The following is a 206,499-nucleotide window of genomic DNA, read 5'->3' on the forward strand; positions in this document are numbered from 1 at the left end:
ATTTCCAAGTGCTTCGGATGAGATCACAGCCCGAGGACATACCTGTCCATTTTTCTTTAGCAATTAAAATTTATTTCCTCCGGATAGAAATTAAAGGAAAAAAATTTGATGTTTTTTTTCGACGAATTTACGCGTCGACCAAAATTTGCATACTTAATTGAGGACTTTTTAATTACATTTGGTTATTTCGGCGAAGGAAATAGTGGTTTCGTCCGAGAAACATCAGCTCTTTAACTGCGCGTGAAATCATTTTAAATTGACGATGTCAAAAACCTTTTACCAGTTTTTAAATTGGATGGTCAGTGGGAGCTTAAACTGCGCTGAAATATCTATGAGAAGGCACTCTCTTTTTCAAAAGATCTGGTCTCGAATACCAAATTTAGATTTGGGAAGATAGTGGAAAGCTGCCATCTTGGCAAAATTTCGAGATAAACATTTCTTTTTGCTACAAAAACGAATAATATTAGGTTTTGAATGCGAAAAAATTCGTAAAATATTACGTTTACAGGGCCCCCACTCGAATCTTAAATTTTTTTATAGGAAAAATTGGATTATATTTCTAAAAATATAGGACTTTATAGGACTATTTTTACAAAATTATAGGATTTTATAGGACTATATACGCTATTTAATTTACTAACTTTATGCATTTAAAAACAAAATCTATATTTAGATAAATCTTAGATTTTCACTTAAAAAATAGAATCTATTTAACCATTTTATCCCAAAAATATACTAGTAGCTAACCATGTTAACAATAACAAAAGTATAACTAGAATGACTTGGTATAGGAATTTATCCTATAGCTAAATCTAGCAGTTTCACTGCGTGGTTGGATTTGAAATGAGCAAAATATCAAAATTATAGGATTTTATAGGACTTTTGGGGGATTTCGCTAAAAATATAGGTTGTTATAGGACATTTTTGAAAATATAGGATATTATAGGAATTATAGGACCTCTGGGGGCCCCGCGATTATAATATCTACGTTAAAACAAAGATAATTTAAACTCGTACCCTAGATTCGAAATCACTCTCTCGCGCGTTGCCGATAGCGTTTAACCACTTCCCGCCGGAACTCACACTAAAAATTCGCTCGATGGTTTGCGCCTTACCGCAACCACGGCCAACTTCGATCACGCGCTGCCGCGCTATAGCGCGTGATCGAAGTTGGCCGTGCCACAACCGATGGAGCCCGATTTTTCTGAGGTCACGTGCCTGAAAAGGGTAAACGCTTCGTAACAAAACCGTCAATGGGAAAGCTCTCAGTATTCGAATCTAGGGTACGAGTTTAAATTATCTTTGGTTAAAATAACTACCAATAAAATAATCATTGCGTGATAAAAAATACCAATGGTATATTTATTTCATAGATACTTCGACACAGTATTTTCTTTCTATAATACTAGAATAAAAAATTTGCAGCGTTCAATTTTCCAAAGAAGGTTTGACCTCCCAATTTCTGTCTCCGAGACTGCGTTGACTCCTGGGTAGTTGGTTGTTCTTACTCATCTTGGCTTCGGTTTGAAAGTAGTCGGAAGAGCGCGGAATATGAAACCAAAGGGGAGATAGCACCAGAGATGGTTGTTCCATCATAGACCTGGAAGGTGAGCGCTTGTCGCCGAAACCCCTCTTGTCGCCGAAACCTCTCTTGTCACCAAAGCCTCTCTTGCCGTTAGCGACGCATTCCAACAGGGAAGCTCGGCATCGAGTCCTCAAGAGCAGCTTAGGGGAGGCCCCGGAGTCGGGAAAGGGACCAACCAACAAGTCGGTGTTGAAGCGAGACTGCTGGGACACGTCCTCGCGACCGGATGGCGCCTGGAAGTTGCGGACTGACGGGATGGAGGGAGCGGAGAACAGGCCGTCGGACATGACGTCGATCTCGTTGCTGGCGGACGTGGTGCAGGACGAAAAGAAGGCGACCAGGAGCGTGAATGCAAAATAAAGGAACCTGAAAGACAAGAAAACGGCTCACACGCGAAACGCTCAAAGACGGCCTCTATCGAACACAATGGACGGAAGCTTCGTGCTCTACTCCGACTTTACTACAACATATGATAAAATTAAAATTAAGTAGATTAGTCCATTATGAAAAGGGATAATAAAGCTAAACCTTAAACAAAATTGAAGAAATTTAAAAACTTACAAATAGCTCGTACCTATAGGTTTTCGAGCGAACAAAAAGACGCGAAACTCGGACCAAATAGATCTTCGAGTGAAAAACTAAATGAAATTAAATAAAATTCCAACGGTAGACCGGTTTCGTCCTATTTGGGACTCGTCAGTACCGTGCGGGAAATCTGGCTCGCGACTATAACACCGCATAGAGAAACTAAGCCTAAATATTAAAAATTTCAAAACGAGTTGCGTAGCAACGGAAAGCCGAATAGGGGGAGAGTGGTGGAGATTAGTATATACGCAATGCACTTCATAAATATAATAGATTGTAGACCATTGGACCGAAATCCCATTCGTCCGAATGTACCATTCAACCGAATTCCAATCGACCGAAAACCGCGTTTGGCGCGGTTTTCATTCAATATACCGTTAGTGATACATATTTAGATATCGTAGGTTACGTGACGATAGTATATCTAATTTGGACTAAACTATGTCTTAAATATTTATTATTTCGTACCGACGTGTATTTTTAGACCTTTTTCCCTTGAAATTTGATATTTTCCGGGTTTAATTTTGGAAAATAACCTTGATAAGACCCGACGTGAAATAGTTGCCTACCATATCTAACCTAACCCAACCTAACCTAACCCAACCCAACCGAACCTGAACTAACCCAACCCAACCGAACCTGAACTAACCTAACCTAACCTAACCCAACCCAACCTAACCTAACCTAACCCAACCTGAACTAACCTACCCGAAGTGAAAACGAACCAGATTTAAATTTCCCATTCAACTGAATCCCGCCATGTTGGGCTATAAACGAAAATACTTTTCGGTTCAATGGGATTCGGTCAAACGGGATTCGGTCCAATAGTATACAACCCATATAATAATATAAAATGGTTTTTTCGCATGTTCTGGGTTTTTTGAGCAGGTTAAAAAGTGTAGCCCTATCACATCATTTTACTTTAATTCTATCTTGATAAAAAAACGAGTTGGAGTAAGAAGGGAGTAGTTAAAGGTTAAAGGTTATTTATTTGCCTTAGCAGCCGTAGTTTTGTTTTAAGATGGCGACCAGTGGTGAGGTCGTCACTATATGACTCATTTTTCTCATTTATTTAATAATAATAATAATCAGCTAGGCTATTACCCAAGGCACCACTTAAGGCCTAATTCATCAAGCGACATTTAAAAAGCTTGGCACATGTGAGAGGATGTTCAAAACCCGTCATGTTTTCGTGAAACGAAATTTAAACAGACGAATTTTCTATATAAGCTAGATTACTCACTCTACTCCTCCTTTCGAGGAGGAGTAAAAAGTGTAACATTTGAGCTCTGGAACAAGCCAACACAACTCGGGACAGGGTAAATCTTACCCCGAGAACAGACGAATTAAACCACATAATAATTTAATTAGCTAGGCAAATACCCAAGCCATCTAGCGACCCTTAATGCCTTTAAATAGGCCTTTCCATAAAATATTTCTACTTGCTTTCACTGGTTTTTTTTTCTACGTTACCCACCACCAACTTCGCTAAAACTAAACAAAAAGTTGGCTGTACTTTTTGCATTTCCGGTAAGATTTCCCCCAGAGTTAACTTTGACAAGTTTTTATGGAAGGGCGGAAACCCCTTTAACCAGTGTGGGGGAGAACTTATTAACGCGGAAAAATCTATCAAATCATTCGATAAACATAAGTTACAACATGGATCAAATTTCTATGGTTACGATGTCTTCATGTTAAAATAGAAAATGAAATCTCAAAAGCTAGATATTTATCTATGTTGTGAAAGATATTGGAATCCCCAAAAAATCAAGGCACTAAATTTGACTATTTTAGCGTTTCATTATCGGACATCAAATAATGATTTGGCTATTTCAGCTTTTAATTATCAGACATCAAATAATGATTTGGCTATTTTAGCTTTTAATTATCGGACATCAAATAATGATTTGGCTATTTTAGTTTTGAATTATCAGACATCAAATAATGATTTGGCTGTTTTAGTTTTTAATTATCGGGCATCAAATAATGATTTGGCTATTTTAGTTTTTAATTATCGGGCATCAAATAATGATTTGGCTATTTTAGTTTTTAATTATCGGGCATCAAATAATGATTTGGCTATTTTAGTTTTTAATTATCAGACATCAAATAATGATTTGGCTATTTTAGTTTTTAATTATCAGACATCAAATAATGATTTGGCTATTTTAGTTTTTAATTATCGGGCATCAAATAATGATTTGGTTATTTTAGTTTTTAATTATCGGACATCAAATAATGATTTGGCTATTTTAGTTTCGAATTATCGGACATCAAATAATGATTGGGCTATTTTAGTTTTTAATTATCGAACATCAAACAAGGATTTGGCTGTTTTAGTTTTTAATTATCGGGCATCAAATAATGATTTGGCTATTTTAGTTTTTAATTATCAGACATCAAATAATGATTGGGCTATTTTAGTTTTTAATTATCAGACATCAAATAATGATTTGGCTATTTTAGTTTCGAATTATCGGACATCAAACAAGGATTTGGCTGTTTTAGTTTTTAATTATTGGACATCAAATAATGATTGGGCTATTTTAGTTTTTAATTATCAGACACCAAATAATGATTGGGCTATTTTAGTTTTTAATTATCAGACATCAAATAATGATTGGGCTATTTTAGTTTTTAATTATCAGACATCAAATAATGATTGGGCTATTTTAGTTTTTAATTAGCCGACATCAAATAATGATTTGGCTATTTTAGTTTTTAATTATCGGACATAAATCGGGGGTTTCCAGATAGAAATTCTTCAAAAGATGGTTAAGAGATCGCTGAACTCCCCTAAATTTATAATATAAACAGCGTTTATTAATTGAATTAAAACCGAGTTAAATTTAGAAAATTAGGAAATACAAAGTTTTGGTGATAGTTAAAATTTTAAAAATTATGTTAGGTAATTAAAGATTTAATGCGGCTAAATTAAAAGGTTAAGCCCATACAAACAAAACTGAACATTTTGTGTATTTTGATGATGATTTGAATAAATATTCTATTTTTTGGTCAATAGGTAAATGTAAATGTATAAATTTGAAAGTCAAAATAATAATCCAGCTCGATCTTTTTTTTGGCTTTAATTTAATTTTGGCACTATTTTTATTACGAAACATATTTCGAGTCGGTTATCGAGTATAAATTTTTTTTATCGAGTATTCGAGTCAAGTAATATTGAAGTCGAGTCGAGTAATCGAGTACTTGATTAAGTTGAAACTATCTTATTCGAGTCTAGTAACTAAAAATAAAACCTCGAGTAATATTTTTAAAGAGTCGGGTTATCGAGTACTTGATTAGGAGCTGGTTTTATTCAAGTAATTATGAAATTAAATTTAAAAGGAGTATAAAGTAACTTTCAATGCTGAAAAATATTCCTTTAATTTAAATGAACCACAGTTTCCACAACTTTGTAGGTACCGTTTATTGCCCTCCAAAAGTTGTAAAAACCGCTCTTTGAACTTTGAAGCAACGAGGATAGAAATAACTAATACTCGACGAGTTTAGAGAGCAGATTATTTGAGTAATCGGGTACCCGAATATGCAATTTTTTGGTACTCGGTAATCGACGAGTATTCTCCAATTACTTATTCAAAATCGAGTTCGAGTACTCGACCTCAAAAAAGGCCGAGTACTCGATGATGTTCGGGTACTCGCACATCCCTATATATAATAATAATAATAATAATAATGATAATCAGCTAGGCTAATACCCAAGGCACCACCTTAGGCCTAAGTCATCATGCGACTTTTGAAGCCATTAATTCAGGTGGCCGGGTTACAATGCGTAGGTGGGTGGTGGCAAGCATTATTCAAGTGTTATTAGCACTACAGAGATAATTATATTGGCATTTATCTTACATACTTCCACTAATACTATTTGCAAGATTTTCAGACCAAGATTTTAGATAATTATTTCTTAAATGTTTTTCGATTATAAAATGGAGAAACCAAGTGTCGCTTGATGACTTAGGCCTAAGGTGGTGCCTTGGGTATTAGCCTAGCTGATTATTATTATTATTATTATTATAAAGGGGAATTACATTTTTTAAACCTAGAGGATATGATGTTTAAGATTGAAATTGGTTTAAGTTACGTGGAAGTAGAGTTTAAGCCACCCCTCGCAAACGTGTAGGGATAATTTGTAGGAGTGTAGACGTAACTTTATCGCGTACAATCTACACTACTACAATATCTATACGTTTAACCTGTCTAATAGAGGGGTTAAGCAGAGCACTCTAGACGTTTAAAAAAACGACTTTTTCCGTTTGTACTTCAGAGTCGAACATTTAACAACTTCAAGACGACGCCATGTACAAATACGAGTATACAAAGAGAGCAGTGTTGCCAATGTTAGAAAGTTGAAATTTCCATAGCTGGATAGTAAATTTCACACGAATTTCCACACCCCTATTTATCCCCGCCCCCAAAGAAAACCAACGGAAAACATGTCATAAGTTTTAAAATTAAATTTCATTGAAATTCCCTTTTTTAAATATTTTGGTTTTTTGTTTGTAAGGCCTATACATTGTTCGATTGAAGTATTAGGAGACACCTACTTTACATTATTTCTAAAATTCTAAGATTCACGAAAATACACAGCTCTAGATAATTTTGAGCTTTCTATTAATAGTCAAATTAAAAATAACTCGCCGACATGAAAATCCCCACAAAATCAACGATTTAAAAAAAACCCTTTTTCCCACAGATCCAAAATGGACCCTAAAAATTCCCACAACCTGGCAACACTGAAAGAGAGACATTTGCGGTACAGTCGGGCTCACGAAGAAACGAATAATTGTATTTCGACAAAACTCATACCCATACATAACGCCTGTTTTAGTATTGTTCAAACGACGTTTTCAATACTTCGTGTACCCTGGGTTAGCTAAAGGTGTGCAATTTGTAAAAATTCGATTGCAAACGATACTTGATTGCGTCAGCCGGCGAACTGAAAACGCGCTTAAGGGCTAATTTTCACTCGTCCAAAAACGCCACGACGGTTGGCTTCGACGCAAAAAATTCCCGTTAGGCCTAATACAATATTTTTGCGTCCGCCGTCACCGTCGTCCTGTTTCTGTCCTAGTGAAAACTAGCCTTAACCGATTTTAAAGGTACTCCCGACGTTGCTGTTAAAACGTCTTGAGCGCTTTGCTAAACCTCTCTACTATCTCTGAAACTTTCTAACAGTAAATATTTGGTTTTACTTTCCAACAAGTGAGGCGAACTACAGGAAGGGTACACATACGTTAAAAACATGCCAACAAAGAAACGCATTTGCAACAGTAAATTGAATTTACCACAACTTACATGACGATAGTTTGATTTCGAAGGTTAAAAGAAGAGAAACCGAATGGTGACCGGGTCAAAGAAGTATCACAATGAATTCTGAACTCAAACATCGGGGTTCTCTTTTAAATATACTTTTCAGAGCCATCGCTCATTGGTTGTTTAAAAGACGAGTGGGACGAGGACGTCACCAGGTATGGGCTCACGGGGACCGCCACCCCCTCTTTCCCGCCCTTCCCCTTAATCAAACAATGCGTTTGATACACCGCTTCCCTCCCTTCTTCGAAAGTGGGCAGCCGGAGATATATCATCGAGGAGAAACTGATGAGGCGGAGAGATAGAGATGCTTTGTCTTGGCAATCACGCGAGATATTCCCTTTAAAAGACAAAGCGAATAAAATAATTATTGCGAAGGGATCAGAATTGCCTTAATTTGGTTACTTACAAAGTCAACGCGACGGGATTTGCTCTAATTGGGAAACCCAAAGTAGGCTCGGATTTCTCGCAAGAAAATCCGCCCCAGATTGATAGTCTCCCGTCCACGACGGCAACCGTACCGCCTTACGTACCTTAATTAGAGCCGTATCCTAAGATTGTCTGTCGAGCCAAAAAAAACTGCGGATTTCTATTAAGCCCATTACCTTGGAAAAAAAGGAATTCTGAGTTTTCTGGCCAATAGAAATAAATGCAAAGAAGGCGTACCATCTTCTTTTAATTATAAATGGAGTCCGTTTTCATTTGACCACCAAGAAACGTAGAGGATTAAGACGGATAGATGTTCTACCATAAGTAACATAATAACGATAAGGATGACACTTCCTATGGCTTTAATGCTAATATTCTAACCGAACCTTTTTTTGGCACTGATACTCTCTTCAAGCTGTGACTTGGACACGCGACTTACCGTTTTGGATGACTACGTTTTGATAAAAATTTACGCCTAATATCGGAGAGCACGTTCTGGATTCGTGAGGGGCTTTGCCTTGGTTTTGAAACCCGCGTGGGATAAAAAAACATAAGCTCGTGGGTCCGAGAAAAACTTTTTTAATTTTTATCATTTTAGCCTAATATTCCGCCTATCTATCGGAAACCAGATATTTCGGCTTAGCGGAAGTTTCGAATATTTTTGACACTAGAGGGCTCTGTGCTGAGAAAACATCTTAATTACGCAATAACTATGAAAATCAATTTGGTTGTAAATCTCGTTAATTGTCATACTTATTGTTATTATGCTACTTATGGTTCTACCCATATTACCTAATAATCCTTACGGTATATGTATTTATTTATACCATAACTCTATAATATTGTTCCATAAGTTTGTCACTTTGGGGAATATTTTACTGAGAGCTAGTAACGAAGTGACGTCAACACCAGAAGAAAATCTCCCCCTAGCGAGGCGCTGTCAAAGGCTACATGTGACACGGGAGCGAGCGGACGCAAAACGGTGACGATGCTCGTAATGCAGTCTGTCTTGTGAATAGCTCTCACATGTCAGTAAAATTTTTGCATGTGAAGAATAGGAAGTGGCACACTTATGTAACAATCTTATACACTTATGTTCATACTTATAGATAATTACTATGTCGCATTTCCCCCGGCACAAAAAGAGGGGAAGTCAAACATTAATTGGTGTCTGCTTCAATCGCGTTGGAACCTGACAAAGTTTAATTTCTACGAAGATTGTGAAAGCCTAAATAAAATTTTATTCGGACTTAAAACCGTGCAGGTTATGATCGTGATGATAAGTGTTAGAATCCAGTCAAGGAAATAAATTATTAATATTTTATTATCCTGTTCAACAGCCATCATGAATAAACTAAAAAAAAATTGAATTTTACAATAAAAACCAAATTTTTATAATTTAGACAAAAGCCGCTACTTGGTCTAAGGTTCCAACTAGGAGCAGCAAACGCAAGGAGAACGCAGCTAGCCTTTAAACACGCTAACGCAGTGTTGTGCACAAATTTCATTAGACGAACCTTTACGCTGAACGTTTTATGGAAAGGGGGGGAAGACAATTTCCGAATTTTCCCTTTCCGACGGCAGCAGGCGCTAAAGCGTCTAACCAATGAAAAATGTACGCAAGAAAATGAACGACTTTTGACGTGTTGCGTTCTCCTTGCGTGGGATGCTGTGTTTGTTGCTCCTAGGTTCCAAGTTCTCCGTACACGTTTCTACCACTACCCACGTGACACGACGTCACTTACGCTTTTCCCTAGAGATAACAAGTTCGGCCTCAAAATGGCGGACATGGTCAAAACTACCTTATATTACGTCGGGTATAAATTCATTTTCGTATTCAACGCCCCCGAAAGCTACCCCTAAGCAATATTAAATAACCAGGAATGTGTGTGGTCACTTTCGTTTAGAATCAATAGAACACGATTTACTAATTTTAACTCAAAGTATGCACACCATAATTCATATTAAAAATACCATATATATATAAGTTTTATATTTTAATTTTAAATTACCAGAAATATCTTATAACGTTGTCGTGGACGCGGTTGGGTAACAATATTGTTGAATATTCGAAACGTAATATTACAACGATTGGCTGAAATTAATAATGACGTTCCTCGGAACAAAATTGGAATGTATTTATAGCTCTTCCGGAGCTCGTAAACTTAACTAGAAAGCTATCTTTAGTTCGAAGAGAACATTGCTTGCATCGTCGGCTTTATCTGGGAACGACACGTGTCAATATAGATTCAAAGTTAATAGTTTTCGAAGGCAAACCGAGAGGCAAACTTGGCTCACATTCATAACATCGAAAGAGAGAGATAAAGTCAGTGCTAGGCGACAAGTTAGCGACCCCCCGGAGTTTGATTTACCTCATAACTCGCGGCAAGGCAAGGCAGAAGCTCCCTGGGCAAGGAAAGAATTACCCCTACTTCCCTCGAATCCTGTCATCAGACCCGATAGCTTTTCTCAATATATCATTGGACTGCCCCCTTTAAAGACGACTCTCTCGAGGTACTCTTAATATTAGACGGGATTTTCTTGTCAATTAAGAATAATAATAATAATAAGCTAGGCTAATACCCTTGGCACCACCCTAGGCCCCAGTCATATAGCGACTTTTATTGCCGTTAATTCAGGTGGCCGGGTTACAATGCGTAGTAGGGTGGTGGCAAGCCCTGCATGCCACGCGAGCCAACAGCTCCCTACACATTAAGTTTAATCGTGAATTTATAATAAATCTCTAAGCGTTAAATAGTTAGATACTTTTTCCTTGAAAAAGTTTTAGGTATGAGAACACGGTGTTAAACTTTGTACATTTAAGATCTTAGTGCTCGACATTCGATTAATTTTTATCTATGAATAAAATAAGCTCGGCGATATTTAAATAATATTTCTTTGAATAAAAATTGTAAAATGTTTAAATAATCGAAAGTGAATAAGCCTATTATTTAAATAAAACAAACAATTATTTAAATAAATACCACTTTTATTCAAATAAATGCTTGGTTGCGTAAAAAAACATAATTAAATAATTAAGTTAAAAATTAAAATGATATTCTTTTTACCAACGTTTTTTAAATAAATCGGAAAATTTGTGGATAATGAATAAACAATTCCGAGCACTATAAGATCTTCTGCATAGGTTCGTTTGGAAATTTAAGGGCCTGTTGCAAAAGCCCTAGCCAAAGCGCTAGCCCATAGAATTTAACATGTACGATTCTAGCAAAGCAGACTTTTGCAACGGGCCCTTAATCTCGATCTCGACAAAATATTTATTCCAATAAGAACTTCAACGATATTCCCCATTAAAGTCAAATATAAAATTGATGCAACCACGACTTTATCCTGTGGCTTCGTGGTTGATTTTTTAGGTATGAAATAAATGAATAAGCAACATTTACATGTTTGATTTCACCAACTTTGGTAGGTTTATTGATTGATCTGTTGGTATTTTCACGGGAAAAATTAATTTTGTGCAAATGTTAACGGTTAATTTTTTTTAGACTGTGCACGACTCAGGGATTTTAATGACAAGAAAGAAACTTTTTTTATATTTTATTTAAATATTTTAATTTTTTATGCTAAAGCGAGATAAGATGGGCGAAAATGAATATTTTTAAGAGCGAAACTGTGAAAATGTGAAAATGAACGATGTTTTTGCAGAATTTTTCTGTAAATTGGAAAAGTCAACGAGTAACAAATGACTAAGGCCTAGCTAGGAAAACAAAGGAGCAACTTCAAATCAATAAAAAGAAAATGCATTTCCCTCGAAACATGTTCAGGCCATTCGAAACCAATTGTAACGTAAAGATCATTAAAAAATAAACAAATAAACAAATTACAGGTAGCTATTAGCTTTGACTGAATTTGCGAGGGGTAAGACACTCTGCGAACTCGGTGTACACTGCCGTACCTTTGGCAGTGCTAAATGGAACTCGAGAACTCCTGAAAATATGTACCTTTAACAGTGCTAAATGCACGAACTCGGTGTACAGATTATCTGAGACTGTCTTACCACTCGTGAATTTGGACATCTGCCGATTACACTTTGGCTTCACTGCCAAAATGATTTGCTAAACTTGGACTTTGAATTACAGTATTTCGTAAAATAAAGGCACGGTCTTTGTGCCCAAGGGCAGGGCAGGATTAGCGGGCAGAAGGGTTCCCAAGAATAACAGGTGATATATATCTTAAAAGTAATTTTATAAAAATACTATGGAAATTAGTCATTTATTAAAGTACTAACTTTTAAATCTAATTTTACTATAGAAAATATTACTAAATTAGTGATATAATAATTTCTACATTTCTCGCTTAATAGATTACTAAATTATACTTTAGTAATTTGCAAAGCGAGTTAATTTCACAATGCTAAATTTGTAAATACCAAGAACAAATAACCAATAGAATAATTAAGAAAATTTATATAGTCGTTTTCTAAACTGAGTAAGTTATTTTTTATATCTTTAAGCTTAAAAATTAAATAAATTACGAATAACTAATTAGTTAATTTAGTAATATGCTGATTTTTAAAATTAGTGTAGTAATTTTGAAAACCCAAAATACTAAAAATACATAAACCTAAATAGTATATTAATATATTAAATTGCTAAATTAAAGAATTAACAACTTTCTAAATTAATGAATACACTTTTTAAATTAATAAATAAACTTTTTAAATTAATGAATCAACTTTTAAAATTAATGAATCAACTTTTAAAATTAAAGAATCAATTTTTTAAATTAATGAATCAACTCTTTAAATTAATGAATCAACTTTCTAAATTAATGAATCAACTTTCTAAATTAATGAATCAACTTTCTAAATTAATGAATCAACAACTTTCTAAATTAATGAATCAACAACTTTCTAAATTAATGAATCAACAACTTTCTAAATTAGTTTATTACTAATTACTTTTTAATAACTGGTTTAATTAGTTATAATTAATTGGCTTAAATAGTCAAATGGAAATTCGACAAAAAATTTAAATTATTCATTTAGTAGAATTAATTTACTAAATTATAATATTCTAGATAAATAATTGACTAAATTTCGAATTAATAATCGAATATTTATGGTGAAACTACAAAAACCCCTGTAATTTAATATGATATTTTAGAACCCCCCACCTATCCCCCAAAACGTTTTGACACTTAGCAGCCTACGTATTCCAAGGTTTTGTCATAGACAGATTTTAAGAAAATAGGACATCATAGAATACTATTTTGTCAAATATACCTGTTTGCTCGCAAACTAAAAAAATCGCAAGCGTGGGCGTTCAGCTAGATCTAAAAATTAAATCGCGTCATCATCATTCGAGTCGAGATTATGGCAGATATGGCACAGGTCATAATTTTAGCCTGATCTCTTACCCTCTTTGCCTTGGATGACCCAACGTGACGCTCACCCCACCGATAAATTCGATAAGCCACGTTTTCCTTGTCAATTCTTACTTCATAAACACGTTTTTATATTCGATATAGATTCAGTGCTTTATCTTCAGCCCTGGCTCTTGTGGAACGTGATGTAGTATCAGAAAAAATGTTACTTAATACATATATAATTCAATGTAATAAAACGAAGTGTATCTAGCCACAGAAGCAGTATGGAATTTGGAAATCCGCTATCGTACGGGTTGACATTTCCAATCGACTAATGGATCATTTCCTCAAACCATAAGTAACATAATAACAATAAGTATGTCAATTAGGAAACATTATCACCGAACTTATTTTCAGAGCTGTGGCGCCATCTAGGTGTAGTTCTCAGCACAGAGCCCCCTTGTGTCTAAATATGTCTAAGGCGAAATATAGTACCAAGGATGATAACACGCTACTCAGTTCGAGTGATAATCCAAATCGAGAATGGGTTCGGTCAGGAAATTAGCATTTAAACAATATGAGGTGTCATACTTATCGTTATTATGTTACTTATGTTCAAACCAAGAAGGTATATATTTATACTTAAAGAAAATAGACAGGTTAAGTCACCCTCTTCAAAACGTGAACGGGAAACTTGTAGCTGAGATTAGATTGCACACAATAAAGCTACTACACGTTTTCGAGCGGTGGCTTAATCTAGATATTGACCATTTTTTCTAATGCCAGCGGTTCATCTTAGCTGCTTAGCAAGTCATTCTCCCGGAGGAGAAATAAATACATTATCGCACAAACGGATTCGGAGAAATCAAATATCCAATTTCATGTAAGAGAATAGGCCGATAAAAAATATTTCGCCTAAGTTGTTCTCTTTCCCTCACTACAAGAGGATTTCAGAAAGGGGGTAGAAAGGGGAAGTAAGTCTGTGACGTATGTTTAACAGCAGCGCCATCTATGTACAGATATCAAAACTATAAAAAACGTTAAAAACAAATTTCGTCTGCTGCAGTATTTTTGTGGGAAACATAAGCCTTAGCAAGAATCGGGACCTTACGCGAACGTTTCGTATGATTAACACGTCAATTATAAGTTAAAAATATAAAATGAATCGTCTAATTGGAATTGGAGAATCTGTTTGCTGTTTTATTTACATTTATCAAAAACATTAACAAACCTTTTCTTTGGAGAATCCATCGCTTCTAACTTGCCGATTCGTGAATTGCGTTAGACTGCAACAAAAAATCGCCGAAGTTGGCCGTAAATTCCAACCATTCAGAAAAATCATCTTTTTCGCAGGTTTACGCGGGGGAAGTACTGATGGAAAGTCTCCTCGTAGGATAATATTTTTATCGGCGCCACAAGTTTCCGATATTTCATATCGATTGATGTAGCATTTACATCTTTGCCCAAATGGTTTCAGACATAGGCCCGATTTATGGGGCGATCGATTGCCCGAATTGATATTGCTATTGATTTATAGCACTGCATAGTGAAACTAATACCAATCGAACGACAACTCAATTATGCCCTTAGCAAGTGTCAATGAAGTGTAATCTACGTTGCAATTTAATTTAGTGGATCAAAAGCCCTATTTGGTTAATAATTAATATCATGGCTCGATAGTTTGAACTAATGCCGTGCTAACGTTGCATCAGTTGAAATCTTCTTGAAGAGTAATTGAAGTTTCGCTGGGACCCATTCGCAGTTTGTGGCGAAAGGTACTCACCACAAACTTCACCTAAGTCACGACCGTCTACGAGAGCAGTATAAATAACAGCCTTTTGTTTTAATAATAATTAGCTAGGCTAATACCCTAGGCACCACCACTGGTCAGCTTGCGACTTTTAATGCCTTATTCAGGGTTCATACAACATTTGGAAAATTAATTTCCTTGATAATTCCAGGTTTTCTCCTGGAAATTTCCCTGATATTTCCAGGTGCTAAAGCACCGTATGTTTTCGTTTAATCGAAAAAAATTATATATAATTATTAATGCGCTTCCAAACTCAAACGAATTTCCCTGATATATCCAGGTTTTGGTTAAATATTTAAAATTTCCCTGATATCTCCCTGATTTTTTTGGAAAGAATCTGTTTCACTGAAATTTCCAGGTTTGTATGAACCCTGTTATTTACCGGTGGCCGGGTTACAATGCGTAGGAGGGTGGTGGCAAGCCTTTTCCACCTCAATACCTAGAGAAGAGAAGATAAAACTAATATTACTATAAATATTAAAACTTTTAGCCATGGTTTATTATAAATTGTTAAATTTTAAAAAAGCTGCTACTTCATGACTTAGAAAAAAACTTTATTTTATTCGGAGCTTTCGGACCGTGGTCCTTCTTCAGCGAGTGACTAAAAAATTCGGCGAAAACGTGGTAAATATTTCAAATTAAACCTTAACAATAGGGGAACTAGCGCTTTTACATGAGCAAAAAAATTAGGCGAAAACGTGGTAAATATTTCAAATTAAACCTTAAAGCCTGGTTCACACTATGCGATTTTGCGGTACGCGACCGGTCCCGCGCGACAAAATTTCAAAGATCGCGTCGTATGAAGGGGTTTTATGAAGTCGCATGCTAGCATAAACGTAAAATGTCCAAATTAAATGATCAAAATGGGAATTTATATTTCATTTGGGAGCGTGTTTCTGGTATAATATTGCTAATAGCACTAAGTCCAATTCGAAGCTTTTCTTTACATCGTACCCGTTCGAAATGTTCCGCTAAAATGAGAGCCCTATTCAAGAAGCAAATGGTTGAATGATGAGATGGATTCTCTATTTGGAGGCTACGACATGTTTCATTTACGGTCATTGCTTTCTTCTTTGCTATCGACGCGTTGTGTGAACGAAATTCTGGTGCGACCGCGTTCAGAATCGCGTACGACAAGGAGTCGCGTACGATAAAATCGCATCGTGTGAGCCAAGCTTAACAATAGGGGAACTAGCGCTTTTACATGAGGAAAAAAAATTAGGCGAAAACGTGGTAAATATTTCAAATTATACCTTAACAATAGGGGAACTAGCGCTTTTACATGAGCAAATAAAATTAGGCGAAAACGTGGTAAATATTTCAAATTATACCTTAACAATAGGGGAACTAGCGCTTTTAAGTAAAGGATTGAGTTTTAGCATTACACCTTCAAATTTAGATATATTAGACGTATGTGCGGAAGCCGAGTTCCAAATTAGAAGATTAAATATAGAAGATCCATTAAAACAAGATATTAGAAATATAGTAAAAAAACAATTTTAAATTTAAAACCACGGAATTAAACTTATCAACTCTAGAAAAAACAGCTTTAAAATTAATAAAAAGAAATAATAACATTAAAATTGTTCAAGCTGATAAGGGAGGGAAAATAGTTGTAATGAACGCAATGGACTATGACGAAAAAATGAGGGAATTATTCAAAGCACAAGGCTATAAGAAAATTAAAAATGACCCTACTGATAAATGAATCGGACAAGTTCGAAGTATCATTAACGAAGCGGTGGACACTAGAGAAATCGAAGACGGAAAGGAAAAATATAAATTTATCCCCCTAGTTTTAAAAGCGCCTCATATTTACGGTTTAGTAAAAATTCACAAACCAGACCTATTGTGTACTCCATGAATAGCCCCACCTATTGTTGCGCTGAGGAACTAGTTAAAATTGTGGCTCCTTTAATAGGAAATAATGACCATTCTCTAAAAAACTCATACCATTTTGTAGACGTTTTAAGAGCAACTTCTATTGAAAATGATGAAGAAATAGGGAGTTTAGATGTAGTTAATTTATATGGTAATGTTCCATTAGAACTAGCTCTCACAGTATTAAGGAGTTATCTTAAAAAAGATAAAACACTAAAGACACGTACAGGCCTGAGAATTAACACAATTATTAAGTTAAGTGAAATTTGTTTGAAAAATACTTACTTTACCTACAGTATGACGGTAATTTTTATATGCAGGAAACGGGTTTAGCAATGGGTAATCCTTTATCTGCCCCAATTGCTAACATGGTCATGGAACATGTAGAACAATCAATATTTAGGAAGAAACAAATGAAGGATAATATAAAACTATGGTATCGGTTTATGGACGATATATTTTTCATTAAGAAAAAAGCCCTATTAACAGAGCGGTTACTAAATATTGTCAATAAGATTCATAAAAACATTTCCTTCACGATGGAGGGGGAGATAGAAAGAGCCCTTCCATTTCTTGACGTAATGGTCAAACATCAAAATGGACGGTTCGAATGTTCCATGTACCAAAAACCTACGCACCATATCAACATTAAAATAGGTTTAATTAAATCCCTGAAAAAAGAATAGAATACATTTCAGATCACCCTGTTAAGGATAAAGAGATGTATTGTCAACAATTACTTGATAGTGGTTATCCAAAACACTTAATTAACACTATATTTAATGATAATAATTTGAAAATTATAATAAAAAAGAGACCCCTAAAATGTACTTAGTTTACCCTATATAAAAAATATTAGTGAAAAAACGAGGCGTCAATTAAAAAAGCTTGATGTAACGTTAATTAACAGAACCGTAAACACGCTGAAATCAAATATTGTAAAAAATAAACCGCTAATTGAAGACAATAAAAACAGGGAATTGAATGGGATTCGGCGAGAATGATTTGTAACGAAACTAATTGGTTTAAAAGAAATTTCAAAGAGTCAGTGTTCATTGAACAAGGCGGGAATTTAAATCTAGAAAGTGGCTCAGTTGGAGTAAAAGGTTGGGGTTTATTTAATTTGGATAAATTTAAAATTAAAATATAGGGTAATTGTATAGAAGAATAGTTAAGACAGAATTGATACAGTTTTACCGAAATAATTTGTAGCCCATAAGGTAAGTATTATAAATATAATTAATTAGTAATGTTGTTGTTTTATACATATATGTAATTTTGTAAGTTTAAGCATTGTATAATTTTTGAACGATTCTTGTAAATACGTTTTTTTTTTCTGGGCTACCTAACGGTAGCGTCTTATAGTATTTTTAGTATAAAATGATCTTAACGCGGAGAACCCAGAGAGGCGACCGATAGTCTGGCACGGTTTTGCAACATGCGATGAAAGTCCGAGAGTAGGGTTAAAGCTCATTGCCCAATGGTAGAAATATTTTTGGTTTTTTATTCGTGTTAAGGAATCACTTGTAACAGTCACTCGCTGAAGAAGGACCACGGTCGCCGGGAGTAGTGGCTCACTCCTGTAATCCCAGGCGTCCGGGAGGCAGAGTTTGTGGGTGGTCGTGTGAGGACGACTACCAATTCCCCAACGGGTGGTCGGAATACTTCCGCCACGGGTGTCCCCACCCCTGTCCCCACGTATCCCCCCGTTGGCGTGGCCGTTACACATATCTCGCCCTGATTAATCAGATGGTGTTTCGCCGGGCTCGCGGTCTTCTCAGACTCAATTTAGCCCTTTCTTCCTTGAATAAAAAAAAAAAGGACCACGGTCCGAAAGCTCCGAATAAAATAAAGTTTTTTTCTAAGTCATGAAGTAGCAGCTTTTTTAAAATTTAACAAAACTAATATTGTTCTGTGATTCGTAGGGTCCCTAGGTACGTGCCTACTAATGGGCAAAAGGCCCTTAAACGAAAAAATTAAAAAAAATTAAAAAGCACGAGTTATTTTTGCGATGATGAAGCTTGGAGGAGGGAAGTATTCTGGAGTGGAAAATCCCATAGCGGTAATAAGAACGTCCTTTCCCGCCTATTGCTGTTAGAATTACCCAGACTACCCCGGTTAAACCGGTTTTTGGTCGGACGTCAGCTTTATCTGCCATCATTCTGGCTTGATGACGTCCGACCAAAAAGAGCATGATGGGAATTTTACAAAGCCGCAGGTGGCGCCCGACTTTTCCACTCCAGAATACTTCTATCCTCCAAGGATGAAGCTCACTTTGTCATTCGTGACCAGTTGTGTCCGGAAAATCACATATTCGACCACCAACACTTACTGTGGTTAATAAAAATCAGATTTTTGGGTAGATGGTAGATTATCATGTACGCAACAGTGTGATATTGAAGTAGCAATCATGAGTTCGGTTTCACCTGGAATCCCGCCCATTAAAACGGGGCTCAATCGACCTTGGTGCCATCTCTACGTGGTGGAGGCAACTGAATTGTTAACCCCTAAGCCATGGCGCAAAGGTTAGTTATCTTGAATGAAAGCTCTTGCTGGGCTATTTAAAGCAACTGTATTACGATAAGGCCCTTGTTATTAGAGATGGCAATGAATCTATCGGATTCTTCGCAAAAACTACTTTACCGGAGAGAGTGGTGCCCTCTATTAATGGCCAAGGAAGCTAAAATTCAAAATAGCGAAACGATAACGTCGTCAGAGAACCATTTTAGAGTATTATAACTAGACAACTTATATTCAATTTAGTGGCCTTTAACCTAAATTATATATATCCCATATAGAATATGGTTAAAAATTACTATAATTTAAGTTATTGTCAAATTTAAAAACGACCCAATCAACGCGAAGTATACTTTTATGTCCCGCCTTTTTGGGTCAAAATGTAGCTTAAGTATCTTGTTTTGATTTCGACGCTAGCGACATCTGTTGAAAAAAAGAGCTACTTCACGTCGAGCCGACATTTGCTCTAATTATTGCTCTGTGTGTTCTGACCATAAATGGGAGCGTTTGAAAAATCTGGGTTAAAATTAGTACCTGGGATCGATTTAGAATTTTGCCAATTTTATTTTCGAAAATACAGAGATATTCTTTTAAATTTAGACACTTTAATGGGAGCGTGAACTAAATCGATAAATCGACTGCTCAACCGCTATGAGGATGGTTTTTAACGTAACTAGCGCTAATATCGCATAGCTTCTGTTAAACCTGTCGGCCAAAAAATGTGAAATTCGTTGATACGCACGCTCGTTGATACGCACGCTCGTTGATACGCACGCTCGTTGATACGCACGCTCGTTGATACGCACGCTCGTTGATACATCATAAATATCCAAGTTCATACTCCCTTTAAAAGCCAAGTTAATTTTAGAAAGCTAAATATCAAACTTGTTTCTGTATAGCGAAAAATGTTTTCCGTATCATTTGAAGTGTTTGGAAGAATTTCACGTAAGCATAGTGGTGTATTCAGGACTTTTCAGGAGGGGGCAGAACTTGAGTCAAGGTTGGTAGAATAGCGGTAAAATGCACTATTGAACTTGAGTGTTCGGATGTCTGGGAAAACAGGTTTTTTTAAAGGGCAAAAACGCGTCAGATTTAATATGTTTTTTAATTTTTATCGAAATAATTATTGCATAACAGCTAGTTTTTTTAGGATAATAGAAAATGAATACATGAAATTTAAAAGGACGTTTCTAATGTAGTAAAATGCTAATTTATTCGTGAACATTTTAGCTCATAAAAATTAAATGGGGGAGCCAATGCTCCCCTGCTCCACCCAAATTACGTGCCTGGGTGTACTGATAAACTCTAAGCCTTGTAGCAGCGTTGCCAAACGTACGATAATTTTATTTAACGTCGAAAACTTCCGAGCTTATGTTTTGGTGGTACGATAATTCCAACGGCGTACTACTTAACTTACAAGAAGACGACCCGAGGTGATAATCACCGATTTTGTTCAAATTCGGGTGTAATGTACACCTCTATGTAACTTGAAAAACCTGCAGGGGAAAAGTTGCGATGGGTTTTCGTTTTTCCATGGCAACCGAAAACGTTTTTGACAACATGATTTGGAATTATTTCCAAAGAAAATAACATGGGAATCTGAAGGATTTTAAGGGTCCCCCAATTGACCAAATTGCATTTAAACTTGATTAAATTTAATTTTTAAAATCAATTTAAATGTATTTTTAAAATCAATTTAAATGTATTTTTAAAATCAATTTAAATGTATTTTTAAAATCAATTTAAATGTATTTTTAAAATCAATTTAAATGTATTTTTAACGTTTTTGAAATTTTTCATTTTTTAAAAGGTTTCACAGGGGGGAAAGTTACATGGAGGTGTGCATTATACCTGAGTTTGAACAAAATCGGCGATTATCACCTCGGGTCGTCTCCTTGTTAGTACGCTATATTCGATAATTAGGTATGCAACAATTTTCGAATTGGGAGGTATTGGCTACGCAGCGCTTTACATTTGACGGCTCTCGAGCGCTTTAGATGGCGCCGATCAACATTTCATGTTGCAATTGCAAATGCACAGCGCCGGATTAAGACTTTATGGGGCCTTAGGCCCAAGTTAATTTTGGAGCCCCCTTTCAACAGCGAGCGAAGCGATCTAGGCGCTTCCTCAATTTATAATTGAGAAACGGAAGGAAAATTCATTTTAGTATGTCGTCAGGGGCTAGACGGCAGTCCGTCAGAGAATGTGACAATCAAACGTCTTTGGTTCATAGGGGTGGACGCCATTACAAAAATTACCCCGGAAAATATTTTGTGTAAAGCAAATGATTAAAGTTTTGTACTTTTATTTTTGTTCGAACCCTCTTGGTGCCCCTTGTAGGCTTGGTGCCCTAGGCCCAGGCCTATTCGGCCTATTGGTTAATCCGGCCCTGCAAATGAATGTTCCTTTTATTGCTCTCCGGCGCTCTACTCGAAACCGATTTGCCTACCTAAGTATGAAGATCGCGTAGGGTAATTTTAAGCATATTCCTTTTCAACTCGGGAATAAAGCGTTCGAATTTTCGAAACATGTTCCATTTCGCTGTCAATCGGAGTGAGATCAGCGACGGATTCGGAGCGAATCTCGAAGAGTCAAATGACAAACGCTATAGAAAGCTTAGTGCATATTTTAAATTTTGCTCAGAAGAATCGCCGCTTACCGACTGGGATTTAAATTGAATGTGAAGGTTCTCTGCACATTCAACAATTTCCCGATACAACAGCTGAAAGTTTATATAAGCCGTGGTTTTAGCCTGCAAGTATTTGAATTACCGTTCGTCTGCTATTTCATCATACGTAAGTTGAAGGGTATTCAAAATAGATGGCGCAGTTTTTACTAAGCTAGAAACATATACTAGGTGGTTTTTTTTTCGCCAGTTCTGGGTTTTTTGAGCAGGATAAAAAGGGTAGCCCTATGACGTACGTCATTTTACTCCAATTCTATTTTGACGAAAAAAATGAGTTGGAGTAAGAAGGGAGTAGTTAAAGGTTATTTATTTGTTTAGTTTTTAAGATGGCGATCAGTGGTGAGGTCATCAATATGACTCAATTTTCTTATTTAATAATAATAATAATAATAATCAGCTGGGCTAATACCCAAGTCATTAACTAGCATTTAACGAAATTTAAAAAGACGAATTTTCTATATAAGCTAGATTACTCCCTCTACACCTCCTTTCGAGGAGGAGTCAAAAGTGTAACATTTGAGCTCTGGAACAAGCGAACAAAATCCGGGACAGGGTAAATCTTACCCCGAGAACAGGCGAATAAAATGTTTTTGGGTAAAAAGTTTACACTTTTTGTCTTCGGACAGGCGAATAAAAACCACCTATTGAAGGATTTTAAAATTCATTTTGGGCGTGAAAATACGCCGCCATGTTAGGGTATTAAAGCAGGTAAATAAGCCTGCTATACCCCACAATGTAAAAATACTGTCACTCGCAAAAACGTAATTTTTAAATCGGTCAATTAGGTAGTTTCTTCTTGCTTGTTGCGGGATTTCGTAGTTGGGTAAGAAGAGTAAGGTTATGACGTCATTTTACTCCGATTCTGTGGGCGCGATTAGTTCGGAGTAAAAACGTTTTACCAAAATAGCTGCTTTACTCCTTTACACCCCCTTTTCAGAAGGAATAAAAAGAGTAGCCCTAATACTCCGGAACAAGCGAAGAGTTTCAGGGGTGGAGAAATTCTCATCCCCGGAACAGGATAAAAAGAGTACACTTTTAGTGCGAGAAGAAACCACCTATTGGTTGGCAGCCCAAACGTCTTCATCGAAAGTAGTAACAATTGTAGCATGGTAATACGGGATGTCCACTAAAATATGGACCAGGGCTAATATCTCCAAAACAGTTTTAGGTACGAATTTGAATTTTTAAGGTCGCGTAGTGTGTGTAGGGGGAAACCTACTTTGAAAATTTAGTAAGTTGTTCTTTGTCCCATTTTATTTTCCGTCGTCATAGCAACAGTATTTTAAAATTGGAATTTTTGCTCTAAACCTAATGGTTTTCGAGATAATTTTAGTATGACCTTGAAACACAATTTTCCGAATATTAAAATCTCCCTCCATGATGAGATTGTCTAGCAAATTTCGATAATGTAGCACGATTGTTTTGGAGTTATTAGCGCTTTCTAGCAATTTCCCCAGTTACGACCTTTGTGATTTTGGTAAAATTTTCCTCGACTTCCTATTGGTCGAATCCGATCGTGTCCACGCTATTTAAACCTAAAACGTGACGGGTAACACTTTTCTAATTTTAACCAACTTTCTAACACTTACGATTCTCGAGATAGTTTTTGGATGACCTTGAACCTTCAAGGTCATCGAAATTTTCAAAGTAGGTTTCCCCCTACACACTATGAGAATAATGAGACAAAAAATTTCCAATTCGTACCTAAGTGTTTTGGAGATATTCGCCCTGGTACATATTTTAGTGGACACCCTGTATTTACAGATTCCAGAAGTAAATTAATAACATTACCATAACTACTTTTGAAATGTAAAGAAACGTGTCTTAAAAACTCCGAATATGCCTCTTGGAAAACGCTCCCTCCTTAACTAAATTTCAAGTTTGTGCTCACTTTGTGACAACTCTTTAATTAATATTAAATTAAAAAAAAATTCAGTCAAACCTGGATGGTTTCCATGTCCTATTAAGAGACAGCTTCTCAAAGACAATGTTTGGTAAATACCTGCCTTTCTAGCGGTGTAACGTATTATAAACAGGTGACAGACATTTTTTGGAACACTGCGTTCCTACTCTTAACAACTAAAACCCTATTTTTTTTCATGCCACCTCGAAAAAATCAACTTCTTAGGTGGTAAAACCATGGTAAAACACTAGCTTCATTGCCTCAACAGGGCTGCCACAAAATTTTCAGATTCAAATTCCAAACATTTCAAAATTGTTATTTTATACTTTACTTTTATCAAAAAAAACTAAAATTTCAGTAAAAAAGTTATTGCAATGTTGAAAAAATTATGCAAACTTTCGAGGAAATTAATGCTAATCATAGAAATCTAGAGTTAAATTACCTTCAAAAAGTATCAAGATAAAATTGAATTGTCTGACTTTTTACAAATACTTAAAATTCCCAAACCTTTCCCTGACTTTTAAGGCCCATTTTTAAATTCCCTGATGCGTGGCAACCTTCCTCAAAATGGTAATGGTTAAATTTTACCAACCAAAAAAGTTTAAATTACAGCCATACTATCTCCGTTAGAATATAAACATCGCCAAATTTTATGAAAGAGATGGTGTTTTTATTTTTTTTCTTATGATATACAACTATCCAAATAATTAGTTGCTATTTTGAAATAAGTTACTTATTTTGTGTGTCATGTGGTAATTATTACCATGGTGAAAGAGTTCAAAGTAAATAACGGATTAAAAGGAACTTAAGAAAAATCATGTTAACCGTCATGAAACACATACTTCTAAAAATTTCTCAAAATGAATATATATCTTAAAATATTATATTATAATACTAGATATTTTTAAGTTTAAATAAAATGTATGACCAAATTTTCCAAAAAAAAAAACAACCTAAGTAACTTCTTTTTGAAAACTTAGAATTGGAAAAAGAAATTCAAGTTTTCAAGCCATCGGATATACATATTATTAAATACAATTCTCGTAATATATAGGCAATCTTGCCAAATGTTTTACGAAAGCTTGAAAAAGCAAGCGGGAAGAAACATTATTTATAAACACTAAAAACCACTGGGCATGTGTATTTGAAAAAGGTGACAGAGGCTTTGATAACGATTCAGTTAAATTAATATTACGAATAGAATTTTAATCTTTAAATAACTGAATCGTTAGCCAAGAGGCCCAAGACATTAGCTAAATCCAGATAATTGGAGGATTTTAACAATAGCACCATTAGTACTTCAGGAAATTGTTTCCACGACAAACCGGGGGAAATGGTTTAAGCACACAAATTTCTTTTACACTTAAAATTGCAGCTATAAAATGGCCAAGAAATAACGTAGCTCTGAATGAAAATTAGTCCAAAAAATGTTTTTTTCAGGAGGAAAAAATTGTTCATCAAAAAAAACAATTATGGAAAAAAAACACCTTTATCACTTTTTTTCAAACACCTATCCAAAGAAAATAGGTGTTTTCGCTAATATGAAGTGTTAAATTTTGTTTTGGAACCAAAAAAAATTAACTCTAATTATGACGATTCCTTCCCAAAACGTGAAACTAATAAAACTGAGCATTGAAATTTCCCTAAAAAGTTTCATTGCTAAACAGTTTTTTTTAAATTAATCATAGATTTGTTAGAAAAAGAAGAGGTTTAGGAATCAGCGCCAATCCTTTTAAGTCGCACTGAAACAAATGAAAAAAATCAATTTTAAAACAGCAATTAGATCAAATCTTGGGGAAGGTCTAGGAAAAAACGTGCTCTACATTCTACAAAGCATCACAAAGTTTTGGAGTGAAACTAAAATAAATGGAAACCAAACTAAGCAATCAGTTCGCAAACAAACTAGATTGGGATGTGATACAGCAAAAATTGTTTAAAATTTATTAAATCAAAGTTTTTAGGGCAAATGATAAGCCATATTTTATTGATGTGTTTAAAGGGAATATAACCTGCATAGCAATCTTTGCGGAAGATCCCTTCAAATTTTGAAATTAAACTATACAGTGGCGTCAAACATTTATAAAGCCAAATACCAGAGGTTATATTCCCTTTAAAGGTCTATTCATATAAGCAAATATTTTTGCCTAACTTTGTTGGTGACCATAGTTTTTGACTTTAGTTCCTAAAACACTATGCGTTTCAGTTCCTGCACTCAAAGTCAAAAAGAAAGAGATTTCATACATTAACTAGTCAAGGAAATTATTCCTAATTCTTAAAACAATTACTTCTACCACAAAATGTGTCTATATTAATAAAAGTATATAGTTTTAATATTATAATTTAGTTTTATGTAAAACAAATGGATGTGTACTAAAATTATGAAATTTAAATATTTTGAGCAGCCTTAGTCAAAAAATAAATACAGTTATTCAAAACTTGGCCAACTTAAGCGTTTGTAAGGCCAACCCATTGTGTAGATATTTTCTCCATTCACACAAAACAACTCGTGTTGACCAACAATGTTATTCAAAAATGTTAGCTCAAGTTTAAAAGTTTCATTTTAAAACCTGGGTTGTTGATCTTAAAATCAAATTTAATACTGTGAAAAGCAGAATGAACCACAGAAAAGAAAAACACAGAAAGCATGCATTTTAGGACATAAATTTTGAACAATTATATGCATTGAAACCACTATTTGGTTTAAAGTAGGGGTGTGCAAGTCCTCTTTTAATAGTTTCGAGTCGAGTCTCGAGTCCAATTCCCGAGTACATGTTAGAGTCCTTAAGAATTAGTCAGTCTGAATTTTCTGGTCAGGCCCAGTTTGAGTCTTAATTTTCTGTTACAAGTCTTAACCATACGAAACAACTTTTAACTTATCATTGCAGTTTAAGTAAAATAAAAGTCTTAACTCCTTAAGACTATTGTAAAAACTAAAGCCACGTCACAAGCACAAAGGAAAGTCCTCTCTTAACTGCAGAGTGCAGAAATCAAAACCAAAACTAAAATTGGAAAATATGCCAGCTTAGTGAGTCGCGCCACCTCCGTTAAACTAAAGGGCAAACCAACCATAAAAATAAATACAACTACTACAGCGCAATTACGGGATTTCACCTGGTTGTGAGCCGTTGAATGCAACTATGCGTTAGGAAAATTAGAGAAAAAAAAGGAAACTCCTTGAAACTGTCAAAAAATTAAGGACTCTGGAATACTAATAAACTTGAGTTCATTTCAAATAATTTTTAAGCCTTGGCAAAGGACTCGGGTACTCGTATGAGTAATATACTAAGACATTGCGACTCTGACTCAGACTCCAGACTAGTACTCGCACATTCTTAGTTTAAAGCCAAATATTTGTGGACATCAATTAACAATTCATAAATTGAAAGTGTTTCCTAAAATACAAAAGGGCTCCCAAAGTCCTTAAATTATAAGGAATTTTTAAATTAAGTCAAGTTAAATACCAAGTTTGAAGAAATAAATTGGAATAGAGGATAAGAGTAGCGTAATTTTCAAAGCAAGTTGTAGTCTATTGCTTAACTAAGTTATCAAAAGTAATTCTAAATGGGTTTTTTGGATCAAGGAAAAAGTGTCGGACCAAGTCACAAAAATTCCAAATTTGTTTTAAGCGCATAAAGAAATCCGAGCATTGCACCTAACACTGGCTAAAACAAAAAAAAGCTTGTGAGAGTACTCTATTTCATTCGAGCTTCGAGCCAAGTACTCTTTAAAATTTTAAAGCTCGGCTTGATACTCGAAAAGTAAAATTTTTCATACTCTAAGCTCGACTCTAAACCCAAAAATCAAGGCTCACACATGTCTAAAAAACCCTTCGCTTACCATTATCATAGTTTTTCTGTAAATGATGCGTTACTCTAACGCGGGCATCAGGGACATCGAATGATAAACCAAGCCTTAAAAGTTTGTCATTTTTCTCTATGGCTTTAGCGATTTGCATCTCAACTTTGTTACCCAGAATTAAAGGACTCTACAGAAAAATAATTACTTTATAGATAAAAGAACCACGTGTCTAATAAATAATTTAAAAAAACACACCTGGTTGGACGCTCTGAATTCCGTGATTGTTTGGTTTTGTAAGAGAGCTTCGATCATTTTTTGAAGCGTTGGCCCACTTAAGTAGTTAGATTCTACATTCAACGTACTCAAAGTTTTGTTTTCCTTAATGGCTTCTACTAAAACCTAAAACCAAAAATAAAATGAGGTTAAATTTCTATATCATTTTTTCAAACTTGAGAAATTAAGTCGCGTACCTCAGCAGAGCTATCTGTCAAATCAGTATTGGCCAGACTAAGTCTTCGTAAGGATTTGTTTGTTTTTAAGCCCTCAAATAAGCGTACCATCTTTTCTTTAGAAATGTTCTGTATAAAAATATAAAAAATGTAAATTCAACATGAAAAAAATAATGTAAAAAATGTTTAACTTTACCCTGATATTATTCCAGTTTAAATCGTCTAAAGACTTTTCACTTTCTACAACTTGTTTTAATGTTTTATCAACGTCCGTACTGTTATCTGGTACAAATGGTAATGCTTTGGGCTGCGTAGCTCGGACGATACTCTCAAATTTGTCACCCAATTTTTGCCCTTTGTTTAACAAAGAGGCGTGGTACTGGTCTTGATTAAGCATACTGTGCAAGCCAAGAATAGCTGTTGGAAAATATTAAATATTTGAAACCAATATTTGAAAGGCACCAATATAAAACATTATTACCAGCTAAATCAACCAACTCAGCGTCACTCGCTTTGGTAAGGGCAGTCTCGTAGTCATCTTCTAAATCTAATTCCACTTCAAAGTCATCATCCTCTTTAGTCCTATTTATTGGTTTTGGTGTCCAAATTTTACCTAAGAAGCAACCAAGATATCAACTTTAGGTTATAGGCCAAGGTCAGATGCCTTTAAAATACCTCTTTTCAGGCCAGCTTTGAATGGTTGCAATTCAGGCCAATCCGCATCTTCCAGACCCATTTTGGTAAGATACTCTAGTAATTGCCTTCGGTTTAATGGACCCGTAGGGTCTTTCGATGTCTGCTCCTTACATCTTTGGTCTGGTGGCAGTAAGGAATCCTGAAAGGCAAAAGTCAAACATTATCAATAAGTCTACGAGATAAACGAAGAGACTTACATCCGGATCTACATCATTGCTAAGTTGTTCAAGCTCCTCTGCTGATAGCTTTGTGAGGAGTTCATCAACATCCATGTTCTCATACTCTGCCAGCTCTTTGCCATAGAGCATTTGATTTTTCTCATCTGTTGTGGAGCTCACGACTTTGTTAGTCGTGATTTTATATTTACGCGTCATGGTTACCTGTTAAAAGAAAACGCGAAAAAGGTATATTAAATAAGTTAAATCAAATTTAAAATTATTAGCTACTACAAGATTTACATGTAATTCCATACTATCACGATTTGTACCCGGATTTAGGAACAGTATATAAGGACCAATCACGAGCCAATAAATGTAAAAGGAATTGTGTGCGATATTTATTGGACTGTTTATGACTCATGATTGGTTAACATCTACTTTTCCAAAACCCAAGACATAAACAACAGAACTCTTGAATTATTATTAAATCTGCATTATTTACATGTTACATGTATGAAACTCACCGGCTTAGAAGATCCAGCCAGCATTAAAAATTACAATTTGAAAATTTACAATACATTTTGTTTTGGAACAAATCAAACCATATATTCATGCTATACAATATTGCATGCCCATATTAAATTATTACGGTACAGGTAATATTGGTACGAGTACAATATAAATAAAAAATAATGGGTAACACCATGCAATTTTTTGAAAAAATAAAAAATGTGTAAAGCCCATTTGTTTGGTGGGGTGGATTCCATTCACATTGACAGTACAGTTTTTTATTTGCTTTTTGTTCACACAAAAATGACTGCCTCATACTTACTGTGTAATTCATTTTGACCAATGATGTGTTGCACTGTCAAAGTTTTACTTAATGGGGAAGAGTATTTTTTTACTGAAAATTGAACGAAAGTAATTAGGCCTACAACATGTTATTCAGGGAGACATTTCTTGTTATAAATTTTCTCCGCTTTAGGTTTAACAAAGCTTAATAATATGGCTTTGAAATATAAAGATATACTTTATGATAAATTTGTTAAGTGTATGATTGTGTTAGGATAATTTGTCGGGTATAATTAGAGGAGGAAAATAAGGATATGTCAATGTATGACCATACTATCTTGGAAAATGACCATGTGAGGAGTGTTTTAAATTGGAAAGAAAGGATGTGACAAATTTGGAAAAAGATAATTCTATTATATATTAAGAGCAACAAATTGGAAGGATTAAATAAATATTTAGGGTTCAACTTTTGGCCAGAAAAATGATTTTTATATGAATATGTGAAACTAAAATACCATGAAAATATCTATAGCTAAGAAACTGGAATGAAATTGTTAGTTGAGAAACCAAACAATTTTGATAATCAAACAGTTCATTGATAGCTGAATGAACTGTCCCCATCAGCCTAAATTAAATTTTTCACACAATCTAGCCTATATATAAGTATTAAACAAAAATCAAAGCTGCCACTCAAGCTGTTAAAAGTTAAAAAAGCCTTAATTTTGAAGCTGCCATGAAAAATAAAGCAATTTGAGAGTTGCATTTAAACGCAAATGGTAAGCCTACTATATATAGTACCCAAGATGAAGTCAAAACTAGCGAGCAATTTGATTATACCAAGAATATTCAATACTGTTTTGGCTCATCACACCGTATATATTTAAAACTACTCGACGATTGGAGAGAAACAGTATGGTACTAAGTGGGGTAGTGTATAAAAACACTATGTCAAATTAATCTACAATTATCCATAGATATAGACCTGTCCTATAAGCCTGGGGTTGTGTTTACAGGGTATTTGGTGGTGAGAAAGCGTGGCTGTCAAGGTCAATGCTTGACTGACAGCAAAAAATGCAAAAAGTGATATTCAGTTTCTCAGTTTAAAAAACCAACAAAACTGCTTAGCTGGCAAAATGCCCGCATTAACCCAAAATTAGTGCGTATAATACATTTTGTTTTAAATGAGACTTATAAATATACCAGAACTTTGTCTCCATTTGAAGGTCTGGGTTTTGTCAATTTTAAAGCCAAAGACTACACACATTATTGAAGCTACGCACACTTGAGGTTAGTTGATCTAAATAACGCCTACGCAATAAGTACGCTAAAATATTCGATCGTAGTTTTAGTATATATAGGCTATAGCTCACTTTTTGCAGGTATTTATTCCTAATAGAGCAAAGGCTGAAATTCTCACTAGACAGAAATCAATGAATTTTTCTTTCCCAGCTGGACTACACCTATAATTCGGGCTGTTGTAAGTGATCAACTTTTACCAATTCTGAATTCCGACTAATATTAACGGTTATACAGACATAGCGAAAACTTAATTTAGACGCGAGTTATTTTTCAACGATCTTCCCTTCACCTTGGCAAAAATTGGCTTTCCAAAAAGCGTCCAAGGCTCGACGTCAGGGTTAAATTTTCAATGAAACCTACCCAAAATACGAAGCCTATGATAATTTTAAGCGTAGACCTACTCAATCTTTAAGCAGACGCGGGTTTCATCCCCTTCAAATCTTAAAATAAAAACTTCTATTTTTCCCCACAAAGCCATCTTGAGCGAAGTCAGCAAATTTGTGACTGAATTAGGCACTCTCTTCGCTCGCCGTCTCTCTCGAGATAGCTATGCGGCTTCGCCTGTGACCAAACAGGGCAAGGCGAGACCGCAAAAGACCGAGGCTTGCTTGGCTCCTTCCGCGTTTCCGAGTCGCCGAGGTGGGGGATGCGGATGTTTTCTCGGAATAGGCTCCAAGCCAATCTTGATGACACCGACCAATACATTTAAAACGTTAAATAAACAAATCCTACCTATATATCTTCGAAGACGGAAAAACCAGTGTTGGTCACTGGTTTCCTGCACTTTTTAGCGAGTTTTCGATCCCAAAGTTAAGTTCTTTCGGGAAAATACAAACACCCCGACACGGCGGCTTCCACCCTTCGCGACTGATACGGAAGGGGGAAAGAAATCGAAAAAACTCGAGAAAAAGCGCCGAGCTCGAGACTGGGCGAGATTTCAAGACCCGCCGCGCCTTTAAATTTTTGCGGCGCTTTCAAAAATTTTCAAAATGGCTTCGAGGTTCGATTTAGTTTTCTTTTCGTCAAAGGGTTATTTTATCCGGATAATTTGTTCGAAATGATTACGTAAATTTTTAAAGAGGCACAATTAAAATAGCCGCTAGCTTACCCCCATAATCTAAATTATGGAAACGTATGAAACAGCCCGCGTTTGGGCACACTTACCCCTAGGGTAGACAACGCGAAACTGATTTCAAGAAATACGCGAAAAAATCCCCCACACGATTATAGATTAACCCTCTTAGGAGTAGTAGTCTAGTAGAGATTACTTAATGGGCCAGAAGCCTTTAAATTTTATTTTTCCCACCGTTAATTTCTTTCACTTTAAACATTCCGTTCGAAAAAACAAATCTAAAAGTGAACATTTGTCATTTTGGAAGACAGTTCTTGTTCACCGACCGCATCACGTGGCCACAGAGTCGAGATATTTTTATTTATCTCCGGGCACAAAAAAAACACTCAAGAACGAAAAGCTTACTACAGCTAGAAAAAGGCCTATTTTGCGTCGAAATAAAAGAAGAAAAAACACTGCGAAAATCTTACCTCATCTGTGTCGGTCATTGTTTTTGTTCGCGATGGCGAAAACTATTTCGGAATTTTCGAAAAACTAGAAAATTCGTATTGTGGCGAGTTGAAAAGCGCAACCTCGGCGGGAGATAGGGCGAGACGTTTTTGCCAATCGCAACACACAACAAGACGTTTAGTCTCTCCGCAAACGTCTAAAGACTAATGACGCAACGTATAAGAAAAATAAACCCTATATGAAAAAGGAATTTCTGACAGATCCGAACGCTATACAGGGCCTAGGCCCAAATACTAAACCCGCGCGCGCGCTCGAGGTAGAAGCGACTCGCCCTTGTTCCACTTGCCAGCGAGAATCCGCCTGTATTTCCTAAATACCCAACAGCAACAAGCGACGACCCGACGAAAAATGGCATATTACGTTATATCGCCACCCGCAACTTTTTATCATTGTAGAAAAAAGAGGGGAGGGTGGTCGCGGGGGAGAGAGAGATACGAGGCTTAGAAGAAACCGTTACCCAGTATGGGCTTTTCTCGATAAGCGCCTCACGATAGCGCATCTTACAAATGAAATGTTTTGTAATTAAATTTGTTACGCCGATTGGTAAAAGCTAGCCACGCATTTATTTTGGTCAAGGTCTTTTTCCGCTGAATGTATTTTCTTAGACTTTAACGGCGGCCATCGCGTGGGTGGGCGCCGTGCAGCGCTCAATACCAACGAAACAACGTCACTAAAACGGATGTACTACAACGGGACGCGATTCGGCTCACACTGTACGTGTAAAGGCTTTACGTCCGCCAGTCTTCCTTTGCCATCCAAATGTCAGGTGAATGTTTCGTCGTTAACAAGTCGTTTAAATTCAGACCACTCGGGCCATTTTAGATAAGCATCGAATTTTTCATATTTTAAAGAGAGGAAGGATTGGAGGAAGAGGTTCAACAACTTTGGGTTTATTATTAGGTTCCTAAACCTTTCTTTTACCCTCACTCAGCTTGTCTAAACAAACTGCCAATGTTATAAAAATCCACCCACAGTGAACGAACGATACGAAGTACTTGTAGATTAAAAAAAAAACACCCCTTCCACGCGGAAGTGTTGAACCAGCCAAATTTTAAATTTCATAATCCCTTCGTATTAAACGTACTTAACAAACTATTAAAATCGTATTGAAATAACTCTGGTATTCGGATATTGGGGTGGTTTAAAATTGAACTACATGCAAGGGTGTGTATTTTATCGGATTACCAGATTTGAAATACTTTGACCCTTCATAATAAATAAAAAGCTATTTTCCAAATAGGAATGACTTAGAAATATTGAAACACCCGGTTACTGACTTCGGCTCGTTTCCTCTTTGCAGATTTTTTAGCGTAGGCTGTGTAATACATGTAGGATAACGAATTCAAAGGTTGGTTATCCTTCCAACGATAAAATTACTCTGTTATTACGGTCCTTTATATAATATTTTGGCAAAAAATAAATTGCATTTATCCCTGCCAACTATCGGAGAAGCTAACCACAAAACCGTGAACTTATCAATGGAACGCCAGAATACTTCCTATAAGAATAAACGTTCACGTTCATATTGAAGGATGGTTAACGTCTGGCGTTTTGACGTGTAGCCATCGTTAAAGATGATTTGTAACAGCAGTTTCTATTTTGACATATGTAAACTTTGTAATGATAATAATGGAAATAAAGGGTCGTCGTAGTTTATTTATAGTCGCTAAATTATCATTAAAATTATTTAAATAAGTCCCCGTCGTTACGCTAATTAAATAATAATTACAACTACTTAACATAATACGGAGATCCGTTTGGCGAGAACCACACATACTTGTATTTGGATTGACCTTATTTTGAAGAGTTACAGATCAAGTTCGTAAAAGCTAGTTTGAAAACGCAAAGTATAAAATTTTCTAAAAAAAAGGACCTATATATTTGGTGTAAATTTGTTTAAGTAGGAATTATTAATTAGGCCCTCATACTAAGATATAAACTCAGTCCCTTTTCCAAGAAAAAAATGTTTAAAGATATGAAATTAGTCTAGATAGGTTGTCTCTACTTTTGTGGCATTATCGTAATGTACTCGATGTAAATGTACGTCGTTTTACAATCAGGGTACTAAATTGAGTCGTTAATAAATTAGGTTAATGTAATTAGACACCCAAAACGAAAAGAAGTAGGCGTTATTTACGCTGGTCGTAGTATTTCATTTCATTTCCCGCGCGCCCTACTTTTGACCAAATGCATGAAGAGCTGAATTTTTACAACCTTCTACATGTATAAAAGAACTTTCGGTTTTTTTTTAAACAAAACCTAGATTAAAAGATTAAAATAAGAGGAAAAATTTAAAGATTTTTTTAAACAATAGCTTTTCGGTTAACTTTCATAAACCACGATTTTGACCTTTTGATTACGAAGATAAAATATTTCCTGATATCCGCCCTAATATGGTTCATAAGAAAACCAAGTTACTATAAATAGGAAATAAATCTAGTTTCAGTAATAGCAGGGTACGACCCTAAAATATACCTTGGTATTTTATATTTTATATTTTATTTCGTTATGTTAATTTTAAAGCATATCTTTAATATTTCGGAATTAGGGATAAGCAACAAATGCTATACATTTCACTAACTTTACACAACATTAACTTAGCAATTAACATCAGGCCGGTTGAATTTAGCCTTAAAAATGTATATTTTTTCCACGACAGCAATTTCACATTTAATAGCTTATATCAGAAGTATATCAATTACTCTTAAGTGGGTAGTATTCATCTAGACGTAAAAATGAAACTTGAACCTTCGCAGGTTCGAAACAGTTTTTAATGAGAGTGACGTTTCCTTCAAACCACGGATGCGTACACCGCACAGGGTTGACTGATTTAAATCATGATTTAAATCCAGTTATTTATTTTGACAAAAGCAGTTTCAAAAAAAAATTAAAATACATAGAAAATCTGAGCAAACTAAAATATTAAATAGTAATTAAATTCAATCAAGATTAGCTATCTCTTAAAAGTCAAATATCGGTTAATTTTACAGGAAAACAGCTATTAGTTGTATAAAAATCAATAAATTCAATTAAATAAAATAAAATAAAAATATTCGATTTAAATAAAAAAATCTAATGATTTGATTTAAATAAAAAAATCAATTGATTTGATTTAAATTAAAATAATCTATTGATTTGATTTAAATTAAAAAATCTATTGATTTGATTTAAATTAAAAAATCTAATTTCTGTTCCATGGTAAACTTATTGAAAATTGTTAAAAATATTTTAAAAAGAACTGCTACTTCATGGAGTTATTTAAAAACATAATTTATTGTTTTAAATAAATTATGTTTTTAAATAACTCCATGCAGTAGCAGTTATTTTTAAAATATTTTTAACAATTTTAAAATATCTATTGATTTGATTTAAATTAAAAAAATCTATTGATTTGATTTAAATTAAAAAAATCTATTGATTTGATTTAAATTAAAAAAATCTATTGATTTGATTTAAATTAAAAAAATCTATTGATTTGATTTAAATTAAAAAAATCTATTGATTTGATTTAAATTAGAAAAATCTATTGATTTGATTTAAATTAAAAAAATCTATTGATTTGATTTTTATTAAAAAAATCAAAATAGTGCCAACCCTGACACCGCATCACAGTTTAAAAATATATATCACTCCACCTAATAAATGAAAATTAAATTAAACTTAATAGCAATATTTACTTATTTATAAACATTCATTTATGATTAAATGTTATTAGAGTATCACTACAGCAACGAATACTTGTCTCTAATTTATATATATTACATACTTCATCTTAGATCTAATAATACGACCAATATGGCCTATATTTGAATATGGCAAATTACAAATTTACCATTAATAAACATGTTACACCATTATCAGGTAGCGTCTACACCCCTCAAAGCCAAAATACAATTTGTTTTAAAATTGAAATCTATTTTGGCACTTTTAAACAAACTATAGTAAACGTTATACGTGAGAGGTGAACTCAAGAGCAGGTGGTCGTCGTGAGACCTAGGAGCAACAAACCCAGCACTCCACACATTTGTTGCTCCTAGGTGAGACTATGGGTATTTTCTGACTAGTGTTGTTCCGAGCGATTTCAGGAACGTAATTCCTCCAATCACAGAACGTATTTTCGAAGCATTTTTTGGGGAAAAACGTACTTTTCGATTTTCCGCTTTGTACGCCATCTATGAAACAAATTTTTTCCTTTTTTTAAGTCAATAGATTGTAACTGCTATCTACAATTAAAATGCCTTAAAAACAGCGTGAGTGTCGCTTTCAATTGGGGGCCATACAAGAGGAATTTGGAGAAAACCAGCTGCTTTGGTGGTGAAATTAGACTACATACTATACAACTTTCAATGAACTCCAAAAAGTTCAAACGTACTAAATATATGCCAAAAAATATCAAAACTCATATCATACATTTTCCAAACGTACTAAATACGATTAAATTAATCCAAAACGTATTTTCTTACTAAAAATTTGGAAACGTATTAAAAAAGTACAAATGTACCTCTCGGAACAACACTTCTGACTCATAAGGTTGGTTCGTACGGACGCAACGATCTCTGCAGGTGTTTAAGAGAAAGTGCTTTTGACGTCATAAGCTGCCAAGAGGAGTAAGTCGGCCTGGCTTCAACAGGCGTTACGACAAAAGATGGGGCAGCGGCAAGTCGACATCTTCTGATGTAAAACGCCCCAGCGCTGTTCGTGTTTTTTTCCGGGCTACTGGCTCTCGTAATACTCTGACCATACAAGCCACCCTCTCAACCTGAAGTCAAATATAGGTTCCATTCTTTTGGTGGGCACTGAATAAGGCACGGCGAGTGATAATTGGATAAATCTTAGAATCGTCGATTTCATCCGTCGTTTTTAGCGCTTCTAAAACTGGCTTCGTAGATGTAATACGGCCAATAGATGGCGTTAAATATTAGGAACAAAACGGGATAGGCCACCCTGCAACATTTGTCCAAAAGATGAGCATCTTGGATTCCAGTCGAGTTGGAGCTCGGGAGTGATTCCTGGGAGGTTAAGGAACTGACGCTGTTGTCCTTACCAACGCCACGACGCTAAGGGAAATAGCTTTTGTTAACCATTTAATAGTGGTTCCCATTTGAACGCTCTAGATTCGATGTAGGACGTCATTGATCTCATCGCGATCGAGACAGAAATGGAACACGTTTCGAAGATTCGAGAGCTTTATTACCGAATTGAAAAGGAACACGCGAAAATATTGGCTCCGTTTGGAGCTATCTTGGAACGCTCGTGAGCAGTAAGTGGTTCACGTTAAAATAGATCGATTCCTGCAGCTAATGGGTAAAATATTACGTTCCTAAGGTCCTACCAATCTTGTGAAGACCCACATCCCCTATGTCATAGAGTGTCGTTCTACAAAGCTTAAAGGCAGACGACGGAACAGATGATGTTATGACGTAGGGGAAGTGAGTTTTCGCAAGGAAGGGCGAAACAAAATCCCCCCCCCCTGACTTTCAAATCGATCTGTTGATAGAAACAGATCTGAGGGGGCAAATAGAATGTAATGCTGATCAGGAGCGATCTCGAGCTCTCCAGAGCAGTCAAATGGAAAATGCAGCGAGATACGATTTCCCGGGTAAATTTATGTACCCACCAGGTAAAGCCATTTTGGCGGTGTCCAGGGTCGCGGCATGGGCCTCCTCGCAATGTAATTGGACATGGGGAACTCCAGGAGGGCCGTAAAAACGAAAAAAGAACAAAACCCCAACCAGACATCGACGGCAGTGACGTACGCTACCGGTGGGAGGTGAGACCGTATACTTGACGCCGTCGTCGTCAAAGTCAGGAGGGTAGTAACGCCGAGGCTTGTTCTGGCCGGAGAGGAATTGACGTCCAACCAGAAGGACATCCACGATACAATCACGATAAAAGTGGTCAGCATGTAAGAGTAGACCAAGTGGTAGCTGTTTTGACGTTTGAAAACAAAGGTGGCATTGACGCAACTGAAATTGCCCGAGATATCTGAAAACCCAAAGGCAATTGATCAATTAGGTCGTTCAATTGGAGGGTGGAGTTGCCATAAACACAATAGAAAATAATGATAAAAACTCGCTAAATAATAGGGTGTAACGCTATTGTCATACGCGTAACGTCTAGTATATTTAACTCCAAGCTTAAGAAAGAAACGAAAAAGACATTTAACAAATCGATTTTACTTGTTTGCCTAAATCGATGGCATTTTTCTCCAAATTGTATTCAGGGGGCTCTATTTCTTTTTTATTATCGGTTTTTCTTGACATGACTATTGTCAGATTGGCCGCGAGAATAAGAATACGCGTTATGTCGTACCTGTCCCGTCGTATTTAAGCGTTCGAGTTCCAGTTTTGACCGGCGAAATCAGGTCAAATTCCGTCAATTCCACGTCGGGGTCCAACTGGACGCTCTCCGCGTTGTAATCATCCCACGCCAGCACCAAATCGTTTTCGTTCAGCGTATCTGCGCGCCAAAGTTTTTTTCAATAAATAACCATTACGCTCAAAAAACATAATATAACATTCGCGTTGAAATTTAAGTAAGCGCACTCAAACGTTCATGACAATTACTGTTATAGGCGTAACCTCCTTTTTCGGCAATGACTAAAAAAGTCTCGAGATTTGACTGGCCAGTAGGGACTTAATATTCTTTGTTGTAATAGACCATTCTATAAAATACTACTTTTTTGGTTATTTACTCTCGTATATAGAGAGGCAGAAGGTTTGTCCCGATTTTTCACGAACCAGGGAGGCTCAAAAAAGGATTCACTGGCAAACCTGCCAACCTAGTTGTCTGGATAAATAGTGGATTTTTGATCAAAATCCTACTCATTGAACGGTTATAGTTTTATACAAACCATTATAAATAGTTAATTAACTATATCTCATTGATTTTGTAAATAGTTCAGTTATGGACTTACTACATTTTGAAATGCAATATCTTAACGTAGGCTACCTCATCGGTGACGCTTCAGAAAATACCAACCAAAAGGAATGAGCATAAGCATAAATTTTAAAACCAAAGAACAAATAAGTTTGCAAGTCCTACTGAAGTAGCGCTACGTTGTCTTTGTGAAAGTGTTTGGCCTGTTTAGCTAGGAATTTATAGAAAGGTCTATTGAAAAAGTATGACATACCGTCGTCTGTAGTTCTATCTGATTTAGTAATTTTTTAAAATATTCCACTTAAATAGTTTAGCGCTAAAGACCAGAGAAAACTGAAAATTCCAATTTAACAATGGCCTATTTTTTTGACCATTTTTAGATCGGTCTTAGAATTGCATCTCTCCAAAATAACGTTACATAGAAAACGCGAAGCGTGTGTTTTATAAGCTTTTACTAAAACTCATAAAAAATAAATAATATTTAGCACTTTCTAATCTAGTCTATGAAAACCAGTCAACGAATACAAAAAAAACGAAATAAAAGATTGAACAATCCAATGCAAACCATAACAATAAATAATACTACAGAGAATAGGAGCGTAAAATATTACTGGAACAAATGATGAGAGGGCAATATTGCGTGTCAAGAGGAAAGTTTCTCACATCCATACGGCACTCCAAATCCAAAGTTAACCTACAGAAATTACGCGTTCAACTCAAGGATATAGAGAACATTAAACAACACCCAAGACAATAGAAAGAACGCTATAGTAGTCCGTCAAATTAACTTTATAAGGAAAAGGATTTGACGCGATCAAGTAATTTTAACTCGACTGTTAACCTTTTGGTGTAGACCAAGTTTCCTTCCGGACGTAACAGGAAGCGAATGTTGGGCAGTGGTTCGTTGTGAAAATAGATATTCTTGGAGTTGACGAAGAACAGGTCCGGTTTCCAAATGCGGCTCTTCACGACTCGGATGTCGTACTTTTCTTTGCAGTTTTCGGTACAGTTTTCCGACGATTCGTTGTTCGCGCAGTGATCCGGAACGCTTTCGTTGTCAGCCAAGTGTTCCGGGTCGCAATTGGGGTCCAGGGACTTGTTCCTACGCTGGCTGCTGCAGCACGATGGGAAATGCAGCCTCGAATCGTTCCAAGACAGAATAAACTGCACGTCGATGGTGTATTCCTTTGGCAGGAAGACTTGTCATTTTGGACGTGGTTCTAACCAATTATACTCGCAAGGAGAGTACCCGAGGTTTTACTCACCGATTTTGTTCAAAGTCGGGCGTCATGTAGACATATATGAGATATGAAATTTCCCGAAAGGAGACGTTGCAATACGCATTCGATTTAACATGGAAAACGAAAATGTTTTTGACCACTTAACACAAAAAAATCTTCATTGAAAAAAGCATGGGATTTTCTCGGTTTTACACGGTCCTATAGCTACGAAATGTTTTGAAAATATTTGAAAATCATGAAATGGGTAATTTGGACTGCATTTGGGTAAATTTCATCTAGTTTGTGTAAATTGGAACATTTTTTAGGTAAAATTGTAACAATTTTTGGGTAAAATAAGGAAAAAATCTTATTTTTGTTTTAAGTCGTCAAAAACATTTTCGGTTGCCAAGGCAAATCGAATGGGTAGTGCAAGGTCTCCTTTAGTGAAATTTCATATCTCATATAGGTCTACATGACGCCCGACTTTGAACAAAATCGCCAATAAATACGTCGGGTACTCTCCTTGTCAGTTGCAAACTTAAAAAAGAGTAATTCTAGTACCGTATCCATTTTAATATCCCGCTTATCTTAATTATTTGGTTGAAAAATGTACCTTTGTGGGCTTCCGCTGACTTTCAAACTACATTAAATAAAATAACCAGCTAGGCTAATACACTAGGCGCTACCCTACGCCCAAGTCATCTTGCGACTTTTAATGATTTTATCCCATATGTGGTCGGGTTGAATTGCGTAGGAGGGTGGTAGCAAGCCCTACAAATGAAGTGCTGGATCAAATACTTCATACAAAAACATTTTAAAGCTATTATATAGCTAAAAATGGCCATTAATTCAAGTTGCCGGGTTAAACTGCGAAGGACGGTGGTGGAAAGCCCTACATGCCACGCAACACTCACTATTACCAAAAGTGACATAAGACCTTAAAGTGTGTCAGCCCTAGCCCTACCTTTCCGCCTTTCGAAATACCTCCTAAAAGCTAGTATCACCGTCGACTACAAAGATGGCTATGTACTGCAAACGATCCCTTTGGTCTATGGGCTAATATGTCTTGGCGCAAATTTATCTCTTCCTTTCACATAGAGATACGTTTTAAAACGCCATCTTGGTGGCGCTGGAGTCAGGAGCGGATCCAGGCCATCAAGTAAGGAGGGGCGATCATGGGCATTCAAAAGTCGTCTGCTATTTCTTCACAAATTTAGTTGGCAGGTATTAAAGTAGATGGCGCTATCGTTTCTAAACTCGAAGCCTATATGGGGGTGAAAATGTAACGTAGAGCTCTCATTTTCGTTTGCTTAAACAAAGTACTTTCTACAACTAGAAAGTCTAGTATACTCTAGTTTCTATAAATATATTTCAATAACTTCAAAAATTGTTATGTTTTTTCAAGTATTCTAAGGGGGGGCGATCGCCCCCATCACCCCCCCTATGGATCCGCCCCTGGCTGGAGTAGCTTAAGTTTTAAATTTGTATGACGTATTCTTTAATTCGCGATAAGCTCTCAGTGGAAATTACGAGGGGCAAATCACTTTGTTACAGGGTGTCCTAATAATCATGGTTAAAAGTGTATTCATGATTTAATCCTTTTTAATCTTTGAACATTCAAAGCTACAGAATTAATTTTAATCTAATCTAATCATGATTTAATCATACGAGGGCGTCCTAATAATCATTGGAGTGAGCTGCCCCTCGGAAAAATATAATGTTCTGGCACACTTTTGGGTTTCATGCCGTTACCGTTTTTAGGGATTTATTTAAAAGCTACATCTCTATTAGAATGTATCTTTCTAAGCTCGCAACTGAGTATAGTTGATTTTTAAATTACGAAATGATTTACCATGTCAACATCGCTGACCGAAACCAAGCTGTTGACGTAGATGCTGACCCTGACTGTGGTAGGTTTCCCTTAAAATATCAATATTTGTTTTAAAGCACCGATAATTAGTTAGACAGAGATGTATTACAGAGTATACCCTACCGGCTTCGTGATCGGGTCTGGTTGACGAGTCATAAGTGGAGAGTATCTTTTCCAAGTCTGTATGGATATGACGGGCACGCAGCAGGCTAAATATAAAATGACAAAGTACAATTACAATATTTCAAAATTTACGGCAGTGAGAAAGCAATCTGTCCAACTCTTCAAATTGGTCAGAAAAAAAGTGTATATAATTATCATGTATAAAAATATCCCTCGCGTTATTGATTCAAGCGTGATAAAAATAAAGTTGGGAAAAACAGAATGGTTAATTTCACTCTTGTCAAACAAGGTGGGATCGATTTTACAACAACGTAATGAATATTTTGAAAGGGAAAATGATTATACTATTTTATATATAACTTAAAATCTTCATCGTCGCTTAAACGGTATATGATTATGATATGTCCCGCAGAGAATCGTATCAATCATCAATGGTAATTCGTGTATAATGCAATCATTTGAAAAACAGTTTATTTTCGGTTATTTTTACCAAACTATTAATTTAACAACAACAATATAAATAATGAAGTTCTTCCGACTATAATAAGGAGGTCAGATTTTTGTTTGACTATTTCGTTGAGGCAATATTTTCAAAAGTAAAAGCTCAAGGTTATATCAAAGTTTGGTGTCACGCAAAGTGTGTCAGATTTGTTTAAATATCAAAGGTCACCACCAAATTAGACCATCAAGACGAACAAACAACTGATCACGCCAAATTACTGAATCTAACGCTTTTTAATTTTCAACTTAGCTAAGAAAAATAAGGTAGAAAATAACGTTAATAATCTCAATTTTTGTATAATTTAAAATTTAAAAGTGATCAGAATGTCGCAGGTTCGCGATATACTATGATATATCACTATACTATATTTTTATAATATTTTTTAAAATTTTGAGAACTTTAATTTGATTTTTTGAACACTTTATAACGCAAAGAAACATAATTTTTATAAGGTTGAAAGAGTGTATTTAATTTCAGTTTTTTCAAGCTTATACTTTCAAGTAATTACTAGGACAATTTTTATGATGCTCGCGTGACTTCATTCATTCTTGGAAGAATGAAGCCGGAAGACAGGCGTAACTTCCGGTTCTTTCAGAGATGTTCGACCTCAAAACGCTGGCTAGATAGGAAATTAATTCGTCAAAAGACGTCACAATCTGTACTACTGGAATATTTTAGCCTAACCTAAGACTAACTCTGTAAATACACAATACAACGAGGGCAGAGGGACAAATTCAAGAAACACGCCATTTTTCAATGTTAGAAAAAATAACTTTTTGTCAATCAAATACTTTCCAATTAGTTTTTATTACTGTCAAACTGTTTGTTCTCAAATAATTATTTCGATGGTATTATGATCAATAAAGAAATTATGGATGTATATTATACCGTGGTTCGTTATCAACGTTGGATTCGTCGTCCGATTCGGAGCCTTCTGATCCTCCGCCTCTATTACGACACTGAGCGAAATCCCTTTGGGAAATTATCACGTCATATCATAATAATGTCCTTATCCGCGTAACGAGATAAGATTAAATTGGGAATCAGCCACATTCAGTGCATTCATTTGATGATCAGGCAACCGATATATATATTAGTAATAAAGAAGGGCCTTGGAAATATTATCTATGTGTAGTCTAAGGGTAGGGGCCTTCTTGCTCGGCACACCTTAGATTCGTGAGGGCCTAACCCTTGCATAGGCAGGTGACATGGAAGAACTACCTTTATGCTACCCAGGAGCAACAAACACAGCACCCCTCACAAGGAGAACGCAACCCGTCAAAAGTCATGCATTTTCTTGTGTACATTTTTCATTGGTTAGACGCTTTTGCGCCTGCTGCCGTCGGAAGGGGAAAATTCGGAAATTGTCTTCCTCCCCCGCCCATAAAACGCACAGCGAAAAGGTTCGTCCAATGAAATTTGTACGCAACACTGCGTTAGCGTGTTTAAAGGCTAGCTGCGTTCTCCTTGGGTTTGTTGCTCCTAGATGCTACGATAGAAATCAAACTTACAGCCTTCGATACTAGTAGCTAGGGGGAAGACCATTTCCGAATTTTCCCCTTCCGACGGCAGCAGGCGCTAAAGCGTATAACCAATGAAAAATGTACAAAAGAAAATGTACGACTTTTGACGGGTTGAATTCTCCTTGTGTGGGGTGCTGTGTTTGTTGTTCCTAGGTAGTAGCGACTAGGACCAAAACGGCATGACGGCGAGCTTCGACGCGTAAAAATTGTATTAGGCCTAACGGAGATTTTTGCGTCAACGTTCAGCACTGTGCAATTTTTTTTTTATTGTGACGGGTGGGACAATACAGTCCGCTCGTCCATTTAATTAAACAGGTGCGAGATATATGTTACGGCCACGCCAACGGGGGGATACATGGGGATAGGGTTAGGACACCCGTGGCGGAAGTATGACAACCACCCGTTGGGGGATTAGTGGTCGTCCTCACACGGCCTTCCACAAACTCTGCCTCCCGGACGCCTGGGATTACAGGAGTGAGCCACTACTCCCGGCCTGTGCAATTTTTGTCGAAGTGAAAACCAGCCTTTAAGAAAGTATGAGCTCAATCGAAAAATCGCCAGCTAGATTTTAAAGTAACTAGTGGAGATTATAGCTGAGACCCGTCACCCAGGATTTTTGGAAAAATTGAAATTCGGATTTTTGGCTCTACCTAGTTTTTTTTATATTTGTAAAAATATAAAAGTAATTCATTTTATGATTTTCAGTTTAAATTATTTGTTTAGATGGCATCTAATTTTACTTTTACACGAAACTGAAACATAAGTTTAGCCTTGACAAATATGTAGTTAAAAAGTGTGTACCACTTTGGCCGCACCTTCATTTTAAGGCTAGTGTCGGCGCTGCTCTAGCTACTGTTAAACCTGTTGGTTCATAACTATTTTAAGGTGTTTTTATAATATAGGGTCTAAGAGTTTTTTGATGGGACAGCAGATATGTGGGAGCCAGTACAAATTACTCGGCGTCTATTCATTCTAGGAACTATCTCCCAGAATTCTCTCCATAAACGTAAAAACATCTTTCTCAAAGGAAAGGTGAGTTCGAAAACCTAAGACCTTCCGTGATAAGCAACAATATATACCGTTTGTTTAGTTGTTGCGGCGTGGAACAGCGTGTCTATACACTCTGATTTGATGGACACGGTCTAAAAGCGGAGCCTATATCAATTTTCCGTCGACTAACAATGTTCAAAATGGTAAACATTCTACCGTGGTTTGTGTAAATAGACGTTGATTGCTTTTTAAGGTACCAGTAGTACTTCGTGTACATTGCATTTATATACTATAAGCTAAAGTTCGGATAAAAATTAACAGAAGCCCATTGATATCAACATTTTGGCTCGCATCTTTATATTTAAAATTGTGTAATATTTCAATGTGTAATCCTAAGGGGGAATACTCTCCGGTACAATTAATAATTACAATAGTAATCAGCTAAGCTAATACCCAAGGAACCACACAGGCCTAAGTCAACAAGTGACTTGTGTAGCCAATTACCGGTGGCAACAGCTCCCTACACTTACTATTACCGTTAACCTCAGCAAAGTTTTAAAAAAAGGGGAAATCAGAGTCACGTGGAAGAAGTGACTCTATCTCAGGGTAGGCGATGACTACTTTCCGGGAATCATGAATACAGGAACTATACTGCCGTGATTTGCACAAAGGCATTAACGACCATTTTTGACATTTTAATGTTTTAGTTTTATCTGGGTAAGTTGGTGGTGCTGATTCTGAATCTGAAATTAGTTTGTTTCTAGCCCTCTTAGGTTTTAAGATATACGCTTGTCACAAAAGCATTATTTCGGTACTTTCACGGAACTACTTCGCAAATAGGCATTAAGCGCCATCCTTTACTTAGCACAAAAGCATTTTATGGGTTTATACAATCAGCATTAAATGCTTTTGCGCGAATAATTTAAGTAATATGAGATTGCCTTTAAATAATTTGCGCAAAAGCATTATTGCCTTTGTGAACATTTAAAACTCAAAAAATACCATGCACATCGGAATTTAACTTAAAAAGCGGGATAAAGGAACCGCTAGTTTCAATTAGGAACTATAAATTTAAAAAGAGCAGAAAAAATACTTCTAGATAGGATATTTTCCAGAAAATTCTGAGGGAAAGTTTTTCATAGATAAAAAAAAGCAACAAAACTGAGTTTTTCTTAAAATGACGTTTTGGTCGTTAATGCCTTTGTGCAAATCACGGCAGAATAGTTGGGCTTTCACGTGCTCTGTTTACTTAAATACATGATTGGTGTCGTACATTAAAATAAATCACATTACAGTGTTTATGCAAAGCGTGTGGTTAGGAAGTAAATTTGATAATGTGCTGAGTGAAATTGTATGTGATAAGATAATTTGTCACTTAACACTTACGAAATGGTCGTTCCAATTATGAAAACACCGACCCAAAATTGAAAGTCCATAGAATTTTGCGAAATAGCGCTTTTAGTCTTAAAGGGAGCGGCTGAAAGATACGGCATACACGCCAAAGTTTAATACGTAACGACGTTTTCTAATAAAGCGCTAATTATCTCGTAGACTGAGAGTATCAATAACTTTCAAATGCGAACATTCCGTGCTATCGAGAAGAGTCAGTGAGCTTTTGCGGGGGCCTTGGCCCCTCTCAAGTTCCCAGAGCTAAGAGTCAATTATCTCTTAGAGTTCGCGTGCCTGGATCTTCACGCAGTTCCGTCAACAAGCTATACTCGGTAAATTCATTAAAATTCATAACAGCTTTTCTGATGTATAAAGATAGCCCGTTGAATTATTTAATAAAGAACATACAAAAATATCATAAAGTGGGAAGATCGAGAATCTCGATTACGTAAGCAAAAATACACTGACGTAAGTAAAAATATTAATCTTGGGTTTCCTAGACTCGACCACAATGGACGAAGGTCCGAGCGTGTCCAAGCCAGTGGAAGAATGTTACTTATTACCGCTTCGTATATTTTCTTATTAATGATTTTTTTTCCTGCCAGCCTTTAATTTTGTGGTCTAAGGAAGCTTTCCACTTGACCACCATCACGGTGAAATTTCTGGGGTAACCTTCGTATCTCTGGAACCCCTAAAATCCAATTATTTCGCCTCGTAGGTTCCGTTAAATATATTGTTCGTACGGCCTCACCCGTCATTTTAGTTTGCATTTTAACGTTGTTATAGAGGAATTTTTACGAGCTGCGCTTCCAGCTGAAAAATCTAATAGCATAGACGGTCATGACTGCCATAAATAACAATTTAGGAACCGAAAACTTTGAAAGGGGTAGCTGCCACGGACCAGTCATATTTCATATCGACGTTATATACTAAATTTATATATCAGGACAATATTACAATGTTTAAAAAAATTAAAAAATTCAGTTCAAAGTCCTTCCAAAATATGAAAACAATGTCAATTGTTATTTTGAAACTATCTCTAGCGCGTTGTAGCAGAAGTAAAAAATTTATGTACTACTAATGTTATTAGCTTGAAACATGTGTTTGGGTAGAAAGCATTCGTTATTACAGTGATTTTTTTAAACTATTTCATGTATGATTTATAACTAAGTTATTATCCGCACACATATTGCACGCCGAAATTTTGAGCTTGAAATACGCGTCCACTCAAGTTTGCAAAGGTGCACGTTTCAATTTTACGTTCTAAAAGGATGCTTCTATCGTACTAAAATTGTAATAAACTTGGTTGTTTCATTGTAGTTTTAGTAATCTTGTGAATAAGTATAGTTATAAGAAATAGTTTTTCCAAAACAACAAAATCTTAACCAGAGTAGTTTCTACTTCTAGTTGAATATTGTTAATCTAACGGAGAATATTCTAGACGTTTATAACGGAATTATGAAAACCCAATATTTAACTTTCATTGAAATCCAAATATTTGAACTCTATATTAAAACATTATATAATTCAACCAGCAAAAGTAACAATAGTGAAAATTGAAATAGAGGTCTATAATTTCAGTTCGAGAGCGTGGTTAATTTTCAAAATGTATTACCTGATTCTGGTGTCTTCACCGGCTAAACTGTCATCGGTTTGGGCCCTGACTGTCGCGGAAAACAGGGACAATACAAAGACAAATCGCGACAGGGTAATCATGGGTTGATTTTTTTCTTGAAAACGTTTTCAATAATCTAAATCGTTAAGGAGCGTTTTGCGTTTCTCTCTTTCGTAAGATAACGGACGAAGGCTACTAAACGGTCACTTGGTTGGTCAGCTAGAAGCCCAGTTGAAGATTGGCGGGGCGAAAATTTCTCCTCACTTCCAAACTCGCCCCCCCCTTTCGCTTTTCCTACCCCCTCATTCTATCATCAGATGTTACAGAAAAAAATCAATAAATGTGACGTCAACAAAAGCAACTTTGATGGTATTCAAGATCGTACTTACAGCGCTACTGTCAGGTCATGAGATGCAATATTTAACGCTAGATATAATAATGACAACTATCAGCGCGTTGTTGTTTAATATAAAATAAGTTAATTAATGGAAATGTTTTTTTTGGTTATATATTCGCAACGTTTTGGTTTCCAAACGCCTACATGAAAAACAAAATAAGTGATTATCATACGCTTCCTTAAGTTGTTCATTATCAATTAATAACAATGGCACAGATTTCATCTCTTATATCTTATCCGAGTTATTTCAAACACAGAGGCGTTACGCCAAGGAGTACCCCTATACGAGTCTTCCTCATAATTTATGGAATTTAGTTACCCAGACATTACCGTCATGAAAGTATTCGTATGCATTTTAATTTTAACATTCACTTACGTACATGGACAAGGTAGGGATTAACGTAATCTTTTAAGCGATTAATATACAGGAAAATTATAATAAATTTCAACAGATCAACCACCCGACGCTGAGACGTACCGGGCTGTTGGGGAACTCATCAGCCACGCTCCGGGAACGCAGACCGATATGTTAACGCAATTACTATTTGAAGAGAACTACGATGCCGAGGGTAAAAGGTCGTCATTGACCATAACCACCATGGATATGGTTGTGACTATAGTAGAGTATTTCGATCTAAACAAATGTTCATCTTCAACAAAGGTATGTTATACTATAACTATTTTTAGTAACAATGTTTAACTATTCCAACCCTTAACAGCATCTAAACAATGCCAGCCATTTTCAATGGACGATTTCGAGTTAAGTGATCTAGACCCTGTTCCATTCAAGGACTTAATTCTTAAGGATGGTAACGCGATATTCCCCGTACGTCAATTACTGTCCTTGCGAAACGCGAAAGGCATGAAGAAAGGTAACTTTGTCTACAGAAATATCCCGGCTACAACCTGGAATTACAAAGTGCAAGATGGTCCCAACGTCAGAGTGGACATAGACGCCTATTGGTCCCAAGGTAAATACGTTAACCATAACAATAGTCAAGAACAGATAGAAGCAACTGAGAACAAACTTACAGGTTTTGTTTATTCGAATTTTGTTGGGGAAGCTTAAAGGGCTACACCGGCATTTGAAAAATTTCGGCCCGGATTTACCACGTGGTAGCAGATACGACCAATCATATCAAAAGTGGATATGACTTCATAGTTTCGGTCTCGCCGTCGGCCAAGAAACGTGTTATTTCTATGGCTCCCCCTTCATAGGCGCATGAATACTATTTTCCCGCCAGAGTTGAAGCCGACTATCGCAGGTACATACGATGAATTTCAGTCGTAAAATTTGCGATATCTTTAAAATATGCTGTCTAAAATTAATTGTTATTTCAATCATTCAGTTTTATTTATTATGTAAATAATTATTAGTTCAATTTGTATTTAAGAATAACAATTTGATCTGGTAATGTAATATTGGGCCAAGCCTTGACTGAACTGACATTTCAGTTGCGATTTTTACACTGTGTCGATTGTAGTTTTAATACAACTGCTAACTGGGCTGCAGTTTTCTTTCGCGGCATTTTAAATTTTCCAATTCATATCTAAATTAACTAAAACCTAATTAAACTCACGCCAAACTGTTACAACCTCCCAATTATCGCTATAATAATTATTAACACCGGGTTGACCTTCTGACTGTACTACTTTCGAGTTCTTATTGGATAGTAAAAATTACGGGTTGTCTGCTATTATTTATCATGACAAGCATAGTGAAAGGTACAAAATCAAGTGAGAGCGAGACTTTTTGTATGAAGTCAAATCCACTTTTGATCACATGAATCTAGAAACAAGCGCGTGAAACTGGTTAAATTCAAGCGCCGGCCTGTGTCAATTTAATATCAGTAATACAACTAAATTTACAAACAGACATAAATTATATTATTATATTAATAATTAAAAATTATAATAGTGATATCATTAATATTAATTATTTTTAATATTTAGTATGTATTTAATGTATAAATATCAATATTTAATATACAGTTACTAATAATTAATATTACTCATATTCAATATTTTAACATTGAAGTTGTTATTACAATATATTAATATTTAAACTTGTAAAAAGGCATTTATAGTTGGTCATTAGATGGCGCCACGAAAAGTTTAGTAGGCGGAGCCTGATAAATAATTAGTAGAACAGTTCTCCACACTCCAATGCTAAGTTTGTTCGTTCTCAATTGCTTTAATCCGTTCTGGCCATTGTGAGTGGCGCTTACTAACGGCTTTTTGCAATTCAAGACAACTACACATCGCCATCCAAAACGAAGCAAGTACCACTGGGTTACCAAGTGAAGAGAGAAGCGAGTGATAACTCCATGCCGACTATTATCAGTGTTAACTTCTTTCTATTTACTCACGACGAAATTAACTATGACGAATTTGGGGTGCGCAACGAACTAAAATTGAACCAAAATTTAAAATTAAACTATCTTTTTCATTTTAGCCACTAAAGGGTGTGTATTGTCCTGGTCGGGCGGACAATATTCCATTTCTGGATGTGTCCAAAGTCGGAGCAATTTCATATCAGTCCGAATACGTTTGGGAAAGTTTTCTCACCTTTTCCGCAATTGACGTAAATATTATTTACAATTCAACATACGTATCTCCTTATATAGGGTGTTTCGAATAAGTACATGTAGGTTATTTATTACGTGCTGTATTATTTGGGTCAAATAAGTTAGAAACGGAAAACTAACATGTGTCTTAAAGCGCTTCGTTTCATAGTTATGAACCGAGGGGGTAACGACTAGCATTTTCAATGTACACCGTACTCAATATCTTTTAATACTACGAATCAGGAATCCATGCGTCTACTTGGAATGCTTATCCTGCCGTATCGCGTATGGTAAGATCACTCTGACGACTTTGGCCCCGCCTACGAGATCCCCTTTGCGCGTGCTCCCCTCTCACGTTGTTGTTTGATAAGTTAACATAGTGACGTCAAAAAAACCGTCAGCCACATCGATATGAAAATCTGCCGCGATTAGCATTCCAAGTAGAGGTATGGATTCCTGTACGAATGTATTACGAGGTTATGGGTAATTCAAATATTACGATTACTTCCAAATATTACACGATACTTCGAATATACTTCCAGATATTACACGATACTTCGAATATACTTCCAGATATTACACGATACTTCGAATATACTTCCAGATATTACACGATACTTCGAATATACTTCCAGATATTACACGATACTTCGAATATACTTCTAGATATTACACGATACTTCGAATATACTTCCAGATATTACACGATACTTCCAGATATTACACGATACTTCGAATATACTTCCAGATATTTCACGATACTTCCAGATATTACACGATACTTCCAGATATTACACGATACTTCCAGATATTACACGATACTTCCCGATATTACACGATACTTCCAGATATTACACGATATTTCACGATACTTCCAGATATTACACGATACTTCCAGTTATTACACGATACTTCCAGATATTACACGATACTTCCAGATAATACACGATACTTCCAGATATTACACGATACTTCCAGATATTACACGATACTTAAAATATCCTTCGAATATTTTCCCAAATTTAAATATTTCACAACAATCATCGGAATATTCTTAATTTTCCCATACACTATAAGCGATTTTACTCCATCGTCATGAAAGTTTTGAACCGGCGTCAATTCGATGAAATAATATCCCAAGAAGACGTTTGTTATATAGTAGGACTCGCGACGAAAACCAAAAGGACTACACCGAAAGGCCTCCGAATATCAAGAATTCATAACCTCAATTCTCAATTTTACATGGAATTGAAATGTTTTGAAAATATTACAGAAATTTATCAATATTACCAATCTAACGAAATACTTCAAGAGATTCTTTAATATTCGTGATAATTACGATATACTGCAAGAGTATTTTAATATTCATTATACTTCGAGAATTACTGCACGAGTATTTTTAATCATCATTTTACTTCGCCAAATACTGCACGAGTATTTTTAATATTCATTATACTTCGCCAAATACTGCACGAGTATTTGTAAAATTCATTATACTTCGCCAAATACTGCACGAGTATTTTTAATATTCATTATACTTCGCCAATTACTGCACGAGTATTTTTAATATTCATTATACTTCGCCAAATACTGCACGAGTATTTTTAATATTCATTACACTTCGCCAAATACTGCACGAGTATTTTTAATATTCATTATACTTCGCCAAATACTGCACAAGTATTTTTAATATTCGTTATACTTCACGAAATACTGCACAAGTATTTTTAATATTTGTTATACTTCGCCAAATACTGCACGAGTATTTTTAATATTCATTACACTTCGCCAAATACTGCACGAGTATTTATAATATTCATTATACTTCGCCAAATACTGCACAAGTATATTTAATATTTGTTATACTTCACGTAATATTACAAATATTCTTAGTACTTCATATCGTATTACACGGTAATACAATATTTCGAATATTTTACAATTTATTTTCGATATTTCCTAATACTTAAAGTATTACGTTTTCCCATACTACACGAAAAACAACTCTCAAAAAAACTGTTGAAATTGAAATGTGAAGTTCGGTATTCTGCCTTGATCCAAATTGTTGTTTTTTTTTATGCCAAAGGTGATAAAAACATTAATGTATTGGCAAAAGGATATTAATGATAAATATAAGTATAAAGAATTCCAAAATCAATCAAACTTGACATTAATTATTATCCTTTACTTAATATTAAAATTTCAACACCTACTCTTATTTGATAAATTTAAACCTTGTTGTTCTTCTGAAATTCGGGGTTTTTGGGACGAGAATCATTTCAAATTTGAAATTTCGGAAGTTTCCGCTAATTTTAGTTGCGACGTACTTACCGCTGAGTATCACTGTTCGTATGCTTGCAATTTCGTGGACGATATTTTGAAGATAAACAAAATTATTTTGAAATCTATAATATAATTTTAATTGACTAATAAACTTTAACACTCGTTAAACGTTTTTATCGATTCTCAGATAACAACAACTGTTTATTAAATGGAAACAATTGGTCAAGGAAGTTACCGTGCTTCACCTTCATAGTTATTTCTATCCATTATGAATTGATTTTCTGGAGTCCATAACTGTGAAATGTAGCCTATGTTCATTGCACATTTTGACCTAACGAATACACTACATAATTTATGATATCCGAAACACCCAGTACTCTTAATGTTATTTGCTTGAAACGTATACCTTGGTAGGTTCCCGCAGCTTTTCGAAGAAAAATAGTTCCAACTGAAATAAGTTATTATACTTATTTTCTAAAACTATTATTTCGCAAAAATATGGATTATAAATAAGGAAATATCCCTACGCCTTGTAATTTTTACGTATTAATGTGGTAGGTGAAGTAATACAGCAAATGGTTTAATTTTCATCCGTAGTAACCTTCCGCGGTTTCGAGGGAAATTTATTTTATAGCCTAAATTGAGACATTTTATAAGGGATATATTATATCAAGAATGTATTTATTTATACTCAGGGAGAATAAATATGTCGAGATTATTTTTAGCGTTTCTCCAATTTCACCCGTTGGGGCCGCAGGTATGCTCCTCCGCTTTAATAAAATCAAATAATCGTGCAATCTCATTGGTTCTTAACAATTACGTTTTTCGACGCGATTAACGCTGCTGCGAGGACGCAAAAAATAAGACCGCCTCTTTCCTCCCCCCCCCCCCACCTTAGCGTGACGGGGTTAGGGCCTCAACGTGTCCGTCGATAGTCTCGACATATTCATTCTTCCTGAGTATAAATAAATACATTCTTGATTATATCTTTAATAATAATAAGAATTACACTTAATATTGTTTTAATGCCAATTTTATTACCGAACCGTTTTTCAACACTGATATTTTCGCCCAGGGCTGTGTCAAGTTTGTCAAACTGCGTTCTGACAAAAATATTTTTTCCGAGTCAGAAAAATTCTTAGATTTGAAACGGACGCGTTTCTTTTATTAAGAATTTTTTTGCCGAGTACAATTCATCTAAAAATCAAAACAAAAAACCCGTTCTTCTGTTAGGCCTTGGCTCTAAAGCACAATTTTAAATGAGTAGGTAAAATAACTGTTAGACATTACAAATCAATGACCAATAATGACGAAAAATTACTTACCATTCGCCATTATTTCGTATTCCCACTGTTTTACACGTTAAATATAATTTCTATCTGTTTCGGGATCGCATCAATATCAGCAGCACTACACCCCACGATTTTGATTTCTGTTGGCAAGGTACCTCGAAACTATTCTGACTATTTGGATCAGAATGCTAAAAAAAACCAATGTCTTTATTTCCGGTCAGAAGAAGTGTCTAGTTTCGCAGAATGAAAAATTTCTGAGCTTCTGAGTTAGAATTCTGACAATCTTGACGTACCCCAGCTCAAAGCTAATTATCATTTTTGTTAGTAATGTATTTCGCTTTGGGCATATTTAGACACTAGGAGGCTCTGTACTCAGAAATAACTCTGAAAATCAATTCGGTGATAATTTATACAAATTGTTATTATGTTACTTATGATTATATGCTTCTGATACCATTAACTGTTTACTGATGGGGCTATAGGTATGGCTAGACCCAAAAACGAAGCTATACCGTGTAGATATGATCCCCACTCAAACGTTCAATCTGAACCCGAGAGAATTGACAAGAATCGTGTCGAATCCGCAAGGTACGAGGCTTAACTCGAAGGAAGGTTTTTTTTGGCGTCTTAATGGCGACTAACAAAAAATGTGCTCTTCAGGTGTTGTCTACGAAATTACTCAAAGTACCGCGACTCAGTGTGTCGTGAGAAATGTGAGTGAAGAGGAATTTGATCCGCAAACCATTATTGACTACCGCACAGATGACGACTGGAGTATCGAGTCCTTGTTCGGAATTAAATCCACGAAGTACGCCTCCGTCGGAGAGGCAAGTACCTTTATATTGACTCTTCAAGTAATTCAATACGCTTTCAATTTGACTTCGCGACTGGACATTAATGGTAGATAGGGCGATTGTAGTAAACGGGCAGACTTCACCCTACAACCTAACACGGTCAGAACTATCGGCTAACAATCGTAACATTCGTTTTTAGACATCGGACAGAGGTATTCCTTGCATCCTGTACCACGGCGTGCGGGAAGATTGGCCCAAAGGAAGCGAAAACATCACCACCCTCTGGGAATGGTGTATCACTAATGATCAGGTATTGGGCGCGTGGGTTCCTTCTTTAAGAAGACGGAAATTATTGGATACGCTCTATTTTTAGACGACGAAACTCGACTTTCCCGGAGGACGTTACCCAATCATTAGTTTGAACATTTACGTCATTAAAGTAAAAACTAAACAACCATCCTTCAAATAACAATAACAAACTTTCAATTGTTTTCAACAGAGTCCATTTACGGAAAGTACCGGTATGTATTACGAAGGGCTACGGTTCACTCATCAGTTTCACAACGCCCAGGAAATGGACCAGAAGTACATGAACGCGGCCTTTTTCGACATCCGGGACTGTTTCGAGGATGAAAACGCTAAGGAATTATCCTTTACGGTGAAAGGTAAGAGGCAATACCTAACTCTCTCGGACCAAAGAATATAAAGCCCCAGGAATGGAAGGTGTAGCTCCGTCTAGTGGAACTTTTGCGCCTCTCGTTTTTAAAGAGAGACCGGGTTGCGTTAACCGTTTCCGGTTACTCTGATTTGCTTTGTCGGAAGTTTCTATCGCAACCAAAACACGCGGCCAATAATATCAATCCTTCCATTCCTGGGGCTTTATATTCTTTGCTCGGACAAGTACCAACGGTACGCTAACGGAATAATGACTACAGTGGAACCAGCGGATCTAAAAGACCACATGGCGAATTTAACGTCCAATCCAACGTTCATCGGTGCTTGGAAGAATAATATAAATCGCGCGTCCAGCTTGGCCCTTTCGTCCATGAGAGTGTCCGGACTCAAAATGGTAAGTTCTTCATTAAGAAGGCCTTATTTTATCACGGAATATAATTGAAACGAAAAATCTCAGTTCAATGTCAGTGGGGAGTTCAAAATTTACTTCACGCTGTTGGGACGACATCCTAGTCTTCCAACAACGTACCAAGAGGCAACTCTCGACGACGCTTTGAACAAACTACGATCTACCATCGATAACGATCAGCTTAGTTTCGACCAGGATCAAGTAGTGGAAGGACAACATGTGGTAATAATTACTGCAGCAATCGCTTAACTTCGACCTAAGTATATGTTTCCGTAGAAAATAAAAGTGAGCGCGGTACCAGGATCGCTGTCCGATAAACAAAGAGCCGCTCAACAGGAAGAAGAGCCGTTGACGTATTCAGCCGGTGTCATGGCGGCAGTGTCAATTATCATGATGTTTCTAGGAATAGGGGTCGGGGCTGGAGCCATTTTCACTAAACACACTTACTTCGACCACAACTAGCAGCCATAGTTTATGAAATTGACTTATTTTAATGCCAGTAATTGAATATATATTTATGTAAATAAAGGTTTATATATATACATTTTATTGTTAAAATTCATTTCCTACGAAGTACAAAGTAAGAGACGACCATTCCGAGTGCCAGACCCGCGAATAACGACACGCTCAAGATTCCAGATAGCCTTAATGACCCCGATGACCCTTCGGACTCGGTCTTTTCCGAATCCGGTTGAGGATTTCCGTAAAATACGCCGCTTTTCTTTAAGAAATCAATTTTGGGAACTATATGCAGAACAGAGTTTGGCGAAAGTTGCTTCTTCGGTGTTTGAGATATCGGTTGCGACGTCAAAGTGCCGTGCGTGGCGATCAGCGTAATTTCCTGGCGTTATTAAACCCAACTTAAATTAGATTAAATACTGGGAATTTGAACCAAATTCAGGTAATTACCTCTTCTCCAATTTTCCATTTTATCTGAACAGTGTTCTTGTCAACGGCCGTCTTCAGGGTCGACTTAACTACTTCCAATTCCTTTTCCTGTTGACGAATTTCTTTTGGAAGGTTAGGATGGATATTCAACAGCGTAAAAGTGACCAAAAGCGGACTTCCGGGCTTAGGAACGTCCTATTTCGAACCAAATGTTTTCGGATTTTGACTTTCTAAGTATACAGATCAAGTACGTACCGTGCGGACACGAGCCACCCTGAGTGACGTGGGCTTCAAACCGGAAGCGGAAGTAATGGCGTCCCGCCAGGCGCTGTCGAAATAAACGTTGTTCGTGTCGTTCCTGATGGCGTCCTCCGTCTTGGACGACACTGAAGACCAAATATTACCAATCAAATTAGGATATGATCGAAAGTTACTAATGACATACGTGCCACTCTGAATTGCATCGGCGCCATATGATTTGGGGAGTAACAGGGCGAAGTATCGAAGACAAACGTGTTTAGATACGCCCGGTCACGTTGTTTGACGTTATAGAAATGGAACGACAGTAAATCCCTCACTTCGTTCTTAAGAAGAAATATTTAGCGTCTATACAGGGTGTTAACTAAAAAATGGACCAGGGCGAATATCTCAAAATGTGTTTTAGCTACGAATTTGAAATTTTAGGTTGTTATAGAGCGCTCAGGGGGTCACCCAACTATGAAAATTTCAATGACCTTGAACCATGTCTTCAAGGTCATTCGAAAATTAACTTGAGAACCATAAGAGCTACGAAGTTGGTTCCAATTAGAAAGTTGTTCGCGGTCACATTTTATGGTTAAATAGCTTTGACTCGATCTGATTTGCGAAATAGGAAGTCGAGAAATGTTAGGCCAAAAACAAGACGGTCGTTAAGTTGATAACGTGTAGAAGACGAGTTTTGGGAGCTGAAATTTTCAAACTAAAGACCCTCAATCACGATGAGGTTGTCTAACAAATTTCAATACTCTAAAAAGAGTACTTTTAAAGTTATCAAATGAACATCGTCTTTAACACGTTATCAACTTAACGGCCTTCTTGATTTTGGTCCATTTTTTAGTTAACACCCTGTATGGTAACGTTATTTTCGGGATAATGACATTAATTTACCGTAGTTACGTAGATCTTCAAACTGACTAAAGGAAAACCTTTGCCAGGGTACGAAACGACAGGTCCGTTGGCGAAGCACCATTCCCAAGTAGTTTTATTCAACGGATGCCGCTGTTGCCAATCGTAACGGACAGCTTGATATACGGTGCATGGAATGCCTCGTTCTGAAGTCTTTTAACGGGAAAGTTAACTAGGATTAACTATTTATAAACAACGAAGAAGCACTTTACCGTTCCAGTTCGGACATATTTATTCTTATTTGTGCCAAAGAAAGTGTCGATACTGAAGGAATCGGAAGCGACAACTTGCCCTGGATCGAGAATGTACTCGGGAGAAAACTTGTAATCCGTCAAACTTCCCACCTTAATTTCTGTGGACGTCAAAGACGCGTCTTCAATCGGATAAGAGTAATAAGCGCCTAAGGAATTTAGCGATGAATAGGGTTATTATTGCGATACATTGAATTATATGGTCATCTTAACCTTGATTGACCGTGAAAATGCGTCTAACGGCGGTTGTGGTCGGATCCATTTCATTTATGTGCTCCTCTACTTCAAGGATCTTATTTTCGCTATCTAGCCAAAACTGCAATAAGGGATTAGCGAGGCAATTGTACTAGAAATTGAGGAAGATTATAATTACGTCCAAGAAGGTTCTGATGTGTCTATTTTGGTACACAAGTTCGGCGTTGAAGGAGAAAGATTTCAACGACGAAACGTCTGGAAACGGAGTGTCGTCTTTAATATTTGAACACGATATACCAGAAATTGGCTGAAAGGTGGTTAAGATACGATTGAAACCAGTTCAAAGGACTTTGAAAGAGAACCAGAGGAGCGTACAAGGAACATTTCTTCATTCACATCATCGTGTGTGAATCCAAACAAGTTGATGTAATGCGAGGACACTTGCGGGAAGGAACCTTTAACTTGCCTCAATTTTTCAACTTTGAAACCCAAAGGAACGGTGTTGAATTTTGAAGGCGACATTCGAGAACCATCTACGTATACCATATCAAAATCTTCAAGCTATCCGTTACACCGTGTGACCGTGGTCTATCGTTATAACTGACTAACCTGACCAGAAGGATTTGATTTCAAATTTGGATTGATTTCCATCAAGCTCCGTAGTCTCTATTACGTATTCGAAATTCAACGACGGAACGTTTCGATAAGTCGTATCTTTATCCCCCCATTTCGTCAAGTACTGGTCCTTCAAGTTGAGTAATTGTCTTATAGGGAACACTTCGCGTCCGCCTAACAACTCGTATATTCTTAACGGGTTGGCGGCGTCTTCAAAATCCTGTACTCCAAGTTCCAGGCACTCTGAAAAGGACCACGATTTCAGGATTCCAAGGTTTTCCGAAATTACTTGACAAAACGTCTATACCTCGACCGTTACCATCCTCATTTTCTTGAAGAATCCACGCTTGTTTGGTGTTTAAATCCTCGAAGACGGTGGAATTAGCACCGTTGATGGACGCGAATAGGGAAGTCCTAGCATTGACTTTGTCGTAGTTCTCTTCAATATACATCTGGTACTTTGCCGAGGAGTCATCGGAAGTGAAGATGACTTCACCCATGGCCCTGTAGCTGCCATCCACCTTCGGTACTGGTACTCTTGGTTGGGCTACATTAATTAACGACAATCCAAATTAAGTAGACGCAAAAATGGACTCCCTCATACGTACCTTGACCGTTAATCAACCCAAATAGGCCTATGAAACTTGGTACGATTAAATTTAATAACATATTAAAAGAATTTAAACGCGTGTTATACGCCCCTGGTCTAATATATTATTTCATTTAACGTCGATTTTGTCAATTCACAATGTGAGAATATAGATAGAGATATTCTAAACAGGTTTCGCGAAAACAATGAAATTTAGAAGATTAGATTATCTAATCTGCAATTGCATCTTCATTATTTCTACCAGCTATTAACGATTTGAGCTTCCTTATGCTCGAACGTGTACAAGTACGTATGTAAAAATACATTTTGATGTGTGGTGGTGGCCTAAGTAACATTCTAACTATAAGTGTGACACTTACTATTTTTCCTGTTAATTTTTTTAAATGATACTCTGTTTCGCCAATGACTACAGACTTTAATATTAAAAAATTACTTTTGGAGCTACATAAATACATGCTTAAATTGTTCAACCTGAAATAGAGAGCAATCCTTTAATTTGATTTAAAAATCTTTATTAAACTTTTCTTTACTAGCTTTATTAATTTATTTTATTCAATCGAGTCAATCACTTAGTGATTAACTATTACTCAGTTTCTGGAATCGTCACTCTTTTGGCCTAGGCTTACTACCTCTTAACATCTTTAAACCAAATAAAAATTATAAACAAACTTTAATATAGAACTAAAAAAAAAGTGTATAATTACAAAATTCTAGTGAAACAATATCAAAATACAGTGCGAATAAATATTATTTAAAATCAACATGTAACCAATTATGGTAGAGAAAACAAACATTCCTCGAGCATGGGTCAAATAATGATAAATCCAGGACATGACTCTGGTACCTTCACACGTACTAAATCGGTAGTCCAGCAAAAGTAACAGGCGGCCATTTTAGTAGGTGAGGAAAAGGAGCAAATAAAAAAAATTGGGAGCAAAATCAAGCAGAAATTTAAGGTTTCCGGAACGCCATCTTGTGTTGACTAATTCGGAATTCGGAAAAAAGTGGCGGTTGTTATCCAAAAATCCTGCCATATTGGCCCCTCATTTTTAGATTAATTTTAACTATTCTTGGAAAGTATATGTTTAATATTATATAATGATATATATTATACTAATTATGAACTTACAAGGAGACTACCCGAGGTGGTTATCACCGATTTTGTTGAAACTAGGTGGGTATGTAGACCTTATGGTAACATAAAATTTCACCAAGGGAAAAGTTGCAATGGGTATTAGTTTTGCCATGGCAACCGAAAATGTTTTTGACAACACAGTATGTATATTTTCTCATTGAAAATAACATGGGAATCTGAGCACTGTGAAAAATTTTAAAAAAATTTAAAATTTCAAAACCAAAAAAAAATAGATCAAAATTGACAAATAAAATGAATTTTATGATATTTTGATGAATTTTGCTCAATTTGATCAAAATATGTAAAATTTGATCAATTGTTATTTTCAATGGGACAATATACAGACTGTGTTGTCAAAAACATTTTCGGTTACCATGGCAAAACTAATGCCCATTGCAACTTTTCCCTTGGTGAAATTTCATGTTACCATAAGGTCTACATACCCACCTAGTTTCAACCAAATCGGTGATTATCACCTCGGGTAGTCTCCTTGTTAGTACGTATAAAAATAAGTACTTACATTTATAACCACACTATATATGATAACTGTGAATAAACATTCCGGGATATTTACTACGACGACCACGTGTATTATTTTTGAAAACTGCCCCTAAAAATATGCCCCCAAAATGACGTAGGTCCGCGATCGCGCGTTTTTCCAATAGGGGGCAATAGTGGTCGGGTGTTAGCGCTATTGGACGGGTTTTTCGCATAGAGTCATGTCCTGGATTTATCATTATTTGGCCCATGCCTCGAGTGAGGAGCCTGGCGGAAAAGTGTTCATATATATAATAACGTAGCTAAGTACAGACAATTATCCGCTTGTAGTTACTATAGTCTTTGGAAATGTCAGCCAAGGACCGCCTTTATACAGATCAATCAAGGCTTAGTTAAAATTAAAACTCTTTTACAAGTAAAAATAATGCTTAGTTTAGCCAAATGATAATGAAATATTGAATCAGAATATGAAATTGGCTATTATCGTATGTAACATAATTATTTAATTGATCGATTGTTTCCATGGTAACGTTTTCAATAGCGCAAGGAATGTAAGATTTTTTTTATTTACAGTCCATTAATTGTATAATATCCCGTGTTAAACAATGTATCATTGAAATCTTTCTAAGGAAATGTTATACTTATGAGTCATTATGCAACATATTATATTCGTAAAAGCAGCTTTGTTACTGAAGGTAGTTATTTCTGAATTTGATACCTAAAGTTTCCTCACTAACGGAAATCTCTCAGTGTCATACTTACGGATTTAGGTTACTTATGGTGGTAAGTAGGGAAGTATTTTTTTATATCGAGAAACCGAGCTTCCTAGAACTCAATATATTTAAGATCATGGGATAAGGTGAGAAATTCTTTGGGATTGACAAGATTCGTCACTTTGAATCGTCGTTGGTACGAGAAGCACGAAGCTATTTATAATCCATCTATCAGGGTTTCTTCTCGTTATTTTAAAACCAAAATTCGCCAAAAATATACACACATACCCTATTTAATTGAAGTTAAAATTATTTATGATTATCATAAGAATACAATATATATTAGAGAAAGATCCATCTATAAAATTGCAGGTTAGTTGCAAATTACGCGTGGATTTTCCATTTGCGGATCAAAATTTACCTCGTGTATTCGCGACCGAAAAATATATCGATCGCTACGCCCCCTTTGGTTCGCCATAGGTAGTGGCTAAAGCAGACGCTATAGTTGTTCTTCATCGTTATTCGTAAATTTGACTTTATAAATTATGATACTTGCATTTTAATATCATTTTCGCATCGTTTGGTAATATTTTGATCAGTGTTGGGCACCGCTCATCTCATTGTGAGCGGATTTTTTATTATGAGCGAATATGAGCGGTAAAATATCATTTTAAAAGAGCGCAAAACAAAAATGAGAGGAGCGCCAATTTTACCGCTCAAAAAAGAGCGGAAAGAGAGGAAAGAGAGGAGCGAAAATTTTGACGCTAAAAAAAGAGCAGAAAGAGAGGAGCGCAGATTTTACCGCTCAAAAAAGAGCGGAAAGAGAGGAGCGAAAATTTTGCCACTCAAAAAAAAGAGCAGAAAGAGAGGAGCACCAATTTTACCACTCAAAAAAAGAGCGCAAAGAGGGGAGCGAAAATTATACCGCTCAAAAAAAGAGCACAAAGAGGGGAGCGCCAATTTTACCGCTCAAAAAAGAGCGGAAAGAGAGGAAAGAGAGGAGCGAAAATTTTGACGCTAAAAAAAGAGCAGAAAGAGAGGAGCGAAAATTTTGCCACTCAAAAAAAAGAGCAGAAAGAGAGGAGCACCGATTTTACCACTCAAAAAAAAGAGCGCAAAGAGGGGAGCGAAAATTATACCGCTCAAAAAAAGAGCGCAAAGAGGGGAGCGAAAATTATACCGCTCAAAAAAAGAGCGGAAAGAGAGGAGCGAAAATTATACCGCTCAAAAAAAGAGCGGAAAGAGAGGAGCGAAAATTATACCGCTCAATAAAAGAGCGCAAAGAGGGGAGCGAAAATTTTACCGCTTAAACTTCTGTCTTCTGGGTGTCCGATTTCAAAATAATTAACAATGGCGACGAGGGTTTTCGATACGTGAAACTAGTACACGACAATCCCTATACATTTATTAGATGTTAGTTATTTTAATCGACTTATATTTCAGTACCAAAGTTATTTCAACGTTGAACAATCTTTCAAGGATCTAAATTATTATTATTATTATTATAGTTATGTTATACTATGTTATAGTAGAATTTGTCATAGATTAAGGTGTCAAGATTAAACTGAATTGGCTGACTTTCCCCTGACTTTTTACAAATACTTAAAACTGTCTTTTTAGGCCTATTGTTAAATTCCCTAACTTTTTCCTTAGACTCTTAAACGCACCTTCCCAATCGACCGCCATTAACTTACAGTTTACGCGGATGGTAATGAAAAAACCGGATTTGGGGGGATGAAATTTGGCTCGTTGGTTGTCTGTACGTTAATGGCGGCGCCCAGTAAACGTTTCTGAAGAGAGTCTATAGAAGAGAAACGGAAGTTGGGGAAACGGATGCGTAATAGCAAAAATAAATTATCATAGTAAGGTTTCATTGAATTGACCGATTTCAAAATTAGGTTTTTGAGCGCGACACTACCTTCATATTTAACTCGTTTACATGTAATAATGTAATTTAACTCCTTTATTTTGTTTTATTTCCCTTGTATCTCCCTCACATTGTACTGTTTTCCTGTACATACAAACTGTATATATTTTTTCTCTGTATATGTATAATTTGTATTGTCCACTGTCTTAACGTGATGGGTCTTAGACCTCTTGTTGAGCAATAAAAGAACTAAAGAACTAAAGAACTAAGAGGTATAGCATGCTAATTTACCTGCTTTTATACCCTAACATGGCGACGTATTTTCACGTGCTAAACTAATTTTTAGATTTTTTTCTATGGTTATACAGAAGCATACCTATGAGTGATTATGTTACATTATATGGTCCTACTCATTAGAAATACGTTACTTATGGTATTATAACCGTACCAAACCACTAAGCAGCGCCGATATTGTCAAAAACAGTCAACAATGGACTCATTTGTAGGGTGACATCTTGGATTAATTAATTAATCGGAGGTGACATTTTTACTCTTAGTGGCCCTGAAATTTTGAAAATAACCCAAAATGTGGCGAAGGGTCCGGAAGGGTCCTTCGATTAGCTATGTGATTTAGAAAATGAAAACGCTGCTGCCATCTATGCAAAAATATTTCATACGCCTAGCAGTGAAAATGCGTCTGCTAAATTGTCTGCATCGTGCTTTTCAATTATACAAGAATAAATCACTTGTAAAGGAGGGATCTCCATCATTTTCTTCCATTATGTATAATTAATTTGAACTTAAATACGTTGCTTTTATAAAAATGATGGTTTACAAAAGATTAAGTATCTTTTTTAACCTTCGTTTATTAAATTTCAAGTGTTTTACGGGCGTAAAAGCGCGAAATTACTCGAAATTCAAAGACTTAGATCCTGAATATGATGCCGAATATTATTTAAATCCCAAATACTACGAAGAAATTAAACATAATATAACAAAACGAAAAGGGGTTGGAAACATTGATAAACTTTTGGAGATTTCCAAAACTTTAAATGCTTTAAAACAAAATGAAATGGTAAACGTGTCCCAAATAGATGAACTTCAATGTTGTTTAAACAAAGAATTTCGCAAGATACCTAACAAAACCCATCCTGCAGTAGTAATCAATAACTCTGATGAACCAATAACAGTCAAAGTGGTGGGACAACCCAGAAAGTTTAATTTCAAACCAAAAAGTTTCCTTAATCTAACTGAAAAAGGGAAACACTTCAATAATGACTTAGTCCGAACTGAAAACTTGGCTTTTACAAATGGGCCGCGCAGTTATGTTTTCAAAAATGAGCTAGCTGAATTAGAGCAAGCTATTATCAATTATACAATAGGAAAATTAGAAACGAAGGACTTCATTGCTATGTCAGTTCCAGATGCATTAGACGCTCAGATAATTGAAAGTTGTGGAATGGAAACTCAAGGGAAACGAACACAGGTGCAGTTGCGCAGTCAATTTTTATTGACTAATATTAATTTGAGCAAATTGTTTTCAGGTATTTTCATTAGATTGTCCAACGTATGATGGTTCATTATGTTTATCAGGCACAGCTGAAATGGCCATAGCCGCTTTTTTTTCTAACAAGTGCTTCAAACTATCAGATTTACCAAAGACTGTTTACGCTATTAGCCGTTGTTATAGGGCCGAAGTTTCAAATATCCAAGATGAAAAAGGTTTATTTAGGGTTCACGAATTTACAAAAATAGAAATGTTTGGCTTAACTACTAATGAACGAGGAGATGAGAGTGAAAATTTGCTAAACAGTTTTTGTGATATACAGCAAAGCTTATTTGCAGATTTTGGTTTACATTTTAAGGTTCTCGATATGCCAGCGTTTGAACTAGGGGCCCCTGCTTACAGAAAATATGATATTGAAACATGGTTTCCACCAAAGAGAATATACGGTGAAATATCAAGTGCTTCAAATTGTACTGATTACCAAAGCAGGCGGCTTGGAATTAGATACATTAACGATCAGGGAGCGATTAAACACTGTCACACCATAAATGCTACGGCTTGCGCCATTCCTCGTATTATAATGGCTATTATCGAAAACTTTCAAAACAAAGATGGTACAATTTCATTACCCGAATGTTTAGTTCCTCATATGGATGGAAAATCCCAAATAGGAGGTAGTGGAAAGAGCTTTCAAATGATTTTCCAAAAATTAAAATAAAAAAGCACGCTTTGTACATTTGTATTTATTGAAATAAAATTTCTAAATGACGAATTTAATTTGGCGTCTGTAATTTTACTTTTAAAACGATTAGTATTAGTTCTCACAGATGGCGACACTTTCGAAAACGCTGCCAAACTGTTAGCGGTAAATTTAAATCGATAAAATACGTCGTTATTCTTATATTCTCATAAACGGTATGTTTTAAGTATTTTAGAGACTGGTTTGGTTAAAAATTAAACCAGCTATTTTTATTCTAAATAGAAAAATCCCCAACTACCAAAGCTATAGTGCCCATTCTTTTCACCCATTTCTAAAAAGCAGGAAATTTCCGGAGAAAGTGAAAATGGTTTAGGATAACGAGGGGCCAGAGAGCTGGCTCTGAATGGGGACGTTTCTTGAAATTTAATAGGTTATTCCCTTCCCCCTTCATTGTTCTTCAAATCCTTTGTCCGGCCTTCTAATCTATTACAAAGCATTTCCGTTTTCTCGCCTAGATTTTTATATTACCCTCGTTCTCCGCACCGCGGCGCTGCGAATCACTCCTTTCGCGGTTCCTCTCCCTCCATTCGAAACCAAATAAAAGTTTCCGCATTTCAAATGACAGCGCCCTCTCGTTGCTTTCTTTAAAATAAAAGTTGAGAATAAAAAAAAGTAAAAGTGGAAGAAGACAAGCCCCATAACGCCATCTCTCAGTGGATAGAGGAGGGAGGAGGTCTAATCCGCTTTTCCGCGAAAACCCTAAATGATTAATGTTATTCTTCAACCTAGCTTCAACACCGAAAAACGACCGTCCTAGCGAAGCCTTGGTTACGGAATTTAGTTCACTTGATTTTCAAGTCTGCACAAGGGGTTTTTATTGGCTCGAGCCAGCGTTTTTCAAGCCATCTTAGCATCGAGTAGAAAGGCTTTAGAGACATTTTTAAGCCCATATTCGGAATACATACATTTTTGCCGCAACCACAAGGCTTAGGAAGTCGGGACAAAATGTAGATTTTTCTTGGGAAGGAAGCGAGTGAAATAATATCAGGCGTTATTTTTTATGGCTTTGCGAAATTTTATCTCGGGTACATTACCGCCCACTATGTGACCCCACATAAATAATTTATTTATAAATAAACCTCGTAGGGGATAAATGAGGCTCTTAACCATTAACTATACAATTAAGGCTCTGAAGATAAGATTAGCTACAACAATTGGTAGATCTTAAAATTCATTTTGCCTCCATGTTATGGTTTAAAAGCAGGTAAATAAGCCTGCTATACCTCATGATGTAAAGGTAGTGAAAACTAGAGAAACCTGAAATTTAAACCTTTAAAACATGTTATAATGTATATAATTAGACCATAAGTAACATATTAACAATAAGTATGACACTTCCTATTGCTTTAATGCTAATTTTCTAACGGAACCTTTTTTCGGCACTGAAACTCTCTTCAAGCTGTGACTTGGACTCGCGACTTACCGTTTTGGATTACTACTTTTTGATAAAATTTAAGCCTAATATCGGAGAGCACGTTCTGGAGTCGCGAGGGGCTTTGGCTTTGTTTTGAAGCCGGCGTGTGAATCACGCGTGATTAAAAAAAAACATGAGCTCGTGGCGCCGATAAAAACTTTTTTATTTTAATCATTTAGCCTAATATTCCGCCTATCTATCGGAAACCAGATATTTCGGCTTAGCGGAAGTCTCGCGTATTTTAGTCACTAGAGGGCTCTGTGCTGAGAGAAAATCTTGATTACCCAATAACTATGAAAATCTATTTGGTTGTAAATCTCGTTAATTGTCATACTTATTGTTATTATGTTACTTATGATTAAAGTTATAATAATGTTTTCACGAAGGGTTGGACATTTACCAAAATCCCGTACACTGTGTCTAAAATCGCAAAATCTTTTAACTCTCTCTATGGTAAATTAACATTGAAATCCCAAAATCATTTCAAAAAGATTTGATAAAATCGCGAAAATCTCTACGAAATCCCGAAATCCCGTACAAAATAATGGCAAGTGTCCGACCCCTCGTGTTTTCATCGGTTTTCATCACAGAAAATTTTAAAGAATTTAAAAAAATAGTTTAGTTTATTTTATTTATTTGTACGGTGTTGTTTTATATCGATAAATAATTAAAAACATTAAAAACCCCTAAAAAGTAATTTATGTTTAAATGTTTTATTTTTCTGATTTGCGGAAAATAGATCTTAAAAGAAATTGATTTGAAAATCTTCATCGGTTCATTGTGTAAATTGGCGCGTGCTTGCTCGGAAGGGATAATCTTATTGGCTAAGACAAATGCGGATAAATATTGCTAAGCCCACGTGATTCTATTTTATTATCAGAATAAATAATTACACGTGCGACGAAAAAATGGGCGATATCATCGAGATTCACGCGTTTTTAATTTAAAAACCCTTCCTTTTGACGGTTTTTATTTTGGAGCGAATAATTTCTTTTAGCGTCTATTTTCCGCATTTTATTTTTCCGGAAAATTAACAACACTAGTTTTAAGTCAATCGCTGAAAATTGAATGTTGGCAAACCTTATTACACTTTGAGGGTAGGATATCATACGCTCTCTACTGGTTACGCCAATCTAACGTGCACTCTACGGTCCACCACTGAATTCGATTAGGCTTACATGTCCTGTCAAGAGCAACAACTGAGGAAAACAGGGATTGCCAGGGTTGGATCATTTATAACTTTTGCCCAAATGGTTTCAGATAAATCAAATTCCCAATGTTATAGGCCCCCCGATGAACCAAATTGATTTTGCGCCTTCAAATTTGCCATCGATTTCTGTATCATTTACAAATTCTTCCCAAACGGTTTTAAAGAAATCAAATTACCAATGTTATAGGCGCCCCGATGAACCAACTAAGTTTGCACTTGCAAGCGAGTTTCCTATATTTCCTACTGATTCAAGTGCCGTTGAGTAGATCCATTCGAAGCCTAATATGTCACATTTTCATTCGGGATAAGTAAAATCCCCCATTTATTATTATCATGGCTATATATCATGACTAGATAGAGGGAACTATTACCTTTCGAACGACACCCCAATGAAAATTCTATCAAATTCCGGGGACGCGTTCGGAGCTAGCGCCGCGGTGTATTAACCACCAGCACCGCCAACAATAACTTCACCGAAAATAGCAGCTCTTTCCCCTCTATATCTGGGGACGATAAGGATAAAAAGTGCTGATTAACTCCCAAATGGAAATAGATATTTTGGGCATATTTGATTTAAGCGTAAGTGTTGTTTATTTTGTGTTTCTTGCTCAATTGATAAATTTCAAGTTCGCTTCCGAAACAAGTCTAGATGGCGCTGCTTATTTTCTTTCCCGCTAGTTGCCCACCCTATTTAGCTCACGCTTCGCCAGCTGCTGCATTCTGCTTATTCCCTAAATCTTTCAACAGCCACCGAAAGAGGGCAAGACGACAGATTTTGGTGCCTATCTTTGGAAAAATCAACATTTCTGTCTGGAGTTGCGCCATCTGTTGGAATTGCTTTTTTCAATATTGGAAAAAATTTTAAGCTTTTAAATAGAACATAATTTAAGTAAAAAATTGTCTGCTACGACTTGCGCCAGCTACCCTAGCTTCTAATAAATCTGATAAAATAGTTAATTTTATAAAATGTCTTTACGTTTGCCCAACTTGTTGAAATGTTGCCCTGGAATAGTTCAGCCAATGCCTAAGAATGAGTTCATAAGCTCTTTAGTGGGAGAGAAAACGGATCCACAGCTGAAGCGGGGAGGCAACATTTCAACCAGATGGCCAAGGTTATTTTATAAAAAGAACTATTAATGATAAATAAACTCATAAGTGTGTCAGAATGTATAGCCCGGTGCACCTAGCAACAGGAGTCATACCACTACATAACCCAGCATGGCTAGTATGATCGAACCTTTGACGCAAGCCACTCAACCCAGCAGAAGGTGCAGCAAGGGGTGGATCATTTCCCACTTCGCACACAGCAGTGGGATTAAGAGTGGATTCTATAGCAACTCTAACCGACACCCTACCTACGTAGGTAAAGAGTCAAACCCTTTGGAGAGAAAGCTCCTAAAGGGGAACGACGGGCACACAGCGGTCCACATAACCCTGCACAGCTGGCACCTGAGATCCCGGTGGGCTCCAAAAGGACCATTGTAAATTATTCGAAAAATGATTGGTATTAGTTTTATCAATAATGTATTCATGTTAACTATGCCATCTTTTATCGTATAATCTTTCATCTTTTTCGTAGGTCAGCTAGGGAAAATTCCACATAAAAGGGAAATATAAAATATATTATTCAATTTTTTTAAGAGTAATTTAAAACTTCTACGTTTCAAACTACAGGCGCCATCCGGTGAGATTTCGGGTTTTAAATACAAGACTCTAATATCGTTACCCCTGTGAAACGACCTTCTCCCATGGAAATAACACCCACGGATTCTTCATTTGTTGGTAAAAGAAGTCAACTGTTTCGACATCAAAATACAGGGTGATTCAAAAGTTATGCAAAAATTTGAAGGAGTTGTAGGGGGTGAGTTGAGAAGTATGCTTGCTTGTTTTTCCCCATTTTCCTACAATGAGTTAAAAGAGCGCCAGAGAGCTTCGAAGTGTGCCCTACTAGCCCCTGGAAGTAGGCTGCAACAAGCACGAAACGAAGCAACAGAGAAACGCGAACATTAAGGTTTGGGTTCGTGTGAAAGGTGAAAAAGGACTTTGTAAACAAATAGAGGTAACCAGCGTAAAAAGTAAAATTAAACAGTATTTAAAGTCCCTGATGCTTTCTTTTTGCAGCCTAGTTACAGGGGCTAGTAGGCCACACTTTGAAGCTCTCTGGTGCTCTTTTAACTCATCGTAGGGAAATGGGGAAAAACAGGCATACTTCTCAACTCACCACCTACAACTCCTTCAAATTTACACCCTGTATTTGTCTCAAACGTGCGGCCTTATTTTTGAGCTTTCAGTTTTATATTTATTTTTATTAACTATTTTTAAAAGTTATTTATACTAGAAATTTATGTAACTTTTTGTTTGGGGAAATTTAAACAATTTTGGAAAATAATTTTGAAACATTTTTCGAAAAATTATTTATTGGTGAGCACTAGATTAGTTAAACGTCAATTTGAAAGTTATAGAGCATCATCGAAAACCAATTAAATTGGTTGGTTTAGTGACATTAAGACGATTTAAAACAGTTTTACTTGTTCTATCTGAACGCTAACAGATTATAAGATTAGTAAAAAGAGATACGAATTATTGCGTGAGTTAATAATCTTATGACATTAAGACGGTAATTTTAATCAAACAATTAAAGGGAAAATTATTCCTGAAGTTCGTATATTGATAACAGTTGTAACGAAGTTAACAGCCCCCATTAATCACTCATTAACTATGAAAATGTTTTCTATGATTCCCTGTTACTAGTTTTTGTTTGTGATCGATAAAAATATCCTCTAGTTCCTAATTTCAATTGTCAACAAGAAAATTAAAAAGGAGAAAAAGATAAGCAAGTGTGATCGGAATTATCATCCGATATCGGGAATTTTAATTTCTGGTCTGAAGTATCGCCGCTTATCAGTCGAGTTTTAAATTGAATGTATAAATTTAATCTGCGCATTCAAAATTCTATCCGTTTACTATTTATTCTTTTCATTTATTGTTAAATAGGGCTCTATAAATACGTCACTCCAATTCAAAAGATACCAACTAACCTTCAAAACGGTTTGCTCGTGACCCTCAAAATGTTAATTATAAGTAAAAAATAAAGATACAAATAATTAAGCTAAAAATAGTAAAGAATTTTACGTAATTAAAATAAAATAATAATCAGCTAGGCTAATACCCAAGGCACCACCTTAGGCCCAAGTCATCTATCAATTATATAATGCCTTTAAACAGGTGGCCGGGTTACTATGCGCAGGAGGGTGGTGGCAAGTCCTTAATTTCACGTCACGCGAGCCAACAACTCCAAACACCAACTATTACCGTTAATCTCTGCAAGTTTTTATGGGAAGGGGAAACCGAAGAACTCGGGGCTAATGTAGTGTAGCGACAGCTGTGAAAAGATAAGTTCAGAGGGCCACACCGGTAGCAAGGTTAGTTATTCCGCCACTGAGCACGCGAGTAATCGAGGTTGGCCGTATTTTTCGAGCATGCGTAGATGTTGTTACGCCTATCTTTCACGATAGAGGGCCATCTACAATCGTTTTTTTGTCACCAGAAAGCAGTAGCTAACTGAAAACCAGGTAAGAGTGTTTTTATTTACAAACTGAAATGAAGACCCAATTGTAACTTAGTTTAAAATAATAAACTAAATCTTTTATATGTGTTTTTAGAAAGTTCAATATTATCCAATATATCACTGACTTCCACCCTATCCTTGACTAAGTAATTTATTACTTAAATGGAAGAATAAAAACTAAATATAGTTGCCTAAAAATGAGTAACAGAAATTGTCTAAAATACTAAATTATTTATCACAGCAAGTTAACACGAAAGCTTTAGGAATAAATAGATTAGAATATGGTTTAGGATGGAATTTTTATCGCTAGGGAAATTACTAATTATTGTAGGACTTACAACATCATCCTGTTCCATAAGTATGTCTCATTATCTATATATTCAAAAATTAACGAGATATAATTATTTAGTAATGCCATTAATAAACGCACTGTAAAGTTCTATGACGAGCTAACTAGTGCTAATAAAAGTCAAAATTCTAAAACCTTTGCTAGACTCCTACAGCAAAAAGCCTGTGATCAAATGCCCATGGCCTTTTCTTAAGTACCCATGGCCTTTGAATAAGTACCCATGGTCTTTGATCAAGTACCCATGGTCTTTGATCAAGTGCCCATGGTCTTTGACTAAATACATATGACCTTCGACCAAGTGCCCATGGCCTTTGATCAAGTGCCCATGGCCTTTGATCAAGTGCCCATGGCCTTTGATCAAGTGACCTTGGCCTTTGATCAGATATCGCCATGTATATCAACATCCTCCAATCGTCTGTTCAACCTGTCTTCCCCAGTCTCTTCGACGACGGTACCAAACTCATTCTAGTTCTAAGCCTCGCCTCCTCTACAGACTTACTTCAAAAAGATCAGGTTAAAACCTTGGCTGCGTACTTACCTCTAACACTTCAAAATCAAGTGTTCTTCACATCCGTAAGAAATATCTTCCCGCAGGCGATCAGAACGGGAAAATGCGTTCGTGACCTTGGTGTGTTTATTAACGAATGTTAGCTTTTAGTTGCCCACTGTTTTTAAGGTAAGATTTTACTATGAGTGTTAACACCAGTAGAGGGCGCAATTTGGTCATATTAATACATTTTGATATTCCGTAGGGTACACGAAGATACAATTATTATATGTAGACAAAACTAATGAGTTTTTTTATTATATTATAGAGTGTTTAAAATTTAAACGGATTTTCATGTGTTTTTTATAGCATTTTTTAGATTTTAGATCAAAGTAGACGAATATTGGGATATATCGTAGGTTTCATAGGTTTTTGACCTACAAAATCGATTTCGACTATGGTGCTTTATCGTTCTGCGGCTTGTTCTCTTTTATATATAACACATTATCCCACGAAACTATGCACCGTCTCAAGGCCTCTAAGCCAAAAGGACAAGTTGGGTCTGTTACGCTCTCGAGCGATTCGACGGCTGTTCTGTTCAGCGGTAAATGTAGTATCTGTCACGTTCAGAACGCCTCCACAGCCGTTTTGTTAAAGATTATTTCTTTAAGTTAAGCTTATACCAGTTTAGTATTGGGTAGATTATAGCTAGTTAGGTTGGGGTAGGGAGGCGCCGCTCGCCCACAGCGCTCGAGCCAATAAGGGGTACAATTGAAAACATTATTTCAAATTAATATACTTGTATCATATTTGAGAAACAAATTTATCTACAATTATTTTATTATATTGGCGAAAATATTTCCAACTGGAAGCCATTTACAATCTTGGTTTTTGCCAAACAACAATAGCTTAAAAACAACAACATCCACTTCTTGTACAATAAAAGGTACAAGAAGTGGATGTTGTTGTTTTTAAGTTATTTTATGTACAAGTTTTTAACAAGTAACAATACTCTGAAAGTATTGTGCCACAAACTTATTATCCTTGGATGAGTTAATAATGGATATTGCCCAGTGATTGTTAATTTCCGCAGAACAAGCCGCAGAACGATAAAGCACCATAGTCGAAATCGATTTTGTAGGTCAAAAACCAATGAGACCAGCGATATCTCCCAATATTCGTCTACTTTGGCCTAAAATCTAGCAAATGATCAAACAATTGCACGTGCATCACGTGCTCTACGTGCTCAAAACGCCAAAAACCAAATTATTGAGGTACTAATAATATAAATATTAACAAAATCAAGTCTAAAATATTGGTACTCTCGTCAAGTACCCGTTTGTACTCTGAATTTTCATTTTACAGGAAATTGAGAAACAAAAACGCCATCTAGGGGGGGCGACACTCATAGTAAAATCATACCGTTTTAAAAAGAACGGTCACTGGCATACATACTACTATAAAACTCCAAACTTAATTTTCAATGCTTAACACTCTTTGCTCTACGTAGCGTCCCCAGTCTGGTTAACCCATTTCAAGAAAGACATTATCACAATAGATAAAACTATAAACAAGTTTTCCTGAACTAAGAGACAACATTGGACCATAGAACTAGAAATGAGACTAGAACCACGATCGGGTTGGGGGATACGTATCAGCTAGAAGGCCGCCATAAGAGGGGAATCGCGCCTATCTGCGCCATCTATTAAAAAAAACGAAACTAAATATGATCACGTGGCTTAACGTCGTCTGGTTTGTTTACGTTCTTCGATCAGTTTTGGACATTGTAGAGTTGTAAAAAAGACAGATTTATCATTTCAACTACATTATATAGGTTATTTAAACAACTATGAAAATCATTACTTTCACAAGAATATACATTACCGTAAATAACAGTTTTATAAACGTTTTAAATTTGCTGGCCTTGATATAAAATGAGCTTAGAAATCTTATGTCTAATTGCTTTCCCTTTCATTTCCAGGTTTTGCTTTCTCGAAATTTGTTCAGGTGAACTTTGGCATATAACATAATTAGATTTCTAATTAAACTATGGCGATGATGGGTTATCCCCAACTCAACGTTAAACATATGGTCTTGAAGTTCGCTGAAAATGAAAAAACACTTATTTTCTGAGATTAGTATAAAATAATTCCAACGTAATTGTTTAGAATTTTTAATTATCCGCGGATATGCTTATAGACGCGAAAAACGCAAACACAAAAGTACTGTCAATTCGCGACGCTCAGTGGCTCGCAACTTTCAAAATTTCCGCCGTTACCATGGCGACAATGTTTAACGCGCTTGTCAGATGGCGCGGATAGTCGGATTCCACCCTAATGGCAGCTAGGAGCAACAAACACAACACCCCACACAAGGAGAACGCAACCCGTCAAAAGTGGTGCATTTTCTCGCGTACATTTTTCATTGACTAGACGCTTTAGCGCCTGCTGCCATCGGAAGGGAAAAATTCGGAAATTGTCTTCCCCCCGCCCGTAAAACGTTCAGCGTAAAGACTCGTGACGCTCGTCCAATGAAATTCGTACACAACCCTTCGTTAGCGTGTTTAAAGGCTAGCTGCGTTCTCCTTGTGTTTGTTGCTCCTAGATGGCAGCCAATAAAATGTGGAGTGAAAACCCTTCTTTATCCATTTTGGTGACGACAAAAGTAAATTAACCGAAGTTATCAGACTGCTAAACTTCCTATGTTGGAAAATTTTTCCTTATGAAGTTACATTTTGACCTCGAATTTGAAATTTTGCTCCTAGGCCAAAAAAAATCTTTTTGTTTTTTTGAAACCATTTTTTATACATACACAATTCCCAAGTGCAAATATCGCGGCCAGAAAAACGTTTCTTGGCAATAAAACAAATTCCTAGATATAAAGAAAATTAATAAAATCAAATATGTGGCCTCTTAATTATAAATATGTGACCCTTCTCAGAAATGCAGGGGGGCTAAAGCCCACTTCAGCCCACCCTTAGTGCCGCTACTGCCTATCATAGCTACGACAAATAACCAACAAATTTGGTGGCGTCTTAAGTAAAAATCAATGTAGCACGCAGTTCATCCGTTTCACCGACCAAGAAAGTATAACCATCCCCCGAACTAATGAATACGCCGAAATGGGAAAGTTACGGTGGTCGGCGAGATGGTGAGCCTGTCGCCAGGGTGCAAAAGGAATTGAACGAGGACATTAGCCTATCAGGGGGAGCGACTTGGTGGAAGAAGCGCTTACGTGGAGCCATGATCCATTAGCTCCGTTTGGCTCGAATCTGACTTCATTTTTCATCGAGAACAGGCGATGGATCGGCCGGGGGGCTTTCCCCTTACGAGGCTCAAATTTAGGGTTTATGATAGATGGATCCTGCATCCGACCCCTCCCTGGTATATCGTCCTCCTAAACGCGAATTGATAAGCTCTTCCCTAATTCAATCAGACGCCATCCCAAATTATAACCATATTTAAAATGATATAAAAAAGAAAGACAGTTTGAAATGAGATAACATTAATTTTTTAATAAAGAAATACCAAGATCTTTTTATAGAGAAGTCAGTTTACTTTGAGTAGAAAATAAATATCTCTGTGATGTTTTCCGCCATCTATATTAAATATAAGAAATTATTTTGTGGTACAAATATAATTCCTTTATTTTCTTTAGTATTTATAATGATATCCTAATCCAATATTATATAATATATTAAAATTCCCGACTCAAAGTATCGCGACCAGAGAGGAAAATCCATAACCGACCATTCCCGTTCAATCCCTACCATTCCCATTCCCGACTCAAAGTATCGCGACCAGAGAGGAAAATCCATAACCGACCATTCCCGTTCAATCCCTACCATTCCCATTCCCGACTCAAAGTATCGCGATCAGAGGGGAAAATCCATAACCGACCATTCCCGTTCAATCCCTACCATTCCCATTCCCGAATCAAAGTATCGCGATCAGAGGGGAAAATCCATAACCGGCCATTCCCATTCAATCCCTACCATTCCCAATCCCGACTCAAAGTATCGCGACCAGAGGGGAAAATCCATACCCGACCATTCCCGTTCAATCCCTACCATTCCCAATCCCGACTCAAAGTATCGCGACCAGAGGGGAAAATCCATACCCGACCATTCCGGAACACAAAATTACCTTTCCCATCCATACCCTAACCGAAAATAAGATATCAATCTGATCTGCGGCCATTCCCACAATTTACCCACTGTTACCTTTGCAAAATAAATAATCACGAAAGCACTACTCTTGTGACGAAAGCCTTGCAATTCGTTATACGGAAAAGATAGGCCCGTACGCTGACCTCTCCGTTAAAAGGTCCTGTAATAACTTTTCCGCAGCATTACGCAACGGTATGCGATTAATAGTAACGAAACTATAGATAAATATCCACAGATAGTGATTATTAAGTATTCTCATCGTAGCCGCCATTTATTAGTTAGGTATAACAAAGCCGGAAAAAACTTGGCTTTTTAGAACCAAGGCATTCGTTTCTTTCGCGTCATTACTTCTACATCCGAAGGTCAACCGCGGCTAACCTTATAGTTAAGGTAAGGCGGTCACGCGTTCTAAATACATTCGAAGAAGCTTCCCGGTCGATAAAAAAAATGGATAGAGATAGGAAGGAACTTATATAACAGTTTTTTCGGGGTGTGGAGGAGTAGGTGGCCAGAGGCGAAATAACAATCCCGGGTTTGCCCAGTCCGTGGAAGAAGTTATCCCCGTTGACCAATTACTCCGAGCGATGCATGCGGGCCTGAAATCCGATATCCTTTTCCGAACGCCGCTCTAAGCTTTCTACCCAGGCGTTTATATCTCCGAGCACACATACGGACAGTGTTAGCATATAGCCAGATATACGGACCATCTTCCCACAAGTAGCGTGGAAGAATTAGCTTTATTCATAGGATAAATATCTACAGCCATCAGACTTAATTCTGAATTATATTAAACAAGAAATGGTTGACCTTATCCGTATCAATCCTTGAAACTGATAAACCAGGAATTCATATTTACTACTAGGAATGATTAGTATACTTTCCCTACCGTTTTTGCGGAACGGATGTAAGAAATCGGAAAGAGTTTGGCAAATTGCAATAATTTTTTATCCTCTGTTTTTATTAGGTAGTCCGTTAAGTATCTCGACTTTGAATAATTATTAAGTAGGAGGAGGGTAATTGGACAACTCCCGCCCCATAACGTTGCACCGCGTCTCCTGATAGATATGATCCTAGTAACAAGTATTAATTCCTATATAAACCTATATATGGACAATTAACAAAAGAAATTTCACAACGCTTTGGAGGTTTTGCTAGCTAACACGTTCTTGGTGACAAAAGGAAATTTACAGCTCGGGAAACGGATAAACTAACTACCAAAATTTCAAATAACCATAAAAAATTCGGTTAACTGTTTATGGATATTATTCGTGACTTTAATGTGATATAATAATTTTCGGCGATGGATATAAAAGAAATGAACGGAAAATTTCTTATCCGAACGTCGAGCTCTAAGGAAATTACATATTTATACACTTGGAATGTCTAAGGGAGACTATGGATGATTATCATAGAAATAGGCGAGGGGTCGGACATTTACCAAAATCCCGTACACTTTGCCTAAAATCGCAAAATCTTTTAACTCTCGCTATGGTAAATTAACATTGAAATCGCAAAATCACTTCAAAAAGTAATGTTAAAATCGTCAAAATCTCTACGAAATCCCGAAATCCCGTACAAAATAATGGCAAGTGTCCAACCCCTCGGAAATAGGCGTGGTTTACAGGTGAGATTTTCGCTCGCGACGACGGGCAGCCAAAGATTTTAAAAACACGCGTACAGTCTTACATTCGACTTGGATTAAGCTCCACACGTTTCTTCATGCACAGTCGCAGCACGGTGCCAATGGATCCAAGCGTGTATGAATATAGTTTCCTGACGAAAATGAACGACATATTGAATAAGGCAACATCTTCCAACGGTGAAGATCCTTTCGCTTTTTGACATATATCCGTCTTGTCTAGCGCGTGCCTACGAGGCCGAAGTTTTCGCCACTGACCAAACGCCGCCAATTGGGGGTAATGGCTTACTGATAAAATAGTTAATTTTATAAAATGTCTTTACGTTTGCCCAACTTGTTGAAATGTTGCCCTGGAATAGTTCAGCCAATGCCTAAGAATGAGTTCATAAGCTCTTTAGTGGGAGAGAAAACGGATCCACAGCTGAAGCGGGGAGGCAACATTTCAACCAGATGGCCAAGGTTATTTTATAAAAAGAACTATTAATGATAAATAAACTCATAAGTGTGTCAGAATGTATAGCCCGGTGCACCTAGCAACAGGAGTCATACCACTACATAACCCAGCATGGCTAGTATGATCGAACCTTTGACGCAAGCCACTCAACCCAGCAGAAGGTGCAGCAAGGGGTGGATCATTTCCCACTTCGCACACAGCAGTGGGATTAAGAGTGGATTCTATAGCAACTCTAACCGACACCCTACCTACGTAGGTAAAGAGTCAAACCCTTTGGAGAGAAAGCTCCTAAAGGGGAACGACGGGCACACAGCGGTCCACATAACCCTGCACAGCTGGCACCTGAGATCCCGGTGGGCTCCAAAAGGACCATTGTAAATTATTCGAAAAATGATTGGTATTAGTTTTATCAATAATGTATTCATGTTAACTATGCCATCTTTTATCGTATAATCTTTCATCTTTTTCGTAGGTCAGCTAGGGAAAATTCCACATAAAAGGGAAATATAAAATATATTATTCAATTTTTTTAAGAGTAATTTAAAACTTCTACGTTTCAAACTACAGGCGCCATCCGGTGAGATTTCGGGTTTTAAATACAAGACTCTAATATCGTTACCCCTGTGAAACGACCTTCTCCCATGGAAATAACACCCACGGATTCTTCATTTGTTGGTAAAAGAAGTCAACTGTTTCGACATCAAAATACAGGGTGATTCAAAAGTTATGCAAAAATTTGAAGGAGTTGTAGGGGGTGAGTTGAGAAGTATGCTTGCTTGTTTTTCCCCATTTTCCTACAATGAGTTAAAAGAGCGCCAGAGAGCTTCGAAGTGTGCCCTACTAGCCCCTGGAAGTAGGCTGCAACAAGCACGAAACGAAGCAACAGAGAAACGCGAACATTAAGGTTTGGGTTCGTGTGAAAGGTGAAAAAGGACTTTGTAAACAAATAGAGGTAACCAGCGTAAAAAGTAAAATTAAACAGTATTTAAAGTCCCTGATGCTTTCTTTTTGCAGCCTAGTTACAGGGGCTAGTAGGCCACACTTTGAAGCTCTCTGGTGCTCTTTTAACTCATCGTAGGGAAATGGGGAAAAACAGGCATACTTCTCAACTCACCACCTACAACTCCTTCAAATTTACACCCTGTATTTGTCTCAAACGTGCGGCCTTATTTTTGAGCTTTCAGTTTTATATTTATTTTTATTAACTATTTTTAAAAGTTATTTATACTAGAAATTTATGTAACTTTTTGTTTGGGGAAATTTAAACAATTTTGGAAAATAATTTTGAAACATTTTTCGAAAAATTATTTATTGGTGAGCACTAGATTAGTTAAACGTCAATTTGAAAGTTATAGAGCATCATCGAAAACCAATTAAATTGGTTGGTTTAGTGACATTAAGACGATTTAAAACAGTTTTACTTGTTCTATCTGAACGCTAACAGATTATAAGATTAGTAAAAAGAGATACGAATTATTGCGTGAGTTAATAATCTTATGACATTAAGACGGTAATTTTAATCAAACAATTAAAGGGAAAATTATTCCTGAAGTTCGTATATTGATAACAGTTGTAACGAAGTTAACAGCCCCCATTAATCACTCATTAACTATGAAAATGTTTTCTATGATTCCCTGTTACTAGTTTTTGTTTGTGATCGATAAAAATATCCTCTAGTTCCTAATTTCAATTGTCAACAAGAAAATTAAAAAGGAGAAAAAGATAAGCAAGTGTGATCGGAATTATCATCCGATATCGGGAATTTTAATTTCTGGTCTGAAGTATCGCCGCTTATCAGTCGAGTTTTAAATTGAATGTATAAATTTAATCTGCGCATTCAAAATTCTATCCGTTTACTATTTATTCTTTTCATTTATTGTTAAATAGGGCTCTATAAATACGTCACTCCAATTCAAAAGATACCAACTAACCTTCAAAACGGTTTGCTCGTGACCCTCAAAATGTTAATTATAAGTAAAAAATAAAGATACAAATAATTAAGCTAAAAATAGTAAAGAATTTTACGTAATTAAAATAAAATAATAATCAGCTAGGCTAATACCCAAGGCACCACCTTAGGCCCAAGTCATCTATCAATTATATAATGCCTTTAAACAGGTGGCCGGGTTACTATGCGCAGGAGGGTGGTGGCAAGTCCTTAATTTCACGTCACGCGAGCCAACAACTCCAAACACCAACTATTACCGTTAATCTCTGCAAGTTTTTATGGGAAGGGGAAACCGAAGAACTCGGGGCTAATGTAGTGTAGCGACAGCTGTGAAAAGATAAGTTCAGAGGGCCACACCGGTAGCAAGGTTAGTTATTCCGCCACTGAGCACGCGAGTAATCGAGGTTGGCCGTATTTTTCGAGCATGCGTAGATGTTGTTACGCCTATCTTTCACGATAGAGGGCCATCTACAATCGTTTTTTTGTCACCAGAAAGCAGTAGCTAACTGAAAACCAGGTAAGAGTGTTTTTATTTACAAACTGAAATGAAGACCCAATTGTAACTTAGTTTAAAATAATAAACTAAATCTTTTATATGTGTTTTTAGAAAGTTCAATATTATCCAATATATCACTGACTTCCACCCTATCCTTGACTAAGTAATTTATTACTTAAATGGAAGAATAAAAACTAAATATAGTTGCCTAAAAATGAGTAACAGAAATTGTCTAAAATACTAAATTATTTATCACAGCAAGTTAACACGAAAGCTTTAGGAATAAATAGATTAGAATATGGTTTAGGATGGAATTTTTATCGCTAGGGAAATTACTAATTATTGTAGGACTTACAACATCATCCTGTTCCATAAGTATGTCTCATTATCTATATATTCAAAAATTAACGAGATATAATTATTTAGTAATGCCATTAATAAACGCACTGTAAAGTTCTATGACGAGCTAACTAGTGCTAATAAAAGTCAAAATTCTAAAACCTTTGCTAGACTCCTACAGCAAAAAGCCTGTGATCAAATGCCCATGGCCTTTTCTTAAGTACCCATGGCCTTTGAATAAGTACCCATGGTCTTTGATCAAGTACCCATGGTCTTTGATCAAGTGCCCATGGTCTTTGACTAAATACATATGACCTTCGACCAAGTGCCCATGGCCTTTGATCAAGTGCCCATGGCCTTTGATCAAGTGCCCATGGCCTTTGATCAAGTGACCTTGGCCTTTGATCAGATATCGCCATGTATATCAACATCCTCCAATCGTCTGTTCAACCTGTCTTCCCCAGTCTCTTCGACGACGGTACCAAACTCATTCTAGTTCTAAGCCTCGCCTCCTCTACAGACTTACTTCAAAAAGATCAGGTTAAAACCTTGGCTGCGTACTTACCTCTAACACTTCAAAATCAAGTGTTCTTCACATCCGTAAGAAATATCTTCCCGCAGGCGATCAGAACGGGAAAATGCGTTCGTGACCTTGGTGTGTTTATTAACGAATGTTAGCTTTTAGTTGCCCACTGTTTTTAAGGTAAGATTTTACTATGAGTGTTAACACCAGTAGAGGGCGCAATTTGGTCATATTAATACATTTTGATATTCCGTAGGGTACACGAAGATACAATTATTATATGTAGACAAAACTAATGAGTTTTTTTATTATATTATAGAGTGTTTAAAATTTAAACGGATTTTCATGTGTTTTTTATAGCATTTTTTAGATTTTAGATCAAAGTAGACGAATATTGGGATATATCGTAGGTTTCATAGGTTTTTGACCTACAAAATCGATTTCGACTATGGTGCTTTATCGTTCTGCGGCTTGTTCTCTTTTATATATAACACATTATCCCACGAAACTATGCACCGTCTCAAGGCCTCTAAGCCAAAAGGACAAGTTGGGTCTGTTACGCTCTCGAGCGATTCGACGGCTGTTCTGTTCAGCGGTAAATGTAGTATCTGTCACGTTCAGAACGCCTCCACAGCCGTTTTGTTAAAGATTATTTCTTTAAGTTAAGCTTATACCAGTTTAGTATTGGGTAGATTATAGCTAGTTAGGTTGGGGTAGGGAGGCGCCGCTCGCCCACAGCGCTCGAGCCAATAAGGGGTACAATTGAAAACATTATTTCAAATTAATATACTTGTATCATATTTGAGAAACAAATTTATCTACAATTATTTTATTATATTGGCGAAAATATTTCCAACTGGAAGCCATTTACAATCTTGGTTTTTGCCAAACAACAATAGCTTAAAAACAACAACATCCACTTCTTGTACAATAAAAGGTACAAGAAGTGGATGTTGTTGTTTTTAAGTTATTTTATGTACAAGTTTTTAACAAGTAACAATACTCTGAAAGTATTGTGCCACAAACTTATTATCCTTGGATGAGTTAATAATGGATATTGCCCAGTGATTGTTAATTTCCGCAGAACAAGCCGCAGAACGATAAAGCACCATAGTCGAAATCGATTTTGTAGGTCAAAAACCAATGAGACCAGCGATATCTCCCAATATTCGTCTACTTTGGCCTAAAATCTAGCAAATGATCAAACAATTGCACGTGCATCACGTGCTCTACGTGCTCAAAACGCCAAAAACCAAATTATTGAGGTACTAATAATATAAATATTAACAAAATCAAGTCTAAAATATTGGTACTCTCGTCAAGTACCCGTTTGTACTCTGAATTTTCATTTTACAGGAAATTGAGAAACAAAAACGCCATCTAGGGGGGGCGACACTCATAGTAAAATCATACCGTTTTAAAAAGAACGGTCACTGGCATACATACTACTATAAAACTCCAAACTTAATTTTCAATGCTTAACACTCTTTGCTCTACGTAGCGTCCCCAGTCTGGTTAACCCATTTCAAGAAAGACATTATCACAATAGATAAAACTATAAACAAGTTTTCCTGAACTAAGAGACAACATTGGACCATAGAACTAGAAATGAGACTAGAACCACGATCGGGTTGGGGGATACGTATCAGCTAGAAGGCCGCCATAAGAGGGGAATCGCGCCTATCTGCGCCATCTATTAAAAAAAACGAAACTAAATATGATCACGTGGCTTAACGTCGTCTGGTTTGTTTACGTTCTTCGATCAGTTTTGGACATTGTAGAGTTGTAAAAAAGACAGATTTATCATTTCAACTACATTATATAGGTTATTTAAACAACTATGAAAATCATTACTTTCACAAGAATATACATTACCGTAAATAACAGTTTTATAAACGTTTTAAATTTGCTGGCCTTGATATAAAATGAGCTTAGAAATCTTATGTCTAATTGCTTTCCCTTTCATTTCCAGGTTTTGCTTTCTCGAAATTTGTTCAGGTGAACTTTGGCATATAACATAATTAGATTTCTAATTAAACTATGGCGATGATGGGTTATCCCCAACTCAACGTTAAACATATGGTCTTGAAGTTCGCTGAAAATGAAAAAACACTTATTTTCTGAGATTAGTATAAAATAATTCCAACGTAATTGTTTAGAATTTTTAATTATCCGCGGATATGCTTATAGACGCGAAAAACGCAAACACAAAAGTACTGTCAATTCGCGACGCTCAGTGGCTCGCAACTTTCAAAATTTCCGCCGTTACCATGGCGACAATGTTTAACGCGCTTGTCAGATGGCGCGGATAGTCGGATTCCACCCTAATGGCAGCTAGGAGCAACAAACACAACACCCCACACAAGGAGAACGCAACCCGTCAAAAGTGGTGCATTTTCTCGCGTACATTTTTCATTGACTAGACGCTTTAGCGCCTGCTGCCATCGGAAGGGAAAAATTCGGAAATTGTCTTCCCCCCGCCCGTAAAACGTTCAGCGTAAAGACTCGTGACGCTCGTCCAATGAAATTCGTACACAACCCTTCGTTAGCGTGTTTAAAGGCTAGCTGCGTTCTCCTTGTGTTTGTTGCTCCTAGATGGCAGCCAATAAAATGTGGAGTGAAAACCCTTCTTTATCCATTTTGGTGACGACAAAAGTAAATTAACCGAAGTTATCAGACTGCTAAACTTCCTATGTTGGAAAATTTTTCCTTATGAAGTTACATTTTGACCTCGAATTTGAAATTTTGCTCCTAGGCCAAAAAAAATCTTTTTGTTTTTTTGAAACCATTTTTTATACATACACAATTCCCAAGTGCAAATATCGCGGCCAGAAAAACGTTTCTTGGCAATAAAACAAATTCCTAGATATAAAGAAAATTAATAAAATCAAATATGTGGCCTCTTAATTATAAATATGTGACCCTTCTCAGAAATGCAGGGGGGCTAAAGCCCACTTCAGCCCACCCTTAGTGCCGCTACTGCCTATCATAGCTACGACAAATAACCAACAAATTTGGTGGCGTCTTAAGTAAAAATCAATGTAGCACGCAGTTCATCCGTTTCACCGACCAAGAAAGTATAACCATCCCCCGAACTAATGAATACGCCGAAATGGGAAAGTTACGGTGGTCGGCGAGATGGTGAGCCTGTCGCCAGGGTGCAAAAGGAATTGAACGAGGACATTAGCCTATCAGGGGGAGCGACTTGGTGGAAGAAGCGCTTACGTGGAGCCATGATCCATTAGCTCCGTTTGGCTCGAATCTGACTTCATTTTTCATCGAGAACAGGCGATGGATCGGCCGGGGGGCTTTCCCCTTACGAGGCTCAAATTTAGGGTTTATGATAGATGGATCCTGCATCCGACCCCTCCCTGGTATATCGTCCTCCTAAACGCGAATTGATAAGCTCTTCCCTAATTCAATCAGACGCCATCCCAAATTATAACCATATTTAAAATGATATAAAAAAGAAAGACAGTTTGAAATGAGATAACATTAATTTTTTAATAAAGAAATACCAAGATCTTTTTATAGAGAAGTCAGTTTACTTTGAGTAGAAAATAAATATCTCTGTGATGTTTTCCGCCATCTATATTAAATATAAGAAATTATTTTGTGGTACAAATATAATTCCTTTATTTTCTTTAGTATTTATAATGATATCCTAATCCAATATTATATAATATATTAAAATTCCCGACTCAAAGTATCGCGACCAGAGAGGAAAATCCATAACCGACCATTCCCGTTCAATCCCTACCATTCCCATTCCCGACTCAAAGTATCGCGACCAGAGAGGAAAATCCATAACCGACCATTCCCGTTCAATCCCTACCATTCCCATTCCCGACTCAAAGTATCGCGATCAGAGGGGAAAATCCATAACCGACCATTCCCGTTCAATCCCTACCATTCCCATTCCCGAATCAAAGTATCGCGATCAGAGGGGAAAATCCATAACCGGCCATTCCCATTCAATCCCTACCATTCCCAATCCCGACTCAAAGTATCGCGACCAGAGGGGAAAATCCATACCCGACCATTCCCGTTCAATCCCTACCATTCCCAATCCCGACTCAAAGTATCGCGACCAGAGGGGAAAATCCATACCCGACCATTCCGGAACACAAAATTACCTTTCCCATCCATACCCTAACCGAAAATAAGATATCAATCTGATCTGCGGCCATTCCCACAATTTACCCACTGTTACCTTTGCAAAATAAATAATCACGAAAGCACTACTCTTGTGACGAAAGCCTTGCAATTCGTTATACGGAAAAGATAGGCCCGTACGCTGACCTCTCCGTTAAAAGGTCCTGTAATAACTTTTCCGCAGCATTACGCAACGGTATGCGATTAATAGTAACGAAACTATAGATAAATATCCACAGATAGTGATTATTAAGTATTCTCATCGTAGCCGCCATTTATTAGTTAGGTATAACAAAGCCGGAAAAAACTTGGCTTTTTAGAACCAAGGCATTCGTTTCTTTCGCGTCATTACTTCTACATCCGAAGGTCAACCGCGGCTAACCTTATAGTTAAGGTAAGGCGGTCACGCGTTCTAAATACATTCGAAGAAGCTTCCCGGTCGATAAAAAAAATGGATAGAGATAGGAAGGAACTTATATAACAGTTTTTTCGGGGTGTGGAGGAGTAGGTGGCCAGAGGCGAAATAACAATCCCGGGTTTGCCCAGTCCGTGGAAGAAGTTATCCCCGTTGACCAATTACTCCGAGCGATGCATGCGGGCCTGAAATCCGATATCCTTTTCCGAACGCCGCTCTAAGCTTTCTACCCAGGCGTTTATATCTCCGAGCACACATACGGACAGTGTTAGCATATAGCCAGATATACGGACCATCTTCCCACAAGTAGCGTGGAAGAATTAGCTTTATTCATAGGATAAATATCTACAGCCATCAGACTTAATTCTGAATTATATTAAACAAGAAATGGTTGACCTTATCCGTATCAATCCTTGAAACTGATAAACCAGGAATTCATATTTACTACTAGGAATGATTAGTATACTTTCCCTACCGTTTTTGCGGAACGGATGTAAGAAATCGGAAAGAGTTTGGCAAATTGCAATAATTTTTTATCCTCTGTTTTTATTAGGTAGTCCGTTAAGTATCTCGACTTTGAATAATTATTAAGTAGGAGGAGGGTAATTGGACAACTCCCGCCCCATAACGTTGCACCGCGTCTCCTGATAGATATGATCCTAGTAACAAGTATTAATTCCTATATAAACCTATATATGGACAATTAACAAAAGAAATTTCACAACGCTTTGGAGGTTTTGCTAGCTAACACGTTCTTGGTGACAAAAGGAAATTTACAGCTCGGGAAACGGATAAACTAACTACCAAAATTTCAAATAACCATAAAAAATTCGGTTAACTGTTTATGGATATTATTCGTGACTTTAATGTGATATAATAATTTTCGGCGATGGATATAAAAGAAATGAACGGAAAATTTCTTATCCGAACGTCGAGCTCTAAGGAAATTACATATTTATACACTTGGAATGTCTAAGGGAGACTATGGATGATTATCATAGAAATAGGCGAGGGGTCGGACATTTACCAAAATCCCGTACACTTTGCCTAAAATCGCAAAATCTTTTAACTCTCGCTATGGTAAATTAACATTGAAATCGCAAAATCACTTCAAAAAGTAATGTTAAAATCGTCAAAATCTCTACGAAATCCCGAAATCCCGTACAAAATAATGGCAAGTGTCCAACCCCTCGGAAATAGGCGTGGTTTACAGGTGAGATTTTCGCTCGCGACGACGGGCAGCCAAAGATTTTAAAAACACGCGTACAGTCTTACATTCGACTTGGATTAAGCTCCACACGTTTCTTCATGCACAGTCGCAGCACGGTGCCAATGGATCCAAGCGTGTATGAATATAGTTTCCTGACGAAAATGAACGACATATTGAATAAGGCAACATCTTCCAACGGTGAAGATCCTTTCGCTTTTTGACATATATCCGTCTTGTCTAGCGCGTGCCTACGAGGCCGAAGTTTTCGCCACTGACCAAACGCCGCCAATTGGGGGTAATGGCTTACTGGCCAAATCCATCTTTCCCGGGACGCGACGCGTCAGCCGCACTTGTCTCTAATGAAGGGGACGGACGCTTATTACCGCCATCTCGCGACGGGGATGCTCCGAAGAAAACTACGCCTCATTTTCCCCAATTTAACAGTAGCGCCGCGAAGGTAACTAACAAGAGTCACGGACATTAATTAAATTTAAAACCAATTCACAATATCCCTGTACACCATGGATAGTAGATTTTAGAGGATCGGTAAAAAGCCTGGTTTTTAGCCCCCGTAAACCAATCACACTAAGGGTTATTTGAAGAAAAAAAACAGTATCGCTAAGAGTGGACGATACTGTTCGAAAAAAGAAAAAAGATAAACACGAAGTACATTTTTACGGCAAAAGGTATTTTTTCACGTTTTTATAGATTAAATATGATATACTAAATATCAGTTGATAGTATTTATTGAATTAAAAAACCAAAATTAAAAATTACTAAATTATAAAGCGCAAAAAATTACGTAACAATATCAACCGCGTTAGATTGCCATTTTGAAATTTTAAGATCACGTGGTACAAACGACCTTGCAAGACTCCCTCGGAGGCTCTCGAGCTGATTGATACTCGGGGAGAAATATTATGCACTGTGGAAGGGTATCGAAAACCTGTCCTCTTAATTTACTGTCCATGATTATAGCAGCGTAAGATGATTATTTACGAAACTGGACACTTTCCCAACCACCCTCTTCATTAAGAACAATATTTCAATAACCCTTTTTTTTAAAAAAAAGGGGGCACTAAGCAATAAAAACCCTCAGAGAAGAACTGTATCTCTATCACCCTTTCTTTAAGAACAATATCCCATTCAACATGTTACTCATCCCGTTTAAAATCCGTAACAACGCTTTCTCAATAGACATGACGATTGATAAAAGCGTAAAAAGTAACACTGCGCTACTAAAACTAGCACCTGATAAAAAGCTATCCAATTTCAGACTTTGTCCGCTTAAGGGCTGATTTTCACTAGGACGAAAACGCGACGCCGGCGAGGGCGGACGCAAAAATATTGTATTAGGCCTATACGGGGATTTTTTGCGTCCAAGCTAACCGTCATGGCATTTTTGGCGTTGTAAAAACAGAAGGGAAAATACCAATCCCCAATAAAAGCTCCAATACGCGGGAAACGTTAATATTATGATAAACCCACAAATAGGCCATAAACGAAATTAAAAATTGAGTTTTGGGCTTGAATCGCAGAAATTGATATAATTTCCAAAAAGGTTGGGGTATTTTCTACCGATTGATACATCATTTACTCTTATAACTCCATCGGTTGAAGAGTTCAGTAGAAGAATGCCAAAATCACAGAAATGGCCGCTATTAAAGTTCTGGGTACCTTGGCCCATAAATCAATATTTTCCAATCAAGAAAATGTTCTGCTCAATAAATTGACATATCATTGACCCTTCTAGACCTAACTGTCAAAGAGATATGAACAACACGGCGGCAACGCAATCGGCGGCATCGGCTACACTGTACGTGAAACCAGTACACACAAATCTCTAGGGATTGTGTGTAAAAAAACATTAAAAAGCGGAAAAACTACGGCATTAACACTTGGTAAAAATTGTTTACGTTGGCGCCAAAAAATGATGAAGGAAATCTCGGTATGCGCGAAATGGAGTGAAGAGGAATGTCTGCGGCAGCTGTTGTAAAGCGCGGGGCAAAACGGTGATTCTTCGCTAGCGTATAGAGTTCTTCCTTACAAAGGACGCCACCTAGTGACATTAGCTGTCACGACTCAATCAGCCCCCGTAGAAAAGAACAGGGAGACTAGGAAATTGGATTCAGGGGTTTGAATAATATATCTCGGGGAGCCGACTACCATCGCGCCCTTTTTTGCCTTCGTACCGAGATACGGAAAAATCTCCGGCGAAAACCGAAAAATACACCTACTTTCGCGTCGGTTTCACTATAGACGACCTTCTAAGTTGGCCTGTCTTTAATAAAGGTGCTAAGCCTTAGAATTAACGTCAGTAAGTACGGTAATCCATCCACGTAAAAGCGAGGTTGTTAAAATTGAGGTTCGCAACGAGAATGGAGTGAAGAAGTAATTCGGTCTCGTTGATCTTGTTCGATTTTCACTGAGCCGCTATCGAGCTAAAGGCGTTTAGGGCTGTTTTTGTAGCGAGCGAATCAGAAATCATAAAGGAAGGGAGCGCTCTAGGTGCGAGTTCTGCTCTCTGGGAAGACAGATTAGAGCCACGCTGCTTTTTTTCTCCCAACGCGGCCATCTGCAGCTACGTCTGGTACTGCCAGAGAGAGCTCTCTCGCAACTTTTCCTACTAAGATGTATTGTGTGTAAAGTGTAGACTGGATGAAGGATTGCTGCTTCTAACATCACACCGTTAGACTCTCTTTCTAGATATCTGCCTTCCCCAAACGAGCCTCCCCTACTATATGGACTTCCCCTTAAGGTCCAGACGCACTTTGACGACGCTAACAAGAAGATCTATCGACTATATTGCCACTATGAGTCGAGGGCTTACGATCAAGTTCGAATTTGTAGGATTCTAGATCGAAAATGACTTTACACGTTGCTCTAATCACGTCGTCACCTTGAGCAAGTCGAAATTGAAGTTTTCATACCTTTATCAAAATGTAGGAATGTCGAATCGTTGCCTACTGTATTATAAAGGCCAGTGCACGGGAAATTTCTTCAATTCGTTTCTAGATTTTTAATTCAACAATTCTAGCTTTTTCGTATACGGTCCCAGTTGCCTACGCAACGGCCAGGTTTCAAATTTTAAGACCCACAGCTAAGTATGACGTTGCATTATAATAAATTTGTGGGGTATTTCTCTTTGTTATTACTTTTTTAATTAAGTTTAGTTTAATTTAAATGGTTTTAATATAAATTGTTATATTGTCAGTTAAGCCTTTCTTTTGGGAGACCTCTTATTAAATAGGCAACGTTCGAATCTTCCTTATCAAAAACGTCGAAATCAAAGAAGTATTTCCAGAAATATTTGCAATTCCGGTACGGTGACCATTTTCCAAGATGGCGGCGAAAACCGGCGTCGGAGGCTTGTGGACTTTTGGGAGGTAGTATACGACCCTAATCCCTTTCGATTCTGAAGTTTTCGGCTATTGCATATTTTTTTTCACTTCTCGGCCCAAATAATGCATATCTACCCTGGACTATGACTCAAATATCAAAATGATCTACGAGGCCGTAGGCACGGTAAACCTTGACTAATTTAAATTTAATTTTTAACGTAATTAAAACTAATTCGATTTGAAGTAACATGTTACACTGAGTAATGCTACAGCCATTGACAGGCTACTAAAGATCAATGTTACCGGACACTAATTGTAAGAGCAATGAAGTAACAAGGTCTTTTTTGTCAATATCAGATGTAATTGCAAGCTAGCGCGTCTCAAAAACATCCTGCTCTATACAAATTACATTTTACTATTTGACTCATAAAAACATCACGTATGACGCGTTTCAAGTTTAAACATTATCATTGGAAGCGTGTGGTCTAAACCTAATGATTCTCGAGATTAATTTTGAATTCATTGAAGACGGAAACTCGTGGCAAATCAATATTATGAATTACTAGACCTGGATCCATTTTTTTGTGGACACTCTGTATGATAAGCACGTACCCAAGGAAATACCAAAAACTTTTACCAAAGGTAATTTAGAAGGATAATGGAAACTGTACCTTCCAGGATGCTCACGTATTAAGTTTGAAAGATATTGAATTTCTATTATATTGTATTGATTATATTACATTACAGTATATTACATTACATTACAATTACATTACATTACAGTACATTACTTTGCATTACAGTATATTACAATACTTTACATTACAGTACATTACTTTACTTTACATTACTTTACATTACAGTACATTACTTTGCATTACATTACATTACAATACATTACATTACAATACATTACATTACAATACATTACATTACAGTACATTACTTTGCATTACATTACATTACATTACCTATTTACCGTATGATAAAAGAAACGTATATTATTTGGAAAAAACTAACAAAAATTCTTTAGAAAATCTTCGTAACACAGTTACTACAAAATTAGAGTTACTAGGCTCTTAAGCTCAGGTCCTATCTGGTATTATCTTTACGTAGTTCTCTTTGAAACTTGCCTCAAGCTGGCTAAGATACGTATTTAATTTTCATAACCTAGATGGCCACTTAACTTTCATATACTTCTGGTACCAGTAAATATTGCAACTTATTATCATTCATATTATTTACACTTGACTTCACTGACGGGCGCTCATTTTAGAGAGGTTTGGAGCTGTCTCTATATTTAGTTATTCATGAGCTCATTTAACCAAGCTTAAATTTCGGTTCTCACCGATCGAGAACTGAAATTTTAGCTTGATTAAATGAGTGGTGGAGAGGAGCGTCTCTTTCGGTCGAAAGTTGAGCGAGCTTTAGAGATGAGCGCTGCACTTAGTCATAGATTGAGACAAGAGCCGAGTTGTCTTTTTCAATCTTAAAATCTGGGCCAACTAAGACGAGCGAGAGTTAGTTTAGCGTGTATTTTGGGCTAATTAATCAACGCTTAATTTTATATTATTTTGTTAGCTCTAGAATTTATTTTGTTGTTTATATAGGTAATATAATGGAATTAGGTTAGGCTTTCAGTGGTTTTAGTTTTCTTTGTTCGTTGACCCCGTTTGATGAGACGAGCGAAATTGATTATATTTTAATTCTTTGAGCTGTGTGGGAGAAAATGAGCGTTGAGAGAGCTGTCGTTTTCCATTCGAACTTGAAATAAGGAAAGAGATGAGCTATCAGAGAACGTGTTTGATAGGAGCGGTTATGAGAGAGATATATGTATTACATAAGGCGTTCTATTGAGATACAAATATTATATATATGAGCTGAGATTGAGTTTTCTATAGACATGATGGCATAGCGGGTAATGGTGGTAACCTTTGAAACATCCTGGGAAATCGAGCTACGACTCCTATAGTCAATATTTCTCTTTCCAAAAAGTCAGTCTTCGAGACTTGATGCAGGAAAAACATTTTCCAATTTTGCGCCAATTCTGAGCAAACAAGAGCTGTATAGTCTAAAAGTGTGTACCGATCATCCAAGCCTGATTGAGATAAACGCTCTGCTTAGATACTATACAAAGGTTTTGTTGAATCCACGTTGCTGTTAAGTGCACTCCAGCTATAGGAGCAACAAACACAAGGAGAACGCAGCTAGCCTTAACACGCTAACGTGTACAAATTTCATTGGACGAACATTTACGCTGAACGTTTTACGGAAAGGGAAAAGACAATTTCGGAACTCTCCCCTTCCGACGACAGTAGGCGCTAAAGCGTCTAACCAATAAAAAATGTACGCAAGAAAATGCACGACCTTTGACGAGTTGCATTCTCCTTGTGTGGGCTGCTGTGTTTGTTGCTCCTAGATGGCAGTGACAAATTTATTTCCCCGCTTACTCGTGTCGGGGGGTTGTGATTCAACCAGTATGCCAAACGATTGACACCAAAGATAATATGAAGTTCGTACCTTAGATTCGAAATAACCAAGGCCGTTTTAACCTTTCCGTAGGCCTTAGGCAAAAATATCTCATTTACCGACTTTTCGGCCCTATTATATTGAATTGTAGGCCCTAGGCACTTTGCCTAGTCTGCCTTATGGATAAGGTGGCCCTGGAAATAACTGGCTGGCGCGTAGTCATTAGCTTTTACCCACTTCCTACCGGAACTCCGAAACAATTAGCTTCGCGCAGCTACCAATCAAAGTTGACCGTGATAAGACAATACAGCCCCTAATAGAGGACGATTTTTCGGAGGCCACGTCCCGTAAGTGGGGAAACGCTTCTTTACAAAACCGTCAATCAGAAAGCTCCCAGAGCTCGAATCTAGGGCACGGAGTATTATATTATCTTTGTTCACACTAACAAGAAGACATCCCCAGCTGTTTCTCCCCGATTTTTCCCAATGACCAATCGTTTGGCCATGGCAACCAAAAATGTTTTTCACAACTCAAGTTTTAATTTATCTACGTAAAATAGCATGGAAAAATCACGGATTGTAAACCCTTTCGATTTGACCGAAATTTTATTGATTTTACCCATTTTTATTGATTTTTCTCAGTTTTATCAATTTTACCCAATTGTTTCGCCAACATTTTAATTTTTTAATTTTTTTAAATAAAAAACATCGTTGATTCAACTTCGTAGACGCTAACCTTTGTTATTCGCAAACACACACCGAACCGAACTTCTGAGACATTTTAAAGTCTAGGCAAAGCTCGCGTTGCTATTCATCGATTTAATTTTCCGCATTTCGTCGCTACAAAGGGGATAGATGGTTCTTTAAAATAATTTCATTTCAATAACTATACAGGTAAGCAATTAAATTAACTATTAAACGAACAAAATCTGGGGAAAAGTAGTAAAACGGTTAAAGGGAATGATAAAATTTATCTTTTTTCAAATAAAACCCATCAATTTTCATAATTAAAATGACAAAAACCCTTTGATGAGAGATCATCAAAATTATTTGTTTTCCAAATGACAAAAGTGCCATTTTTGGTACAAACTGATTCCAAACAAGGGCTCTTCAGAGTCTTCAAGTAGGACTACGGTACTGCACTCCAATTAACTTCCATCTCGTATTTTGCTCATTAAGCGGCGTGGGTGACTTGAATAAAATAAAAATTCTTTAAAATTTTAAGTGACCACCTCGAGCCCATATTTAACTGCAGCTCTAACGATACAACCTGCGAATCTCAGCCCATTAAGACGAAACATGAGTGGTGAGGACAAGAAAAGGAATAAGTATCGCCCCTTAAAATAAGAGAGGCAGATCGTGAAGTTTAGAAGCTGGTCTTTTAATACTGAAAATATACGGAGCTTTTTTGAAGTTGGCCCACTGACCAATAACGTTGGCAAGGTTTCGAACAATATGGCGCCACCCACTGCCAATACAAACGCAAACCAATTTGGAAGGACATTCGAAGATAAATATGCCTCTTTCTAGTAAGATTGCAATTTTTTCTCAATTATAATCTCGAAAATTACGTGTTTTTCGTAAGGAGTTTTTAATTTAAAATGATGTTGTTTATTTAAAAGAAACCACTGGAGCTTTTTTGCTTTATATTTGTTCAAAAAGTACAAATACTGAACCTTGATGGAGTTAAATATGATTAAACTATTAAAGGTGGTTGAACCATTAAAGATCATTAAACTCTTTAAGGTTCCTTAATATTATTAAACTCTTTAGGGTTCTTAAGGATTATTAAACTATTCAAGGTTAATAAAGAGTATTACATTTTTAAAGTTTATTAAACTATTTAAGTTTATTGAAGATTATTGAACTATTCAAACTTATTGAAGATTATTGAACTATTCAAACTTATTGAAGATTATTGAACTATTTAAACTTATTGAATATTATTGAACTAATAAAACTTATTGAATATTATTGAACTAATCAAACTTATTGAAGATTATTGAACTATTCAAACTTATTGAAGATTATTGAACTATTCAAACTTATTGAAGATTACTAATATATTCCAACCTATTGAAGATAATTAAACTATTCTAACTTATGGAAGATAATTAAACTATTCAAACTTATTGAAGATAATTAAACTATTCAAACTTATTGAAGATAATTAAACTATTCAAACTTATTGAAGATAATTAAACTATTCAAACTTATTGAAGATAATTAAACTATTCAAACTTATTAATGATAATTAAACTATTCAAACTTATTGATGATAATTAAACTATTCAAACTTATTGATGATAATTAAACTATTCAAACTTATTGAAGATAATTAAACTTTTCAACGTCAATAATTATTATTAAACTATTCAATGTCATTAAATATTATTAAATTATTCGGTGTTACTATAAATGGTTAAACTCATCACGGTCATTAAATATCGTTAACTTATCACGGTCATTAAATATCGTTAAACTTATCACGGTCATTAAATATCGTTTACCTAATCATGGTCATTAAGTATAGTTAAACTCATCGTATTCATTAAATATCGTTAAACTCATCACGATAATTAAATATCGTTAAACTCATCACGATAATTAAATATCGTTAAACTCATCACGATAATTAAATATCGTTAAACTCATCACGATAATTAAATATCGTTAAACTCATCACGATCATTAAATATCGTTAAACTCATCACGATCATTAAATATCGTGAAAATCATCGTGGTCATTAAATATCGTTAAACTCATCGTGGTCATTAAATATCGTTTACCTAATCACGGTCATTAAGTATAGTTAAACTCATCACGGTCATTAAATATTGTTAAACTCATCATGATCATTAAATATCGTGAAAATCATCGTGGTCATTAAATATCGTTAAACTCATCGTGGTCATTAAATATCGTTAACGTATCACGGTCATAAAATATCTTTATACTCATCACGGTCATTAAATATCGTTAAACGTATCACGGTCATAAAAAATCTTTATACTCATCACGGTCATTAAATATCGGTAAACTATTCAAACGTATTAAAGATTATTAAAAAATTCAAATTTATTGATGATTATTAAACCATTCAAACTTATTGATGAGTATTAAACCATTCAAACTTATTGATGAGTATTAAACCATTCAAACTTATTGATGATTATTAAACCATTCAAACTTATTGATGATTATTAAACCATTCAAACTTATTGTTGATTATTAAACTATTCAGTGATTAAACTATACAAGGATATTAAAGTTCGTTAAACTATTCAAACACATTGAAGATTATTGAACTATTCAAACTTATTGAAGATTATTGAACTATTCAAACTTATTGAAGATTATTGAACTATTCAAACTTATTGAAGATTATTGAACTATTCAAACTTATTGAAGATTATTGAACTATTCAAACTTATTGAAGATTATTGAACTATTCAAACTTATTGATGAGTATTAAACCATTCAAACTTATTGATGATTATTAAACCATTCAAACTTATTGATGATTATTAAACCATTCAAACTTATTGATGATTATTAAAACATTCAAACTTATTGATGATTATTAAACCATTCAAACTTATTGATGATTATTAAACTATTCAGTGATTAAACTATACAAGGATATTAAAGTTCGTTAAACTATTCAAACACATTGAAGATTATTGAACTATTCAAACTTATTGAAGATTATTGAACTATTCAAACTTATTGAAGATTATTGAACTATTCAAACTTATTGAAGATTATTGAACTATTCAAACTTATTGAAGATTATTGAACTATTCAAACTTATTGAAGATTATTGAACTATTCAAACTTATTGATGAGTATTAAACTATTCAAACTTATTGATGAGTATTAAACCATTCAAACTTATTGATGATTATTAAACCATTCAAACTTATTGATGATTATTAAACCATTCAAACTTATTGATGATTATTAAACCATTCAAACTTATTGATGATTATTAAACCATTCAAACTTATTGATGATTATTAAACCATTCAAACTTATTGATGATTATTAAACTATTCAGTGATTAAACTATACAAGGATATTAAAGTTCGTTAAACTATTCAAACACATTGAAGATTATTGAACTATTCAAGGTCATTGGAAATTATTAAACTATTCAAGGTCATTAAAGATTATTAAACTATTCAAGGTCATTAAAGATGATTAAACTATTCAAGATCATTAAAAATTATTAAACTATTCAACGTTATTACATTATAGGGTTACTAAAGATGATTAAACTCATTACGGTAATTAAATATCATGAAACTCTTCACATAAATTATAGTTTATTAAACTATTCAAGGTTATTTAAGATTATTACACTTTTCCAAGTTATTAAAGGTTATTAAATAATGTAGCGAGGAACTTCGAAATTAGCTTTGAAAATAGATTTGAAAAGATCTCAAAAAAGGTCGGGCAGGGATCGAGTCCTTGCAGGCTGAATGTTTTCCCTCTATAAGCCGTACCTAAATGGAGTTGACATTTCCCTCCCTACAAAAATTATCCTAGCTTTCGCAGGGCGGTGGGTGTTATATTTTTCAGATCAATTCGAATCATTTGTCTGTAATAGTAGCAAACGATACGCACTGCTTTGGATATCAGAATAATTATTCTCGTAATGCATCCTCCTACGCGCGCGCTTCGAATGGAACCCGAGACGAAACAATACCTTCCAGTCCCCCCCCCCCTCATATGGCACTTAAACACGTGATTGCCGTCCACGTTAGAGTTTGGACAAGGAAACACATGGTCTCATTTCAATTTGTTTTTGGTCTATAAAAATATCATTGTTTTTCTTTTCGAGAAGGCGAAAGCTAATTTAGTTCTTTTTATAAATTCAGCTACGCTTGCCGAACTTGTTTTTATGTTGCTCTTACGTCACGATGTCATAGCGTTAATAGAATAGTTTTAACACGCGCGGGTTGCACGCGCACATCAAAATCCAAGATTTCTCGCGCCCTAAGCGCGCGCTCGTAATATTACCAAAATTAAAGTAGTGACGTAGTAGCTACATACAAACAAGAAGGCCACGTTAATTTAAAAAAACACTGTGGGGATTCGATGTTTTGTTCTATATCACTCTAATTAAGTTTCCTAATTAAAAATGATGAAACTTCAAACAAGATGATTGGTTATGTTGACCCTCGTTAATTATGTTGCGTTTATTTTGTAGGGTTAAATTAAAATTTATAATTTTAATTTTATAATAGACTGAAACGAAGCTATTTAAATGAGTGGTCAAAACAATATTTTTTGTCATTTAAATTATAAACCTGTTGTTATTTCATTTAAGACACTACCTTAGGTCCCAAGTCATCTAGCGACTTTTAATACCATTATTTTAGGTGGCCGGGTTACAATGCGTAGGAGGGTGGTGGCTAGCCCTTCATGCCACGCGCGCCAACAGCTCCCTACACTTACTATTGACCGTTAGCTTCTACACGTTTTTAGAGTAGGATAGGAGGCGAAATATTTCACGATAATCATAAAGCTATTCAAATTCGGTTAAGCCATTTTTGTGGACAAAATTTAATTACAAAATTGTATAAAAAATTAGGTGGATTAAAATTTGATCGAAAATTACAATCCAAAAATAGGTCATATATGATTACTGGATGAATTGGATTCAAACGGGACGTTGCCTAATTATCAAACAAGAAATTTTAATCTATATAAAACCGCAAAGAACCAATTAAACCCCATTAACAGGGCCTTAAACACTGCCAATATATATAGCGGAAAAATCTATATTTACAATTGCTCAATTTCCATTTTAAAACAAATGCAATGGAAAAACTATAATTTTTATATATAATTCCCTGGAATTGTTTTCATTGTATAAATTATTTCATTTATCAATGTGTTTTTATTTTCCCCAATATGCACCGTCTTGAATACTATATCTTTTGTAAAAATTGTTGAACCCCTTAACTACTGTATGCTATTTAAAAACTGTGCATTAACTTGCTGATACGCCCTTGTATTGTTTTAATGCACAATAAACCACTTTTTCATTTCATTTCATTTCACTTGTGCCTTAACTTAAAACCTAAGAGCAACAAACACAACACCCCACACAAGGAGAACGCAACCCGTCAAAAGTCGTGGATTTTCTTGTGTACATTTTTCATTGGCTAGACGCTTTAGCGCCTGCTGCCGTCGGAAGGGGAAAATTCCGAAATTGTCTCCCCGTTCATCGTAAAGGCTCGTGACGCTCCTCCTATGAAATTCGTACACAACCCTTCGTTAGCGTGTTTAAAGGCAAGCTGCGTTCTCCTTGTGTTTGTTGATCCTAGTTAAAACGATATACATAGGAAATTTCCGAAATTTATTTTTATTAATCTGACTTCTTTTAACGCACCCATTCCATTTATAATAATTAATGATAAAATAACCCATTTTTGTTAATTTGAACGACAACGTACTGCGGGGCACTTCGCTCAATGCAGGCGCAGTCGAACAAAAAGCGTATCAATGTTCTTTCCACTTTTTTATTATATTTTTTTCGAAATCCACTTTTATTTATCTGGCAACAACATTAAGAAAGCTTCGACGAGGTAGATAGGAGGGGGGGTGGCGGAGGGGTCGAGAAAATGTTGGAAACGCGTTTTTATGGATAAAAATCGGTAGCTAACTCGCTTAGAAGCGCGGAGACCGTTTGGCAGAGGGGTCCCAGCCAATGGGAGCCAAGCTGGCGCGCCGCCGAGACAAACCCTCCAGGATAGCGAACAATACAACACAAAGGTTGGCAGCGGGGGTAAAGTGTGTACGCTCGGTTAGGTCGAGCGAGTGTCAGGTGGCCCCGTCCAAGCTCGGAATCGATCGGGACTGTCGAATCCCGTGGCCCATGTGCTCCAGCCTCCAAGTTTTCAGAGTCTCTCCGAGAGAGAGAGAGCGGCAAACTAGAGAATTTATACTCGACTCACACGCGCAGACATACGCAAAACGCGGCCAACGAAGGGGCTCAACACACTGATGTTTTCATTCGCTCTTCACCAAATCAGGCACGCGGTTTGAGGTCAGACTCTAGCTCGTAGGTTTTAAATTATAGGTGACCTCTTTCATCTAGAGCGTTTCATTTTTATATCACCTCCGATTCTACGTTAAAAACATTTCTAAGCCTGATACCGACCGGGTCCTTCCGTTCGAAAAAAGTTAAAGGTCTCTTATCATAAATCAGAAGGTACCAGGCGAGATGTCTGCGAGGAGTATCACGCTCACGGCTCAAGTACTGGTCATCGTGTCCGTTCTCCTGACTGTCACGGCGCAGAATGGTAAGTTTCAAATAAACATTGTTTTGTCCATTATATTAGGAAACATTTTGAAGTTTGGGGTGTCGGTTTATTTAAGTTATTGAACGCGTTACCAATGGTTAAAGGTTACATTATTACTGTATTCTATGTTTATATAGTCAAAGTAACAGCATACGAAAATTACTTGATCGAATGTTCAAAAATTGATACAACTGGAATTAAAATAGATTCAGTTTGAATCAAATTCTGTTTGGACAGTGGCGGCGCCAGGAATTTTCGCGAGGGTAGGCAAACCAAATAAATGGGCCCCCGACCCGGGACCCCCCTTTTCTCAACGAAATGCTTCAATAAAATAAAGTATAGTGATGTACATGAAGAACAAAAAAGTTCTAACAACAGTAAAACGAGTCCAAATATAACAGAACTTGTTTTATTTACTAGGATATACCTAAAAAATTTCTAAAATATACATTATCGACAATTGTTTCATTGTTATTTATAAATAATTTTATCTCTTGGGACAATTTTGAGACCCTTTCTAGATCAATTTGGGGCCCCTTATAGGGTGATTTTGGGGCCCCTCAAAATTTTAAGGTAGGTAGTGGCCTAACTGTCGTACCCCCTGGCGCCACCACTGTGTTTGGATCCAATCGGAATAACATACATTGTAATTGGATAAAATATAACACATTTTGGATTGATATTTGGGTGTTAAATTTGATTCACCATTTTCGTAAAGAATAGCTATAAATTTCGAGACAAATTAAAAATTATTCGTTTCAAAATTAGCTCGCTATTAGTGGCATTAGCCGTAATAAATCTCTAGAAAGGGAAAGTAGCAAATGATTTTGGAATGGGTCGGCTATACGTCATTAGCGCAACATTAATTCCCTGTATTGCAACGTTCTCCAGTAATTAGTAAAGAGCATTCTGTACATCGCAAACGCCTGTTAATCGTAACTACAATCCTATTAAATCTCGCATTAATCCATTTCTCTCTCGCCATCAAATTCGCCGAGATTAATTCGGAATAGCGATATGAGTAGGTCACGATATAATATCGACAAGTCCGCCCCTACTTACGAAGGGAGAGACATGCCCAAATTCCTCGTTGATATATTTTTCGTGTTGTTGAGTGGGTTATCTCGATATATAACAATGAGGAAACCGTATAGCAAATTGTGTAAATCCATCCGGGAGTTTTAAAGTTTGACGAGTCTAACATCGATCGAATGCGGATACAAATCCTATACATTTTATAAAGGCGCGTTTAAATATTATTATTTTAAATAATGAAATAAAATGAAATGAAATATGATAAAATATAATAAATGAAATATGATAAAATATAATAAATGAAATATGATAAAATATAATAAATGAAATATGATAAAATATAATAAATGAAATATGATAAAATATAATAAATGAAATATGATAAAATATAATAAATGAAATATGATAAAATATAATAAATGAAATATGATAAAATATAATAAATGAAATATGATAAAATATAATAAATGAAATATGATAAAATATAATAAATGAAATATGATAAAATATAATAAATGAAATATGATAAAATATAATAAATGAAATATGATAAAATATAATAAATGAAATATGATAAAATATAATAAATGAAATATGATAAAATATAATAAATGAAATATGATAAAATATAATAAATGAAATATGATAAAATATAATAAATGAAATATGATAAAATATAATAAATGAAATATGATAAAATATAATAAATGAAATATGATAAAATATAATAAATGAAATATGATAAAATATAATAAATGAAATATGATAAAATATAATATAATATAATAAAGTAACATTGCAATTGTCGTAATGATGTGTACGAAAGTATAATAGCGGATCAGTAGGCCAAAATTAGGCTAGATGCCTGTAAAAGTGTTCCACTGTTAGCGCACTGGTGTTCAAACATAAGTTAAATTACAGGGTGACATCTAGGAGCAACAAACACAACACCCCACACAAGGAGAACGCAGTCCGTCAAAAGTCGTGGATTTTCTTGTGTACATTTTTCATTGGTTAGACGCTTTAGCGCCTGCTGCCGTCGGAAGGGGAAAATTCGGAAATTATCTTCCCCCCTGCCCGTAAAACGTAAAGGCTCGTGACGCTCGTCCAATGAAATTCGTACACAACCCTTCGTTAGCGTGTTTACAGGCTAGCTGCGTTCCCCTTGTGTTTGTTGCTCCTAGGTGACACTATCAACAGCGTTATGCGGGTAAAAAATTCCATGTAAAAATTGGGTTTCAGACTATGGATTACAGAATTACTAGATAATTTCCATTTACATAAATATTTCAAAGAAATCAACGCGGTAAATTAGAATATATGTTGTAGAACTTTGACAAGGAGGCTAGACTTATCTCTGCTAAATGTTTCTACTTACCGATTCTTGTGAAAAAAGATTGTATTTATTTACGACCGTCAGTTGGATTGGGAGACACGTTAAACATAGTAATTCTTCATTAAGTAAGTATAACCTTCCAGACTCACTTCAATTAATTCATATAAAACTCCCCACAAAAGTCAACTGCTATATGTTTAGCAGCGGGAGCTAATCACAGCGGGATAGATTTCGGTTAACATATAGAGCAAGTTATCCATCTAACGCGACCTCTACTGGCTAGGGATAAAAGTTCTATAAATATCCTACTTCATTAGGATCGTTTACCGTGGACCCCCGGCGATTTCAGAGACTGATTTGCCAACCCTTACCTCTTCCCCTTAAAAACTATCTCCTTTCCTCCGAAGCTTCTTAGGCCCCCCGTCGGACTTTTTCGCAATACGCTTAGGATAGCGCATAGCATTCATCAAGGGTAACTTTTTAGTAGCTTCTCCTACCCCTTCGGCCACCCCTTCCAAAGTGATTTATCGGTTTGAGACGACGAAAGCGGAAACCAGCTATTTTGATTTATTAGATTTCCATTGAAATTGCGAACTGGCGCGAATTTAAGGGGCAATTCTAAGACTTTCCTAATTAGCCAAATTAGCTTTATTGTCCGTTCGGTATTAATTAGTTCATTTAGTTCGACCAATTGAAATGTTGCTTAAGGGAGTATTTACTTTGCGAAAACTACTACGCGTAATATTCTATTTGATGTTTATATGTTGTTTTGGTATGGTTTGTTATTTCTTAAAAGAAGTTTAAATTAACATATCATCTAATTTAACTTTAGTTCCACCAGATTTCATAGAAGTTAAAATTTCCTTAATTTCGGTTAATTTAAAATATTTAGGCCCCGTGGTTGGATTGAAAAGCTCCATTTAAATTTCCATGATAGGCTATGTCCAGCCTTACCTACTCCTTTCGCCACCACTGCTTTAAGTATACATTTCAATGGTTTATAAGTATATTATGATTTGAAATCCTATTAAAAAGATTTAAAAATATAAAAATAAATTTTTATTTAAACATAATTTTTTAAGCAATACGAATAAGATATAAAATTCTAAACCTTACAAACACCTTTTCAAAGTGGGTTTATTCGTAGATTAGCTATTCAACAAGGTATACAAAAATGTCTAATGGAAGGTGGAAATAAAAACATTCTAGGAACTCTTTCAAATAATAACACTCCCGCACCTCCATCGAGAGAGAGAAAATATTTGGCATTTATTCTTCGATCTTTACTTCCGAACATTCTTTTAAAAAGGGAGACCTTATAACCCGTTCTTTCATCCTATAGATGGCTGACTTAATTACTACCGAGTAGATTGGAATTTCGGTATTCGGCCCGGAATCCCAAATTCCGTCGCACCTGTATATAAAGAAAACAGGGAATGGAATGACCAAAAGCAAACGCGCCTATAGCCAGTCCTGAGCCGTACAAAGAACGCTCATACTATGGCGTGTTTACGTTAGAATCCAATGGGAAATGAGTTTTCGCACCCAAAAGTTCCCGTCTTCTTTCAACGGGCACACACCTTCTCCGTTGGATTCCAGGCCTCTTTTACCCGGGGCTTTTAACCCTTTGGATATTGATCCAAAGATAGCTTGTCGCCGGAATACTTTATGAGGATATATTTTAGCAGATTATCTCGGATATGGACCCGAGGGTGTTCGACTTTATCAGCCATGGCACTCCGTAGCGGCGACAAGTTTGGAAAGTAGCGTTTCGCTTCCACGCACGATTTCTCTTGAAATATTGATGAACTACGGTTCGCCGAATACTCCGAATTTGTACCCAAAACGAAATCGAGGACTTTGAGGTATTACCCGTCGACCTTTAACCCGAAACCACCCGCCTTAGTCTACGCCGTCAATTGAGCGTTGTCTTCCTGTTCCACTACACTCTTAAAAACGTTGGGTTAAATGATTTTGGTTATTTCATTTTTAACTACTTTTTGAGTCAAAAATAACCCAAATGTAGTTGAAAATCTTAAAACGCAAAATTTGGGTTAAAAAAAATTAGGTTGCTCTGAAGATTTAGCAACCCAAAATTGAGTCATATATTAACCATATTTTGGGAAACTTATAAATTTAACCCAAAATATCGTTATTAAAATAACCCTTTTTGGGTGAAAACTAAAACAACCCAATATTTTGTTTGGTTAAATACTGACCCAACAATGAGTAAAAAAACAACCCAATTAATTGTTAAATTATAACCCAAAATTTAGTCATATATTAACCATATTTTGGGCTAATGTTCAATCCATATTTGGGTAACTTATAAATTTAACCCAAAATAGCGTTATGAAAATAACCCTTTTTGGGTGAAAACTAAAACAACCCAATATTTTGTTTGGTTAAATACTGACCCAACAATGGGTAAAAAAACAACCCAATTAATTGTTAAATTATAACCCAAAATTTAGTCATATATTAACCATATTTTGGGCTAATGTACAATCCATATTTGGGTAACTTATAAATTTAACCCAAAATAGCGTTATGAAAATAACCCTTTTTGGGTGAAAACTAAAACAACCCAATATTTTGTTTGGTTAAATACTGACCCAACAATGGGTAAAAAAACAACCCAATATTTTGTTTGGTTAAATACTGACCCAACAATAGGTAAAAAACAACACAATTTGGGTAAAAAACAACCCAATATTTTGTTTGGTTAAATACTGACCCAACAATGGGTCAAAAACAACCCAATATTTTGTTTGGTTAAATACTGACCCAACAATGGGTAAAAAACAACACAATTTGGGTCAAAAACAACCCAATATTTTGTTTGGTTAAATACTGACCCAACAATAGGTAAAAAACAACACAATTTGGGTCAAAAACAACCCAATATTTTGTTTGGTTAAATACTGACCCAACAATGGGTAAAAAACAACACAATTTGGGTCAAAAACAACCCAATATTTTTAAGAGTATATAGACTCCTTATCAAAAAGCCTCTTAGGTTAAGAAGGAAACCTATTCTCAACGCCAAGGACACGGTTCCCGTTTTCGCGAGTTCTTATTACATTAGGAACAATAGCGAAATCCCAAAAACAACCAGTTGGAAGTGAAACGCGCCTCCTTGGACTGAGGAAGTCAGCGACTTGGTCCCCCGGGGAGAAACCCTTATATAGGGTTAACTCGTCAGAGTGGTAAGGAAGACTCCGAAGACACTTTCGCGAACTGTTTGGGAAGTTGCGGGAGGATGGTGTGGTCACGAAATTAAGCGCGCGTGGTTCCCCTCTGAATTCACGAGTGACCTTTTGAAGTTTCGCAGATATGCCTTACTCCGCGGTGTGCTAACTTCTTCGAAGTTCACTTTTTGCCAATTTATATTTTAAGTGAAAAATATAGGAAATAAGACTTTTTCCAGTTGTACTTTCTGGAAGAGAAGTTGGTTGATTGGTTTGACCTCGACGCCTACACCCCGGGGGAAATTGAGTGGATAGGGATAATTTTGACAACTCGTCTATCGTTGGATAGACAAAATTTCTAAAAAAAAACTTTCTGAATGTTGAGTGATTTATCTGAATGATAAATTTAGTTGATTTTAGCCTTTCATTTTCGGAAAAAAAAGGTTTGGAATAGTTAACTAATCAAAATGAGTCGGCTATGTGATAATACCAGTCATGTATTACCAGAAGTATATAATCCAATCTTACGAATAAAGTATTCATCAACCTATCTTGCAAGGTTATTCGTTTGAAACGTGTTTCTACGCAGCTAGATTTTCCAAAACACGTTTGGGTTGAAAAATATTGATTTTCTAATACTATTCCACATCCGAAATTTGGCGGGAAATTCATCGATACTTATGGAATAAACTTTTGGTATTACTGATAAGTTATCAAATCATTTACTCGTATTTATTTATCGGAATCTCCAATTTGAGAATTATATTATTTAAATAAAGTTAATCATCTCAAACAAAACCCTTAAATTAATGCAGTTAAAGTCTACAGATCACACTCGTGGAAAAAGATTCATTGTCAATTTGGTGTCTGACCGGCACCGCGTGGGATGAGCGATTTGAGCAGACGACGCGGGAAGGAGCGAATCGGGAACGAAGCACTTAAAAATTCTGAGAACATGATGGTCTTCTAATGGTCCGAGCTATCTCAGCCGTCGTAAATGAAATCAATCATTTTAAAAAGCGAATGATTATCTCAGCTTGTCATCCGGGCGCGAGCCCCCAAGCGGCAGCGCCGAGAAGCTCAATCCCAGCCAACCCCTCCGTCGTCGATATCAAAAACCCTTTTCGGCTCCCTTCCAAAACTTTTCACCCCTCACCCCAGTTGAAATCTATAGACGATATTAACAGTCCGCGGCTTCCTTTTGAAATTTCTCCGAGTCGAACTTAGCGGGGGCTCTTCCAAATCGCTCCGAGTTCAAGACGATCCAATGATAATCAAGAAAGCCCACCCGCCATCATCGGAGCTTCCGGAATTCTTCACCATAGATTGAAATCGGATAAGACGTTTTCTCCTAAACTTTCGGGGGGAGGAGTGTTTTAAGACGATTCAATGCTAATCAAGCTTCCAAACGAGTTAAAACTTCCCCATCTTAGATTGGAACCGGATAAGACGGTACGCCGTGTAGGGTAATTTGCCATGGAACCGGATAAGACGGTACGCCGTGTAGGGGTAATTTGCCATCGAGTTCTCTCAGGACGAGAATCCTTCGTGCAAAGACAAACTTTTTAATGACTAAAACAATCACGAACGTCAGAAGGCGTTGTGAGCCGGCTTTGCCTTCGCGTCCTACCGCTACGAAAGGAAAGGCTCGTCCAGGCAAATATTTGGACAAGCGACTAAAGAGCGTTCGTCCGTACCGTAACTTGACACTTCGTTCAACCGTGAGGTTAGGGTACGGTTTGTTAATTCGCGATGTCTCCCTCATTTCGGAATTGTATAAATCCTGGCGTCACTATGGGCGCCAACCTGAAGTCGCCATCCATAAAGTGACTGTCAGTGCGGGCCATCTCGACAAAGCCGAGATTAGTTTTCGTTAAAGAAGACAACATATCACTACCCGTAAAGCAGACCTTTATTATTCAAACGCGCGCCGTTACAATTCGACCTCTAAAGGGGTTAAAAATCTTGCTTTTGTTATACACGTAGGCAAAAAAGGATGCTTATTCATTTTTCACGTAACCGAGATAACCTAAATATCCGTCGAAATAAACTTTTCTCTTTTCGAACTTGGGGATAAAAAAACGAGGGGAAATTTTTCTATCTCTCTATGAAGCGATGATAGAGGGGGGAAGAAAAGGGGGATGGAAGAAAACGACCTAAAATATCCTTTAAGAGAAAAAAGGGAATAAAATGCTGATCTGGCTTCGGAAAATTTCTCTTCTCTTTCGCTTTTCCGAAAACGCGGCAGATACTGAAAAAGAAGGCGCCGTTATCTTCCGATGAAAGACACTTTTCCGAAGTGTTATAGGATGTCCCGTCCCAAAGATACAACAAATCATTTCGAACTGAGCCTCCCGACGGGTACAGTCTCTTCGCAACAACGGACGCGACCGACATACACCCTGATCGTTCGAGCTTCACTCCGAGCCAGGGCCCGTTATTGTATTAGAATTTTTACTTCGGCGTTTGACAATTCTCAAAAAAATAGTAACAGCTGTCAGTGGCTTGACCAAGTACGGTTGCGGAGTGGACGCGGGACTCCAAATTCTTCGTCGAAGGAAAGTCTTTGTGCTCGAAGTACCTAGTGCACAGATTCATTTTTAAACGTAAAGATTAGCGCAAAATTCTTTGACAAGTTTCCAAAGTTGCAATTTTTTTACTTTTTATAAAGTCTAGCTTCATTGTCGTTGGGAAGATATAACTTAATGATGAAAGAGTTTTCTAAAAAAAATCTTCAGTGTACGCCGTTTATGAAGTAAAACCTAATAACCCAAAACAAAGAAATCATATGTGTAATAACTCTGCTGTTTTCCATATAAACGGGTCTTATTTAAAGGGGAACGGCCAAGCTTTTCCAAATATGGCCTTATTTCCGTATCAAAAGATTAACAAGACGTTCAATATACTAACACGTACCTTTTTTTGTCTTGAAAAAATTACTTTTGGCCCAAAAAGTTGAAACGAAAAATAACGCGAGGTGTTTGGGTTTGAATTTTCGCCGCCATCTTAGGGGCTGCCACCAGCGCCCCTAACCCCGTATGAGCGATTTGCGAACTATACTAACTTTTAAAATCGCGCAATTTAGGCTTAGTTCTCTTATAACTGGAACGCGCCGCGCGTGCGAAACAAATTTTTCGCGTCTTCAGCAGCGCGCGCTTTTACGTTGTTTTTCTGTCTCACCGACTTCTCACCAGGTGTCGCGGTGGAAACGCGCTTTTCGATTTCCCGAAATTTTTTTATTTTATTAAAAATTAACCCCTCAATATTTTTTGATGCGGTTTTCGCCATAAATTTTAGTTTTAAATGGGCTATAGGGCTATCTAACTGGTTAAAGCTTGACCGTTCCCCTTTTATTTGTTCTTTATTTACCATTTCAATAAGTTAATTTATGCGTAATTAGACCAGTTACTCGAAGGACACTTGAAATTCACCAAGAACTTTCATGATACGAACGAATTGAGATTTCTTCAATCCATTTTCTGGTAAACTTAATTTTCCGAGTGAACGTCTTGCCTTTTTCTGCGATGGCGGCATCATTACGACGATAACCTTGCAAATAACTTGAAAATCCAACGTTGTACCGCCTTGAAGGCATATCTGCGATTTCAGTTTTATTACATTTACGGTCTATTCTACCAATTTGTCTTTTAATTCGAAAAATTATACACTTTTTTAAACCAATTTACTACCAAAAGCTAGAGAGATTTAAATCTTTTATCCCGTGTAATTAAATTTACTTGAACAGATATATTAAGATTCGCCGCTTTTGCGAGATTTAAGACGGCCATTTTAATAAAAAAATTAGTTTTTCACACCGCGTCACGTGAGCTACCCTACCTGACGACATCGTACGACATATGCTTGTACGCCAATCAGAAAAATAACGAAAATTCGAGGTTGGTCGGACTGTTGTTCCACCATTAAAGCATTGTAATAATAATAATAACATCTAGGCTAATACCCAAGGCACCACCTTAGGCCCAAGTCATCTAGCGACTTATAATGCCTTTAAACAGGTGGCTGGGTTACAAAGCGTAGGAGGGCGGTGGCAAGCACTTCATGCCACGCGTGCCAACAGCTCTCTACACTCGCTATTACCGTTAACCTCGACAAGTTTTTATGGAAAAGGCAAACCGAAGAACTCGGGGGAAAACCCCTTAAACCAGTGGGTAGAGAACTTCCAAACTCTACGCGGAAGGAGTGGTTCCGAGAGATAGGTGTTACATTCGACGTACTTTAATACCCACCCATTCGCAGCATGGTGACCCAGGGGCGTATAGGAACGTTCTAGAAGTTGGAGGGGGCAAAGGTAAACGAAAAGGGGTCTGGAGAATGGTTTTTAATTTTTAATGGAGTGTAGCTTCTCCGAATGCGTGTGTACTTGTTACTACAATGTAAATTGGCGGGAAGAGACTGAAATTTAAACACAGTTGAGGTTCTATAAACTGTATACGCTTTTAAAATGATAATTTGAGCCTTTTGAAGATTTCAACTGACCAAAGGTTGGAGGGGCAATAATATTAGTTGCCCCTCCCAACATAATTCTAGGGAGGGGCATTGCCCCCCCCAGCCCCTCCCGGTTCCTACGCCCCTGTGGTGACCAAAGAGCCTTAGACCATCCCAGTGTATGCGCGTATAGTATCCTGGTTAAAGTTATATAAGCGAGTCTTAGGGACATAATGAAACGTGATAATTTAAATTAATCGTTAATGGGTAATTAGAGTACGCGATAGGTCGTACGTCTTCGAGGGGAACTCTAACAAACCATTATTACGAGAAGAGTAAATGTGGAACTTGGTAATAAAAATGGGAGGGCTTAAACAGAGTGCGGCGGAAGGGAACTCAGTCTGTCTAAGCGCCTTATCGCGCAGCCACAGCTAGCAGCGGGGGTGAAGAAAGCCCATTTGAAGTAAACGAGACCCTCGTAGCGTTACCCCCCAGAGATTGTAGACATTTTATGGACTGTCACGTACAAATAGAGCCATCTTTCAAGCATTAGTAAGCCCTCTCTATTTTACCTATTTTACAAAACTGAAAAATTTCGAGATTTTTCACCCAAAGAAATATTATTTTTAATATATTTGCACTTTCCCCAGATACTTAAAGCAACTGTCGGCTCTATCATTGCTACCTGTATTATAAAAAGGCCCCTGTTATTAGAAATGGCCATGAATCTATCCGAATCTTCGAATAAAATGACTTTCGTGGAGAGCGTGGAGCCATCTTTTAATGGGAACGGAAGCTAAAATTCAAAATAGCGAAACAATAACGTCGTCAGAGAGCCATTATAGAGTATTATATTTAGACCACTTTTACTCTACTTAGTGAACTTTAACCTAAATTATATATCCCATATAAAATATATCGTAAACAATTACTATAATTGAAGTTATTAACAAATTTTCAAACTAGCCAATCAACGCGAAGCATACTTTTATGTCCCGCCTTTTGGGTCAAAATGTAGCTTCAGCATCTTGTGTTGATTTCGACGCTAGCGACATCTGTTGAAAAAAGAGCTACTTCAGCTAGAGCCGACACTTGCTTTAAAGGAAACAGGAATACGCTTCTAGGTTGTCTCGAGGGGAAAAAGGTATAATTGCAGCGTTAGATATGAGCCGTGTTTAGGGAAGGCTAGACTCTTGCAATCTCGTAACTTCGTGTACAGTTACAATATTAGGCCGATAAAAATATTATCCTACGAGGAGACTTCCCATCAGTACTTCCCTCGCGTAAACCCGCGAAAAAGAGGATTTCTCTGATTGGTCGGAATTTACGGCCAACTTCGGTGATTTTTTTTGCAGTCTAACGAATTCGCAATTCGCGAATCGGCAAGTTTGAAGCGATGGATTCTCCAAAGAAAATGTTTGTTAATGTTTTTGATAAATGTAAATAAAACAGCAAACAGATCCTCCAATTCCAATTAGACGATTCATTTTATATTTTTAACTTATGATTGACGTGTTAATCATAAGAAACGTTCGCGTAAGGCCACGATTCTTGCTAAGGCTTATGTTTCCCACAAAAATACTGCAGCAGACGAAATTTGTTTTTAACGTTCTTTATAGTTTTGATATCTGTACAAAGATGGCGCTGCTGTTGATCATACGTCACAGACTTACTTCCCCTTCCTACCCCCTTTCCGAAATCCTCTAGTACCCCTGTAGCAAATTAGAGTCGGGCCGACGTCGGCAAAAGATACTAAACACTAAAGTCGGCCGACGGTCGGCCGACCTTTGGATTTATGGTCCAAATGTCCTAGGGGTAAAAGGGTCGGCCGACTACAAAACTTCGACTCTTTAAAAATGGTTTGGTCGTAAAACTAGCGTGATAAAATAGGAAGTGTCATACACTATAAGACATTTTGGATTTTCGATCAAAGTTGAATTTGATCTGACCAATTTTGGATATTTAATCCACCATTTTTGAAAGTGTGATTTCTAAGGAAGCATTTAGAATGCCAACGTTAGCGTGTAAAAAAACCATCAACCAAAATCGCTTCTTTCTCGAAGCTAGCGCTCCCTCGCGACCAAAAGTGGAACCAGCGATGGAGAACGTCTTTTCAACCTATACCATTACTTACGCATTTCTCAACTTCTTATCTATAGAGCAGAATGCTCCAATGATACTTCTAAAAATATCAGAGGTTAGATAAAGAAGTGGCGCAGTCTGCAGGGTTGATATCAACGCTGAAAAAACCTTTTATACGTCTAGAAACGGAAAAACAAAAAGCTGTTGGGCACTACGAAAAAATAAGTGTTGGAATGTAAAATTCAGAACTCTAACCATTTTGTCGTCAGTGGTGGCAGCTAGGAGCAACAAACACAACACCCCACACAAGGAGAACGCAACCCGTCAAAAGTCATGGATTTTCTCGTGTACAATTTTCATTGGTTAGACGCTTTAGCCCCTGCTGCCGTCACAAGGGGAAAATTCGGAAATTGTCTTCCCCCCCCTTTCCGTAAAATGTTAAGCGTAAAAGCTCGTCCAATGAAATTTGTACTCAACACTGCGTTAGCATGTTTAAAGGCTAGCTGAGTTCTCCTAGTGTTTGTTGCTCCTAGTTGGCAGTCAGTTATTCCCGGGAATCGAAAAACCTGATACGAATTCAAGATTTTCAACCAGAAGCAAATGACTTGATCCGATGTTCAAAATTGGGTCCAACAGTATAGAATTGAAACGGATCCAGTTTGAATCCCATTCATTAATTTTGATCATATCGTTAATAATTTAGTTATTGTTTCCCTGAAGATGGTCTAAAGAATCCGTAACTAGAGTCGATTGTTTTATTTGTTTTTAACATAGGGCAATAAAAGTGTAATTCGTATTTAACATATAGTTAAATTCCATCATATTTGAATTGGATCAAATTTTCGATATATTTTCGGAATCAAATTTGATTATTTGATCCACCATTTCCGTATGGGCAGTCTCGGATTTGAACAAAACCCGGGCTTAAAATATTGCGATTATATCTTAATACGGATCAAATTTGATTATGTGATCCACCATTTCCGTATGGGCAGTCTCGGAATTGAACAAAATCCGGGATTAAAATATTGCGATTATATATTAATACGAATCAAATTCTTTCGAGTCACCGATTAGAATACGTCACTCTTTACATAGCGTAGTGGGAGGTCGCTGTTAAGATTAGCATTGTTAGAGTTGGCGTCGGCTCGAGATCAAGTCATCAAGGTCTCTTTTCTTTCGAAGCCACGTCAGCTAGATTCAGTCGAAGGCAGACGGTGATAAGTAAAGACAAGGATCTTAGGGGACATACCGAGCGTCGTGCCGCGAATTTTAAAGAGGGAAGACAAGTCCAGCGGGTTGAGAGAGAAGGGGTTCCCTCCAGACGAGGAAGAACGAGGTCCCCGAAAGGAAATTGAGGTTTTCCAGCCCAGATAGTCGACGAAGAACAAACAGCGGTCTCATACCGGAGTGTTGTCCTTCGGAATGGTCGACTCAAAGAGGAAGAGGAGCGCGGAGTGACCGAGCAAACCAAATAAAGGCGCTAGTCGTAGAGTACAGTCTCTTCCGGTCTTGGCGTATCGATTAACTAAGAACGGGAAGCGCTAGACTCGAGGAAAATTACCAAAGGAAAATATATTTCCGAAAATTACTTCCCCATACACATTGCCAAGATGTAGATGGCGCTTGGATCGCGCGCTTTTCCCCTCTTTATATTGCCAAATAAATCCAAGCCCGCATAAAACATCGTCGAATTTAGCGACCAAAGTTTGCGTCCTATAAAAGACAAGGAGGGTTCGGGTTTACTTTGCTTGTGTTTCCCAAGACAAATTAATTGCTCGAGCAAGGATGTCCTAAATTGCTTTTTTGTTTTTGGCCTCACGTACTATCTACTTGACGAAAAAAATTCGAGTTTCTAAGGGGAATGTTGTGTCTTACGGTCTTCTTTTGTTGGAATTTATTTCGAATTAATTTTTTTTCTTTATAAAAATACGTAATTTACTTCAGAAGCGATTGTGTACTGTTACACGTATATATTAATAAACTCTCTCTACTAAAAGATTGGCCATTATTGATCAAACATTTTGAAAGTTTTGTCCAAAAATACTCAAATTTTAACAATATATAATTTGATGTACATTTTTTGTTTAATGGTTTTTGGTAGTGTGGTAAGTCGGAAAAGTTTCCTTATTTTTCCGAAAAAAATAAAAAAAGGTTTCATTCCATGATTAGTCTAAAATATTGTTTGCAAATTTAAATAAAGCGGCATTTTCGCCTAATTTTTTCGAATCTAAAAGTAAAACTAAACCTCAAGACTAGTTTAAACTGATTAACAATGTAACACTATTAATGGTTTGTAGTATGTTTACTGATATTAGACATTTTATATCGATAAAAAGTTAAAAACAATAAAAAACCTTAAGAAGTAATTTATGTTTCAATTTTTTTATTTTTCCGATTTGCGGAAAATTTTCCCCATTTTATTTTTCCGGAAAATTAACAACACTAGTTTTTGGTGTAATTCATGTAAATACTAATAATAATATTCAGGATAAGCCAAACCCCAAAAAACGTGTAGGGAAAACATTTAGTTGTGTAGATTGTACAGAATTACACTTTTTCTAGCACTAAACTAACCGGTCTAAACCGTCTAATGCATTTATGTGTAGATATGAATTTATAAATTATTAGATTTGGTAAAAATATAGATGAAGTTCAATAATAAGCTTTTTTCATCGTCTGGTTATAAGATTCAAGTGTACCACCTTTTCTATTCAGTTGTTAACTATATATAACTAAATCAACCATTAAAATGGGATCGATCTTTGCGACACATACTCGCTTGGTCCAATAATCTAACAATGTAAGTACGATTTTATAAAAATTATTTTATTCAAACATAATAGGATTCAAAATCGAAAATTGCAATACAAAATGTGTTGTATTTGATTCAATTACAATGTTTGAAATTTAACTTTATACAGATGTGATTAAAATTATTTGATTCATACAAAATTGGACTTATAATCGAAAATTGCAATCCAATATTTGATCCAATTACAATTTGGGAAATTCAAATATTTTCCCATTTGATGAAAATTAGTTGAGTCATACAGAATTGGACTCAAAATCGAAAATTGCAATTCAAAATTTGATCCAATTACAATTTGGGAAATTCAAATATTTTCACATTTGATGAAAATGATTTGAGTCACACAAAGTTGGATTCAAAATCGAAAATTGTTATCCCAATTATATTTTAACCAATTGTGTATGAAATTCAACGTTATTCCGATTTGATAAAAATTATTTGATTTAAACAGAATTGGATTTAAAATGAATCCAATTCACTAAAGTAAAAACAATTTTTTTTACATTAGATCATGTTATTTTCGTAAGGGCAGTGTTGTCCGTTTTAGGTTTATTTTGTTTGAAATTCACCTAAAATGGCGGCAGCAAAGATAAAGATCCACTTTAATAATAGTACAGTTTATTTTAACGTTGAATATATATAATCTGAGACCAAATGTTTGAAACCGCTAAATCAATAAAAGAAAATAACGGATTTAGTAGCAAACACGTGTCAAAATTGTCAACGCCCCAAATCAGAAGGTTCTGTCGGACGAAAACAAAGGGAAACAGTACGTGAACTAGGCCTCGTGCCCTTGGCATTAAGTCCGATATTTTTTGAGCCGGACACGGTGGATAAGGGGAAGAAAGTTTCCTAGTAGTTGCTATGGAAACCAAACCGTAACAAAAATGACACATTAGCGAAAATATGTACGCGTATGGCTAAGATATAACAGACCGTAATGCTATTACAATAACTAGGTTCGTAGTAGACTGGCCCTTTCGGAGATCAGAGGGGTCAAAACCGAGTAGCCACTGTCCAGAAAGCGGGGAGGAACGTGAGAGATATTTCGTTGAATGCAGCATCTGTTCTTGAGTGGGGGAAATGTATAATTCCAACTTAGCGTTTTCTTTGACAGGAAGAAAAACGGGCAGACGCGAGTCAGGGAAAACAAAAGTTTAATTTCGCCGGCAAACTAGCCAAAAACTCATTAGCTCGCTGCGGATTCATTTATTTAGTGGGAGAGTGCATTAGGGGCCTTCTACTCCGCAAACTAAAAGTTGCGCCCGTTTAAATTGAAGATATTAATTTCAAACAGCTGATGCGTTAGCCGTATTTGTGAAAAACGTTTCAAATCTCTCTCGGGTTTCTAATCCACAGTTAAACGAGAGATTTCGAATGATGGATCAAATTAGCTCCTAAGCAACTATAATAGTTTTGAGGAATACTGCCTACATTTATACTTTTAGACAATAAAGCGAGGGGTAAGACACTGTGCGAACTCGGTGTACACTGCTAAATGGAACTCGTGAACTCTTGAAAATATGTACCTTTAACAGTGCTAAATGCACGAACTCGGTGTACAGATTATCTGAGACTGTCTTACCCCTCGCAATAAAGCTACTCGAAGTCAAGACTCGGAACCATTTGGTGATTAACTTTTAGTAAAATGAACTACTCGAATTCACTGTTACCTTCGACCACTACCAAAGGCGGGGATTTTTCGGCCTCCTCTTGATATATAGTCCGCTAAATAAAGTGATATATGTGAAATATTATTAGATTAGAGTTAGGTTAAATTTATTGTCTACCAATAATATGAAGTAAGAGCTTGAAAGGACTTCTAAAAAAATTTGTATTTTCATAAAAATATTTTTACATTTAAAAATTTAATTTAAAGTAAGTACCTCAACCACCACCATTCGTAATAACATCCGCTTCTACAATAAAAAGATCATGACAAGCCTGTTTTAAAAGATTTTACAAGCAAGTGCTGTTTTAAGACCTTTGTAGGCCCTATTTCTATGAAGAAATTTATAAAATTTAATTTTTTCATACTCATAGACTTTCATAGGCACATTTGAACCTTCGTATGCCCATTCGAACCTTCGTAGGCTCATTCGAACCTTCGTAGGCCCATTTGAACGTTCGTAGGCCCATTTTGACCTTCTTAGGCCCATTCGAACCTTCGTAGGCCCATTTTGACCTTCGTAGGCCCATTCGAACCTTCGTAGGGCCATTTGAATCTTCGTAGGCCCATTCGAACCTTCGTAGGCCCATTTTGACCTTCGTAGGCCCATTCGAACCTTCGTAGGGCCATTTGAATCTTCGTAGGCCCATTCGAACCTTCGTAGGCCCATTTTGACCTTCGTAGGCCCATTCGAACCTTCGTAGGGCCATTTGAATCTTCGTAGGCCCATTCGAACCTTCGTAGGCCCATTTGAACCTTCGTAGGCCCATTTTGACCTTCTTAGGCCCATTCGAACCTTCGTAGGCCCATTTTGACCTTCGTAGGCCCATTTGAACCTTCGTAGGCCCATTTGAACCTTCGTAGGCCCATTTTGACCTTCTTAGGCCCATTCGAACCTTCGTAGGCCCATTTTGACCTTCGTAGGCCCATTTAATTCTTCGTAGGCCCATTTGAACCTTCCTAGGCCCATTTGAACCTTCCTAGGCCCATTTGAGCCTTCGTAGGCCCATTTGAACCTTCGTAGGCCCATTCGAACCTTCGTAGGCTATGAACACAGTGATTAATTTTCTGTGCGAGCTTTAGTGCAAAGTCCGTAAGTTGCGAGGTGTTTTATATCGGGGTGCTCTTATTTGAAAATTGCGCTTATACAAAACGGAAGAGAACTGAGGCCCACTATTGATCAGCTAATAAAGTTACTCGGATAATTGTTAATGTTAAATGTCCACCGCTTTAGTTTTAATGTAAGACTGGGAACAATTCAGTGATTGACTCTTAGACAAATAAACTAATGGACCCGAATCTAGATTGGGCGCTTGGTTCTTTTAGAGCAGCGCCGCTTGCAGCGCCATGGTGTTCAATATTGGAAATATTTCTACCCAATATAATATAATAAGCAATAAAACAAGCTTACGGCGTTAGGGCTAATATCTTTAATGCGATATCTATCATGTTTGGTTTTGGGTGGAAAAATTTCGCGATTATCTCGGTAGGAGCTGATGACTGATGAAATTTGTAGATTAGGGTTTTTGCTCATGATTCTGGTTCATTAGTTAATTTTTCCAAGGTGGACTATCTACCGGATGAACAATCTTCGCTGGCAATATATGACCGTATTGGTGGCATCGTGGAAATATCTTTGGACCAAGTCATTTGCCGTTTAATGTTAGCCAGAAGCCTGGTTTTCACTTGGCGGTTTTTGGGCGAAAAAGCCCGGCGTCGACGGAAAATGGGCGAAAATTTCCGTCGACGCCGGGCGGAAATTCCGTCGGTTTTCGGTTTTGTGTGGCGATTTTCATTTCTATTTTTTTCGCTCAGTTGGGCGATTTCGCTCTTTTTCAACCAATCAAAAACTATTTTTGAAAGGTGACTGTGACGTCAGGGGGGATGGTTAATTTCCCGCTTCTTGCATCTGGAACTCGGCCACGTGCTTTTCTGTGTTTTGGAACGTGTTTTTTTTTCTTGATACCCTTGTTGCCTTCTTTTCCAGTATGTTTCTTTCACACAAACCGATCTTTCATAACTCATATTTCTTCGAACACGATAGATCATGTAAAATAACATTAAATTTAAAATGCTTACATGAGCTTTAATGAATAGTTCACTATTATGATCAGATAAATCATCCATTTTTAGGCCTAGGCTTAAATCTCCAATATCAGACGAAAACCGACGAACTCGCTGCCAGAAAGAAATCGCTTTATTTCCGCCCTAAAAAAACGCCAAGTGAAAATGCTAAAACGCCGACAGTGAGCGAAACGTCGAAAACCATATCGCCGACGTCAAACTTTCTGTCGGTGATTTTCCGCCAAGTGAAAACCAGGCTTAATGAAAACGTATAGAACAGAATCAAAGACAAGAGTTTGCTGAAGAGGCGTTAGGGCTATAAGGAAAGGGGTTATTTTCCGAGCGACTGAGGCGAGCAACCAGAATAATTTCCTTAAAGCGACGAAGGTAGCGATCTTTTAATAAGCCCTGGCCAAGTCTTAACCCTTGTCTCGAGATTATCTTTGTTCTAGGGCGAAGTGGGGTATGAAATGATATTACACGCGTGGACGACCCGTTTAATACGTTCATTACAATGATATTGAAACCATTACGAGCCGCCCCCTGAATATCCCCCTCAAACGCCGCCAGAGTTTTATTAATAATGCACCTTCAGTTAGACGTTACCGTCAATTTTACAACGTACATCAGGCGCTATACCAAACTATACGAAAGCGTTGGCGTTCGAGAGTCGCTGTCTTCGATGGCGTCTTTAATAGTTTCGCGAAAGCTTCATACGTATCCCAAATACGCTATTATAACGTTAGAGACTTGTAAATTATTAAAAGGTATCATTTAGGGGAACTATTTACTCAGATAATTGCGCCACGAAGCTATTGGCTAACTTGGACGACGCGTTGCCTTAAGTATATACCAAGTTTGCCTATAATTGAATTTTAGATTGCACGCAGATCCACATTACTCGGATTGATGTAATTTACGTCTCCGGTTATACGATATGCGGGTTGAGTTAAGACAAATATTGGCAAGAGTTAGAAACAAACCATTCGATTACCTTCAAAAACAAATAAAAGATAAACTAACAACATACCGGATCAGCTGAAAAAATTGTAACACGATGTATATTCTCGAAACTCGGAAAATTTTTACATCACTATCGTAGTAACATAGATTTCGTTAAATACTTGGATTTCAAAGTTTAAAGGAAGTTTACACTCTGAGAAAATGTTAAGTTAGATTTTATATCAAGAATAAATAATATAGTCATAATTGGAATTGTATGTTGTTCGATAATAACTTAAAAGCATGTATATTTGACAAACTGATTTAACTCAAGCATAAATGATTGTAACTTTTTTGTTATTATAGGGGCTGATCGCTTAGCCAGATTAAAAATATTTAGAGTAGTGGGAAACCTTACTCATTTACCGGTTAAATTTTTAAACAAACAATTGTACACAGTGAAATAACGAAATTCCAATGATGGTGTTAATATTGCATTTATAATATTAATATATTTTGAAAAATGCTTTCCTCACGTAGGTCATCATAGCTATATTAAAAAAAACTTACGTTCTGACTGGCGATTTTTAAATTCCTAAATTAAAGGAGGAATGTTTTTTCTTTTTGAAACTAGATGCAAATAAATTAATAAGTAACCATTATAGTATTGTTGCCAGTAAAGGTTTAGTGCGAAACAAAGTTACATTTGTACCTATAGTTTATTTTGGCTGATCATTATCCGTAATCGGTATACAAGCCCGTAGCTTCGACTTTACTGGTTAAAAGGAACCACCTATAGACTGCATTACAAAAAGTGATAAAATACGCGAATTAGTAAAAAAGTTCATAATGAGAAAGGATAAAAAAGCTAAACCCTAAACAAATTTAAAAACTTACAAATAGCTCGTACCGATAGGTATTTGAGCGAACAAAAAGACGTGAATCTCGAACCAAATAGAGTGGCTACGTAATCGATTACAGATTTAGCATCACCAAAGGCTGTACTCTGTGAAATCGGTGACCGGTGTACATAATTTAAGGTGGTTAGCCCCTCGAAGTTTTCTAACTAACATAAGGTCGTATATGTACGCTATAGTACCGTAAACTCAATTTATACAGGGTGTTTAAAAAGTTTATGCAAAAATTTAAGGAATTGTAGGGGTAAGTTGAGAAGTATGCCTGTTTTTTCCCCCATTTTCCTTCGATGAGTTAAAAGAGCGCCTGAGAGCTTCAAAGTGTGGCCTACTAACCCCTGGAAGTAGGCTGCAACAAGTGCAAAACCAAACAGCAGGGACTTTAAATACTATTTAAATTTACTTTTTTACACGGGTTACCTCGATTGGTTTACAAAGTCCTCTTTCACAGGTCTATCACACGAACCCAAACCTTAATGTTCGCGTTTCCCTGCTGCTTGGTTTTGCGCTTGTTCCAGCCTACTTCCACACTTTTCTCTCATCGTAGGGAAATGGGGAAAGCAACAGGCATACTTCTCAACTCACGCCCTACCACTCCTCAAAAGATTTGCATAACCCTTTGAAACACCCTGTATAATTACTGTTCATATTTATTTGGTGGGGTAAAAAAGGACAAAATTTCAACTATGGTCGTGTTTACTAAATCATTAAATTCGGTCCACGAAGAATGAGAGAGGAACCATCACCGCGGATAAATTATTTGTCCTTCAGTGACGATATCTCCCAGAATCTCTCCCCTCCCGTAGAATCCCCTTTTTTATCGTATAGTTTTATATATCGGGAACATAAAAGAACGGAGCATATCCGGTCGGTTTGAGATGGCAATTTCCAACAGGATCACCAACGAGTCGGAAGGTAGTGTACTATAGCTTCCAGATCGAACAAAACGCCACGGCGCGGCGTCCAGCATACTCAAAAACACCGTATAAGACCTTTTACGAACCGTTGGAAAATACTTCACGCGATTTCACCCGAAAGCGCGATAAAGAACGCGCGGGGGAGATAAACAAGCTCTTTTCTGGACGCTCGCGTGACTTTTTTCAGCGAGGGAAAAAGAAGGTATTAGATTTATAAAGGTTTATAGGAGAAGTGGGAGGTGGGCTTTCTTTATAACCTTCCGATTCATACTCTAGCGGCCAATATTGCTTTGCGAGATAACCTATCTAATAGAGCCTTGATTTACAGGCTTAAGTTTGGCGGGAAGAAGCCCGCCAGTGAAAGCAAAATTCCTAAAGGTTCCGCCAGCCAATCCCTACACCAGGCCGGTTGTTTTCTAAAGTGATTATGACGCTATACGATTTAATTTACGACAGGATTAGGTTGGAGCGAGCGGACGAACTAAGTTCTAATGTCTTCGACAAAAGCGTGACTTTTCGTAATAAGTTGACGTTATAAAGGGGGGGGGGGTTTCGTGAACAGTCTCATTTCCTTTGATTGAGAACCTTTGATTCTAAGTGTTAGTCTTTAGCCTAATAGACCATTTCTCTGAAAGAGAAAAGATGTATTAAAATTTTTCATTGTTTTGAATCTGTATTCTAGTGCTCACGAAACATTTTTAAAGTTTGTTCTTGCTTGGAACTATTTTTTTTTAATATTTTAAATGGAAATGTAGCCAAAACATTCGTTTCAATTCAATGTTTTGTACAATTATTACAATTCAATGTTTTGTACAATTATTACAATTCAATGTTTTGTACAATTATTACAATTCAATGTTTTGTACAATTATTACAATTCAATGTTTTGTACAATTATTACAATTCAATGTTTTGTACCATTATTACAAATCAATGTTTTGTACCATTATTACAAATCAATGTTTTGTACAATTATTATAATTCAATGTTTTGTACAATTATTACAATTCAATGTTTTGTACAATTATTATAATTCAATGTTTTGTACAATTATTATAATTCAATGTTTTGTACAATTATTACAAATCAATGTTTTGTACAATTATTATAATTCAATGTTTTGTACAATTATTACAATTCAATGTTTTGTACAATTATTATAATTCAATGTTTTGTACAATTATTATAATTCAATGTTTTGTACAATTATTATAATTCAATGTTTTGTACAATTATTACAATTCAATGTTTTGTACAATTATTACAATTCAATATTTTGTACAATTATTACAATTCAATATTTTGTACAATTATTACAAACCAATGTTTTGTACAATTATTACAAATCAATGTTTTGTACAATTATTACAAACCAATGTTTTGTACAATTATTACAAATCAATGTTTTGTACAATTATTACAATTTAATGTTTTGTACAATTATTACAATTCAGTTTTTTAAAACCATTATTTTAACTTAAATTACTATAAAATGATTATTACTATGCAATTTTATAAAGCAATTATTATAATTAAATGTTAGAAAAGAGTTATTAAAATTCATGGTTATTAAACAATTATTAAAATTCATTGTTATTAAACAATTATTAAAATTCATTGTTATTAAACAATTATTAAAATTCATTGTTATTAAACAATTATTAAAATTCATTGTTATTAAACAATTATTAAAATTCATTGTTATTAAACAATTATTAAAATTCATGGTTATTAAACAATTATTAAAATTCATTGTTACTAAACAATTATTAAAATTCATTGTTACTAAACAATTATTACAATTCATTGTTATTAAACAATTATTAAAATTCATTGTTATTAAGCAATTATTAAAATTCATTGTTATTAAACAATTATTACAATTTATTGTTATTAAACAAATATTACAATTCATTGTTACTAAACCATTATTACAATTTATTGTTACTAAACCATTATTACAATTTATTGTTTTTAAACAATTATTACAATTCATACGTATTGCTTCGATAAAAAAAAGTTAAAACATGTTATAAAGCCTACCTTTAACTTGGTAAATAGACACATTACAGAGAGTTTTGACAGTTCTAACATATCAAAGCTGATGGGAAACCCAATGCTTCTGGTAGACGGCGTAAATGAGTTGGACACTTTCGTGTTAGGCGTGATTGAAATGGACATAAATACAACATTTCGAAGCTAAATCGGGCAAAACAATGTCCCATTTATTCCGTAAACGTACCGAGAAATTCAATTCATATTAAGGTAATCTAAATCGATGACATAATTCAAAACGTTCGTAATCTCAGTCAAAGTGACTTCGCCTGTAATTAGCTTCTTTTGGCTACAAATTGAAAATTTCACCTCGTTTACGATCCAATAATACAACGCGAATAAAAATAAGCTATCAGGCAAATTAACCATAAAAACCGCGACATTTTTACGGCGAAGTTCTTTCGATAAATAAATTATGATTGATTACAAAGACCTTACCTCTCATCGCCAACTGCATCAACGCAAACTTAACGAGCACACTGACAAATTAAAAACGCTGCTCGTTATCCTAGTGACCCAAGCTTAAGATTCTCGATCGTTGTCCGAGCATAGATGTTCCAAGTGGCGGAAGAAAACAAGGCCACGACTTATTATCAATTTTCATCAGGTCCATTTAATTTAATTAAAGCTTAATCATACCGGATATCATTACATTAGTGTCATTTTAATAAGTCTAAAATGTCCTTACTTTAAATAAATCTGCATATTTAATTTTGAAATATGACAAATATTTTTTCCCTCCATCAATATACATAGAATATTAAAAATATTACCAAACGATATTAGGTTTTATTGAATTTGCGTGTAGTTGAAGGTTTTTGGAATATTGTTGCATATTTCACTATTTGATGGTATGCCGTGTTATTATGGCGGATTATTTAGGAATGTTATGTTTTTTATGATGTTTTTTGGAATGTTGCGTTGTTATGATATTTTTTGGAATGTTGTGTTGTTATGATATTTTTTGGAATGTTGTGTTGTTATGATATTTTTTGGAATGTTGCGTTGTTATGATATTTTTTGGAATGTTGCGTTGTTATGATATTTTTTGGAATGTTGCGTTGTTATGATATTTTTTGGAATGTTGCGTTGTTATGATATTTTTTGGAATGTTGCGTTGTTATGATATTTTTTGGAATGTTGTGTTGTTATGATATTTTTGGGAATGCTGCGTTGTTATAATATTTTTTGGAATGTTGTGTTGTTATGATGTTTTTTAGAATGTTGCGTTGTTATGATATTTTTTGAAACGTTGTTTTGTTATTATGTTTTTTTGGAACGTTGTGTGGGAATTATCTTTTTTCGGTATGTTGTGTTGTTATTATGTTCTTTTTGGAACGTTGTGTTGTTATTATGTTCTTTTTTGGAATGTTGTGTTGTTGTGACGTTTTTAGGAAGGTTGTTTTGTTGTTATGTTTTTTTGGAACGTTGTGTGGGAATTATCTTTTTCCGTTATGTTGTGTTACTATGTTCTTTTTTGGAATTTTGGTTGATTAAGGAATTTTTTGACATTTTAGGCAATTTATGAGCTTTTTAATTTTGTATGGGTTTTGACGCTTGTATATTTCAACATTTTTTGTCGACGAAAAATACAAAAATATAATATAAACATCACGGCCACGCCATCTACTTCAAAAATTCATAGCATTTAAACCAAATTTACTCCAGCTATCGTGTCACCAAAATTTTGTGGCAAAACGTTTTCAAGTGTAGCTGTAGTTTACATCCGTTTTAAACCTTAATCAATTTAAAAGTAATTTTTATCGGAAACCAAAAGCTCACAATTTTTTAAATTAGGATTATTTGATAAAATCAGAAGTAAATGAACCGAAGTTATCAAAATAACGCTGCGAATCGGGGGGCGTTTTCCGTGTGAAAATGATGATAAAATTGAGTCAAATAAAAGCTAATTTCCATCCCCGACTTTTGACGCGATAAATTGCACTTGGGAATTGTGGGTACAACTATTTCTATGTATAAAATATGGTTTCATAAAAACAGAAACGTTTTTTTTGGCCTAGGAGCGCGCAAAATTTCAAAATGTTACTTCATAAAGAAAACGCCTCCAACATGGAGAGTATAGCAGTCTGATAACTTCGGTTCATTTACTTCTGATAAAAGCGGTTCAAGTTTCTGGTTATAATCTGATTACGTAAAAAGTTTTTTATCTGGACTAAATATAAACTCTATATTAAAAAAAATTCTTAAAATTTCACCGCACCTAATCCCCAAAAGTGCTGATAAGAAAATAAGTATAGGTATAATGAGATAAATTTCAAAACTATAAAAAGCGCATTTAATTTAATAACGAGTTAAAGAATGCGGGGTGGCCGTAAATTCCCCAGTTGATATTCCACCGTGTTTTAGTAATTTCTGGGGCGGATATAGAAGAAACGACGGGCAGTTTCCGCCCACCTCGAAACGCAATTTTGGAGATTAGGTTGCGTCCGAGGCAATTTTCTGGAAGGCCCCAGCAATCTTACCGTTTTTATCTAAAAAAGGAAAGATACATCCCACTATCTTCCCTGGAAACCCTCCCGCCCTCAACCCTTCAGCGGGGACCACATATACCCTTCGAGGAATTCCCGAAAAAACGCGAGTGACTCTACTTTGGGCAGGCCTCCGATAAGCCTTGGCATAATCTTAAGATAGGCTCTACCTACTCTCCGGAGTAAAAAAAGGTTATGTTTGATGAACTAGCTAATTCCGAGACTCTTAATATTGGATACTCCTCATCGGAATAAGAAACCTGGGTACGTTGACCTTTTTGTGGCCTATTTCCAACAAAAAAAGGGATGTCGCCATGAATGAACTACGTTTTTGGGTCACTTCTGCTAACTAAAAGATACAGTGACGTCAAACATGCACGAGCTTATGGGGCCGTTGGCAAATTACGTAACACACTACGTAACTAAATGTTGGAGATGAGAGGAATCAACTAATAATTGTTACGTCACTTATCATAATTAATATTAATACTAGAAATTAAAGCAAGTGTCGGCTCTACGTGAAGTAGCTCTTTTTTCAACAGATGTCGCTAGCGTCGAAATCAAAACAAGATGCTGAAGCTACATTTTGACCCAAAAGGCGGGACATAAAAGTATGCTTCGCGTTGATTGGCTAGTTTGTAAATTTGTCAATAACTTCAATTATAGTAATTGTTTACAATATATTTTATATGGGATATATAATTTATGTTAAAGTTCACTAAGTAGAGTAAAAGTGGTCTAAATATAATACTCTATAATGGCTCTCTGACGACGTTATTGTTTCGCTATTTTGAATTTTAGCTTCCGTTCCCATTAAAAGATGGCTCCACGCTCTCCACGAAAGTCATTTTATTCGAAGATTCGGATAGATTCATGGCCATCTCTAATAACAGGGGCCTTTTCATAATACAGGTGGCAATGATAGAGCCGACAGTTGCTTTAAATAATTGCATTTGCTAATTTATTATTATTTTTTTAAATGTAGAACAATATATATAGACTTAATTTTTACTGTAATTAAGTAATTTTAAGGTTTATTGTATTGTTATAATTAAAGTATTAACGAAATTGTTTTAGGTACACTAGCAATTTAGTCTTATTTACTCATTTATTATTAGTCTTTAACCGTAAAAATAATGTTTTTTGTTAATTTTGAAAGTATTTAACTGCCTAGGTTTTTTTCTGCCTGCCCCCTTTCAATTAACTTAGTGGAGCACAAATATCCTTGTGGTAGGCCAACCGCTGGACATGTTGACCTAATTTAAAGCGGGACAGGCAGAAGAAAACCTAGGTCTTTAAATAATTTTAATGTTTATATTAATATTTTAATTGTGGGAAGGCGAAAAATGGCTTTGGTTTGTGTTACATCATTTTGGATTACAATTATAGTTGTTAATATTTTATATTCCACAGAATACCTCAAAAAATATTTAAGTAACTTGAAAATGCAATTTAAATATTATCTTAAAGGTATGAAATTCTGGAAACTACAAAGGGGAAAGTTTAGTTTATGGAGAGATAGGATCATAAATTTTAAAGTACGAGATGGTTTGATCTAGCCCGCCTATTTCCTTTTCAAAAATTTAAGAGCTCTTCTCCATTTCTCATTACTAATATATATATATAAAAGAACTAAAGGTTATTTTCTTCATTTTAAATGGGAGTTATATATTTTGAAATTCAGAGAAATTCGAAACCATTTTTTTTGCCGGCTATCGCCCCCTGGCTATTTGAGACGAATGAATATATTTTATTCTTTTCGCTTTCAAAGCGGTTATACTCAAATAAAATACGTCTTTATTTTTTTAGAGTACGTTTTCATGATAATTAACTTAATAGTGCCTAAAATTAATTACAATTTTCGTAACACCTGAAAATTATAATTTCCTTAAAAATTAAAAAACATTTTCTTTATTAAAAAAGGAGAATGCCTAAAATTCATTTTAATTTATAGCAGAGTAATAAAAAATTATATATTTCGTTTAAATTTCAAAAATTATCCTTAATTAAATGAGTATAACGCCTAAAATTAATTATAATTTATTTCTTTTGTAATTAAATATGATAAATTTCGTTAAAATTTCAAAAATTATCCTTAATTAAATGAGTATAACGCCTAAAATTAATTATAATTTATTTCTTTTGTAATTAAATATGATAAATTTCGTTAAAATTTCAAAAATTATCCTTAATTAAATGAGTATAACGCCTAAAATTAATTATAATTTATTTCTTTTGTAATTAAATATGATAAATTTCGTTAAAATTTCAATAATTTATTTAATAAAATAAGTATTTTATTAGTGGGTTGGGTGGTTGGGTTTAACCCAACCTAGCACTTCGACCAGATTTCCATTGTGCAGAAAAGCTCCTAAAGTTAATTTAAGTTTAATTCTTAGTAATTAAAAATTATAAATTTCGTTTCAATTGAAACGTTCTTCTTAATAAAACTGAAACTGAATATAACTATAACGTTACTGTATTAAAACATTTATAAACTTTATTTTATAATAGACAGATTAGAATGTAGGCGAAAAACAACCCAATGACCAAACCACCTAATTTTCCGACAATATAATAAATAGATAAAATTTAATTTATCTGGAATCTAGAATTTTTGGGGAAACAATTGGCCAACCGCTTGCGCCTGTAGAAGTGTTCCACTCGACGCACACCAATGTCCTGGGAGAAGTTAATTTACAGGGTTTGGACTACTCTCGCCATCTCTTCAAATTTTAAATATAACCGCGGGAGCTAAAAATAGTGAAAACGGGCGAGATAATTAAGTATCTAAAGGGAAATAAAATTTGCATACGAATAGTTTGGAAAATATACGTAAGAAAGCCCTTAGGTTTTATTAGGACCCTAATGAAGCCAGACAAACTAGATAAAGACTCGAGGGCATAGAGTTTTAGAATGCGAAATAGACGGTAGGAAAGTTTCTACTCTTAAATTTTTTTTTATATATATAACCCCATCATGTAAGCTTAACAGATTCAATTTTTATATCCTAGCAGCGTTCTTAGAAATCGAAAGTCTTAAATAAAAAAATATATCGCTGACATCTCACGGAGGCGTTAAGGTGCAATCACGGAGCCAGCGATAGCTTGTCAAGATTGTTAAATTCTTTGGCGCGCTGTTCTCAACTTCCCAACGGAAGCACCGACATTTTAGCGCTGATGGACAACTCGACATACGCCGTTAGGAAGAAGAAAAAACGTGATAACAAACGCCAAAGAACAGCTCTGAGGGATACAGGCCACACTATCCGCGACCGCGTTAGAGCGCTTGAAAGTTTAGATTGACTGAAATGGCAACAGATTTTACCGTGAGCCTCGCCTTTCTATTAACTACTAGGTAAAACCTACGACTGTAACGGTTACTTCCCAAAAAAAAAACTCAACCCCCCCCCCCTTCCTCTTTAGGTAATGGAGTAATTTCCAATTCAAATTGAAAAATTTGGTTTTTCCTTTCTTGGGGTGCCTGGAAACGCTAGCGGCGGAAGGACCAGTTTTATTAGCTCTTCTTTCAAAAGCGTTAAAAATAAAATTTCTAAAAGAGAATGTACGTGTTAAGAATACTAACTAGTCCATTTACAGGTGCGACTAAGGCTAATACAATTCCTTTTTATACGGTCTTCAAACCTATTAATGTAGAATTTCAAACCTCGTCGAAGTTAAGGCTGATATTAAGCGCTTTCCATCGTCATTGGCAGAAAGGCCATTTCTACGCCTGGAAATTGGCTTTTAAGGCGGCCATTCTATCTCGGACTCGCAGACATGTCCGGCCGATCCCGGCCACGGAGAAACTGACTGAGAAGATAGAGAGAAGAGTGTATTATCCGGTCAACTGGCGCCTCTGTAAGAAGCGCGTTTTCGGGGGCAGGGTGGGCTGCTACTGAAAAGCGCCGATGTAATTCGACAGCGGCCAAACTTGATCCGGACGCCTTTCCATCTCCGCGAATGAGTCTAATGGAATGGAACACGCCAGCGAGAGGATAAAACGACTTTTCTAAAGCGACCTCATTTCACCCGATTCTCCTAATATTACTCGTGGTTTGGACCATATCTAAGTGAAAGTGTCAGGAATATATAATTTCGATAATCGTAAACAGCGAATTAAGTAACTTTGACCATGTCCGCCATTTTATTTTGGATGGCGTTTCGTGACGTCGATCTGTAATTACCAAGAATTTATTCAGGTGATTCCCCTCCTACGCATTTTAACCCTACCACCTGAATTAATAGCATTCAAAAGACGATAATAGGCGATAGCATAAATTGCAAGGTAGACTGGGTAAAATTTCTTTCGGGAAACATTTGAGCGCCATCATACGGTAGAAACCTTTAAAAATAGTCACGTGGTTATAAAGTTGCTTTAAAGTTTACCGTTGAACAGCGACTTCTAGCTTCATTAAATAAATCTTTAAAACTTTAACTTTTAAAGTAAGTCATACTTAAAATTTTGTATTAAATTATGTTTTTAAATAATTATACTTTTTTAATAGAAAAAATATTAATATGTTAAATTTAATTTAACGACAACTCGGACATAAGTATTATTATTGTGATAGTGATTTTACGTCTCTGACTAGAAAATTGTAAAAACAATTAAATACGTGGACTAGAACACGTTTTTAACCTAGGCTTAGTGAAGCAGCCCCTGTTTTGACCACGGCAAACCCCGATCGCGGAAGCGAGTTATAGAAGTTGCCAGTGCTACGACCAAAACAATTTATGCTATCACCTATTGACTTGGTGGTGGCTCGGGTATTAGCTTAGCTGATTATAATTATTATAATTATTAAATATTATCTGAAAAAGTGTTGATACTACCAATAAAATCTTATATATTATTCAATTTCAAAATCGTAAGATGATTAAAGTTATTTGCATTTAATTAACTTTCGAATTTAATTACTTTTAAATTTAATCATTTTTCATATAGGTTCATTTTCCACGTAATTAAATTTTAAAAGAAGGTCACTAAGAGGCGAGGGTTTCGCTGTCTTTACCGTAAGAAGCGCCACATGGGGACCCAGATTAACCCCTATGGGGGTATTTCCCCCGCACCCTTTAAAAACCTCCAAACTATCAATTTGAAAAGTCAGCGAAGTGTTTAAAGCCACCCGTATCTTTTTACAAAATTTCTGGTTGAAACTCGGTAAGGTTCATTTTACGCGTATATAGTCTCGTTATTTCTGAAAGTATAAAAATCGATCGAGAACATCAACAGCCAAGGCTTACGGCTCCGCTTATTTGGCTACGAAACCGCCTTCCCTTAGAACTTTTAAGTTAATTTGACGATCGATACGAACGGGCGCTTGAACTCGTCTATAGACTTCGATAGCAAAGCGAGTAAAGTAGCGCTCAGTTTGATATTATCGTCGCCTCGAGTTTTGTAAACGAAAATAATTAACAGAAAACTCTCCTGTATATAAACCGCGGCGCTGATAAAGTCAATTAAAATACCGCTGGATATACCGCCAGTAGTCTTAAGCTGGTTTCACACTCGACGGAAAATATGCCGGAAAGACGATAATAAACGCCGAGCTAAAAATTGATTCACATTCGATATACCGCTAACGTTCAACTTTACGCTGCTAGTTTTCCGTCGAGTGTGAAACCAGCTTAATACGAACAATAGCAAATCGAACTCCTTAAGCGGCGCGGAATAACGTAAACAAAGAAGTTGCGATGGCAATTTTTCACCGTAAACGGTTTTAAGCCAAACTACGCGTCGTTAAATATTTTGAAGGAAAACGCCATCAAGAAGGGGTTTCATTTTTCATCGAAGTTGGCCTTCTTAGCCAGCGGCGGGTTTGAAACCTATTGTTAAATATATCGTTAGGTCGAAGGTAGACTTTTGTTGCGTTTTCCTGTCAGTAGCGTCGTATTCCCCCTCGTCCGGAAGCCAAAATATAGCCATCACCTGACAGTTATTTCCGTAAAAACACACCAAATTTTCCCGTCTACGACGAAACGCGAGGTAACGTTGGTTTCGGGTAATACATCGTGATATAGCGAGCGAACGGGCCTATCAATATATTTATACGGGCAAGGCCTAGAATATAACGGTAATGGGGAAATAGAGCCCCGAATGGAAATCCATAACTCCGCGAAAGGTTCCGCTTTCGGCCGACACAAAGCGAGCGTCTCTCGAAGAAGCGAGGAAAGCCGCGGCCACTTTTTCCCATCTTCTGGCTTTCAATCCTGCGGGTTGAGCCTTAAGCTACGGCCTGCCACCGAAATATATCATTTAAGGTGCGGAGGGCCTAAATCCTTGGCGCTGTAACCGAACCCTGTCTTCGCTTTTCATCAAACGATAAACGCGAACCCATCAACTTCGTTTGCCAACGAATTTCACGAATCTAGCTTCCAAGAAAACGCGCTCGACTTTTATTGTTACGTCGCTATGAGTGGATAGAAGCGTGGAGAAAATGTACGGAGGCGTAATGTAATGGGGGTGAATAAAAAGGGGATCGACATCGGGTCTTTATTCGAGTGTGAAGTGGATAGATGATGCCAACTAGGAGCAAAAAACACAACACCCCACACAAGGAGAACGCGACCCGTCAAAAGTCTTGGATTTTCTCGCGTACATTTTTCATTGGTTAGACGCTTTAGCGCCTGCTGCCGTCGGAAGGGGAAAATACGGAAATTGTCTTCCCCCCGCCCGTAAAACGTTCAGCATAAAGACTCGTGACGCTCGTCCAATGAAATTCGTACACAACCCTTCGTTAGCGTGTTTAAAGGCTAGCTGCGTTCTCCTTGTGTTTGTTGCTCCTAGATGCCAAGAACACAGAAAATGGTCAGTGGGCCGAACCTGAAGTCTTAAAGGGAGCTCCCAAACAAACATTTGGGAGTTAATTACTAAATTCCTTAATATGGTACATAAAATTATTACAGGGAGCTTAGAAATTAAAATTATGGGTATGAATCAGCATATTATGTTGGCTTTAGAAAATCATAAGGGACCCAAAATTATTCTAAGAAAACAAGAAAATAAAATAAAAATACCGTTGTAGCCACTGATAGTGGTAATTAACCAATATACTGGGTCAGGTTTAAGCCTAGGGGCCGGTAGCCAGTGGCGTGTAATCCAAGGGTGTCAGCCTTCCCGGTACCAAGGGGACCTGTGAGACCCTGATGAAGTGGACCCTCGTAAGCATTAGGCAATATGCTAAAAATGTTGACCTTCCGAAAAAGTAAGAAAGGCTTGATGGAGTATCCGGTTGTTAGTTAATACTGGTGTTGTGCGGAAAATTTTCCGGAAAATGACCGAGGCCTTTTTTCCGGAAAATTTTCAGTATTTTTCCGAATAAAATATAAAATATTTTAAATTCCATGATTAGTCTAATATTGTTTCAAATTTAAATAAAGCGGCATTTTCGTCCAATTTTTTCTAATCTAAAAGTAAAACTAAACCTCTAGACTAACTTTAAACTGATTAACAATGTAACACTATTAATGTTTTGTAGTATGTTTACTGTAAATAGACATTTTATATCGATGAAAAATTTTAAAAATTAAAAAAGTAATTTATGTTTCAATTTTTTATTTCTCCGAGTTGCGGAAAATTACTCGGGAAATTTTCCGGAAATTTTTCCGCATTTTATTTTTCCGGAAAATTAACAAGACTAGTTAATACTGACCACAGATTATCTCACTGGAGATCTTGTTAGGCCAAATTATCTCGCTGTCGTCTTAAAATTGTCTTACAGTTTCTCGTTGATAGTAGTGTAGGGTAAACTCTTTCCGGGCGTGGTTTTGACATAAAGAGAGAGAAAACTAAAGGAAACGGTGTCCTCAATTGTCCTCAATAAGGAAAAAGCTCGGAGATCCCCGAGAGTTGGCGCTTGGGGCGCGATGGTTTCCGAGCCAGCGAATCGACCATATATGAATTATTATTCAAGAGTTCGCGCGACGTAAAATCTGGACGATTCCCGAACGGTTCGTTAGTTCTAGCGCGTTCCAGATAACAACCGCCAGAGTCTCTCTTGGCACCGCGCTGTAATTCCATTGCCTGCTTCCTTTATTCCCGGAAAGTCTCGAAGTTTACGCTTTTCCAATTCGCTTATTTTCGTTATAATAAGGGGAACTCTTTTTATTCACCACCCACAAAGATACAAAGAGCGAAAAAAGAATAAATCACGTTTGACTGAATAGAGAGTAACTGTTCGTGAGAATTAGGATAATGAATCGGTTAATACTCGCATCAGGCTCCGAATAAAGTAAACAGAAATGAAGTTATTAATTTTAAAATTAAATTATGTAAAATTTAAAAAGTTCAATCCTAAAATCAGTGGGTGAAAATTCCCTTTCCTATCTTATGAAGATTGACTTTCCCTACGTCTTAAAGTCGACGGAACGGATGACGTTAAGATGTTTGAGAAAGGAAACTTCCCGATATAATTTTCGCAAAAACTCGTATTTTATTAAAAGTTAATTAAAGTAAAAAGTTACATTTTGAGACGTGTCTTAAAAACAATTTTGCTAAACTACTTTAGCAATAAAATACGGTTTTTTAAACAACTTATTATCAGGGGTACGTCAAGTGAAGGAGATATTTTCCTTATTAAAAGAAACGATCTAGCAAGAAAAATTCTTATTATAAGATTTTGCGAGTATTGCATCAAGTTAAAAAGATCGCGAAGTTCCAAACAAAATGGCGGCTGTGTCAGAGCATGGATGTAGAAAGTAATTCCTTAAGTAGAAATTATGTTTAATTCAGAGAAAACGGCATGGTATTAGAAGATAAAACTTATTTTATACAAGACGTTTCGAGCCGAGGCTCTTCTTCAGTCGTTCGTTAGTTTTAATTTGATTTAAAATTTTACCACGCGCCATATTCAAGTTCTAATATCACGCGAGCAGAAGGTCAGCGTGTTAAAAAATAAACAAAAGTTTTACTGATTTTAACAATTTACGTGTGTAATAGAATCAATGTAACCGATAAATCCAGAGTATATGTAAGTCAGTGTGAATTATTAAAATATAAATATAAAATAAAATAAAATTTTAAATCACAATATTACCCCAATTAGTTACTTCTTGACATCCTTTATCTAAATTTAAATTACCTAGTTTACGAATATACAATCCTTCATAGAATTTTCTTTTGTACCAATTGGTTTCCCGTTTTAAAATTTTGTAATCATCCCATTTAATAGAGTGGTTTAACGTAGACCAAATATGTTTTGAAATTCCGTTATTCATATCGCCCTTAGCCACGCAGGATTTATGTTCACGTATCCTGTCTAAAATGGAACGTTTTGTTTCACCAATATACGTTTTTCCACATGAGCAAGGGATTTCATAAATAACGCCTCGAATGGCGGAATCTTCTATTTTAGGTTTTAAATGAGAAATTTGATTTTTTAGTATATTAGTGGTTTTTGATACTAAGTTTATTTTATAATTTTTCAAAATACGTTTAAGTTTCTCTGTGGTTTTAGGTATATAGGGTAAAACTAAAACCTCCTCTTTAGGTTTACTTTTCATATCAGAAGGCATGCTGATTAAGTTTCTGTCAAATATGGTTTCTATAAGTGTTTTTGGATAATCTGATTCAATTAACTGATTTTTAATTTTTAATTTATCCGCAATTGGGTTATCAGATATGGATTCAATATGGTGTTTTAAACCTTTTACGACTGATGTTTTTACATGGTTGGGGTGGTTTGAATTAAAGTTTAAAAAACTCTGAAGATTGTATTAAAAAACTAAAATCCCATTGCCCTGTCTTATCCCAGAATGACGTCTTAGGGAGTTTTGATATAACCGATATGTATGGTAGTATCCCTATAAATGAAGCCCTTAAATTATTGGAATCTAAATTGAGAAATGACCCTAATTTATTACAAAGATCTCCTCTTAAAATCAATACAATTCTTAAGCTTTCGGAATTATGTTTAAATAGTACTTATTTTGACTTTAATTCCCAAATTTATAAACAAAAAGACGGCCTAGCAATGGGGAATCCATTATCACCGGTTATAGCAAATCTCTTCGTGGAAAATCTAGAGGATACCATTTTTGGGTCGGACATGGACAAAAATCATTTGGCTTGCTGGCTTCGTTTTATGGATGATATATTTTTTGTATGGAAGGGAGACTTGGATTCATTAACGACTTTTCACAATGATTTAAATAATTTACATAACTCTATTCACTTCACTCTTGAACTAGAAGTTAACCACGAAATTCCTTTTTTAGACCTATTTATTAAAAATGTTAATGGTAAACTAACCTTTTCATTATTCCAAAAGCCTACTCTTTCAAAAACCTTTTTAAACTTTAATTCAAACCACCCCAACCATGTAAAAACATCAGTCGTAAAAGGTTTAAAACACCATATTGAATCCATATCTGATAACCCAATTGCGGATAAATTAAAAATTAAAAATCAGTTAATTGAATCAGATTATCCAAAAACACTTATAGAAACCATATTTGACAGAAACTTAATCAGCATGCCTTCTGATATGAAAAGTAAACCTAAAGAGGAGGTTTTAGTTTTACCCTATATACCTAAAACCACAGAGAAACTTAAACGTATTTTGAAAAATTATAAAATAAACTTAGTATCAAAAACCACTAATATACTAAAAAATCAAATTTCTCATTTAAAACCTAAAATAGAAGATTCCGCCATTCGAGGCGTTATTTATGAAATCCCTTGCTCATGTGGAAAAACGTATATTGGTGAAACAAAACGTTCCATTTTAGACAGGATACGTGAACATAAATCCTGCGTGGCTAAGGGCGATATGAATAACGGAATTTCAAAACATATTTGGTCTACGTTAAACCACTCTATTAAATGGGATGATTACAAAATTTTAAAACGGGAAACCAATTGGTACAAAAGAAAATTCTATGAAGGATTGTATATTCGTAAACTAGGTAATTTAAATTTAGATAAAGGATGTCAAGAAGTAACTAATTGGGGTAATATTGTGATTTAAAATTTTATTTTATTTTATATTTATATTTTAATAATTCACACTGACTTACATATACTTTGGATTTATCGGTTACATTGATTCTATTACACACGTAAATTGTTAAAATCAGTAAAACTTTTGTTTATTTTTTAACACGCTGACCTTCTGCTCGCGTGATATTAGAACTTGAATATGGCGCGTGGTAAAATTTTAAATCAAATTAAAACTAACGAACGACTGAAGAAGAGCCTCGGCTCGAAACGTCTTGTATAAAATAAGTTTTATCTTCTAATACCATGCCGTTTTCTCTGAATTAAACATAATTTCTACTAATATTCACCATGGTAAATAATAAGTTTAATATATAATTCCTTAAGCCTTGTCATCAAATGCTATTTCATAAATAGTACGCCGAAATGTTGTAATATTGTAAAAGTCTCGAAGAACAATTAAAATATATCTACCATTCAAAATTCGCTGAAATTCTTCGGCAGGAACTTTAAATTTACTAATTATTCCCTTATCATCGTCTTTGAGGCCTTTGTGAAATAATTCACCGCCATTCGATGCCATCTTGAATTCTTATTTAAAACTACTCCTTATGCTCGTTTTCCACTGGCGCGCGCAACGACGTGTTTCTCAGTTTGAAATGTTCAAACGTTTTTACGCGGGTAAAGAAAATAACATTATGACGCGCGCTAGTGGAAAACAAGCTTAAAGCGATCTTACTAATCTTGTAAGAGCTCTGACGTCAATCGCACTTACATCCGGTTTTAAAAACCGTCAAGTTCGCGAGATCACAAGAAATCTTACATTTCTTGCGATAAATCTTATCAGCTTGACGTACCCCAGGAAAATGAAATGTTTAATTTTTAAATGTAATTACCTTAATTCAATACCGGTAAGTATAGTCTATTTAACGAATATTGTAGCACCTCCAACCTGTTCTCCGGCAATCTTTCCCGATAAGGAGGTAAGACCATGCTAGGCGCTCTTCTCCGTGTAGGCATAGCATAATTTCAAAGAATCATGAAATCAGAGGCTACATCACCGGCGCCCGTACATTCTCCTAAACGCATTGTTTATTTCACAAATAGACACTATTCATCTATCAATTCGGAGACGAGGTGTATACTTTACTTCCGTCAATAAGGCCAATCAAATATCACCGTTTGTTCGAAATGAATATTGATTAAATTTCCTCCCAAAAGCGAAGCATAAATACGTCCGTTCGAGCGACGTACAAACATAGGCCGTCATCGCGTTATAAATTGATCTTGTTCGGGCAAACTTGGCTCCATTTCGAAATTGACTGGCCCATTCCGGTTCACGGAGCGCTAATTTTACTTCTCCCTAACTGCGATTTGACGCCGTATATCTCGAGCGTCAATTCCTAGAAAATTGCATTTTTCCGAAAGACTCAACGCCCCGGGGAAATTAACCTTATTCGCCTAACGCATTACGCGTGCAAATTTCCAACTTAGCCGACATAATTTCCACTTGTTAAAAATAAATATATTATACAATGTTGTTATAAAGTTCAGAAATTTCTTAGGACGATGAACTTTTTTATCGCTATTAAGGATTTACGGGCCCGGACAAATTATCCGGAGCCCTCGCAGCCCTGGGGGCCCGGCTTTCTTTCTAGAGTGGGGTGGCGGAGTGGTTTTCACTTTTGCAAGAGGGGCCGGATTCGGTAGCAGCTTTTGGCACTGAGTATACTATAAACTCGAAGCTACTCCTCGCGTTGAGTTTGCAAGTTATCTGCCCACTGGTTAGAACGGCTTTCCCACGAGTTCTTCCATAAAAACTTGTAAAGGTTAACGGTAATAGTTAGTGTAGGGAGCTGTTGGTTCGCGTGGCATGAAGGGCATCCTACGCGAGTATTTACTTTAGTAAATTTTATTCTCCGATTCAATATTTCATTATTATGCCTATATTGTGAAACCTAGGAGCAACAAACACAGAACCCCACACAAGGAGAACGCAACCCGTCAAAAGTCGCGCATTTTCTTTTGTACAGTTTTCATTGGTTAGATGCTTTAGTGCTTGCTGCCGTCAGAAGGGGAAAATTCGAATAAGTAGTTTAATGCTTATTGTATGATGTTACTCGTGATAATAGTAATAACAAGTGGTTCTAAAAATATAAAAATATAATTGAATGAAAAATTTCTTTTAAGAAACCTGTGCTGGAAACATTATTATACGCTAGAAAAGCACGGTAGGAGCTATTTGATTCCGACTAAGATATCGGATTTCGAACCCTTAAATGTTGAAACAGCTTGGTTTGTTGTCCCTCGAGACTAATTTCTTGAGATGAAACTCAATCTAATTTCCAACGAAATGAGACGTGAGCTCTCAGGAAATCAAATCATTAATTGCGGGAAACGTGATTCAAGACCGCCAGCGCGTTCAATTACATTTAATCGGACTGCTCATTACACCAACTGAAGCAAAACAAATATCCCTATGCTCTGCTTAGGCAACAACAAAACAAACCAAGTAGTCAACTTCAAATACTTTCCCCAGAAGCTGATACTGGTCAGTTAAATATAATGGGAACAATGTCGAAAACAAGAGACGGGGTTGCCGTATCAACATCCTCTCTTGGACACTCAAGTATGTGCTCCAGAAGCTGATACTGGTATAATGTGAACAGTGGCGTAGACAAGGAGTTTACAGATTAATCTATAAGGTTAAATTTTCTTCTATGTTTAAGCCTTAATAGATGTCTTTGAAAAACCAGAGAGCACTCAATTTAATGCCACCTAGGAGCAACAAACACAGCACCCCACACAAGAAGAACGCAACCCGTCAGAAGTCGTACATTTTTCACTGGTTAGACGCTTTAGCGTCTGCTACCGTCGGAAGGGGAAAATTCGGAAATGGTCTACCCCCCGCGAAAACGTTCAGCGTAAAGGCTCGTCCAATGAAATTTGTACACAACACTGCGTTAGCGTGTTTAAAGGCGAGCTGCGTTCTCCTTGTGTTTGTTGCTCCTAGATGCCACGAACCTCTGCCATCTATGCCTTTTTTTACGGAAATGTAATTATTTAATCGTAACGGTTTTGATCGAAAACCTATCGAATTGATACTCTGATATTAGTCTTTTCGGTTAACATACAGCCACCTAGCGACCAAGGTGAGAAGCTCACTTAAGATTTTTGTGGGTTAAAGGATCGAGTTTCTGACACCTGGTTAGCAGTGTTAGCATTTAGATTTAGTGCATACTCCCTTTAAGCATACACCAGCGCTTATTTTAGTTGGTAGCTCGGCCGTATAATTTTCATTCGGGAAATCATTTTTGGTAGTTCAAAAATTCAGTTTTTACAATTAAGTCATGGTTCTAAAAATCGGATTGATAAACTGGTGATCACGGTTTTTAACGACGCAAACAAGTTAAACACTATCAGCGTGGACTTGGCCATCTAGAGTAGTTAGTAGTGACATTGCTGATTCGTTTACGTTTAACCACCGTTAAACTAAGTTTTGGTTTGTTTTTTCTAGGGTAGTTCTGAAATATCGCTTTGGGTTTTAAAATGAAAAACGAAAATCCAGCAGTTAATAAACTTCACGTATTGACCACTACGTATAAACTGTAAAGGCTACTTCAATCCGCTTATGTTTTCTATGGCCTCAATTTTTAAAATAATAGTCATGGAGAAATTTTCAAATTTAACTTGATTAACTCAAAATAAAATATGATAAAATAGGCGATAGCATAAATTGTTTTGGTCTTAGCTAACTTGTTAAAATGTTCCCGGAAATTCGTCAGAGCACAGCCAACTTCTTTAACGTGCTTGCGCGATCGGGGTTGGCCGTGGTCAAAACATAGGGGCTGCCTAGGTTAAAACCGTGTTCTAGTCTAAGTCTTTCATATTTTTGACAATTTCTAGTCAGAGACTTAAAATCACTATCTTTTTTCTATTAAAAAAGTATAATTTTTTAAAAACATAAATTTTAAATAAACAAAATTTTAAGTATGATTTTCTTTTAAAAGTTAGACTTTTAAAGATTTATTTAATGAAGCTGGAAGTCGCTGTTCAACTTCAAAGCAATTTTATAAGTAACCAACGTGACTATTTTTAAAGGTTTCTACCGTTTGACGGCGCTTAAATGTTTCCCGAAAGAAATATTACCCAGTATACCTTGCAATTTATGCTATCGCCAATTGTATCAGTTTATAATTTCAAGAATGTTTTTATTGATCATAATGGCGAATAAATATGTTAAGACTATCCGACGGGGGCTTATGGTCGAGTTTTCCACCGAGCACAAGACGCAAAAACCAAAACGTCATCAGCGTGCACGGAAGACGTCATTTACAGGCCTGATTTGATTTTTGTTAAGAGGAAGGAGTTTGCTCTTCAAGAACGAGGGGGAGATAGTCCTTTCCCCTAACTAGAAATAAATACATTCTTGATATTTTCTAGAATTATATTTAATCATAAACTTGTAGACTAGCCGCCAAATCCAGCCGCCTCCTAATTGAAAATGTCGTTCCAATTCCGTTAACGACGAATATCAATGAGTTGACACCCTTTTAAAGCCGATCTGATCAGATCTTAACATCAAGCGCACACACTTCTCGGCAAAGTCAAATTCGCAAGGTTTTCCCAGTGCGCTTTTTTTATATGGCGTAAATAAGATCTTAGGGGATATCTTTATATAAGAAGCTCAACGTAAGGGGGGTAGCTAGAAATAGTGGGGGGAGAGACTTATTAATTCCAAAATGAGAGTGTACGCGAGAATTCAATTAGGCTAAGTGGAGCAACGTCCTCCCGCTGTCAAAGTGACTTAGGAGCGACACAAGAAGAGTGCTTGTTTCGGCTGTGCGTCACGCGTTTAGTGCCTGTTTGCGTTCGCCAGTTACGAGAAGGACCCTGATTTATAAGCGTTTAAGGCGCTCTAATTTCCTAATGCTCGAGACTACCGTCTCGCTGTGTCAGATAGATCACCCGTTTTGCACAAGCCCTTCAAACAAAAATTTTCTAGTGTTATTCCAAAGGTCTAGAATAATTAAGCAACATAATACTATAAGTAACCTAACACCGTATGTAACATACTACCATAAGTAATATAATACAGTGAGCAACATAATAACATAAGCGATATAATAACGTAAGTAACATAATACCGTAGCAACATAATACCGTAAGTAATATAATAACATAAGCGACATAATAATGTAAGCAACATAATGCCGTAACATAATGCCATAAGCAACATAATGCCGTAAGCAACATAATAATGTAAGAAACATAATAATGTAAGCAACATAATAATGCAAGCAACATAATAATGTAAGCAACATAATAATGAAAGCAACATAAGGCCGTAAGCAACATAATAACGTAAGTAATATAATAACAGAAGCGACATATTAACGTAAGCAACATAATACCGTAAGCAACATAATACCATAGACAACGTAAATCCTTAAACAACATAAGCCAAATAAGGCCGTAAGCAACGTAATACCATAGACAACGTAAATCCTTAAACAACATAATACCTTAAGCAACGTAATATAATAATAATAAAAATCATAATCAGCTAGGCTAATACCCAAGTCATAAGCAACATAATACCGTAAGCAACATAATAACGTAAGTAATATAATAACATAAGCAACATAATGCCGTAAGCAACATAATACGGTAAGCAACATAGCACTGTAAGCAACATAATATTATCAGAAACGTAATACCATAAGCAACACAATACCCTAAGCAACATAATACTGTAAGCAACATAGCACTGTAAGCAACATAATATTATCAGAAACGTAATATCATAAGCAACACAATACCCTAAGCAACGTAATAGTATAAATAACATAATACCGTTAGTTTTCAGCCAATGATTTATGTGGTCATTGCTGAAACAGAGTATCACTAAAGAAATTAGCGTCGTTAGAACAGGATATGCCATCCTTATTTTTATTATATTACTTATGATAATACAACTAAGTACAACGCAAAATAATTTTCGAACCGTTTTGTCACAATGAAACGCGTTTAGTAGTGACGAAACAAAGCGAATAATTTTTTTATTCCGATTCAATATTTCGACATTGTTTTGCCAAGGTAAGCCTTTCAGAAGAGACTTAATAATAATATTAATAATAATAATGAGCTAGGCTAATACCCAAGGTACCACTTTATAGGCACAAGTCATCTAGCGACTTATAATGCCTTTAAACAGGTATCCGGAAACAAAGATCCCTACACTTAATATTACCATAAGTAACATAATAACAATAAGTATGACACTTCCTATTGCTTTAATGCTAATTTTCTAACCGAACCTTTTATCGGTACTGATACTCTCTTCAAGCTGTGACTTGGACTCGCGACTTACCGTTTTGGATGACTACGTTTTGATAAAAATTTAAGCCTAATATCGGAGAGCACGTTCTGGAGTCGCGAGGGGCTTTGGCTTTGTTTTGAAGCCGGCGTGTGAATCACTCGTGATTAAAAAAAACATGAGCTCGTGGCGCCGAGAAAAACTTTTTTATTTTAATCATTTAGCCTAATATTCCGCCTATCTATCGGAAACCAGATATTTCGGCTTAGCGGAAGTCTCGCGTATTTTAGACACTAGAGGGCTCTGTGCTGAAAAAACATCTCGATTACGCAATAATTATGAAAATCAATTTGGTTGTAAATCTCGTGAATTGTCATACTTATTGTTATTATGTCACTTATGCTATTACCGAAATCTCTACAAGTTTATATTAACCAGTTATATAAATATTCCTATATAAAAATAAACTAAACCACGACTAAACCCAGATTTATAAGCCTCGTCTGAAAATGTATTAACCGAGAACTATTAGTAGAGAAATTAGCGAAAGTAAAGGTAAACGTGGCGATTTCGTCCACTTTCTTCGTCTTAAACTAAAAAGAATCTCGACTAATTCCGGTCTTTTGTGAAACCCTCTTCTCGATTTCGCGTCTTTTATACCGGCCGACCGACCCTCTCGTACTAAAACTCCGCTCTCTCTCTTTGCCAAGCTATAGAATTCATTCTTCTCTCTCCAAGTATGTAAGCAAAGGAGAGATTTCTCAATATTCTAATGAGACTGCCGCCACTAGGAAAAGAGGATTCTTTGAATATCTCTTCAGTGGGATATTTTTTCATCTCACTTTCTTTCGCGTCTCTTTATTTAAATCTTCTAATGGTCATTCCCCTTTCCCTCTTGGCACGCGTTTTGAAGCAACATTCTTCTGGTAATGATTGTCAAAAAAAAGTTCTAAGTAGATGGGTGTATAGGCCACGTACTCCGTCGTCACGAAGAAGCGTAATTAGAACCCAAACGCACCAGGATCTAGATACCTTTCGGAAGGTTTAAATCAAGTCTTAGATAGGGTAGGAATCAACCTTTACAGCGTGACAAACTAGCTTCGAGGACGGCCTCTCGTAAATTGAAATAAAAGGGCTTAAAACGAGATTATCCCGGGAATGAAAGGCTGTGGTGATTTATATATTCTATATAAGAGTCTTGATTAGAACGAATATACCAGAAGCTAACTATCGAAACGAGGACTACATTATATGGGAAATCTAATTGAATTGATCAGGAAAACGGCGAGACCGAGGAAGAGAGTGGAATTCCGATCAGAAAGTGCTCACTACGGTGTTCCTCCGTTTCGTTAAGAAACACGATATTAGGGTCCTATCTTTGTCAGCTTCAGTCGACTCTAGATGGCGCTAGATGGCACTCTCTCCTTTCTCCGTATTCCCTTTTTCCTTAATAAGAGGACAACTTACTCTTCTAAGGGTGTCTCAACCCTAAAAGCTTTTACGCTAACGAAGTGAGCGCCTCAGAGTCGGAGGTCCTTGACAATCCCGCTGCCACCGCACCATCGACGGATACTTTCCAGAAACTCCGCGACAAATTTCTTTTTCAATTTGTCCACGATCCGACAAACTATACGGAAACCACGTCAAGTGAACGCCGCAAGTTCAAAAGTTGATTTCCTACGATTCCGAATGGATTCTGTTTACAAACTTTTGCCGTAAAGTTTTCCATCTCGAATGGTAAACTAAGATTAGAGCTCGTAGTTTCGCCTTTCAAATTTGTTTGGTCTCTTTCGTCGCGTCGAAATCTCCTGGCCTAAATACCGTAAATATTAGAGCTAGAGCGAACGGGATAGTGATTTTTGAAAAGAAAGTTTCAAGTGAACAGCTAGGTTTGGGAAGTCGGCCGTCTGTATCGGGCAACAACGAAAAATAATTCCAAATATCTGACAAAAACGAGTTGAAGGGAGGGGAGCTTTGAAAAATTCTATTTACCTTTAATTCCGTGTCTTAATTTCCCTGGGGAGAATAGGCTTCGGAATATACAGCTGTCTTTCATTTCTCGTCTAACAAAACAGAATCTAATTGGACTTTCCTGAAACTCCCCGTTCTGGGAAAAGAAGCAAACAGGAAGAGTAGTACCAGTAATCATATTATTATCTTTTACTTTTAAAGTTCATTGACAGTTTATAAAGAGCGTTTTTACTTATTTTATTAAATAGATTTAGCCGAAATATTAGCCTCAATTGACCACTTTACCGCGCGTATAAAAGTCCTCTAAAGGCACCATCACCTTGCTTAAAATTCAAAGACTTATTATCGTCACGCAGTAGAGCTTCGAACTCTACTTACAGCAACAATGTCCAACTCGTAGTTGGGACACTAGAGTTCAAGTTACAGGTCATCGCGTTTATACCCAAAGTGTCAATTGATAGGTAGAGGCCGTTCGTACTGGATTCTAATAGCCAGGACACCAATATTTACCAGCTTAAAACAAGGAAGAGACTCTTCTCCGTCACCTAGAGCGTTTACATTGCGGCTCGGAACTGAGTTCGAGGTTCGCTTAGACACTTCCGAGCGCTATCTAGAGTGATTTTCGAGCGTAAAAGCGATACAACTCAGCTAGCCAGTAGCCGAGTAGGAAGTTTGTCAAACGAAAATGCGGCCAGTCTGCCCTGTTTGCTTCGCGACTAACGTTCGCAATTTTCCGTCCGATGTTTTACTAAGGCTTTAAAACAAGCATTCACGGCCATTCTAGGGCCTAAATAAAATGAAATTTGCTTATTATGCTTGTAATTAAACGTGGTTAAAACGTAAATATTTACTATAGCTATATTTGTTATTTAACATAACCCCTTTAGTTTGAAACTTAGGGGTGTATAAAGTTCCATTTTAATTTCCTCCGCCGTGTTTAACAGAAGCTAGGGTAGAGTTGTTAATTTTCCGGAAATATAGTTGATTTTATAAAATAAAAAGTGGTCTTGCCCAACTTGTTAAAATGTTGCTCTTACGTCACAGGACCCAATTTTATTAGTATATTCTTCGCACGAGCGATTTGCACACGCTCTAGAAAAAGCTATATTCCTCTGGCGACTGTAGCGCGCGCTCGTAGACTTGTAAAAGCAAGAGACTGTGACGTAGGAGCAACATTTAAAGAAGAACTATTAAATGCTGAATATTTTCCAGAAAATTATCCACAAATCGGAATAATAAAAAATTGAAACATAATTTACTACAACTCTAAGCTAGGGTGATTGGCGCGGTATCTTCCCATTGCGCCGAATCCCATTCGACCGAATTCCCATTAGACCGAATTCCGCCAATGTTTTTGATGAAATTAGCCCAAAGGCGGGTTTTGTATTTATGTCAAAAATAAATTGCTTAAAATTTGTATTTGTATCTAATAAAATTTAATAAAATAGCATAGCATAAAAACTGGGTGTCTAAATAATAACAATTTTTAGTTTTCGTCTGCTTTAAAAAATTTAGTAGGAATAGTTAGGCTTAGGAAAGGAAAGGAAATTGTGGTGGTAGTGGGCAAATGAGTTGACCACTTTAAAAATTGCCTGGTTAGGTTAGGTTAGGTAACACTGCATGCTGTTCTGACAGATGCTGAAACGGATAAAACCGAATCCTAAATCCGCCAAAGTGCGGTTTTTTCGGTCGAATGGGATTCGGCGCAATGGAACAGATTTATTGGCGCTAGTTACCTTTAAACTCAAACCAATTATATCCAACGCCACAAAAATTAAATTCGTTATCTTACAACAGTGGTTAAATTTGGTGCCGTCTTCAGTAGTATGTTGAAATAAACTTTTAAATATAAGTATTTCTAATACTTCGTAAAATATTTAATATTTTAATTTTTATTCGTTTAACAAGAGTCTTCACGACACAAATTCTAATCCCTTTAAACACTTATTATAATTTTAAGGTTAAAATTTTGTTTCTTTAATATGACCGTAAGCTTATGTATAACATTTCCATTAAGAAAATTCAATGATACCTTGTTTCATATGGTACATACAATTAGTGAAGTGTAAATGGAATTATTTCTTGTACTGTTGAAAAGATTACCGTGAAAAACAAAATTCGTCGATTTTCGAAGTTTCCAATACATAAAGTTGATGACGTTTTTTTTCGTCAAGAGTTGAAAGTGACGTAATTTACGTCATATTCCGTGAGCAAGGTTTCATTAAAGAAAAATACGTTCATGGCATACTTAAGAGTGATATGACCTATGATATGACGTCATAATCTATCTCCCACGGCAGGAATCCATACCTCTACTTGGAATTTTTTTCGCGGCAGATTTTCGTCTCGATGTGGCTGACGTTTTATTTGACGTCCTTATGTTAACTTAACAAACAACAACGTGAGAGGGGTGCGCGCGCAAAGGGGATTTTTTTTCTTGTAGGCGGGGTCAAAGCCGTCAGAGTGATCTTACCATGCACGATACGGCAGGATAAGCATTCCTAGTAGAGGTATGGATTCCTGCCGATATAGTCCTTGTATAAATGAGAAAAGTCGAGTCTCTGGAGGTGTCGTCCATTATTTTATAACGAGCCCATTTGGCCTTGCATCTTAAGACACTCGTTCCATCGAAGATATATCGACAACTCTTTAAAAATACGGAACCTGCAATTTAGAGAAAGTGAGAGCAGCTGTCATCGTCTTGATCGGAGGGAACGTCAAAGGCTCTCGGATAAAGCGCCTTACGAAGGCATCTTTGACCCGACTATATATTCTCTAAATTCTTACTAGAAAGGACAATTTTCCCCAAATTCACTTTGGCGCTGTTTTACGCCACCAGGGGGAGCGGCGGAAACGTCGGAGAGACTGACAATGATGATAACGTCATTTCATTTTATTATTTTTTTCGTTCCCTGACATAATGGCTACTCCCGCAGTTCATTCCAAGAATTTTTCCAATAAGCCTTTCTATAAAGTCATTTGCCGAACTTGTTTTAATGTATCGCTTTCGTCACGAGATACGTAGGAGTTCAGTTCAGTTTTGAAGCTTAGATCTTTATAAAAAGAACGACTCTTTGAATTTTAATTCGTGTCTTGTTCAACTTGTTAAAATGTCCCACGCGCTCTTTAATATTTTAACGTAAAAGGCTCGTGCATTGTTTTTATTTCGGGGAGCACGCGCGAAATCGCTCGAGCCCATTTACGCGAAAATATCCAGACGCGCGTGGAGCTTTTTAACAAGTTGAATAAGACATGAATAGAGTTTATGCTAGCTAGGAGCAACAAACACAAGGAGAACGCAGCTAGCCTTTAAACACGTTAACGCAGTGTTCTGTGCAAATTTCATTTAACGAGCCTTTACGTTGAATGTTTTACGGAAAAGGGGAAGGCAATTTCCAAATTTCCCCTTCCGACGGCAGCAGGCGCTAAAGCGTCTAACCAATGAAAAATGTACGCTAGAAAATGAACGACTTTTGACGTGTTGCGTTCTCCTGGTGGGGGATGCTGTGTTTGATGCTCCTAAATGCTAGCGTCTATGGGATATCATAGTGAAACGTCTACGGCACTAGTGACGCGCCCGATACATCTAAACAATAAGGTCAATGTTACTTTATAGGTCAATTCTGACTCTCAGATATTTGATGTTGATATATATTATCCCTTCTTTTATAACCTATATATATATATATATATATATATATATATATATATATATATATATATATAAATAAATATATATATATAGTAAAATAAAATTAATGATTTCCCAGAAAAAAAGCCTTACGATATCTGACACCGTACGAAGCTAAGTTTAAAGTAGGTTCACAAGGAAAATAAACTATGTAAAACGATACAAAGGGGCTATTTATATTACAATGGACTGTAAAAAGAAGCGACAGAAATGAATGACATTTTAACCTCAATTTGAATAGGAACACAATCTCGAAAGCCGCTGTCCGACTGAATCTGTTTATTCTAGCCGAAACGAAAATAGGCGTAGCTAGAAACAAAGCCGAGGCTTAAGGACGACTGTATCTCTCTTTATTTCCCCTTGGTTGGTTAAGTATAGAGTCTTACGAATAGGTTAGATTCAAATTCTGACCTAAAACCTTCCCACTTTTCGCGGCGCAAAAATGCAATGTTGTCTATTGATTTTCTAGGCACGGAAAAACCAAACTCAATACGGTTCAACTAACAATCTACTACGGCAAATTAAATAATACAGTTAAAAATAAACGTCTTTGTGGCCTTGATCGACCCTTCGAGGATGACCGGTACAAAAAGGTTGTCGTTACCGTGGCAACTCAAACACACGCTGTTTCAAAATATATCGACTGCGAAAGCGCGCTTTAGCAGATAAACATTCAAACGCGAATGGCGTAACCGGGCAAGGTGGCCAGAGGCTCAAGACGATTTCACACCTTATACTACTCAAATCAAATTTTTGTTAAACTCGGCACCGACTCGACACTATGGTCAAAGAAATTTTTGTTAAACTCGGCACCGATTCGACACTATGGTCCAAGAATTTTTTGTTAAACTCGGCACCGATTCGACACTATATGGTCCAAGAAATGTTTGTTAAACTCGGCACCGATTCGACACTATGGTCATCTTTCTAAATCTATTAGGTACTAGATCAATTTTGTGAAAATCATTTTAAATTCAGCCAGACCTTAATCCATTTACTAGTAAGTTTTTTCTTTTCTAGTGAATGTCTTACATTTTTCCGCGGCGGCTATGGCTAGCCAATGAACTTAATAAAGACGTGTTACGTCTTTAAGCTCCACCTGTTTCTTAGACATTCCAAGTGTACACGCGTATAATTTCCGATTTAAACCAAACACACAAAACGAATTTGAAAGTTTCTCTCGTGAAACAGGGTGGTTTCCTAAAATAAAAACGACCCCAAAATGTACCTTTCCGGGTCAAAGAAAAACAAAATGAATAGAAAAATATGAGTCTGTCTTTTTTAAAGGACCGCGGCCGAGTGCAATTTACTAAGACGCGTATGCCAAGAATGAAACATTCTTTTGAAAGTTGGGAGAGAACTATTTCTTGAATCATATCAGCTATGTACTTTATCCAAAAAGGTAAGAGTGGTCATCACGCTCTAAGAAAACTCGGCTCTAAAAAATGAGATGGTTAAACCACCATTAAATCTTCTTCGTTCTTCTATAGACGAACATCGCGCGTTTTCAAACTCTCCACTATATTTTATAAAATAAATGCGCTAGCAAATGGCTTTTTTTGGGCTTCGGAATTTTTGCTTTTTTGGAAAGAAATATTCTAAGCCAAGGCTTAAAGCTGCTCCATTCAAACCCTACTTTGAAGATTCGAATAATTCTAAAAGAAAACCAAGAAAAAAAACGCACTTCTTATCAATGATTTATTTTGAACATTCTTCGGTAAAGACTTAATTGTTTATGGCACCATTAGCAAATGGGGTTAATTTTCTAGAAGACTTAGAGCTTAAATACTAACAAGGAGACTACCCGAGGTGTTACACACCGATTTTGTTCAAACTCGGGGCATTGGTAGACCTTCATGTAACTTGAAAAATCCTAAAGGGATTTTATTCAATGGGCAACCATTTTGTAATGGCAACGAAAAATGTTTTTTGACAACACAAAATATTAAATTTTCCCATTGAAAATAACATGGGATTTTGACCTCAAATTGATCAAAAGTTGATCAATTTTGGTGTTTTTTTGGTCAATTTTTATCTATTTTTTCTATTTTTGGCATTTTAGAAATTTAGAAATTTGTTAAAATTTTTCACAGGGGGGTCCTAGGAATCAGTCAGAATCCCATGTTATTTTCAATGGGAAAATTTCCATTTGTTGTTGCCAAAAATATTTTTCGTTGCCATGGCAAACACGTTGCCCATTGAATAAAATCCCTTTAGGATTTTTCAAGTTACATGAAGGTCTACCAATCCCCCGAGTTTGAACAAAATCGGTGTGTAACACCTCGGGTAGTCTCCTTGTAAGTATAATAGATGCTAAATAGACAGCCCACGACGTAAATTATGCTAATTTATTATGTATTGACACATTTTTAAACAGATCAGGACGTAAAAATAACCATGGAGGTTAGTGAATTGACAGTCCAGAAAAAGACACTCCCCACACTGTCGGATATCGTAATACCATAAGTTTTTCTTTTAAATTTGAGGTATTCCTATCAAAATAGAATAGACGGGAGGGCTCTACGTAAGCCGGTGGGCACTCTCCAGATGCAGATCCCCAAAGCAAACACGCAAGCTTCCAGTTTCGGCTCAATAGCGGGGTTTTAAACGCTCCGGGCTTAACAAGATACTCCGCCTCGAGAGTAGATAGAGAACGTAGATAGCCTACGTAAACTGCACCCTATAATCGAACCTCGTTCGCGCTGTCGGGTGAGAGTAATACGAGAGGTAATATAGTTGAAGAAACTTGGGCTGGGCATGAGGAAAAAATTTCCGTTCGGCTCCTTGGAAAAGTTTTACTCAAAAAAGGCGTTCCGGCTTTGGCCACGGAAATTTTATACCATAAGACTTTGGGCAAACAAAAATCCCAGCCCTTGAGTGGATACTACAGATTAGTAAACAAAGCCAAAGACATAGATCTTCGGAAAAGAAGGTTCCGGAGTGCGAAAGCGTGATCCACAGTTTCCTCGCAAAAAATATATATTGACGTGTTAGACTTGTAAAGAATATTTGAAATTCTAGTGGCATTTTCGTCCGGATTTGTTCGGACTAGTGGTATATGGTTTTTTCATAAGTCTAACTAGCTTAGAAACAAAACTTTATAAGAAACAAAGATCAATAGAAATATAAATTCGATCTGAGTACTTTCTAAAATTAGAATGTTGAAAAGCAATAGGGTGCACGTGCGGTAGTGAAGACTTAACTTTATTGAGCACAAACCAAATGTAATATATACAGGGTGTTCACTAAAAAAACTAAAAATTATAAAATAACTGAAAAACGTTTTTTTTTTCTATGGAACATTCCTCGTGCTTGGGAACATTTGCTAGTGTAAAATTAAATGAACTTCAACCATGTCTTCAAGGTCATTCAAAAACTATCTCGAGAACAGTTAGGTTTGCGGATTAGGTTCCAATTAGAAAGTTATTACTCGCCAAATTATTTGTTCAAATAATTTAAAGCTGACCAAATTTGACCAATCAGAAGCCGATAAATTGAAGGTTAATGAATTCAGTGTTTGATAATAAAGTAATCTGATTAGTTTTAAGGTGACTAAATCAAATAAATACATAATAGTTTACAACGGTTCAATTATGCCACCGTCGGCTACGATACATGCTTGAGCTCGTTTAAAGACGGAGTTCATAGTGTTGTTCAACATTTCAATTGAAATGTCACGGAAGGCATTAGTTATTCTTTTTTGTTATCATGACAAGCAATCGTACTGAAATCAGGTTCAATTCATTAACCTTCAATTTATCGGCTTCTGATTGGTCAAATTTGGTCAAATCAAAGTTATTTGATCTAATAATATGGCGAGCACCAACTTTCTTATTGGTACCAAATCCGTAAACCCAACGGTCCTCGAGATAGGTTTTGAATGACCTTGAAGACACCGTTCAAGGTCATTCAATTTTTCACTAGTAAATGTCCCCCTGCACGAAGAATGTTCCATAGAAATTGGAAATTTAAAAAAATGTTTTTCAGTTATTTATCGTTTTTTCGTGGACCACTTGTATATCTCTCTCTTAATTACCATATTATTAAAGAATTAATTTTTGATAGACTTGAGAATTGACACAAAAATTTCAAACTATCAAGTTATTAATGGGTTCTTAATGTTAAACTCTGAAGTTGCACAATCAGGCATAATTTTCCAATTTATTAAAACATTTGCCCAATGAAACTACATAATCCTTCGCTGTTTAATTCAACCGAATACATGGTGGTCTAATATGATCTGAAGGTGCATTTTTCTTGAAAACTGTTTAAAGCAAGTGTCGGCTCTAGGTGAAGTAGCTCTTTTTTCAACAGATGTCGCTAGCGTCGAAATCAAAACAAGATGCTGAAGCTACATTTTGACCCAAAAGGCGGGACATAAAAGTATGCTTCGCGTTGATTGGCTAGTTTGTAAATTTGTCAATAACTTCAATTATAGTAATTGTTTACAATATATTTTATATGGGATATATAATTTAGGTTAAAGTTGACTAAGTAGAGTAAAAGTGGTCTAAATATAATACTCTATAATGGCTCTCTGACGACGTTATTGGTTCGCTATTTTGAATTTTAGCTTCCGTTCCCATTAAAAGATGGCTCCACGCTCTCCACGAAAGTCATTTTATTCGAAGATTCGGATAGATTCATGGCCATTTCTAATAACAGGGGCCTTTTCTTAATACAGGTGGCAATGATAGAGCCGACAGTTGCTTTAAGGTATATTTAGTAAGCAAGGAAAGCTTTATTTTATGAATTCCAAAAACCTTTAACAAGATTTCACAGTTTTTCACCGGTAGGTGGTAGACAAAGGTTTCAACGAGAACGTTGTAGAACATTCTCTAAAACGTATAGATCGTAAAAGGCTTATTGTTTTGAGGATATGAATCAATATAAGAGAGAAACAGCTTTTCCAGAACCTCGTTTAATCTATATTTAATGATGCCTTCGTTTTTTACTATAAAGATAAGTAAAAATTAGAGTTTAAAATTAGAGTTTCGGAAAATATGATTTTCACATTTTAATGCTTTGTTCAGAGCTTTCCATTTATGATTTATGTGACTCCTTCCTTAAAAATGAAGTTACTACGAGTCAACTGAATTATACCTCTTTATACTTATGAAAAACGCGCTTTCATAGTCGAGCATTTTACTAGAGTTCTCGGAGACTATCAAGATTTCTACAATACTGGAAACGGCAAACCCAGGTTCCGTGGAGCAGCTCATCGTAACATCAACATGGAAGACACAGTCCTAGCCTATTGTGTTGCATACCCTCAATCAAGTATTAGAAGAGCAAGCGACGACTTGGGTTTTCAACGAACTGTGTCTGGAGGACATTTCCATCCATTTTAAGATATTCATGATATAGATACAGGTTTATTATCATCTTTGGTGGAAACCCGGATTTTCTCAATCAACTCCAAGTGTCCAAAGATTGTTCATTTTCAAGAGATGGAACCTGGTTATTCCCTAATCCCCACCAATTCCAATATCGATACAACGTGAGAGCAGTTCGAGGGTCTGACCACAATCCGTAATCGGTGTACAAGCCCGTAGATTTAACTGTACTAAAGTGATTTCGTAATCGATTACAGATTTGGCATAACCAAAGGTTGTACTCACTGTAATCGGTCCTAATGCGTAGGAGGGTGGTGGCAAGCCCTTCATGCCACGCGAGCCAACAGCTCCCTACACTTACTATTACTCAATCGTGTGGATATGCAGAATTACTTATCATTTCTGCTGAACTAACAAGGAGACATCCCGAAGTGTAACCCACCGATTTTGTTCAAACTCGGGGGATTGGTAGACCTTCATGTAACTTGAAAAATCCTAAAGGGAATTTATTCAATGGACAACCGTTTTGTAATGGCAACGAAAAATGTTTTTTGACAACACAAAATATTAAATTTTCCCATTGAAAATAACATGGGATTTTGACCTCAAATTGATCAAAAGTTGATCAATTTTGATGTTTTTTTTTGGTCAATTTTTATCTATTTTTTCTATTTTTGGCATTTTAGAAATTTTGAAATTTGTTAAAATTTTTCACAGGGGGGTCCTAGAAATCAGTCAGAATCCCATGTTATTTTCAATGGGAAAATTTCCATTTGTTGTTGCCAAAAACATTTTTCGTTGCCATGGCAAAACGGTTGACCATTGAATAAATTCCCTTTAGGATTTTTCAAGTTACATGAAGGTCTACCAATCCCCCAAGTTTGAACAAAATCGGTGGGTTACACTTCGGGAAGTCTCCTTGTAAGTATCGAACGCGTTCAACGACATTCCTTTGGTGAATTTCAAATGGATAAGGATCCAACATGATGGAGCGCCTCCACATCAATTTCGATCAGTTATGGAGTTTCCTTCCTTTGGCGAGGGATTGGAAGAAACGATGTAAGCTGATACCTGAATCACGGCTAACGGAAGTATCATTGAGCCCTACTTATAAATTTTAATTTTTTTGACTGATTAAATGTTTCATATAAAATAATGAATAATTTTGTTTGATTTTTATACAATCATATCTTAAAATTGTTAGTGAAAAATAAGACTTTATTTGACCGTTTTAAATTTTACATTTTCAAGTATTCTCTACAACGTTCTCTACCACCTTCGGCTTACAAATACATTTTTCAAAACCATGAAATCTTAAATTTATCTTAAATAAACCCGGAAATTTACGCAAATTAGAAAACCCTTTATATGTCAAAATAAAAATACGGTTTTTAAAAAAATTTCATTTGGTTCAAGATCTAAATTATTCGTTTAATTAATTCTAAACGTCACCTACAGATGGAGCAACTGTGGGAATTTTAATTATCAAAGAGTCACAACGAGTTGAGAAGAGAATAAAGCTAATTGAAAAATTATAAATTCATGAAACCAAAGGCCGAATTAACTGCCTGACTCTAACCCATATACATGTATACTTTATTAGGCGACCCAGCAGCGCGTTAGATATTCAGGGAACAAAGGTAAACATTTTATAGGGAAACATTATCTTAGTATGAGCCAGAATCGAACTTTTCTTTTGGCAGCAAAGAGATAATCTCCATTTATATAACACCCGCACGTACCGACTCCAACACGTACTGGCGGTAAAAATGCTTACTTGTATGTTGAACACGTTTTATTGCCACCTCTCCAATCCCACGTGCGGAGAAAGATAAGACATATAATATTTATCGAGTAATCCCCATCAAGAAACGCTAAGCGAAAAAACGTATTCTACGCCATCAGCTATACAAAAGGTTTTCTATTACTTTACATATATTAAGACTTTGAAAAGTTTTTTATTTCCTTTTGATCCCAGTAACACTGGTTATTATACGTGCACATTGTACATTAAGGGCAAAACTAAATTAACAAAGATATCTTCTTAAGCTTTTGAATTTATTTAATCGTAGAAACTGAATAAAATAACTCTTAAATAGCGAAATATTCAAATCAGTAACTTTAAAGGAAATCCTATAAAGAGATAAATTTTGTGGGACCAAAAATTAGGTTTACCTCCTAAAGACATTATTTAACGGTCTACTAAGCTTCGAGTTGAAAAAAAGGCTTTCAACTTCACTGGATACAACATCCGTATAAGTTAATATTTTGCACCAAATTCGAAATTTGGTCGTTAGAAATCCATCAGAAAACTGCTTTCTCTCGGAGTGGACGTTATATTTTTTCCTAGTGAAAAACATCGATGAAAAACCTCGATTTTAACCATTCCCAATACTTGGGCGATTTTCTAACTTTTTCTATGTGAATCTAAAGCACCCATTTAAGTGTCTTTGGGAAAAAGAATGAAGTGATAAATGGTTCGGCTTTGTATTCTTTATTGTTCTGGATTTTCTTATCTTTTAACTGCCAAATACTTTAAGCCACATCTTCTACGTGCGTAAAATGTCTTCGTTTAAAATTAATGAAACCGTGCTTCCTTCGTAAAAGATAAATACAATAATTTGTAATACCGAGGGCCTTTGGAAGTGTTCCACACGCGATACCATGGTGTTGATTTACAGGATTAGCCCTACTAATGCCACATCTACGTAGTTAAACGTCTACGTTTAAAATTAACTAAACCCTACTTTCTTCTGAAATATAACTATATCTAATTTGGTCTACAGTACGCCTCTGGAAATGTTCTATACGTGATACTCCGGTGTTCAGGGTGAAGTTAATTAACAGGATCAGCCCTACCATAAGTAACATAATAACAATAAGTATGAAAATTAACGAGATTTACAACCAAACTGATTTTCATAGTTATTGCGTAATCAAGATGATTTTCAGCACAGAGCCCTCTAGTCTCTAAAATATGCGAGACTTCCGCTAAGCCGAAATATCTAGTTTCCGATAGATAGGCGGAATATTAGGCTAAAATGATAAAAATTAAAAACGTTTTTCTCGGCGCCACGAGCTCATGTTTTTTTTTTATCACGAGTGATTCGCACGCGGGCTTCAAAACAAAGCCAAAGCCCCTCGCTACTCCAGAACGTGCTCTCCGATATTAGGCTTAAATTTTTATCAAAACGTAGTCATCCAAAATGGTAAGTCGCGAGTCCAAGTCACAGCTTGAAGAGAGTATCAGTACCGAAAAAAGGTTCGGTTAGAAAATTAGCATTAAAGCAATAGGAAGTGTCATACTTATTCTTATTATGTTACTTTTGCCCCTACTGATGCCACATCTACGTAGTTAAACGTCTACGTTTAAAATTAACTAAACCCTACTTTCTTCTTAAATATAAGTATATCTAATTTGGTCTACAGTACGCCTCTAGAAATGTTCCATACGTGGTACTCCGGTGTTCAGGGTGAAGTTAATTAACAAGATTATCCCTACTAATGCCATATCTACGTAGTTCAATTTATACTAACTATTACCGATAACCTCTACAAGTTTTTATGGAAAAAGGAAACCGAAGAGCTCGGGGGAAATAATTAAACTCTACTTTCTTAAAAGGTATCGTAAAAATGAAATAGAAAATATCTAATTAGGCCGACAATGCGCCTGTAAAAGTGTTCCACACCCGATACTCCGGTGTTCAGAACAAAGTTAATTTACAGGATGAGCCCTCCCAACGCCATCTATGTACGAAGGGGGGATGTGTTCCAGCCAGTGCCGTCTTTCCCATTGGGCAAATAGGGCACTGCCCTAGGGCCCCAAGATTCTGGAGGGCCCCATTTTCAACTTTTGTAAGGTGAAGAAGATGAATCTCACAAATATTGTGGTTTCACATTTTTTAAATTGTAGTATTGTCTATTTACATTTTACAAATTTTTAAACTATCTAAAACATGTCTTTTCGTGATATAGACGGTGTAGACCATCGCATTTTTTTATTTGAACCAATATTTGAAGATTAGGGCGACGATGGACTTTGCATTGGAGGTTAAAAGCCTAGTTTTTCTTCTGCCTGCCCCCCTTTAAATTAGGCCAACATGTTCAGCGGTTGGCCTACCACCGGTTTATTTGTGCTCCAATAAGTTAATTTAAAGGGGGACCAGCAGAAAAAAACCTAGGCCTTTAAGAAATTGACTGGAATTATTAGGGGCCCCGCGTATCGCTTTGCCCAGGGGCCCCCAATCACGTAAAGACGGCCCTGGTTCCAGCTTCACCAAACGGGGTGGATTCTTCATTCCCAAAGCGGCCTTAAAAGCTATTAAACGTAATAATTAGGGTACGGAAAAATAAATCCTTCTCAAACAGAGAGAGGGCTCAAATGAATTATAATTCGCAATTACGTTTATCAGGGAATCTAAAAAGAGATCGATAATGGCACCGGCAGAGGTCGCTGGCGCCATTCGGGAAAAAGAAACGAATAAAAAGAGCAAAGGGACGCAATCGACAGCAGCCGACGCTCTTTCTCGTTAGCGTCAAGAATTCATTTTGGAATCTCGAGGGTTTCCAATCAAACTCTTATTAGTCGAAGGATAATGAACCACGCCAGTCTATTTACATTCTATACGCCTTTAACTAGTCGACCAAAGCTTAGGATACATTATAGTCTAAACAAGCGTCATTTCATAGGCTGGCTTCTAATTAACTGCTTAGAAAGCGAGCCATAATTTTATACCGATAGACCTTCGTTTTAGCTAGGAGTAGCAAACACAAAGAGAACGCAGCTAGCCTTTAAACACGCCAACGCAGTGTCGTGTACAAATTTCATTGGACGAACCTTTACGCTGAACAATTTATGGAAAGGGGGAAGACATTTTCGAATTTTCCCCTTCCGACGGCAGCAGGCGCTAAAGCGTCTAACCTAGGAGCAACAAACACAAGGAGAACGCAGCTAGCCTTTAAACACGCTAACGAAGGGTTGTGTACGAGCCTTTATGCTGAACGTTTTACGGGCGGGGGGGAAGACATTTTCCGAATTTCCCCCTTCCGACGGCAGCAGGCGCTAAAGCGTCTAGCCAATGAAAAATGTACACAAGAAAATCCACGATTTTTGAAGGGTTGCGTTCTCCTTGTGTGGGGTGTTCTGTTTGTTGCTCCTAGACTAACCAATGAAAAATGTACACACGAAAATGCACGGCTTTTGACGGGTTGCGTTCTCCTTGCGTGGGATGCTGTGTTTGTTGCTCCTAGGTGGCAGGAGGAGGGCAAAGGCTCGTGAAAAGACGCAAAAATAGAGACTGCAGCTGCCGTTATCGAGACTTAATCTAGTCGGCATTGCCGTGGACATATTCGAAGGCTATCTATACGGGTTTTTGTGGTTGCTTCTATTCATTATATCCTTATTTTGGACCCTTCCAAGAAATGCCTTAAAACGCCGCTTTCAAAGTTCCAATAGAAGAGTGAAAACACCAACACTTTTATGGATCAGCCGACGCATTTGCGTAGCGGGGTGCCGGGAAAGAGGCTAGAGATCAATTTCAAGCTTCCCTTTCGGCCTTTTATTATAAGACCCTTTTCATTGCTTCTACTCCCGAAATTGCGGAGCAAAATATCCCCAAATCACGCGAAAAAATTTCACAGGTTACGGAAAATATAAGATATTTATACGCAAACCAAAGGCTTTTAAATTATAAAAGGTCTACTAAAAATAAATACAAAAATTAAAAAAAAATATTTAAACTACAAACTGTTATAAAAATTGTAATATTATAAGCTCTCTTAAAAATTGTAAAATTATAAACTCTCTTAAAAATTGTATAACTATAAAACTGTAAATAAATGGTAAATAGTATAAATTGTGCAGTTAAATTTAAAAATGTGTAGACGTTCGAAATGTATTTTACCTGGTCTCAAACGTAAACATTTGTATTTCTTCTCGTTCTGTTACATATCAGGCTGGATTTTTTTTAAAGTTTCATTAGGTTATTATCTTTAAAAATTTTGAAAAGATTTTTTGAAATGTTCAATAATTAAAGGGCTACCGAATGATTCGAAAAATTTCGGGTGAATTTGAGTTAGCTCCTATGTGATCTATTTGTAGTCATTTAAAGTTTAATTTTTGTTTAGACATAATTAACCTAATCCGTACGATCTTTACCAATAAAGAAATTGAGCTACAGAGTGATAAAATTCTTATTTTAATTCTAACAAATGTTAAACGATATTATAATAAAATGTCAAAATTGAGATCCATCAACACAAAACCCCGAAACTTTGGCCATAATCACTATAATCTGGTTCAGTGTTGGGCATTTTCGTCAAAGAGCCGCTCAGCTCACTAGCTCGCACTCACTAGCCTAATAGCCGCTCAGCTCACTAGCTCGCACTCACTAGCCTAATAGCCGCTCACGCTCACGCATTTTTGGGTGGTAAAATCGGCGCTCCTCTGTTTTCCCTATTGTTTGAGCGGTAAAATCGTCGCTTCTCTCTTTTCGCTCTATTTTGAGCAGTAAAATGGGCACTCCTCTCTTTTCGCTCTTTTTTGGGCGGTAAAATCGGCGCTCCTCACTTTCCGCTCTTTTTTGAGCTCTGAAATTGTCGCTCCTCTCTTTCCTCTCTTTTTTGGGAGGTAAAATCGGCTCTCCTCTCTTTTCGCTCTTTGTGAGCGGTAAAATAAGCACTCTTTTCGCTCTTTTTAAAGCGCTGAAATTGGAGCTCGTCTCTTTTCGTTCTTTTTTGAGCGCTGAAATTGGCGCTCCTCTCATTTTCGTTCCAAGCTCTTTTAAAACATATTTTGCCGCTCAATTTCGCCCATAATAACAAAAGCTCTCACGATGAGAGGAGCGGTGCCCATCACTGATCTGGCAGCCCTGTACACGACCAATAACCGCCATCCCCCCCCCCCCCTTTTTCATTCTTGGCATTCAAACCGGCGGCAAAAGGCAGAAAGTTTTGATCGGCAAACCTGGCAGCGCGTTTGTGTTTGAGTTTGAATTTTCCGCGATTACTCAAACGGAATGGAATCGGGAAGCGGTGCTTTCCGATTTTTGACTCTTCTACCCCCTTACCCCCCTGCGAATATTAATTCCCTCTTGTTCCTACCTCGAAACCCTTTGTGGGCCAACTCTCAGCCTTTTGTTTATTATCCTCCCCCCCTCCCCCCTCTCGGTGAATAGTTTTAAAAGTCCACCCTTCGAACATATATACGATAATTCATAAAATTCCCTCAACCCCAAACTCGTTGGCATCGCGGGCTTATTATTAGACGTGGGAGGGGTAGAACTTCATGCATATTTAACAGATTCCAGCATAAAGCCGGACCCGAACTTTGAATTAAAAGCTTGAAAACAATGGCGCATCTTCGCCAGAAAACAAAGTTTTTAATTAAAAATATTCGCGTCTCGAAGACAACTAGTTTTTAACTCGCTTTTTCGAAATATTAATCAGGAAATTTTAAATTTTAAATATTTACAAATGATTGAAATTTATAATTAATTATTCAAATTTAGACGGTATGGAGTTTAAAATGAAAATATTTTAAAATTATACATTATAAATATCATTTTACATATTATTAACATTTAAAATTAATTTGAAACGATATAGCTACGTTAAAATATTTAATAATATTTTGTCTATGAAGATATTAAATTGAAAAATTAACTTTACAAAATAAAATTTTATCTTGAAGGAAATTTAGGATATTAAAATTGTTTATAAAATATTTGATCAATAACCTATTTTACTACAGCAAAGATCAACCGGAAATTTTAAATTTTAAATATTAACAAAAGTTTAAAATTAATAATTAATTATTAAAATTTTTACGATATGAAATTTTTAAATCCAAATTATCTTAAAATTATACATTTCAAATATAATTTTTCATTATTTTATATTAATTCAAAACGATATAGCTACGGTAAAATATTTAATAGTTCAAAGTTCATGAAGTTATTAATAGAAAAATCCGCTATAAAAATACAATTTAAAGTTTTTATCTTGAATAGAATTTAGGATATTAGAAATGTGTATTAAATATTTTGTCAGAAACCTATTAAGACGATAGGAAAGATAAACCTAAAATATTTTAAGGAAACGTTCATAATAGATTTAATTTTAAAATTTAAATTAGCATTATTAAATGTTCATAACCGATTTCGATAAAATGAGAGTTACGAGGATTAAAAGTCAGATTAGAATTTTTATTCTGATTCCGTTTAAAATATTTTTTTTATTCTAGTAATTGAAATTTGAATATTTCTAAGTTGCGGAACAATCGAGAAGTTTAAAAATGAATAAGTACCGACATAGTTCCACATCAGTTAGAGGATTATCCATTTAAAGGATTTTGAATTAACGATAAATTTAATTTAAAATGGGTGAAAAAATCTCTATAATCCTCTTTAAGTTCCAACCTTATAAACTGTAGCTGAAACAAATCCAAGCTTTTAAATTCTTTAAAAAAAAGTACGAAAGTTCGTTTAAAAGAGTCGAAGGAGTTTATGGACTGAGAGGATCTTTATATGCAAATGATATTCGGGGAAAAATCTTCATTACGATCACCTGTTCGCGACCAACCCTCGCCTGGAAGCCTTTAGAAGCGCGCATTCCAAACAGCCGTTTAAAATTACGCGAGCGAAGTTTTCCGTGATAGGCAAAAAAGGCTAGATACATCGAACACGTACAGCGTTCGGTTAGAAAGCCAAAAATGTTCCAGAGTATCAAAATAAAGCCTTTAAGATGGAAATGGAGGCCAAATATATGCGAAGGCAAGGTGGGCTGCCCGAAAATACCCACGAAAAAATTTCCAATTCAAATGATACGCGATATATGCAAAAATATATATCGCCTTAAGAAACAAGCAAAGTTTTGCCATCGCTATGCGCGTACGTTATAGACCGCCCCCTGGAATTAAAGAAACGAAACGAGCAGAATGGGGTTTTTTTGAAATATTGAATTGTTTACTACTTATATTTACGACCATATGTTAATTAATGTTTTTAAATTTTTTCCATACTTTTTCTATTAATTTTCCATACTTTTTTCTATATATCTTCCATACTTTTTCTATATATCTTCCATACTTTTTCTATATATTTTCGATACATTGTTCTATGTATTTTTCAATAAATTTTCCATACATTGTATATAACTTTTTCGATATAACTTTTTCGATATAACTTTTTCTATATAACTTTTTCTATATAACTTTTTCTATATAAATTTCAATAAATTTTTCTATATATTTTACCATAAATTTTTCTATATATTTTTCTATATAATTTTAAATAAATTTTTCTATATATATTTTTCAATAATTATTTCTATATAATTTTCAATAAATTTTTCTATATATTTTTCAATAATTCATTTCTATATAATTTTCAATAAATTTTTCAATATATTTTTCAATAAATATTTCTATATTTTTTCTAAAGAACCTAAATAGCCCGATGTCAATTCATTAATTTTTTCTATATATTTTACAATAAATTTTTCTATATATTTTTCTAGAAATTTTTCTATATATTTTTCTAGAAATTTTTCTATATATTTTTCTAGAAATTTTTCTATATATTTTTCAATAATTCATTTCTATATAATTTTCAATAAATTTTTCTATATATTTTTCAATAATTCATTTCTATATAATTTTCAATAAATTTTTCTATATATTTTTCTAGAAATTTTTCTATATATTTTTCAATAATTCATTTCTATATAATTTTCAATAAATTTTTCTATATATTTTTCAATAATTCATTTCTATATAATTTTCAATAAATTTTTCTATCTATTTTTCAATAATTCATTTCTATATAATTTTCAATAAATTTTTCTATATATTTTTCTAGAAATTTTTCTATATATTTTTCTAGAAATTTTTCTATATATTTTTCAATAAATATTTCTATATTTTTTCTAAAGAACCTAAATAGCCCGAGGTCATTTTATAGAAATATTTTAAGAGAACTCTATTCGAGACAGAAAACTAAATACTTTAGACTAAAGATTATTTAGAAACTCCATTGAAAAGTTCTCTGAGTGTATTAACAAAACACTAACCTAAAAATTGGGCGATATTTTCGAAAGCTCTATATCAGATTGAGGGGGTAAACGCAATTAATGGTTTGAAGCAATGGATTTCGAAGGGTGCCATATGACAGGCAGCCTACGATGAGTCTATGAAGGTGGAGAAAGCGAGCTCCAACAGGTGCCAATTTCTCGGCCTTTCCCGCTGTACAATTCTTCGGGAGAGCAAATGGCTTTTGACGTTTATTTTAGAAGATCTTTCCGGACAGTGTTCTTTGTTGGAACGAGAAAAGCTTGATGCGCTTTGACAGCTGGAAGCTCTTCCGTTTTATCTCAGTCCACTACAAGCTTCGCCCAACTTAATATCCTACTTACGTAAGAACTTCAAAGCTAGCTAGATTGTGGCTCGTGCGTTGAAAATTAAAAAAGCAGTGCGCGCTCAAATACTTTAACCGAGGAGCAACAAACACAAGGAGAACGCAGCTAGCCTTTAAACACGCTAACGCAGTGTTGTGTACAACTTTCATTGGGCGAGCCTTTACGCTGAACGATTTACGGAAAGGGGGAAGAAAATTTCCGAATTTTCCCCTTCCGACGTCAGCAGGCGATAATGCGTCTAACCAATGAAAAATGTACACAAGAAAATGCGCGACTTTTAACGGGTAGCGTTCTCCTTGTTTGGGGTGCTGTGTTTGTTGCTCCTGCCTCCTAGCTTTAACCATCCGACAAAAAGTAACCAAATTATGTGACCACCGATCTTTTTCGAAATCACCTATTGGTATAATGTTTTCGGATAGGGAATGGATGGAAAAGGTAATTTTGGTCGGGCGATATTTTGAATTGGGATTGAAAATGGTAGGGAATGGGCCGGAATGGTATGGTAATGAGCGGGAATTGTAGGGAATGGGAAAATTTATGTCAAATGGAATGCGAATGGCTGGAATTGAAATGAATAACACGGGAATGGTAGCTCCGGGTATCAGTTTTGTATCCAATTTTCAGTTTGGGAATGGGAGCTCCGGGTGTCAGATTAATTGGTTATCTAATTTTGCGTTTGGGAATGGGAGATCCGGTTCAAAGACAAATGGATATGGCTTCAACGGTAACAGGCGGGAATGGTAACATTTCTGCTTCAAATGCACCTCTGTATAACAAAAAAGATACAAAGAAAAAAACGTACGAAGTTTATCCAGAGCTTAATTTTGAAGCCCCACGCCGACAAACGTTGAATCTAAATTTCAACCCAGATGCGAATTAAATCGGAAAATCGATAATAAAATAAAAACTGAAACTAGCTACAGTAAAAGTCGGCGCTTAAGAGAGCCACGGTCATTATAGCGAATTCCTACTCTTACTTGGAAATAAAAGCGATCGGGCCTAGTGGAGAAAATACGAACTAATTTGGGCCATTCTCCCTGTCCTTTTGTTCTCCAAAGAGAGAACGCGCCGTCTGGTGGTGGGTTTCAACGATAACAGCAATGACAACGAAAGGGAGCTTAATGTATTTTCCATTTATACCAGCGAATAATAGACCTAAATGTTCCCCCTTCACCGAAAACCTACGCCGTCTACTTATAGATAATGCGTGGCCTACTCGCAAATTTTACATAGCGGAAACTGGCCAACGTTTCTAAACGCAACCCTGGGTCAACCGAACGCGTTGGTTGAAGGGAACGTAGGACCCTTAAAGCAACTGTCGGCTCTATCATTGCCACCTGTATTAAGAAAAGGCCCCTGTTATTAGAAATGGCCATGAATCTATCCGAATCTTCGAATAAAATGACTTTCGTGGAGAGCGTGGAGCCATCTATTAATGGGAACGGAAGCTAAAATTCAAAATAGCGAAACAATAACGTCGTCAGAGAGCCATTATAGAGTATTATATTTAGACCACTTTTACTCTACTTAGTGAACTTTAACCTAAATTATATATCCCATATAAAATATATTGTAAACAATTACTATAATTGAAGTTATTGACAAATTTACAAACTAGCCAACGCGAAGCATACTTTTATGTTCCGCCTTTTGGGTCAAAATGTAGCTTCAGCATCTTGTTTTGATTTCGACGCTAGCGACATCTGTTGAAAAAAGGAGCTACTTCAGCTAGAGCCGACACTAGAGCTTTAAATACGTCAAAATAGAGAGAGACTCTTTATAAACGGTGTATTTTAATTGGTGGTTCTTCCTATCGCCATTTGGTGTCGAGCTAATTCGGATGACGGACATTTATCCCCGTTCTTAGGTCGTTTGACCAACCGGAAAATTTCATTAGAAAGTGAAAGGGTGTAGCGGGGGGTGGGGTGAAATATTTTGACGAAACAGATAGAAATGGGTCAGACAGGGTGGGCGCTGTGGAACGAGGGTGGGCGGCGGAGATGTGACGGTAAGAGCTTCAAAGATTCGACACCGACGGAAGAAAGGAGACCGGAATCAGCGACGCGTTCAGCTTAGCGTTTCTTTTTTGCCAGATTCGACGACTCCCATTTTTCCAAACGTTTCTGCCTTTCCCGAGCGTCTACGAAAGGGATAGTTATGGATTTTCAATTCTTCAACAGGAAGTTCAGACGTATTACCCTTCTTTTATCCTAGAACGGTTTATAAATTCCTTTTTGGAAAGACCCGGTATAACGTCTCGATTTTTAAAATCGTGGTCACTTATTCTCGAAATTCAGTTTTCATGTTTTTGGGCTGTTATTTATATAACTCAAAAATATTATTATCTACAAATCAGTTTAAAGTAGCGATTTCAACGACCAAAATATCAGGAATTCTATTCTGTAAAAATCAAAATTTACAAAATAATCTCGATCCGCCAAAAATGGCAATACGCGTGTGGAGAAAGGGCGGATATCGAAATATCAAACTATCGATTCTGTAATTTTAAGTAGTGGCAGCTAGGACGACCAAACACAAGGAGAACGCAGCTAGCCTTTAAACACGCTAGCGCAGTGTTGTTTACAAATTTTATTGGACGACCCTTTAAACTGCACGTTTTACGGGCGGGAGGAAGACAATTTCCGAATTTTTCCCTTCCGACGGCACCATTCTAAGCAATGAAAAATGTACGCAAGAAAATGCATGACTTTTGACGAGTTGCGTTCTCCTTGTGTAGGGTGCTGTGTTTGTTGCTCCTAGGTGGCAGTATGTATACTTTATACGGTATTTTAGTCAAATCATAAACTAAATGCTTAAGCGGACGAAAAATATCTGTTTATTTTTGGTGCCCAAGGCTTACATTGGCACCATCGACCGTATGTCGAAGCCTTTTATTAAAATCACTAACTTCGGCATTACAGATCACCACAATTTTGAATATGACCAATACTCTCGATAGTTTGATATTCGAGCACGCTAAAAAAGGTTGGGTCAAATTCTACCCATTTTGGGTCAATTGTTACCCAAATTTTGGGTCAGTATTTCACCTACCAATAAATTTGGGCAAAATGAAAACAACCCAAGTTGGGTAAAAAAATCACCCAAAGTTGGGTTGATTAACAACTCCCCAAATGGTTGGGTAGAAATAAATAACCCAAAATTGGGTAAATTAACAACTGCCCAAATGGTTGGGTAAAAATAAATAACCCAAAATTGGGTAAATTAACAACTGCCCAAATGGTTGGGCAAAAATAAATAACCCAAAATTATGGGCTTTGGTAAAAAAATAGCGCAACATAAAGGGTTGTGCTATTAATTTTACCCAAATAGTTAGGTCATCGTATTTACTAAATTAATTGTATCAATAGCCTAGTGCTGTTGTTAACCATCAAAGGCTTAATTTCAAATTTACTATTCTTCATTGTAAACATTTGTTACTTAGAACAAAAGCTATAGCTTATTAATTTAATCCAATGAAGTTCTATTATACTCCTATTAGATAAATATAAAATTACCATTACATGAACTTTCCTCCTTTTATTGTATTAGCTTGTAAGCCGGACTGTTGCTAGTGACTAGTGATCAAAATTTGGCGAGATTTATGTCGAATGAAAAAATTGACAAAGGCAGAAACCACAGCTGACGAAATTATATTTTGATACTTTGTTTTGGGTAAGAAATAACCCAAGTATGGTTGGAGTGGTAAATTTCAAAATAACCCAATTGCATATGGTAAAACATACTAACCCAAAATATCCATAATAACCAAAATTGGGTCAAAATTGACTCAATATGGGTCAAAATATTTTTGGCCCAAATGTTTTAACCCAACCTTTTTTTAGAGTGTAGCAGCCTCTTCCGCATTTTTGACGGATCATGATATTCAGATATCTGAAGATAATCAGTTAGTAATAATAAATAATAATAATAATAATCAGCTAGGCTAATACCCAAGGCACCACCTTAGGCCTAAGTCATCAAGCGACTTTTGAAGCCTTTAATTCAGGTGGCCGGGTTATAATGCGTAGGAGGGTGGTGACAAGTCCGATTAGGTTCTAAGCACTAGTTTGAAGAGTAGCGTTACAGAGGTGGGATCTTACAAGAAACAGATAATGAAAAAGTGGTTAAATATTTATCGAATCATTTTGGCAAGTTTGGAGTAATTTTAAAATCCTCAGTTTATTTTAATAACTGCCATTGAGTTTTCTTACATTTTTGCAAGGTGCTCCGCATATTTATCAGTTGAAAATGTACAGATTTGAAAATCTGACTTTAATTCGGACCCTTCAAACTGTTGCAGTAAACGGATAGAATTTAGCTTTTAACCACCCAAATTTCTATTCTTATTATTAGCTTAATTTTTAAATTCTGGTGGATTTTTATCGAGCCCACGTTTTAGCCTTTTCATCCGTACCTTATGTTAGATCATAATTTGCAATCAGTACACTGCACCTGATGTGGTTGTCCAATATAACAACGAAATTATTTTCTTTAAAGTTAATTTAATCAGTATTATGACTACAAAACGCTTAGGGAAAATAGGAATAACCTGTCTACAACCCTCGGGCTTAAGCGGTCTAAGAATTAATTAGGCTTAGCTCAACTTTATTTCATTTATTCTACAAATCGTAACGATCAAGAAGCTAAGCCTAACATATAAAAAATTTCAAAACTCGTTAGTTATTCCCACGCCAGATGAGTCATAAATAGGGCAAAAATTTCTCAAAGGTCTATTTGGTTGGTTTATTCTCGAAAGCCTATTTGGTCCTAGTAACTTGGTAGGTTATAAAATACTTTTAAATTATTATAGAGCTTACCTAAATGACTTTTCTACCTTTTCACAATTGTTATTTTCATTGATGAACGGCTTGGCAATTATTGAAAGCGGCTAGAATTAAGTCACGACAATGAATCTTTTGATTGCCGAAGCTTTTTGTATTGTAGGTTAAAATAAAAACTTCGTTATATTTGCATATATTAATATTAATTTAAGTATATGCAAATATAACGAAGTTTTTATTTAACCTACAATTTAACAACGCAGCCCAGATCCCAAGGCGCGGCAAACATCTATAGCACTGCTAACTTAACTATTAATTAATTAAGCTTACTATATTTGTAAAAAGGTCTGATTTGAGCTTAATAACCAAACCCTTTAGAAGAGTAGCTCAAGGCCATAATAACTCTTTGGTTATTCGGTGGTTTTAAAATCCACTTTGAAATGTAACTTTTTATTTTTACGGGTCTTATATGCAAAACTAAACCATAAAAATATTAAATTAGTGCTGCGAATACGCCTGGAAAAATAGATGGGGCTTTTGCAAGTCGTCACACAAACGTTTTTGGATAATTTATGTCGTTCACGAAAGTTCTTTTTGACGTGGCCTTCTTGTTTTATTGTGACTCTTACGTCACAGTCGCTTAAAAGTTTGCGAGCACGTGCGAAGAATTTACAAATAAATCTGTGTCTTGTGACGTTAGAGCAACATATTCTATTCTTTTACGACAAATTAGCTATTGTAATATCGAAGTCAAATTTTTAGCCCATATTGGGGCTCATCGGTACACCGTGTTGTAGCGCTAATAAACAATAAACTCTACAAAAAGTATTGTGAACTGAAGACTAGATTTTAACGTAACACGGATCGAGCGATTTTATTGACTGTAAACCCCGCCCATTTCAACGACATTTCTTAGATATTCCTAGTGTACACATATAATTTCCTGACGAAATATAAAATTAAGTTACATAGTTCGGAAAACCTGTTTATCGCGCTAAAACATCACTAAGAAAAGCCGCGCAATTTTGGCCAAAGCAACAGTTGTCATCAACCACCCAATATTCCACTAAAATTTAAACGAGGGTACTTCCTTTTTATCGACAATTTGTACCCCGACCGTATAATTTTCGTTAGAGAGGAGTTTTTTCGATTTATAAATAATATAGGATAACCTATTTTTGAACAACTTTCTTAACCCTTCAAACGCAAAACAACAGCCGATACTCCAGACTTAAAGACGAGCGAAAATGTGGGTTTCCAAAGTAAGCGGAAACTCGGAAACTATATCTGGCTTCGAAGAGGGAGAAAATACACCCGAGAATCGAGTTAGATTCGATTACCGGCGCAGACTTACGCTTCATATAATCCTTTTAGCGAAATAAAAAAGCGAGGTCTTTTGCCAGCCGCCCTAAAGCGCCTTTTATATATTTGCACCGGGTTTCGAGCCCTTCTTTCTCCTAGTATTGATAATCAATTGTAATGGAAAGTCTCCTCTCCTAGTACCTATACCCGGTTTGAAGCTCCCGAACTACAGCTAGAGACAACTGTAAATATATTGGATGTTTCATAATTCGACATTTATCGTATTAATTCGGTTGGGTCATAGCCATAAGTTTATAATACTGGGTATTTCAAAAGGGTATACAAAAATTTTAATGAGTTGTAGACGGTGAGTTGAGAAGTAAGCCTGTTTTTTTCCCTAATTTAGTAAGATGAGTTAAAATAGTGCCAGAGAGCTTCAAAGTGTGGGCTACTAACCTCTGGAAGTAGGCTGCAACAAGAGCAAAATCAACTGAACATTACGGGAAACCTGTGGTCAACCTACTTCGTTCCTGTTCTGTAAAACGAACAATACGTTTGTAACGAACCAGTGACGGAGAAGTTGCGTAAAAAATTAAGTAACGTACCCAGAATGTGCCCGTCTCACGTAATCGACGATGGACATTGGTAAAAGTCCGTGAGACGGGGATGCGCCGGTTCGGGTACCTTTCATGGTAGAGACGTTGAGCGGCCAAAGCATTGCCATCCGCTGTCCACACACGAAATGAATATCCGCCATTTCTTCCGAAGTGAACTCCATTGTTGCAGTTTGAAAGCGATGAGAAATCGCGGTCCATCACAACTTTAATTACTGTTTAAGTTTACTTTTTAACGCTGGTTACCTCGATTTGTTCACAAAGTCCTTTTTTTCCTATCAAACGAACCCAAACCTTAATGTTCGCGTTTCTCCGCTGCTTGGTTTGTCGCTCGTTGCAGCCTACGTCCAGGGGCTAGTAGGCCACACTTTGAAGCTCTCTGGCGCTCTTTTAACTCATCGTAGGAAAATGGGAAAAAACAGGCATACTTCTCAACTCACCCCCTCCAACTCCTTCAAATTTTTGCATAACCTTTTGAAACACCCTGTATACTAGCTCCCTATAAGTTAGAATCATACATAGGCTGTGCGTTATCCGATTTCGTTTCAACGACGAGATTGAAGCTAGTTAAGATTAACGCGAGTTGTCGCGAAGAGATAAACTTTGAACTACGAACATTTTACGGGAATACCTGTTCGTATAGAAATGAATAAAATATTCTTCTCACAGGCGCGGAGTTTAAAGTTTCCTTAGCATTAGCAGGGTGTAGAAACACCCTGGCATTAGCAAACCAAGTTTAAAAGATGACTGTAAAAAATACACCAAGATTAATGTTTAGAAAAATTGTTTATTAAATGAGGTATTTGCCGAGTGAATAAAAAATGGCTTAAAAAGTAATTTTCTTTTTCCATCTTTAAACTTTAGCATTTTCACTTAAGTAACAAATTTTTAGTCTTCTTCGTAATCTTCTTATTTGCAACTTCGTCATTACAAGGCTGCTTTAGGAACTTAAGTCTTATGAGTTTTCACATTTTTACAAAACACATAATTAGGTATTTTGGATATTGTACTTTTCTAATTGATATGTTTAACAACCCCTTTCTCATTTGGCAAAAGGGTTTAGCTAACAACTACACTTTATAAATATTTCACATCATTAAGAAATTTCTAATATAGCTGACTAGCGCATGATGGTACAGTATAAGAATTAGTGTTGTAAGTCGGAAAATGTTCCGTATTTTTCCAAAAAAAAATAAAATTCGATGATTAGTTTAATACTGTTTAATAAAGGGGAATTTTCGCCTAATATTTTCGAATATAAAAGTAAAACTAAACCACTAGATTAACAATGTAACACTATTAATGTTTTTTAGTATTTTTACTGTTATTAGACATTTTATATCGTTAAAATGTAAAGAAAAAATTAAAAACCCTTAAAAAGTAATTTATGTTTCAATTTTTTATTTTTCCGATTAGCGGAAATTTTTCCGCATTTTATTTTTCCGGAAAATCAACAACACTAATAAGAATGTTCTAAATTGTTTTCATTGGGAGCTTTTAAATTCAAATCTGGGTACTTTCTAAGAAACGTTTTCGCTACCTAGTCAGCTAAAACTGCATGTACAATAAAATCCCGTTCAGTGTTTACACTGTTTGGAGCGTAGTTTTGTAGAGTTGAAATTCCTGGTAGTGGGATGTATGTTTTTTCTCGCAAATAGATGTAAGCACTTTTACTGGGGTAGCGAAGAGCAAATCAAAATTGACTTTTATTTTAGCAAGCAACATTTTAATTTCATTTGAGGTCTCGCACGTAGTCTTCATCGGAAATTTCACTGCATTATAGTCCATAGGTGGTTTTAGTTAACTATCCTTAACATAAATCGTTCAGTGTCATACTTATATTTATTACGTTACTTACGGTTGTAATTTAATGCAAACTTTCTTAAGTTCGTTTCCATATAAAAAATCTCCCTAGAAAAAAGAGAACCTACAACATTCCAAATATTAATAATTCTTCCAAAATGCCTTTTTTTTTCATTTTAAGGTAAAACTGACGGAATTTATTTTTTTGTAGTTTTGAATTTCTTGAGGGCAACTAATAAATACGTCTTGTTTTAGAGTGCAAAAATAAATTCAAAATTAAATTTCGTTACTGTATTTAAAAAAAACCCTAACGAGTCTTATTTATTTCCCTTATTGAAAGCAACTATGCCATTTAATTAAAGGGAATATAACCTCAGGCATTTGGGGGGGGGGCACCGACGTTTGTAGCTCTGGCCCCTCTTGCCCTTAGCTTTCAAAATGTTTGGCGCCATGTACAGGGAAATTTGAAAAATTTAAGGGGTCTTCAATAAATATTCATACAGGTTATATTCCCTTTAAAGAAAGTGGCGGCTCTATCAAAAAAAGTAAAAAATACGTTTAGAAAAAGGCTTCTAACAGCGCTTCTATGTGGCAGCACCTTCCGGGACTTAAAGCGAAATGCGAGTTGTCTGCCATCTATTGGCTTCTCGAAACCACGTGTTTAATAAGTTAATCATGAGATTCCGAAAAGTCAATCAACGCGAGAAGCTCCCAATTGGCCACACCTTTTAGGCTAGATTTTGATGCTTACTCAACTGGTTTTGATTAATACGCTAACAACATCTAGTGCTAGCGAATGCAACTAGACAAGAGCCGCCACTTGCTTTAAAATGCCACGACGCTAAAAATCCTAGTTAAGCTTAACGTTTAGTTTCCACTAGAAACTAATGTAATTTTCTTTGCGAGGACTCTCCTCTTCTCCGCGGTTGATCTCTAGTGAAAACGGGCCCTAATGCTTGGTTTCCACTAGCGCGCGTAACGGCGCATCATTCAACTTTGGGAAGTACAAAATTATTGACACGCGTAAAGAAAAAATGCATTATGACGCGTGCTAGTGGAAACCAAGCATTAAAAAATATTAGGACGTATGCTAGTGGAAAATAAGCTTTAGGCCTAGAGCTTAGTTTCCACTAGCGCGTTTCATAATAGGTGGTTTCTTTCGCTTGTTCCGGTATTTCGGAGGTAAGAAGAGTAACGCTATGACGTCATTTTACTCCGATTCAGTGCTGGCGAATAGTTTAAGTCGGAGTAAAAAAATGGCTGCCTGTGGCCTTTTCAGCAGATAAATTCTGTCTAGCAGACGACAAAATCCGATTTACTCCTTTACACCTCCTTTTCAGAAGGAGTAAATAGAATTGCCCTAATACTCCGGACAGTGGCGTAACTAGGAACTCCGCCCCCCCCCCCCCCCCAGCGAAAAACGACTTGGGGCCCTTTTAAATAGCACCGATTTGAATCATAAACGTTTGGGCCCCCCCCGTGTCGCGGGGTCTGTGCTTAAAAATTTAGTAAGTATCAAAGTTAGAAACGCGACGTTACACGCACTAGTGGAAACCAAGCATTAAATTGAAATTTGACTAGCTCGTGTCAAGCTTGGTTTACACTAGCGCGCGTAACAACGAGTCACTCAAGTTTGGAACGTACAAAGGTTTTTACGCGCGTTTAAAAAATAAAAAATCAACATTACAAGCCTTGGTTTCCACTAACAAATGTTTAGACTAGCGTAAGGAAAAATGCATTATGACGCACGCTAGTGGAAACCAAGCTTAATAAATTGATTTTTCTTTACGCGCGTAAAAACTTTTATACTTGCCAAAGTTGAGAAACGCTCCGTTATTTGCGTTACACTAGTTAAGACAAACCTTTAAGTAAGGTGAGTTTAACACGCGTCATACAATCATTACCATATCACTTAAAGGGAATAAAACTTCCAACGCGTTCTTTGCGCAAGATCGACTATTTTAGCTCCAAAAATGTCAAAAGACTTAGCCAATATCGGAACTCTTTAAGGGGTAACAAAATACTATATATTATATTACCTTTAACGGCTGGTTTTCACTAGAAAAATCTCCGCCATATGGCGAAAATTGTATTAGGCCTAAAGGAGATTTTTTCAGCATGCGCCCTGATTGCGTCATACTTCCTATCGAGAGTGAAAGCAATTTTTTATGCGAATTAGGGTTGGTTTTCATTAAGGCAAAAACGCCTCGAATGCGAGCGTTGACGCAAAACAAAACTCCATGAAGCCTTAGCCTTGGTTTCCACTAGCACGCGTAAAAGCGTGTCATCCAACTTTGGAACGTACAAAAGTGTTGATGGGCGTACAGAAAAAATGCGTTATGACGCGCACTGGTGGAAACCCAGCATAAGCCTTGATTTCCACTAGCACGTCATCCAACTTTGAGACGTACAAACGTGTTGACGCGCGTACAGAAAAAAATGCATTATGACTCGTGATAGTGGAAACCAAGAATAATACAATTATTTTTTGCGTCGACTCAAATAGTATTAAAATATGTCTTAAAGTTAACCTAACTGAATGCTGGGTACTTCGATCACGATTATTGCACGGTTTTAACTTAGCTTCGATCAAGGTCATATTAAAGATAAAGTTACCGTGGCACACAAACAGATACATCTTGGAATACCCACGTTTTAACTACAGCAACGAGCCAATGTCCAAAAGATGTTGAAGATTTAGTAATAGGCTTTCGTCCGGCCATTAGCAGTTGAAGAGATGAAGAGCGGCTCGTATACGCCCCGTGCCCCAAGAGTTTTGTTGGGCTATTTTTTCATGGTCCGGGGGGCCTCGCTAAAGTAGATTTTCCGTAATTGGGACTGACCGTAATTGTATTTAGAGCGAAAGGAGAAAGCAGGGGGGAAGGGAAACGTGGCCGGATTACGACGCCATCTATTGGCGCCACTTCAGCCTTTCTTGGCGAATTAGGTCCAGCCTTTATGTCCTTCGCTACTAGAGTGATAAAAGGCTACACAGCCCTCGTTCGCGTCTACTTCGGTTATTTTTCGAGTTGCCTCCGTGATGGATTAACAAGCCGAGCATTCTCTATCTCTAGTTACGCCGTTTGGTCACTCGGAAGCCTGTCCCGTTTGTAGAGCGTTAATTCGAAAAGAAAATACGCGGGTAGAACACATTTTGAAATTACAGGCGACGAGTACAAATGGCGTTAGTAGGTTGATTCCCGCGAGATGTCGTTAGAGTAGCTAGTCTGTAAATTAAAGGCTGGTTTTCACTAGGGCAAAAACGCCTCAACGGTGAGAGTCGACGCAAAAATATTGCATTAGGCCTAACGGTAATTTTTTGCGTCGACGTTCACCGGCGTGGTGTTTTTGCCCTAATGAAAACCGGCCTTAACTTGTTCGCGCACACCGTTACGAGTTTTCTTCTAATGGAAAATACAATATTTATTTTACCATATTAAGCCTATAGAGGGAGTCTGACTCGGTGGAATATCCGTATTACAATAAGAGAAACTTTAGGCAACTCTTTCTTAGCGGAGACATATATTAACTTTGGTTTTGTTTTGACAGCTTCTGTCGAGACGGTAGAGACAACGACGAGCAGACCGGAAAAAGTGAGCGTGACGTCCCTTTTGACGACGAGAGAGTCAACGTCGAAGACCACCGAAGACGGAGGAGGTAATGATAGCTCAAGCAAACCAAGTACGACCAACCCGGCCAGTACGGCCACCAGCGCGAGTAACGAAGTCAGCGACGCGAATAATTCGAAGTCGACGCCGAAGACGACGTTCGACCCTATTTCGCAAAGTTATTCCGCTTCTTTGGCCACCGATAAGACGAGCCAAGCGCCCATTACGAGCAGCGCTCACCCTTCAACCTCGACCGAATCAAGTGTCAACGAATCCGAGACCAAGCTACCCGAGCGCGCCGTCCCAACTGGGTCAACCGCGTTTACGGGAAAAACGACGCGAAAAGAAGAACGAACGACATCGAAGTCGCCTTTAAGTATCGCGTCGGAACCCGCGACGACATCTAGACCGACTGATTCGCCAATTACCAATAAAGAGGTTACGAAGGTCACCGTTAACAACAGCTTACTCCGCCGTATTAATAATAGCGAAGTCTCATCCACTCTCAACCCCCCGCCAACTACCCCGATCTATCCGAGAAAGGGCGTTACTCCGGGCGAGACAGAAACGAGTGCCACCGGCGAACGGAACAACAATACAGACGCGTTTGATATCGGCACTTGGTCTAATAGCACCGACGCGTCCGAAACGAAGGAAGGTAACGCCACCGATAAATTAGATTTGGAGAAAACGACGACGACGCTCGTAAACGAGGTTACGGCCACCGAGAAAGATTCGAAAAATAACGCGGACAAAGAGTCGGCTGGAAGTGAAACAACGCGACAAATGACGACAATCGGAGAAATCACCAAAAACGAGAGTTTGACGGAAATAGAAAGAACCCCGGAAGCGAGCGCCTTAAACGAGACTAGTCAAGCTTTGTTAGACGGAGACGCTAATGTCTCCCCGGACGCTGTTATCGCCAACACGACCGAAAAAGGTCAGATAATTAACGTAAATAACGTTACAGAATTCGGGGAAGCCGCTACAACCGAACTAAGTGTTAAAGCCGGCAACGTTTCTAACGAAATCGCGATTGAGAATGATACGACCGTTGAAACGGAAGGTAGGCAAAATAAAGATGTATTATCGATCACGAACGATACGTTATCGATAGCGAACGTTACGGAAATTGCACCGACTATCACGGAGAACGTTACAACGGCCCTACCGGAACAAACCAACACCGAATCGTTATCAAACTCAACCATCGCGACCGAACTATCTACGGTGTTACCGGATATAACGTCGAATACAGATAGACAAAACGGCACGGTTTCGGAACCAAAAACGCGTCCCTCTAACAACATCCAGTCGCAAGCGTTACTTACAGACTACGAAGTTGGTAGCACGACCGAAACGGCCACGAAAACGGAGGAAACGAGCGTAGAACCAGAAACAACCGAAATCGTAACAACGATTGTCTCTTCGACGGAAGACTCCATAGTTCCCGTTGCTGGCGTCGATGACAAAGAAGCGACACCGATTTCTTCCGCGACAACCACGGAAAACATAGACATTTCGTCAACGGGGGGCGCGTCCGATTGGACGCCGTCGTCTTGGGACCACTACGGACTACCCTACGCGTACGGTGGCATGGACGGGGCATTCGGAAACCCGTTCTGGTCGGAGGAGGAGTACTTACCCGCGAACGGACCAGAAGGGGTCTCGGACAGAAATAAAAGCGATTTGAGGGTCATTGGAGAGTTCAAAATCATCGAAGGCGAAGAGTGGACGCGAGAATTAAGTCAAAAGAATTCCCTTCCCTACGAGGTCTTGGCCGCGAAGGTCAAACAGGAAGTTAGTAACCTCATCATTTTCTAATTCCCTACGCCCGGGGTCCCCTAGAAAGTCATTAATATCAGATTAAAAAATGTATTTTCCTCAGTGATCTCGATCCAATAACAATAAATCCAATACGGAAAATAATTGAAGGAAAACATTCTAATACAGACAAGAAATGAAAATAGACTGATAGAAATATATAAAGTAGCGAGGGAACAGAGAGGAATAGGGGAAGAAAAAGAAGTTTCCTGTATTCTAAAACCTCATTCCCGTTCGGAAGTTGCTATACAGAAAAAACTCTAAGAAAATATTACGAGCATATTGAAAAGCTTTTACCCTTTCTTCGCCTAACCCGACTCTTTCATTCGAAGCTGCGGAAAGGCTTAGTCCTTACTAGTCATATTCGCGTTCGTCCCGCCTTCTACGGAACTATCAGATGGGGTCACTAGATTCAATCGTGGTAAAGCAAAAACGCGGATACAAAGCCAGTTGAAACAAAAAAAATATTAAAACCATTCTAGTTCTCTCTGATGGGGGGGTTAGGTTTCCTCCCCTCTTTTCTCTTTGGGGCCAAATTTCCTTTATTATTGAACACGCTGCATTTCCGATTTAACTTTCTCTCGTCCCCCTCCGATTATTGTAGTTGAAGCAGCTGTACGCCCGAACGGATCTCTCCAAAATACTCAAACGAATCGAAATAACTGGATTCAAGTAAGACATTGTCATTTATCATCGATAATTTTCCGCTTTTGGAATTTCTGAATTAATGCGCTTGTTCTTTTTGTTTGGCCGTTGTTCGAGTTCAAATTTTTCGTTTTCTCGCTTGTGTTTATTATAAAGTTTGTAATTTAAATAGCGTACATTAGAGTTGTTAATTAAATATAATGCGAATCGGAAACAAAATTGAAACATAAATTACTTTTTAACGGTTTTTAATGTTTTTAACTTTTTATCGATATAAAATGTCTAATAACAGTAAACATCATACAAAACATTAATAGTGTTACCTAGGAGCAACAAACACAACACCCCACACAAGGAGAACGCGACCCGTCAAAAGTCGTGGATTTTCTTGTGTACGTTTTTCATTGGCTTTAGCGCCTGCTGCCGTCGGAAGGGGAAAATTCGAAAATTGTCTTCCCCCCTGCCCGTAAAACGTTCAGCTTAAAGGCTCGTGACGCTCGTCCAATGAAATTCGTACACAACCCTTCGTTAGCGTGTTTAAAGGCTAGCTGCGTTCTCCTTGTGTTTGTTGCTCCTAGGTGTTACGTTGTTAATCAGTTTAAAGCTAGTCTAGATGTTTAGTTTTACTTTCAGATTCGAAAAAAATTAGGTGAAAATGCCGCTTTATTTAAATTTTCAAACAATATTAGACTAATCATGGAATTAAAACTGTTTTTTTTTTTTTTTTGGAAAATTACGGAAAATTTTCCGGAAAAAATGGATCGATCATTTTCCGACTTACAACTTTAGCATACATTAATTGTTCCTCGTAAGAAAAGAAACAAATTCAATCAACACGAAAACTCTTCAAAATTGCCCAACGATATTTGGGCCATTCAAATCTCCATACTGTTCAATTCATTCATTCTATCATAAGTAACATAAGCGGCCATAAGTATGCCATAAAATTATTTTCTTTAATGACGTCAATTATGACACTTTCAAATAGACGTCATATTTAGTTAAGCGAATTTTGAAATCGCGCGTTTCTAAATTAACCAATCTATAGTTTAGCTCGTGCCTCGTTATTTCGTTTCCATGGTAACCTTCTCAAAAGCGCAAGGAATATAAGAATATTCCTTTTTTGGGTGTGAAATAAGGTCTTATTGAAATGGTGTCTATGCAATTTTACACAGAGGTACATTAATGAGTAATTAAATAAGCCTATCATAAGGTCCCCATAAGTTCAGGTCTACCATAGGGGCCCATGTTAACGGCGTTGTCCTGGAGAGAAGAAAATTGACGTACGACGATAGGGCAGTAGCGACATCTTCTTCAAAATTTCTACATCTAAAATATTCTCTTACTTGGTAGAGCAGCCACACTCGGGTTGATAAATTCCACACAAAACGCGTCTAAATCTCAAATTTGAAAAATAAATACCTTCAGAAACAACTTCTCTTATTTCTAAAAGCCAGTTTTCTGTTCTGGTGAATCATTTTGCAAAGATAAGTGTTAATTTTAAGTTTGAAAGTGATAAAATTGTGATTAAGCCTTGGCTACGGTGCTAAGGGCTCGCGGCGGAGATTTATCCCGCCTGGTTCTAAGTCTAAAAACTATCACGCACGCCTTCTGCACATTCATCATGCAACGCGCGAAATTCATTTGGGGAAATGCCTAGTTGATAACGTAACCACTAGGAGGTGCATATTTTGAATACCTACATCTTAATAACGGGTATGTGATCGTCAAACATTTGGCCTAAGCCTTTGCTTATGGGGACCTTATGATAGGCTTATGGTAATTATGTTACGTATGATAATAGCCATACGTATGACACTTACTGTTATTTTAATGATAGTCTGTTATGATTGAAACTAGCTTATTACATAATCGGACTATCATTAATTAATTAATTAATAATTCAATGCGTTGAGTTTGCAAGTTCTCTCCTCACTGGTTTAAGAGGTTTTCCCTCGAGTTCTTCGGTTTCCCCTTCCATAAAAACTTGTTGCAAGGTTAACGGTAATAGTTAGTGTAGGGAGCTGTTGGCTCGATCGTGTGGCATGTAGGGCTTGCCACCACCCTCCTACGCATTGTAACCCGGCCACCCTAGTTAAAAGGCTTTAAAAGTCGCTCGATGACTTAGGCCTAGGGTGGTGCCTTGGGTATTAGCCTAGCTGATTATTTATTATTTATACTGAATTATTTTACTTATGATTCAATGAATAGTTTCTAAAGACCTTAGTGCCATCTAGGAGCAACAAACACAAGCCTTTAAACACGATAACGAAGGGTTGTGTACGAATTTCATTGGACGAGCGTCACGAGCCTTTACGTCTAGCCAATGAAAAACGTACGCGAGAAAATCCACGACTTTTGACGGGTTGCGTTCTCCTTGTGTGGAGTGTTGTGTTTGTTGCTCCTAGATTAAAGTAAAAAGTTACATTTTGAGACGTGTCTTAAAAACAATTTTGCCAAACTACTTTAGCAATAAAAGACGGTTTTTAAACAACTTATTATCAGGGGTACGTCAAGTGGAGGAGATTATCTCCTTATTATAAGAAACGGTTTAGCAAGAAAAATTCTTATTATAAGAAAAAACCAGTAATGGAAAATCAATTATCGACACCATCCGCTTTCAAATGAAATTTCCCCACGCCATGATTGATAATCTCTCGTTCAATTGTTCCGAACAGAGCTTCGCATTCCCACAAAACAAATGACCATTTAATGATAATTAAAAAGGAGAGCGAGGGTTGGGGATGGTCATAACCCTCCGTGCTAATTGCAATTAACTTTTATTTTCCTCCAGAGAGGGCAGCGTAATCGTAGCCTACTGCCTGGAACTGAAAACAGCCAGTAATTTCATCAGTCAACATTATCTGAAGAAACTCTTCAACCGGCATTTAAAAGAGAATAAACTAGGACCGTTCACCCTCGACCCTACGGCCACCGTCTTCAAAAGTGAGATGATCGACTTGAACGCTGCGATAAAACCAACCGCTACGAAGTATTCATACGCGAAGTCAGCACGCGAAAGTTACTGCTTAATATCTAATAACCAGCTAAGCCCCCAGAAATATAGTGAAATTATTAGAAATATCGGAAAATCAGAAATTTGGTGTACACACACATTTTTTTCCGAAGTGGCTAGCTCCTCGGGAACATTCAATTTTCGTTTTTAAAATGAACCTCTAACCTAGAATGATTTGTAGTTGACTACTCAAGGTAATCTGGTAACCAACCAACCGGAAAAATTTAATCCAGTGATCCATACTTGTATAGAAAGGGGGGATAAGCTAAACGAGATTGTTTTATTGAAGCGTCAATTCGGAGGTTTAAAATGGCTTTCTAAATATACACTCATTGCAGAAGGGTCGGATGTCAACAAACCATTGGCGTATTCAGGGGCCAACGAGGATGACCCGGCCATTCCTCAGTGGGCCATCGCTTTCATTGTCATAGCCGCGGCTTGTCTGATCTTCTCTTTGATGTTCGCCGCCGTTACCGTAAGTCAGGAAGTTTCACTTTTAATTTAATTACGCGGATTAAATCTAGAGGGAGCCAGATACGTTAACATTTAAAGAGGCTGCCCTTTATTATTTAAATAGTGATAAAGGGACGAACGTCATCAACTCGTTTGTTTCCATAATCGGAATAAATTAATAAACTTCAGAAACAAAGTCCTTTAATAAACTTAATCCTTTAATAGTTTAAGCTTGTAAATGGACGCTTTTCACGCTCGCTAGAAGCGACTTAAAGAATTTAAATCGTCTTACGAAATTTGATCAAAAATGTACACCCGCCACTGTTAAGCTTGAACATTTTATTTTCTTATATACCAGAAGTATATAAATATAACTCTTAAAAGAAATATTTTCCTTTCCTGATAATATTATTCATTTCAAACATTACTTTCGCCGGTTCATTCTGATTTTTCAAAATAAGTTTTAAGAAGAAAAATAATGATTTTCTGAAACTATTTCATGCAAACGGCTTAAACCGGGTTGATAGGCTTATGCTTAAACTTATAATAAAATGCAAATGTTACCCTAGAATCGAATTCTGAGAGCGTTCTGATGGACGGTTTTTGTAACGAAGCGTTTACCCACTTCAGTCACGTCACCTCCGAAAAATCAGCTTCCATCGGTCGCTGTATTGTCTTATCACGGCCCACTTTGATGACACGTCATCAAAGTTGGCAGTGGTCTTATCTATAGTTGGTTACTATGGTAACTACTGATATAATTTGTTCGGAGTTCCGGCAGGAAGTGGGTAAAAGCTAATGGCTACGCGTGAGGCAGTTATTTCGAATCTGGGGCACTAGTTTTATATTATCTTTGATAAAATTAGCGAATAAGTAGATTAGTCCATTAAGAAAAGGGATAATAAAGCTAAACCTTAAACAAATTTGAAGAAATTTAAAAACTTACAAATAGCTCGTACTGATAGGTCTTCGAGCAAACAAGAAGGCGCGAAACTCGGACCAAATATATCTTCGAGTGCAAAACTAAATTAAATTAAATAGCCAGAAATTATTATTTTTAATGTTTAGGCTTAGTTTCTCTATTCGGTGTTATAGTCGCGAGCCAGATTTCCCGCACGATACTGACGAGTCCCAAATAGGATGAAACCGGTCTACCGTTGGAATTTCTGGCTATTTAATTTCATTTAATTTAGTTTTTCACTCGAAGATCTAGTTGGTCCGAGTTTCGCGCCTTTTTGTTTGCTCGAAGACCCATCGGTACGAGCTATTAGTAAGTTTTTAAATTTCTCCAATTTATTTAAGGTTTATTATCCCTTTTCTTAATGGACTAATCTACTTATTCGCTAATTTTATCATCCTTTACAATGCAGTCCATAGGTGGTTCCTTTCTATTATCATAAGCCTATCAACCCTAAGTTTGAAACGCGCATAGCGCCCTTTGAACCACCACTTTACGGGCGAAAAAGAAGAAATCAGGCGATAGTATCGGCACCTGGTAGAGATAAATTGAAGCTTCTTCCTTCCCCCTTTCACTCTCTACGCACCTCTCTCTTACTAAAGCAGCTGGCATCATGCATTGCGAGACGCGTTACGTTTCTCTTTTCCGCCACCGGCTGGATTTAGCGCTGTACTTTCGACAGTCGTTAGCTTCGACTAACACTGCCTTTCGATTCAAGCTTAGGGTTGATAGGCTTATGCTATTATCTTTGTAGCGTATCTACCCAGCATAATTTTTTAAATTTTATCTCATCAAGCGGATTAATACACGTTTTAATTTCGGAGTCGTAATGCGGTGTATGCTTCCGTGGCTAGGCGAGAAAGTAGCTCCTACGTGTAGTTAGGGTTACCTCGAGCTTGCGAATGTACGAGGATATATTTCTGATTTAACATCACGAAAACGTACCCAAAATCGTAGAACATCTCTAGAAAAGAAACCTCTCTCGGTAGGTCGGTCCTTCATTCATAAATGTCAACAACGTAATTTTGAATCAAGGTATAATATCACGAGGAAGCCAAGTTCGAACGGATAATTTCGATCCACAAGGCTTCCTTTGAACTTCGGCGTAATCCCAGCAGGCTGCTGCACTTTGCGACTTAAAAGCTCACTTTCCTAAATAATAAATAAGTCAAAGCTATCCTGCAGAGCGAAGTGAAACTAGGGTCCCGGGTCCACGTTATTGATTCCCAAAGCGAGAGATGGCGGGCCCCGGGTGAGCCAATCGCAACACGGCCGCCTCCCATACATTACCAACGTCTAATTCGAAACACAAATTGCGATAATTATCCAATGAATCAAGTTTCTTGCCAGAGCGCTAATACCCCCTATAAATCGCCCTTCCCAATAATTAGGATCTATTAATTAACTATTAATCTTCCGAATTTAATTACTTTGCGGAAAACAACGCGTTCACTACGGAAAAGTGCCACAAACGAATCAATTATTCGTAGCGTAAATTTAATTAATTTTCTCAAGCAAAAGACATTGATCGCTTGTTATAACAATCGAGAAAATAATGACAATGATAAATAATCTTTGATGGAGAGGGTATTCAGGGAAAAACATACGGGAGCGGAGCCCCCCCTCTCGATATCTAGTGCGAGCGAATGCCACTTGCTTTAATATTTACATTTACGGCCAGAGAGACAACCATCAAGACTGCCTCACATATAGCAAACAAACGCCCTCATCACGGCCCAACAAAAGGCGACACCATGGGCTGCCCGGGACCCACCCTCGCGCTGCTGAGGACTAGTGTGACTTATTCTTCCACGTCTTAGCCCTCCCCGAAAGGTTATAGAATGTCTAGTATGGATCGCACCTGGGGATCCAGTGACCCCATTAAGGACTGTTCAGATAGGGACAGTGGGATCACACAGCAAATACGTCTCCCAGATTTTGTCTCTAATTTAACAATAGCAGACTCATACGGGCTACCTCGGTTCAGTTCAGTTCAGTTCACTTTTCCTCTCCGAATTTGGTCCCTTTTAAATCAGGGAGGCTCACTTAAACTTTCGGATAAGGGGCGCAGTGGGGGGACATGGTGTGTGCCACCACGTTGGTCGTTTAATAGGTTTGCGGAGCGACCACCACCTGTCCAGGAGTTGTTTGGTCGTCTCTGTTTTTTGTTTTTCTGCTGTTAGTCCAAGCCATCGGAGATAATCCAGGGATGATGGGGTTACTACCATAGGCATTTGCTCGGACTCGCGTATTAATAGTCGCTCCGGGGTCAACGCCGGGCACTCTTCCAAGATGTGGGCCACGGTAGAGAGTAGTGCCGTAGTGCCATCTAGATTCGTTTCGGAGGCGAATAGACTTTGTTAGGCACCAAAATGTAGCGCTTACGATCTGGCGTCTGCTATTGTCAGATTACAGAAAAATTACTACATCTGCCATGGGCGTAGTAATTGCTCGGAGCAGGAATCCATACCTCTACTTGGAATGTTTATCGCGGAAGATTTTCGTCTCGATGTGGCTGACGGTTTTTTTTTTGACGTCACTATGTTAATTTAACCTAGGAGCAACAAACACAAGAAAAACGCATTTAGCCTTTAAACACGCTAAAGCAGTGTTATGTACAAATTTAATTGGACGAACCTTTTTGCTGAACGTTTTACGGGCGGGGGGGGGAAGACAATTTCCGAATTTTTCCCTTCCGACGGCAGCAGGCGGTTAAGCGTCTAACCAATGAAAACTGTACACAAGAAAATGCACGCCTTTTGACGGGTTGCGTTCTCCTTGTGTGAGGTTGCTCCTAGATTTAACAAACAACAACGTGAGAGGGGAGCGCGCGCAGAGGGTATTTTTTATCTCGTAGGCGGGGCCAAGCCGTCAGAGTGATCTTACCATACGCGATGCGCCAGGGTAAGCATTCCAAGTAGAGGTATGGATTCCTGCTCTGAGTTACCATGAAGGAAACATAAAACAACGTGAAATACTGAAATTATAATGAAATGCAAATAATAACCTTCTTTTTAGTTTTTATTTCATCCATCAAGACGCGTAATTGTGTACCATATAAAAGGACTTAGTTTTCAACGGAAACCAAAAGAGGGCGTAGCGATAGCTTTAGGTCGCGAAGACAGAAAAAAATAGAACTCCGCTTCTTAGAAAGTTTATTTTGTACCCAATTGATCAAAAACTAGAGGCACGGGGCTGTTGAGCAGCGAGATATAAATTAGGAGCTGCAAGCCGGCTAATGAGATCCCTTCATTTGTCAGTCCCTGAGGAGGATGCAGCTTTCAATCCATTTTTAGCCCTCGGCGATAGCGAGGTATCGCGCCAAATAATGGGAGCCGGGAGTAGAACGAGGAAGAAGGACAGTGGTGCCGGAGGACCCGGACGCGGGACGGAAATAAATAGCTCTTCTTGGGTAAATTGCCGGCCAAATAAAAACATCGCGAGGTCGAGGCTTAGCTAGTAGCGCGTCGCGCCGGCGGGAAAAGGGTACGATCGGCCTCGAGAAGCGGCCGGAACTGTACCGGAGTGGAGGAGAACGGAAGAGGTAAAATTGATTGGAGATTTTATCGTCGTTGGCAGATACTCAACCAGCTACGACGACCCTGAACTGCAATTTCGTAGTTCCGCCTTTCCAGAACTACACACACTCTTTGCTGGGCTCGGTCTCTGTGTTTCGGTGCTCCCGGACTTTCTGTTCGCGAACAGAGGTCATAATCCTTACCCCGGATCAACGTCAGCGGGAAGTTATCACAAGAAATAAAACACTAAGGTCCGCAGCTACCACTGCGATAATAAAACAGAGAGGGAAGACTCCAATACGATTATGAGGGGGAAAACCCCTAAAAACGTACAATCTTTTAAGGCCAATTTCGACGAATGGCGTTGAATGCAAATTTGCCAGCCCCGGCTGACCCGTTTTCCCGTTTATGACGGCCCTATAAACTTTAAATTGGCCTGGATAATAACCATATATTTCGAAATATTATCACCTCTTACTTCATAAATATCCATATATTTCATTTTAGACTCAAAGGTAATTTGCTTCAGGGTTTGAAGGTCAATTAGTTGGGTCACCAAGTTTGTTCAACTTTAATAAATAACAATAATCAGCTAGGCTAATATCCAAGGCACCACCTTAGGCTCAAGTCATTTAGCGGCTTATAATGCCTTTAAATAAGTGGCAGGGTTACAATGCGTAGGAGGGTGGTGGCAAGCCCTTCATGCCACGCGAGCCAACAGCTCTCTACACTAACTATTACTCAGACCCGAATCTAGATAGCTCGCTTGGTCTATTGGGGCAGCGTCGCTTGTAGCGCCACGGTGTCCGATTTTGGAAACAGCGTGAGCAGTAGAAGTTACTGCACTTTTTGGAGGGCCAACTACATATTTTTCAGAAACGTTAGCGTATTTTGGATTATTTTTTCGAAATTAGAGAAATGAAATTGAGTTATTCCATGACGTCACCGACGCACGAACTTTGAAACCTTTCCCATGTCGTCGTCTACTTCATATTTAAAGCAAGTGGTGGCTCTATTAAATGAAGTAACAGTTTACCAAAATGCTTCTAAAAGTGTTTCTAGGTGGCAGCACCTTCCGGGACCTAAATCCATCTATTGGCTTCCCGAAACCACATGTTTAAAAAGTTAATAATCACGTGATTCTGATAAGCCAATCAACACGAGAATCTCCCAATTTGCCACAACTTTTAGGCTAGATTTTGATGCTTACTCAACTGGTTTTGATTATTACACTAACGACATCTAGTGCGAGCGAATGCAACTAGACGATTAAATAAAACACCTTCATGGAAATCACCAATAAGTAATATTTCTAAGAGCCAGCTTGGACCTACAAGTTATGGTTCTTATTCTTATTTGAAATAATGGAAACTTTTCACCTGTAAACAGAACACAGTGTTTTGCTAGGCCTTAATATGTTAAAAAGCTACCTGGTTAAAATTAAACACTTAATGCATACCCTACAAGTGAAAAGTGCAGGGGCGTAGCAACCGGGAGGGGCAGGGGGGGCAATGCCCCTCCCTAGAATTTTGCTGGGAGGGGCAACTAATGTTATTGCCCCCCTCCAACCTTTGGTCAGTGTAAATCTTCAAAAGGCTCAAATTATAATTTTAAAAGCATATACAGTTTATAGAACCTCAACTGTGTTTAAATTTTAGTATTTTCCTGCAAGTACACATGCATTCGGAGAAGCTACACTCCATTAAAAATTAAAAACCTTTCTCCAGACCCCTTTTCGTTTATCTTTGCCCCCTCCAACTTCTAGAACGTTCCTACGCCCCTGGAAAAGTGTCCATTATTTCAACAAGCACTATATTAACTTGTAGGTCCTGGCTTTCGGAAATATTACTTTTTGGCGATTTCCTTAAAGATTATTTAATGAAGCGTCGATAAAATGGAATTTATCGCATTTTTGGTAGAAAGCTGTGAACCTACAATACGTTCGTACAACTAATTGAAACCTAGGAGCAACAAACGGAAGGAGAACGCAGCTAGCCTTTAAACACGCTAACGCAGTGGTGTGTACAAATTTCATTGAACGAGGCTTTACGCTGAACGTTTTACGGGCGGGGGGAGATACAATTTCCGAATTTTCCCCTTCCGACGGCAGCAGGCGCTAAAGCGTCTAACCACGGACAGTAAATTTTAGAGGACCGGTATTCCCGAGGTATTTTACGCCCCGTTCACCGATCAGGCTGACGGAAGTCGCTCAAGGTCACTAACTAAAGCGCTTGTCTTTCGGTCGGCCAGATTTCCAGATAACATGCGTGGGGGGGGGGGGGGGACTAGCTCTATGCCTGGTACAAATGACCTTGACGGACTCTCTCTCTCTATTTCGATGTGATTGATGCGCGGGGTAACCAAAATTCTACAGGGGAAGGCAACGCTTTACTCGTCCTCTAAAATTTACAGTCCGTGGTCTAACCAATGAAAACTGTACACGAGAAAATGCACGACTTTTGACGGGTTGCGTTCTCCATGTGTGGGGTGCTGCGTTTGTTGCTCCTAGTTGAAATCAATAAAATTTCAAAGTCTGTACGTTAATTTAATCACACCAAAAATATATTTATTTATTCCAAGAATTTATTTATATTTAGAAAATAACGAAACCCGACGAGGTAATAATAAAAAGAAATAACTTCTGAGATTGCTGTACATAGCATCACCAAATCCATTAAATTCAAGTCGCCAGTGTTTCCTTAAGGCCATTCAAACGAAACGTCCTTGACCGGCTAACCATCTGATAGGAACTATTGAAAGAGAAATCTTCTCTCGAACATACATCACAATTTTATATATTTTTATCCCTTCGGAATGCGAAGGTTTATTTTAACTCGGAAAATTGATTTCCATTTCGATTTTGCAATGTCCCCCGCGTACGCTAGAAAAGTAGTTCGTTCTACCGGGCTCACGACGCGCATTATTTTTTATAAAAAAATATATAATAGCTTTTTCCTTTGATAGATGAAATATAAGCTACACTCGAAAGAATATAAAAATAAAATTATTATTCCAGCAGTTACTCCCCCTCGATAACTTTCATCAAGAATACATGAACCTTCGGGTTAATAGAGGATACCTGGTCACCACAGGCCCGTTGCAAAAAATCGTTCCAGCCGAAAACGCCTTGCCCAAGTTTTATTTTCTATCTTCTTCTGCCCATGGAACAAACTAGTGTTGTTAATTTTCCGGAAAAATAAAACGCGGAAAAATTTCCAGAAAATTTTCCGGAAAAATAAATAGCGGAAAAATTCCAGAAACTCTTCGGAATGGCGGAACAATAAAAGATTAAAAACCCTTAAAAAGTAATTTATGTTTCAATGTTTTTAACTTTTTATCGATGTAAAATGTCAAATATCAGTAAACATACTACCAAGAATGTATTTATTTATACTCAGGGAGAATGAATATGTCGAGACTATCGACGGACACGTTGAGGCCCTAACCCCGTCGCGCTAAGGGGGGGGGGGGATAAAAGGAGGCGGTCTTATTTTTTGCGTCCTCGCAGCAGCGTTAATCTCGTCGAACCAATGAGATTTCAGTATTATTTGATTTTATTAAAGCGGAGGAGCATACCGGGGGCCCCAACGGGTGGAATTGGAGAAACGGTAAAAATAATCTCGACATATTCATTCTCCCTGAGTATAAATAAATACATTCTTGATACTACAAATCATTAATAGTGTTACATTGTTAATCAGTTTAAACTAGTCTAGAGGTTTAGTTTTACTTTCAGATTCGAAAAAATTACTCGAAATGCCGCTTTATTTAAATTTGCAAACAATATATTAGACTAATCATGGAATTAAAATGTTTTTATTTTTTCGGAAAAATACGGAAAAATTTTCGGAAAAAAGACCTTGGCCATGTTCCGGGAAATTTACAACACTAGAACAAACTAACTCTAGAGACGGTTCGGTTCAGAAGATAGCAGATTTGAAAAATATTCGGTGCATCACCGGGAAAGTGATACAATTTTTGAAGGGGGGGGGTCGTAAAATGTAGTCTGCTTATTTGTCTTGGTTAAGGCTTAACGTTTAGGTTGTGTTAAAATATAACTGATATACAAAGCTCAGCTTCACATAGCAGACGAATTCTTAGGAGACGTTCACATACATAAGTTACCAAACGCAATTGTAGGTAGCGTATCGTAACTGTTTCCTTTTTGTATCACCAAATTTTGGTCCGGGCAAAAAACGCGTTTGTGGTTGTCAACAAACGATCTTCAGAGGAACCATGGAAGAACTAAGCTAAAATATGTGGCTGTAAACCGTCCCTAGCGTTCTGCCCTTACCCGGCAGCTGACGCTTGGATTAATAATAGAAGTTCCTACCTGGATATATCACTTGGAAATAAACCTGACCAACAAATGGCTTTTGCGACAGCAGCGCCGCTTCGGCGAAGTTAGCGGAGAATTTACGAAACTCCCGTATCACGTAACCTTCTACAAGTCAGAATCCGTAACAAACACTTAGGAAATGCACGCGGAACTATAGAGTGATATATCCAGGTAGGAACTAATATTATTTATCCAAGGCTGACATCTAGAGTGGGGAAAATGACTGACAGTTTTCCACATGGTATAGTAGCTGGTGTATATTTCAAAAATCCAAATTACGATTTTCTAAAATGAACCGTTACATTGTGAAAACAATTATCTTGGATTTTTTTGGGGAGCATAATGTTATATCATTCTATTCCGAGTACAAACAATGAGTTTAAGGCGTTACACAATAAGTAATCATTTGCCTTAAGAGATTTTAGGGGATGAAAATCAAAAAATTAAAATTTCGTAAAATATTTTAAAAATCGTTGAAGAGTGATCCTAGGTCCGATTTGCATGCTCCAAGACAGACTTGCAATTAGGGCCAGTCCGGAGGTCATTGACGCTCAAAATAAATGCTGGGACCCTCGACGTAAATCATTGAAAGAGGGGTCGAAGGTCACCAAAACCCCCAATTTAAATGAAAAACGTTTTAGATAATTTCATTATATGTCATTAACTATTGGCTTTTTCTGTCGTTTTTATATATATATATAAATACCACAATTTTCAAGTCTGGTCCCAGATTTCTACCAAAATTTTAGTTAAACATTGTACACCAATCCACGTCTGTGAAGAAAAAAAATTTTCACGCTCTTTTGAATAAGTTGGGCTCGCTTTTTGGTTCTACTTTTTAGATCAATCCATTTGTCCTTGTTTTTTTTTTTCATTTCTGGTGAAAACAGAAACAACCGCTAATACCATTGAATTGGGAATAATACTGCTAGAATTACAATTACGATTTCGGTTGCCATGGTTACGCGGGACCTGTTCTGATAAGACTGTACAAAATTCATCTTTATAATTAGGCAGTAGCGCCATCTATATTTTGTAAAGTTGTATGGCTAAAAATAAATAATTATTAGCGAACTCACCGTAACTTGAGTTAAAAAGGATCGTGTTGACAGAATAAAATTATTTTTAAACAACTTCAAACATTTCAATTTCGCATCAGATTCGCGAAAAAATTCAATTACAATATAGTTTCCACCACTAGAGACAGATGCCGCCACGGTTGAACGATAAAGTTGATGAAGTCTCCTTATGCAACGAAATTGGTCCCGCGCCAGCCAGATTTAGTTGTACCTCTATTTATTCCCAACCCAATGGCTAATACTTCCAAAGCTAAATTCTTCGGCACTAGCTGCTACACTTTTTACAGTATCCCATATCACGATTTATTAATCCTTACCTAACTGCACTAAATTATTGTCGTCTGCTAATTAGTTTCTTCGTTAGATAACAGGTTTTCATTGGTTGAATAGTGGGCGGGAATTAAATGTCAACAATCCCTGATGAACGAATGTTTTGTAGACCACCTATGGTCTTAGTCCCGATACCTGATGTAATACGAATTTCCCTCTCGCTACTATAAACTATGTCCTAAACCTGGACACGTTAGATTTCCCCTGGCCAGCAATTTATCATTTTAGCCAATATATATTTGTCCTTTTTACCCTCAAAAATCGATAAATATTCAGCCTATATACCCGCAGAACGTTTTATATTACAAAATATTTAATATATCGTCTAGACTGAGAAATATTGTCGATAACTACGAAAGGCACGGTACTCATTTCTTACAGTTTTAAACGATTTACTATATGGAGAGAAACGGTTCCTAAATAAATTAAAATTATTCTTTAAGTATTATACGCTATAGCTTTCTAATTTTACATTTGCACGCGATAACGTCATTTATCAGAACTCTTTAAAAATCCACTATTTAGAAGAATCCTAGCTAGTGTTAGCCAGGGTCTAACTAACAAGTGGAGTATGTTCTCTGACGCGACATATGTTGTCAGTTTTTATAATATTTAGAAGGTGCTTCATAAATTAGTATTTACTTAAATTATTAAATATTTAACGAATTGTTGCTAATAAGAGCTTAATTTGGTTTACTATTACATATTTTACGAATCATTTATTATAAATTATATTTAAAAGACACCTTAAAAGCTTACATTACCGAAAACCTGATGGCGCCACTGTCGTAAGTGTTTCTAGTGTGACCATGAACCAAGAATCTAAGGAGACTCACTGTTCCCGATATTTTGACACGGTAGGCGTGGCCTACATCGGAAGGCTTACTGCGGTACACCAGCCGCTTTGAAGCGCCTCAAGAATTCTGTTCAACTATCACTACGAGGGGCTTAGGCGACAATACGTGCGAGAAAGTTACGTTAAGATTAGTTCATTAAATTTTTTTAAGTTTAGAAATGAAATGGATTCCAGTGAATTTGATAAAACAAAACCTCAGCCATATGCGACTTTCTGATTATTTTTACATAACACAATGGTTGATTGCCATTACTAAAACCAATTTCCAAAATAAAAGGTTTAAAACTTACTAAGCCTCATCATTTAACCGAAAAAAACGGCGCCATTTTGTCAAAATTGAACCATGATTTTCCTATTCCCAGTATTAACGCGTGCTTTTTAAAGGGGAACGGCCAAGCATTTCCAAATATCGCCTTATTTGCATATCAAAAGATCAACAAGACGTACCTTATTTTGTCTTTAAAAAATAGTTTTTGGTCGAAAAGTTTAAACGCAAAATAACGCCAAGTATTTGGGTTCGAATTTTCGCGGCCATCTTGAAGTATATCGCCAGCGCCAGCACGACAACAGTGAGAGATTTGCGAACTAGCCTAACTTTTGAAATCGTAAAATTTTGGCTTAGGTTTCGTATAAATGGAATGCGCCGCGCGTGCAAAATAAATAAAAAAACAAAAAGTTTCACGTCTCCAGCAGCGCGCGCTTTTTTTTTTCAATTTTAATCAAGCAAGGAGTGTCTCATCGGTTGCTCACCAGGTGTCACAGCGGATGCGCGCTTTTCGATTTCCCATTTCTTTATTTTTTTAAAAATTAACCGCTTAATATTTTTTGATGTGGTTTTCGCCATAAATTTTATTTTTTAACGGGCTATAGGGCTATCTAACTGGTTAAAGCTTGACCATTCCCCTTTAAAGCCTGAACAGTGAGTCCCCTTAGATTCTTTGTCCATGGCGTCTACTAGCAACAAACACAAGGAGAACGCAGCTAGCCTTTAAACACGCTAACGAAGGGTTGTGTACGAATTTCATTGGACGAGCGTCACGAGCCTTTACGCGGGCGGGGGGGAAGACAATTTCCGAATTTTCCGACGGCCGAAGGCGCTAAAGCGTCTAGCCAATATAAAATGTACGCAAGAAAATCCACGACTTTAGACGGGTTGCGTTCTCCTTGTGTGGGGTGTTGTGTTTGTTGCTCCTAGATGGCGTGACGTTACCAGTATCGTTGGACGTAAGTGGTCTGAATTTAAACTCAATTGCCCTTAGCTTCTTGGTAACAGCATAAGTATAGATATAAGTTTTATCACGTGTAATTAATTCCTAATTGAATTCTGTTGTTTTTAGGTGTACGGACGCAGTCATAACACCAACAAAACAACGTTGTACGATCGAGAGGGCATGGTGGAGGCCTGTCCGGGATGGGAGCGCAAGCTGGCAGCGGCCTACGAGAACATCGCGGCGGACAGCGTCTACGAAAACGAAGAATCGACCAGGTCACCGACACTTCAACACATCAGGGTATAAACGAACACTATTCTTGAGTAAAATTCCCGGGATATTGCAAACTAGGCTATTACGACAATCCCCCGCCTTTGAATTTACTACGCGGTGACGGATGGGCTTCAAATACCTCGCGAAATTTAGTCACTTTTTGGCACCACCTCAAAAATAGTGTGGGCAACGCTTTAAAGCCTCGTTTTCATTGGATCTCAACGCGACAAAAGTTCGTTCGCTTTGACATTTTCCGCGCCGCTAAAATTAAATTTCGAGCAGTGACCAATTGACAATACTACTTCTACCATATGAATTCTTATTTACCCAATAGGTGGCTTTTTTCGCCTGTCCGAGGACAAAAAGTGTAAACTTTTTACCCTAAAACGTTTTATTCGCCTTGTCTCGGGGTAAGATTTACCCTGTTCCGAATTTTGTTCGCTTGTTACAGAGCTCTAAGGTTACACTTTTTACTCCTCCTCGAAAGGAGGTGTAGAGAGAGAAATCTAGCTTATATAGAAAATCCGTCTGCTTAAATTTCGTTTCACGAAAACATGACGGGCTTTGAACATCTTCACATTATGGCAAGATTTTAATAACGAAAATCCAATTGTTAAATGCTATTTAATGACTTTAAAAGTTGCTTGATGACTTAGGCCTAAGGTGGTGTCTTGGGTATTAGCCTAGCTGATTATTATTACTATTAAATAAATAAGAAAAATGAGTCATATATTGATGACCTTACCACCGGTCGCCATCTTAAAAACAAAACAAATAAATAACCTTTAACCACTCCCTTCTTACTCCAACTCGTTTTTATCGTCAAGATAGAATTGGAGTAAAATGACGTCATAGGGTTACACTCTTTAACCTGCTCAAAAAACCGAGAACAGGCGAAAAAACCCACCTACTGTTATACCCTAAAATGGCCAAGTAATTTCACACCTTATGGTTTCAAAATAATTGAAATCCTAAAATTTATATTTGGGTCCTAAAAAGACACATGATAAAGAATTGGAAAAAGCTTATTGATTTAAAATTTAAAACTATACTCCAAGTAATTAGCGAGAAGTTATAAGCCGTTCATAAAATGTGAAAACAGGTGGAAATCTGTAAGCTTAGGACTTAGCGCTCTAAGCCTTGGAAAATTAAAATTTCCCTTCTCTGAATCGGTCGCGAAATATCCTAGTGACAATTGGCACGTTCTTTAGCGAATTTCCGCAACACGAAATTCTACCGAATGAAAACTAGGCCTTAAGTGTCACCAGAATGTTTAGTTTGACGTCTTGGAAAAGTTTTTGAAATGTGAGGCCTGTTGGTACACATTTCCCATATCGAAGCCGCGCTTGCACCGACCTTCTCATTCTTGACAAACATTCCGAATTATTGCGGTATGCGACACGAGAGTCCCGTTGCTACGAGTTACGATTCTCCGGTAGAAAAATATTCCGAAACCACGCCGCCGCAGATATTTTAAGAGTTGTTGAAAATTCGAAAAACAATTTTTAAGATCTTACACATTTTACTGTTAACAACTAATTATTGGAAATGTATTTGGAAATTTACGTGTAAAGGAAACCGCTTGAATAGCATCCAAATATTTCAAAGTCGGGCCAAATAAACGACCTGGAACCTAGGAGCAACAAACACAAGGAAACGCAGCTAGCCTTTAAACACGCTAACGCAGTGTTGTGTACAAATTTCCTTGAGCGAGCTGAACGTTTTACGGGCGGGGGAAGACAATTTCCGAATTTTCCCCTTCCGACGGCAGCAGGCGCTAAAGCATCTAACAAATGAAAAATGTACACACAAAAATTCACGACTTTTGACGGGTTGCGTTCTCCTTGTGTGGGGTGCTGTGTTTGTTGCTCCTAGCTGGAACTCACAAAACCGAAGTATCTAACATTTGTTGGCAGAAATTTTAAATACGTTGATCCACCTTAAACATGGAAATGCATACTCCCTTTAAAGGGCCGATAGTTTTGCTAGTTTCCCGCGCGAGATCCGGAAATATGGCTGGAGAGTTTCAAGAACATGATTAGCTGAATCTATCACGAGGTACGGAATGGCAAGAGCTACTTAAATTTCGCCCCATATTTTCCAACCGCCGGTGTGTCCCTTTAATCTACAATATTACAGCAATCAACGAATATAATTGGCCGAATCTGCTCTCATGAGGTACGGAATGGGAGGAGCTACTTAAATTTCGACCCATATTTTTCAAACGCTGGTGTGTCCCTTTAATCTACAATATTACAGTTAGTTTAGGTTTAATTTACACTAAGTCAAATCATGAATGCACGAATTAAGGTGCCAAGCATCTAGTAATCTGAAAAGCATTTAGACGCGATTTCCGCGTTAAAACATGTTTGCAACGAGACTAGACCCAGACTTTATAACTATCCCCAATAGGCGAAACTATAAAGTCCAGGGGGGCTGAAAAGATGGTAATCACGTGACTTTGCGGAGAACTGCAGCGCCATCTATCCTAAGAAATACGAACTATTATTCGTTTTATTTTGCTAATGGTGGTATAAATTTTGATCAATTCATCTAAATTATCTAATTATTATTATTATTTAAAACATTTTTTAATAGAAAGGTGTAAGTTAATTAGCTGTCTGCAGTATCTGGAAGGAATAATTTTTTTCTTTACCGTCGCACGGCCAACTATGAACACCGAATCGAAGTTAGCTGTGATATGGTAGTCACGTGATTTTGTTTTCCCATTTTAACAAGTTGGTTAAGACCAAATTTCCTTTATAGTTTCGCCTATAGCGGGACATCTTTAACTTAAAAAAAAAATAATTTCGCCATAGAAAAAAGACATGACCCGAATTGGGGGTAAATTTAGCGAAAATTTAAATGTATCGGAAAAAACAATATCCCTTGTTCGTATGGATTTCCTATAATTTAACGCGGGGTTGAAAGAACCTCTGCCAAGTTTATTACAGATTGCGTTATAGCCTTCTTTTGATTTTTATAAACATCAATAAATCTATTGACTTTTCATTTAAGATCCAGTTCGCTTCCCCCCGAGGCCTGAAGTAGTGAAAAAGAAGTTAGCGAGAGGGAATAATCGATGTTAAACAATTAGGCAATTGCGTTTCAGCCCGGGTGCCCCCTTCCAAAAAACAGATCCCATTTAACGACCCAATTTCTCAGCTATTCTACTCCGCGCAAAATAGCTTTGACGCAATCCCAGCTTCTCGTATCGGTTTATAAATAGGCTTCTACCTGGCCAACTCCACTTGGATGTAGGAGAAAGGTTACGATGGGCTTTAATCATCCTTTGAGAACAATGTCAGGCGATGAAACGGCTCTTCATCTCTCCAAAAGGGCTCTGGCGAACCTTCGACTAAGAACGAGGATAAAGCGAAAAAGTCAATAACCTTTTAAATTGTTATTTTAAACGATATTTCAGCGGGAATAACTAGACTGGTGCTTTACGAAACAACGCGTTTAATTAGAAATTAATGGGAAAATTAAAAGTATGCAATATATCTATTTTGAGAGAAGTACGCGTATTGCTTATGTTATTCGATTGCAAAATGTACAGTCTCTAAATAACTAAAACTATTACTACCTAAAATTTGGTTTATGAATAATTAAATATCAATAGGATCATAAGTAACATAATGACAAGAGGTCGAAGTGTTTGGCTTGCCACCCCACTCAATAATAATAATAATAACATAATGACAATAAGTATGGAGCATAACATATTGAGAATAAGTATGACTCAAACCCAGCTGCTACTTGGATTTGCAACCGAAACCATTAGAACATTATATTACATTATATTACATTACAGTACATTATATTACATTACAGTACATTATATTACATTATATTACATTACAGTACATTATAGTACACTATATTACATAACATTACATTATAGGACATTACATTACATTATAGTACATTACATTACATTATAGTACATTATATTACATTACATTACAGTACATTTACATTACATTACATTACAGTATATTTACATTACATTACATTACATTAGAGTACATTTACATTACATTTACATTAGATTTGCATTACATTTACATTACGTTACATTACGTTACATTTACATTACGTTACATTTACATTACATTAGATTTGCATTACATTTACATTACATTTGCATTACATTATATTACTTTACATCACATTATATTTAAACACTTTCAGGCTCTATGTTAAGCTAAACTTTGATTGCGAAATATCTCAAAAATCAGTTCGATGATAATTTTGGCTTCGTGTTACATATGTTAGGCGGTATAATTTGTACAATTAACATGGTTCGGCTGAGAATTACACGCGTTAATGTTTGACTCTTAATAAGTCGTTCATATATTAGTGTGGAAATTTACGCCTATTGAAAAATGTGTAGAGCCTGCGAACGTGTACAAGTCTAGATGGATTCTTCACTGGTAAAATCAATAGCTTCCGTATAAGTCAATTATCTTAACGAAATCTTTACTTTGGTGGGGGGGGGACTTGCTTTTTCAGAATAATTAACGAGCGCTTCGTTATTTATGGAGGGATTTATTTATAATTAATGAAGTAGTTTCAATTTAACGGCCGACCAAATAATTAGTTTTGGAATAATATGACAAACAATACTGTATTCGGGTGAACAGGGAACATTCGTAGTTTGCACTTGTTCGTTGCCATGGTAACGCCCAAGGTGGTCACGTGTGTTGTATTGTCTCGTGATCTGTGGAATAATGTCACAGACGCCCTTTAGTTTACCTAATTCTTAAAGAAAATTCGTTAGTTTTGACATAAGATTTAAAAAATCGATGTTTTTTTCTATCAGTAAATAGTAAAATTAATAGTTAATCCTGTCATTAGTTCGTTTCCTGTAAAATTGATTATTTTCTTTTACTTAAAACGAAATATTTTTTATGAATTTGGTGAGAACTATTTGATGGCGAACTATGGGTTGTTAAGAACTATTTGATGTCGAACTATAGGTTGTTGAGAACTATTCGATGATGAACTATTTGTTGTTGAGAACTATACGATGGCGAACTATGGGTTGTTGATAACTAAAGCTTGTTGAGAACTATTCGGTGGTAAACTATTTGTTGTCGAAAACTATTCGATGGCGAACTATTTTATTTCGAACTATGGGTTGTTGGGAACTATAGCTTGTTGAGAACTATTCGGTGGTAAACTATTTGTTGTTGAAAACTATTCGATGGCGAACTATTTTATGTCGAACTATGGGTTGTTGGGAACTATAGCTTGTTGAGAACTATTTGTTGTTGAAAACTATTCGATGGCGAACTATTTTATGTCGAACTATGGGTTGTTGGGAACTAAAGCTTGTAGAGAACTATTCGGTGATAAACTATTTGTTGTCGAAAACTATTCGATGGCGAACTATTTTATGTCGAACTATGGGTTGTTGGGAACTAAAGCTTGTTGAGAACTATTCGATGGCAAACTATGGGTTGTTGAGAACTATTCGATGGTGAACTATGGGTTGTTGAGAACTATTCGATGGTGAACTATGGGTTGTTGAGAATTATTTGTTCGCGAACTATTTATCGGAAACAATTGACGAGTGAACTACAGCTGGCGACCTATTGACCAAGGACTCAGAAGCTCGACCTTCAGTTTTAGGCCTATACTCAAATTATCCTGAAATAATTCTAATAAAAAATAATAACTATACTAATGTAATTTCTATTTTAACAGAACGACAGTCAAAGACGGTATTCCGAGAGAAGAGATTCCGCCAGGGACGCCCGGAGTTTGGGATGTCCGGAGGAGAGGTACATTATCCCAGATAGAGTGATTTAGGCGACGACCAAAAAGGACTCAACTAACTGAACTGACTAACTCTATAGTTTTAACGTTATCATGTCACAATCTGTAACATTGCACGATTTATAGTGATACGACGACCCTCTACGTTCATTATAACACAACACACGTGGCTTTTTATACATCATGTTTAGTCCCGAGTTTGTTAGCGGTCGTACAAATATGTTAGCTTTAACCGTAGATAAAATACTTTTCAGCTACAAAAAAAATGTTGGTGGTAAAATGCCACTTGGTAATTCAAAATCGACTATTTGATGATCAGATGAGAGACTCAAATTCCCAAACATTTTAACTGGCCTTGGACCTACGTAAAAAATGCCAGTATTACCCCCGATTTCCCCTCCATTAAAATACAATAACTAAATTAGACCATAGGTTTTCAAAATTATCCAATGATAAACGAGGAATTTTCTTAAAATTAGACAAAAATACTTCGTAGAATTTTCATAAATTAAAATTATAAAAATCATCATTATCTTACAACCTATATACCGTTATCAAGATACGATACACGAAAATACTAATAGACGAAGAAACTTAAAAACGTATAGTTAAGTTGCCCCCATTTCAATGTGATTTTCGTAGTGAATACGGTATCTAATTTAAGTCATAAAGCCTTAACTTTTTCTATAAGCTGTATAATCTTACATAATCTATCCGTCCCACGAAAAGAAACTACGTGAAAAACAAATATAAACATCTGTGTTTATTTCTATTTTGTCATTTAATGTATCATGAACGTAACCCCTCTTTACATTGGAACATATAAGCTACGTTTCGTATCAGATTTACAATATTTAATTATTAAAATTAATTATTAATAGCAAAAGTGACATAATTACCAAAAGTGTGTCATTCGGACCTATTTCTTAATGAATGCTACGAGTTGGGAGGGGAGAAGGGAAAGTATGCCTTGGGGAGGGAAGGAAGTTAAAACCAACAAATAACGCCTCGTAGTGAGGAACGGAAGAACTAAGTAGCACTGGTCAAAGTTAGTGTATTTTGTTATTTTTCGTCGTTCTGTGGAGATGCTATCGCGATCTACCTACGATATAATACCATAGACTAAAAAATATACAGAAAGGCAACAATAAATAGTCTATTTTGTGGTCGATCTCGAGTCGAGCATTCATTAAACCTTTAGCATAAGAAAGTTCAGGGATTGTCATACTTTTGGTAATTATGTCACTTTTGTTAATAGTAAGTTCCAAAAGCGTGTACTTAAAACGAAAGCGAAACGCGTTCAAGGTAATGACTTAACTTTGAGCTTCAGTATTTATTTTACACGTACCCTCTGATTTTCAACTTCGTCAATATCGTCAGAAGGTCAACGTTTTAGGGTCGATTTGATTGACGTGTAAGGGGTGGAGCATACTGGCAGACCGTGACGTGGAACAATCCCTAAAAATCATCTCAGTATATTCATTCTCCCTAAGTATACATTCTTAAGTATTTAAAAAAATATTAATTTTGAAGTGAAAATTTATAATTTAAGTTGCACTCTAAGAGCGATTAGAATGCACCAAGTTCCTAAAATTTTAACTAACTATAATCCCGTAGAAAACGTTAGCGTTTTTGAATTTATGAAATCCGTGAAATATAATTTTCGACGAGAACTGTAATCTCAACAAACGATGCCAAAGTGTTTATTATAATCTTTGAACTTTGCAGCGTTCAACCCCCCCCCCCCCCCCTGCAAAACGCGTTTAAATTATTTTATGATAAGGGTGCTCGGGATAACAGAAAATTTTAAATTTAAAACCAAAACGCTACAAGGCCCTATATGGAGTACGTGCAAAAACAAATGCTTTTTCTACTAGCGAAAATAATCTTTTAAAATAAATATTAGGTCTCGTCGCTTCTGTTTTTACCCCCATATTATATAATAGTACTGATTAAGTACCACACTGAAATATGTTCTATGTATCAGTTAAAAAATATATTGTATATATTTTCAGCCTAATAAAAACTGTACTCTTTTTGTTATAAAAATGATGGATTACATTCTTTTCACGTTGCATCTGAAAATATTAGGTCGTTTATTCTTGAGTAAAGATATTTTCGAACAACCGTCAGAGTAACCTAAATGCTATGACGAATAATAAGTGAAAGTATTATTTTCTTGAATTAGTCATCCATTATTCCTTTTAGTACTTTCAATGAAGAGCCACTCCCCCAAATAATCCCAAATCTAACAATAGATTACAATGTAGTCATATTGGCAAGATAATAATTCGAAAAGTAAATAAGAGTAAGCGAAAAAATTTCGGTATATTATTGGGTATACAGATGTGTACTACGAGACGTTTATAATATCGAACTAAAGGAAGTATCTAACAGGCAGTGGTGTAGTCCTAAAATAAAAAGAAC

General features: G+C 36.6%; 8 protein-coding genes across 13 annotated transcripts; 3 read left to right on the forward strand and 5 right to left on the reverse strand.

Annotated features, from left to right (window-relative positions):
- Positions 1–1,363: 1,363 nt before the first annotated feature.
- LOC149923011 (uncharacterized) lies at positions 1,364–7,652 on the reverse strand. The gene is made up of 2 exons (XM_090163512.1): positions 7,484–7,652; positions 1,364–1,951 (listed from the first exon to the last, which is right to left on the reverse strand). Exons 1-2 carry the CDS (start codon positions 7,573–7,575, stop codon positions 1,429–1,431), a joined length of 615 nt encoding a protein of 204 aa, XP_090019638.1. The 5' UTR covers positions 7,576–7,652; the 3' UTR covers positions 1,364–1,428.
- A 16,922-nt stretch (positions 7,653–24,574) lies between these two features.
- On the reverse strand, positions 24,575–33,520 carry tmod (tropomodulin). 5 transcript variants are annotated; one of them, XM_090162939.1, is made up of 11 exons: positions 31,977–32,322; positions 29,985–30,057; positions 29,678–29,694; positions 29,193–29,375; positions 28,975–29,134; positions 28,781–28,912; positions 28,496–28,716; positions 28,321–28,428; positions 28,106–28,249; positions 27,890–28,037; positions 24,575–25,794 (listed from the first exon to the last, which is right to left on the reverse strand). In XM_090162939.1, exons 2-11 carry the CDS (start codon positions 29,995–29,997, stop codon positions 25,763–25,765), a joined length of 1,158 nt encoding a protein of 385 aa, XP_090019065.1. In that variant the 5' UTR covers positions 29,998–30,057; positions 31,977–32,322; the 3' UTR covers positions 24,575–25,762. The 5 variants fall into 5 exon arrangements, with proteins under 5 accessions (XP_090019065.1, XP_090019067.1, XP_090019066.1 ...); XM_090162941.1 differs by lacking the exon at positions 29,678–29,694 and having other exon boundaries at positions 24,576–25,794; positions 29,986–30,057; XM_090162940.1 differs by lacking the exons at positions 29,678–29,694; positions 29,985–30,057; positions 31,977–32,322 and adding an exon at positions 32,787–33,520 and having other exon boundaries at positions 24,576–25,794.
- Positions 33,521–37,295: 3,775 nt separating this feature from the next.
- Positions 37,296–39,236, reverse strand: LOC149923013 (glycine receptor subunit alphaZ1-like). The gene is made up of 3 exons (XM_090162946.1): positions 39,139–39,236; positions 38,444–38,811; positions 37,296–37,883 (listed from the first exon to the last, which is right to left on the reverse strand). The coding sequence occupies exons 2-3, from the start codon at positions 38,729–38,731 to the stop codon at positions 37,674–37,676; spliced, it is 498 nt and encodes a 165-aa protein (XP_090019072.1). The 5' UTR covers positions 38,732–38,811; positions 39,139–39,236; the 3' UTR covers positions 37,296–37,673.
- LOC149923014 (gamma-aminobutyric acid receptor subunit alpha-1-like) lies at positions 39,228–44,371 on the reverse strand. Its single transcript, XM_090162947.1, has 5 exons — positions 44,309–44,371; positions 42,919–43,004; positions 42,778–42,845; positions 40,547–40,890; positions 39,228–39,285 (listed from the first exon to the last, which is right to left on the reverse strand). Exons 3-5 carry the CDS (start codon positions 42,778–42,780, stop codon positions 39,246–39,248), a joined length of 387 nt encoding a protein of 128 aa, XP_090019073.1. The 5' UTR covers positions 42,781–42,845; positions 42,919–43,004; positions 44,309–44,371; the 3' UTR covers positions 39,228–39,245.
- A 5,235-nt stretch (positions 44,372–49,606) lies between these two features.
- Positions 49,607–57,898, forward strand: LOC149923015 (uncharacterized). Its single transcript, XM_090162937.1, has 13 exons — positions 49,607–49,723; positions 49,787–49,995; positions 50,054–50,305; positions 51,585–51,730; positions 51,790–51,918; positions 55,959–56,064; positions 56,137–56,303; positions 56,470–56,580; positions 56,644–56,709; positions 56,770–56,935; positions 57,206–57,339; positions 57,403–57,576; positions 57,631–57,898. Exons 2-13 carry the CDS (start codon positions 49,977–49,979, stop codon positions 57,814–57,816), a joined length of 1,656 nt encoding a protein of 551 aa, XP_090019063.1. The 5' UTR covers positions 49,607–49,723; positions 49,787–49,976; the 3' UTR covers positions 57,817–57,898.
- On the reverse strand, positions 57,884–67,559 carry LOC149923016 (uncharacterized). Of its 2 annotated transcripts, none has more exons than XM_090162936.1 (12): positions 67,427–67,559; positions 60,775–61,014; positions 60,462–60,710; positions 60,228–60,385; positions 60,031–60,159; positions 59,871–59,973; positions 59,619–59,806; positions 59,389–59,559; positions 58,688–58,826; positions 58,498–58,628; positions 58,264–58,437; positions 57,884–58,195 (listed from the first exon to the last, which is right to left on the reverse strand). In XM_090162936.1, the coding sequence occupies exons 2-12, from the start codon at positions 60,965–60,967 to the stop codon at positions 57,914–57,916; spliced, it is 1,917 nt and encodes a 638-aa protein (XP_090019062.1). In that variant the 5' UTR covers positions 60,968–61,014; positions 67,427–67,559; the 3' UTR covers positions 57,884–57,913. The 2 variants fall into 2 exon arrangements, with proteins under 2 accessions (XP_090019062.1, XP_090019061.1); XM_090162935.1 differs by lacking the exon at positions 67,427–67,559 and adding an exon at positions 61,076–61,161.
- SerRS-m (Seryl-tRNA synthetase, mitochondrial) lies at positions 65,960–67,574 on the forward strand. Its single transcript, XM_090162938.1, has 2 exons — positions 65,960–66,776; positions 66,835–67,574. Exons 1-2 carry the CDS (start codon positions 66,114–66,116, stop codon positions 67,513–67,515), a joined length of 1,344 nt encoding a protein of 447 aa, XP_090019064.1. The 5' UTR covers positions 65,960–66,113; the 3' UTR covers positions 67,516–67,574.
- Positions 67,575–102,742: 35,168 nt separating this feature from the next.
- LOC149923018 (uncharacterized) lies at positions 102,743–206,039 on the forward strand. The gene is made up of 7 exons (XM_090163886.1): positions 102,743–103,058; positions 179,728–181,586; positions 182,215–182,282; positions 185,050–185,201; positions 185,610–185,746; positions 198,142–198,315; positions 204,001–206,039. The coding sequence occupies exons 1-7, from the start codon at positions 102,980–102,982 to the stop codon at positions 204,103–204,105; spliced, it is 2,574 nt and encodes an 857-aa protein (XP_090020012.1). The 5' UTR covers positions 102,743–102,979; the 3' UTR covers positions 204,106–206,039.
- Positions 206,040–206,499: the final 460 nt, after the last annotated feature.

The sequence above is a fragment of the Leiobunum rupestre genome, chromosome 11 (assembly GCF_980474605.1).
Source record: "Leiobunum rupestre chromosome 11, qqLeiRupe1.1.hap1, whole genome shotgun sequence".
NCBI classification, from domain to species: domain Eukaryota; kingdom Metazoa; phylum Arthropoda; class Arachnida; order Opiliones; family Sclerosomatidae; genus Leiobunum; species Leiobunum rupestre.

Coding starts and splice junctions, on each gene's coding strand:
- LOC149923011 (XM_090163512.1), bottom strand. CDS start 7,575: ATGTTTGAGTTCAGAATTCATTGTGATACTTCTTTGACCCGGTCACCA. Junction 1,952..7,483: donor CGAAATCAAACTATCGTCAT/GTAAGTTGTGGT, acceptor CTTGTCTTTCAG/GTTCCTTTATTTTGCATTCA.
- tmod (XM_090162939.1), bottom strand. Junction 28,717..28,780: donor TGAGTTGGTTGATTTAGCTG/GTAATAATGTTT, acceptor ATTTTCCAACAG/CTATTCTTGGCTTGCACAGT. Junction 28,038..28,105: donor AATTCAGAGCGTCCAACCAG/GTGTGTTTTTTT, acceptor ATTTTTCTGTAG/AGTCCTTTAATTCTGGGTAA.
- LOC149923013 (XM_090162946.1), bottom strand. CDS start 38,731: ATGCTGACCACTTTTATCGTGATTGTATCGTGGATGTCCTTCTGGTTG. Junction 37,884..38,443: donor CGCCAAAATGGCTTTACCTG/GTGGGTACATAA, acceptor TATTTCCCTTAG/CGTCGTGGCGTTGGTAAGGA.
- LOC149923014 (XM_090162947.1), bottom strand. Junction 39,286..40,546: donor AACTTGGTCTACACCAAAAG/GTTAACAGTCGA, acceptor TTTGGCGCGCAG/ATACGCTGAACGAAAACGAT.
- LOC149923015 (XM_090162937.1), top strand. Junction 51,731..51,789: donor TTAACTATGACGAATTTGGG/GTGCGCAACGAA, acceptor TTTTCATTTTAG/CCACTAAAGGGTGTGTATTG. Junction 56,304..56,469: donor AGTACGCCTCCGTCGGAGAG/GCAAGTACCTTT, acceptor ATTCGTTTTTAG/ACATCGGACAGAGGTATTCC.
- LOC149923016 (XM_090162935.1), bottom strand. CDS start 61,136: ATGTTATTAAATTTAATCGTACCAAGTTTCATAGGCCTATTTGGGTTG. Junction 60,711..60,774: donor TGAGGATGGTAACGGTCGAG/GTATAGACGTTT, acceptor GGTCCTTTTCAG/AGTGCCTGGAACTTGGAGTA. Junction 59,560..59,618: donor AATATGTCCGAACTGGAACG/GTAAAGTGCTTC, acceptor TCCCGTTAAAAG/ACTTCAGAACGAGGCATTCC.
- SerRS-m (XM_090162938.1), top strand. CDS start 66,114: ATGATGGTTTACAAAAGATTAAGTATCTTTTTTAACCTTCGTTTATTA. Junction 66,777..66,834: donor CTCAAGGGAAACGAACACAG/GTGCAGTTGCGC, acceptor AATTGTTTTCAG/GTATTTTCATTAGATTGTCC.
- LOC149923018 (XM_090163886.1), top strand. CDS start 102,980: ATGTCTGCGAGGAGTATCACGCTCACGGCTCAAGTACTGGTCATCGTG. Junction 185,202..185,609: donor TACGGCCACCGTCTTCAAAA/GTGAGATGATCG, acceptor CACTCATTGCAG/AAGGGTCGGATGTCAACAAA. Junction 185,747..198,141: donor TGATGTTCGCCGCCGTTACC/GTAAGTCAGGAA, acceptor TGTTGTTTTTAG/GTGTACGGACGCAGTCATAA.